Here is a 243193-nt window from a genome sequence, read left to right as displayed (position 1 = left end):
TGTAGAAACAGGGACCATCTCATTAACCGCTGGTTTGGGTTTGGTGACTTCCTCGGCGTGGCAAACCTGGGACAAGAGCTTCATCAACTCACTACGAGAGACAGACAATGGAACAACAGGCAGTGAAAAAACAGCATTCCCCAAATTGCCTTTTGGGCCTTGCTCTTTATAGGCCTGGGCTCTTGTTACTGCACAAGGTGAAAAAAAAATGGGTTACATGCTAGAAATACCTTTGTCCGCTTTTTCTCAGAGTCAGCAAGTTCTCTCACCACTGGCTTTGATGATACCACTGGTGAAGGAAGCACATCGGGCCACAGTCTGCCACCAGCCAAATCATTACCCAGGATGACTGCCACTCCTGGAACAGGCAAAGAAGGCCGGACTCCCATGGCAACCTCGCCCTGCCCCAAATCACAGGACAACACCAACCAATGCTTTGGAGCAGACAGCAAATGCATCCCCATTCCCCTAGACAATACACAACTTCCAGTGTCAGTTTCCGAGGAAAATGGAAGAACACCCTCACTTATGTACGAATCCAAAGCACCCGTGTCTCTCAGTATCTTAACAAGGAGTTTCTTGCCACTTCCTTGCAAAGACACATAACCTTGACGTATGAAAGGGGCTTCTCCTCCTGCAGGGCTAGTCCCAAGTTAGAAACCGCAGCAGCAACTGGTGGCGGGGTGGTATGGAGTTTAACCGCAGCTATATCCTCATCCCTAGCAACCTTGTGGGCAGTATGGAGTTTAACCGCAGCTATAGCCTCCTCCCTAGCAACCTTGTGGGCAGGAGCTGCCAGGGCAACAGGCCTGGGAACCTGACCATTTTGGAGTCCCTTGGTTTTTGCATTAAGTTCCGGGCATTCATTTTTCCAGTGACCATTACCCAAACCAAAGTTGCAAGTATTTTGATCTACTTTGTCCCTCCAGCTATGCACGGACCTTTGCTCCGATCCCAAAACTTCACCCACTCTACCTCTGGGGTCACCAGACCAGTTATTTCTGCTCCCCCAGTCAAATCTCTCCCCTGAATGAAGCTTGTGTGTTAAAGTGTATTCATCAGCTAACATCCCGGCGTCTGTTACATTTGTAACCTTATTCTCATTGAGGTATGTAGCAACGCATTCTGGAAGGATATCTTTGAATTGTTCAAGGAGGAACAGTTCCCTCAAATCATTAAGATTTACTACTTCGGAAGCCGTGACTCATCAATTCAATCGTCAGCTCCCGAACAAGTTCCACATAGGTCTGTCCTTCTGACTTCCTTAGCTTCCTGAACTGCTGACGGTAGGCCTCAGGCACCAACTCATAAGCTTTTAGCACTGCAGTCTTTACCCTCAAGTAATCTTCACTGTTAGCCATACTTAATGCAGAGAATGCTGAGCCCTACCAGTTAACTTACACACTTACACACTAACAGCAATGTTTTCAGACCACTGTCGTCTTTGGCTAAGTCGCTCAAAAAGTCAAAAAAACGAATCTACAGTCTTCTCCTCAAATTTCTATAACAACCTCAAGTTATAAGCTACATCAAAAGTAGCTGGGGACACCCCAGAAGAAAGCTTACCCTCTTGGATGAGGTCCAACTTGTAACGCTCTTGTTGCAATTCAGCTTCCCGCACCACTGTAGTTAACCTTAAACACTCCATCTCAGTTTCCTGTTCACGAGCTCTAGCCCGGTCCTCACGAGCACTTGCTCGTTCCTCACGAGCACTTGCTCGTTCCTCACGTTCACTGTCTTGTTGGTACTGCAGCAGCATTATTTCCTTTCTCTGTTCAAATGTCATTTCACAAAAGTTAAACAAAGAAAAACCTGCACTTCTCTGCCGCTCTGGATTTATAGCTGCCTTCTCAGCCAACTCCTCCTCGGAACAATCATCGACAGCCACTGTTGGCAGAACTTCTTGCAGTACCAACTGGGCCTGTAACGTAGTCACTATGGTGTCTTTACGACCCTGCTTTGGAACGTCTACTTCAAAATGCTCTGCAATTTTTAACAGTTGGTCTTTAACACATTTTTCCAGCAGTTCCACACTGGGACAATTAACAAAATCTGTCAATGTAGCCATGATTATGCGAACTCCCTTGAACCTGTTGCACAGACAACTAAAAATATATATATTTTTTTTTTGTCTCACTCTAGTCTTCATGCATGCCACGACAGGTGTTTTAAACACTTACCCAATGACCCGGTAAAGCCCCAGCGAAGCTGTTACTCACCAAGACAGCCACGGACGTGTACCCATGACAAAAAAATTTCGAATCATGTTTATGCACAAAAATAACAAACAAACCAACAAGCTCCCCTGAAGGAGATGTTGCTTATCCCTATCAGGAAAGGTAATTCCAAAGCTACTCCTTAATGCCCTACACCAGGAACAAACTGTCTAATAATCAAGGCAGACAAATCAAGTCAACACATATCACCTGGTTCTTGGATCGGACGAGCCCCCATATGTTACAAGCTGGCTCTGCTTGTAATAAGGACAACAGTTCCACACAGGAGTTTGCCCAAAACAATCATTTTTTTTAACTAACAGTGTCTACAACCAACAATAAAACAAACAGAAGAGCGGTGTCCTGCTGCACCGAGCAGGGCAGCTGAGAGAGAGCGAGAGCCTGTTCTGCAGCCCTCTTATATCCTGGAATCAAGGGCCACAGGTGGGTCCCATCACTGCTGATTACAAGAAACACACAGGTTACAGCAGCACCACCTGATGAACAACCACAGGGTTGTCACAGTTAGCTGTAAGGCTCCGGCCTGTTCAGCCTAATATGATTATTTTTCAATTTGACTGCATTGCTGTAATAGATAAATAGGTAATAACAGTATAGATTTCAAATGTAAAAACTGGCAACTCCACCTCTGGTTTCAACTGCCTTGTCTTAGACAGTCCACAAAGCAGTTGATCGAGTCACTGCAAAAATTGAGGGGACCCTTTTTCCTAACAAACAATAGAGTGGATTGTCACACCATGCAGCTCTTAATCCAGACAGAGCTAAAGAAGAACCTTTTATATAGCTTTCATTTCGCAGGCAGACAACACAATAACCCTTAAATGGAAAAATATACTAGTCTTTGTGATTCGATCTGCCCGCTTTGAGTCCCTGCCTTTGTGTGTGTATGTATCTATGGAAGCACAGGTGAATTCAGAGTTTAAAAGAGGTCTCACTGATGGATTAAAACATTTACTAACTGTAACTTGCCAGCTCTCTTGGCTATTTTCAGCTAAAGGTTTGTGGATCCCATTTTGCTGCTCTCCTGCCAATATGACACAGATAAACAATTTTAAAAAAGGCACGAGTTTCATGAAATCCTCAAAAGTGTACTTCAGATGCAGGGTTTGTGTATCACATCAGTGTTATGCTCTCCAAGTAATTTGAACGCTTGTCTTTTCTTATCAGCCTGCATTGATCCAAGGGAGGCGTGTGGTGCAGTGGGTTGTGCGTTGGTGTTCGGATCAAGGTGTCACAGGTTCAAACTCCACTGTAGTCAGCATGTCGTTGTGTCCCTGAAACACTTCACCCCAAATTGCTCCTGTGGGGATTGTCCACAGTATTGAGTATGTAAGTCCCTTTGGATAAAAGTGTCTAACAAGTGACATGTCATGTAATGTAATCCAGGGAACTCCTGATGGGCTTCATAAGGAGCATCACTACAGAGGAGATTAATGCTTTATTTCTAATTTTCTCCTTGTTCTCTTTCCCCATTATTCTTCAAAGGCAACGCTGAGGACATAAAGGCACAATAAGGTCCACAGAGGTTTTGTAAAAGCATTGCTTTGGAGCTTGGATGTGGAACAGATTTTATTCATTTCTAATCTATAATAATAACACATTTTGTCTGAAGGTCACATTTTTTTCTTCAACAAACTTGTCAACACAGACGCACAGAGAGTAACAAATGCAAAAGATGCATACAATTAAAATAGAAGAAAACAATTTTAAAAAGCCATGTGACCTGATAACAACTTTCTTTTTAAAGGATGAATTGGTATTTTGTTAGGAATTAAGTTACAAAAAACTTGTTTAAATAGTTTACAACAAAATGGCATAATAAAGTGTCTTTGATGTGTTAGACAACCTTCAGTACACAGTAGCAGAATGTAGTTTTCAGCAGCCAGTAACACACGAGAAAAATAAGAAGAAATATTTCACTATAATTGTCTAGCATGCAAACAACAATTCCAGTAGCTGCTCATTTCAGGACTCTTTTCAAAATCCACACATCTTGATGGGAAAAACATCAAGTGTTATTTCACAGCAGACACAGTAGGAAATAACCAGGTGTAAATAACTCAATCAATGATAGCTGAATTCCATTTAGCTTTAAGGGAATATTGTTATTCAGCCTCACTGTCAGGGCTAGCTGGGATAACAAAACAGAGCAATCATTAATGTTATTAGTAACACTTGTGCTTTTCATGACATGACAAATAAAAATATCTACTGTGAAAAAAAGAAAAGATGAAATATTTGTTTTAAAGTGGTGGACGAATGTATAAAATGCCTATCATTCACCTGTAAACGATATATTCATACCATCGATTGACAGCATAACATAAATAGCGTACAAATACTTCCGTACAAGTAACATTGGTTTATTTTGTTCTTGTGTGTTGGAAGCTAAATTATACAGAGAAGCACCCATGCAGTAGATTCATTGGCACTGGTGTTGTGCATAAACACAGAATGAATCATCATGATTCCATTCTTTCATATGCCATTGTCATTTAACATTAGTAAGCGTTGATATCCCAATTCATGTTTAACTTCATTTTACTGCACGTTTTGATGAAATACTCAACATTTTATAAATCAAATAGTTTCAAGGCCAAACAGCTGGATGTGCCAAACTAATCCTAGATGTTATCATCGTGGCGTATTTTCTGTCCTGTCACCCATTTTATGAAGACATCATAAGGCACTGATTTATCATGGTGGTCATAAATGTGTCAGCCCTCCATCTCAGTCTTCTCCTTGGCCAAATTCCAGTCAGGAATGATCATATAACTGTCTCACACCATCCTTAAGGATGTTTCTTTGTAAGGAACTCAATTAAGGAGCAGCTGCTGATGCAATTCATGAATTCTGGGTTGTTTTCAGTATTACGAGCAACCCTGAAGCTGGTGAAAATTGAATGTATTATCCATCCCTTTTTTTATCTCTTTTATCCGCCTTATTCTCAGTGGCCCTGATGATCTTTGTGCAGCTGCATTCTCTCTTTCTCCACTTGGAGGCGCTCTCTCTCAATCTGAAGTCTGCCGGCCTCAAATTTGAAAAACTGCAGCCTCTCTTTCTCCAGCTGCACTCTCTCCTTCTCTAGTTTTAGCCTTTCAGTTTCCAGGTCCACCAATGGCATCCAGCCTTTACTGTCTTTCTCCCTATGTCCATCATGAGTGGAGGATAAAGAAGACGTGGAGGACGAAGGCGGGCCTTGTTGGGGCGGCAGGTTAAAGGATGAGTCCACACGCTCTGAATGTCTGAGCAGCAGAAGCCTCAGCCTCTCCCTCTCCACCTGTAACCTCTCTCTCTCCAGCTGCAGCCTTTCCCTCTCTACCTCCATCTGACGGAGTCGCTCCTTCTCCACCACCAGCCGCTCTTTCTCCACAGCCAGGCGTTCAGTTTCCACAGCCAGTCGCTGCCTTTCCAGCTCCAATCGCTGTTTCTCAACAGCAACCACAAACCCGGCCCCCATGTTTTCATGATTGTTTAATCCACCCAGAGCGTGAGCTTGCATCCCCATCAGGCCTCCAGCGTGGGGCAGGTCTCTGTTGGTGGTGGAGGTTGGTGCCTTAGAAGAGCTAAGCATGCCCAAGTCATTGTGGCAGTAAACATTCCCAACATGCCCCTCGCCACGTGACTCTATGTCGCTGAGGAGTGAGGGAATATCATCATCTTCTATTTCTCCGTCTCCCATATCACCATCACCATGCAGCTAGAAGGATAAAGGGAGATCATTAAATACAGACTAGACCTATTTTCCCATAGACTGTATTAAACATGGACATGGTCTCCATGAAGACACCCACATGTTTCTGACGTGCCATGGGCGAAGAAGTGGGCTGTTGTAGGAGCATAAACTGGCCTGTGTGATAAAGCAAGCAGACATCTAGCAGCTCCTCTGACCACACCCACCTGTCACTCAAGGCCATGACATCCTTAATTGTGCACTCAATATTTTTAACAGGTGAGTTATATGAAAAAATACACCCCTTTAATCTCCTATGAATAGGGAGTTTAGCATGATATGACTATGCTTTACTGCTGTAGAGTTGGGCGTTTTACGATGGGGGTCTATTGGGATCAACTCACTAATGGAGTCGAAGGTCGACACTTGGATTTTGCACATGGCTTTAACTTTACTTGTCATGAGAGGCAACACTGCTCTTATCCTGTGAAAACAGCTCTACTGTACTGTGTATAGTGTGTCTCTAGAGGGAGTTCTCCAAGTCTAAGAAACTAACCCTGATGATAGGTTACGAAATGTGAGATTGAGTTGCATTATGGGAAAGGTAGGAGTTGAAGTGTTTATATAGCTTCACTCATGTAATTGTTAACACATATTGCAAAGTGTTGATAGTTATATTCCTGAAGACAACTCTGAGCTTCTGTGTTGTGAGTTTTTGATTTTAAATAGACTTGATACAGGTTCATAACACTGGAGAGAAATAGGCTGCAAGGTTTTTTAGGGATTTTATGAGGAACATTGTAACACTGCAGTGTGAACAAATTATGATTATCTGATAACAAATCTTAATGCAATCAGAAAAACATACATTTTAATCAAGTTTTAATTAAATCCTAATGAATGAACACATCCCTTAATTTAATGTAATTCCTACCTTGTGAACATACAAGAGTGCAATCAATAGGCCAGATTAACAGGAGCCACTTGATATAAAATATGCTGGCATCATCACTGGGATGTGTAAAACATAACTACCTCTGCTTATGAGGATATTAATCAAGCTCATTAACACATCATCAAGGTTAACATACGTAGGGTACTTGTAGGGACATTAACCGTGTTAATGTGAGCTCTGCATCAAAAAGCATGAAGGAGATTGAGAAAATCCTTTTGTCCTCATTTACATGCAAATGTAATTAATAGACGGAGGTTTAATTAGAGTATCTAATCCATAGTAAATGTATACACACTCACTGCGGCACCATAATGTTGATGATGGGTTTCTTACCCTGTATTCAGTGACATCTTCCTCCATCTTCACCCCCATTATGGACTGCCCGCTCGGCTCACTGAGAGCCACCAACTCCGGCCAGTCGCAGTGGCAATCCTTGGAGAGGCTGGAGAGGTCAAGCAGCTGGTCACATCCAGATCCCAGAGAAGCTGCCTCATGCTCAGGGGAGGACTGATCATACTCAGTCTTCAGGGCCATAGACGAGGATGAGGAGGAGGAGAGGGACAGCTCAGCCCGAATCTGTTTTCTCTTCATCAGTGCACGCCAGTCTAAGTAACGACGCTTCACCTGCACAGGAGATAGGGATGGAAAGGGACTAGTGTTTTTAAAAGTGAAAAAGGAAATATAAAAGTGTGATTTGAATTTAGGGATAAACAAACCTCTGCTGCAGTGCGTAGCTCTCCTTCCCCCAGTGAATTAACACCGCGAGCCACTTCTTCCCATGCCTGTCTCTTCAGCTCATTAATGGCTGTGTTCTGTTCACACACAACGAGGAGAATATAAATAACAATTACAAATGTTGTGTTGGGATAAGTAAAGCCTGGAAGTGTGAGTTATGCAGGTTCATTTCAAAAATACCAAAGATGCCAGTTTTTCATAAACATAACAAAACCATATTATTCTCTGAAGTAAAGCAGAAGGATCATTTTTGAGGCCAATAGCAATGCTGAAAGAATATTATTACCATGAATAAATAATTAATTATTTTTGACAAAGAACAGTTAAATGTATATGAATATATTTGTTTTAAAAATTGGGACCAAGATGTGCAGTGAGCTGGATGTATTGCAGATGAAAAATAAAAATGTTAGTGCTCTCTGGTGGACATTGGAGATAATAGGGATGCTGCTAAATAATTGTTTTATATACTTTGGAATTTCAGCACTGCGCATTTGTTTTACTTATCAGCTGATCTACCTGTGACGCATTGAATAATCTAGGTTAACTCTTTTATGCCTCATAATTTGTTTTTCTTTGTTGTATGGATGAGCATGTCAAGAACACAGTACAAATTACTCATATATTTAAAATGTATGATTTCAGTAATGAGTTAGTATACACTCACAAAGACATTAAAAAAATAATTCTTCAACTAAAGTCACACACATAGAGGTGAAAGAGAAGAGGAAATCTGCACCTGCTGTCTGGAGAACAACACGTCCGTCCTTTTGTGGATCTCCCTGATAAGAGTCTGTGTTTCTTTCACACTGTAGTTGCTCTTCCTCTTCCTCTTTAGATGTTTAATCTGCAGGAAATCCAGCTTGGCGGCAAGGAGGGGACCGACACCCCAGAGGCACAGAGAGACAAACAGAGAAGAGGAGATATACCTGGAGAGAGAAGGCAAGGGTGAAGTTATGGAGATAGCAAGAAAAAGTAAGGTTAAAGGAAAAAAAAGTGTGGATGGAAACTTGAAGTTCTCCACCTGGGAGGCTCATCCCAACTCTTACACTCAATGCAAGCTCTTTGTAACAGCATGTGATACTTGAAGTTGTGGAAATAAGTGTGATAGGTTGCAGAGCTCACACCAGTTTGGCTTAAAGAGGAAATCAAAAGCCTTATTATTTCCCAGTGGAAGGGTCACTTTTACCTTGATAAGGCCCTGATTCAATGACGTTATAGCCACATTATTAAGAAAAGGCTCTTAGGTGCCCAACCAGCCAGGTGAGCTTACACAGGAAGATAAACACCACAGGCTGAAAAGGCTCTACACATTTCCTGTATGTAAAAAAGGGACACAGAAAGGGAAAAATTAAAGTTGTTGGGATATAAAGTGTGTATGAAGTGTGTGTTAAATCGTCAGTATACCTAAAATCCCTAAATTTGGCACAGATGGCTTTTAGAGTGTGTAACACGTTCGCCACCTTAGACCCTCAATTTGTAGAAGGAAAAACTCGAGATTTAAAAAACTGAAAAAAAGAACACACCATAAAAGGGGAGAATATCCTATTATCCTTGTAGTATAGGATATACAGTAAACACAATATCTAAAAGCCCGACATATGCTCCAAATATGGAAAATATTCAGTGTGTAATGTAAGGTTAATTGCAGGTATATGACATGTGCGTTTCTTATTTTACTACATGTAGATACAATACCCACACACGCAAAATGTGCTTTTTGGTTATACCATCCTGTTTCTCTAACATGTATTTTATAGTTTATATAGAAAACGTGTAGCCCATTTGTTTCAAGGAATAAGCTACGATAGTAGCTAGTGATTCCTATATTTTTTTTTAACCAGACGAGCACGACACAATTTTATCTTCGTAATTACACATGTAACACCGTCATGTCTGTTGCCTATTCTACCACCACCCCAATATAACTATATATGCAATATATTTCTAATACAACTCACCTTGCGCACACAGATGTTCCGAAATCACAACAACATCGTAGAGGTACAATTGTAATGCTGCATTCAATGTGAGTCGGAAAAAACTTATATTTTAATATTTACGCTTTAGATGCGTCTTTTTGGTGCAAATTGGATAACATATGTTGAATAGAAAATTGGACCGTGAATTAAAACATTTTGTTTTCTTTATTAACGCATCAACGCAATCCCCCGCCATTATGTAGACGAGGAAATACGTTTAAAAGCATTGTAAGAAAGAGGCGTGGGTGAATTGTTTTTTAAAGGTGTGATAGTAAGGAAATCCATGTATTTATAATTAACTTGCTTCGGGGAATTATTTATGCCTGAGGTATGCAAAAACTATTGTATTTATTGAAAACACAACATGGCTTTGCCGTTTTTACAATATTCCTGAGAGTAAGTAAATGTATCGTTTGTTGCGCACTGTTCTGATCGCTCCTATTGGCCAGTCCTCCACCGCGCCCACTTATGACGATGTTGAGTCACGCTGGGCTCTTCCGGGCAGGTTAATCACTCTCAAATCCAAAAAGGTAAACAGAGTTGTCATTTTATTAACAGCTCTCAGTTATGTGTTGCTCTGGTGCTCCACTGTTAAGTTATAAAGCATCAGATGAGTGCTGTTGTCGGTCAAATCCTACATGCTAATGTGTGATGCTAACTCGTTAGCTAACTTGTAAGCAGTCTGAAGTTGTGGAGGAGAGATGACCAAAGCGAGGTGAAGAGATGGGCTCTGTTCGCTGGGCTTTTCTCTGTGGGTCCTGGAGACCCAGCAGGTCTGAGTGGATATTAGCTAACCGCTGCATCCAGCGGGAGGAAAGAGACAGGATCGGACAGTTCGTGTTTGCAAAGGATGCAAAGTCAGCCATGGTGAGTCTGACTGTATACTTTGGGTTATCTTACTGTGGAATACCACCCGAGTTAGGTCCTTTCCCAGTGGTCAAATAAAAAATATCCACGTGTAACATTATAATTTGTCCACAACCAAGGAATTAGTAGACAATACCTAGGGGAAGTCCTTCTTAAGTTGGAAATGTAAGTTCACATACTGACTGTATTACTACTATACACTGGAAGAGTATGACCTGTTTTTATTAGATGTTTGTACTCCTTGTATTTTATATAAATATTTGTATATAAAGATAATCATATTTCAATGGAAACCTGCCATATTTGCCCAGTGTAGAGGTAGAAACACACTGCATGGAATTGGAGTCATTAGGTCACTATGGCCTCAGAGCTATTGTGTTCATAACATTCATAACAATATTAATTTAAAATAAAATAAAATAATTACGTAAATCTCATTCAAAGAGTTGTGCCATACGTGTACTTATACAATTCCTTATATAACATTCCTTATTCCTAATATAAAAGATTTCAATTTGAATAAAAAAGATTATTTCCTAAAATGTTTCAAATAAAACAGAAATAAGCACTCAAATCCCGTTAAAAAAATGATGTTCCTAATGTATCTAGTATAGTTATTCAACGCTGCATTGACTTAGCAACATGTCAGCTGAGGACAAGAGACAACTGGACGTAATGGAAGTCATTAACACTGCTTTAAGGATTATTAGCTGACGCTAGACATCAAAACAAGATCCTACGGTTTCAACAGTTTACAACTAAGACACTCCACTAAGAATCATTAAGACCAATACTTCCTGCTCATATCCCAAAGCTGTCCTTCTTTACACTGCAGGCCTCGTGGCATGGTAAATAATGGTGCAACAGGGCAGATGTTTTTATGCACTTGTTTGTTGTTTGATGTTGCTGCTAATTTCCTAACAGGTGCCATGTTTCATCTACAGTTTTCTCAAGAGAGGATTTTATGTCTCCCATATGCTTTATGTTTTAATAATTATTTTATGACTTTAGATATTACCAAGAATGTATATTTTATTATATCTATTATATGCTTTATGAGTGATTAGCTCTACTATTTGTGTCTTTCTCTGTCTTTCCTAAGGGAGCTCACTTAGTTTCATTCCAATCAATCATGTCGATATGGCTATAAAGTATTTAATTTTGAATACACTGACCATCTGTCTCTCAGGCTGGCAGGTTGCTGCTGAGGAGATTTGTGTGTGAGAGGATGGGGATCCCGTGGTCAGAGATCAGATTGGAGCGATCTCCCAGGGGGAAACCTTACCTGGCAGCTCCACTAAAGGTTAACACCGTGATTGTTATCTAAAGTAAACAAAGCCTGGATTTGTACTTCCTATCCCACCATTGGGCCAGTGTTGACTATCAGAACACAGTGATAAAGTATTGAAATGCACTTGTTTGCCCCTTAACTACACCTACAGGGAACATTAATCGTATGTAGTATTTTAGATGTATAACAGGGTATGTGTTCTACATCACAATCTATATAGTAAGACAAATATGACTTTGCATGGAACTTGGGCACTTTTTGAGCTCGACACATAACGCATGTAAATGCATTTATACTGGATTGTAACAAATAGTTATTTCAAGTCAATGCACAATTATAATATTGTGTAATCCAGCGCTTATAATTGATGCTTTTGTACAGTTATGGTTACAGACTTTCTCAACCAAAACAAATAAGTTTCCTGTTTTTTGTTAAAAGATTCTATAAATAACGATGTTATCTCAAGCTTTTTTGGCCAAAATAATCTTTAAGTGAAAATCTGACCTACTAGCCATGTTCTATGTCGTCTTGTTCAAATATCCACTTACTTCCAGGTCAGATCAGATTCAGGCACTGAACCCCCGTCCTGGAGTTTCAATCTGTCCCACCAGGGGGACTACGCTGTGCTCGCTGCAGAGCAGGGGGGGCAGGTCGGAGTGGATATCATGAAGAACACCATGCCAGGTAAATGACATGTAAATGAGAATGTGTTTATTGATTTCAAAAGAATGGTTTGGAATAGCAGCAGAGAGGGAAAAAAACATCAACTCACGTATGACACATTTTGAGAAAAACTGTTATAGTTGGGGACTTAAAAGCACACACACATGTGTTGTTACAGATATTTTGTTGATTTCTTCTGAAATGTGAAACTTTTCCAAATTCAAACATGCTCCATTTGATCATGATAAGGCTTAAAATATGAGACTTCTAAACTCAGTGTCAGCAGCTGAAGTCCTAACAATGAGGCAGAAATATATTTTATATTTTCTGTGTGTTTTTCAATTTGACCACAAGAGGCCACTGTTGCCTTTTTAATGTAAAAGGTTAAGGCGTGTATAAGTGTTTGGATTCCTCTGTGGTGTGTGCACGTGTGTGTTACAGTCACATTTATATATGAGGCTTTTCTTAGAAATGAACCATCCACAAGTATCTAAAAAAAAAAAAATGTAATCCTGCTCTATTCTACCTCTGACACTTCATTTTCTTTCCCCTCGTCTCCCTCCTTCCCTTTCCTTCTGTTTTGGTCTCGTCCTTCCTTCTCTCTCCACCTTCCTTCATTCCCTCCAGGTACCAGCTCTGTGCCGGAGTTTTTCCGCATCATGACTCGTCAGTTTACAGCGTACGAGTGGAGTGTCATCCAATCAGCCGGCTCGGAGCACCTGCAGCTAGCCGCGTTCTACCGCCACTGGGTAACCATGGCAACCGTCCTACCCTTTCGTCACATTGCATTGCTGCTGGGCCCCACGGGCGGTGTTTGTGTGTGTGTGGGGGGGGGGGGGGGGGGCATAGGGAGGAAATAACATTGTCAATGTCCTTTGAGACACACACACATTTGTACAAAAATAAGTATTCCTGTGTGATTTCTTTACTTAATTCAAATATGTATCTTTTTGTCCCGTTTTGTGCTTCTCTATCCCTGCATTTCATTGTTACTTAGTCCTCTCTTTCTTCTCACCACCTCTAACTTGTTTTTTCTCCATGCATGCGCACACACACACACACACACACACACACACACACACACACACACACACACACACACACACACACACACACACACACACACACACACACACACACACACACACACACACACACACACAGATGGACGGCGACAGCAATGGTGGTGCTAAGTAAAGATGTTGTGAGAGTGAGAGGGTGGCACAGAGACGTCAAGCTCTGATATCATCATCACCACACTGTTGACTAATGGCAGAGTTCGACGGTTGCCATAGTGATTAGCCTTGTAATACTGTTATTGTGGCTCATTGGCTGCCGAGCTGGGTTGGTTTTGGCTGGACACACACACACAAACACACAAAGTCACTCTTTTGTATACGCACTGTTATACATGTGTGCATAGATTCCCATCTGTTGTGGTTTTAAGTTATTGTGCTACGGAGCCAAAACAGACAAACACACAGAAACACAAAGAGGCACAAACAGACTGTATTTCTCCGATTTGTCAGGCATACAAATGTCCTTCTTTTTCCTTATGTGCCGGGGATCATTTTCTGCATGCAACTGATCAACTTTCCTCCCTTTTCCTCCAAGGCCTTGAAGGAGAGCTTCATCAAAGCCATTGGCACGGGTCTGGGCTTTAACCTGCAGAGGGTGGAGTTTCACCTGGCCCCTGAACACCTCACACAGAAACATGTACTGCGCCAGACCAAGATGCATCTCGATGAGGAAGAAGAAGAGGACTGGATATTTGAAGTGAGTCTTGTGTGTGTCAAAGGACAAAAGATTATACATGGTAATATTCCAAATATGATGACCTGATATAAACAATAATCTGTAGTTTTACCTTAATTTCCTGTTCTGAGAAATAATTGTGTAATATTGGAAGCAGCAGGCAGTGTTTTTGAGCGAATCATTGGCAAAAAGTGTTTTCCTTTTGTAAGTGGGTATGATTCACGTTTTTTATTTATTTGGATCCTTCAAATGTTTTATCTTGCCCAAAAGAGGCTTTGCCAATGTGGTTTTTCCGCACCATATAAAGGAATAGTTCCATCATATCCGTATCTCAGTCTCAACGCCTTGCCAAGATATTGTCTTGCACATTACACAGCTTGTTTAAGTATTTTTGCAAAACTATTCATCCATTAATTTAAGACGGGGAACAAAGACAGTTTTGTTATTGAAAAGAGGCATGTCCAATGTATAGCATCACAGACAGACAATATTTACTTTGACTGCACTCCTTTTATGTAAAGATAGTTTTAAAAATGCTAATGTCCTCTTATACTGTAACTAACATTATGTACAGTTTGACGCTGCTTTAAGGGAATCAATTAGCTGAAAAGCAGCTCTCTGTGGGCTCCTGTTCCACTGCTCCTAACACTACGATGGGTCATATGCAGAGAAACCATTTTGTTACAAAGTAAGTAGGCCTACTGTGTAATGACAATAAAAGTACAAAAAAATTAAAAAAAGTATTCCAGTGGCTGCCCCCCCTTTGAAAGTATCTGCAAAGTGAATCACGTGTGGTCTTTGAAGAGAAATACCCACAATGGATCGCACTAAGGGAGCCTTCAAGTGGCCCTCCAACACTGGGACAAGAGTAAGAGGAGTGCACCCTCATTCACTGTCAGAGTATAAGAATCCTCTGTTGCCATCTTTTTCTCATTTGATCTCCTCCTTTCTGCTCTTCTTCTCTCCTCACCTTTATGTATTGTCCTCTCCACCTCTACTTTGATGTATTTTAGTCTCGTTTTCTCTCTCCGCCTTATTCTCCCCCCTGTATTTTCCCTCTCTATTCCCCCTCACATCCTCCTCCTCTTTCCTTCATGGCCACGGGAAGATGGATTGACAAGTGACTGCTAAAAGGTTACCACTGGTCTGAAAAGCCTAATGTCCCGTCTCCTCGCCTCTCTCCATCCCTCTCGAGGTCGCCGAGGCTTAATGGTGTTTTAGTGTCTGTGTTTTCACACTGGGGAATAACAGCTCACTTGTATTGATCGCAGGTAGATGGCAATGCATGTGTCTTCTTTGTAACTGTAGACGTGTAGGGCAAAGTGAGGCAACAGCAACATACAGGATGAAGAGGAGCGAGTTGAAGCAAGAATCAGTGAAGCATAAACTGAAAATGGGATGCTCCCGCTAAATCTCCCCTGCACTGCCTCATTATACAGCTGTTTGATTCCATATGTACATAATATTCATTTGTGTAAGTTTGTCAGGTATTTGAACAGAAAACATTACAGTGTTGTTTTTAAACAAATATAAATAAGGGCTAATTTGCCAAATTAATTTTTTTTTTGTTGACAGAAAAAGAACCTGCATCTATTTTGATAATCAAATCCGTCATTCAAGCAGAAATGCCAAACATTTGATGGTACCAGGATCCTAATATATGAACATTTCCTCCTTTTTCTGCACTGTATATCATTGCAAATTGCGTACCTTAAAGTTTTGAACTGTTCAACATTTTATAGACAAAATTATTAATCAATGAATCTAGAAAATAATCAGCACACAATTAATTAATATCAGCCCTAATACCATGGTATTCGAGCTTACTATTTTCTCCTATCATCTATAGAATAACTAGATTTGATTGGCAATGAGAACAGTTCTTTCAATTATTCCAACTAAACAACAAGATTTTTTTATATAGATTACAATCAATACAATACATTTGACATTAAAATGAAGGGTTAATAGATTCTAACACTACGTTAAGCAGGTGTTGTAAATCATTTACATCAGATGTTTAATCCTGTGAATTGCTATTAAATATGACATTGTTTTAGAGCACAGACACACTACAGAGAAGCTGTTCCTCTCCCTGTGCTTGCCCAATAACAGACACGCATCATTATATGTAATCAGGGAATGATTGCAGTGTTCTTGAGAGGTCAAATCATCTCAAATTTAAATGTTTAGTTTTTCATGTCATACAGAAATTGACACAGTCGGAGCGAACAGAGAGATGAGACGAGCAGCAGTCTGGTAACCTCCTGTCCTCTGACTCGCTGAGTGCTGATTGGCTGGACCAGAGAGCAGCTGTGACTGATTACTTCCTGCTGACCTCTGCTGATCCCTCCTGCGGACTCTAGACAGAACCTGAAGGACCTATCAATGCCAAAAATACACAGAAAAAAATCGAAATATTCTCTTTTCAATAACAATTCCTGCTGAAATGTATCTAAATGTTTCTGTTTGGGCTCTCTATGCTCCCTTCTATCTGCCGTGTTGTTACCAACTCCCCACAGCACACACACACACACACACACACACACACACACACACACACACACACACACACACACACACACACACACACACACGCACACACGCACACACCACCTGTTACTCCCACGTATACACACTTAGTTTTTGGCCTTTCATTTCCAGCATTTGTTGTCGCCTACAAAGCAAGTTATAGAGTGGACACATTAAGAACGAACGTTTGAAAGGACATTTTTTTGGACAATCAAGGCTCAACAGGATTGATAGTAATGGTGTGAGAAATGTGAATAAAAGATGAAGTCAAAGGGATGTTTCATGTTAAGTACTGTAGGATAAGAAGGTCAACAGAAACTAAATCTGCACAGATTCAAAAAATCTGAACATATAGATTTGAATCTGATTTTGCCATTTATAATTGTAATATTATTAGCACAGATGATATAGCATGGGTTCATAAGTTAAGATAGTACTTTATTGATCCCAATTTGGGAAATGTGTGTGTTGCAGCAGCATAACATCATCTAGCTAGGCATTGGCATTTTTCAGTAAATGAATTTATGCTTTATGCTATACCTCTCTGAAGAACCAGCACCTTACCGTGGTAGAGAGGTTTGTGTGCCCTGATGAACCTGGGGGCTGTGTTGTCTGGAACCTTGTGTTCCTGGTAGGGTCTCCCATGGCAAATTGGTCTCAGGCAAGGGGCCAGACTAAGATTGGTTCAAAAGACCTCATGAAAGACGACACACGAAGTGAGGATACCCGGCCCGGAGGAAGCCCGGGGTCCCCTTCTGGAGCCAGGCCCAGAAGGAGGACTCGTCGGCGAGCGTCTGGTGGCCGGGCTTGCCACGGAGCCCGGCCGGGCACAGCCCGAAAAGGCAACGTGGGCAACACCTCCGCTTCTCCGTCCCGCGGGCCCACCACCTACGGGAAACAGCAATGGGGTCGGGTGCGCTGCCAGAAGGGTGGCAGTGAAGGCAGAGGGTCTCGACGGACCAGACCCGGGCGACAGAAGCTGGCTTTGGGGACGTGGAACGTCACCTCTCTGGGGGGGAAGGAGTCGGAGCTTGTGCGGGAGGTGGAGCGTTACCAGTTGGATCTGGTTGGGCTCACCTCTACGCACAGCGTCGGCTCTGGAACCTTACTTCTGGATAGGGGTTGGACTCTATTCTTCTCCGGAGTTGCTCAAGGTGTGAGGCGCCGGGCGGGTGTGGGGATACTCACAAGTCCCCGGTTGGGTGCTTCGTTGTTGGAGTCTACCCCAGTGGACGAGAGGGTTGCCTCCCTACGCCTGCGGGTTATGGGGGGGAAAACTCTGACTGTTGTGTGTGCTTATGCACCCAACAGCAGTTCAGAGTATACGGCCTTCTTGGAGACCCTGGAAAGAGTCCTGTATGGGGCTCCTGAAGGGGACTCTTTAATCTTGCTGGGAGACTTCAACGCACATGTGGGCAATGATGGAGACACTTGGAGGGGAGTGATTGGGAGGAACGGCCCCCCTGATCTGAACCGGAGTGGTGGTTTGTTACTGGACTTCTGTGCTAGTCATGGATTGGCCATAACAAACACCATGTTCGAACATAAGGATGCTCATAAGTGTACGTGGTACCAGAGCACCCTAGGCAGAAGGTCCATGATCGATTTGGTTATCGTATCATCGGACCTGAGGCCGTATGTTTTGGACACTCGGGTAAAGAGAGGGGCGGAGTTGTCAACTGATCACCATCTGGTGGTGAGTTGGGTCGAGTGGCGGGGGAAGCCTTTGGATAGACCTGGTAAGCCCAAACGTGTAGTTCGGGTGAACTGGGAACGTCTGGAGGAGGCCCAAGTTCAGGAGGCCTTCAACTCACACCTCCGGCGGAGCTTTTCGGGCATTCCTGTGGAGGTTGGGGACATTGAACCAGAGTGGTCGGTGTTCAAAGCCTCTATTGCCGAAGCCGCGGCGGGGAGCTGTGGTCTCAAGGTCCTAGGTGCCTCAAGGGGCGGTAACCCTCGAACCTCCTGGTGGACACCGGTGGTCAGGGAAGCCGTCCGACTGAAGAAGGAGGCCTTCAGGGATTTGTTATCCCGGGGGACTCCCGAGGCAGTTGCAAGGTACCGACAGGCCCGAAGGGCAGCAGCCTCAGCCGTGGCCGAGGCAAAGCAGCGGGTGTGGGAGAAGTTCGGAGAAGACATGGAAAAAGACTTTCGGGCGGCACCAAAGTTGTTCTGGAAAACTGTCCGACACCTCAGGAGGGGGAAGCAGGGAACCATCCAAGCTGTGTACAGTAAGGATGGGACGTTGTTGACCTCAACTGATGGAGTGTTAGGGCGTTGGAAGGAGCACTTTGAGGAACTCCTGAACCCGACAACTCCGCCCTCTATGTTAGAGGCAGAGCTGGAGTATGAAGGGGGATCGACACCAATCTCCCGGGGGGAGGTCACTGAGGTCGTCAAACAACTTCACAGTGGCAAAGCCCCGGGGGTGGATGAGATCCGCCCAGAAATGCTGAAGGCTCTGGGTGTTGAGGGACTGTCATGGTTGACACGTCTCATCAACGTTGCGTGGAAGTCGGAAACAGTACCGAAGGAGTGGCAGACCGGAGTGGTGGTTCCCCTTTTCAAAAAGGGGGATCAGAGGGTGTGTGCCAATTACCGAGGCATCACACTACTCAGCCTCCCCGGGAAAGTTTACTCTAAGGTACTCGAAAGGAGGGTCAGGCCGATTGTCGAACCTCAGATTGAGGAGGAACAATGCGGATTCCGTCCTGGTCGTGGAACGACGGATCAGCTTTTTACTCTCGCAAGGATCCTGGAGGGTGCCTGGGAGTATGCTTATCCAGTCTACATGTGTTTTGTAGACTTGGAGAAGGCATATGACCGGGTTCCAAGGGAGTCACTGTGGGAGGTGCTGCGGGAGTATGGGGTGAGGGGGTCTCTACTCAGGGCCATCCAATCTCTGTACTCCCAAAGCGAGAGCTGTGTCCGGGTCCTCGGCAGTAAGTCGGACCCATTTCAGGTGAGGGTTGGCCTCCGCCAGGGCTGCGCTTTGTCACCAATCCTGTTTGTAATATACATGGATCGGATTTCGAGGCGTAGTCGTGGGGGAGGGGGTCTGCAGTTCGGTGGACTAAGGATTGCACCACTGCTTTTTGCAGATGATGTGGTTCTGATGGCTTCATCGGTCTGCGACCTTCAGCACTCACTGGATCGGTTCGCAACCGAGTGTGAAGCGGCTGGGATGAGGATCAGCACCTCCAAATCTGAGGCCATGGTTCTCAGCAGGAAACCGATGGACTGTCCACTCCAAGTAGGGAATGAGTCCTTGCCCCAAGTGAAGGAGTTCAAGTATCTCGGGGTCTTGTTCTCGAGTGAGGGAACAATGGAGCGTGAGATGGGTCGGAGAATCGGAGCAGCGGGAGCGGTACTGCAGTCTCTTTACCGCACCGTTGTGACGAAAAGGGAGCTGAGCCAAAAGGCAAAGCTCTCTGTCTACCGGGCCATTTTCGTTCCTACCCTCACCTATGGTCATGAAGGATGGGTCATGACCGAAAGAACGAGATCGCGGGTACAAGCGGCCGAGATGGGTTTTCTCCGCAGGGTGGCTGGTGTCTCCCTTAGGGATAAGGTGAGAAGTTCGGTCATCCGGGAGGGACTCGGAGTTGAACCGCTCCTCCTTCGCGTCGAAAGGAGCCAGTTGAGGTGGTTCGGGCACCTAGTTAGGATGCCACCTGGGCGCCTCCCTAGGGAGGTGTTCCAGGCACGTCCAGCTGGGAAGAGACCAAGGGGTAGACCTAGAACCAGATGGAGGGATTATATCTCTTCTCTGGCCTGGGAGCGCCTTGGGATCCCCCAGTCAGAGCTGGTTGATGTGGCCAGGGAAAAGAAAGTTTGGGGCTCTCTGCTGGAACTGCTACCTCCGCGACCCGACCACGGATAAGCGGGAGAAGATGGATGGATGGATGGAATTTATGCTTGATGTTTTTCTTCTATCACAAGCACGGGTATCGCTTGGCAAGCGTCATGTGACTTGTAAATAAAGCAATCTGACTGAACCCTGAACTGACTGAACCCATGCTTGCTCGAAGAAACTCATTCACATGCATTTATTCAACAGATCCGGGTGCGTGCTGTACAGTATCAACACCTGTGCACATATCTATTATTTGTCTTATAGTACTTGCTCTATATTTCTAAGTGTTTGCTCTGAATTTTAATTAGCAAAATGTGTTTTAATATGTTATGATATGGGGGTTATATAAGTGTGTGTGTGTGTGTGTGTGTGTGTGTGTGTGTGTGTGTGTGTGTGTGTGTGTGTGTGTGTGTGTGTGTGTGTGTGTGTGTGTGTGTGTGTGTGTGTGTGTGTGTGTGTGTGTGTGTGTGTGTGTGTGTGTGTGTGTGTGTGTGTGTGTGTGTGTGTGTGTGTGTGTGTGTGTGTGTGTGTGTGTGTGTGTGTGTGTGTGTGTGTGTGTGTGTGTGTGTGTCTGTGTGTCTGCAGGAGAGCTTGCTGGATGCTGACCATCATGTTGCTGTAGCACTCGGACCAACAGACAAAACAGGGTCTGAGGTAAGGATATTAACAATATTAACAGTTGCTCATATTTATAACTATTTCTTTCAGCATGAATAATGAAATGGAAGTTTTCAAAAGTCATTTAAATGTTTCATTAGCAGCCAAAACACTGCACAGTTTTCTGATCACCTCTGAAACCGTGAAGAAGATGTGCTTAAAGATCACGGCTTTCTCTGATAAGAGGTTTAACACCCGACAGTGAATGTCCAAATGCTTGCCTTGTAATAATGCCAAACATTTGAAGGTTTATTATTCGCCAATAACTAGTGATCTACAATACATGTCACATCATTTAAACTTTTTAAGACATGACACATTGGTCTTTAGGATTGTGCATTGTAGGAGTATTTTGAGGTATTTTAGTAATACAAGGCTCTTCTCTCTTCCTCTCAGCTTTTTCGTCCGTCTCTTCCCCCTGCCAGCTCATTTGCGCTGCTGTCGTTCAGCGACCTCACCGCCTCCGCCTCCCCTCTGACGGAGGAAGACCCCGCCTGCTGGGATAGCTTCGAGATGAAGGCTGAAGCTCCACAGAGACAAAGAGACACACACACATCAGAACAACCACCTGTCTCACGCTGACGCTCACCTGATATGCACACACACATACACACCTTTCATAAGTGCCAAAATGAAACGCACTCTCACTGACAGTGAAGCTGCTTTTTCATTCAACACAAGTCCAGTCAAGTTTATTTATAAAAACCAAGGATCACAGGTCTGTCTCACAGGACTTCAGAATCCTCACAGGTTCTGACACCTTCTATCTTTAAATCCTCGGTTCAGGTGGAGAAGAAGTCCAAAAGAAATCTGATTCACACACGAGAAATACTGTGTGGTACATCCGAACATTAAATGTTGATCAATACATTGATAGCATTTATATTATTAACTTCCTGTATAATTTAAGAATACACATTGTCCAACGAGCTTCTCATTATTGATCCTTATCGGCCTCACCAATTCATTGTGTGTGTGATGTACAATATGTAATCAAATGTTTCCTCTCAAGGCATCAGCCATTTATTTTTTTTTTTCTCCTGCAGTTATTACAAGTTCCATGCAGAGCAACATGTAAAGTATCCAAGTACTACTTTGCATTGTGTTGTACATGTTTGTAATCTTTTCAGTCCTGCTCTCATCTGTGTGTGTCCTCTTCTTGTCTCACATGGAAGTGTGCCCATGTGCACAGAGCTGGGTAATCATTCAATGTGGTTACAGATCAATATTCTGTGGTATTTTAGCTCATGATCATATTATGTCTTCCTGTTTTCATATGCTACCATACCAGTTAACCATTTTTATTAAAATGCATTGGTTATTGAGCATTTTGTTTTATCCTTTTAAAGTTATTATTTTAGTTATAATCTGAAGCATTTCAGTGGCAGCGCAGTTTGCAAATGAATGCAAAATAAATCATCATATTACTTTACATGTGATTTTGCTTTATTTTGCCAAATTGTGACGATATTGGAAAGACTATTTGGTGTGTGTGTGTGTGTGTGTGTGTGTGTGTGTGTGTGTGTGTGTGTGTGTGTGTGTGTGTGTGTGTGTGTGTGTGTGTGTGTGTGTGTGTGTGTGTGTGTGTGTGTGTGTGTGTGGCCTAGCATTACTATACTTGTGGGCACCTAAATCTGTTTACACAGTCACGTGTGGGGACTCGCCTACCTTATGGGGACAAATTGGAGGTCCCCATGAGGGGAATCATTAATTTTAGGGTGAAGACTTGGTTAGGTTTAGGTTTAGGGTTAGGGTAAGGTTAAGGGTTAGGGTTAGGCATGTGTTGGTTATGGTTAAGGTTAGGATAAGTCTCCAGAAAATGCATGTAAGTCAATGTAATGTCCCCTGAAGTGATGTATACATGGTGTGTGTGTGTGTGTGTGTGTGTGTGTGTGTGTGTGTGTGTGTGTGTGTGTGTGTGTGTGTGTGTGTGTGTGTGTGTGTGTGTGTGGGGGGGGGTGGGGGGGGGGTGGGGGTGTGTGTGCGGGGGGGTGGGGGTGTGTATGTGTGTGTGTGTGTGTGTGTGTGTGTGTGTGTGTGTGTGTGTGCGTCTTCTCTTCCTCTGTATAGCTAAATATATCAGACTTCTTTATCATGCTTTATTTCTCTCCGTCCTGTCTTCCTCTTTATCTCTTCCATTCAGTCTTTTTCTTTCCTTTTCTCTGTCTATCTTGTCCCTCCATCTTGTCGTGCATCTATTTGAATCAAGGACATTTAGTAGCATCTCTCTCTCTATTCTTTGCAGTTGATTTCCTGCTCCATCCTCCCTCTCTCTTAGTAGATGCAGTCAGTCTGCAGGTTTAACCCTTCTTTCTGCATTACATTAATCACAACATATAATCATAAGCCTCCTCCCCTGCACACAGAGAAGGAAATGACGAGCTAGAGGTCAAGAGATATGTGTGTGCAGTTGTGTATGCGCCATGTTTGTGACATTAATGCACTTGTTCATCCCTGAGGTACTTATGCATAAGACAGTGTGTCCTGACACTCCATAGGTAATCATACAGCTACGTAGGGCCTTTGTTATCATGTGTTACTCTGATATTAGAAAAGTACATTCAGTATTTTCCCAACAGGTAAAGAGATAGAAAACAACCAATGAGGCTGCTGCAGAGCAATAATCTTTTTACCGTAATAATCTGAGAAGAATGGCAATGAGTTATCTCAATGTCAATACAAATTTGATTTAAAATTCAACTTTTTAATACACGTACAGAGACAGGTGAGCAGGAAAGGTCATTATTGACTTTTTTTCTTTTTCTGACAAGTCTAGGCTGTCACAAGCTCACACACCTGACACAGACCTGAGGTGTTACCGACCTGCTATCTGACACCACGACCTGGACACCTTCTGCTCGTGTCAGGTATCACTCTTGTTCATTTCTTTCTATCAGATCTATTCTCTGATTTACCTCACCATTGATTTAGCTTTTTTCAATTAAGGGAGGTGATGATATAGATGAGCCTGCTGCAGATGGTTTCATGGAGGTCCTTTGTTTTTGTTTGTATAGGACACACACCCACACACAAGTACTTCCTTTATGCTGAAGGAAAAGGGCAGTCATTCAGTTGTATGTATGGTAAAACACATGTATGCATGTGTGTATACTGTTAAAAGAGCTTGAAAACACACACACACACACACACACACACACACACACACACACACACACACACACACACACACACACACATAGATGCAGTCATTGCCTCCAGCTGGAGTGAATTAGTTTGTCTCCTCGCCATCTTAAATCTTGTGCCCTCTGCAGCAGTGAAGGAGGAGAGAGGAGGCGGCGGGGTCAGACAGCTTCCTGACAGAGAAGCCATTTTTGGTTGCACCATGTTTACTGCCGTGTCAGAATGGAGACCTTTTTTTAGGAGGGAGGCAAGAGTGCTTTTGGCATTAGGAATATAATTTACTCTGCTAAAAGAGTTGAGATCTGGCTCAGCCTACTGTTAAGGATAAGAGCAACATTTGTCATCTAGAAGTTGAGGATATCGTGTGCTGCATTTGGACAGTTCATGTTTGTAAAAAAAACTGTGATTCAATGTTTAAAAGTCCCTGTTTTACAACTAGGATCAAGGACCAGACTTGGTTTGGTGTTTGTCTGGAAACAGGGGCGGACTGGCCATTGGGAATACCGGGAGTTTCCCGGGTGGGCCGGTGCTGTGTGTGGGCCGGAGGGCCCAAAAAAATCCTACCGGCCCTCATTTGTAAGTGTTCCAGCCACTCCCTTTTTTTTTTTGTTGCTTACCTAAATCCTACCGGCCCACATTTGTAAGTGTTCCGGCCCAGCCCAGCCCAGCCCAGTGGGGCGTGTCTCATTATATTGACTTACTATCTCATTATATTGACTTAATATCTCATTATTGACTTAGTTATCTCATTATATTGACTTACTATCTCATTATATTGATTTAACTATCTCATTATAATGACTTAAGACAACTACCAGCAAGTCAAAGCAATACACTAGCTGTAAGCAATCTTAATTATGGAGCACTCCTGAAAAGAACATTGTTTTTGCTCTTGCCACACGCTTCATGAAGGTATCATCTACTGTTAAAAAGGTAACATGTGAAGTAATGTTACTGGTATAGGCCTAATGTTAAATAGATAAAGTTAAATATAGCTTGCACCGACCGTTTGGATGGCCAAACTGACGCGAGGTAGGCCTAGGTGTCTAACGTAACTGTATTGCTATATTTCGTGTACGAATATAGCAATACATATCTACGAATTGGATCAAATATAAAAGTCAGCCGAATTAATGTTGATACTGCGAGGAGACGTATTGTGTGAAGAGAAATTGAAGATGTTGTTTAATTGCTGATATATTTATGATCCACGTCACGTTTTCAGTTTCCATGGCAGTTCTTCCACTTTGTCTAGAAGTCTTCTAATCAGGGCTCTATGATTAAAGAACAAGGCAGATGTGTAATATTTAATGCAGCCGAACCATGTATTACAATGCCGTGATGCAATGACTTTCAGAGAGAAAAGCAAGCACACTCGGAATAAAGTATTATCATTTTTCTTTTTTTAAATGTTTTTCGGATTTCATATCGCATAAATACCATATCCCAACGTGCATTGCGGCTAAACAATCCAATCTCCGAGTTTAAACCATAGCTGAGGATCTTGGGTAATCAGTTCAGTGGCTGTGTATCTGTTTCTGGTTATTTTATTTTGAAATTCAGTTCCTGACAGACTCCAAAAAAGCCAGAGATTATGGAATTAAACAAATAAATAAAAACAAGGATAATTGTGTGTTATTGTTGAGTAAATAACAGTGTGTTATTTAGAAAAGAATAACCAATTAGAAGGAAGACAAGATTACAAAAAATACAGATTTCAGTATTCTGAGGCTCTGAGCCCCATTTCTTTTCCTCACAGACGGCAAAAAAATTCGGACATTATACGATTTAAAATAAAAAACAATAATCGTGGTCTTCCAAGACCCGACCGGAGAAAAAGACGTGTTGCAGGCACGAAACACACTACCAATAGAAATACATTGCTTTTAAAACTGTTCTGTGTGACACGAAAAAATCGTGTTGGTGAACACGAATCAATAGATTAAATGTTGTGACTATAACACGAAATGCCGTGAGACTGGGTTGATTCACCAAGACATAGACAGTCTGTGGTTTGTTCATTTTTAACTTTTGTCCAGTTTCTGAACAGATATGAGGAGCTGTGAGCTCTGTCTGCTAACAGCTAACGGCTGATGTTTCGAGACATGGGTGCTGACCAATCGTGTCATTTCTTGACTGGCAGCAAAAACAACCAATCACAGCAGTGCTTCTCTGGCACAAAAGAGAAGTGTTCTCCCTAAAGGAATAGCCTTTCCGTATAAGTCGAAATGCTGTGGTGAAATGTTGTTTTGACTTGCACTTCAGGGCCACCATAGAATTAAGCCAAACTAAACCTAACAATCATAATGCTTACCTCAATCATAAACAAAATCCTGAATCAGAATCTGTCAACAGTGAGAACATACACAATTGTCAATGTGGAGGATTTTGCTGTGATTATCTTTGTACCAGTGGATACACACACACACACACACACACACACACACACACACACACACACACACACACACACACACACACACACACACACACACACACACACACACACACACACACACACACACACACACACACACAAACCAGTTTCTATGATATGACATTTGCTAAGCCATGACTTACATGAGCAGAAATAGCGGCTTTAAGACACAAATACACACATTCATACAAGTTAATTACAACCACTCTCACTGCCCTATTTTCAATATGTAACTGGGACACCTAAATCCAGCCAGCTGTATTAACGCAAACCTGTGTGTGTGTGTGTGTGTGTGTGTGTGTGTGTGTGTGTGTGTGTGTGTGTGTGTGTGTGTGTGTGTGTGTGTGTGTGTGTGTGTGTGTGTGTGTGTGTGTGTGTGTGTGTGTGTGTGTGTGTGTGTGTGTGTGTGTGTGTTGGTATTTCCATCCATCTGCACAAATGCAATCTACCGCTGGAGGCAGAACAGTAGCACGAGGGAGAGGAGGGGGTTGGAGAGGGCAACAAGAGAGTAATTCCACTTCTGAAGGGAAAAAGAAAAAGATGAAAGCAGCAGGAGGGTAAACGGAGGCTTAGAGACAAAAGGAAACACAAAATAAGATCAAGAGAACAAAATACAGAAAAGATGAGGGGAGGAAGCTTGAGGGGGAAATAACTACACGCTAAATCCAGATAACAGTGAAAATAAGCGAGTAAAGTCAACCTGGAGACTTGGTTTAATTGTTTGTTCCTTCAGAATTGGACGAGAGGCAGTCTTATTCGCAAACTAAGCTCCTGTCACCACATATTGATAGCAACTTGGACATTCAGGAAGCCTAACTCACTTTGTTGTCCAGAAGTATGGAGATGGTGATGTGGAGCTTCTGGTCATACAGGAATAGCTGGCTTCGAGGGGAGAGGAAGAGGGAAACTCATGTTGAGGGAATTGGTTGAAAAAAAGAGCAATTACATTTTCTTATGTAAGTAAGAAAATGTCAAAATAAAGTCAAAGGCTACTTGAAAGGAAAAGGACTGAAAGACAGAGGTCATATCAACCTGTTGCCAATAACAGCAACAAACCTTGGTTGAGTTAATCAAAACGATCGATGGCTGGACTTTCCAAATGATTCATTAACGCACATGGACACGGACAGAAGCCAGTGGAACTGATCAGTGATTGTGTGCACTCGGGGAATGGTCATGGGTGCACAAAATCAATTCACCTTTAGGCAGTGACACACATACACACACAGCGCTAACGTCAGAGCAACAACAGAACTGCCACAGAGGACCAGACCTCAGTCACGGTCCGATGCCCTGCACCTGTCTGTGAGAGAGGGGAGTTTCTGAACAGCTACTAAAACTGTACAGTGTCTCACAGAAACACATTAAAGCTAAAAAGATAGAAACTAGTTTGATGAAGACAGGTGGAGGAGATCATTCACTGTTAGGGTCAATTTTAACATTTCATTCATCATTATCACTTTCATCACAAGACCCCAAATCAAAGTCAAAGCAAACGAGCCTTTGTATGATGCATACAGTGTAGAGTTTCATCAAAATGCAAAGCAACTTGGGCGGGCCCCCATAGGCCTTTCTATCACCAACCATCATGTGTAAGTTCATTTCCATTTGTATCTTGTTTAATTTAAATAAAATGTATATATATATATATACAGTATATATATATATATAGATATATATATATATATATATAGATAGATACGAGTTTTTCTTTGGCTTGCCATATGTTCAAATCTGGCTTACTCTGCTGTTCTGTTTGCCATTCAACACTGTGCATGGAGCATACAGTAGGCTTTCAGAGGGGTCAGTGAAATCTGTTGGGATTTGTCCATATGGAACTACATGAAAAAAATCCTCTTAAAGCTGACACTGCTGCAGAGTCAGGCGGTATTTCTCCGTGCCCTCAGCACTACTTGCCTCTCTCGCTCACAGGGAGTTTGACTTGATTCACATTTAATGGCAAAAATATTGCATATACTGTAGAAACTGTTTCATTTCTTGTTTGAGTCTGGATTTGGCCAATATGATTATGCCTCCTTGACTTATATAGGTCTTTTGTCTGTAATTTGTCTTTTCTTGCCTTGAAACCTCACCGCACATACAAAACATGCAAACATGCCGAGCCACATCCATAAACTGTGAGCAATAATATTTACTGATGCATAAAAAATGCAAATAACATAGCTACACCTATCATGATTATAAACACATACACACACACACATGCACGCACATGCACGCAGACACACACACACACGCACGCACGCACACACACACACACACACACACACACACACACACACACACACACACACACACATGCAATGATTTGCTTTGACAGTGTCCTATGGCCGCCAACCATCATGCTTTGCCCCAATACCTAGAGGGTAGAAGACAAGACGCATTGATGTCACACACACACACACACACACACACACACACACACACACACACACACACACACACACACACACACACAAATACACCTATATACAGTACATACAGATGCACATCCAACTCACTCAAGAGGAGAGAGAAAGTGTGTTTTTTAACAAATACTTCACCATACAGTAAGTATGTATGAGTGTTAGTGTTTGTACACGGTACACATGCACGTACATATGCACTCTCACTAGATAACATGCTATTTAAAGACTTAATCACTTTATTAAACCATTATATGTGCTTCGTCTCTTACAACTTGCAGTTTTTGGTGTACAATTGGTCAATCAACCCATATAAAGTGATTTTAGCTGACATCAGTGCTCCACCATTAGAAAAACAACATAATTCAACTGCTGCTTAACCTCAATTTAACAAGGCATTAACAACATTAGATGGAGTCTTTATGAAGTTAAAAGTATATTTAGCCAACACAAACACACACCTTCCTCTCCCTTTTCCTGACCACTAAAGGTTAAAGATTGTAACATTATCAAAACATCAATAAATTCTCAGCTGCTTCTTTATGTGGATACATGCACACACCCGCACGTTGTACAAAACTCATTCTCACACAACACAGTGAGGATTGTTGTTGCAGCTGAAGCAAATGGAGCAAGTTCACAACGGTCAAAAGTCAAACAGGCCGGGGGAATGTTTACTGTTAAACTGTATTTCAACTCGGTGCATGCTTGTGGGCGCACAAGCATCAATGTTCTTTAATAAAAAGTATTGTATGTTAACGGAGAGTGTTTAAGATGGTTCCTTTTAGTTTAAATGAAGTAGAGTGGAAGAGAACTCCAATTTAGGAGAAATATAGAGAGAACATTGCAATCTGTTTTCAGTTTGATCTTATTATGATTTACGAATCTTGTGTTGTTCTTCTTATTTGGTAAATGTAGACAGCAATCTATCCCTGAAAGAGATTAATACCCAGGACTATCACATTACTCTGTTGTCTCAGTTATAAATAGATTAGGCTTGTTGGAAGAGGATTTTAATTCAGAAAAGATGTGTCTTTTTGGCACAAAATATATGATCTGCACTGTGGTTGGTTAAGCATGTTATCTTATTTACAATTTCATCCATGTACACAGTATGTACAGTGCAACGTAAGGGAAAAGATGCATGCAACTTATCTCGTATTCGACTGTATTTTTCACAATTCGAAATTCATAGCATCCAAAACTCAAAACCATTTTAATCGATACAAATGTTCAATGGCCCCTTACATACTTTTTCCATTAAGCTATGAGCTGTCAATCAAAGTCACTTGGTGGCAATTTCTGAAATATAAAATTATTTTTTTATGGCGGATTTTAAAGACAAAAGACAAAACTGTCTGGCCGCATGTTTTTCGATTGACATGTGTCTCATAAAGATTGTTAGCCTCACCTCACCCCCACCACATTACCCACATGTGAATACTTTATCTCCAAAAACTGGGGAAATGATTTTTTTTCCAATCTACAGTTAAAAAAAAAGTATTTCAGCAATGTTACAAATGCAGCTGTATGTTTATGTTTATTCAGACGGGCAGCAGTAATGAGGCTTTGGGATGTTTTTATGTACTACTAAGATAACCTTGGTTTTAGATCCCTGTTGTACCCTCTAATTCAAAATGGCAGATTTGCATGTTTTAGATCTGCAACCTACTTTTTGGTTCTTTACATCGAGAAAATGTCAGAATAATAAATAGAAAATGGTAGCGTGATCAACAGTAATGCAATCTCTCTGGTCTTTGTAGTATTTAAAGCAGTCTTGTGATTACCGTAGTCTCAAATGTATATTTCTTAGCTGTCAGAAAACCTGTTTCCATTTCGAGCAACAAACAGGGAAACCATGGCAGTGTCTTTTTGAAACTGTGTGTTTCCTGTTTATCCATTTTACTTTCTGTATTTTTCTTCACATTTTGTTCACCTGACCATTACTTTTCTGCTTTCCTCCTTCCTTTGTCTTTTCCCTTCTCCTCAACTTCACCTAAATGAATTTACTCACTTATTGTTAGTCGCTGCTCGAGCATCTGCCAAATACCCAAATCCCATTTCTGCTTCTCATAATCACTTCTGTCTTCCCCTTCTGCTCTCATTAGGGAGGTTAGACTTTCTGTCAGCTGTCAAATAAAGACAAAGAATAACAGGAAACACACACTCTTTTACGCACACATGCAAACATAGACTTGACAAGAATTTGAACACATACAACAGGCTTTCCTACCGTCATCATGATCAAAGCCAAGTTAAAGTAACTGCCAACACACTACACAACCTGAGTTAGCACTATCAGGTCAAGGCGACCGGGTTGTCTCTGTTCATAGCTCTGATTTGACAAGAGCTTATCAGGAGGTTACACACATCCACATGGTAAAAAACAGGCCTACTCTCACAGCAAGACAACAATGATATATACTGTAATATATCAAGACAGCCTAAAATGTCTTCACTTGAACATTGTAAGTCCCAGACAATGAACTGTACAAGCAAACAAAGAAACAGCAGGTGATGTGTCCCGGTTTTAATTATGTGGATGTTAAGTGATAATGGATGTCTCTCATAATATATGCGGAATGATTAGATTAGATCTGATTGGTCTAAATTAGTATCTAATGAGAGCACAGTAATGAAGTTACAGGATGTTCCAGGAAGAAGGATGGTACTGAGACCGACCGTATCCTTAGTTCACACTCGTGACACACACACACACACACACACACACACACACACACACACACACACACACACACACACACACACACACACACACACACACACACACACACACACACACACACACACACACACACACACACACACACACACACACACACACACAGTTGTGTTGTTTGTTTCATCAGCTGTGTCTGTGACCTGATAGTTCCTTTGAACAGAGATGGACTGACTTCAAAGCCTGACACACACACACACACACACACACACACACACACACACACACACACACACACACACACACACACACACACACACACACACACAATTATTCTCCGGAGTGTTAAAAGAGGACATTGTGTTTTACCTCATTACCTTCTGTTTCAGCTGTATTCACTTATTTATGAAACATCAGGCATCCAAACCGACGAGTGTTAAAATTTGCACTTTAAGCGTGACCTTTTTGGAAAAATGCTTATTCGCTTGCTGGCAGAGATAGATGAAAAGACTGATACCACTATCAAAGCTGTACAGTAAATATGTCGATACAGCCAGCAGCCAGTTAGCTTAGTTTAAAAAATAGACACAGGGAGAAAAACTACTGTATATGATTCATTTTACATTCATTTGTCAAATTAAATGTAATATTCTGAAAACATTATTATATGAAATGTATAATGATTATTTTTGGAGTTACTGTAGTCTTGCTTTGTCTAAATGTGACAAAGTCTGATACCAGAACCTAGCATTGGGTGGTGAAAGATGCTGAAATGCTTCGTGGAGCTGAGATAAGATGGGCTGCACAATTCATGTTGATGGTTTTCCACAGTAATAATCCTGTGTCCTGTAAATACGCTGCTAAAACACAGGCTGTATACGCAGATCTCAAAGATGAACTAGGATTTAACATATGATTGACAGCTGAGATTTCTATGAAACATATACATTTATGATCCAGGTCACAAAAAACGCTTTGTGACCACTCTCATCACTTCCATCATCCTACAAGGATTAGTGCAAATCAAATATCCACATAAATGCATGCAGAAGAGTGAAAATGCACATGTTGAAGGGACATGGAAGTATTATGGGTGGTCACAAGCTGTCACACACACACACACACACACACACACACACACACACACACACACACACACACACACACACACACACACACACACACACACACACACACACACACACACACACACACACACACACACACACACACACACACACACACACACACACACACACACACACACACTGTGAATACACAAAAACACATGCAGATTCAAGCAAAGGGCTTCCAACGCACACAGCCTTGTGAGGTTGCCTCTATGATCTTTTAATTTGCATGGATCAGCACTAATCCCAATCTCGCTCATCGGTTTTCCACTCTGGTGACCCTGGTGGAAAATATCAGGGCGATGCAGGACACGCGGATTACTTCTGGTTTGGGGATAAAGCTGTGTGAGGTTTCCGTCTGTCTCTTTCAATGTTTCTGATTCTGCAACTTGAACATGCTGTTTACAATTGAGGACTTAGCGTTGTTAAAATCATCTTATTCCACACTGTGGTGTTATTTATATTCTGTAATTCAGGTTGTTCCAAATAGTCATTGAAGCTTTGTGATGTTTACTCTGCATCATTACTTTGAATAATAATCTTCTAGATTTCTGTATCTTTTTAGGCATATCTGGCATGTTTGGAAACCTTAGGATCTCCACATGAATTTAAAATATATATTTTTAGATTTGAATAATGTCATACTTTAAACTCAATACAGTGTCGTAAATCTGTTGAAGAGCAGCAGTTCTTGAATGCGAATTTTGGGTAAATAAAGAGATACTATTTCAGTAAATAAACCATGGTCTGACTTCAGATTATTAAAATGTTACTGGCATTCAGAAGAAGGCGTGTCATAAAGACAGTGAAACAACAGAGACATTTACGAGCGAGCTGATTAGAAAGGAACTTAGCTGCCTTGGAAAAAAGAGTAAGAGAGAGTGATGTGAAAGAGTTGAGGGAACCAGAGAGATACATGTAAAAAGTGATGGATGAGAAGAAGGTGGAGGGAGAGGACATGATGGAAGAGGAAAACGAGTGAGAAGGCAGTCTAAGATTCATTATGGAGGAACACACCCCCCTACTAAACTAAACGCACGGACAAAAACATGGCAAGACTGGCAAGGTGGTCTAAAGGGCGTGAGCAGACACGCCCTGTACAGAGAGTGTCTGACAGTTAATCATCTGACAAGAACCATGAGGAAGATGAAGGTCAATCCTTCCTTCATAAATCTTCATCTACATGTTTACAGCCAACAGATCCATATTAATCTGATGAAGGTCGCTGAAGCCCGAGACGTCACAGATATTCGAAACCTTTGAATGTTTTCATTTATGAGTTCTTCAGTTCTGCATGGGTCTGGGGTCTGGGCTTCTTTTGGGTTTGACAAGGAAGTTTGGGACTTGTGAATAATTCAACCGTGTCTCCTAAAAATTGTGTTCCCATAGAATTAAACTGCATTCTCAATTACGTTTGGAATAATTCTACTCTACAGTGCCCCTCTAGTGCAGAAAATGCAATGTAATCCTTTTCTGGAGCTTTTAACCAAGCTGGACGAGAAGTCCTAAAAGTGCTATAGATTAAATCATAATCACCTCATCAAATATTCCATGACAACTGTAGTCAATAAGCTCTCCGAATATAAAAGTAGGAACCAATGTTCGCTCACTAGGGTTTCGCTGGAAGGCTAAACTGTTACTGACCACACACATACTGTACCCAGGCATACACAAGCATAGGCTGAGGTAAAGTTTGGCTAAGTTTGGGAAGTGTCATTTGTACGGTGGTTGAGTCTGATGCACGTTTAATGGAAATAAATGTTAAATAAATGTTCCATTGGAAACAATTCAGAGTTTTATTCACCTGACAAGCTAAAGCGTGCATCAGTTAGGTCAACAAAGCAGTACCTCATTGGCTTAAAGCCTTAGTTTAGCTCCTACAACAGCTGTTCAAATACCATCCACATTGGGTTTGTTTATTTTGTTAAAAAACGTAATGTTGTTCAACTCAGACGACACAGAATAAATTCACAGTAGCATTGTTTGAAGAGGTCAAGTAGCAAAGGAAACTAACTCGATGTTCTTCAACAAAGCCTTCATACACTCATATACAGTATAACAGAGATTCTCCTCTACATATGCAACCATGAATATTGGGTGCATTATTCATTATGATGCAGAGTGGTCTACATACAGTAGACACACCTTAGCCCCTCACTAACCTCATAACTCCCTGTCAAACTGTAAAACTGTCAGCACCCCATAACTCTGCCCTGCTTCATTTGGCTAATATGACAAGCAAAGTGTGTAAATTACATGACCTTTGTTCATTCAACCATACCTCAGTGTGTGTGTGTGTGTGTGTGTGTGTGTGTGTGTGTGTGTGTGTGTGTGTGTGTGTGTGTGTGTGTGTGTGTGTGTGTGTGTGTGTGTGTGTGTGTGTGTGTGTGTGTGTGTGTGTGTGTGTGTGTGTGTGTGTGTGTGTGTGTGTGTGTGTGTGTGTGTGTGTGTGTGTGTGTGTGTGTGTGACTTCCGTTAGCTTGTGCGATGTTATTCCACATAGTCCATAGTCTCTCGTCTGTGCAGTGAAGATGTTCCACGTGAAATATTCAAACCTCCCAGAGGCAATTAGAGTAATGGAGACGTATTTGCATATACAGAGGGGATAAAAGATAAAGGGAGGAAGGGACGGGTGGAGGGCTGGAGGGTTAGAGGAGAACATTGAACTGAACAGAGAAGTCGGCGTAGTGCGAGAATACAGGGGACTGTACGTTTTTCAACTCCATTGAAAAACTTTGCAGGCTTTTTATCTAAGTGGTTCCTGACTGACACACTAATTTACCAATAATGTGCACCCTCTGAGAGGATTTGTAAAAAGAAGTTGCAAAAGAATAACAAAAATAACAGGAGGCAGCAAAGTAAAGTCTGCGGGTTACCCTAGTTTACATGGCAACCAATTGTCCATTGCATATTGCATACAGGCTGAGAATTATCCACACAATTTGAAAAGGCTCACTCAACAGTCAGACTGGTTGGCTAACATCTCCTTATTTAAACATACAGTACATCAGTGTTTTACAGTTTAGAAAAGTTAATAACATTAATGACTTCCCACCTGTGTTAGTTGTCAGTAATGAGAGCGAGCACAGACAGAACAGTGCTGAAGTTTATCGAAAGCTGGGACAAATAACAAAAAAGCAATTATTCATGTGGTCCGAGCTTTAGTTCACAATTTTACTGTTCTGGTTTCACTCTCACTGCTCTTATAGCGTTGTTTTCCACCAGCAGAGAGCTGTTGTTACGGTGAAAGTCCCTTTACAACACCACACTGCTCAACACCAAAATGCCCTTTGTTCACCTCTACAGACAGACAAAGTCTCTGTCTATAGAGATGAACAAAGTGGAGCAATTAGCAGCTGTGGAGCTAGAGGCTTCTCTCCGGAGTTAGTGGAAAATAAGTGTGGAGATGAATGGAGAATTACTTTTGGACTTATTTTGACTTTAGCGAGAATAATTTGTCCTAATAACTGATGATACTAACTTAATGGATTAATGAGCAACTGTTAGCCAACAAGTTTGCTTAAAACAAATTCAAAGATAACGATTCCTAAATGTTGTATTTACAATTGTATCAAACCAAGTGGCCAAAGGGTTGTTATTATTTCAGGTTTAGTGTGCATGAACTCCCAGAAAGTAAAAAAGCACACTTGTGAAGTTTTAACACAATCTCAAACTGATTTACAGTTGGCCTATAGTTGTGCTTTTTCTAGTTTCCTACCTGATAAATGCAACTAGTTGAAGTTGAGAAACAAGAGCTCCTGAAAACCAGACGCAAGAGTTTGAAGCGAGTGAGACTATCCTGGACCACATAATACAAGAGAAAACATTGCCTTGTCCAGACAACTATGATGTTGACTGCTGATGAAGGACTATAGTTTCAATCTGTCTTCTTGAGAACTAGCCCTAGTGTTTCAGTATCAGTGTGACCCAACTACACTTGACAAATATGTACAAAATAAAACAGTTTAATGAGAAAAGGCAAAAAAAAAGGAGATGTTAATTCTAATTTATCACATAATAAAATGCATCCACTCAAACATTAATCAGTCAAAAGTGTAAAGTGTGCAAAGACAGTAAAAGCCACAGTCTTTCTTCCTTATTAAAGATACTTGGTGTTCTTTATTTACATCATATTAGACAGAAGATGTGCCCTTAATGTCATCTTCTACACACACCCCCCCCCTCCCCACACACACACACACACATACACACACACACACACACACACACACACACACACACACACACACACACACACACACACACACACACACACACACACACCTGATTCCAATAACAAACAAACAGGGTTCATGTCCAGGGTCAGCTCTGTATGTTTACAACATGACAAAGTACAAAACACTGACCAGATTTTAGACACGTGACATTACCCAGTGGTTCCCTAAGTTACACTCTGTTAAATTTTTAAATGTCACAAATATATATTTAGTTTAAAAGTGAGCTGGCGTACAAATGTTATGGAAGCTACTATTCTCATGTGAGATTGATGAGTGGAGTACTATGCATCCTTTACAATGGCTGGATTCTTTTTTTGGACCCTGGACATGGATGATAAGCATCCACCATGTTTGTTTCTGCTGTTAATCCAAGGTTTATTATAGTTAAAGAAATATATGAACCAGTTCCCCATCAGCTTAGACCATTTGTCCTGCAAGTCAGTCGGGGGAAAGATGATCTTGGCAAAAAGACAGTTTATGACATTGTCCTGACAAAAATCCTATGTTAAGCAACCTTATCTTTCAATAAAGACATTCTCATTCAGTTGAAGGAAAAGTCTCCATCATTAAGAAAAACAATCAAAATAGGTGGGAGAAAAAATTACAATATTGTAAATGGAAAAATAAACAATTTTGTTCACTATTCTTGAGAACATTAATGTTACTTAAGGATGGAAAGGTTATGTTGCATGTTGGGAAAACCAGCCTGGCATTCGATGGCACATATAATGACATAAAGCATCTGATATAGAAAAGACACAACAAAGCAGTGGAACATGTGAAAATCATGTTGTGAATTATACAAAAGAAATCTGCAATATAATTGTATTACAAATTCCATTTCTCAATTTTTTATATTAAATCGATCTTAATTGTACAGATTTGTTACAGGTACAATAGGCCTTTATTAACAAATTATTATCTGCACACTCATTATATTCTTATATGATTTGACACACAGACTCACACAGCAAAGCACACACACAACAGTTGCTTGAGTTACGGATGTATTTGGCTTTGTCTCACTGGACACTGGACCCCCCCGCACTTACCTCAGGCTCATGACAGCATTTGTTCATGTTCATTGTTTGACACAAATATTCCAGCATAGTTCAGTTGTATTGCCACTGTAACTGTAATGTTCCCCTGTGTATGAGTAAGTGACCTACAGTATGCAATGCAGTGTAATGGACTATCAGTGAAAATAACAATATAGAGAACCAGTACCTGCAAACCATCGCCATTATAACAGCAAGTATTGTAAGATGTGACCAAACATTGACTATTATGCTGAGAATGTACAGACTTGGACACATGAGCGTTGGACACAAGTTGCGTGGGTGTAACGCTGTTCTAATGTCCTTTAAATAGCACTGATGAAGTTGAGTGTAAATAACACCACATTTATGCTACAATAGATTTATTAAGTATACGTTTATGCATGTATGCGCTGTAGAATATCGCTAGGATGGCAGTCAGAGAGCATCTCTATAATGTGAACGCCTAGAAAAACTTCACCCCAGGCTCATTAACACAACTGTCAAATACACTTAAGAGTGGTTCAGCTACCTTATGGGGACCCTAAGGACATTCTGTTTTATGTTGCTTTATTCATTGCTTTATGAATGTCTATGCACTGCATTTTTTATGTAGCATTAATATGAATTTCTTTAATATATCCAATGCTGCAGGTGTTCCATATTTTTGAATCTTTACCCGAGGTTAAAATCTACTATAAACGAACTACACCACGGCTGCATTACTTTATTTAGCTCTGGGCAGACAACTGTTCAGCGCAATGACTTGAGTTGTCCTATTTGGCCATTTGTTAGAAACTGCCTTTTTAAGAAACGTAAAAAGATAGAAAATTCACGTGTGGGGTATTGCCTGACTAATTCCATGTTGTAGAACAAAGCAAAGGGCTTATATAAGGCATCTTACCTAAACACCCGTGGAATTTTAGGCAATGGGACCGTAAGCGAAAAAATGCTAAATAATTTCCATATTGTTTTACTCATTCCTGGAGCTCTACAGTATATATTTTGAACTAACACATAATTGTGAGGCTATATTTATATTTATATACTTCTTCCTCCAAGTGTAACATCAAATTGTTGCTTTTCCTGTGTTCCCAATATGTCCCACTCTAATAAGTGCATACACAAGGGAGCGCTTATGTGTTCATGTTTCCATATGGAACATCGGTGTTTTGATAAAACTAAAACAGAGCAAAGAAGACTTCCATAAAATGGTCCATTTAACCTCCTAAATTATTATCTTATACCATCAGTTCAAAAGTAAGGCTTAGCAGTATTCACTTTCCCAGGACTTGAAGACATGGGGAACTTCCCACATGGACTAGTCTCTGGTGTATTTGGCAATAATAATATACCTATTTAACTTTTCACAGGCAGGAAAGTAAACATTACCAAGAGGATACATGTTGTGTCTTAGCCACTGAAGTAGTCCTACAGATTGGGCCCACATGAAGTGTGTTTCCTTGATGTCGAGGTATGTGTTGCAGATTATGGTTTTCTATAATATCGCCCAAACAGATATTAATGTTCATCAATAGTCTCAGGAACTGTATTGGCTCTGTTGCCACAAAGCAATATACATTTAACAACATATATGCCGCTTTTAAAGTGTAGCAAAAAAATGATATGCTAACTTAGTTTAGTTGCCACTTGGCATTATTTCTGAGTTAATACACATCATTTGATTGTGTTACAGATTCCTTAAGATAAAACTATGCCCCCAAGTCTTCGACTGAGTGAATGTATGCTTAGTTGACAGTGTTGGCTAATCCACTATTAATTATATACTGCATAGTAAACTTAAAGGAACAGGAAACAATTTACAAAATAGGTCATACATTTTGTAAATGTGCAAGCGTTCAAAGCTAACTAATGCTACGGCTGTCAGAGGAATGATGTTGGAAATATTTATGGCAATAATTATCAACTTTTCAAAAACGATTTGATTCAAACACTGGCAGGTGAAAATTAGTGCTTTTGTTTTTCCTTTTTAGCTTCCCCTCCCATCATTTATTCATATATGGCACATTGCTTTGTTATGCTGGTGTCCATCTCAGCCACTCCTGTCCCTCGAATCCAGGGTCAAGCTAAGCCACTCCCCTTCAGATCGAACCCAACTATCCTTTCACCACCACCAGTGTCTAGACCCCGGGGGTTTCATCGGATCGGTTCTCCCCTCCCGAATGATACTCCTGCACAACGGGGACCTAATCGCCAAAACTCCATTACATGGATTTGTGTATTCCTGGCAATAAATATGTATTCTTACATCAAAACCATCTCTCCTGATTGAACTGACAGCAGGAACCAAATCCTTTACTTTGATAAGCCTGTGCTGGTGTTTTCTCAGAATTAAATTGGCACATTTCATTTAAAGTTTTAGAGATAAATCAACTGTGTCCTTTATCAGATGCAATGCAATTAAAACTTGCTAGTCTCTTTCCATTCCTGGTGGAGGTTTGTGATTGAAAAGATAAATAAACCCTGTGCTGGAGTTTTCCATTGTCAAACGATGTATTTAGAAGAGCAGCTATTAACAGTTGAGTTATTACATGTAGGTTGTTTTATCAGTAAAGTAAGCCTTATTGTGATGCTGTTGTACAATTAAGAAAACATTTTTATTTGACACCAAGTAGGGTAAGCACACACAGGTATTAGTACTTTAAGTTTAAACCATCTAGATTTAAAATCTTTCTTTTTCATTTATAATAGCCTGAAAGTGGGATGTGACGTTAACACATATCTAAGTACTTTGTTTGGTTATAGAAAACATTTCTATCAACATAAAAACATAATATTTCATGAGACTAAATACAATTATCTTCTCTGAGGGCCAACTCTGCAACACCTTTAATTGATATAAAATGTATGCTTTGTACTCCACTGATGTCACATGTATGTGATTTCAACAACCAGAACGGTGGCAGGAATGTAATGTTAATTACATGAAGTAGGTTTTCAAATGTGACAAGCCTGTCAAATATTCAAAGACTATCCAACTTCAACCCTTGTCTTCTCACTTTACGACAGATAATGAAGCTTCTCTTGCTCAAAACTTATTTTCCCATGTCTGGGTTACTACGCTACGCAGAAGTATTTGGAAGGCCTGAGATTTCCACTGAGTCAATTATACTCAGTCTACCAGCAAACTAGTAGACTTAAATTTGAATCCTGTTGGTTACATTTGCATTGGGTTAGTGTATACTTTTATATAAATGTGGTAAAAAAAACAATGCAATTAAAAAATATTACGTATGTCAATGTGAACCGTGTCAAGCATGCATACTTCGACTATGAGTACAAGTTAGTATAGTACTATATTAGTACTATATTGTGTGTATTATTGGTTGATCCGGACAAAACAAAGATGGATAGAATTTTAAATATTTTTAATATTTCAGAAGCGCTTGATTTATCTTGTCACTTATTACCCTCTCAAATTAAAGAACTTACTAGTTGTAACTTTTGGTGGCCTAGAGTGAAGAAAAAGACATTCGATAAGTGAAGCGCTCTTGTGTTTTATTTTATTTAAAATATTTAAAACTAACCCATCTTGTGTTTGTTCTGATTTGAGCAGTAAAAAGGCACTGAGCTGGGAATTATTTTCAGTCCTAAACATATTACCTGCAATGAAATGGCTGTATTATTGTTGGTTATAGTTTCCTGTGAATTAGAAGCATAAAAGGCTCTAAGATCAGCTTAGCAGTAGCGTTATTTGGCATTTGTCCTTTGATGACCCCTCTTCAAACCTATCTCCTTGTCTGTGCCTCTCATCTGTCCCCTCCCACACACCCACCAAATGTCTTCTGAAGATGGATGTAACGAGCAGCAGATGTTAGAAGTATGTTTGGTAAAGCATGACATGATTGAGGGACAGTTGAAACAGGAGTTGTATTGTTCTTCAGCAGGGGTTTAACTTGTACAAGAGGCCATGAAGCACAATGTTGCCATCCTCTAAAGTTCATACAACTTCATTCTTCTGCCTCGTCCTTGTTAATGGGAATTGGATATGTTCTGTTTGCCAATTCCATTGCTTATGTGTGCAACAGTGGCAATGATTTTCCTCCAAGAATTGTTGCCTCTTGACCCACGTCAAGGTGCTGTTTGGGAGAGAACTAGGAACTTGGTTAGATCACTGTGTTTTATATTAAGGTTTCTCTGCTCATCGCCCCCATCACTACACTTCCTTAGGGACGGGTCTGTGTGAGACCAACTCAACTGCTGTTCCTCAAGTTCTATGAACCATATCTCTCTGCTCAGGTGAGATGAGGACATATTGTGGTTTTTTCACCTACAATGACGCAACAAGTTCATTCATATTGGCCAGCCCACAGGTCTGAATGCAAGTTTTCAGAGAACTCCGTTGCATATCCACATTTTTTCTCTGTGATCTGTTCCCTGCATGTTCCATAGGTTCAAATCCAGCCTCTCTCATTATGAATATCTGCGTATCCTAGTCCGTGTACGGGGCCTACAGACTTGTTTCCCTTAGAAACATGGTCCCAATGCTGTAGGAGACTTTCCTCATAGAGGCCGGGGGGGCAGAGCGAGAGCTGGTCAATGAGGCGTGGCTGTGAGATGTTCCCGCCTCCAGGAAGTAACATGTCCCCGGGATTTCTTTGGGAAAATTATCTGGGAGCTCCAGCCTTGAGCGAGGGACAAATGAAAAGGAGCGGTCATCTTTCAGGAACCTGTTGAGAAAATAAGCCTTTTTTTGTAAATAACATTCAAAAGTGTGAGTGTCATGATAGACACATTGTTTAAACAAGAGTTGTCACGCCGTTACTTACTGATAAGTTGTGGGACTGACATTGATACATCTCGGATGGCTCCCCGATTCAAACTTGCTGGCCAGTGTCACGTTGTTCCCAAACAGGCAGTAACGTGGCATTTTAACCCCGACCACGCCTGCCAGAACTGAACCTGTGTGGATCCCGATCCTTAGCTGAGAGAGAGGGGGAAGAAGAAGGTGGGAGAAGAGTGTAGAAAAAAAGAGGTAGAAGGGGGATGGATTAAAGATGAGAGCAATGACAAAACCAGCAGTATTTAAAAAGTTCAAAGCATGTGTTTCATGTATGATCCTTGACCTACCTAATATGGAATATATGTTGCTTCTGTGGTTGATATTTTCACTTAAATCTGTTTATAAACATTACTTTTCCCTTCAATCTTAATTGCTCATCAACAAAGTCTGATGTACAGATTAAATGATTAGTCGATAAAATGATGAACAAAAAAAAAGTAATTGGCACGTCTTTTCCTATTCCATTCTTAAGTCAATCAGAGATGCAAACGAAATACTATTTCATTGAATTACAAAACTTGTCAAATGTGAGGATTTGATGATTTCTGTTTATCGGCCTTTATTATAAACTATATATTGGTGTTTTAATAAGATGTTTTTATAAAGGGCTTCACTATTTTCTGACTATTTATAGATATTAAAACTCACTAACAGAAAATGTAAATGGGAGATTAAGCATTATTATAATAAAATTGCTTTTAAGATCTGTTAGCAATGTGATCAAATCTAAATGATCGGAGCTGTAACAGACCTGGCTCTGCTGTGAATGTTCATATTTTAGATTTCCCTGCAGAGCAGATCCCATTAGTTCATGTGCCGTCTATCCTGCAGCTGAGGCCATGTTCTTCTGAACCAGAGTTGCTGTGTGTGCATTGATCCACTGAATGGAAATTGTACTGCAGCAATATTACTTCCATATTAGCGTAGCTTTTATTATCTAATTTCATATCCTGTGGCAGCAGATTTGATGAAAATCTTAAAATAGCAAGAGAGAGGAAAACGAATCAAGTACATAATTGCCTTCATCTCCTCTTGGTAATACTGTAGATATAGGGCAGCAACATGGTACTCATCTTTTAATCTGGCTCAAGTATGAATCTATAAATGGCCAGAGGGACACTGAAAGCTAGCCATCTTTCCAATTTGACTGCGCCAATTCATGGCCACCTGACTAACTATTGATTTCCTAGTGGAAACAACACAAGTTACCACAACACACACACACACACACACACACACACACACACACACACACACACACACACACACACACACACACACACACACACACACACACACACACACACACACACACACACACACACACACACACACACACACACACACACACACACACACACACACACACACACACACACACACACACACACACACACACAGTGGAACCCAGTGGATTTCCAACGATATACTTGAGCATCTCATCACCTAGGTATCCAACGCCAATGTGTGCATTCTAGCACTCTGCGAGGTAGTCATGGCAACAACGGGCTATGGGGTTAGTGAGGTAGAAAGAGCACAGACAGAGAGAAAGACAGAACGACAGAAACACTAGAGAAAGAAAGAGACGGAGAGGAGGCACAAATAAACTTATAATTAGCTGTCAAAACCTTGACGGCACAACAGGAGAGATGCCGTAAAGAAAGCAGGACAGAAGGCAGGAAAAGGGCTGGCAGGTGCACGACTGTGACCTATTTTTCAGCTAAACTGCTCACAGATGGCCGTGCGCTCTACTGTCTTTCTCCACAAAAGGCAACCACTCACAGACATAAACAAATAAACCTGCATCCAACTCCCACTCTTCTCTTCATTTCTTAGTCTGAAAACAAAGACACACTAACACTCATAAACTCTTCCTCTCCTTTTCGCTGTGAGTCAGCACTGACAGCACAGGGCCCTCAGTGAGCCAATGAGCAAATGGCGCAGCAGCATAGACAACCAACCAGATTGTAGCCTCCAGCCAAGTTGACAGAAGGATACAGAGATAGAGAAAGACGATGATAGAGATGAGGGAGTTGTTATAGGGACCCATTTGCTTCACATTCACTCAGTTTATTGGTAACATTGGGCACAATCATACAATCGCTGTGCAATAAATTGTATATTCATAAAAGTTTTAATATATATAAAGAAGCTGATCCAACTTTAATTATATTTTTTGAGGATTCATTTCGTCTTGCTGTTCAAATATGTTGCATTAAAGAGAAGTGGTATCCAGCCATCTCTCATTGGTAAAGATGAGGTGTGCGAAAACATTTGTATCTTCATTGTGGGGGGATTCTACAAACAAATCAAGACAAAAGTAATGTGTTTGTTTTTTAGTGCCAAGAAGAATCTGCCGATAAATCAATTACCTCTTTGTAGAAAATGTGGTCAGGAAAAGACAGCCACTGTTGGTTAGAATGACGAGCCCCTGAACATTTCTAAAAACAGTGTGCTCAGATGTTGCTCGTGTATTGTTTGTATCATATCAACAGAATCACCAAGGCAGCCTTTTGTTTCAGAAACATTTTAAAGAATCAAGACTTTCATCCCAAAGAGTCTCTACATGTGTTTGTTATGAACAGGTTGGAATATTGTAATTCTGTTTTTGGGTCTTTCAAATAAAACAACCTATAGATTACAAATGATCTTCCAACCAGGACAAAAACATCAGAACATATAACCCCTCGTCCTCCGAAGCCTTCAAGTTGCTTTCAAGTTATTCAAAATCCTCCTTTTGGTTTACAATGCTCTAGCTGCTCTAGCTCCACAGTACATCTCCGACAGGCTGTCAGTTACTCCCTGGCAGATCTCTCCGGGTACAAGATGGAAATCTCCTCCATGTGCCTAGAAAGCTCTTTCTAAATCAAGTGTGATGGCATTTAGTATGATTCAACTAAACGATATAGAACTATTTGTCCGCTCATATTAGACTTTTAAAACCCAAACAATATACCTTACTTTGTACGCTAAGATGTACTTCAAAGATGTGTACAGTATGCTTGATACATGTGGTATAAGATGCCTGTTGACTTGTTTTGTATGTAAAATACCCTGCTTTTGTATGACATGGTGCCATAAAAATACATCAGATTGGAATTGAATTTGAATGTGCCCACATTATTATTAGCAGTGACAATATAAGCACTACATCCCCAATACCCACACCCACTCACCTACTCATACATCCACTCATACTGACAAGCACACACATGCAAGAAGCCTGAAAATGACGCACACATTCGGTTAAAAACAGCACTGTTTGCTGGGTTTCTACATGTGTTTCTCTCTTGACATCTCCCTCCTGCTGTATATTTCTCTCTGTGTCCCCGGATCACTCTCTCCAGTTCTCTCACTAAGCATTGTCTCTCAGTTATCTCTCACAGCTCTCGTGCTAGTTTGCATAACAGTGCAACATTGGCTGAAGTTGAGTGCACTCACTGAACAGTGTTTATCATGCATAAGTGCTGAATATCTCTAGAACTCTTGTTCATAACAACATGAAGTGAGGAGGGATGAGAAAGAAGAGAGGATAGCTGAGAAAGAACAGGAATACAAACTGAGGGGGAAAGAAAGTGAGAAACTGAAGAGGAAAAAGAAAGGAATGAGATAGAAAAGGGGCTTCTGAGGAGAGAGCGAGGGAAAGGGAGGAGGGGGAGGGAAAGGTAGGGAAGAGGAAAGACAGAGAGGGAGAGAAAGTGGAAGAGCAGGAGAGGAGGCCAAAAATGCTTGGCAAGTCCTTTCTATTTCGGAACAAACGGACAATGTTGTGAGCACAGTGTCCTGTCTGATATTCAGCCGCAATCTGTCTTTGCATCTCTCTTATAGATGTTTTGTTCCTGTGTCATTCTTTATGTGTATTTTAAATAAGTGAAAGACCAAATGCACCCAGTGGCGAAAAAAAGAAAAAGAAAAGGAACAATTCTTGTTCTTCGAAATATTCTTCAACGCATGTGTTTCCTGTAGCAGTATTACAGTTTTCAATGTCCCATAGCTAACAAGCTGAAACAAACCATGATGTTTAAATAGACAAACCAAAATAACTCTTTATCCTACAATGGGAGGATAAAATAAATCAATTCGTCGACCAGACTTAAGGAGGTTGTGTGAGGTGAATACGCAGTAAGCACAGCCTAATCGGTGCATCAACGTGAAGCGGAGAGAGAGGGAAAAAAAGAAACAGAAGACACACACATACTGCACACACACCCACATACACCCTTCAGAAGCATATGGTACATAAATAGAACAAAACATCTCTTGCATACAGCTACACGGCCCACATAGGCACTAATTAAGTCTCAGTGTAAACACAAGTGTATCTACATTAAGAGACATCCACTGACACGAGAGAGGCTCTGCAATGCAGCGATTCACTGCAAATAAGAGTGAAAATTGTGTGGATGTGAAAAATTGCTTGGTTGGATTAATTTGCTCTGCTCTGATGGAACAAGTCCGTTAATTGTCAAAGATCTGTGAACAAAACATTCAGAAAGCCGCTTCTCAGCTTTAGCTAGCATAAAATACTCCACTAATGACATTTTTATTCTTTACAGGTCTTTCAAAAAGGCATTTGCTAACAAGTTGCAGAAAAAGTTGTCAGTGAGACATTTCACTTTATCAAGTCTGGCTCTAGCTGCTGGTGACGTCATGCGACCTTGGGGTAGTTTTTTTGCAGAATAAAGTTATCTTTTTACTTTGGCTAACTACATACACTTTTCAAATATGAAAGTGTTAAAGTAAAATCAGATTGGTTTGAGGGAACAGATACAATGTTTACTTTCAGGTTGGCCTACAAAAATATGTAATCTCGACAGCTCTCAATTTAAATCTCGTACCTATACGTTATTCATCGTCCCATTATCCCCATGACAACTGCACATAGTCAGTGCTGCAACCTTCAATTTCAGTGTGCAGTCTGAAATTGTCAATAATGTGCAAATATATATCAAACGAAATAAACAGAAACATAATTATAGACATGTCTAAAAGGCAGGAACAGACTGGAACGACCTTTTTCACTATATTACACTATAGCCCTAACCCTAAAGAACAATATTGAAGGAAACTGCTCAGCACTAAGCGACAATACTGATAACCCACTTGCTTTTAGTTGAAAAGTCCTTTGTGGTTGGCTTAAGTGTGGTGAATGCCAATTAACTCTTCTAGCAATGCACAGTGGATCTCAATCACATGTTTTTAAACTGGTCTCCATCAGTTTCACAAAATGTTGCAAAAAATATGCATTAATTGCTCGTGTTCTTATAGTGAAGGTATCAGAATAAAATGAAACCAAAATAAATATAATACTAAGCTTATAACGCTTCAGCAAAAATTAGCAGTGGCACAACATAACAACAGCAAGACAGCCAAGACCCTGTTGAATGTTGAAGGTGATTGTTTAAAACTGTCATATAGTAACTACTGCTGACAAGACAACATGTGTTTCATCTCAGCAAGCGATTGATTGTGCGTTCATTTCATGGTGATTAGAAACGCCACAACAACAAAAACAAGCTAAAAATATTGTTTTTATTCAATTAGGAAAAAGTGGAAAAAAGCCATCAATCACAATCAGGTTCTGATTGGTGACAAAATAACACAGCAAGCGTGCCTTTTAAGCACGGCCTTAAGTTGGTTGATCAACAGCAGTCGGACACACATTTACCTTTTATTAAGGATAAATCCTGAACTATATCCACATTTGAAATGTACAGACACCATTAAGCGAACACTCATATTTGCAAAACGCCCTAGAACATATTATAATGGTAATTTAAGCAAGTAGGAAACAGTGAAATGCCCAGAAATGGCTCACAAAAAAGGAGTACATTAAAACATGCAAGATAAAAAAATTAAATTGATGACAAAATGGCACAGAGGGAGAAAGTCAAATAACGATAGCAAATAAGAAATGCATAAAAAAACAAAGCAATAAAATGAAGGAAATATGAATAATTAGGAAAAAATGTAAGCACATCAGGCTAGTTTCTGTTTGCAAGTAGCACAGTGTTGTTAAAATAATAATAAAAACCCACCTTGATAGGTCTCCCATCAGGAGTCAGCACTTCTTCAGAAAGCTCCATCATCTTCAGGGCCATGTGTGCAATCGGCTTGGCGTGACTGTCCACCTTCTTGTGAAGTCCTCCCGCCACACAGTAGGCATCGCCTATTGTCTCGATCTGTAACAGAAATGCAGGAGGAAGAAGGGCAGGAACTGTGAGTATATGCTAACGTGTGAAACCAATAAGTTATTCAACCACTTATGCCCTCTCCACATTAGAAATTAAAAGCCCTACAGTATTGCTGTTAGCTTCTCTCTCTTGGGCCACATTATTCACAAGAGGATTTGGGGAGCGTTTCGAGTGGATCTCTACAAAGCACTTACAGCAACTTGCATTGCTTCTGACCCAGTCTGAGAGGCCTAAAAACACAAGCATATCAAATCAAGCATTTCCATTCATTCTTGAAACCATTGCAGCCATCATGTCATAAATGCTTACATACTTAACAATCTTTTAAGAGTTACAAGTTAACCAGTATTTTATTAAATGCTCTACAATGAGGTTTAGTGTACTTGTAGGACACCATGAAGGACTTGCTTGACATCTTGAATGATGCAATACATAGCAATTTTAAAATGCTAACAAATAAAGACATTTTTGCAACAGGAAATTTGTTGATAAAGCAAGCAAATAGTGTCTCTTTCACAGATGTGTTGCCATATTTCCAGAGCAGAGTGAGCTTGGTGTCATGACAGTTAACAAAATCCTTTAAGAGAGAAGGAAAAGGCAGAAGAGAAAGAAAAAAAACGATGAGACAAACAGCTCTCATTTAGGACGGCCACGGGCTAAATCATTTCGACAGTAACCATGACAATGGCAACATACAGTATGTGTGCCTCAATCTCCTCAGCATATCTTCCTGTTCCTGCGTCTCTTTTACAAATACACACTCACCCCTCAGTTGCTATACCATAAACCCTGTTACATACACCCTATCTGTCTGCATTCCTCTCTGTATCTGCTCTCCTTTCTTCTTTGGGCATCTGATACAAGAGAAATAACAAAGAGGAAAAGCATGTTTTTGTTGCTATCACAGTGACTGAGGATAAAGAGATACAGAGTAAAGTTGATGGCAAGTAAAAAAGAAAAAATACTGATCAGAAAATAGAAAGAGAGGATGAAAAGAAGGAAATATGGCTGACGAGAGTGAAGGCTGCGCCAGAAGCCCCACTGTCAGATGGACAATGATGACATATCTTTGTTAGGCTCCAACATACTGGCCATTAATTGGTTACATTTTTTCCATAACACAAGCATAACCACAATCAATACTGCATACATGTAGACTAGTATACACTTGTCGACACACAAATATATCATGTTCACACAGATAATGACTAAAGGGTTAGCCTTAGGTAGAACTGGTAAACCTTTAAAGAGCCTGTAAAGGTGGCCTCTAGGTTCCTGAGAGACATTCAAGAAGTTTTAATTGTTTTATTATGACCTGATTCTGCACAATAACATTATTTTTCTGTTATCTCACTTTTACAGTTTCAACAAATGTCCCAGCATCCTATCCCTTAGGGTATTCCTCTATCATATAAAGAAAATATTGTGGATATTTCTGTCTACTGACCTTATAAACATCCAGAATGCCACACTGGTAGTCGAAGCGTGTGTAAAGCTCATTCAGCATTGAGATGACCTGCATAGGTGTACACTGGGCACACACGGCAGTAAATCCCACGATGTCTGAGAACAGCATGGTCACGTCATCAAATTTGCGTGCTGGCACCGGCTGACCCTGCCACAGTTTCTGTGCCACATCCCCCGGAAATATGGAATAAAGGAGATCCACGGTTCTCCTCTTTTCCTCCTCCAGTGCCTGGTGAGTCTTCTCTAACGTGGCCTGTGAGGAGAGAAGCAGATCAGGAGATAAGGTTTTGTTCTGTGTGCTTTGCTTTGATAAAGGCTCCAAGGATAAGAAAGGGGATGTGGGAGTACTGCACCAAATTAAAACTGCTGGTGCATGTACATTTATTTGTGTATTGATTTGATTTATTTTTGATTGTGTGAATCTGCATATGCGTAATTGTGTCCGTGGGCGAGCTTGTGAATGCTAAATCTGTCTGATGCATTGCTGAGCTATTGTTCAAGCAGGCAAGTCAACCAAGATTTAGCTATTTATAACAGTGGCCTAGGGGGGTAGATGCAGAGAGAGTATTGCAGCGAGCAGATGCAAAGATTGGGTCAAGACTCGAGACTTTCTCAAGGGTACTTTGAAAGCAAATTATAAGAGCAAGTCCCAGGAGCAGCTCTCTCCAAACCAATATGAATGAGTCAGTCAGCAGAGACACTGGATTTAACATGTTTCAGTGAGTTGTCTCGCAACCATCATGATGGGAAACAGAAACACAGACTCAAACAACATACTGAATATGTTGTGTATTTTCACTATCTCAAGGATCATGATCAAGGTTTGTCATTACTCATGTTGATTGGTTGCCAAATAGTCAAGTCAAGAAATCTTCTTAATAGCAAACAATATTATAAATAGTGTATGTTGTTGCCAATTAGAAGCTAGTAAGGATTAGTGGTAATCAAAGCCCCTACTACTATCTGTGCTGTGAAGCTAACACCTGCTTTTTGTAAATTAGAAGATTAGAACATTTTAAACATTTTTAAGCAGGTGGGTCCTGTTTAGGTCATTGTTTTACAACAAGAAGCCTCAAATAAAAGCCTATTTTTTCATAAAGTCAAAGTTTTCTCAGTGGCACTGTGAATAAAAATGGACCCAGTGTTTACTAGTAACAACCACTCTACCTTCAGTTTGTCCATTCTCTTCTTTAGACCATCCTGGGCCTTGGCCTGCTCCCCCACCAGGATAACGTCTCGCGTGGCATCATGGATGGGGATATCTGACAAGTGGAGACCCCTGCCCATCAGCTCCTCCAACTTGTCGACACGTGGTGAGCCCAAAAACATCATGGAGCTGGACTCGGGCACATGGATCATTTGACCCTTCAACTCCATGACCTGGAGGGCAGAGCAATGGGTAAGAAAAGGTGTTTTAAGAAAGTTAGGACGTTTGTCAAGTGTTTTTGAAAGCTTTTTTTATCGGTATTCAGTTAGAGAAGGTGAAAACTCAAAAAATCCTGATGATACGTACAGAGCCACAGGAGAGGACATATTGTGAGATTAGGAAATGATGTCCTCTCGTTACAATGGACGTCAAATCCAGCTGATACTGTTTTTCCTCGAACCAATGTGCTCCAACCCAGGACAATAATTGACAAAATATGATTTCCTGAATTGGCACTAGTCCAGTAGCTGTCCTTTAGATGGAGGTCAACATAAAAGGGGTAATCAAGAAGGATGGCTTCATTCATTAATGCTGCCTGACAGAGACTTTACCTCTTGAATAATTATCTAAGTTATTATGTAATAATTTCCCACCTTCCTTTGCAAGTCCATGGAAACATCTCAATTTCACATTGTGGCAGCGACTTTACTTTTAGAAATGCATTAACAAGAATACTGAAGATAATCCATCAATCAATGAATGGCTTTCTATGCACACATACATGTACGTTTATACACACATACCATGTTTTGCTCGTACATACCATAGATTATAACTAAAGCAACAGCAGATAACAGTTAGTTGCCAGTCAATTTCATTTGGCAAGGCAAAATATACAATATGCATGTAGCATATTGATCTTTATGGAAAGAGACTGCGTAAACTGGTGACCTAGTTACAAAGCGGACAATCCCATCATCATCATAATGTCACTGGTTTGACCCACATAGTCTATCCAGCCTGTGTCTTTATTGTATAACTAAATCCTCAACAGCTTGTCTATATATCCTTGAACAACAAATGCTGCTCTATTATCAAATGTTATGTTTTTAAGTGTTTGAGCACTTACAACACAAATCAATGAGCAAACATGTCATGTAATTACAGATGTTTCTGTTAAAAAGCCTGAACAATTGGTTTTACTAGCTTCTTGACATTTTGCTCACGAGCACTTGAACATTATGACAAATATGTGCAGGTCCTGCAGAATGTCCTTAACACAGGTGAGGATTATAAAAACAAGAAACCCTGTAGATAAGCCAGATTTTGATTTCTCCCTTGGCACTACTTCCCTGTTTACCTGCTTAAACATTGGCCATGTTTCTTCCCGTTCTGTATTTCTCTGCACCTTCACCTGTCTTCTATTTCTGCTCGTCCCTACCTCCCTCTATGCTCTTCTCTTGGTCTCTACAATAACTTCTACTTCTCTCTCTCTCTCTCTCTCCATAGTGTCAGATAGATTATTCCGCCAGTGAGCACACTGCAGCCCTGTTTTATTTATAGCACCAGGCTCTCTTAGGTCTGCATAATACATACAGTCTACATCTACACACACACATGCACACACACAACTAGAATACATCCAAAAGGGACACACACATACTGCATCTGCCCTGTCTGTTTTTCAGAAACACTGCCATTCATACAAATAAACCCACATCCAAACATATATGCACATATGCAGCCTACAACCCACAGGCTCCAAGATCAAGACACACCATCCTCTGCAACACAACACAGTGTGATCCAGTTACTATGATTGACATACTCAAAACAAACACACACACACACACACACACACACACACACACACACACACACACACACACACACACACACACACACACACATACATTTAGTAGTGTAGCTTTCACTGTTCTTCTATATTACTGTAGCAGCTTTGCCTACTGTAGGCCAAACATCTGCACACGCTGCCACACAAATACAGCAGTAGCCGTTTTGTCCAATGTGAGTTTAAGAAACAGTCATGTGATTTAGGGTTGGGCTGATGAACATCGTCCATTCCATACATTTTAATACGTATGTACACTTATGCAATACCCCCAACATCCCTCCGCCATTAAATAATCATTTCAGTTATTATAAAAACAATCGAGTGTTGCGTTGAAAAAGTATTTTATGCTTTAAGATGGTGGCAATGTAGATTGTTGAAAATAGATTGCAAGTCATTTACAGGAAGGATGTATTTGAGAGATGTATATTCAGTGTGTTTACCTGCAAAATACAAGTGACATTTTTTTAAATGACACTGAAACAGTTAAACGTATCGAATACATTTTTTACAATTCAGATTACTTCAAGCAACGGGATCTGCAATTCAGACAGCTTTACAAGCACCAGCTGGGACAATTTTTTATTAAATTAACCTTTAAAAAAGGTCACTTTGAAATCTAGACTCAGTCCGTGTCCTGACACACATGCACCCTGAATGCCTGAATGTGGGTAGCCCTGCATTGCAGCATCAAGACCAGCAACTTTTTTTTTTTTCTGGAACTGTTTCATTGAGTTTTTCTGGTTACACAATGAAGGTTAAAAACGGCTGTTGTTTTTTAAAATCATGTACAATAGATATACTTATAGCAGGGTCTTACCAGATGTCTCTCTGTGTCCGTCCATGTTGTTCTTTCACTCTCATTTTCTGTCTTACTCAGTCACAATCTCTCAACCAAACTGATGCACAGATACGAATAAACATGGACACACACACACACATATACATACATATACACACACATCCCTGGAGGCAGTTGTGTTGGCCTAGTTGTGCGTCTGTGTTTAACTCAGCACTCTCCTCTCCTTCTGCCTGCATCTCTGTTATCACAGCACAGAAGAAGAGGAGGTGAGGGGAACGAAGGAGGAAGGAAGGGCAAAATGAACATGGTGGTTAGGAAAGAAAGCAACACAGAAAGACGGGGGAGGGGGGTGAGATGGATGGATATAGAAAGTGAGGGGGGAAGGCTAAATAAAAACATGATAATGATAATTAATAGCATTGAAGAAATAGCTGGACGGATAGATCAAAGACTAACACTGGAAAAGGGAACAGTAATGGTGAAGACAGTAGAATCACAATGAAATCAGTCGGAAAGGAGAAGCAAAAAGGCATGCTTATATCCCTTTAGGGATGCAGAAAGAAGGTATACCATTTATTTCAATTCCAGCTGATAAAAACTCAGCAAATTGTAAGAAAAGGCCAGTATGTTTTGTCCCACACCGTTTGTAGTAATGATTGTTCTTTGTGGCGTGTTGCACATTTAGCCCTTGTTGAAGGTCACTGCATTGTCATTACAGGGACATTTAGTTAATTCTGAAAATTCAGATAAGCTATGGTTGCCAAGATGTTTATAATGCCATATATCAGGGCATGGAAACAGATTTTAAGGAGCTGAAATCGTAAAAAAAAACATTGTGATCAGAAAAATCAACATCAAAACGTGAATAATCTTTTGATTTACTCTTGTATTAACTGCCTTAGAAGATACCCTGTGAGCAGAATTATCCCTTCCCTATTACACTTGTAAGACTATATTTTTCTGCACAAAACCAATAATCAAATGCACATTTAAGATCAAAACAAAAACGTTCAATTGTACAATACTAATCTTCTGAATCGTATTAAAAATCTCCACAGCTATCAGTGCATAGCTGCTTCAATAATTGACAACATCTTAGACTGTTTACCAAAAGCAGGCACCGCCGGTTTCCTGTCTAAGACAATTGTTATTTGGTTTGAAGGTAATCAAACGGTAAAAAATATTTTTTGGCAAATTAGGTTCTTTCCAACTGTATAACAGCTATCTTTTATTTTACTTTCAGATTGTTTTGTAAATAATACATTTTTCTTGGAGTGCATGTTTGCTATTATAGCAAGTGTTTCCTCGCCTCCCAATTACGAACCAATATAATATTCATTGATTATGTATTGGTCAAAAGCTGTGTCACTTGCATTTTTCCGCCACCTGACTTATATTTACCCTGTGTGCATATTTTTGCTTTTTGTCTTAATGCGTGATTTAGTTATGTATTATACAGGACAATTGTATTTAAATATTGTTATGTCCAATGATAGCAAGGCGCACATTGTGTTTTTTAAATTCTACATAATATCTATCCAAATGTACAGATTCAGGTTGCTATCGCCATTGTAGTTCGATGAAAATGAGAGATCGAAGGGGAAAGATACAAAAACAGCTGAAAGGGCCACAGGTGGAAAAATAGGCAGAAAGAAAGGGAGAGTAAGGAGAGAGGGAGACAGGAGAGAGAAACGAAACACACTAGACTTGAGGTAAGTGAGAGAGAGATGGAGAGAAGGAAAGAGAAAAAGGTGAAAATGGACAGCTAATGGATTGACTTTTGTGAGCAGACTGTGGCAGGTCAACACACTCTCATTTGCATGAACAAGCATCGAGCATCTTAGTGGAAAAGCGCCATAAGAGTCAATGAGTCAGCCTCTCTCTCTCTCTCACACACACACACACACACACACACACACACACACACACACACACACACACACACACACACACACACACACACACACACACACACACACACACACACACACACACACACACACACACTGCTCTTATCTTGTCAGACCCTGGCTATGTGTGCCATCTCCTGTTTTCTCAGTAAAACAAACACACACAGAGAATGTAACATAGATAAACATTGTATAAGCTTATTTCATTTTTTTTATGAAACCCGTGAAGAATATGGATTTTGTACTCATATCAAAAGGGAGTTTTGAGTCTCAGTAACTGTCATATTGCAGTATCCGTGCAAGCAATGGAAAAAAGTGAAGACAGCCAAATGTTTAAACGCAACTGGATGGTACAGTTAATCTGTTAATCTGACTGGTTGAGTCACGTTACGCTGAAACCATTAAGTCACACACAATAAGGCGGCCCACAATTAAAACAGGTATTTTTTTAAATGCAGTTAATTGAGAAAAAGTCTGCTTTAAGTGAAGTAGAAATAGATTCCTTTTCCCTTTAATGCAAAAATAATATTACTGGAGATGATAGATTGAAATGCAACAAAATTAAGACAATATGTTTTTTGTTTCATAGTAAAAAGCAATCTTCTGATACCTTTGTATTTTCATTTACCCTTTTTTTATTTAAATGTATCAAGAGAAGACAAAGAGGGCAGTGATTTTCAAAGCCATTTCGAGGGAACAAACAAACCACAGCATTGATTTATCTAGAAACAGATCAAAGGTGGTGCTAAATGTCAAGATTATCTTTGTACTCCGACACGCAGGTGCACACATGCACAATCAAACAAACCTCATTCACCAGCCCCTACAATTACAGAAGCATTTGTAGAATAACAAGTATGACACTGCAAATTTGAACATCCTGATAGTTTCCCGAGCTGGTACTCCTTAGCCTTGACCAATTGTCCTCAATCTCCCCCTTTAACTACACTACATCGGGTACAAATGTAAAAAGAGAAAGGAAAAGAGCAGGACATGTCATTTTGTCGACAACTGCTAAGTATAGGCTAAGGCTAAGACAGCTGCTGGGTTAGGTTGCAGCACAAATACTGTTATCTTAGACTTAGACATTCAGGACATAAAAAGAAAATGACTCATCCTAACTTCACTGTTGACTCTTTGACCCAGAGAGTCTGGGAACGTTTGGATGTCCACAGCAACAGCACCACTACAGTGGGGGCGGGTGTTGTGATGCATGAATTATCTGTCTTATTCATCCTGTTCTTTTTAAGAGAAAAAAACATCTGCCAAGCCTCTAAGTAAAATGAACAGAAATGGCATCAAACTACCTTTGCATGCATTTACTTTAAGGAATGCATTTTTAAACTCTGAGGCATTATGCTAAACATTGCAACAACATAGTCTAGCCAATCCAATTAGAGGCAAGTCTAACCTTTGTTTAACACTACAACCTGTGTTCACTCCTGTGTGCTGACCACAGTGCTCACACTAAATGGAGAGACAGAGAGAGTTGCGACTTGACCTTTTCAGTAGGTCTTTCTCTGGATGTCATTTGTATAACCCATGTCCCTGGGCAAAGACAGGAGAGAAGTCAAACTGAAAACCCACTAGAGGCCATTCAAACACACACACGGTGCAGTGAAGTGGAGTGCTCTTTTGTGGCTTCTTTACCTTGGCCTGTCGCCTTCTCTTGCTGCCCGTTGTCGTGAAAAGGTCAGCGCATCCTTCTCTGTTTCTCTCCCTTTGTTCTACTTTGCTGACCAGGTGACAAAAGACTCATATGGCATATGTAAAAAAAAAACCTGCTGCTCCATAAATGCAACACAAATCTGCCAAGTTGAACGTTTTGGAGCTTGGAGGCGGACTTAAACTTCAGCAATGCCAGGTCTGAGAGAGAAGAAAGGCCAGCTGCCGCAAATAACTGAAAACAGCAAGAACAGGATAAAGTAGCTCGGTTCAACAACTGTGGATGGAGAGATGAGAAAGATTATAAGTCCACCACACAGAACCAGAACAGGGATACTTCAGCTAACCTTGAGCTCAAGTACAATCGGCTGATTCAACTTCCTGTCAGTAATGTATTTGCATGTCCAAAACTTTAAATAAATAGTCAAAGGTAAATAAATTATCTTTTTGTATGATTCTAAAGTGTTAATAGCCACAAACATATTATATTCTGATTATTGAGACAATATTATTATTGATGATATTATCGATATTATTGATGAATCCAAAAGCAAATACAAAATAAAAGTTGTGACCATATATGTTCTGTGTTGTTGTTATTCATTTTTGATTTTTAATATATTTTATTTATAATTTCATGATAGTTTTGCATCATAACCTGTATTTATTGACATTGGGATTTGTGAGTGATCATATCCCTGTGACTTTATTCAAGTGTATTGCTAACAGTGCTGAACAAAGCAGCTATAATCGATGAAAAAATAAATCACTGTTTTAAGAATTCAATTTTGACAAATGTAAACCGCTGTTTAAAATAATTAATGTCTGAATTTACAAGAGGGAGAGGAAAAAAAAGTGTATTTTAATGATCCTCGAGGCTCGACTCTGAAAAGTGGAATCCTGCAGATACTTTCGAGGGCTTGATGACTGTGGGCATCGTATACGCCAGGGGTGTCAAACTCAAGGGCCAGGGGCCAAATCCGGCCCGCAACTTCATTTTATGTGGCCCGCAAGAGCTTGCAAAGAATATAATACACTTATTATACGGTTACATGCTACAAGTTATTATCCAATCCAATAAAAATACAATGCAGAGGCAATGATATAATATAATACATTATTTCATATATATTATGTGTTTATATATGTATATTTATATAGTTACAACCGTCCCTTTGACTGCAACCATAATGCTAATGAATGAATTAAATTGAGTTTGACACCCCTGGTATACGCAAACATTTCGGTTTGATTAGTAATATGTTCGGATAAAATGCACTAAATCCCAGGATTGATTCATTTGCCCAATGCAAAACCGAAATCATCCAATTAGATCTCTGCGTAAATAAAGTTGAAACACTATAGCCTTCATACTGCAGTAAACTACTTTTATGAGAAGAGCCACAATAAGGGATTCACTTTTGTGGTACAGACATGTTTTGCTTTTGTGAATAATTCTCAAAGATGTTTTGCCCTCTATGATCCTGGACATAGACAACTCTCTAAGGAATTGACATGATATGAATTGAAATTAAACCCTCCTATCATCCTGCATCTGGCAACAAACTAAAAAAATACTTTACAAGATGTGAAAATAATACTTGTATGAGGGTTGTTTAGAAATGTGTTCTACCTTGTTTGTGTGCCATGTGAATTTGTAAGTGGGATTTATGTATGTGCCAATGAAGACACCAGTGCAAACATGGCTATGAGAGGAAAACTTGACACTGTACAAGACTTTTAACTGCACCATCTGCCTTTGGCTGCAGATCTGTGGTGCAGTGTATTCCCATTTTAACACTCTGTATGAAACTACATGACGTTCAGAAATATTCTCTCCATTCGTTGGGCCAGTTTCACACCAATGTGAAATGGCACAGATGTTAAAAAAATATGAGACGAGTAAAGAATAATGATTTACCTTAATACCCTCCAATTCATATTTCACTTATAGTCACCCACCTTGTGCCTCATATTGATGCTTTGCCTACCAGAGCAGACAAAACAGGGTTAAATCCTCATCTCATCTCACACAGTCAGCCTCCAGCTAGACAAGACACCACTAAGATCACAAGAAGAAGAAAAACAGCGATGTTTAAACAAATCTTCAAAAGCCTCAACAACCACAAAGTACGACTGAGAGAAACCGTTTTTAACTTAAGGCTGAAAGCTGTCATTGGCACTAGCATCCAAAAATGCCAGCAAGCATTGGAGTACTCTTTGATAAAAATCAATTTGATATGCCAGTATCATTTGGACCCCTACATTTCCATGAATGTATCCCATTGGAACAAAACATGCCCTTCAAAAATATCGATAAACTGACTTTTAATATATTGATTGTTTGCTTTGTTTGTTTGTTTGTCCTGGGGAGAGTGTGTAGCAGCTTACACTGTACATGAACACTCAACAGCTCAACACCCACTAGCATTTCCATTTGACTTTGAAGGTGGTTCTGCAATATACAAACACCATTTCACCAGAACCATCCATACGTTGTCCCTATCAGTGTGTCCTCAGTACATGTACCTTTTGCTTCAATTTGTAACCAAAACTATTAGAAACTAGCTTGTATCTTAGAGGTCTCACTTTCCAATACAATAATACTCATATGTGTGCTACCTAAGCCTCACCCATTTATGAACAAGCAAACAAACACACATCACCGCACTGTGGCTGAACCCTTCTTCGCCTTGTCAATTATATTTAGCATCGGGGTGTTTGGGACTGACACTGGCAGCCTGAGGGGACCATCCAACTAATAAAGAACTAGATATAACATTCAACACTGATTGATTGATTGTGTCTGGCAAATTAAAAATCATTAAAACTCATTCCTGCAATGCAAAAACATCCAAGGCTGTGGTGTGGTGCTGCATGTGTTGGAGTCACAAGTAAAGACAGTCAGTATGGACACAATTTCATCAACAATCTAATTATCTTTTTTGTTTTTTTTGTTTTTTAAGAAGGTAAACCCAAACAAATAGTATGCAAAAACAACGCTTCCCTGCCTACAAGACCAAGAACTAAAGCAAATACATTATATTTGCAATTATGCCAAACCCAGACACTCTGTCTTGAATCTGATAGAAACATTATATAACAAACTGGAAATTAAAGGAAAGTGTGGCCTTCTTGTGCTCCACCTGTTTCAAAAACAAACAATTTAAAGTCTTAATTAAAGAGAGATGTTGATTCTTGTACATATTCCACAGTAGAAAAAGTTCTGTACTTGACTTTGATAGAGTTAGTGTTGTTAGATAAATATAAAACAACATACCAACAGCCTTAACATTTACATTGGGAAACAAAAATGCAGTCACCAACTAACTAAAACTGCAATACGCACGGAGGCTCAGTCACTGGTACTTTTTCATTTACAAAGCCATGTTGGATAAACTACCATCTTATATCTGCTCTCTGATCTCTCGGCGAATTGAAAGTACTTATTGCCTGAGATCGCATGCTATGGTTTTATTAAATGTGCCAAGTGCTAGGACTGTCTTAGGGAAGAAAGCTTTTAGATGTGCAGCTCCACTAACATGGAACAGTCTGCAAAAAGAATGGAAAATTACCAAGCTAGTACCACTACATGTTTTTAAAGCTCGGTTGGATGCTACAAAATCAGATGCTGTTGGCACCTGTACATGTGGATAGATATGTAAATTATAATCCCTGTACATTTTGCTGTATGATGTCCTTTTGTTGTTCTGTTGTTTATGTTTTTATGCTTTCATGTGGAACCTACTGCTGCAGGTCTCCCTTGAAAAAGAGATCATTGATCTCAATGGGATTTTACCTGGATAAATAAAGGTTTTGAATTGAATTGAATAATCTTCTATAATATGTTGTTAGAGAGTAGGATTTGAGTAAAAGTTTCATCTGTCTTATATGATATTATTACCTTCTCCTTGGTGCCAGACTGTGTGATATCAGGCCTGGTGCGGATGGTAAATGGGGATGCAAGCCTCAGCAGGATGCCCTTGAACGAAGGCTCCATCTTGGGTGAGACAATCTCAAAACAGTCCCTGAACGCGTGGCACCGGTGCGGCTCAATGCGAGCCTGTTTCCTCAGTCCTTCTCCGAGCTGCAGTAGCTCCATGCGAGGCCCCAGGACGAGGTGAAACGGAAAGGCACGGCAAAACGTGGCCAGGCTGATGCGCAGATCGCTGGGGTTGGTGGAGAGTGGAAGGAGGGGGCGTTTAGTGCACACCGGCACAGAATTTGGGAGGGAGGGGAGGGAAGGAGGGCTTGTCTCCTGGATTTGGAAGGACAAGCAAACTGTGGGAACAGAAGTTTGGAAAGGAGAAGGAGGGGACGGGGACGACGAGGGTGAGGCGGTGGGGGACACAGTCGGGGTTGGGGTTGGGGTTGTGGAGTCACCGTCTGTGTGTTCTGTATCTTCATTGGGCAATAAGGGAGTTAGAGGAGGCACCTCTTCCACCTCAACTTCTGAATAAAAGATCCGCCTGGCAACAGCTCTGATGAACCCTGGCATGACCAATCCAACCACAGGGCCCGGGTTGAAACAGTGAAGAAGCAACTCCTTCCCTCTTCCATCTGTTTCTCCTCGCTCTCCAACTTTGTCCAATTGTCTTCTCCCTGTCTCCTCCTCATAGGGGTCCTTGCACTGGAAAGAAGGGCTCTCAGACGAGGCCCGGCGACCCGTGGAGGTGCGGATGTGTTCCAAGATGGCATCAAAGCCGTTGAAGAAGTCCTGGAGGTTGCCGCCTACAGCCCGAAGCACTCGTTCATTTTCTTCAAAGCAGAGGCCAAAGAACTCCTCTCCGAAATGCTCTCGCAGCTCACAGAATGGTATGCCTGCGACAGAAGGAAAACACAATGTCAGCGATACAGAATACACAGACAAACTATCCACAAATAATACAGAATACACACACAAACTATCAACAATACACCTAACATGCCTCCATACACACATCCAGATAACTGCACTCAAATACCTGCAAATTGACATGAGGAATGTGCTCGACATGTCATTAAGCAGCAGGCAGAATTGCATCTTGGGTCACTGTTTTTCAGTGTCATTGTAAGATGCAGAGATCTCCACTGAGTGTGTATAATAGTTTGGAGTAGGAGCTGCCTGTGCTCAATTATATGTTTTGACAACAATTTAAATTCGGCAAATTAATTGTAAGCTTATCAAACACAGAACAGTGTTAAGAGTAAACAAACATCAAAGCGTTGCTAAAATAATGAATATTGATAAGATAAAATAATCATGTCACATGCCTACTGACTGAATAATGAGAAAGAAATAGGATTAAAGGATTAAAGCTAAATTAAAATTGACATTTGGAATAAACAAAACCTGATATCACAAATATAAAAATCCCAAAATGTGCCAAAAATGGTTTACTTCATTCAAAGAAATAATGAATGAGGACATAAAAGTGAACAACTATATAGGCTTGTAAAAGAATAACTGCAAAGGATTGACAATGATACTGAAGACAACATTTGTTAAACGTTATCAGATCATTTATGGTAAAATGTTCAACTTAAACACATCAAAAATGACTTTGACATACACAAATCTGCATGTGTGTTAATGTGATTAGTTTGTGTCGCAGTGACCAAAGGGCCAAACACTGTAAAAAGCTCACTGCTCCTCTAAAATGTCACTTCACCAGCTAAAAGACACATTATGTGTAGAGTACATTTTAAAAACTGAACTCATGAAATCAGATCAGTTTATCATGACACAGTGTTTAGAGGTCAAACGGGAATTCAAGAATTTGTCTGTGCCTGCTATGACTCAACCTTTAGGAGAAAAAGCTCATTCTCAGAGTCAGATGAGGTGGTTTGGGCACAGACGGCATTATTGGCAGCGAGACCTCCTTTCACGCCTCCATGTGGATGTATTTCCGGCACATCAAAGTGGGAGGGCAAGCCCCGGCAGATCGATAAGATTCTGCAGGGATTAGATATCGCATCTAGCCAAGGAACACCTCAGAATCCCAGGGGAAGAGACGGAAGACCGGAGAGAAACGCTGGATTTCTGGATTTCTTGCTTAGCCTTCTGCCCCCATGACTCACATTCAGATAAGTGGCACAACATGGATTGATAAATAGATAAACTGTAAATAGTGAGGACTGATCTAACGCACATGGAGGGCTGTATCAGATAAACATTCTGTACCAAGTTGCAGCCAAACAGGTGCTATAACTACACATAGACTGCAAGCATGGCGGAGAGCTGACAAAAGAGACAGATAAAGACAGATAAGAAGATGACTCAAGGACAGAGATATTAACAAACAGTCGTGTATAGTTAATGCACACAGTGGTGGAAACTCTGCAATATGGGGACAGAGATGGAGTTTGGAGGACTAGAAGGAGGTAAATACTGTAGACAAGAGCCAGGGAGAATAGAGAGGGAGGACATAAATGTAATAAGTGACTCAGCAGGACAGTGTGTGTGTGTGTGTGTGTGTGTGTGTGTGTGTGTGTGTGTGTGTGTGTGTGTGTGTGTGTGCGTGCGTGCGTGCGTGCGTGCGTGCGTGCGTGCGTGCGTGCGTGCGTGCGTGCGTGCGTGCGTGCGTGCGTGTGTGTGTGTGTTTTTTTAATTAATTTTTTTATGGGAGGCCTTAGAGAATCTGTGAGCCTTTACAGTGAGTCACAGTGTGTGCTTTTGCATAATGTAAATAGCTGTGTATTTGTGTCTGCATGTGCACTGCCTTGGCCAGGATACTGTGGTTATTTTTTTTTTCTGTATTTCCCTATTTAATGTAAAAGGTCTACTGTGTGTTTTAGAGGTTGTACCTTTTGGGGATGGCTCTGTTTAACTGTGTAGGTGTGCACCCCCCCCTCCCCAAACACCATACTAATACTGAAGGATGTGCATGGGGGGAAAGAAAGGAGGCATTGTCTATGTGTCTTGGCATGTGATACATATAACACAGTAAAATCCATCCAAAGCAACACAACTAAAAAGAGCACAGTTACAAAGGGATGAATACTATATACTAAATATGTACACACACTCATTACCAAATCTACTTATTTGCAGAGGATGTCAAACACACACACATGCATTAAGTCTCAATGTCAAGCTCACAATAAGACATGCACATGTTCCTCTAGTGCACTACTTACCCAGTATGGTGGCCATGTACTGCAGGATTTGTAGGACATCTTCTTCCGAACCTGAATTTTCTAAGAATGGGCACTTCTCATCTCTCCTCTCTTTCCGTCTCTCCTCACTGCCAACTTCCTGACACCTGTCAAAGACCAACAAAAACACCCTGAGGGTATTAGCCATAAGATCACCAAATATAAGGTTTAATAAAGTAATGAGAAGCTAATAAACATCCATCAGGGACGCTCTTTTGTGTGTTTTTGTGCCAGAAGACATTGGATTGTTTACCACTTTAATTTAATGTACCACAAACTGTGCTGTCACCAGTTCTTTAGGTTTATTCTTTCAGTAAAAACGACCCTTGACATGTCTGGGTTATTCTTAAAGGTTAACATGACTTGAGCTTTTTTCTGTAATTGCAGCTGAACATTTCTAAAGCCATGTACCTGTGCAGGGAGCTCTTCAAACAAAATACACATTTGAAATAAAATCCATTTGGTGAGGGTGGTGGGAAAACTAATGTATAGATACCATTATGGTTATGTGAAATATAATGTATACATTATTATGATTTGGGTAATCTGACACTTGAATTAGCCTGTGTACAGTAGGTTCAAATGTGTTTGTTGTTGAGCAGATCCATAGAAAAAGCTTGTCAGGGAAATTAGCTCAAGGTCATGCACCCCCACAGAAGTAATAAGAGAGGAAGTGATGCTCTGTACTTCCCAAACAGATTTGTCTCAGTCTGGGAATTAGACCAGAGACCCCCTAGTCACACACAACATTTCTAACCTTTGCGCCGTTACTATATGTTCTTTCCAACAGAAGAGATATGATTTGCTTATGGGTTGATTTTGTTCACAGTAACTGAACAGGTGTGTGACAGAAAGACAGGCAGAAGCAGAAAAGTAAGGGCAAAGGAGGAACATTTTTTATTCTCAGGACACAAGAACAGGCAGCAGGTAGACAGAGAGTGTGTACTGAAGATTGATGGGTTGAGGAAGGGGAGTTAGTTAGAAAGAAAACCAGGAAGAGAGACTGACAGCAAGCGAGGAGAGCCTTACCGGATTTCTTGTTGTCTGTAGAAATGTAGAGTTCGCTGGAGAGCCTCCTGAACAGTCTGTGTCTGCAAGAAGAAGTGAGGATATGAGACGAGAATATGTGTATTTGTGAGTGCATTTAGGCAACAATATTGTAGTTGCAATTATTATTGATTCCTGACTCCATGCACACCCACACCATATGAGCGGACCAGAATTACCATCTTGAGAGACTTTTTTTTTTTAATGTCATAGCAGAAAGAACACAGGTGTAAATAATCAAGTTAATGATAATATGTAGCTGCTACAATGTGTGTGTGTGTGTGTGTGTGTGTGTGTGTGTGTGTGTGTGTGTGTGTGTGTGTGTGTGTGTGTGTGTGTGTGTGTGTGTGTGTGTGTGTGTGTGTGTGTGTGTGTGTGTGTGGGGGGGGGGGGGGTGTGAGTGTGTGTGTGTGTGTGTGTGTGTGTGTGTGTGTGTGTGTGTGTGTGTGTGTGTGTGTGTGTGTGTGTGTGTGTGTGTGTGTGTGTGTGTGTGTGTGTGTGTGTGTGTGTGTGTGTGTGTGTGTGTGAAAATGGCGCAGAGAGGCGGGTCAAATGTGATAATCTGTGATACGGCTTTAAATGCGAGGCTATAGTGACAATACTGGAACACAGTGTGCCTGCTGGAGAGGTCATTCTGAGGCCTCCGCCCACTAAGGACAGATTTTGTGTGAGTATGTGTTTGTAGAGGACAGACAGGGAGAGGGAGACAGAGAGACAGAGAGACACACACACACACACACACACACACACACACACACACACACACACACACACACACATATGCGAAAACATTAGGCATGTGAAAAATGAAGGAGAAAGAGGAGTGTGTGTGCAATATGTGCATCAGTCAGCAGGTGTTTCAAAAGGTGAATATGAAGTAGTTTTTTTCACCATCAGGTTACATAACAAATAGACGTCATATTGTAGCTAACCAATGGTATTGCACATGTTTGGAGCTTCTCTTCTCTCAGTGCTGACTCATTTTTCTTTACACTGTATTTATATCCATATCCTCAACAACACTAACAACGGAGAATCATGTTGCAGTCAGAGCCACGTCTTATGATACAAAAATATGTTCACTTTTAGCTACAGTTGTCGTAAACCCAGCAACAGCAGGAGAAAGATGAGCTATTTTCACAGCCTTTGTATTTATGAGGTAAAACCCCACATCACCCCCATCCCCCACCTACACGCTGTGTGCACGTGTAAACCAGAAACAGTGTTTCTCATGGTAATCTCCTCCTATTGCGTCCTTGATTCAGCTACTCATTTACCACAGAACATGCACATTACAGGGTGCGCACACAATATTCCAATATGACCAAACACACAGGCACTACCTGTTATCAGCCACGCATGTGCAAACATACTGTACACATACATCATCATTAGTCGTCATTGTTGCAATCGCTGGCATGTTTACTGTACACACAACTCGATACCCCATCACACATTGATCTCACTCAGCCACACACACAACTGCTTTGACAGCTAACACCTAGCAGATTGCCTTGTTCTTAGGATGGATTGTTAAAAACACACACTACACTGGGAGGATTTGAAAAGGACAATATCAACATAAAATGGTACAACAGAAACATGGTATTAAAGGGGCCCTATTGTGCTCATTTTCAGGTTTCACAATTTTATTTTGTTCTTCTACTGTGAAAAGATTACATGCTCTGATTTTCAAAAAGGGCTTTATTTTTCCTTATACTGCCTTTGCTGCAGCCCCTCTTTTCACCCTCTGTCTGAAGCCATAGCCCAGTCTGCTCTGTGGTCTCTGGTGATTGGTCAACTGCATATCCCACCCCTTAGCCTATCACAAACAATGTGTTGGAGCGCTAGCCAATAGAAACGCAAGTGTTATAAAGAGATATCACTATGTACCGGAAAAAAGGTGTCCAATTAAGGCGATTCAGGAAGTGGGGGAGTGTGTGGGAGAGCAACTCCCTCTGGAGGGAACTTTGGGATTTTAGCATTTGTAGACCATTTACAAGCAAAAACACCTTTGTAACACACACAAGAGAAAGGGTAATCCCCAAAAGCATAATAGGGCCCCTTTAAATTAAACGAATTGATGTCACTGAATAAATATATATATTAAATATAATTATGTAATTATGGTGGTGTCCCTCTGTATCATTAACATTCTGTTTTATCATATTTTATTCTACGTGTACATGGTTTGCTTACTCTGTTCTAAGTATTTTGTATGCTGCACTGTTGGAAGATCTTGAAGACTGACATTTGCATTGGAAACAAATACGCTGTATACAGTATATGTTGCAAATGACAATAAAGCATTTGAATGTTGACCGTGTGCAACCAAGAGAAGAGGCATGCAAAATGAAGAAAGGGAAATTGAAATGCTCCATGAAGATTAAATAACGTCCAACAAAGTTACAGGTTTAGGGTTTGAACTCAAACTTTCTGCCTCTCTTAAGACACTCTCCCCTCTCTTTCCCTGTGGTCTTTATCCAAGCCACTCTGTCTCTTTTGTTTGCTCAGTTTCTTTACCTAGGGAGGGAAGCAGAATCTCACCAATACCCACTCCATTCCTCTTGCTCTGTTGCTCTGCATTACTTTCTTTCCCAGCTATCATGCTCTTCTCTACTGTCTGTGAACCTGCCCTTCCTCTCTGTCCACGTGATTCATGCTTTCCCTCCTTTTATTGCATCTTCCTCCTCCAAATTTCCATTTACATGTACTGGTGTGGTCTACAGTCACAGCACAGTGGGTACTGGTGCTTCAGCACAGTTGGAGAGCTGCCACCACTACTAAAGAAAATAGAAACTCATAAACCAGATGAGTCCCGCAAGATAAATCCCAGCATGAGACGCATCAGGCCTCTCTGTGGAAAGTAATAAAGCAGGTACAAAGAAAACAATTCTGTAGCAATCTGCTTTCTATTAGGATTCTTCAGGCTGTCCCTAAGAATAGTTCACCTATAATGTAACAGTGAAGCAATGCAGTATTAGCAGTAACACAGCCAGGGCATGGGCATGGCAGGGGTGAATATTTGGGTCTGAATATGCAAAATATTCAATACCTTAATGTTAAGGATTGGACCAAATGCTTAGTTCAGTTTTCTCCCTCACTTTGCCTGAGAAAAGGTTAAATCCATTTACTTTAAATCACTTGACAAAAGTGTCTGCTGAAACAGATGCATGATCTAAACATTTGTGTTTGCTATGTTATTATAAAGGTGGAATCGTGTTTTACAAATTGGTTGCTGCTAGGACACATTTTTGTGGCTTTTTCCTTTATATTTGCTTTTTGGAACATTAATTGAAATTGTCCAATATAGGAGGACATACGAACAGATCGAAACAGTTTAATAACAAATCCATTTGAATTACTTGTGAAAAAAATGTTTTTCTTAATTTTCTTTTTTCCAATTCTGACTGGTACATACAGTACATGAAATTGACAAGTAAGGCCAGCTGCCTTTTTGTTTCTCAAAAACTTGCAAAATAGAAAAATGCTTCCTTTAAACAAAAGACTAGAGCGATGTCTGTGAATTGATTTTTATGTGAGATAAAAATCTTGATTCTTACATGATTACATTTTCCCCCCAACTCTATAATTCCACTGAATATATAACAGAGATGAACCTGTGTTTTGTGGATTTTTAAATATTATTCAACAGTTGAAATCAGAGAAAGCGCAAAAATAAAAATGTGTCTCTGATAGTGAGTATGTGACCACATAATCGGGATGTGGACCTACCAGAAGACACACATAAGCACACTCACACACTTATATTTGTGGCCAACACTCATGGCCTTTGATTGGCATCATGGGTCACTAAGCCAATGGCCACCTTCCATGTGTATACACGCAACTGAGAGAGGGAGTGGGAGAGAGACAGAAAATGAATGTTTGCCCTAATATAAAGGTAAATTTGTTTGTGTGTGTTAGTGTTTGTGTGTGTGTTCTTGCTTCTGGGTCAGTGTGGTCAGGGTGAAGACAACCACAGAGAGCTTGATCTGTTCTCTTTGTCACGGTCCATTGCCGTCAACAACAGACACTGCCACTGCACGCAGCCACTGTGTGTGCGAGAGGGCTGTGTTTGTGTATGTGTGGGGAAGAAAGAACACAAAAGCTAATAAACAGTGTGTTGTGAGAGAGCGGATATATATGTGTGTTTCTTTTAGTCTATTTGCTGCATGGTTAATGTTCCTATTAGCAGTATTTTTCTTTTATGGTGCCATAATACAATTCAAAGTGGATAAACATTAAGATGCTTTAGGAGAAAACTAATGCAGGGAGTTGTAAGCTGCTCTTACAGTCTAGCCTAACACACACTCACACACACACACACACACACACACACACACACACACACACACACACACACACACACACACACACACACACACACACACACACACACACACACACACACACGCACACACACACACACACACACACACACACACACACACACACACCCTTTAAACACTGAAGAAAGATCCTGGTAATTTACACTTTCCCTGTGACAAAAGCACAACCGAGAGCTGAAGTTGGCCCTTAGTGGTCTTCTCCAATATACACCAACTTCAGATGTTTAGCTGTGCTATTGAATGTCAATATATTTGTGAAGTTGTGCCTTGGCGGCAAAAAAAGGCTAACAATCACTGCTCTACTTTAAAGACTTCGTTGCCACATTTACAGTATTTCTCCCAGGGATGGGATCACAGAGTCTGAGCAAACGCATTGGGAGAAACATATTCCCAAAGCCTCATAGTTTTGAGCAAAACACAGCAGTCTCCTCATTATGCGGGGAACCAACATAAATAAACCTTGAGACCATGTTAGCTCAAAACTGTCAGATGAGAAAAAATGAGAAATGCTTTCTATCTTTATCAATTTACTGTTTGCTAAATCCCTGAGAATAAGATCCAAAACTCATCTAAAACTCCTGTTACACTGCAAGTCTCATGTCACCGTTCAATCTAAACTGGGTCATATTATCATGTCCTGTCACATCCTGAGTATAGTTCATACTATAAAGGACTCAGATAATGCCAGGGTTGGAAATAATAAGTTTGCTTTGTCAATCAATGTACATTATATCACCTATAAATTTGATTTTGATTAACATTTGTTTGTTAATACTTGAATTTGACCAACTATGACAGGGTCCACATTACCAGACATGCAATTAAATCCCAAAATGACTGACGAAGCTATAGCAAATGCCCCAATCACACGTCATCCATCTCAATTGTGCTCAATTCTAGTAGCTTCTTTATTACATTACAGCCTGTAATACAACAGAGACAAAAACTGGCTCACTTGTCACACTCCTCCCATCATTACATATACAGACAGAGCATGGGCATCTCCCTCTCTCTCCCTCACAACAACATATTTATTATATAATCTGCCAGATGATTCAGGCTTTCAGAAGGATGGATGAAAAGAGGATTTTTTTTGTTCATAGACAGCATAGCACACGTCAGATTTGATTGAAAAAAGACATTGTCTGCATTGGATAATCACAGGGTGGAAAAGCTTGAATGATGTCTTTTCCTGGTAATAAAGGCTGTGTACCTACTCAACTTTGGAGACAGCTGTGCAGGATAACATATCTCTGTTTGTTCATCATTGACTTTCTCATAACAAATGAGTCTACAAAATTGATTAAAGTTCTGATTTAAACACTGACAACATGAGCAGATTGATACAAAAACTACACGATCAAAATTGTGTCCTCTGAAGACCAGGTCATTGATTTGCTTCATAACATCTTATTGTGCAATACATTTTTAAAAGATTAATGAAGAGTGCTCTACAAATTGTATGGTAAAACTAGAGATTTCCTCAAAGGATCCCAGTGGTTATGCAGGATGCCTTTATGAGTATGGCACTTCACGTTTGGAATATGTAATGATATGTTATGGAGGTACAGTGTTTAGACTGAGCAGGAAGCCTACCGTGGGTGAGGTCAGTCTCCTCAGGATCTCCCCCAGTGAGTCCAGGTTCACCCGTCTCCTCCTGGTCACCCTCTTGTGGGGGGGCCCGGGTCCAGGCTGCTCCTCTACCACCGGACACGCCGGTCTCTCTGCGGGGCTGCGGCCGTTCCAGAGCACCGCTCTGTGGGAAGAGTGTAGAGAGGAGAAGGGGCAACCTCGGATCTCCTCCACCGGCTCCAAGCCTCCATCCCCCGCGTCTCCCCCGGGGCTTTCCAGCCCGCAGTCTGAGCCCACCGAGCTGCTGAACGACTCCGAGGAGATCTTGCGCGACGACGAAGACATGGTGGTAGTGAGGAAGAGGAGGGTGGTGAGGATGACAGTGGTAGTGTTAAGGATGATGATGATGATGCTACAGTCGGTTCCGTACCACGTCCACCTCTACGCCGGGGAGTCATCAGATAGTGGTGAGTGAGAGGGTCGGGTGGGTGAGGGGGGTGAGGTCTTTCTGTATAATTATGTATGCATATGTGTGTTTGCGTGCGTGTGAGATAATGTCCAGTCTGTGTGGATATGAGATGCGACTGTCTGCGTGTGGGACGCAAACCTATTCAGAGGAGAGGGAGAGGGGGGTCGACAGAGAACGAGAGCACTAACGGCACGCAAACATTTATGTAAGGGGGAGGAGGAGGTGGGGGGTCGCCTCTTTATAAAAAAACGTCCTCCTTTACCCCCAAAACAAATCTCCTTAGGAAAGCCAAGCACAAATGATGCTTCAAAAAATAAACCCCTAGCAGCAATTTTGTATTTCTAAAATGCGTGTTTAGCCGTCTTACGCACAGTGAAACGCTTCTGCGCGACAAAAGGTTATCAAAATCGACATGTTGGTCCACCACAATAATTCCGACACATGATAATTATTCCTCTCACACACGGTGAATTGTTGCCATTCTCAGAGTGTGGCGTCTTGCCTTTTTCTCCCTCACTTTGCCTGAGAGATATCTCCAAAGTCACAGACAGCAGATGTGACTGTTTCCCTCTCTCATCCTCCCTCTTCTTCTTGTCCTCTGCGACAGCGGTTCTCCTGTCCGTCTGCTAACCGTCCTCTCATCATTCCTCCATATTTCACTAATAATATTCCTTTCCTGCTGCTCTTGGTATTTGCTTCGTCTTGTCTCTTTCTGTCGTCGGCTGGAGTGGAGGTGCGCGAGGGACACGGTGAGAGCGAGAGAGCGCGCGCGGACAGCCAGCAGCAGCACGCACCGGTGATGCTGTGAGGAGATCAGAGATGTGAAGTACAAATCAGAGAGTTTTATAGTTCAACAAACCGCAACCAATCAGAGGAGATATGCAGAAAGACAGACGACAGATAGACAGAAAGATGGGTGAGCAGATCACATCTAAAGTTGGTAAGCATTAATTTCTTAAATTGGGGGAATTATCCACAAGTCAACACATGGAACACAACCTCAGTGTCTGTAACATTTTGCAACTCTTACTATTGTATCTTGCTATTCACTCATTTCTTGTTAATGTTTTTGTCAGTTTAAAATGTCTTCTTCTAATGCACCGAATGCTTAATTCAGTTTAAAGGCTTTTTAGAGTAAAAATGTGTATACCAAGCTGAAAAAACAGGTAAATGTCCCACATTCACTGCATGACAGTGTCAAGATCTTATCGTATATTTCAAGTTTTATTGTGCACACATGTTCCATATTCCCAAATATTTAAAAAAACAAACATAAAAAAGACAGGTTACCACGAACAAAGTCACTCACAGAAAACCTGGAGGCAGGCAATTATACTCTGTCATATTAAGACTGTTTTCATGGTCTAGAATACACTTTAGAGTTAACACCATCAGCTGCAACACAGTATCATAGGTCAAACGATACGGATAAAAGTCAAGTTAACCTTTTTGATGGATCTTTTTGTTTAAAATTATTATTCCAGAAGGGTAGGTCTCTGAGTTTAATGCAACTGCCATGTGTAATCTGCTGTGTTCACTTTACCTAATAGGTATTTTATAATGCAGAAAGGTAGCAGGTGAAGGTAACACAGGGTCAATATACAGTAGGGGCCCAACAGCAAATGTTTGCCCTGGGGATAACCGATATGTTAATCCCGCCATGTCTGTGGGGATACATCAGGTTTGTTTCAAAAGGTGAATATAAAACATATAATATAAAGTCTGAAAAATATTCCATATTATTATTGACATGTTCCTATCATGTTGACATGGCCGGTGGAAACTGGAAATGGAAATCAAGCAACACCTTATTTGAATCAAACCACAGGCATGGCCAATGAGACAGATTAATGGCAATCTGCCAAATGTGTTCAACATATTAAAGGACAAATATGGCTCACCATGCAGATAATGGAGATGGCAGCTGTGGCACACGCCTGTTGTCTGCTGTCAGAGGACAGAATGATGCTCATGTCTGGAAGTAATCACAGCCATGACCTTGACCTTGACTGGCAGAGCATGTCTGTTCATTGAGGGCCCCAAAGGGACACGCAGGGAGAGAGAGAGAGAGAGAGAGAGAGAGAGAGAGAGAGACACTGAAATAGACATGATGCATCATGCAAATGCACCACACACAAACACACACACACACACACACACACACACACACACACACACACACACACACACACACACACACACACACACACACACACACACACACACACACACACAGCGCAGTGTAATTTCCTGGAGGTGCCTCCTAATTCATTTGACTTTCTGGAGCAGCATGACCCCAATACATTGGATAGAATGTAGCTCCTTCTGTCTCTCTAACACACACCCACACGTTCCCTTTCTATCACACATAGCCAGCACTAACACACCACACACACACACCAACACACAGTCTCCGTCTCTCCTTTTCTTTCCTTATCTGGTCTTTTGCTCTTTGCAATCAGTCTGTCATCCATCAGTAATATTGTGGGCATTTAATAAAGCGAACACCGCAATGGAATAAAATACTGTTCCAGAGAAGATAAGGCCGCTAGCAGCCAGACACCTGCAGCTGGGTGCAGACAGGGCATCAGCTCAGTCTCTGTGCAGACATGAAATTAGAACCATGTTCAAATGTATCTTGATCTGTCAAGCATCCAACAGTCTTTTTGCAATCTGCTTACCAAATAACGTTTATATTGTTCATTTATGCTTATGTTTATGGTATATAATAAATACCATGAGTAACATTTCCTAATGATGATAGTCAGTCATTTAATCATGAATGTATCTTTAATGCAGTAGCATTTTGTGCAGACTGTCAAAGTGCCAATAATCAAGCAGTTTTATGAGTAGAAACTACGTTTAAAATAAAAGGAAATACATTTGACAATGTTGCAGTAAAAAATATAATCTATTCCCATGACAAGAGACACACATTTAAACATTAACATGCACATAGGGCACAGATTTTCAAATAAATCCATGAAAAAAGTGGAAGAAACAACATATAAGCAAAACATTCCAGGAGCCGAAACACATTTTCAGAGAAAAGATTCTGAGAAGACGTGAAGTTGTGGAATGCAGAAAGATAAGAGGTTCATCTCGCTGACACACACACACACACACACACACACACACACACACACACACACACACACACACACACACACACACACACACACACACACACACACACACACACACACACACACACACACACACACACACACACACACACACACACACACACACACACACACACACACACACACACACACACACACACACACACACACACACACACACACACACACACAGATGTGTGTTCAGACCCCGGTGAGTCAAAAACAGGTTTCCCCCAGAGATACGCAGACACTCATCCAGACACACTAGAGCATAAAACTAAATTGTAAATTCAGAGACACCCACACCTTTAGAATTTAAATGATACATAGCACTCTCTGTGGCTTTTAGATATGTAGCTTTTATGTGTGTGTTTCTGTTAGAAATGTCTTTCAAATATGTTAAGCATATTGACTATCTAAATGAAAAAAGCGAACGGGAAAGAATCATAAAAGGAAATAAAATAGAAAACCTGGAAAAAAGCAAGCGAATGAGGGCATAAATAAAAGCTACAGAAGATATGTGTAGAGTGTGTGTGTATGTGTATGTGTATATGTGTGTGTGTGTGTGTGTGTGTGTGTGTGTGTGTGTGTGTGTGTGTGTGTGTGTGTGTGTGTGTGTGTGTGTGTGTGTGTGTGTGTGTGTGTGTGTGTGTGTGTGTGTGTGTGTGTGTGTGTGACACAGCGAGAGAGAAATGTCTGTCTTGGTCATAAATCTGCCCCCAGCCTGTGTAATTGGCCATAACCATAAATCACTACACGCCACTCTGCTGCTATTACCCATGAACCTGGGCCTCTCTGTCACTTGTGCAATATAAATAACCTGCTTTATCATCCCAAGGGATTCAACATTTAAAAATCAGTTTAAAAAAACACAACATTTATGTTTTAGTTTTGCAGTAAAGACTGCATTACAGATCAAGCTTAATTTCCTAAAAATGACAATATGATATGACTTCTGCAAACACCTTTTGTTGGTGGATTTCTTTTTCTTTCAGATGACATCATATTCAAGCTGTGAACGCTGACTTATGATGGAAGATGCCCTCTGATGTTCATATTAACAACATATAGTACACAGTCCATTGACTGCCCAGCAGAGACACTATCGTAGAAGCACAAAATACAAACTTGAACCTGGACATTTGCATAATTGGTCCTATGTTAACTCCCAGAGATAGTCTGTTACAGCCTGGCTCATAGGCTGCAACAAAGATGGGAGACCAGATAAGTTAAGTGTAACAAAAGCATATTTATTTACAATACCACAAAAAGCAAAGGTCTTCAAAGAAACCTAATAAATGTGGAAGTCAGTTATCAGTATTGATTGCGTGTATGGGTGTGTGACAATGTGCAGAGACAAAGACGCGGTCGTGTCCAACAGAAGAGTGAGAGGGCAGTATGGGTTGGTGTTGGCCTTTTATGTCGACGGCCCAGGTGTGGCTCGTCAGGTTGATCACCTGAAACACAAACAAGAGCCAGCAAGCAGAACACAAAGGCATAGACCCCTAGTGGAGTGGAGGGGGTCGTAACATAGTCATTCAGTTAGGTTTTTGAAAAGAGTGATTCATAAACAGGAATACACTCTCTCCTTTAAGTGTCACACTGGAGAGCATGCAAGACTGAGAAAAACACAGATTCTAAAGCTTGAGCCCCTGTGACCACATACACTAATAGTAACTCCATCTTTTGTGATTCAAACAAATGATGCCCTTACAAGTTGCCCCCACTGAGCCCCATGGCGTCTTAGGTGGCACCTGAAAATGAGTCAGGTCTCTGAAGTGATGACGTAATAAAAATGAGGTTGCATGCCGGGGCGTCGATGCTGATTGCTCGTGGACACACTTGAACATGTGGCTGTGCTGACACTGAAACCTCTTAGAAGCGACAGTGGCAAGGTGCAGGAGGCCATGGAGTAAGACATGAAATGCAGAGGCTTGAGAGCAGGAAAGAGCAGTACTGGCAAGAGAAGTGTAAACATAAAATGGTGAACAGACAAGGTTCCAAATCAGGTCTTGCTTCATAGATGTTTTACAGGCCACCAGCCTAGCTGTATGTGCGGCATAAAGTGAAAGAATATACCATAAAGTCACAATATTTGTTCGAAACTCAATAATACATAAATCCCCAAAGCTACACACATATCACACAAAGGTCTTGGATAAATGAGGACATTAAACCACTTCTGGCATGTTTATTTAACATTAAAAATAACCACAAATAACCTGACGGAGGTTGTATTTTCTTTTTTATTGAAGTAAAAAATGTTATCAGATAATATCTCCTCAAAAGAATTTTACATCAAATTCTAAATTGGTAGGTACAACAGTTACTGCACCAAAGTGTGTGTGTGTGTGTGTGTGTGTGTGTGTGTGTGTGTGTGTGTGTGTGTGTGTGTGTGTGTGTGTGTGTGTGTGTGTGTGTGTGTGTGTGTTTGTTTGTTTGTTTAAATGGAAGTGTAGTGTTTACTACTCTGCAGTCTTGGTGCAGTCGTACGGTTTCCACCACCCTGCAAACTCCAGGACTTTTTTCCTCTGGTCATCAAAGTTCTCTCTTATCATTTTTCTCCAGCGTCGCGGCTCCAAGTCCATCATTCCTCCAACCACTTCCTGTGAGGGGATTATAGGGTTTTGGTCATACTGACAATAACAATGTAAAACCCTTAGTTCAGGAAATTTGCTCAGCTTGTTTCTCTGAGAGAATATACAGGTAAAAACTAACAAGATCTAAAAAAAAAACACATTAGAGATAACGTTAAATATATTATATTTAATGCACACACTGACCTTGCCAAAGTAATGGGGGAACTTATGTTCATTTTCAATGACATGAGCAAATCCTCCCTGGAGTCCAAAGTCCACAGCAAAGTAGGGCAGACCTCGAGGAACCTAAGAGGAATTACACAATTAACAACAATGAACAAAGAGGGGAAAACAACCAGGGGAAAAAAATACATTTGGACACACAGGATTTAAAAGACAGAAAGAAAGACAGGTAAACAGGAAGTGGTCTTACAGCGTGGCGGATGTCTTTCGATGAGAGGTCGACGACCTTCTTGTTCATGGCCCATTCCTCATCGCAATCCAATATGGCTTTCTGAAGGCACACAGACATTCTTGGGTTACCAAACAACTCAGATCTACACCTACTCTTCTCCTTATTCAGATTGAGGAGAGAAACATCACACCTTGAAGTATATGGGTGCCATATCGCCCAGTTCTCGGGGAAGTGGGAGACACTCTAAGACCATGTGTTGTCTTTTGCGTGGGTCCATGTGTGTTTCCATGAACACACAGTCGAGCTCCTGGGACTCAAACATTCGCACCAAAGTACGCCGGAACAGCTGAGGAGAGCAAAGCAGCAGGGAAGGGAACTCAGTGAATTGTAATCATTCTTGTTTAAAATCATTTGAAAATGAAGTATTTGATTGTGATTATATAAATGAAGTTGGACATTGAAACTTTAGTCCTTTGACGTAAAGCAGTGATGGCTGACCTGCATTTCTGACCAGACGTCTTCGTCCAATCCGGTGGCAGAGCAGTGATGCTGGAGAGGACAGATGTGACAGTGGCCCTCAGTCATAGACACTCCTGCCGGCACGCTCAGGTAGACCTGGACACAAGACGGAAAACACACACACAAAATAAAAAATATATATTTGATGTGTACATTTTGTATCTGTCATTTTCTTACCTTTCTTAACAGTCAATGTGGAGGTGCTATGATAGGTCCATTAATATGTTTGATGAATGACAGAATAGGTATTGGCAACCGGTCTGTTTTTCTTATTATTTTAAGATTTTAAACTTTATATATATGGGGTTTCGGGTAAAGAGGACACTTAACGGAAATTATAACATTTGTCAAAATCGTCATTTATGAGCAAATAGCCAAATAGTTAATTTATCAAATAATTAGCTGATTATGTGGAAATTGAATATATTGCTGTTGCCGCCATTTTTCCAGGATAAAACAGCGTTAACTAGTGACTTGATTAATGATTTTCTTTACCGAAACTGTTGACTGACTAATCAGTTAAGAGCCTAATGACTTCAGTCCACAAACATCCTGCAGCATCCCTCACCTTGCTCCCTATCGCCACGACCAGGTGCTTCTGCAGCTCTCGGCTGCTGAAGCAGTGCCGGCATCTCTCCATGGAGGCATTCAGCCTCCGACTCTCCCCGATGGCTTTGCTCCTCATCCTCTCCTCCTCCCTCCCCTCGCCCTCTCGCTGCGCTGCACTCGACACAAACATGTCATCCAGAGTGTAGTTGTCACCGTCTGTCTTCCCCATCATCTGGAGAGGGGAGTGGAAGGGGCGGCCATGGAGAGGACCGAGACAACGGAGGGGACGGAGAGGAGAAGGGGAGCAGAGAGGAAGATGCAGGGAAGAAGAGAGAAGAAGAGACGTAATGCTGAGAAGAGTTTAACAGGAGTCCATTCTTGAACAAATATACCGTATTTTCTCCAACTAAATTGTAGAGGGAGCACACTTAAGTATGTGCTTTATTAAAGTAAATAATGGATATTTTCAGAAAGAAAAGTCATAAAAAGCAAATCGGAGAGATAAGGACTGTCCTCAGAAACGGGCTGGTTTCTTTACCAATCGGTGTATGTATGCGCTGACGTAATAGTGCCGTCTGCCTGCCATCATTTGTGTGTCTGTACCAGTCTATGGTCTGTACATGTGTGTCTGTGTGTGTGAGAGAGCCTGAGCTGCCCTGTGTGTAAGTTGGTCCCTGGTGTGTGTTAACAGTGTGAGGCAGGATGCCAAGCATCGAATCTGGTGTTTCTACGTCTGAGTCTTGTCACCATGGCGATCGGGCAACAGGTTTGAATCTGTGTGCATGTGAGAGAGCAAGAGGCAAGCATCGCAAGTGTGTGTGTGCATGACTCGCTGCGTAGGAGTGAGTGTGCGATTGAGAGTGAAAATGTGATTAGTTTAGTGACAATGTCGGAGGGAATGTGTGTGGGAGGGATTGTGTGTGTGTGTGTGTGTGTGTGTGTGTGTGTGTGTGTGTGTGTGTGTGTGTGTGTGTGTGTGTGTGTGTGTGTGTGTGTGTGTGTGTGTGTGTGCGTGCGTGCGTGCGTGCGTGCGTGCGTGCGTGCGTGCGTGCGTGCGTGCGTGCGTGCGTGCGTGCGTGCGTGCGTGCGTGCGCAAAAGGACTCCACCTAAGTGTGCCGGGTCTCTCCGAGAGCACAGTTATATTTCTTACACACACATTCACACACTTACCTGTAGATTAATTCAAAATGTTTTTTTGATCTACCTTTAGGTTCCACACTGATGTTTTTTTCTTTACAAAACTATTGATAGATTGACACATTCTTGATGCAATTTCAATGATAAATGGTGAATTCAGCATGCAGCAGCAGAGTGGAAGACATTGACATATGTCTGGCTCACTACTCATGTTTTATTAAGAGATAAACTTCATTAAATCTCCAGACAATACTAGTCTCCTAACAGACGTTGTTTCTGACCAATGGATTGAACTGGTATTTATAGAAGCCCTGCCATGGTAACTGTAGATGTATTTTTAGTGTCACTCTTTGTAGGAGCAGAACGTGTGTGTGAGTATTTGTATACGCATGTGTAATGAATATATGAGCGAGGGCAAGTGATTGAGCAGTGTGTGTGCACTTGAATGAGGGCAGAAGTCGGAGAAAGGAAAAACGCCGACACAGCCTTTGTCTTTTTTTTTCATTGCCATAGCAACTCCTTCAAACCCCTTTCTTTATACTTAGTTTGCACATGCATGTACTGTACACACGCTATCTCTTTTTTCACTCGTGTTTTAAAGAGCAAGGGAAGACATGCAGGAATCACACTTCTTCTCACATTTATCCAACAGACATTTCCTTAAATGCCAAATAAATCAGCAACCAGAATATTGATAACAACCACGTAATGTTGCTCTCCAAATGCATACTAAAAGGCTGCCTCTTTTGATCAATCAAATGTAATAAATGATTCACACATCCCCACTGCAGTGGATTAAACAATTCTAGGTGAAAGCAGACACAAATATGGTGGAATATAAGGGTGGAAACATTCAGGAGCTATATGTGTTTATGTATATGTTGTGGATTCAATGTGTCATATTCCTAGGTAGTAAATATCAGAGATTTTTAGGGGAGACAAAATCACGTGTGTTTAGATTTGGGTAGGACTTGTTTTTTATTCTAAAATCAATCAAGGAAACGGGTTCATCACTATTCTGCAGCATTGCCTTTAGCAGTGGCTCTGAAACAGTGGGTTCTGTCCCAATAAATGTGTTGCAGACAGATTGTAATTACTCTACAAATTATTCTAAATACATGAAGACCAATCTTGCTGGGGAAAAGTCATTAATCTTTTCTGATTAATTATATGTTTAAAGTCAAAAATCGACTTCTTCTTTCCATCCTTTGTTGCATCTCCCACTTTCTATAAGTGAAACGTTATAAGTAGGGCTGTGCGATTATGGCAAAAATCATAATCACGATTATTTTTGGTCAATAATTGATATCAAGATTAGTAAAAACGATTATCCATTTACTTTGAAAACATCTATTTATTGGAAAAAAAATGTGAACCGTATGTTTTTAAGAGTTGATTACCCTGAACTTTAAGTATAACTGAACTGAAAAAACAATTAAAAAAAATAATAATTACATTTTTTTTTTTTTAAATAAAAATAATAATCGTTTTATTTCGATTAAGTTGTTTTCGTAATCGTTGCAAGCCAGAATCGTAATCGCGATTAAAATACGATTAATTGCACAGCCCTATTTATAAGTCATGTATACGTTTAAAATCCTGAAAATATTGCAATCTGGCTTAGTTAATTTAGCTGAATAAAAGTTATTCATCATGTGCACACAGTGTTTGAATCCATGATTGAAGCTTAAAGTTGCAATGATGTGATAACACCAGCTCTTAGGTTTCCAGGTTTAAAATAAAAAATGAGTGTTGCAAGCATAGACTGTATGGTGGCAAGGCTGGGAATGAAGTGAGCACATGGATGCCAGGTTGTTATTTCTATAGGTGAACAACTCAAAGTCAGGGGCATCTTATATTTGTTGCTTTTTCACGAGTTGATTAGTATTGTTTCCTACCTTGGAAGCCATGCGAGAGTAGAGTGCGTTCTGGTCCTGCGCAGAGCTCATCTTCTCCCTCCTCACCATCTCCTTCAGACCCGTACTGTCATCATCCTGGAAGTAGCGCACACGCTCTCCGTCAACATGGGTCTCAATCTGAAGAGAGAAAGGGGGGAAAAGAGAGGAATGTGAAAACTGAGGTGAGCACAGGTGAGGACACAAGACTCAATCCTAAAAGCTTTGTAAATCAAATTCAGAAACAATCCATTAAATAAAGGGTGCGTCAGTTAGAGACAGTCGGTGGAGAAGAGAGAGGTATAAGAAGAGGAAAACCTCATAATGTGTGTTGGACATTTTAAAGAAATGGAAAGAGACAGTGAAGGAGACCGGGCAGCAAATGTCCATGATCAACTCCTTTGTAGATAAATCCCCTCCCTTCTTGCTCTCCTATCATCTGTTTTTCTACTTTCTTCCCACCCATCATCCCTCTGTCTTTACCGCTTTCTTCTTCCGTCGTCCCCCGTGGGGCTCCTGGGGTCCAGAGGGGGCGTTGACGGGCCAGGCGCGCCCTGATTGGTCAGTTCTGAACAGCAGGAGTTCCTGGGCTTCACTGGAGCGACCGGTGACCTGAAAAGAAAAACACACAGCCAGGTCATTTTTTTACTTTCGTTTGTTTTTAAACTAAAAGGTTGAAATGTTTTTATGTATGCACCTTTTGACATTTGAACAGATGCTCGAGTCAAGATACGGATAATTCTTCAGAACTAATGTTTAATGATGTAATAATGCAATGATGTCTGCAACCTATTCAAGGTCAGAAACACTGCGCTTGCTGATCAGATTTGAGCATGGATGACTGTATTAATAAGCACCGGCTTTAATCTCATCTTGCTTTGGGCTAATGTTTAATACAAATGAAATGTGGCTGACTCCAATTGACATGCAATATCTAAAACACCTGAAGAAGTGTGTTGCAATATGTCTTGTGACATTTAAAAATGACTAACTTGTCATCAGTGTCATGCTGGAAGCATAAGCATAGCTGATGAAGGGAAGCAGGGAACATTCATTAATACTAATTTGGCAAGAGGAGAAAAGAGGAGAAAAGATGGGCTTTTAGGACAGAAACAGTAGCTGCAGTTATAATAACAAGTGCTACATAAGAATATAAATGCCTTACACCTCAATTAACCTCGCTCATGTCAAAATAATATCTTTAATTATAATAATAATAATTAAAAGCCTAAATTAATCTGTCTTTATCTTTATCCATTTTCTTAATATAGTCCTACTTTTTATGTTGAACTGGATTAAAGTTGTGAAAACCAAAATGTTCTGTGACAAAAATGTTCCTTCTGTTTAAAAAACGTCAGTGGTATGATGTCATAAAACCGCTGCTTCAGAGCCAGTTTAGCACTTTAGCAAAGATCAAAAAGTTTGCTTGTTGTGAGGAACTGCAGTCTGAAGTGCATGAAGACCAACGTTGGACCCGACAGGTAGAGGCGGACAGCCGAGAAACACGAAGAAGGCGGAGTAGCAGAGAGGATGGGAGGCAGTCACAAGAAATTGAAAGTGGACTGTCAGAAACAAAATGATAGAAGAAAATATTTCTCTACGGGTCGACACAGTTCGGTCTTTCAAGGCTCGACGCAATGTTTAAAAATGACTCAAAACACTGAAGACAAGCCAAAAATGTTCTTCTTCTTCTTCAGATGGAAAGGATCTCTAAAAATTTCAAATCAACCATTCTCCGCCTTATTTGTGTACCAAAACCTAAAAACCATGACATCTTTTTTGGAATCTTAATGATAAATTCACCCTTGGTCTTTTGATTTGAACAGGACAGCCTTAGTAGGGATGAATCTGGCCGAACTTGCAGATGATAATATACAAGTTATATAAATAATTACAGCCTGCTTCCCATGTGTTTATAAAGTTGTCTGGAGTCTGTTCATGTTGGAAATAGACCGCCATTTGTTTCAGAGAGAGCATTAGCAACGGCGAATAGCGGAGATAAAGCAGTGCTGAGGTGTCAGGGCACTGCCATCGCTATCTGGTAATTGCCTCTAACACAGACAGGATGGCACATGTAATCTCTGCTACTCAATCTGTCTCTCTCTTTTTTACTCTCACACACATAAACACTCTGAATGACCCCTGGTAAGAGAGTGTCGTCATCACGCTGTAAGACATTTGTTTCCCATTAGGGTCCGCTCAAAGGCCGAACAGGAGAAGTGACCATACAGGCAGCGAGACGCAAGAGCCGAAGAGACTTCAAACAAACAAATTCCTTTGAAAAGCGGTCAGACGTTGAAGCAGAAGGGTTCAGTTTCATCTGGAGTCAAGTGTGTGTGTGAAGCACTTTTCCTCCGTGCACAGTGAGGGAGATGGATGCCCCTGCAACATGCTGAGAGTGTGTGTGTCTGTGAAGTCTAGAGAACACATAGCCCTGAGTGTTTGGATTAGCATTTCGACTATGGGAGAGGAAAAAGAAGAAGACAAATCTGACAGGGAAAGATTCAGTATGTGTGTGTGTGTGTGTGTGTGTGTGTGTGTGTGTGTGTGTGTGTGTGTGTGTGTGTGTGTGTGTGTGTGTGTGTGTGTGTGTGTGTGTGTGTGTGTGTGTGTGTGTGTGTGTGTGTGTGTGTGTGTGTGTGTGTGTGTGTGTGTGTGTGACTCTATCTATATGTTCCTGTGTGTGCATGTGTTAACATCTGTGCATGATTTCAGAGTGAGTGTAAATATATAGTTACATTAGAACGTTTCTGCATCTGGGAATATAAAATCTGCAGTGCAAGTTACATGTTTATTTAATGTGGGGGAGCTTCACGTGTTGCATTTACACACCTGTTTTGAAGTCGCCATTTCTTGTCTTCGAGCTTCGTGGCTTTCTTTAGCTTTATGTGCTGCGTCCAGCTGGGACTTCAGCTTCTCAACCATGGCCTGAAACAAACAAATATACATTTGCACAAAGTCCCTCAGTAATTACAAATGGCTACTTAAAAAGTAAGACCTATACAGATACATACAATGGATGTATATGCTGGAAGATATGGAGAATCGTATATCAGAAAGGCTGCTTTTAGGAATTGTAGTTTAAAATATTTTTTTCAATGCAGTTTTTCCAACGGTGAGATACATCAATTTGAGGCTTCAAAACGACATGAGACTGAGAGAAGAAAAACATTTGGTTAAAGCAGGGGTCGGCAACCCCTGGCACGCGTGCCAGCATTGGCACGCGGCACCGTAACCAGTGGCACACTAGGAATAAGTGGAATAAGTGTGCAAAAATATTTAAATTGTATTTTCGGATCCTGAACGAGACCGCCGCCAGAGCGCGTCTCCCCGTTACCTGCAGAAGGAAGCCATGCACGCAACGCAGCCCCGCTCTCTTTATCTCCAGGTGACATTCTGCCGCTTTCCTCCGTGGTGCAGTGCTGATCGTTTCACCACGGAGGAAAGCACTTCACTAATTGCAGTACCCATAAGGAGCTGTACAAATGACGCAGTTTTTGCGTGGCTGTGTATTTAGTTGAAAGCCCAGTGGTGATCTGCTCATCTCTCATCGACATAATATGCTACAAAGGGGCGGACTGGCCATCTGTGTGTTGAACTTTCCTGTCGGCTCCCAGACCGTAATCGAGGAGGGCAGAAGCAACAAGCTTCAGGTTCAATAACCCACTTTAGAGAGAGGCGAGCTCTTCTTGGGAGGCCGTTGCATTTATTTAGCTGTTTTTCTTTTTCACAAAATACATCACAGACCTCTGTTTTTCTGCTGCCTCGTTTCACTTCCAGAAACATACACACGTTCTCTCCATAGGTTCTCTCACTGTCGCTCTACCATCCACAAACACACATGCACAAGCCACACCCCTCTCTCTCTCTCTTTCTTAAAGGGACAGCGATCTCATCTCGCTCTGCATGACCCTAATATCATAGCATGTGTGCTCTGGAAAATCACAGAACGGACGATCGTCCTTATTATTATGCCGTTTAAACCAATTATTTAAATTTGTTTGTTAAATTCGGCATCATGTGAGTTGCGCTGACAGGTCCACACACACTGCTTCCCCGCAGCGAGGCTCCCCCGCCCTCCTGCTGATAGTTGACGAGCGTCAAGCTCCTCAACCCCCCCCCCCCCGTTGATAATTCTCGATCGTTGGCACGCTGATAACAATAATTTTTTTAAATGGCACTTCATATCAAAAAGGTTGCCGACCCCTGGGTTAAAGCATCCAGAACCTCTTAAGCCATACCGTGATAGATATACAGTGGGGCAAAAAAGTATTTAGTCAGCCACCAATTGTGCAAGTTCTCCCACTTAAAAAGATGAGAGAGGCCTGTCATTTTCATCCTAGATACACCTCAACTAAGAGAGACAAAATGAGGGAAAAAAAATCTAGAAAATCACATTGTCTGATTTTTAAAGAATTTATTTGTAAATTATGATGGAAAATAAGTATTTGGTCAGCAACAAACAAACAAGATTTCTGGCTCTCACAGACCTGTAACTTCTTCCTTAAGAGCCTCCTCTGTCCTCCAATTGTTAACTCTATTAATGGCACCTGTTTGAACTCGTTATCAGTATAAAAGACACACACACACACACACACACACACACACACACACACACACACACACACACACACACACACACACACACACACACACACACACACACACACACACACACACACACACACACACACACACACACACACACACACACACACACACACACACACACACACACACACACACACACACACACACACACACACACACACACACACACACACACACAGGTTTGGGAATATCGAATATTGCTTTGTCGTGTAGGGAGATACTGGATATTACGTTGATAACACTTAGTTTTGTGTGTGTGTGTGTGTGTGTGTGTGTGTGTGTGTGTGTGTGTGTGTGTGTGTGTGTGTGTGTGTGTGTGGGTCCCTGATGAGCTGTTGAGGTTACGCTAATAAAAGATTCAAAGTAAATGGGCAGAGAAAAGATAAATCATACTTACCGTACATCACGATAAATAAAAGCTCAATGAACACAAAAATACAAAAATGTGGAATTTATGTTCTGATTTAACGGAAGTGATTTATGTTTCCATTGAACAGGAGAAAAGGGCATTAAGGATAAGGACTCTCTTATCTATGGAGTTATTGTTTCTCAGGGACACTTTCCCCACAGGAGGAGGCACATCAATCTTAGCTTATCCTAAAATATATTTTTCAAAAACTGGTTAGAATCTGGTTGGATTGATTTTCCTTCTACTCATATTAAAGCCAATACAGTGACAAACAGTAACAATAACAATGAAATACTCACTGTGTTGCCCATAATCTCAGCCTTCACCAGTTTGGCTCCCAGTTTGTTCATCTCCTCCTCTGACATCAGAGGAAGCTCCTCTTCCTCTTCCTCTTCCTCACTGTCACTCCTAGGTAAAACATGAGGAGGAGAGTTTAAAGGCGAGACTAAAACCAAGAGATATGGCACTTTACAAAGTGAAGACTACAAAACACGATATGCAACCAACCGTTGAAAATAAACTAAATAAATAATCACATCTGTCAAGTTAGACTAAGATTCACCACCGCATTGTAACACTTCTTCATTTATCTTCCTCCGGATCCACCCCCCTTTGAAGAAGAGTATTTAAAATCAATTCATTATTCCACCCTCGTAATAGTCCTTAACACTCTAATGGGAAAGGTATTTGTGAGGTTTTTAATTTAACCGTTTAGTTGTTTTCTGGAGAGCTCCTAGACTGTTTATCTGTAATGATGCCTTTGAGTCTGTGTTCCCCCCCCCCCCCCAAAGCAGAGACCATTACCTCCCTGCCTGGCAGGATCTGAACTGCATCCTGGGAAGCATCGTTCTAGGCTATTACACTCCTCACAGCCTCATTTCATTCTGCTGCCACACTGCAGACTCATTTCATGCTGCAGGGGTTCTGGCTGCTGGTTTACCCAAACAACTTAGCCTAATGAGGCAAAACACAGAACAACTAAAGATTTCAAAGGCAGTGATGCTCCCACTCTTTACCTCCAATGGGGCTGACTGCCACAAAAGTGTGGTAAAACATATATGATGCAATCATTTCATTAAAGGAGTTCCTGTGCCACTTGTCGATGTCAAAGTTCAGTTTTCTTATAAATATCCATGTATGATGCGGATAAAGCATAAAAACATATTAACATGACATTCAGAAGAACTCAAGAGAGATATGCAATTTTCAAAGCAAGAAATAACTCAATGGTTTAATGAACTATGTTACAGTTCTTTGATTATTAAGCATAGTGGATAATGTGGGAGAAAGGAGATAACTGACGCTTTATAATGCCTGAAAACTGTGTGAAGACTGTGTGTGTGTCCAACTGTATGTTACTAAACTAAGTGCTTTACACAAAGACAACTGATAGTGGAGAACACGTGTGGATAATATATGACTTCAGAGGCCGGGGGAATTTCTAAAAGGACTAATGTTCAAAAGTAGATAAGAACTTCATCAGCTAAGGCAGGACATAATTAAGAACATGTGAAGACACACACATGCTTTATGGTAGGGATTACAGTGAGAACATATCTGGGGAGCTTGACCACATTATGAATTAAACCCGGCACTGAACATCTACACAAGCGGCTGAAAGGACACAGTGATTAAATATCCATCCTTTTTCCTACACAAGGAATGAGGAGTGTATCAAATAAAGCTCCTATTGCAACATATGTGCTAAAGCCTGAGAGTAAACCAAGCGTTTTTTGAGATATAAAGATACTCCCATTATTTGATTATTATTATGTAGTAGTACCAATTTTCTTTTTTTGGTTTAACATAAACATATATATTGGTTTCAGTGCTTAAAAGCCCATTGCCAAGTGTTCTATGTGTATGTAATATCAATGCTACTACTTTCATAATGGTGTAATCCTGTTTCATGTGAGAAAGGGGAATGGACAACTTCTATTACAGTGACTGATTCATTTCAAATGTAAACCCAAACATTTACAGATTTAATAAATAAGAAACATTTTGTACAGGCACAATGTAATTACTGTAAGAAAATAAAACAGCGGGGGGGAATCTCTGAGGCAAAATTATTAAAAAAAGAGAAAGTGAAAATTCATAACTGGTAATTTAAGACAGGCTTTGGAGCGAGGAAACAACCTTAATCGGCAGAGTCAGTAAAAAGGGAATGAAGACGAAGTTGTTGCAAGTCCAATCTTTTAAAAAGACTGCTCAACGAAAAGAAGATTTTTCAAGGTTGTTTCAGTCCTTCTAAGAAACATGCACAGTGCCAAAATCATGGACATGTTCAGTCAGGCGAAAATAGGACAATGATTGGATTACAACGACCTCCATAGTGTCAGTGTAAAACCATGGAAGGAGTTCTGGCCAAACACTTGCCCATCACTGTGGAGCTATGATAGGTCCACTGTAATTCACTATAAAAAGCTATAGAAGCAGAGATAGCCGACCCTGCTTAAAACAGTTACTGACAGCTTGAGCATCCAAAGGGATACGGGAGATCTTTATTTGTGGATTTCAGCTTAGTTTTATCTCAATGGAGAAACAGACTCTCCTGAAACGTCTCATTGATCTCAACATCAACACAGGGTTGGTTCTCTGGATCAGAGAGTTTCTTCTCTGCCGCCCACAGACGGTCTGTGTCGGGGGGGAGCATGTCAGACGCTGTGAGCACAGGCGGCCCACAGGGCTGTGTTCATCCCCCACTGCTACTCAATCTTCAACAGCAAATGTATGATCAACATTTTAGCTTGCTTAAATATGCTGATGACATGGCTTTGCTTGCAAAACAAGATCTGAAGACAGAGCCAGTGTCACTTGGTGAAATGTATTTCTAGTTTTAGAAAACTATAAATATCTTGGGACAGTGTTGGACTCCTAGGTGAGCTTCTGTGAAATGAGTGCATTTTCAGGAACTGCTCACAGACGATTTATTTTAGTTTGAAGTGACTTCTGTGTTGATCAGCAGTCTTAGGGTGCATTCACACCTAATAGTCCGCTCTCTGCTGCGCACCAGACCACAGTTTGTTACATTGTTTCATTTTGCAGAAGGTTCGGTTTGCGTTCACAAGGGCAAAACTCAAACGGACTATAAACTTTAAACACAAGTCATGTGCTCGGAAATGCTGTTCAACCATTGGTCAGACATTAAGGGGGTAAAAACGCAAATCCCGGCAATTTCTACCGGAGCCTCCGCCATGGAGCATCGGCACTTTCAGCAGGTTATTCTCATGCTGCTGTTAATCTGGAGATCAACAGACTCTAGTGGCTCGCGAATATGATTATATAATCAGACAACGTCCGTTAAAAAACATTATAGCACATACAATGAGTGACGTTCTGCAGTAAGGAGGGCGTTTCACCGACGACAGGTGTTCTTACTTTTATGTAGTTGACGGAGAATTTGTACTTTACATGACACTGTTCAACACTTCATTCTGCTTCACTCTTTAACTAAACAACCACAGATGTCTCGAAAGAGTCTTTCGCTAAAGATTTTGAAGATATCCGCGTTCTTGTGACACGTAAATACTACGCTTCCTATGTTTTGGTGCGGACTGCGTTCACACCAGCAATGAACCGCTCCAGAGTTCACAAGCAAGTGCTCCGAGACCACCTATTTTAGCAGACCAGAGTCCGGTTGTTTAGTTCACTTAAGAGGTCTCGGACTGTGTTCACACCGACCCAAATGAACCGCACCAAGCGGCTAAACGCACCAGGGTTCGATTCAACCGGACTATACAAGGCAGGTGTGAACGCACAGTGTATTAAACTATAGTTGTTGCACCTTCCTGCCTTCCTTTACCTGATCCGTAGGTCCAAGAATGAACTTTCTAGGATTGTGTTAATGGCAAGCAAACTATTTGGCATACCCTAAAAGCCGTGGACGAAACATTATTAATTTGACTCAATGAAGAGTGAGATCAGTGTCCTGGCAGATTCTATTCTCTTGAGGCTCTGACGCCCCTGGAGGCACTATACGGTCTCTGATAACTAAACATATCGTTTTTCATCCCAAGACATCAATATTCACAAAGTGACTGACAAGATTTAAGACATACAGTAGATGCTGGCATAAACCCTTTTACATGTAATAAGAGCTGCTTGTCTATAACACGGTAAGGTTGTTCATCGTTAAGCATGTCTACAGAGTAATACAATAAAAGCTTCAAACCTTGACGCAGAAGCTTTGTTGCCAGTGGGACCGTCTTGAGGAGCTGTCACAGGTTTCCCAGGATCCCTCTCTCTCTCCTGCTGTGGTTTCTCAAAGCTGGCAGATTTCCTGGCAGGATTGCTGCTCTTCTTTGAGGTCTGCATGCTGGCATTACGGCGACCAGAGTCTTCATCGTCAGAGCTGGGTTTCAGGAATCCTGAGGACGGCCGCGCTGGAGGACGGCGACGATCTGGAACTGCACAGGAAACTTGGCATGTTAGTTTAAAACTTATTTTAAACCCGGGCTCATTTTTCCATTTCTTTGTGACGGGGACAAGACTTTTTTTAATTGTCGAATATTGGGCAAGAATGGCTAAATGGGTTCCAATATAAAAGGCATAGGCATTCCTCACGGTCAATATATGCCACTAAAATAGCTTTCTTTGCCGATGTCTTACATTATGAAAAGAAAGCCTACAGAGAAATAAAACATTTACTACCTTTTGCATCTGTTTATGTGTCATGTGACAGCAGTAAGTCAATGGTGGTAACTTAAACACAAGAACATGGGAAAACAGGGTCCAGGCTAAAAGATACCCAAGTTACCATTTCATTGGTGATGGGACTTGAGTTATTATGTGATTTATGTTGTTGCTCTTTTTTCAAAAATGGGTTAGGGTTAGCATGATTTGAACCTGTGACTGTACAGTGTAGCCAGCCCAATAACACCTGTGCTCATTTCAGCTAAATGTGACTCAGACACTTTTTAGAAAAGGCCTTGATATCAACCCACCGTCAGCACTGTCATCATCTTCTGAGGGTTTGAGGAAGCGACCTTTGAGTGACCCGAGAGAGGAAGAAGGTTGACTCAGGTTTTGGCCGGATGATGATGATGATGATGATGAAGAAACGCTGCTACTGTCTCTTTCTCTATTTCTTTCACTATCTCTATCTCTATCCTGATGTCTGTCTCCGTCTCTTTCATTATCTCTTTCTCTTCCTCCATCCCTATCTCTATCCTGATGTCTGTCTCCGTCTCTTTCATTATCTCTTTCTCTTCTTCCATCCCAACCCTTTTCCCTTTCTCTTCCTCTATCTCTCTCGCTGTCTCTATCCCTCTCTGTATCCCTCTCTCTGTCTCTGAACCTGTCTCCGTCTCGACTTCTGTCTTCCTCTCTGCCGCGATATCCCCCCCTCTCCCTTTCCTCTCGTCTCCCAGCATTGTTTCTCTCTCCGTCTGTTGGTGATGAATCTCTTTCCCTTTCGTTCCTTCTCCAGCGTTCTCTCTCTTCCCCCTCTCCATCGTTTCTTCTCCATCTCTCTCTGGACTCGTTTCCTCCTCTCCTCCACCCGCCTCTCGCTCCTCTGTTTCCATCTCCTCCACTGCAGTGTCCGTACACAGCTATCTCAGCATCGGCAAGTTTTTTCTGAAACTCTTCCATTGACTGTAAAGGACAGATAAAAGACATATTAAAATACTAGCTGTTGCAGTTCAGAGCTTAAGAAATGCCCACCCGAGCCACGTTGTTGAATGCCATGTAGAGAATGTTACAAAGCTAATAATATATCTAACTGACAGCAGCAGACCGTGGACTTAAGGTAGACTTGTTTAATCATTCTCAGTAGGTCACCATGACATATAATAACACATTTGTTTTCTTCCCTCAGGTCAACGTAATGTAATGTAGTGAGGAGTCTACTAAGTTACTGTAAGCCAAACAAACAGCTGCTTTATGGGTATGCTGGTTTCCTTACAAGCAAACTAAAACCACACGTTTAAATTCACATACTATACTATTGGTAAATTGTTAATATTTACATCTGATAAACATAAATCAAGCAAAAAAGGGCATTAGTGTCAGGTATTCTACTCAAATCTACTCAGTTTTTCATTTGCTATTTCCACAAGAACTGCAAGAATTAACATATCGATTGAAAACAGCACCTTCAAGTGCTTCACAAAGACCAATAAAGCATCTGCATGGGTACAAAAATGTTAATGAGGGAGGCTGTGGCTCAGTGGGTAGTGTGCTGGACTTCGAATCAGGGGATAGCAAGTTCGAGTCCCACTGCAGTCAGCATGTCGTTGTGTCCCTGGGCAAGACACTTCAACCTCAAATTGCTCCTGTGGGGATTGTCCACAGTACTGAATGTATGTAAGTCGCTTTGGATAAAAGCGTCTAACAAATGACATGTAATTAATGTTAATTATAAAAGTTTAAAGAACCATTTTATGACAGACTATAAGATGTCTCTGCCTTGCTGGGAAAAAAACTCAATGAGGTGCACTGCTGTGGCTGGCTTAGCTCTGACAAAATAAAAATGTATTGTACACACACACGAACACGCGCATAGAATGTTCTGACTGTGACAGTTTTTATGCTGTCAAAGGGAGGAAAAATGCTGACACAGCTAAATGTAATTTAACAAAGGACAGTGTGTGCCCCATTACGTCAGACGGCAAAGAGATTCATACTGAAACAAGGTATCTACAAACACATTCCATGTTTCTAATTTTTTAAGAACATTCAGTCACGTCTTTTTTGTCATTGATATTGCATGTTGAGATCATCACATCACAGTTAGTGTTTAGTGACGTTGCTGGCACCTCATCTTAGTCATGGAAACAAAGGTCACTGACAAGCATATTTACTCATAGTTTCTGATTGCAAAGTGAATATTGATCAGCTCTTACTCCGTATCTCTCGGCCACAATTTCATTGAGGCTGCGCTGCTGCCTCTCTGCCTGCTCCTTCATCCTTTGGAAGCTCTTCCTCAGCCAGCCCAGGCCGGCATCATTCACCACTGTGTTTCCTGGGAACGAGACGAGAGAACTGTCACAAACATGAACAAACTAAAATACACAAATTCAAACAATAGAAACATTGAAATCAAATCAACAAAGTGGTATGTTTAAACCTTTGAATTAAAAAGTTAGAATAACATACGTTAGTGTTGCTTGTTGTGAGAAGCTGGAAAATAATATAGAGAAGAAGAATCCCTAAAGAATGTCATTTTGTGCTGATGAATAAGAACCAGAGATGAGTAAGTGAGGAAAAAGGAAGGTCAGGAGAAAGGAGGGTTTAAAAGAAAGAAAAGAGAAATGTATTATTTGAATCCATGGAAAGAAATGTCCTACAACACTCTGTATACCTTCCCTGAGATAAAACGTGACAAATGTTTTGCCCATAGTCAAGCTGAGTATTGGCTTTAGAGAGTTATCAGAGCTTAATCATCTGCACTTCCTACGATAAACTGTTAAAGAAATCAACAAACAACCAATCGAGCTTTATAATGTCAAGATACTATACACAAATAAAACCTTTCCCATCTGCCAGGAGGACAGGATAGCAGTAACAACTTGTGATACATGGGCTTCTGCCTCTCTGTCATTAAACAGAAACGTGGCTTTTGAATAGTTTGGCTCTTGTTTCACAACTTCAGGCTGCACACTGTCCCCTTTTCCAAACTAATCCAACCACATGTCACCTGATCATTAACCAGCAAATGTTTGTTAAAAGCAAAACAAAGTGTAAACAATGTTAAAAACACACAAATACCTACAAACATAAACAAACACCTGTCTGTAGCTCCTGCAACATACCTGTGCGTGCGTGCGTGCGTGCGTGTGTGTGTGTGTGTGTGTGTGTGTGTGTGTGTGTGTGTGTGTGTGTATGTGTGTGTGTGTGTGTGTGTGTGTGTGTGTGTGTGTGTGTGTGCGCTATTTGCGTCTGCTTATTTTGCCTTGCTGTTAAAAAAACACTTACAACAGAGGCAGAGTCAACTAGAAGTAGCTTTACTTCCCGTGTAGAGATAAGATACACATGCACACATACCTGCATTTGCTTGTCAACTTACTTCACTGTCTGTCTCTCTGTCTGTCTGCCTTTCTCTGTGTGCATGCGCGTGCGTGTGCGTGTGCGTGCGTGTGCGTGTGTGTGTGTAGTGTGTGCGCGCGCATGCGTGCGTGCGTGCGGAGAATAGTGTATGAAAAGTGTTAAGGCCAATGCCTCATCTCCTCAGCTAACTCTGGGAGGAGGACTTCAGAATCGACAGTTTTTCACTAGAAGGGATAAGTGAAGTAACTCTGGTCTGAGACCCGTATAACTCAATGAGGCAAACGCAACAATACTATATATTAGTGTAGTAGTTTTACCTTTCTTTGTTGCAGCCTTCTCCGCTGGGGGCAGACCAGTTCCTCCATCTTTCCAGAACGGGTTTAGCTCCAATTTGTGCAAACCAGCCTAAAGGGGAAACACAAAATCACCTGAATAATTTCACAAACTTTCAAAAAATTATCCATATAAAAACACCCTACAGACAACAATTAACACACACACACACACACACACACACACACACACACACACACACACACACACACACACACACACACACACACACACACACACACACACACACACACACACACACACACACACACACACACACACACACACACACACACACACACACACACACACACACACACACACACACACACACACACACACACACACACACACACTTTCTGTCCATGAGGGGACACCCGTTGTTACCTTGGTAACTGCACAGTTGGTAAAAGGAGGAAAGTGACTGCCACTGTGTTTTCATGCATACACGAACATCGCTCTTTATCTCGCTCTCACAGACACATTCAGGTCAAGTTGAGCACGGATACATGTGAATCATTTGACAGAGGACACCGTAGGAGTTAGAGGAACCATATGGTTGTCTAAACGGACGTGAAAGATTCAGAAATAAAAACACACCTGTTCGATGGCCTGAGCCTTCGCCTTCTCCTCCTCTTTCAGGCGATCTTTCTCAGCCCTCTTCTCTGTTGTGGACGTGGTTTTCATTGCCAGGAAGTCAAACGTCATCCATTCGTCTCTCTACAACACAGACAGACCGTTAAAAAAAAGATCTATATAACGTGAGTGGATGATACCAACTTACAGTACATGTGTATATAAGCAGAAGAAGGAAACAAGGCATGTACTGTATAGATGTAAAAACTAGGGCTGTCAAACGATTACACATTTTAATCAGATTAATCAAAGCTTAAAAATTAATTAATCATGATTAATCACCATTCGAACTATGTCCAAAATATGCAATTTCTTTATGTATATTGTTGTGGGAATGGAAAGATAAATGAAAGAAGGCGGATATATCCATTTAACATACAGTATGTATGTATGTTTATGATAACATTGTTCTGTGTGTCAAAATGAAAGACAGCCCACACACCTAGGCCTATCAATCATCAAACCGTGGGGTCTTATTTCATTACGTGTTGAAATTTTCTATCAACACGTAATGTTGTATCGATGTATAGAGAGATTTACTACAGCAAAAGTATTCTCCGTCGGGACTTCCTGCAACAACACCACGCCGTTATCTTGATTCTGATTGGCCAGAAGACATTATCAAAGATGTTCTATTGAGAAGACGATCACTACGTGACAAAAGTTTTCAAAACCGTTTCTGGTCTTCGGTATTTCGAAGTGGCTGCTGAAATCAATCTTACGAACTGCTGTCTGTGCAATATACTCCGCGCGAGTTGGCGGACTTTATTTTGCTTACTTTAACATCATTTTTCATGGTGGGGCTGAGCCATTTCTTGGTATGGATGTAGCCTACCCCAGCCATACCCTGGTGCTGCCACCGGTGGGACGTATGGGGCGGGCCATTCTGCACATGCGTTAAATGCGTTAAATATTTTAACGCAATTAATGCAAAAAATTAATTACCGCCGTTAACGCGATAATTTTGACAGCATTAGTAAAAACCTCTAGATACGGTTTTCCCTCCAGACAATTATACACACATCTCCTGTGTGGAAAGGGACTTTATTATAGTGTTGATTTCACCATGTGTTGTACTAAGAGACAAAACCTCTTCAACGAAATGTTACCTCGACGCTCTGTGCTGTGCTGACGCTGCTCTCTGAGGGTTTGGACTCATCAGGAAGTTTCCAGGCTTTAGCAGCTCGTGTCTGCGCCGGAGCCTCCACCCACTCCCCCTCTGAGTCCTGAGACATGAGAGAGAAACAGAGAGGGGAAAGTGATGATGAAGAAGGAAAACAACAACAGGGATTATCCTATCAAAACAAAAGCGTGGAATATTAATAAATGAAGTACAAGTCCCAAAGCTGAATTGTTTTTAAACCGCCATGTCTGTATAAGAAAGACTTTGCTTTATCACAGCTTTGTAAGGTGTTAACATGTAATGAATTGCACACTGGGGGCCAGGAGGGAAATGGATATAGAATGGGGCGTAACATCATGCATGGCACTATATGATCGATGGACGCCTAGTATTGATCTTTCATTCTAAAAACTAATAGAAATGCAAACACAAATTGCTTTTTCAGTCAACTAGATAAAGATTTTTTTCTAATCGGGTAATGGCCAAGGTCAGGGATTGTAACTGTTCCAATTGCAGATTAAAAAAAAGAGGTTATAAATCACATTAAAAATTGCAATATGTTATTACAATACTCAGTATATTTTAAAATATTAAAATCACAACAAATCATCTGGTCATATCCTATTTATTGCGATAATATCGTATAGGGGGGGGGGGGGGGGGGGGGGGCTCTGCGGATGACCCCCCCCCCCACAGAAGACTGGTACAAACTTTTACGAAAAGTATTAAACAGTATTAACTTTCGTTCAAAAGTAAATCACCATTTCATCTAGTAACATTTAGGTCAGTTTTACATCATTGCAGTCATTAACCTGTGTGGCAGCATGTCCTGACCAATCAGGAGAAAACGTTAAAGAAGTCTTGATGCTCCATTCTTGCCGTTTCATTTTTACTAATTCTCTTGTTATAAAACATTTCCCTCTTGTTTATATTCCAACTTAACTTGCAATGAATCACGGTATGACACTGATCTTTGCTCATGGGAACATAATCATTTCACCTGTAAAATCTAGATTTCTTTTTTTAAAGTGGACCTATCATGCTATATTTGAAACATATATTGTAGGGCCATACCTATATAAAACATGTCTGTGAAGTTTTTTTTCAAAATACCAAACAGATCATGCATTTTAGCCATGCCTCATTTCGCTCCATTTGCTCTTTCCAGCCCTGTTTTTGCAGGGGGCTGATTCTGCTTTTGTGGCAGACTACAGCGCCACTTACAGGCCTGGCATATGTACTACAGCGTCTCCAGCGCTTTCGAGCGGTCTCTCATTCCCCTGATAGGTGGAGAGTTGCCCATGTAGGCGGAGCTCCTTGTTTCTGACGTCATAAACATTCAAATAATAATCAGCTCCGTTGCAGCCCCGTTTTGAGAGATTTGGGTATGGAGGAAAATAGAGAGGGTTGTGTTTTCTGACACTTGGTGAGTTCCCTGACAAACCGGGGACACATATACATGTATACAAGATGTACAAAAGTGCATTTTGTATGATAGGTCCCCTTTAATGTTTTTTTCCTTAAACCTGTACTTAAAATAATGCTCCTACTTTAAAATACTGCAAATGTACTTTTCACTCTGAAATGAATAAATAAGTACAGTATAAAACAATTGAAAATGAAACCAACATTTGAAAATAAATGAATAACTTACATCTGAGCTGTCTTTAGAGCCATCGTCTGCTCCTGCTGTCTTCTTCTCCTTCTTGCCCTTTTTTTTCTCCTTTTTCTTTTTAGATTTCTTCTCTTTCTTCTTTTTGCTTTTTACAGATCCCTCCTGTAATATCAATAAAGGATGTAGTTATTTTTCCTTGTTTTACTTTATTATCAAGATGCAATCTATTCCTAGAGCCAGCTCTGAATCACGTAAGGTATGCAGTGATAACCATGTGGCTCCTCTTGTTTGCTCCATGTGTCTCTATCCAAGGGTGTTTCCTAAAAGTATGATGAACTACACCATTTGATTTCTAGAAACCACTACCAATATCATCAAGGCCTCGCTGTCTTTTATCTGCATAATGGCTTCGATATTAATCAAAAATAATGGGAGTAAGAGGGTTCATAAATGTTGGATACAAACACATAACGGCAACATAGTGATGAATGTTTGAGGAACAGTACACTTTACAAAGACTTAACAATCTAACAATCTCTTTGTATCTTACTTCCTCCATCTCCTGCAGCCTCTGGTTGACCTCAGGAAGCATCCAGGTGTCCTCCCCTCTCTGCCTTTTGAGCTCCTTCCTTCTTTCTGCCTTGTCATACTGCTCCTTGGCCTGAATACAACAATTGTAAATAAGAGGGATTATTCAAAAGAAAAACGATTTCAAAGTTAGTGCACACCCAAATTAGTTGTTTCATATTTAGTCTCCTTTTTTGTGATGAAAATATCAAGGTTAATGGTGAATAAAGTCAGTAGAGGAATACATGTGTGGCATTAATTAAGGAACGACACAGTCTTCACATTATACTCCAGTGTTTCCCATACATTGATTTATTTGTGGCGGGCCGCCACAATTAAATATCGTCCGCCACAAAGGATCTCATAAAAAAAAAAAAAAAGTATTATTATTTTTTATTTTTTTGGTGGTCAGCCTTTCCCAAACTCAGGGTCCCGACCCAAAATGGGTCGTGGACCCGTTTTGATTGGGTCGCCAGTTAAATGCATTGCTACACACACACACACAGCGTCAGAGCTGATGGCTGCGTTGCAAATACAATTGTTTTATAATTTTTGTATTTTATTTTTTATTTTGAAAATGAAATTATGCAATATAGCATTGTATATTGAATGATTTAATTTTCTAAATACAAATAAACTAAAAATAAAAGATAGTATTTGTATCAGATCTGACGCATCCCCCACGAAAGTTTTCGCGCTGTCTGTTTATTGTCTGTTGATTAATCCCGATCGTACATGATGGCAAAAAGACGATACAAAGAGGAGTTTTTAAACGTTGGCTTCACAAAAGCTGTTAGAAATGGAGAGGAGCGGCCTCAGTGTGTTTTATGTGGAGAGGTGCTCAGTAACGAAAGCTTGAAAATGAATAAATTGGACCGGCATCTCCAAACAAAACATCCTCTGCATCGGGACAAATCGAAGGATTTTTTCATCTGCAAAGAAGAGTCTTTCAAGAAGCAGTGTTTTGACGGCGGAAAAGTAAGTCACTCATTTTAATCATTTGTTTTGTGTTTTTGTGAGTTTGTCAGGGTCTGTTGTGAAATTGTTTCGTTAATGCAAATTTGGATGAAATGCTGACTGAGCCCCGGAGCGGACCGCCAGCTGCGCGCTCTCACGCGTCCTCTACTCGCTCCCGCGAGTCCACTACATTCTGCAGCGGCATAAAGCGGTGTTTCAACTTTTACTAGCCTGAAATGTTTTTAAAACGGCCGGGAGAAAAACAGAGAAACAATAACCACTGGAAGATTAGAGGGAAAGTGACAGGCAGTATGAGAAGGAAAGCGAGATAAAGTATCAGCCGCACGGACGTGACTGCTGCAGTGTGATGCACATAGGAATACATATGAGGGTTATTCCCTATCTTTATTCAAGAGCGTGGTCTTTAAATTTGAGAGCATACTTTATTGATTTCACGTTCAAAATATGTATTTCTTTCCCTCAAACCCTGTCCTCACACTCAAATAGTGCCTGCTTGCGCTTAGATTTGCTCTGCTTCTGCTCAAACTGTACGCTTGCACTCAGATATATTTTTGCTTACAGATTTCCTGTGTTCCAGCTTAAAACCTTCTCCTCGCATTCAGGCTGTTTCTGTGCGCTCGTGAAATGTCTGCTCTCAGATTTCTTCTGTGCACGCTTGGATCTTTTGTGCAACAACCCTGTCAAACTCGAGTATGTAAGTCGCTTTGGATAAAAGCGTCTAACAAGTAACATGTAATGTAATGCGCTATAAATGCGGTTGCCAGGTCCACATTGGGTATATAGCGTACGGCGGCTGGTATTAAAAATCACCCAATAACCCAGCAATGTTAATGATAATATCTTCTCTGTTATTTTCAGGCATTCAAAGGGAACAGAGGGGCACTGAGGGCATCCTATCAAGTCAGCCTCCAGAAAAAAAGTTAATCAGTTGCCAAGTGTTGGAGTTTCTTTGTCTCTCAGTGTTTTAAAACAGCTCTGTTCATTTAAAAGTGTTTAAAAAATGTGTGTACATAGTTTTTGATCTAGTGACAAACTTAATGTTGCACTTCTGATAATTTAAATGTGGTTTCACCTGTGATGTACTGTATACACTTGACTGCACTTCAGTTAGTGTTTTGTCCCTTTCTGTTTACAACATGTTTGTTCTTTGTTCATTTAAAATAGTTTAAAATGGTGTGTACATAGTTTTTGAGCTAGCGACAAACTTAATATTGCACTTTTGATAATTGTATAATTGAAATTTGATTTATACTGTATATACTTGACTGCACTTCCCATGTTCGTCTTTCTGCTTTGATCCTTATTTTTTCTGAACAAGCTCAAAGGGAAGGTTGTTATGGTGAGAAACCTAATTGCTGCGATGCACTTTTATAATTAAATAAATATTTTCATTTACATTTTAAATTCATGGTGTGTTGCATTCTTTGTTTATAACTAGATATTATGGAAAATCATGACATTTTTTGAGCTTGGGTCCCTTAGGACCACAACATTTCTGTTTTGGGTCTCATGCTTAAAAAGTTTGGGAACCCCTTGATGGATAGTGAGGTGGGCTGACGATCGGAAGGCTGCGAGTTCAAACCCTGCCTGGAACACCACTACTAGTGTGCCCCATGAGTAAGGCACTTAACCCTTGGTTACTCAAGGGAGAATGTCCCTGTAATCAGTCATTGTAAATCGCTTTGGAATAAGGCATCTGCTAAATGCCGAAATTGTAAATTATATTTTTGGGAGAATAAACCCCACAGATCCTCAGTTTCACTCATTAACAACGCAACACAGAGCAACAAGAACGTTGTCTACAGTAGCCATGAACTTGCATGTGTTATCTTATTTGAGGGGGGGGTGGATGCGTGGACCACCCGAATAGGTTAAGGGGCCTTTGACTTGTCTTGCCGGGGGGGGGGGGGGGGGGGGGTGTGGTGCCCCCACAAATAGAATCAAATTCTGTGGGAAACACTGTACTCACAACATGGTAGGGCTGACAAGAGTTACGATTTGCAAATATTGGAACCTCTAACGACTTTCAAGCAGCACAAATATATCTTGGCGCCGCACTGATGAGTTTGAAGTCATAATGAGCCTATTCCTCTTCAAATACAGCGAACAACAAACCAGACCCGGCTCCACTCTTTGCTTTGGCCAGTGCAAACACAGGTGAGCGAGGCAGATAATGTGATTTACAACATTTAGTGTTCATCTACTGGAAGCATCATTTGTCAGCATCATCTGCTCTGTGTATCCTACAAACACAGGCTGTGGATAAGCACTCGTATCTCTGTGCTCAAATTAGCAAACACTCAAATCTGACATCTATGATTTATGCATCAACCGGAAACTGTATGTCCACTTTTCTCCTTTTAGACAAATATATTTAATTAAGCTTTATTGTTTGTAAGGAAACAGGATCAAAGATAGCAAATCCAGCATATGCCATGCTACTCTTTTTAAGAAACCAAGACCCCAAGTGGATAAATAAGAATATCAGAGTTAATAGAACATTCTTTATTAAGGGGCAAGTCACTTTCCCTGAATGTCTACACTTTGTCCAATTCCTCCATTTGACCCCTCATTCTGTATGTTTGATGTCTTTATTCTTTAATTTGGGTTTGTTGGGGGGGGGGACTGATATGTTTGAGTTCAAGAAATCTATCACTACACAGAATCAAGAATGTATAGTTATTTATTTAGAGATTATAGTAAAAGTCACACATTAGTGCCTTATTATTGCTAACTTGAGGTGTTGATACATACTGCCTGACCATGACTGACGTATTTTAATTACATGATTATATATACAATAAAGAAGCTAAATGTAAACAGTTTCAAGACATGCATTTTCAAAGTTCTAGTCTCTTATGTGAACCATTAAATAGCCACAATTCTAAATATGACATGCTCTACAAACAGATTCCCTTCAGTGCACATCCACAGGAAGCATCATGTCATGTGTCTGCATCATCGGCTCTGTGTACCATGTAAACACAGCTGCACACAATCCAGATAACACGAAATTAGATTCCCGTGTACATAAGTGTTTACAACTGATTTGTACGTTAAGGTGGGGAGTGTATATCTGTGACCATGACATAAAAACCTGCACAAAACAAAGCCGCTGCTCTCCTATCTTCAACAGCAGTGTTAGTCCTGTAATTTGATGCCTGCAGTTTGACAATATTCTGCTGTCCAGACACAGGTAATCATAAGGTTAATGTAAAGGAACACATAATGAGAGATGGAGAGAAACGCAACGATAGCAATCTATGTCACTTTTTAGCCGTGGAGCTCATTCATACCTAACGTTAACTAGCTGTTAGCCAACTTAGCTTGTTAGCTTTCAATAAGGACTTAACGGTTAACAAGCCAAGCTAACCACACATTACTTATAGGGTTGCTTACTACAAATTAAACAGTTGTTACCTTGTCTATCACTTCTTGCCGTGCCTCTCGTTTACTATGCTTCCTTTCCTCTATGCTGCCCTTACTCTCAAAACTGACGACATGCTCCGCCATGACACTCTCCGAATGTTTTCACGAGTGTCGTAAAGCGCTGCCGTTTACGTCAACAGTTGAATTGTGGTACTTGTAGTACAATACTGCTCCGTGTTTTAGACATTTATTTTAAAGCTGTTCTCAAGCCTTTACTAAGTCCTTTAAAAAACATATGTAATATATTTGACTGTACCTTCCCTCCCATTAATACAAATGGATGTGTTGGATACAAAAAATAAAGACAGAGAGTCAGTCTATCTAAAAAAGTAATACAAATGGGGGACTACTTCTTTTGGTATAATTGTGTTGTGCACATCGGTATCGTCATGGTGAAACAGAACATTGAATTATTCATTTTTCAGCACTGAACAATCATATCCCTAACACACCATGCAGGGAAGGAGATATTTAATTTTATTTCAGTATAAATGTTTATTGACTCATGGTAAAGGTACAAATTCACTCCAAATCACATCACAGCAAGTCACATAGCGTTCATGGCTTTAAAAACGTATTGGTGGTCCATGCATTGGCTTTTCATGATGGAGCACAAGGTTCAACACCCAGGGGAGGGACATCTTTTGTCTTCTGCTATGCTGATGTTAAATCTGGAGAAATTGTCCACACCACTTTTTTAACAAAGTAATGCCCATGATACGAACACACACACTTACATTTACAGAGTAGGCTGCTACACCTTTAATCAATAAACCACCGTCAATAAATGCCACCAAACCATCTCTTGCTCAGCACCACAGTGTTTGTTTGGGTCCCAGAGGATTTAGGAGCCACAGGGGTAGTTTAGTCAGAGCTGCTGACCAAATACCAACCTGCCACAGGAAGGGCCACAACAAATAACCGCTCTACACTCCACTCCCATCAATACTCCATTATTCTACAATTCATAGTGTCTTATCAGTCGTCTGGTAAAACTAATCTGGTTGGTTAATGGGATGTACTGTGAGTGTTGGTTGCATTAATCTGAAATGAAAGGTTGGATTGATTATCAGTTGATCCATCCTTTGGTCGACTAGTAAAGGCATTTCTTTTTTTATTACATATAAAACTAAGGAATAAATGCTGCCTTTAAATTGTGTGCAAGGGAATTGTTTAATAAGGATGATGTATTTAAGACTATAAGTTCAAGGCTGGCAAATAAAAAAATGTCATCAAGAGGGTTTTTCATTTTTAAATCTTTAACTCATACAACCTGAAGTACTGCACATTAACTTTACTCTTACTAAATGCACAAATGCATGGTTTGGAGAATGATCTACTACGATCAGGCGCTTCCTCTTACAGACACATTTTATAAAAGAGAGAAAAAGTCCTGCTTCTTGAATTAATAAATAGCTTAACAGCCTGAAATGCCATGTTACACATGCACTCCTAACTTGAAAAGGTCAGGCACACGCCATTTACAGCTTAGTGAGTTCATATTATACACCAAGGTCAAAGACTGAGGAAGCAAAGTAGTGAGGTAACTAATATTGTTGAAATGTCACTACAGTGTAAGCACTCTGGAGTGGAATGTCAAAGTTTACACAGCACCTAGAGTATGTTTACAACCTGTGCTTTTTAACATCCCACAACCTTCACATGTTTCAGCAAGCTGCATTTATTTAAAGAAAAAGTGCAGTGCAAGACTTTTTAAATTCTGATATACTGCAGATATTTATTTTCATAGTAATATGTGTAGTGTTCTTTTTCTAGTTCCTTTTTTTTGTAATTGTATATTTCTTCTAAACATTTTTTAATAATGGTCTCACAGTAGTTTTTATATTTTTCATATCTCCTAACTTTCTATAACTGTATTTTATACCATTTCACAGCAATGCCAATTCGTTGTATGCGTATACCTACTCGGAAATAAGCCTGAGACCATGTTACTACTACCATGTACTTTCCAACCTTAGTAGGAATAATGCTAGAAGTAAAAGCACAACAAAGGCAGGCATTTGTAAAGTCATTACATTGATTTATTTAATGTAGTCTTTGTTTACATTGCATTAACTCTTTTGCTTCGACATATATGTGTAGCTCAATTTTAAGTGTGTCACTTCATCTGTTTAAGGCCTTCTCTAGTATAACACACCAGTTACCCTGGTCGTGGTAGCTGCTCTGCACTGTGACTCCTGCCTGCTGAGCACACAGCTGCTCCAGCTCCCCCTGCTGGAACACATGGTAATAGCGATGAAAAACTGGAGCTGGGATGATCTCCGACTCCGACTTTAGAGCAGAACTGCAGGTCTGTGATGTGTCGCAACCTGGAATGGGTTTAGAGCTGTGAGTGGCAGCAATGATGTCAAGACTTGAATCAGAAAACATGTTGGAGTCAAAGCCCGGACTGATGGCAGGGTTACAGTCCAATGTGGCTTTAGACCTCAAGGTCTTTTTAGATCTCTCTTTCTGTTGATCCTTCTTCCCACCCTCTCCTGAATCTCCCTCCACTCGTTTTTTCCCGTCTTTCAGATGCCAGGGAACCAAAAGGTCCTTGGTTTCGAAGGCTGTGCGGTTGGTGTGCACACTGAGTTTGCCATCAGTCACATGCTGATTGTTGTCTACTGTCCTGTAGTTGTCTTCTGAATGACTGCTGCTATGGACACTCGATTTCCCTTGAGGTTCCTGGCTCTCTTCTGGTGAGTTTTCAGCTGGGTTTTGGTTCTCAGGAAGCTCTTTGTTCTGGTCTTTGAGGTACTTGGACCTCTGCTTGTTGTACTCTTGTTCAAAAGCCCAAACGTAGATTAGCACTCGACCTCCAGGCTTCAAAAGTCTCACCAGCTCCTGCACTGCTGCTAGTCGACGCTCCTACAACACACACACAAACAACTTAGTCGGGAAGCAGAAGCCAAGGCATTTAATGGATATGCCAATCATTAAATACAATATTATAAATGATCAATGTATGTATGAAATAACAGTTTATTCATATTCATAACTTCTTATTTTAAGAATAATACAACATTGTCGATTTCAGTGTTGCCAAATACAAATAAGTGCCACCAACACCCAACAGTTCCTGATCCCTTTGAGGATACACATTTGAGAGGGAATTGTCCCAAATGTGGATATACTGTATGTTTACCCAAAGTGTGTAGCCTGTGGTTGAAACAGTAGAAAAGTTCTTAAGACACTATAGAAAAAGGTTTCATAGGGCCCAAAATATAGTTTTAGTCAAGTGACCGAAGAACATTGTTGTTTTTTGTGAGGGTTAATCTCAGCGTGTGTACCTGTGTGGAGAAATGATGTATGACAGCTATAGAGATGCAGGCATCACAGGAGGCTGCTCGCAGAGGGACACTGAGCGCATCGGATACAAACGCCTGGAAACCTCTCTCTGCACAGATCTGTACCAGAGCACTGCTGCGGTCACAACCAACCTGGAAAGACAACAAAAATGGGCAAACGAGAAATCATTCACAAACAGAAAACCAGGAACAAAGAGGTCTAAACATGTAAAAGGTCAAAACAAGACGAGAATCAGTATTTTTTTCATGTTAATGTAAGGGCATTCTTTATTTAGAATTTTACCTAATTTATATAATATAGCGCAGAGTCAAACAAGCTCTTATTCTTGCTTTAGCCAATGAGACGCGAGAAAGTCCAGAGACAGAATGGGAAAATATTAAACAAGGAGTTTGAGCAAAAGACATAGACGTCAATTTAAAACATAGAAGAAGACATTAGATAAGTGAAAGAAAATAAACAATTCAGTAACACATTTGGTCCCAGGGAGCAATTCAATCACGCATCTTATTGCTTCCTCCCCAAAGAGACAGAGGTGATAAGAGATGGTGAGAAATACCACTCGACTCTCAATCTGTTACTGACATGCACACACACAAAGGTCTAGCCTCTTCATTTAAAGTGAAAATGGGAAGGTTAACAGTGTTATTCTGCAATGGGAGAGGTTGTGAGAAGGGAAGAGGGAGAGGGGGGAATATAGAGATGAAACAAAAAGAAGGCGCAGAAGGAATGAAATAAATGTAGGAGAGAAAAACAGAAACTCCGAAAGTTGGTTTGTCACCTGCATGGTTAGAGTGTTCTCAGTAATGATTTATCACGGTCTGAGTCAGGATAAGCTGCTTACACGCACCTCCAAATCCCAAACATGAATATCCCAGTGTGCATACGTAAACAGTAAATGTAGGATATTGCCATGGAAACTGAGCTTAAAACAATGACAACCAGCAGAAATCCCAGTGAGAGCCACACAGGCATCAGCACTGAGCATATCAGTATTTTTTAGCTCATTTAACACAAGACCCAATGTTTACGCTTAACAACCAAGCTACTTTCTGATTACTGCCAATTCATAAAGCTTTGTACTTGTATGTTAACATTTTGACATGTTTTAGATTTAGAAAAAAATCATCAAGCACATGACTTTACATAAGGAGGTAAATAAGTAAAAACAGCAGCTACTTACCAACAGAAAGTGCAAAGATACAAACCTTTGAACAAATATATTTTTAAATTATTTTCTCTTGGAATAGAGGCATAACAGTTAATTATTTTTGGAGCTAAGTTTACAGTATATGCCTTCTTTCTGAGAGTGAGAGGATCACATTTAATTTGAGTTACAGTCAGGAAAACACTTGTTGGAACAAGTTTAGCCCTGGTTAGTAGGCCTGTACCATATGTCTGCTTTTATTTTGTATTTAAAGCTTCTATTGAGATGTTCAAATGACGCTTTGAGTGTCAGTCGTCATATTTGATGATGTCATAACCCTATAAATAGTCCTCAAACTAAATCCTCAATTTGAATAAAGTGATTAATCTGATTAATTTAGTTATATCTCTTTAATGAATGTTACTCATGTCGGCAGGAGGCTAATCCAATGTGCTGTTGAACTGTAACACAGGAGATTGATTTTTTGAACTCAGTGAAAGTGTTAGGGTTAGGGAGAACGGCAACACATATTGATTGAAGAAGGATATATGAAAGAAAAAAAACATAATGTGAATTTTTGTAATGTTTACAACAACCTTTTTATAAGAACTTTTGATATTTGAACCTAATAATCTGGATATATTGTAAATGTGTGGAACACACAAGTTGGAATCAATGCTACAAAGCCAACACTGAAATTCAATTCTGAAAATAACAAAAAAAACTCATTATTTTGCTATTTCCGCTGCAAATTATTTGCGGACCGTTTGTGAAACAGAGCCTGACGTTATGAAATGATCTGTTCATGACTTATGAAGTTGTGAGGCATTCTACAGTGGGGATAATCGAGGAAGAAGTAGCAAAAGAAACTGAATAGAGAAGGACATTTCCCCACGGGGATCACTGAAGGATCACATAATCACAGACATCACTGTAATACATGAGGACACTCACTGCACTCAGCTCGGGGTTGACTCCCAGGTATTTCCCGTTCCCACAGCCCACATCAGCCAGCACGCTGCCAGGTGGGAGCGAGGACAGGAAGTGGCAGACACGAGGCCAGGGGGAGTGGCGGGTGCTGCTGAAGTGTGAGGCGATGGCATCGTACACCCGGTGCACATACTGCTCCTCCAGAAGGGCCGCGTCGGCATGGCAACAGGGTAGTGAGGGAGGGGGCGGCGGAGAGGGTGCTGGGGGGGCTCCCTGACTGTCACAGGCAGAGGGGAAGGCTGGAGAGAAGGGGGTGAGGAGAGGGAAAGGGGTTAAAGGGGGGAGATAAAGGTGTGTATCATCAGCATGTGTCATATGTACTTTACAGATGGTACTTTTTTATTTTATTTACAAAATGTGCCTTTGGTTGTCAAATCCCTGTAGTAAATGATGTGTTTTATTGTTCACATTTAAGACTCTCACCACAGCGGCAGGGTTCCTTTCTGATCTTGCGGAAAGTGAGAGAAGTGCGGGTGCCCCTCTTGCTCAAAGTGAGATTGCTGCTAGTCCGGAGGTCAGGGGTAATATCACCAAAGGATTGTGGGTCGCACGCTGGCACCATGTCAAACTTACGAGGAGTTATCCTGAGAGAAGATAACAGACAGTTAGTGTAGTGTTCGACAGGCTTACATCTGCACTTTATTGTGAATACCAGAACATGTGACCAAATCCTGAGCCTGTCATTGGTTTATCTTCATGTTGGAAGGGATTAAATGACAAACTGCAATAAAGCCCAGATTTACATCAATAAATTACTTTTCCCCTTTAATGGAAAAGAGGTAGAAAAGACCTGTCACTAATGTGTGAATCAACCTAAGGCTCATGTTAGGATAAACTGACTGACGGGTCCATCTGACCCAGGCCGGCTCACCCATGGGTCCAGAGGAATCTGCTCTCTCCCTTCATCACCAGGAGGCTCCGTTCTGGTAAAACCACGGCAACGAGGCGACCATCGGGGTGACGGAACTCCATCACCGTCTGCATTTAAAATACAAACATGCTTATGAAGGAATACTGAGGAAGTCACTCACTCACACAGCAAAAGGAGGATACGACTATAAATGTTTCTTTGCAAAATTGCAATTGGTTTAGTTTTTATCATTTTATTGTGTATTTTAATAAGGCCATATGTAGTGTGGCTGTTTGATGTATGGACATTTTTACTAGACCTTTGAATAATCAGTAGTTAGGTGTGTCTAATTTATGTATTTATAACAATTGTTCATGCAATATTAAATGTGCTGAGTGAGTTATAGTCTGTAGAGTAGTACATTTTCTTTCCTAAAACGTAATTATTATTTCCAAACCACAAAACTGCAGAATCAATAAATATTCAATTATGAAAATAATGCATGAGGTCACAGAGAGGATAAAAACAAACACACACACACCCTGCTATCTCTCTCACTAACCCCTAGCCATCTCCACCCCAGCGCTGGTGTTTGATCCTGATGTTTTCTTACGGCGCATAACAGCATGAGCCCTGCTGGGAAATTACATCTACACAATTTCAAACTGCATCCCTCCAACTTCTGACAGCAGGAAAATTGGATTTTGTGAAGTAGAAGTGTGTGTTTGTGAGTAAGTAAAGGACTGATAAGTGTTTGTGTATGATTGTGAGAGAGCAATATGCATGCATCACCAGCAAATGATCACATTTTTGCCTAAAACCACACACACACACACACACACACACACACACACACACACACACACACACACACACACACACACACACACACACACACACACACACACACACACACACACACACACACACACACACACACACACACACACACACACACACACACACACACACACACACACACACACACACACACACACACACACACAGTGCTGTTCCCATCAGAAGAGTTTTGGCCAATCAATGAAACCAGTGGAATGTGACTAAATCAATGTTGATGCTGCGAGCTACGCTTCACTACAAGACCATTCATCATTCAGACACACTCCTCCTGCAAACACCAAAAGGGTTATTAAACCTGTAAAGCTATTCAATAAAAGACTAATTCATTTAACTGCAGAAAAGTCTATACGTTTTTTATTCAGTTTATTAACTTGATATATTTTAGAAGCAATGACTTCCTCAGGTGATAGACTGAAAGTGAGCTTTACTTTACAATGCGTTGAAGAATTGGATCGCAATAGGATCAACTTTCTACAGTTACACATACATACTAATAAAACCCCAGGGAAAAGGAAACTCCAGTACATCGGGTTATTCACGCGTACCAGCAGTTGTTTGGATTTTTCTGCATGTTTTTCTTTTTGTTTAATAATGTATGCAGAGTCCTCCCTTTGTGTTGAAAAAGTGAATCCCTTGTATCTTTTTTCCAAATAAATGCTATTCATATTCTTTATAATCACGTCAACATATTTATAAAACCTTGCTTTTAGGGTTTGAAATAGTTAATGTCATGCAATTATTAAACCCTATGTAATTGATATCTTTGAGTGTTGTGTTGTGAATCTGTAAATGTTGAAGTATTGATGGAAGAGCTCAGCCTTGGAGATGAATCAGGTGAACTCTACATAGGTATTTGTCCAATGTCCTACTAGTGCTTAATAAATCATTTTTTGTTTTGTTTGCAAAAGCCTTTCTTTTTTGATATTGTTTCCACGTTGTGAAGCCCTTAATCTCTACTGAAGATCTGGGACACAGAACGCACTGCACTACACACACATGCTGTCTGTCAGTCTGTGTGTGACAGATGCTGTGACAGATGACAGCTGATTGCTAATAGAGCCCCTGCTCTTTCAGACAAGCAGGGACAGATGTGTGTTCGTCTGCAGCAGCCTCCCTGCAGAGACTAAATCAACATCCCAGCACCAGGTGAGTAGTCAAGGAAAAAGCAAATCCCACGGTTTAGAAAGGTTAATCTGTATCTGTCCACAACCAAGGGGACGCCTCTAAAAGAGTCATTTACTACGTACTGAATCCACTGAAGGCCACTAGTGTGAGCATGAGAATTTGACAAAATAGAAGTGTGTCAAAGATGGTGCAAAGCAGGGGACTACATGTCAGTACAATCGCAAACAGACAAAATCACACTAACCTGAGACAGATGAATCAGTCAAGTGAAGTGAAGGAAAAAAGAAAGGCATACAATCATAAAAACATACGTCTGATGGCACTTAGTATATTTCCATGTGCACCTGCCTTTTAGCTCTGCATCCCTGATCTTTGAATGGGTAACTTTCTTTTAAATGATGGATGGTTGCACCTTGAGCAGCGTCGGTCGATATTGGCTACACACACTGATTGATGAATTGTATGGTTGGGTCAATTACCAACACACAGGGCTGTTGGGAGTTGTTCCCTGAACAGCATGTCAATTATATTTTTGTTAAAATGTTTAATATTACAAAATGACGGACTGACTTTCTTACCTTTCCCCCCAGGCTCAGTGACATAATGGTGTCCTCAAAGGCAGAGTGAGTGTCCACATGAGGGGGAATGCCTGGAAATATTATAAAATATACATTAAAATTGTTGGACAAGTCGAGATGCATCAAGGTTCTTTCAAATAAATAAGTGTTTAGATCCAACTTGTTTAGTTGGATGTCTGATGGACACCATTGAACCTTTGGTGATGTGGGACACTCAAATCATACTGGAATGTAACAATACATTTGAATTGATGTGCTTGAAACAAATCTTTAATTAAAATCCTTATTTCAGCCCTCAAAGTTTTGCCAGCACTGCAAATCTGTTGACAAGCAACTAAAAGGGACCAATGACTTTTATTATCCCTTATAATATAATGTTGGTAAGGTTTTGCTGCCACCTGTTGGTATGAGTTATTCAAATCTAAATGTGTGTCTGTATTTTGTGAGAACATCCAAAGAGTGTTTTTAACTAGAGCGTCTGAAAATGCAATAAGTTGTCTTTAAGTTTCGCAATCTTTTAATTGAGACACATTGTTTAAGCTGCAGTTATGGTTAGCAAAGAACTCTGCAAGGGTCCCTATAAATCAGTTAGTCCACTAAATATTGATTTAATGTACTGCTCCAAGGTAAAAATACATAAATCTTATATATTGCATATCATTTGTGTTTTGACCAGCATTCTCATGCACATGGTCAGTCATGTTGACATAGCCGTGTTAAATCCTGTGAAACGTATCTTAGTCGGTACCAAATACAGTCATTAGAGACACAGACAGGAGTAACTCACCCTGTCCAGACTCATACTGGTTGACAGTGAGCTGATCTGGCATGATGTCAATATGTTGGTTCTTTACACACCGCTCTAGAACAGGGAGACACTCCTGAGGAATACCTGGATATACAGGGACACAAACACATTTATGAGCTACTATAGATCATTTTTGACCTTTTCGACACCATTAAGATTAGAAGCAGTCAGAGTACTATATAACGTCATATGTCCAATACATGAGTTAAACATTTAAATAAATATATGGAGGTATCATACTGTACTAGACATTTTCAAAAATACAATACTTAAATTCCCAAGCTGAGCTCCAAAATATATTAATAGGTGGTAATTTTCTGCTTGAGAATAAGTTTGGAACTTGTGTTTTCTGATATTTCGCAACTTTAACTGATAGTTTCTCGAAATACACAGCGATGCTTTGCGGTGAATAAAATGTGTTCATGAAGGAAAGTAGTGTTGGCCAAACCTATCAAGTATGAACCAAAAAAACAAGAAAAATATTTAGATAAAAAAAGCAAGTTTACCTGCAGGTAATGGTTTGTCCTTATCCACGTTGTTGTTGTCGTAGCAGAATTCAAATCCATAATGTTTGACTCTCCTATGCTTCAGAGCCTTTTGAGCTGAAAGACATGAGAATGAATTTAGCAAATCATGTTAGCAAAATAAGGAACAAGGTGTATTTCCTCTATTTTTTAGCTTAATAATAGACATTAAAAGTATTAATTATTAAAGATCCATAAAGAGAGTCTCTCGTTTATGATTAAGTTCCTGGGTGATAACGAGAAGTTCAACATAGTAACTTAAGCCAGAAGTTAACTAAAGTGGACCTATCATGCTATATTTGAATAATATACTGTAGGACCATACCGATATAAGGCATATTTATACTTTTTATTTTTCAAAATACCAAACAGATCATGCATTTTAGCCATTCCTCATTTCGCTCAATTTAACACTGTCTTTGCATGGGCTGATTCTGTGAGAACAGCACCATCTACAGGCCTGGCATATGTACTACAGCGTCTCCAGCGCTTTTGAACGGCAATGTCCGTGGCTGTCTCCTCCTGATTGGTGGAGTTGGCCCAATAGCCGTAGCGCCACTTCTGTGACGTCATAGAAGTGTTCAAATCTGGATCAGTCTGTATCAGATCTGTTGCAGCCCCTTTTTTAGAGATTTGGGTATGGAGGAAAATAGAGAGGGTTGTGTTTTCTGACACTTGGTGAGTGAGTTCCCTGGAACACCGGGGACACATATTCATGTATAAAAGACGTACACAAGTGCATTTTTGCATGATAGGTCACCTTAAACTAAAAAAACATTTGACAAAACCCATTATGCAGACCCTCACCAGTGACATCAGTATTAGTAGATGACCAGTCAATGGCAGCGAGCAGCAGAGCCTCTTCCTCTGAACACACAAAGTCCTCCACCAAGACCAATCCCTCAGGCAGAGGAACAGACGCCTCCTCTTCACAGGTTACTGCATACATAAATAAACAAAGCATAGTTGGATTTGTTAAATTAATGATTTGCCACAAGCTGCAATTTCAAATACATCTAAAAACCCATTTCCTAGGATTAATTTTTCTATAATGACAAGGTGCTGATCTGGGTTCTGACTGATTGCCATATGGGTGTGGGAAGTATGCATTATTTAATTTATTTCTCTTATTCACTCTGTATTTGTTTTTTCTTTTAGGGTTAGGGTTTGCCTTTTATCTGTACTGAATTTGATGTAAAGCACAACACAACCTGTGTTAAAACAAGGTGCTGCATGATTTAAGGATTTCTTTATATTTAATTTACAGTGCACACTACTACTGGTTACCAACATATTTTTAATTTCTGACATCTCAGAGGATAGAGCAGATGCACACATCTAATGGCTGTCTTTAGTTATCCAACTTACTGTTCAAATATACACAAACAATGATTACAAAAATTATTGCAGATCTTACAACTGTTGGTGCCAAGTACCTGAGTCTACATAACTGAGGTAGAGTGTGACGCTGTTCTCGCCACATTGAAGCTTTTCCCCGTTAAGGTTTATGTGGGCTTTCCGAGCACTCTCCTCAGATCTGGAAAATGACAATAACACAAGTGTAAGTTTTGAACTCAAATGTACCATGTTTTAAAGGTTTAGAATAACTTCCTGGTATTGTCAATGCAGCAACTGTACCTGTATGTGACAAAAGCGTAGGGTTTGTTAGGATGCATGATCAGTTTGTCCATCTCTCCCATCTCTTTCAGCGCTACAGACAACTCCTCTCGACTGACGCCATTCCCCAGACCCCCATTGGCCACCACCAAACTCTGCAGAGGAGACAGAGGCAGACTGGTTGATTTTATGCAGAACAGTTTAACAAGAAAAACTACAAGAAAAGCAAGAAAGACTTTAATTGTAAAGAGTGATTGTCTTATAATACATACACCCCTGAACTCACTTTGTCCTGTAATACAACCTAGTAAGATAAGAACATCATCTGATACACCCAATTACCCCTAAGTCTGCTTAGAAAGTATAATCTTTGCTGTAAAGAAAAACTTTAAACATAGGCCATATAAGTTAGAGCCATAGTAATTAAAAATAGAGAATAAATGATTTTTACGACTTCTAACTTTACAGTAAATGAATGTTTCATTCTGTTGAGATTACTTCATTTGCTACATTGTCATGACACTCACTTCCCGTTGTCATTATATAGACTTGTCCTAGGATACAACAGATAATTGACAACAACCATGACTTAGCCGAACTGAGTCAGACTTAAATTATGTGTTATTGCTGTAGCTGTAATATCTTAAAAGAGGTAACTAAGACGTTGATTGGAAAAAGCTACATGTTAGCTAGCTTTCTTCGCTCACTCTACTTTTTATTTTTATTTTAAAATACCTTTGTAGGCTGCGGTGCTGTACTAATGCCTTCATGTTTCAGCAAAGTGTGACTCGCTTTTAACTGTTTACGAATAACTTTCTTGTCTTCTTTACTCCTCCTGACGGGCTTCACGTTGTTTTCCACAGTAGCATCCATGGTGCGGCATGTTTTAATGTCCGGGTGCAACAAGCTCCGAACACCGAACGTTCCCGGCGATTCTCGAGAGCAGCACCTGCAAACTTTACTGACTACACACTACACACCACACAGCATTGCTGGCCTCCCTTAACACCCTTTTCAGAGCAGATCTTTTTAACGTGTCAGAGCTTTATATATACAGTCTATGGTCGGAGCAGAAAAAGCACAAGAGGAACGTATACAATTCTATGGTGGAAGAATTTCTCACTTTCTTAAACAACCATATTGTGTAAAAATACAAGTAAGAGTTCTGCATGCTTCTCCCTTTTACTTCTAATTTAAAATTGCTGGCAACCAGATATACTTATTCTTATATTGATTACAGTAAACTTTAATAATAATTTCGTAATAACAAAATTACAGTGTAAAAATTCAAAACGAATAAACAGTAGCCTACTGTGTTATAAAACACAGTTACATAATCATTATTTATACCAAAAATACAGTAAAACCACAGTTATACTCTAAGGTACTCCTAATGTACAGATATTGTACTGTAAACCCCACTTGCCTATAAACAAGGGTGCGGCACGGAAGATGCTGTGGCCACTCTGGTTCACATCATCACTAAACATTTAGATAAACGCAACACCTATGCAAGAGCCCTCTTCCTAGACTTCTCATCAGCATTCAACACAATACAAGCAGACATCTTGGTGTCAAAAATTGCCAAAATGGAAGTAAATCCATACCTTATTTACTGGTATGCTGCTTTCCTCACTAGTAGAGAGCAACTTGTGAAGGTTAACAAAACCCTGTCATCTGCCATCACAACCAATGTAGGGGCCCCCCAGGGCTGTGTGAGTTCAGCTGTGCTCTTTACTCTCTACACTGATGATTGTCGTACCAACACACCAAATCAAGTCATCATTAAGTACTCTGATGACACTGCAATAATATCTCTGCTCAGTAACACAGACGACCCTGAGCTGCACCAACAGGCTGTAAATCAGGTGGTTGAGTGGACTGATAACAATGCTCTTGAGATCAACACGAAGAAAACTGAGGAAATCATTTTTGGCTCACCATCTGACTCCCATAAAGTCCCCATTGTCATCCATACAGATGAAATCAAGCAGGGAGTTTCATACAAATACTTGGGTGTAATGATTGACCATCTGCTTTCATGGAAGGATCACATTGAATATCTGTGCAAAAGGACAAAACAAAGAATTGATTTTCTCCGCCGTCTTAGGTCTTTTGGGGCGAGCAGAGAAATTCTTCTGTTGTGCTTTACATCTGTGATCATGTCTATTCTGCAGTACTGCAATACTACCTGGTACAAATGTTTGTCAGCAGCTTTAAAATCAAAACTGCTCCACCTGTTAAAAATCTGCTCAAGGATTGTTGGTCAACCCTGTCAGAGACTCTATAGAGGTTTCTCAATACTCAAATTTCCCCTCCTCGACTCCTATCCTCGACTCCTCTCCTCGAGACTCTGTGCCGCCCACAGGAGATGCGAGCGTAGGACTGAGGAGGGAAACCGAGGAGAGAGGAGTGGAAGCAGCAAGCGGTTAGAGAAATGAGAACTCCTCTGCTCTGAGCGGTCATTTTAAAGAGACGTCCATTAATGATGACAGAAGGCACAGCAGCACTCTGATGGACAGATGTGTTCATGAGGACTAATATATATTTACTTTTAATTCATTGACAGTGCGGTATAATGAGACAATAACAGGCTACAGATGCGGACATATACACACACACATATAAAATATAAACATATACAATTTCAGAATCAAACAAGTATGAGAGCACTCTCATAATAACGTAACAAAATCAGAGACTGGATATACTGGATATATATTTTCAAGTGGTTATCCAAGCAGGGACACAATGTTCTATTGTGGTGTATATCTGTCAAGCTAATGATCGTATTACTCTTGCCCTTTTTATGTAAGTAGTCCTTCTCTTTTCTCTTCTGAGCAAACCATCTGTCTCTTGGTATTCAAGCCTTACTGACATCCAGTGTTTGTCCATTATAGTACTTAAACCCTGATGGCAAATCCATGCTGCATGCCTTTCTAATCTCCCAACAAAAGACAGACACATTTGCTCCAGGGATAATTCTATAGGCCTTGATAACTTGATACTAAGGGATAAAAGTGTAAGTATGTAGGATGACTATCCTTGGGAGACTGTTTGCCATTCCACTTCCATCCAATTAGTTCATCCATCATCAGACTGCACTCAGATGCTGGCAACTGAGGATACTCTAATATTACCTAAGATTGAAAGAGTATTATCACAGGCTGGGCAAGGTATATACATTAACAAACTCAAAATCCTACACATCAGGGCAGATGCTAATCAAATTCAGGCATGTTGCTAAATTTAAATGACTCGTGCCTATTCTATAGTTTTATTCTGCCGGTTTGCTGCACTCTCTGCTTCTTCCCTCCCTCCCTGAATTCCTCTACAGCATATGTTCCAGCATGCACGTTGACGTTTTTTTGTATGTGTTTATGAGAGTGAAACATTTGTGCGTCTGTGTGTGCGATTATACACGGGTGTGTTGTGTAATGAGGCCCTCACCTGTCCTCAGCCATCTCAGTAATTACAGTGCCAGGCTGAGCTGCTGGCCAGTGCACCCTTCCTCATCTTAACAGCATGCTCAGTTGGTTCGACAAAACAACAGCTGGTCAGACAGGAGACAGGAGGCTGCCCTTTCCAACATCATAACAACACTCTGCTCCATCTTGTTTTCAAAACAGTGTAATTATTAAATATACAAAGAATCTACTCTTTATGAGCATCAGGTACATTTGTAGGGCAATTAATCAGGGCTAGCATGAGGATTTGGAAATAATTTACAAATATGTAATGTTTGCAACAATAAACTGTTGAAATAACATAAATAAGATCAATTCTTTCTTTGAATTTATTTGTTTATGCCATGCACAGAATCGTTTTTTAAAGAGGGGAAAGATGGTTTGATTCAAAGGGCAGGAATCCATTTTAAATTCTTAAAAGAAATTCTGATGGACAAGTGTGCTGCAATCAATCAATTTGACTTCCTAATCTTATTGTAAGAAGTTGAAAAAACGATTAAACCTTTGGCTCTGCTTAGTAGCTGCTCTGGAACTTTCTAATGTGACACAATCTTCCTGCGAACATTGAGCAGTTTTTTGTACTTTACTTTTTCTTTTTTAAGAGGACTTCACATGCAAGCTGCAAAAGCTGAGGTTCAAAGTACATTTGTGATCTCGGAAACAGCAGTTGAGAAGTAGCTAACAAAGTTCCATTCAAAATAAAAAATAAACATGTAACATGATAACATGAACCTCAAGCTTGAAGTAACATTTTGTTTCGTTACTTTTTTTTTGTTAGACAAACCTTGAACTTTATCTTATAAGTCTAATTTTAACAAAATGTTGCCGAGTTGGCTAGATATTTATGAACTTGTGAACAAAGAGTGTCAAGGTTCTGCCAAATGAAAGTATCACTCTCAGGAGATTAGGAAGATATTTCCCTTGCTAGTGCTCAAGGGCAGCTTCACCTCACACATCAGCCACGCTCGGAAAGAGCAGTATAACGGTGATAACCAGAGTGGCACCATTTGTTTACCCTGAGGCATGCCTTTACCCTTTGATTTCAGGCTGGCAAAGAAGTTGCTGGCATCTTAGCCTAATTAGCTCAGGACTGCATGCGAGAGATGGAAGGATAAAGAAACCGGACCCTGCTTTTTAAAATAGTGATTCTGATATCTTGGTACTCTGTGCAAATAGACATCTGTCTTGTGGAGAAAGATACTCCAAAACAATGAAGGGTGATGGAAAAAGTTATTTTGCATCACATACAGTGAGAAATTGATAATAATATTGACTTTGACTTTGATTTTGAATACCAAAACCGCAACAGTGCTGAACTTTGAGATTGGTGTATGTGTGTCTCCCCTTCAATCAAAGCTGCTGGAACATATTTAAACACTTGAAAAGGCAAAGCTGTGGGCTAAATCATTTTTTCAGTGCCAGCTATTTGTACATAATGTTCAGGCTGAACCACATGGCATTAGGGAAATGCTTTTCTTCATAGCACATTTTCTGCATCAAATCTTGTTTGACTTACCTTTTTCAATTTTAAATTGGCTGTCAGATGTAAAATATTATCCATGTCTATATATACTTTTTAAAGTAAAGCAGAATTACAATAATAGTCTAATCTGTATATATTTAAGCATTATTGATTGTATTCCAGTAAATCATGAATGCTGAACTACCGTGATCATGTTAATTATGAACTGCTTAGCATCTTTATTTTATAACTCATTGTCTCATGGCATACATAGCTGCAGAGGAATTCTTGATCAAGTTGATTTGTCCACTCTTTTGTTAATTCTGCTATAACTGAACAAATTCAGCCAATAAGGCTTGATTACATGCACACACAGTATGCATGTACACACACACACACACACACACACACACACACACACACACACACACACACACACACACACACACACACACACACACACACACACACACACACACACACACACACACACAAACACACACACACACACACACACACACACACACACACACACACACACAAACACAAACATACCATACACACTCAATGTCCCAGAATATGTGGAATGGTGTCTCACTCTGAGGCCTTGTTGACACCGCTCTGTCTCCAATGATTTGGAGGGTAACCCTGCCAGCGCTTATACACAAGCACACAGCTGTCAGAGTGGGCCATGGTCCACCCCACACAGAGATGCCTGGACAACTCACCCTGCTTTAATCAAGCACCCAAGCGCTAGATCTCCCTGACAATGGGAATCCCTGGGTCAAATAGCTTTTGGGCCGACGCTGGCAGGGCAGCATGGTGCTAAAATGGCAGTCTTTTTGATCTGTTAATCCTCTGGGAAGGACCTTGGAATCCTGTAATGGAAAGGTTCAAGGCTAGCCGAGCTCATACACCCGTCCTGCTGTAACTCCTCTGTGTGTATAGTAGAAGGTGTCTGTGTCAAGGGGGTTTAACATTAGTTCAGAGATAACACCGTTTTAAGCAGTTGTCAAGTGTGAGATTTGCTGTGGTCAACCGTCAAAAATCCCTTTCTTAGCGCCATCATAACATAGAACAATGCAAAAATACAATGGGTGGACACGACCCCAAGAAAAAGAAAAAACTTAATAATTTTTGGCAAATGCACTTGTTTGCTTGGCGGAGAGTTGGATGGAATAAATTCAACAACAATTACTGCATCGTAAACATGGAACTTTAACCAGCAGCTGTTTATCATCTCCTAGCTTAGCTTAGCTCAAAGGCTGGAAGCAGGAGTGAACAGCTAGGCTGGATCTTTAGATAGGTACAACATAAAAGCTCTGAAAAAAGAGGTGCTGGTAGGTGGATTTTGCTCTCTGTTCCTGTGTTTCCACACATTTTACTAAGCTTAGCTAACCAGCTGCTAGCTTTAACTCCATAGGCTATTACTCATAGAGACATGAGAGTTGTTTTCATCTTCTTACAATGCATGCCACTTATATAATTGAAACAAAGTTTACAAGATTGATTGATTGATTGATTGATTGATTGATTGATTGATTGATTGATTGATTGATTGATTGATTGTTTGGTTGATTGATAAACGTTTGATATACAATTTGGTCAGGGATCATTATTACACTATAGAGCTATATAAAACATAACCTACTTATCCCAGTGGAGCTAATACAGTATATTGGTGCACTTCCTTGAGGGGAGCAGAATCTGGTTAAGCCCAGGCTATGTGCATTCATCAGTTAATAGAAATCCATTTAGAAAAGGTGCCAGGCTCTAAAGGCAGCCCTATCATCTCCTTATTGTATTTTAATAACTTTCAGATTTCAAATTTAGATAACTGGGAGGAATTGACCTTTCCTTTTTTTTGCAAAGTTGCTCTGTGACAGATTGATGAATAATGGCATCAGCTGGATTCAAACGCTTTGTTGTACTTGTTTCCCCATTGTGCATATGGCTCATACAGAGATACTCAGATACTGTTACAGTTTCCTTTATCCATCTGAAGTTGTGAGTATTGTATTTGCAAACACTGTAATCCACCTTTATCTGCAATAATGTTTTATAAATAGCCCTGACTCCTTCCTCTGTTGTGTGGTACACCAGTGGATGAGATTGTGAAAAAGGTGTGTGACATCAGTCTGTGTGCATGTGAAACATGGGCGGTCCGCTGAGGATGGCTACTTTAGGAGAGACCCCTTCCACTGTCCAGAGAACGGCACAACAGCAAGAAGAACAGCTGCTGATAGATGCTGCAGATAAGAGGTGCCACACAAGAGAAGCTTCCAGTGAGAAGACAAGCTTTCTGAAGTCAAGTACTGCTGGAAAAGAGAAGAATATCTGATTTCTCCTTCTTCTTCTTACAGTGCCAAGCGGAAAGGTAACAGCTCACTGATTCTATTTTGTGTTGTCATTTGTAATAATGATGTTGTTGTTAGTAACAAAAAAATATGGCCAATAATTCAATGAAAACCATTCAAAATGATGCAACTAACAATAAGAAATGAAGAAGTGTAAAAGGATTTTGGAATGGTATTTCTTTGCTTATGTGATAATGATGTGTTTTTTATTTTTATGCTTTGTGGAAGTATGCGTTATGTCCCTTGTGTATATGAGAGAACATTGTGGCCCTTCTCCCTGAGGCCGCCTGAGAAGTGGCTTTGACTTCGAATCTATAATAACAAACGGGTGACAAAACATGTACACACAAACACACACACATATATCATGTATTGTTTTCTGCTGTTTGCACCTCTCAGGTCCAGGACCAGCCAAACCTTTGTAAAAGCATCCAACACATCTGCATCCTTCCTTCTTGTCTCCTTCTTTCCTCCTATCCTCGGGTGTCATACCACCATGGATCGCTCAGTCCAGGAGCTGTTTATCAACTTCACGATCGTCTTAATCACAGTGCTGCTGATGTGGCTGCTGGTGAAAACTTACCAAAACTAAATCATGGAGCAAGAAGAGAGGAGATGACCGAGGTGCCAGAGGAGTCGGAGCGATATATGAGGAAAACCAGCATGGTTACTGTAGGCCTTTGCTGCTAAGTGATTCATGTTCAGACAGTGTTTACATCTTATCATTCTTTTAATCTGGTCAGGTCCAGAGCTGCAGCTTTCATTAGAGTCCTATAACCATGTGCTTGTTACAGATGGGGCAGATTATCAATGACAATTTCAAAGTCAACTGATCAGTGTATTTATTCTCAAACGTTTTTGAATGTGACTTTGAATTTCTGAACAAGGCCAGAGGAGGAGTTACAGAAAACATGCGGGTGATTAAAAATAAAAGAACAGGGGCTTGCTGCTCTATTTTTAAAGGGATGTAATCCCTCTAACAGTGGTGTACATGCATGTCACTGTGCCATTGATGTGCCCTTTGAAACATAAAACCATGCTCTTGTGTCTATTGTTCTGTTTTTACTTGCGATGATGAATGTATCACATGCAGACACTGTATCTACTAAAAAAAAACACATCAACTCAATTAATAAAGCATTATGTTTATATTCACTCCTTGCCAATAAAACATTACTGTATTTGTTGTATTATTTTTGTAGGTTTCTTAACACAACCGTATATATATATATGTTCTTCCAAGGAACAGTGTTCATCTATAGGTTCAGTTGTCAGGTGATCTGTGTATTGATCACATGTAGAATGTTATTTCATGAGAGGAGAAAAGGGGCATGCATGGATACATGACAGGCTAAACAGGATAAAGGCAAGTAGATTAAAGTGAAAATCCAACAAGATTATTTACACAATTGTGTCAAGAGGATTTCTGTTGAGTTTTAAATAAGGTAATATACTATGAGCAGGTTTCCATCAGCTAAATCACCAGAACAAAATATGTCAGTTATTAAAATAGGCTTTCCAATATACTGTAGTCTTTGGCTCAATAAGGTTCCTCCATGGGAGGGACCACATTTTGATTTAAATACAACAAAGATCCTATGACAGCAGACAACTCACTCGTGCAAAGTGAACATATGAAATCAAATGTTTAAATTAAAAAGTAGTACATAATCTGGCTCAGGCGCAGTCTTGTCATAATGATGTGAGAAAGATGTGGTGTTGGTGGAAGGTTGTCTTTCCCTCTGTCAGCTGTCCAGCATCCATCAGAGACACATGTAACACACATGCAAATCAACTATATTCAAGAGTGTGTATCTGCTGTGTCCCCCCATGGGTCTTTATATCTGTTGAAGCTGATGAGCTGACAGTGGAACTCAGTGAGCGCTCTGGGCATGGGAGCCACTTCCTCCCATTGACTTCTCCCACTGTGGTACACCTGCGCAGGCCACAAGGAAACACAGAAAGAGAAATATCAGCAGACGTCAGGTTATACCTTTAACTCAATTTTCCTCTTTTATTCCTATTAAAAACCTTAATTTCTCTACCATCTCCAGGTATTATCCAAACCATCCCCTCTCTTATTTCCATCCATTCTCGTTGTTGTTACTCATTTACACTTTAATCACATATTGTTGGTCTTTGGTGTGTCCTTGCTAGTAAATCAATAACTTTATCATTCTAATGTATCATAAATAAGCTTTCCTCTTGAATTATTTACTGTAATTGTGATAAATAAAATATAAGTGAGAGTAATAATAAATAACGTACTCTTCATATGCAGTGTGAATATAGAGATATCATGGCAAAATTACTCGATACATATTGCTTGAAACTAACACTTTAAAACAATAAACTGACAAAAAATAGCAAGCCTTATTTGTTCAATGTTGACTATATTTATGAATATGTCAATAGTTATCTACTGATCTACTGATCACTTCTTCTAGGCTTCCTCAAAGCAGAGCCAATTTACCATTAAGATCCATGTTGACAGATTTGGTGGCCTGTGCCTTTGGTTAAGGAATATGACTTAAAATGTCTCAGTAGGTCATCTACTATGGATAAAAGCTTCTCTTACCTGAACTTCATCAGTGATCTCATCAGGTGAATAGTCTCCACCCAGGATGTAGATTTTGTCCTTCATACCCACTGCTCCTGCGTTGAAACCAGCACACTCAAAGGACCCTTGACCCTTCCACACGCAGGTCTCTGGACAAAAACTGTAGACCTGGATGGGAAAAGTCACACTTTTGAACTCTGTGTTTCATTATTTAAACAGTCCTAGGAAAGCTTAAACTATAAACACATTGAGATACAATAATGACAACTCATTCATTCATTCGTGCCCAGCTGAGGGCTCACCTTGTAAGTGGACAGGTCACAGATGTGCAGTGTGTTATCTATTGACACTGCCTTGACCAGGGTAGCATGGAAGAATTGTCCAAACTCTGCCACCAGGCGGCTCCACTGGTCCTGCTGTGCGTCATAGCTGAAGAAGCAGTCCAGTGAAGGGTTAAATGAATCTGTTATCTCCACTTCTGACCCCAGTGTATAGATAACACTGCCACAAGCACTGGCCTCAGGGTAGTAGATGGCGGTGGGCAGTGGGCTGACTGAGCTCCAGGTCTGGGTCAGAGGATTAAAGTACTCCACCTGGAATATATGTTAAAGAACAGTATTTGTACTGGCACAATACAAATGTAATAATGAATGGACATCTTAACCAAGAATCTGGTCATAATCGTCTATAAAGAGTACACTGTTACCTCCAGCAGACTGGGAGCCCCCCCTCTGGATCCCCTTGTCCGTCCTCCAATGACGTAGATACGGTCCAGGCAGGTTACAGCTGTGTGTGTGGTTCTGGGCTTCAGCATGGCTGGAGCCGGCGTGCAGGTGAGGGTCACAGGACAGAAGCACCAAACCTCATCTGTGGCGTCATGGAACGGCTCGGCCACATGGAGACGTATTGCCCGGCAACAGTTCCCCCGGCATCCACCTGTCACAAATATCTTAGTGATACAGTGGAAAGACAAGAAAATGATGGTTTATTGTTTTGACTTTTAATAATTATTGTTTTATTACTTGTAACATAGTGGATACTTTAACCTCTGGGGGTCTCTTAGAACCTTTCAAATAAAACAATCTGGAAAAGAAAACGTATAACCTGGGCCAACGCCAAAGTTTTTACTTGCAGTAAGGGGTGCGTAAGTTGACAATTTCAAAGAGAAACAATGCAAAAAAGGTTAGGAGACTCTGCGCTTAATAGCAGCAACGTTCAATCTCAAACGTACCTTCTCAGCAAAGCTGGTAAGGTAGGAACCCGGTGGGTCTGGCATCATGGCCGTCCCCTCTCCGTGCCCTGTTCCCAGCTCTGTCCACTGGTCTGTCTCCAGATGGTAGCAGAAGCTGTGGCGGATCTCGCCGTTCTCCTCTGTTTTGTGGATGAAGATGTAGCTCTGTGTGGTGGCTGGCCTGGCGTCAGAGAGCAGGCCGCTGTACTGATCCTGCCTGCTCTGAGCTTCAGAGAGCAGGGCGAGGCAGGACTCACTATTGCAGAGGAGATCATCTGCATCACGCAGAGTCTAAGAGGCATTGTAAGGTGTCACAAAGGAAGGGTGAGACTAGAATACGACCACATATAAAACACAAACATATTGTACATGCAGCATGCTCTTACCTTTAGTACAGGTGCAGGTAGGTGGTGGAATCTGGTTAGAGATAACAAACCCGGCAACAGCTTTTGTCTTTCCGAGACATCATGGCGTATCCATCTAAGAAGAGACATCACCACAGCCTCCTCACTGGGCACATTTAGAGCATCTGACCTCAGGCATGCTTCCAACACATTCACCTATAAGAAGCAGATGAAATGATTAATACTGAGTGTGTTCATATGGATTTATTGAATTATAATCTTCATATGCCGCTGCATCAAAATCAGCTTCTAGGATATAATATCTTCACTATCTTGTCAGTTGTACCTGCATATCCAGGAAGTCCTGGGTTTTGGAAAGCTCAGAGAAGTTCTGAACCACAAACTCATTGGCACTTTGGAGGAGGGATGCAGAGCCGTAGGCCTCAGCAAGGGAGAATAGGGACAGGCAGTTACTGAGATCCATGGCTCTTATCAGGAAGTTGCTGCACGCTTCGGAAAACACTGAGACCTGAGGACACATGCAATACATATTCAAAAACTGTCACTGAGAGATATGTATCTTACTAAGTAACTTGATGATTAATAAATGTTATTCTTCAAATTATTTGACTCTATACACCAACTCAGGTGTTTTCACATTACCACACAGCCATGAGAGGAGGTGTAATTAGTCAAGAAGGTTGAAAACATCTGTAAGGGTGTACAGTAGCTAATGAATATAGCCTTCGGTAATTTTATTTTTTAAACCGGTGACATTTCAATACATCTAGTTTTTGTATAGTACACCCTGAGCTGCGTGGGAAGGCGCTGGTAAAAGGCACACACTTGGTCGACTTGTCCCAAGGTACTTTATTTTTATATAAATAGAAAGAAGAAATGATAATGTATTTCTACCTGCAGAAAAGAAGCAAGCTGAAACAGCATGTCTACATTGCTATCAGTGATGAGCATCTCTCCTGAATAGGCAAAGTCCAGGAATAAACGCACTGCCACTGGACACTGGTTACCCAGAGTCACTGAACCATCACCACGCTCTCGCATATCCACCTCAAACATGGCCCTAAACACAGAGAAGTTATCAACAAACTAGATAGATAGATAGATCAATAGATAGAAAGATAGATAGATAGATGGATAGATATATAGATAGATAGATAGATAGATAGATAGATAGATAGATAGATAGATAGATAGATAGATAGATAGATAGATAGATAGATAGATAGATAGATAGATAGATAGATAGATAGATAGATGGATAAATACCTGAAGAAATCGCTGCATGCTGCAAGGACACATCGATGGCAGGGAAAACTTTGTTCCTGGACCTTAATGGTGAAGTCAAACAGCAGGCCTTGCTCCCTGAATGATCTGAGCACGCTCAGTAGCTGGAGACCGTGTGACTCAGGGACATGGAGCAGGGTCCTGTACTCTGAAGCACCGTTGCATTGTGGAGTGTTGCCAGTTTTACTGCTGAGGGCACTGCTGCTGCTGCTGCTGCAGTTTTCGGCATTGAGTATACAGGACTCTTGTGATTCATCCATCTTCCCAAATTCTGACAATGTATTTATACATAAATGGGAGCGAAACAAATCAAAGATCATGATGCATATTCAAAGAGTATAGTGTGTCTTATGATGTAATACAAGAATATGTGTCTGTGTGTGAGTGAGGTGAGTAGATATCAAACATAACATAACTAAGAACAGTTCAAGAAGAGATGTTGTGATTTGCCCATTTATTATGGTGAATACAATATTCAGTTCAAAACACAGGTATAGAAACTACAGAGTACGTAAAGTTGATGGTAAAACATGCATAAGAAAAAGAAATAGGCTACATTTAAAATAGACAGGTATGTAGACTGAATCAGGACATGCACCAGCACTACTCACAGTGTCAGCACCTCGGACAGTTCTCTCTCTCATGCTATTTAACTTCCGGAAGCGTGAAATCACGCGATGTCTCGGACAGTCTTTGATTTTCTTGCCGTTACAATTGTACGTAACATAATCCTTGTTAAAAGTGCGCCGTTTTGTTAATTATATTTAGATGTTTCAATGTTTTTTCAAATCCCCGCGAATTGTGTGTATGTGCTTGTATGCAGCTCTTCTTTGTTTGTGATGGTAGTGGTGAGCAAGGGCAGCTGGGACCTGTAGTTCTCTGGAATTGGTCGTAACAGTACGGGTTAAACCCGTAGGCTAAGCCTACTCAGTGGGAGTCTCCAATCATAGACTGTATGAAAATAGTTTGGCCCAGTGTAGAAACTTCACCAGTTTTCAATTCCATATCGATATTATCGAGGGGTTCACAAATACCATCTGCCTAAAAGCAAATCCTTTGTCGCTGGAGCTATGTGTCAGTAATTGCCCTGAATTCGTATTTATTCATGTAATAAAGGACTTAAAAAGTATGTGAAAAACAAGTTGTACACATATTATATAAATATATATCAAAAGTTCAAAACCCCAATAGGCCTAAGCCAAAAAGTATACAAATCAAGGGTTCTTTTTGTGATTCAAATAGCAAATAAATAAATACTGAAGGAACATACATGGACTTGTGTTGAATGTATCCTACAATACTTAGACTGAACAGCAAGTAGGATTTATATTGAAAGTGGCAGATCATGTGTTTTAATGATAATGCAATACAACTGTACAATTATTTTAAAAACATTTTTACATATAAATTAAAATAGATAGCAAAATAAATGCACGATTTGGCATTCAAGATACAATTTAATGTGGGTTTCAGGTAGTCATATGTTCATAGACTGTGCAGATTTAGAATAACTCAGTCATTGTGGTGCAAAGCAACTCATAACCACTGGGCGGCGTTGCCTTGCTGTCGCTGAGAAGCAACATTTGTGGTTGGGTTTATGCACGAAGCGAAAGCCTATGAATTTGTGGACGTGAACTTGCAGCCGTGCTGTAATGACGTTTCACCACCACAGTGCTGCTGACCAAATAACACTTTCCTGCCTGAAAATGTTGATCGCATATGCATAACGGCAGATTTTTGTAAACATACACTTATATTACCACAGCGCCATATGCATGATAATAACATTATAATGCAACGACATACTGATATTGGTAATTTCTTATCAATGCAAAAAACACGGACACAATCCATAAAGTGAACACACACAAAAAAGAACAAAGAAGTAACAGTGTGATTCTACAACAGGCTATAAATATGCCATCTTGCTTTCATCTAGTATGTATTATGCATGCATTAGTGGACTAGCCTTTAATATTCACATTAACTATTAAAATCAAATGTTCTATTATTTAATAATTGAGAGTACGAACAGTATCAGTCAAACTGAACAGTAACTAACGGTATTGTGTCTCATCTGCTGTTTTTTCTTTTGGTTATAACAATATCGACCTTTATTCTTTTAGGCTACTATTTGGTTTTTATCAAAGCCTCTCTATATATGTTATCGGTGGGACCCCCCCCTCCTCTCTCCTTACATCCCTGCATCCCTCCCTCCCTTCCTCTCTCCCTCCCGGCAGTGCATCCCCATCCCCCACACGGTGGCCGTCTCTTCGGGTGAAAGCTGTCTTCTCTGCGCCACTGGTCCGACAAAACGCTGCTGTAGCAGAGCCAGTCCGCACCGACCCAGAGCAGAGCAGACACAGGAGAAAGCACGTACGCACACGGGAATCTTTTTGTTGTTCGACCGAGTGGTTTAGGTAAGTCTCGTCCGATGTTTATCATGGAGGGCAGGAATGTCCATGTGTCGACTTGGTAGTTGTTCGTTTTTTTCAGTTTTTTTTTCCTCCTCAGTATCCTTTCAATTGTCCTCCGTGGTGGAACTAGCGCGCTAAGCTAAAGGGGCTAGTTTAAATAACGGAAACAAACCGACATTAACTGCCGTATCGCAAGGTTTTGTATTTCCTTAGTTGTTTGCGTCCAGGCGGTAAAAGTAGCTGCTGTTGTTCCGGTGCAGCCATATCTGATCCAATGTGAGTGGGTTTTTTTTATTGTCGTTTGCTATTCTTTACCAAGCTAGCCTGCTAATTAGCAATTTTTTAGCAGCGTGTGCCGATGGATGCGAGGATGCTACGGGTTAGCGATGCTTTTTTCAGGCTAGCATACAAGCTAACGTTACTATTATTTGAGCAGCTCATATTCCTGCATAGGGGTGTTTAGGAATGGTTCAATAGCCATGCTAACGGTAGCTAATCTGGTGATAATTGGCAAGATGGCATCTCGGAGTTGTTATCTAGAAATCGGTGGATTTTCAAAATGGTGTCTTAAGCTTGTTTGAGTGTGACCATTTTTGTCCAACCATAGCTGTTTTGGCGTTGCTTGCTATCCCAGGAATGCAGTGTAATGCCAGTACATGCAATACTCTGATGGATATATAACTACATATTAACCAGTAATGTGGTGGTATATACAAACGCATGCATGCTAGACTGTGTCCCCCAGGCTACAGCCTCCATTATGAACAAAACAATCGTATTTTGAAGTGGAACTAATGGGGTATTGACGGAGTTTTCTGCTGCATCTCTGGTGTTTTTGAACAAAATAGTGTCTTTTCTGCATATGAAAATAGTTGTGCACTAGATTTAAATGGTTCCCCTTCGCAAAGTCTTTCTAAACCACTTACGGTTCAACATAAACATGTGGTTCCTCTAAATCTTTAATTACATAAAGACATCAGCTGCTATTGGACAAAGTATAATACAGATGTATCTGGGTAGCAACTAAAAACTATTTTCTGTGCTTTAAATTTGCTGACCAGTTTTTGATTATACAATTAGTTAGGTCTACACAATGACAGATGCCCTCAATGACATCCTTATCGCATGCTTTGTTTGATCAACTCTCTCAAAAAATCCAAACATTTGTATTTTACTAGGACATCAGGCAGATTAAATCAGCCTTGACACAGAGTGTTAGGCATTTTTGCTTGACGAACAACTTAAACAATTAATTAATTATGAACATTTCGGTTTAAATGATTCCTAACCATTCAGCTCTAGTAGAGATAACAGTCTAAAATGGTATCACTGTACTCTGGTGGCACAGAATACAAAAACTGAACTGAGCCTCACATAGTTCAAAAGAGACAGGATTACACAAAATGCTAAAGGCACATTTCTCATCTTCTCTCTTATGACTAGTGTTAGCAGTGAAATGAATCCTCTTTGCGTTCATCTCTTTTTTTGGGGGGGATTACCTGCTTTGAACATTGACTTCTAATCCCATTTAATTCAAGAAGCCTTATCGTGCTAAAGGGATTTCTTGGCCCTCGTCAGAAAAACACAGCTTAAAATGATCTGTGTACACTAGTTCAAATGGCATCTGCAAAACCAGAACATTCGAGTTATTTTGTTTCTGCCCAACAAAAATCACGAAGATTTTTCACAACCTTTTTAAGACTAGTGTGATCAAGAAGCATGTGGCAGAGTTACATCCCCTTGATGAAGGCAGTCTAAGGTGACCCCTGTCTGCCATGCTAGAGGAAAGGAGGGGGGAATGGGTTTTGGCAAGCATTAGGAACAGTCTTGTATGTATTAAGGGTGGGCAGTACAATGCAGCCGTAAAACTGTCAGACTATAAAGCTGGAGTCACTTAATGGTACATGAGTCAGTGTTTCTATAACATACTGTTATCTTTCTAGCGCTTCAATCCCATGTGGTCTGAACCACTTAATGAGCTGCTCATCAGAGACCAGGGAACAAGATGCTTACAGATGGTGGCTTTAAATTCCCCCTCCTTTGTTGTCCAGCTGACAATCCCCTTGACTTGATGACCAGTCTTTTTTTTATTAGAAAAATATCAGATACAATCATTTGCATGGTTATACTAGCTGTAAGGTCAGTGATATTTGACAACAAGGATATTGATGAGATAATTTAATGATAGTGTTTCATCAACTATTGTTTCTATTTGTACATAAATATCTTTTTTTTTTAAAAGTCAATTGTTTAATCGTTTCGTCTATAAAATTGTTGATTTCACAAAGCCGGTCCAAAACCCCAAAGTATTAGTTTACAAAAGCTGTTCTTTAAGAAGTGTATTTGCATGTATACAGTGGCAGGTTGAGATTATCCCCGGGGGCAAAGTTGTGGTGCATTTAGCTGTCAGTCATCTCTGGGGTCTGCAACTGTGTAAACACAGACAGTACACATGCAAATAAACACATGTCTACGCTGTGGGCTGTTGTTTTATTACTGATACCTACTGTCATGTTCAACATAATGTGTTCATGCTGTAGCAGTGTTAAAGGTGAACATATATCTAATTATAAATAATTGATAATGCCTGACATGTTTTAAAGTGTTCTTAAATACAAGCGGCTCGAATAAAGCTAGAACAAAACTAATGAAATGTGTAGAGTGAAGTGAGAGCCAAGAGAACAAAGAAATATACATTTAGCTGGTTTTCGCAAGTTTGCTAGTAAAACATTTAACACAAACATAAATCATTTTTTCGCAGTTTGATTCAACATAGTGGCCTTACAGTAAACTTATTATGCTTATTGCCTGATTCATATTTGTATTCATAACATATACAACTATGTTTTAATTCTACCCTGAATATTAACACAATAACGTGTAACATGTACTGACCAAAAATGTATCTTGTAGTGTTTTTGAAAATAAGTGGGACACAGTTTGTGTTTTGACACACCCAGAAAGACTCAGCTGGATATAGTCATGTGATCAAAAGTTTGCCTACATTTGGGAAACTATTTGAATGGGTGTGTTTTATAGATACTAGACCTAGTTGGCTCTGTCTTTGGAAAGCTCAAAATACTTTTGAATGACTGCCTGGAACTGATCAGCAAATTGTAAGCTCATCATTAATGAGGGTCTTGTGACTGAAAAAAAATAGTTTTTGAAATGTTTTTGTTAACAAAGAACCCAGTAATATTTCTATTTTATTTGAATAATGATTATTATAAAACGGTTTTTGCCTGTGTTTGTCAAGTCTCACCTCAACAGCAGGCCATACTGCCGGTCTGCTCTAGTAGTGCTTGGAGATTGATTTTGTATCATGTGTTTAACTGACAAGTTCTAACTCAGAAACCTGTTGTGAATTTGTGTCTGTGCATGAATGTTGTTTTCTCTCGACCTAGGAACACATTCTTCAGCAGGCTCATTCGCAAATTATATTTATCTTTTTTTGAAACCTCAAGCTTTATTTAGCGTTTACGTGCATTGTTATTTATTAAATTAGCTTTCTGCAGGGTCATGATGACCACCTTCCATAGTAAAACTCAATCAACATTGTCTTTCCAAAGTAGAATAGATGTTTAAACGTTTTTTTTATTAAATTGAACATCAAATTCATGGCCAAATAAGAAATTAAGTCTTGCTAGCAGCTCATTATTTGCTCTCCAATCTTAATCATGTTGATGTGTAAAGTCATCAATAAGGTGTGTCATGTACCTGGTTCATTAATCGATTTGGATCACCCTTTAGTGTAATGCATTCTGTAAGTGTGGCTTGTCGTCAAGATAAAGAAAGACACTACAGGCCAAGGATGCACCAGAGACTTTATATTGTTATGACATAAGTGATTACACAAGGATCTACTAAGCTATACCGTGTACAGGCATGCCACGGTCAGCTTTTTCTGTAGCTTTTTTTTTGCCTGCAGCGCTTTTCTGCCTGCCTATCATGGAGGCATGGGTACATTCACTAACTGCTAAATACTGGAAAGGTTTGTTCTGTTGCGTTTCTGTATGCAACTAAACATTAGTCGATACAATCCCTTTAATAATCATGTGTTGTTGAAGTTGTTTAATACAAAGGTACAATTGCAAGCTGCAAAAAGTTTACCGTTATAACAGCAACACATTCAAAGTCTACATGTTTGGCAATGACATTAACTAATGATCCATCAGAGGTAATTACGATTTTCTGGCTGTTTTTAATAGTGATGATTTACACTTGTCATGGTCCTTTGATTATTTACACATCTCTCATTAAATATTCCTCTCAATCCCTCATCTGGTTATCTGCCCTGGCCATAGATTTCCTGGCTTGTATCTTTCATGCCTTCCATCGATGTTCTAATTCCCTAGCTGCTATGGAACTCATTGGAAATCAACTAACTTAATGTCTCCTAATCAATAACATTGGACAGAAGCCTCTTACACCTTTTTTTAATTATTATTTATACACTTCGTTGGGGACAACTTTGTCACCACCATTTTTGTTAATTTTTCTCACTGAAGGTGACGCTATTAACTTTGTAGAGCATAAACTGTACATTTTATATTTCATTCTTCATCATCAATGCATGCACATTTTTATTGTCTGTATCAGAGACAAATATTGACCTCGGTGTCAAAACCTTTCACCTTTATGTAGCCCTTATACATCAAATGTTTGTTAGAAACCAAACACCACAGAGTAGAAATCTCAATAAATGGATAATGTTGAATGGTATGTATTTCATGGTAACACTTCCATTTAAAGTGGGCTGGGACAATATTGGGAAATAATCCAGAGATGCAGGCCCATGAGGTGTGTGACTGATGAGATGACTTTGAAAAGAAGAATGGAGGAGGAGGAAGCCAGCAGAGAGAAAACGGGAGATGCTGTCCCAAAATGTATAGAGCCGTCCTAGATCTAAAATAGCCCCGGGCTGTGTGCAGAGGGTTGCTGCAGGGCCGGACGGGGGGGGTCTGATTCCATCGCACTGTCTTCGAGCACTGTAGTAAGATGGATTTGGTCACACACTTGGCCCTTTAGTTGGCCTGTCCTCTGGGCCTGTGTTTTGATAGATATCATATGCTGTTGTTGGAAAGGCTGCTGGCCTTGAACATGAGAACAATCTATCAATGTGAAGGAGAACTGCTTCAAGTTTGCTACACGGTTTTAAGGGGCTATAATGCTGCTTAATCGTTGCATATTGATAGAGGAATCATTTAGTCAATAAATATGATGAAAATAATGAAATGTGGCCGTAACGTTTCCCCAGAACCCAAAAATAAAAATGTTTGTGGTTTGTTTCGTCTTAATATATTAGAAGCCAAAAACATTGAGCTAACCTTCACATTTAAAAAGCTGGAACCAGTGAACACTAAAATAAAAACAATATGCTGTTATAAAGTCCACATCTTGGCAGATGTAGCACACTGAAAGCATCCTAAATATGACTCATGATCTCCGAATGTATTTCTGGATATTTGTCAATAAGGAAAACAATAGATGTTTGAGCCATCACAGTACCATCAGCAATGTATCTTCTAATATCCAATGTTTTTTCTTTCTCTGCTTCCTTTTTCATATAACCAAAGTGAAATGCTTCTTTCTTCTGTATATAAAAAAAGGCTTTTCAGCTATTCTGTCCTGCGCTGAAGTGTGAGGACGCCCACCAGTTTTGATTTGTTGCTTTTAAAGAGTAGATGCCTGGTGAGGTATTATGTGGGAGGATAGAGTCAGTGTGGGGGTTGTGTTGCATTGTACATGTTCTCTAGGAATGGTAGCTCTTTGTGTGTGCGTTTGAGAGAGTGAGTGAGAGCTTTATTCTTTCACAATCCTCCTCCCTCAATATTACCTCTACTGCTCCCCTAGGCTGCAGGAATCCCCCTTTATGGAGCGGAACCGACATTATTGTTTTGCAACATGCACGTTTTTATATTAACATGCACCTCACTAATTTAATGTCGGCATAATCTCTGAAGATCTGAAACGAGGAAAAAGCTGACTGCCACATTACTGAGCTCACACAAAGCATTTCAATATAGACACAAACACACCCAGCCCTGTCTGTGAGGCTGCTGGGATTTTGTACCTAGGCCTTGAGGCTGTACCTTTTGAGTTCAGCCCAAATGAAGTCCCACTAATAGTTTAAGCTTAACAAAGTCCTGTAAAATAACTCTGGAGGAGACATGGAGCTGGAAGGTCTCCTTTGTAATGTCAGCGTGTGTGTGCTAGACGGATCGCAAGCTCCCAATACACTTTAATGTCAGCATGAAGGTAGCGATTATAGCTGAAAGGATTAGTCTGTGGACAGGAGAATACGGTCTATACTGTTAATCATTTAATTGCTTCAATTAGACTATTTGGTGGGATAAAACAAGGAATTTGAAAAAAAGTGACATATCATCAAAATATCATTTTTTACTTCCATGTGGTGTATGAGACGTCTCATAATAAACTGGATGATTCCCGTCCTTTGTGAGGAGAACCTTGAATGGAATGTGTCATTTAGTATTTGCAAAGTGTCGTAGCGATGGTACTAAAAGAGTCAAATAAGATTTGAAAATATCCACTTAACAGCAAAAAACATATTTTGCTAATGTCAGTTCTCAGTGCAAACCAGTTTTCTGATAAATATATTTGATCACCGCAGTGTCATTGACAGACAGGTTGCTGAAAAAAATGAAAAATCCAATTTCATGTTGATAATCATTGGCTGTTACAGAGGTCACATGGTTAACATGGTCACTGTTTGATAGTCCTAAGGCCAAAAGCGGTCAGCAGATGAGTGAAAACACTTAATGTCAGATCATCAGTGCCAGAGTCCGCTGGAAGCCTTTAAACCGACAGCGTCTGCAGCTAGCTCGGCTTTCTCTGAAGTCTGGTGCGGTTGGAAAAAGAAAGAGAGGAGTGAAAAGATAAGACTTTCCTGAAAGCAGCCTTCAACTTTTTGAAAATGCGGTGCATGGTTGCCAAAAGAGTAATTTATTCAGTTAAAATCTGGATTCTGATGATGTGTGTTTGGTTTGTTTCCCCTCACTGGCATTCTGGCAAGGCAGCATTTGTACCTGCAGCTCCTTCTCAGTAAATGCTTTCTGCTTCTTAAAGGACCTGGCTTCAGTTTGGCAAATAGGTCTAGCTTCTCAATCGCTTGGAGTTGCTGCTTTTTTCTTTGTCTTCAAAGTAAATTGATAGTGTTTTAGGTTTTGGAATGTTGTTTGGACAAAACATTGAACTGGTTCTGGGAAACTGGTAATCTGAAACATTTGGAGTATCTGCTTTTCTCTCAAATCTGTATAGACTAATTGATTCATGGATAAATGATTCAGCAGATGACTCAATGTTCTTTTGGTATTGTCTTTATGACGTCTCTGCCCCCTTTGCACTACTACAAATAAATGTACTTAATCTTTTGATGGTAAAGGTCCTCACGAGGATGGGCTTTACAATCTGTCAAACAGAAGGTCTTCTGGCTAGAAAGAGGCTTTTTGTTTAGAATGAAGAGCCTGAAGCTCCTCATCATCCCCTCCCCCTGAAAACGAAAGGGAGTTGTCAGACACTCCCACTCATCACATGGGTTTCTGCCATTCTCTGTTCCTCACACACACCTTCATTAGACGCATTGTGGTGCCCTCTATTGTTCGCACCATTCACTTTCATCCCTTTTGCCTACACACACACACACACACACACACACACACACACACACACACACACACACACACACACACACTATACCCTCTGTTTCTCAGGCTGAAACAGATTAACACACTCTACTCTATTCAGGCACACTGATAATTGGTAATGTTGTGATTACGACACTACACCACATAGTTAGCTTAGCCACCTGTCCATGTGTTGGTGGGCATTGTTCTCAACACATTCACATAGGCATCACAATTTAGCTCAAGTGAAGATGCTACAGATTAGGATAATATTTTAGATTAACGCTCTCACAACACAAGGTTTGCTCTATTTTTATTTGATGATTTTGTACAATAATGTTCGTTTTAATATAATGAAAATCTACAAATGTTGTGTTTTTAAAACAACAGAAAATTCAGCTTTTTTGTTTGCTTATGATCAGATGTTGTCTTCACCTACATTTGGATCAAATCAAAAAGCTACAGTATGATCACCGCATTGGCTTTAGGGATGGCAAGGGGCCGGTCAGCCCACCCATTTGGTCCAAATGGCTTCAGATATACATGGTGTTTCGTGCCTGACAGATTTGCAAGCGTGACTGTGAATATTTTTTATTTTATTACACAGATCATTGCAGATCAACATGGAATACATTTTTTTTATTTTAAAATTCGTAAAGTGAACTTTAGGAAAATGAAGGGTTTTATTTTTTGAGCTCAGCTGTTTGTTTGTTTTATCTGGAGGTTGGAATATATATACATATATCATCGTACAATCAAATCTTCGCAGGAGAGACAGATTAAGTTATATGGAGGAATGTAATGAGTGTTGATGATACACATACACAGGTTGCTTTCTGAGGAATGCGTGTGTTTTTAAGGAATAAGCACAAAAAGACTGAAAAGAAACAGCTCCCACGTGTTTTTACTCACATTCAGCTGGCGGCTGTCTCTGGGCGTTTTGACGTCAGTGTTGCTGGATGGTGCGCTGAAATGCTTTCTTGCTTAATTTGAACTGTCACTTGGTGCCGTTTGGCATTACCGCGGTAACGTGCGTGCCCAGAAATGATGACAGTAGAACTATAATCACCTGAAGGATTGGTTAACTGACCATGAAGCACAAGCCCAGGATGGATCGGTCAGATTTAAGTCTGTCTTTTGAGACAGTGCATTTCACAAATCTACAGGAAGCTGAATTAGACAAATGCATTTTCATAGTCTAAACATGGTGAATGGGTGATGTGCTGTGTGCAAAGAGCTTGCCACAACACATTTCACGCAGTCTTATACAACACACGACAGAGCCGCAGTTAAAACCAGACAGAACCGGCCTGATCGTCATATACAGACTCCCTTCTCTTTCAGAAAAGGAAGAACAAATCAACACACAATCCACATGAACACACACACCTTTCCTCCTCTTTATTTATTCCTCGGCTGTTCCGCTCTGTGTTTGTGCGATGCCTTGTGCTTTTGTGGTTCTGGCTCATGCTCACTTGATCATGCTTATTCATGACGCTGTGCAGGACCCAGCTGATTTGTACTTTATGTTGTTCTCCCTCACTTGCCCCCTCGCTGGGTGTGTCGTGCTTCTGAACGTTTTCTTTGCTGCTTGTATTGGATGTCTTGTACAGCACATCACATAAATACAGTCATGCTCATATCTTACTTTCACTCACATCACTTAGGCCTTATATAAACAGGAAAGAGAAACCTAACCTTTAGGCTGTTTTTATCAGCCAGTAGAAACTGATTGTTTTATACGCACAGCTTTAAAAATAAATGCAAAAACATTCCATCTCACACTATTTCCAGGAATTCTTCTCTATTTCACACCATGATACATTCAAGGACATGGCAGTTACCACACACACTCACTCACACACTGTCTAAATCACTGTCTCCCTGCTGCGGTCACTAACCATTTGCTGTTGCACCGGTGCTTGCTTCTTTTGCTCTTTTCTTTTTTCTTTTGGTCTCTTTTCCTGTGTTCGTTGTAATCATGAACTCTCGCTGTTTTAATTTCAGATTTGCATATCCACTTCCACTCCTTCCTCATTTGCATACAGCAAGAATGGCGAGCGGGCATCCCACAGACAAATTCAGTTTCATGTATCAACCAGACACGCACAAGAGGTACGGGCCACGCATGCACACACACTCACACACACACATGTAAACACAATTTCCCATGCCCATATACTCCATGACGAGGTAAGTTGGGAGCACTGGAGGTCATTTCCTCTACATAGTGAGACTGGTGGAGAGAGCAGCCTTATGGTTATATAAATGGCTCTTGTTATCTGTCATCTCAACCCAAAACATTTCCTGAGCCTTTAATGTTTAGCGGCCATTCCTCCGTTCAGTCCTGTACTCGTAACCAGGCTGGTCGATATGGCCCTGCCTGGTTTGGTGCAGTAGTACAAAGGCAGATACATTTGATTTATTTACTGCCTCACAGAAAACCAAACAATCAGTTCCATGCGTACTTTTTGTCAGTACTTGTGCCTCATTTATTCCAAAAGTCCGTTGTTTTTTTTAATCCACATTTGCGTTGAGCCTGCTCGAGGGTGAGGATTCACAGGGTTTGATTTTGTTTTTGTTGCATGCTGGCAAAATCCCTCAGCTGGATGTCGCCTGAAGAATCTGAGTTTGGGATTTATGTGCGTGATGAGTGCGTGCCTGTGCTTGATAATCATAACCGTTCTTCTTTCCAATTTACACAGCTTACATCTCTCTCCCTTCCATATTCCCCCTGCCCCCTCTACCGCTCTGTCTTTTTCTCCCTTTCTCAGTAAGAACAGGTTAGCTTCAGCTATGAATCCCGTCTACAGCCCCGTTCAGCCTGGCACTCCATACGGAAACCCTAAGAACATGGCCTTTGCAGGTAAAACTACCTCACCTCATCCTCTATACCATAATAAGCATGTTTTTAAGTGACAACAAACACTGCCACTGAGATTTGAGCCAGTGAATGAGTTTCCTAAAAGATAGTCCTGGGAATTGCTACTTGATTTGTTTACTCTCTTGTGACAACGTTGGAACCTGGTGCTGAAGCGTGCCGCTGGGATCATATGCCACGCTTTTTTATTTTCCAAAACACGGTGAAAGTTTAAACTGCAGGTCAAGATGCCTGCAGGGAGAACACATGTTTTAGATTGTGTTTTTACCAAGTTCCACAAATAAAAAAGAAAGTTGATCAAGTCAAATAAGAGTACCGTAATTTTCGGACTATAAGCCGCGCCTTTTCCCCCATTTTCCGACCCTGCGGCTTATATAACGGTGCGGCTAATCTATGGATTTGTACAGCTAACGGCCACTAGGGGACCTCCTAAATCTATGGATTTTACAGGTTACAGTCCACCACCGTTAACTCTATGGGCTCTATGGCCGGTCCGCGCCCCCCACCTTTAAGCGGCGGGCTCCAGCAGGAAAAGCTGGAGGCCGGAAAAGAGTGAGACAGGTAGTGCGCAAAAGTAAAAGTGGAACCGAGAGTGGTACGAGAGACAGAACGAGAGCGAGACAGACAGACATTACGAGAGCGAGATAGTTTGTCCCCGTACCACTGGTTGAAAACCACTGCTGTAGATCACTGCCGGTACGTGCGCTGGGAGCTGGGACGTGCGTTTAAGTTTGAAAGTTGAAAAGTTTGTGTGTCTGAAACGCTATGTGATACAGTACAGTTTACACAGCACAGCACATGTTCTGTAGCTACTATTGCACTAAATGCTAACACTTCAATACGTTATGCAAATATGCAACTTGTTTGTTGAAATGTTAATAAATGGGAGCTTCCTCAAACAGCCATCTCTTTCCCGACAATCCCCTCTGTGCCCGAACCCTTACATATGGTAATTAAACATTAAAACACCTGCGGCTTATAGTCCAGTGCGGCTTATATATTTACACATCATTCAATTTAGCTGCTGCGGCTTATATTCAGGTGCGCCTTATAGTCCGAAAATTACGGTACTAGTGTAACTTATAGTGCTTTCACTACTCAAAGGTGTGTGTTAACATAGAAGACCCAGTGGACATGGTCTGAGGAAAAGCAATGTTTTCAGGGATCGTTTCCTCACAGAGACTTCATTCCAAAATCCTGTGTGCAGCAGGAAATCACAATTTGTTTCTATATAAAAGTAACATTTTTAAACCTTTTTTGCTTTTAGAAGTGGTTCAGTTGGGTCTTTTTAAAGTGAGTGTTAGTCATTCAACAGTTTTCATTTCAGAACCTTGAAGCATTTGGATATGAGCTGTAGACTGAATACTATTATGGGACCAATATAATACAATTGGTTTAGTTATTTTATCAGAATGTAAAGGTAATAGGGTATGTTTGAAGAGAGGACTCTGAAATGTTTCTAGAATTGCAATGAGCCAGTGGCATATACATATGTACATTACACCATGGGATGGTAGATGTATATAAAATAGGCTCCCATGACCTGACTATTTTAGTTGTTAAAAGTGTAGTTAAAAGCTACACTTACCCCTAACCTGTGAAATGACAGTTTCTTATCATACAGCAGCCAAAGCTAGATAAAGCAAAGGCTCAAAGCCACAGAATATATTCCGCCAATAATAAGTAATGAGCAGCACTGCTCTAGCTCATGGGGCTAGTTCATTCATGTCATCACTTGTTAACCATATTTATCACAAAATAGCATGTTTTATGCTAGGTCATAAATAGTCTATATAAAAGAACTGTATGTTAATAGCCTAATTGTGTACATTCTGATTTTAATCAATAACTTTAATGCAAAATATGGATAACACTTTCTATGTGAAATGATACAGATGTTAACACCTATTACCATACGTATATACATCTTTAGCTAATCCAAAAGAAAACACAGTGATGTAAAGTGAACTGAGTAATGGTCATTTAAAGTGTGAAGTAAAACACACTGCAATATTGAAATGATTGCAAGTATGTGCTTGTTGTTAATTAAAATAACATTGTTCACTAACAAAGCATCTCTTACCCCTCCTGCTTGTCCCCTCCTTCACGTCGTTGTCTCAGTCTGTCTAAGTTGCACCTTTTTTATCTCGAATAGCTTTTTTTCTCGGGTCAAAATCTGCTTTGTTTGCTTGAAGTGTAATTGATGACGCACAAAAGTGTGTGTGTGTGTGGCTAATGATTTCTTTCTCCTCCCACACTATATTGGCAGGCGTGTCTTGTCTGTATGTACGACGCATCCAACCGACTGTGTTATTGGTGCTGACATTTTTTTTTTAATGAGCGCCATCTGTGCACACCCTGCTCCAAACCAAATACTGCCTACCTGTGTGTGTGTGTGTGTGTGTGTGCATCAGTGGCCGTCTTGCTGTTAAGCCATGGTTTCTGATTTAGTCTCTTTTGTCTGTGATGTCTAACAGGCTATCCAGGAGGGTATCCCGCCACGGCTCCCACCTATACACCCAACCTTTATCAAACAGGGAGTCCCGGGTATCCACCAGGTGAGCCCTGAAACACACCATTTGATGACTTTGTTTATGTTACACAGGGTAATATCTGGGGTGAAATATCTTTCTGTTGAACCCAATTCCTCTGAAGTTAATTAGTGGGATGTTTCTCTTTTTTGAAGAAGAAAGTCAAGAGCGTTATCGTGTCATTGAGAATTAAACATGACATGTAATATGGTCAAATACAATGCATAAACGAAAACAACGTAGTTAGTCATGAGGGAAAATGTAAACAAAATAAAAAAAGATAGATGTTTAGATTCCAGGACTTCGAAGCTATGCTACTTATAAACTAAACAGCCGTGAACAACTAAATTAATAAGCCACCAATTCATCCATAATAACCTTCAGAAATGTGTTAATGTTGCTGCCGAGTCATTATTGTAATCATTTCATTCATATTCTGATGGACAGTTTAGTGACGTGTGGGAGGGAAAACATAAATGAAAGTACATTCTTAGCTTATGCTGTGAAAGCCCTTAGTTTTAAATAAACTAGACTCTGCTGGATTTTAATTTGAAGTCACATGATCTACCCTGATGCTCTTCGAGAGGACTTCATTGAATATATATGTAGATTATGCATACTCAACCAAAAGCAAATATGAGTTATTTGGGGAAATGAAATACTTAACATGTATGCAATATCACAATAACCTCTGCTTTGAATTGTGTTTCAAAGCATTATATTTAAAGCAACCGTGGTAGTTGAGAGCTCCTAAGTAAAGTGAAGGCAGTATGGGTTAAGTGGTGATGTCAGCCTAAAGAGCGCTGATGGTGGAGGAGTGGGAGGCCGGCCGGTAGCAGCTGCCGGTGGCCCTCAGCAGCAGATACTCGCTCTGCTGGGGCTCCCTGTCTGGCCCCACAGCAGATGGGAATAACAGTTGTCGCTGTGCAACCCAGATATGGTGTGTCTGCAGAGACAGAACGTTTAATATGTCGGGATCTGGAACCTTTCAGCCTGGAAACCCAGACCGGGTCAATACCATCTCACTGGAGCGTTCAAATGTCAAGCTTGTTTTTAGAATAGAATGTGTCTAAAATGGCTTTATAGTCGTGATTTTATTGAGCAATCAATAATTGGTGGTTGTAACGCTATCTGAGTTTGAACAGCGTGTCCGCGGGGTCTTAAAAAGTATTAAAAGTTGATAAATCAATTTAGCGAAAATGAAGGCTATTAAAATGTATTAAACAGCATTTTCCAAGGTATTACATTTTGTAGCTTGTTTTCAATAAGCATATAAATTGTCCAAAGAGTTTGTATTCTAAAGTCTGCCTGAATGTAATCATGGCGTAGGTGTGTAGTGTGATTCTGTGTAGTTTATTTATGGCATCCCGTTGGATTTGACGTCATCTGAACAGGACATCGCACGCTCACTGCTTGATAGCGCGCAAAGGTCCGTTTACGCCGGTTGTTAAACATCGTTATGGGGAAATGCAAGTCTGCGTCCAAATGGTTAGAAGATAAGGAGGAAGGACAAGTGAGGTAAACGCGTCGCTAATGTAACCGGTTGAAACTCGAAGTGGCGATGAGGTCTTAAAATGTGTGGAAAGGGTCTTAAAAAAGGTCTTAAAAAGAATTACATGTGACTTCAGGATTCCTGCATATACCCTGATGAATATTAAGTGAGGTGTCACATGTTAAAACTTGTTCAACTGCGCGTAATACTAAGAAGCCATCCGTCTCCTAAAAGTATTTGAGGCTTCTTTTCCTTGTTTGATATGAATTTGCCTGAAGCAAGTAACGTCATTTAAGATTTGAAAGCTCCAAAACAACAAATTCATGTCTAGAAAGAAGGTTGATCCTTTCCAGTCCGAGTGAGGTGAGTTTTATTAGCAAACTTCATCACGTGAATTCATCCAAAAATATTTATTTGCAAAGAGTGACAATGTTAAACTCAAAATCACAACACCTTTATCACCAATTTCAGATAGACAATTTGAAATACCCAATCAATGAACTGAAAATAGGGAGAACAAGCAAGCGTATTGTTCAAAGGTAAATGATAGATCTTGTGGATCGGGTGAAGTTGGCGACTTTAAACAAAGTTATTACTTAGATGGTACCAGGCAGAGCGATGGGATGGAACATCGGTAACAAAAAAAGAGTAATTAAAAGAACTAATATAATCTGTTCGATTAAGATAACAATTCTTCATTTAAAGAATTTTAAAAATCACTTAAACAAAAACATATTTGTATTAAAGTAGAATTACTATCAGTCGATAAAAGACAAAAAAAATTAGGAAAGGAAATGGCTGCTTAATTCGTTCCAATTCTCCTGAAAGTATCGTACCAAGACAGGGCGGTTTTGTAGATTTCATCTGTGGTGCTTTGAAGCCCCTCTCATCCCCTCCCCTCCCCCAGTTTGGTTTTATCTTTAGGAAGTCTAACAAAAAAATCAGGTGTGCTTAAGCAAGGCACAAACAGCTTGTTCAAACAAAGGAGGCTCATTATTGTAGCTGTCGTTAAAATCAGCAGTGGTAATGTTTGACGGCATTCTGTATGGGGAAATGTACGTCTTTTAGATTGCGTGCCACAGACAACCTCAAGACAGCCAGCTCATTAGGAACACATCTTGGTCAATGTCATTATTTCTCAAGACCATTGCAGAGACAAACACTTTTCTATCAGGCTTTTGTGTAATTGTCACACACCATTGTCCTTTAATGCCCCGCGTGCATGTGTGTGAATTTGCACAGACACACACTTTTAGACACGAGTAGCAGCCCCAGCATCTCTTTGTTCCCTCGTCCTTGTGTGAGGGAAGCGCTTTCATAAGCTCTGCAGCAGCGACTAGCTAGTAGCATGTTTGACCTTCAGGCTCCTCCCCGTGGCGGCTCAGAGGTACTGCACCCCGCACAGCAGAGCACACATTACAGCACACACTAGTGCTGCGGTCTGGAGCAGATGCCTTCACCGCCCTACAGTAGACCTCAAGCCTTTCAGACCTTTTTAAATCGTGGTGTCGGTTAAATAGTGCCTACATTTAAATCATGTTTTCACAAATAAGGTTAGGAGGTTTTTTGACTGTGCATTTTCCATCAGAAGGTGGTTACACTCCACATACACTAACTATAGAAGTACTGTCTTTAGCAGTAAGCAACACGGCAGGCTATCTTCCGAGGCCCGGGTAAGACCACTACATGAGCATTTTAAGACAGAAAACCCTTTGCTGTGGTGTTTGATCCTCAATTCCCAATAAAAGATGGTACCAGTCCCCCATCTGGTGGAGTTTGTAGGAAATGCAAAAGGGATATTTATACTCTATACACATCCGACAAAGAAATAGACACGGATAGGAGCAAGTTCTCCGATTTGAAAATGTATATATGATATTGTACATAGGAATCGAATACATTTGGAACAAATACTTTGAATTCCACTATCCCTGGATTTGATATTTCTAAACCCTCCTTTCTTTCCCCCCTCTTTATTTCTTTTGACTATTATAGGATATTCAGCAGGCACCCAATACAAAGTGCCCCCCACTCAGTCAAATGGAGCACCCCCCCCCTACACCCCGAGCCCCACCCCGTACCAAACAGCCATGTACCCCATCCGCAGTGCCTACCCTCAGCAGAACCTATACGCACAGGTAAGGAACCTTAGTGAATAACACCTGACAGCATTTCCTTAGAGACACACTCTCTACTCTGAAGAATGTTGATCACATCTGTCGTGTTGCACCTGCTCAGCTGCCGGGGCCATTTCACTCCCTCTCTTTAGTGCACACATTTTATAGTGAATTGGTACCATAAGGTTAAGCAATTTGACATCACAGCTATGAAATGCAGTGTTAAACAAAGAAACACATTACAAATGCCATTAACAAAGTAGAAGTCTTTTGAATTTGAGCTATGGGTGGTTTTGTTTTGTTTATGGGCATGTTAACAATTTATTTTGAACAAAGAACCCATTTGGTTAACTGTCACAGTGAGCTCCAAGAACCAAACCTCCCAAACAGAAAGTCCATTTAGTTTGCAATTTCACAGGAAACCCCTGGTGAGCAAATGATACTGAAACAAGCCTGAAACACAGCGGCTTTGTTTGAGATGCAATTACACGACAAGCCAACAACAAAGGCCTCATTTTGTTCTTTTGTAATTTGGTTGTTTTAATGGTTGAATGGTTGTTTAAAAAAAAAAAGAGGCAGGAGGAAATATAAAAATGAAAAACGCCAATGAGTTTTCTGTATACTTTTTTGAATGCAGTGGTAAAACATTAAGCGTTATAAATCTTACACCTCCTCCACCCTCTCAGGGAGCGTACTACACCCAGCCGGTGTATGCGGCTCAGCCACATGTGATCCATCACACCACCGTGGTGCAGCCCAACAGCATCCCCTCCGCGGCCCTCTACCCCGCCCCCGTCCCCGTACAGGCTCCTCGCAACCAAGGCATGGCTGCCATGGGGATGGTCGCTGGGACAACCATGGCCATGAGTGCAGGTACGGCCAGACTCCTGGCTCCAACATGTTAAGTTTATTTCTACTTTCCGAGATGACTTGCTTGCATTGACGTCTTTGCTTACCTTTTGACTGTTGCTCACTAAATGTGTTGTTTTTAAGACTTCTCTTGTGATTTTGCTGAAATTCTTGATGGATTAGATGTGTTGGTACAGTCCGGTCTGCATATCCTAAAACAGCAGTGTTAGGATATGCAGACCTGACTGTACCAACACATCTAGAAGTTAAGCAATTCAGTTATTAGTCGATGTAGAAAATGTAATGGAAACTATTTTGATCATCAATTCAATTTTAGCCACTTATTTCGGGGCTAACCTCGAGACCTTAACTCAAATCAGCAGATGTTTAGCGAAAACACAAGCTTAGAATTGGGGGTAATAAACCCAAATGCTTGATTTATTCTTAAAAACAAATGTATAAAAGGTCAATTCATACTGTACAGCAATAACTGAAACCTTCATAGCTGTTCTGCAGAGCGATAAATAAATAACTGATCTCATTAATGGTGTTGTTAACTTCCTGTAGGGACCCTGCTGACCACGCCTCAGCACGCCCAGATTGGAGGACACCCGGTAACTGTGCCAACCTACAGGCCCCAAGGGACACCTGGGTACAGCTACGTCCCGCCCCACTGGTAGAGCCCACCCATCATGTGAGTGTCTGCCCCCCCTGCTGTTTGCTTTGTTCTCTCCTCCATTTATTACACTCCCTCCTCCCATCCTTTTTATGTTGTCGTTGTCTCCCTGACTTGAACAAACTGCGCTGCCTTTCATTTGTTCTCCTCTCTTTTCCGTAGAGGTGAGTGTCATTTTTTTAATAAATCACTAAGGTGTTCCTTTTCTCTTCTCTCCCACCAGATCTGGAGTCCACCATCGTATGCAACTGCTCAAATCTTACCCGGGCTCCCACTGGTAACCATGGGAACTCGGCACCTGTCTGCAAGAACAAAACTAAAGTGCAACAGCCACTTTACTATTATTGTTATTGTTAGTACGCGACATTCTCTAACGTTTTTACAAAAGCTGCTTTTATTTTTTTTCTCTCTGTTCATTTGCCAACCAGTCATTACCTTATTTTGTATGGCTTTTTTATTTGATGTCCTCTTTTTTTTTTCTTTTTTTTTAATGTGTTTGTCATTGGAACTCCAGAAGGACTCTTGACCAATCACGGGTGTCAGTTGCTCCTGTTTTGTGTTGTGCTGGTGTGTGTGGTCCTTCCTGCTGCTCAGTTGGCTGGAAAATATCAGGCACTTAATCCTCATTATCTTCTCCGTCAGTCACTACAAACACTTATTGACTTATGCTGCCAAACTTCTAAGAACTAGATGTCAGCACAGGGTTTGAACAAACTAAGCATTTTAGGTTTCAGGTTATTTGACTTCTTGATATTCTTTCTTGCCTTTGTTACTTTCTTCCTCTTTATTCTTTTTTCGTCTTCCAGCGCATAGCTGTCTATCCGGCAGTAGTCAGTCCATCCCCCCCCCCGTCGTTTATCTCCGTACGAGTGCTACGAGCAGAGCGCTTACTGACCCATCCAGCTGTGTGTCCCAATTCGTCCGCTTTAGCATGATACACACCAAGTACACATCACCTACTTCATGCAGGCTAGTATGATGGGACACTTTCAAAATCGTAACCTTAAGTGTAGGTCAATGCATTTCAAATTGTACGAATATTTATGATTAACCACGTCACCGTCGTGGGTGGTCGTGCACAGTTTCTCACACATACACACACATACACAGGGGCTCCTGTGATGTGTTGGACACCACATGATCATTTAGTTGCACTTACTGTACAATATGTTCAGTTCTGCTGTTACTGATCAACACACACAAAAGCACCCACAGACACACATGACATGGATTTCTGAGTGTGCATGGCAGACAGCAGAGGAGGAGCTTAAAGGGATTGTATTGGCGCAAAGACAGGAGACAAGATGTGGAGAGTAGACCAAAAGGAGGGAGGAGGAGATGACATACTCAGTCAGGTGTGTTCATTTCAAGGTACAAGACATTTGAGTTTGTGTTTCTTACCTGCAAGAGACCACACAATATGCTATTTTTGCACTACATGTTTTGTACATTGACTCCTCACTGTGATTACTTCGTCTCCTCCTCCCTTTTCTCTTCCAAGTGACGATTTTGTAACCAAACACTCAAAAAAGTGGAAAACCTAGACTCTTACATATTCATGAATTAATGGCCCAGTCTAATAAACATGTGCTGATAGATGGATACGATTCAATTCATAGTCCAGTGCTGAAAAGGTCCAATCAGAAGGCTGTGATGTGTAGACACAGAGTCCATGCCATAGGGACTATTTGTTATTCTCCGAGTCCAGATTTGAACTTTGAGGCTAGTGCCGTGTGATTCAGGAGCGCTGGTGTCCGTGTTGGTGGTTACAACAGTCTGAGACATGAACACAAGGTGCAGAGCCTGGATGACCAAGTGTCTCAGCCTCTTAGTTTTAAGCCGGTTTATTCCAGGTCGATTTCAGACTTTTTAGTAGTCTATAATATCCTTATTGCAAACGTTTTGGAATGTACACATATCTGCTTTTACTGGCATTTAAACATAATCCACCATTTGTAATCCAGCATAATCTTAATTAGTGTTCAGATGAGGATAATATTTGAGCCAATGAAAAAAGGACCATATACAGCCTTTTTCTGTTGCCTTTTTTATGCTTATTCATGTGAAAGCGTGTATGTGCAAAAGCAGTATGGTGACCCATCTTAATAACACTACAAACCTACAGTAGTGACGGTAGGGTTCAATATTTAGGTGAGGCGTGTGGCATTTTTCAGGATTCACACAGAAAAAAGGATTGAAATCACCGCTTCATAATCTGTGGCGTACAGATTTGTTTAACAAAAGCATTTACTGCGCAGGTATGTAGATGAAGTTGGTTTGATATTGCAATAAAATAAGAGGGAATGCCTCCAACTGTTCACACAGTTAATATTTTATCAGCGTTTGGAATTGATTATTTTTTTTGAAATGCTTGTTGTAATCTCTAATGTGGATAACAGGCTCTGTATGCAGTCTCTATTCAATACTAAGTACATTTAATGCTAAGAAGAGAGGTAGAACATATCAAACATTTGGGTTTTGAATAACTTTGTGAGGAAATGTTGCACAACATGAGAAAAAAACCAACTTGATGACCATCATTTAATGCTAAGTAACAGGTACCTAGGCTTTGTAGTGAAGGAGGGAGGAGCAATTTATATTGTAATAAAAAAAAAAATAAGATTGAGTGTTTGAGCTATTCTTAGTCCAGATGTTTGTACACTTGTAGGTTAATTCTCAAGAAGATATTGCATTATGCCGCTGTCGGATGAAAAAACGCTTGTATTTCTGAAGATATAAAGTGGATGTTATCGGGTCTTAAAGTGTCCAACATCTGTGTTTTTATTCAACCTGAAAAGAATACAGGAAGTAGGTTTTCTTGTGACAGCGTTAATGTTACTCGTCATTAGGATTTATTTAACCAACCACTACTATCAGTATTTCTCAATTAAATTGTTTTTTCTTTCCCTCTGGTAAATTGAGCATATGGGTATGCATAATATTCAGGTGTAACTCACTATAGCATTGGATCTTTAGGTTAAAAAAAAAAAAGAAATGCAGTATATTTATACAGCAAGTGGTACAGTAATGTATTTCTAGCTAAGCATGGTTGCATCAGTGTGGCAGCTACTGTTTGTGCTTTTAATATTTTATTTGTTTTACCTTTTCTACATCTCTGTCCTCTACATATCTGTCACCGAGGAGGGGGAGACGTTTAGATAATGTCCGTCAACAAATTGCAGAGATTCTTGACACCAAATCCTACATTTGTTTGACTGTGGAAAGGCTACCATGATGCTTTAGGAGACCATCTTTGCTGTCTTGTGGGTGCAAAGATGTATTTAATGATGAATGGAAACCCTCAGCCTCAATGCCCTTTTTTGTTCTGTGCCATATTTCAAACGGTAAAGATTACTTTCATCGCTGGTGATCTTCTTGTTCTGTCTAACTTCTTGTGAATCTGTGTTTCCCTAATGCTGAATCTTCACTTTGTTGATGCATATTGCCTGTCTCACTTTTACCTTTCTTACAGTATCCTCCATGTTTGTCCTACTTTCACTCCAGAGGCCATTTTGCATCCCACCAACCATTCAAACACTCAGTTATTCACATTTCAGGGATGCACAATGATGCCTGATCACTAGTTCTGCTCCCTCTCATGTCCACGTGTACCTTTCTTCTTAAAGCGTCTGCTCTCAGCGACATGTTTTTGTTCCTTCTCTACGACCGTTGCAATCTCCACCCCCCCGTCTCAGTAGCAGTCATAATGAACTATATGATAGTCATTCAATTGGTGATACTCATGTCGATAACCGTTTTTTTTTTTGGTCTTAGTTAAACCTCCACTGAGCCTTTTTTAACACTAGATGTCGCCAGTGACGCAGTCTTGAATCACCATGGGTCTAGGCTTTGAGCCAAAATAATGATTTATCGGTGTCCTTTACATTTTTGGGGGTATCGGTCTTCTCCAAATTTAACGTCCTTTTTTCCCCCAGATATTTTTTCTCAAATGCCATTTTAGACTTGTTTTTATAGGAGGGGTTGATCTTTTTAAGTTGACCGTTATTAAGAGAGTGCTTTTCTTTCTGGGCTGCGGACCAATCCTCTTAAAAACTCTTTTTTTATGTGGGGTCCCCGTAAAGAGGCAGACGCAACGGAGCAGGTCTGGTTTTCAGGATGTAGAAACTGCTCCTCATTCACTCCATTCCCCGCCTCTTCATTCATTTCAATTTGCACTTAAGTGAAAATGGACAGTTAAACACTTTAATGTGTTAAGTGGGAGAAAGGCAAAGTTGTCATAATGATGGGTTTTTAATCATTTTTTCCTGAATCATTCTATCCTCTGTGACATTTCCAAATGTTGAAAGTCGTTTATTTTACTGAGGATTACACTTTTTTTTTTTCTCCAGTACATTTCAAAAATGCTTGTTCACTTTGACAGTGAAAATGCACCCAGAACAATGCACACCACTTCTTGTCTCCTTCCCTCCCCCCTCTCTCTCTCTCTCTCTTCCTTTGTTTGCCTTGCCGTTGCTAAGTCTTAGTTTTTAAATTAAAACACTACTATCAAAGTAAGTAGTAGGCTCTTAAATGTCTTCGATGTTCTGCTGCAGCTTTTTTAATTTCAATTTGTCCGAGATATCTCTTAAGTTTAATTTCACACTAAATGTGATGCAAAAAGTGGAAATTCCTTGTCTTCCAAAAAAAAAGCATACTTGTATCCCCCTCCCCCTGGATCGAGTATTAGGAACAATCCCATCTTTGGAAGTTTTAGTTTGGTACCCAGTTTGCACATGCTATGGTATCTGTTACCGTAAGGTTGTGTTTGAAACTGAAGCCCAACGTGTGTTCAGCGTTGAGAGAAGTGAACTGTATGTTAGCTATTTGGTCCAGAGTGAAGGACCAGCGTCAGGCTTGTGATATGAAGTGTAAATCTGTTTTTTAATTTGTTTTTTTATGTTTATTTTTCTTTTGTTGTTGAGGGTTTTTTTTTAAGATCAGTTAGTGATCGAGTACTATAACTAAGCCAAGTTTGTAATTGTATATTTACTGTAAAATGTAGAACATTGAATAACTATTAAAATTTCCTATAAAAGGAAGATTGTTTTGTGTGTCCTTTATTCATGACGGATTGCAGGTTGAATATTGCATAACAAAACAGTTGGGGATTCATCACATGACATTAAACTGAGCGAATCAGAAACAAATGTCACCATTTTCTAAAGGCGACCTTTCCTTATGACAGGGATTGTACACACTGTTTTTCCCATAAGCAACACATTTCCTTAAATGAAAACTGAAATCAACCTCACCTTTTATAAAAATAACAAAAACTCTTGGTTAACGGGCGTGACTTGGTGCTAGTCTGGCTAAAAGAAAATCTGCATGAGTCACAAACCAAGCATAGTTTATTAAAACAAAGGGAAGTGTTAACTTTTTAAACAGAGCCCATACAAATCAATGAATTATCTTTTAATTGGCAATTTGAATTGTATTTGTCTCCCTATAAGCTAAATGTCAGAAATAAAAGTTTGTATGTCACGCCTTCAGAGATAGTTTAATTTCAATAGTAATTGTACTATTTTTTTTTTTGTTAAGTGCTTTCAAGGTCGAGAATAAGCTTAACTGGTGGTATATTTTTTACCAGAGCAGTGCCACCTACTGCGAAGGAATCTTTGGAGCAACAAAGGAAGTGAAGAAGAATAATGCAAATTAGCAAACATACATTTAAAACAAGCATTATTAAACATCTGTTTGTGAGTGTTTGGAAGATGCATAAGGAGAATCCTGTATGTACATTTCTTTGTGTGCGAGGTAAGTCCTTAAGACAATTATTTGTTGTTTTACTTGTAGACTTTAAGTTAACTACATTGCATCATTTATTTATTGTTAAAGCTCATCCCTAGTCCTTTTCAAACATTCGTTGCAATCCTCTTGATCTGGGTTGAATGCCTTTAGGACGAAGCTTTTCAAATAATGAAACTTTGCAACAAATAATGAGATTATGCAAATGCACAAGCACTGACACCAGGAAGCTGAATATTCTAAGTATATGTTAGAATAAAAGTTATTTAGCAAATATATACATTTTATTCCACAAAATAATTAAAGATATTTAATTTTTCATGTAGCGGATTGTCATTCTGGCGGAAAATGCTAATGCATGGCATCCATAAAACACGTTTCATCAGATGTTCTGTTCTTCAGTTCAGTCATTGTTAGGCCAAAGAAAACATGCTTTCTGCTTCTCTTGTGAGGAACAGGTTGACGTAAGGACACTGACTGAATGTTTATGCTGCTTTTTTTTTAAAGGTTTCTCTGCGTTGGAATAGAAGAAGCAGAAATCTTTATTTCCTTTGTGGCTGAAAAAGCCAGAACACTCACCCTTTCACTTCTCCCTCCATCCATCAGCAGACATCCGTCCAGGTTGTGCAACTCCAACCACTCATACAGATAACACTGAACACACACTGACACACACCTCCTTTATGCACAAAGCCCCACCAAACACACACATTCAGTACAGTCTCATATCTTTAATGTTAACAGAAATTGATCACTGGTGTGAAGATTAGGTCGGTTTTGAACAAAGTGAGGAAATATGCATATTTGTCTCCAAGAAATGTTTAACCTTTGTCATTACAAAGACATTTTGACTATGTATTACTTACTTCCTCCAGACTATCTTTCTGCTAAAAAATCTACCACTTCTTCTACTACTAAATCCACTGTAAGGATGGAATCAATTCAACATTTTTTAACCACTTCTCAAAACCATTTGAGCTTTTAGCAGCAAATATGAAAACAGGGTTGTTATTGCTTCCATATTACATTTCCTAGAAAGCTTGTTATTTCTTCTTTCAAAAGTCAGCTTTTTCAGGTAGAAGTATGAGTAAAAGTGTATTTAACATGGTTCATTTAAATAAAATACAGTACGTACAAAAATTTGAAATGACTTTTTTGGAATGTTTAGAAATTAACAACTAAAAAGCAAATTACATTTTTATGAAATGTCAGGATGTAGTTGAGACGTCGAGTGTTAATGATAATGATCGCAGTGGCCATAGAGGTTCATTACTGAGTAACTAAAGACTTAATTCATCCGCTGGGATCCTGCAGGCCAGCTCACACAACACATGGCCTCGCAGTGTCTTCTGCATCAAAGCATCTGCAGATCTGTCTCTGCATTTTAATCCGTGGAGTTTAATTTGAAATAATGTTCAGGGTATATTTTGTCGATTTGTGTGTCAAAGCATTCAATATTGACAATAGCCTGTCAACAGCATACTGTAAACACAGTACGTCCCCTTTATTTCAGGACAGGAAAACATGTGAAAATAATCGGAATAAATAACAGTCATTTTACCATAAGTATATATTGTATAGCCTTTTAAAGCATTTTTGCCTCGTGTACGTGTTTTCCCCTTACGATCTGCAATCATAGGAAGGAAGACATTTTCACATCCTGCCATACAACACTGTGTTATAATAACTGAAAGGTTCTGAAACTTCAAATATATTTATTTATGTTCCCTCCAGGTTTACCATTTCATTTGTCAAGGTTGATCTGAAATGTGAACTTGTTGAAGGTAGACTTGTTAGAAGTATATACTACTGTACTGTCAGTGCAGGGGGGTGTGGCTGCCACAAACAAGCTACACACAGCTCTTAAAGCAGACAACAGGCAAATCATAACACACACAATTAGCTTTGCCATGAGACAGTTGTTTTAGGGATTTAAAGTTGAATAAACAGCGATAGACAACCTGGAAAAACCAGATGCAGGTTGTAAAAACATTCCATCTCTGAGGGCATTTCACTACTAGTGTGTGAAAACATCCAGCAGAAAGTGTAAAAATAGGGACTCAAAACTATTTAGCTCAAGTGGTGCACACCCTCTTAACAAAATATGTTTCCAGCTAAAGTATTTTGTTTGGAAACCGGTCATGGCAGTCGTGAAGGGCAATCTAAAGATGAGCAGCGCAACAACATTTCTTTCAGAAGGAGAGAGAAGGTTTTATAAATCCCCCAGGTTTTCATTCAGGTATACAATGCAAGTTCAAATACCCACATGCACAAACAGGACATAATAGACATTAGGCATGAAATACACACATTGATAAACACACACATTGATGGAGAGGTGTCAGAGCGAATTGGATTTCGGTGCCTAGAACCAGTTGAGGGTTCTGTGCCTTTCCTAATTAAACCTTGCCAGTGTCATCTACAGGTCTAGACATAGATATATATATGTTTTGGTCCATGTGAGGACTTGAACCAGTGATCATCTGGTGGTCACAATGCCCGCTACAGCCTGTACCTTGTGGTGTCATGCAATCAAAAGCGTTGGAGGTGACTCATGCAGGAAGAATGCAGAGATGCGTCTTAAACAGAACTCCGAAATGTATGTAACATGCATTTATTAAATGCACCAGAATCATTCAGATGTATTTTTCCATGACACTGAAGTCTCACTAAATACATGGCTGTTGCTAAAAAGGATCAGGTCCACATTCTTTTTTTAAAAGTGTGACTTGTGCAATCAGTCACAAGTCCTTCAAGCTTTCTCTAGCAGTGCTATTGCAGAACAGCTGAAGGGCGGAGGCTTGAAATGACTTGTGTTCGGATCAGAGAGGCTCCTATGATCTTTGACAATCATTACGAAATTTGCTGATTAAGCTTTGAGCAACTTGTTTCCGAAAAATAAATGAACTTCACTTCCCTGTCTGCACATGTCTCTGTTTCAACATGAAGAACACGCTCATTCAGAAGAAAAGTGCTCTGCTGGGTGACTGTTTAGAAATTCAATCATCTAAGTGCTTCAATACATATTCATTTTCTCTGTCGGTGGCAGAAAAAGGAAGCAGATTGATTGATAGATTTGTCCCCCTTCTCATCTTATCCTGGTCTTTCATGCTTTACGTGCTAACATTTAACCTTAAAATAATTCTATATCCATATTTTAATCCTTGACTTTTTCAGTTAAGGGGTCCCTATTAAGGGATTTTGAGAAGCAAACTTCTTTTTCCTTTTTATTTAGCAAAGCAACCATGTTTGGGCTGTTATGTCAGTGTGTGGTCTAGACTCTATGGTAATGGTAGCCAATTTTCTAGCCAAGTGTTTACTCTTTCTGTGATAAACACATAATCAGTCATCTTGTTTTTCTATTTTTACAGCATTGGCTCATTCCAGTGAACACTTACAAAAATTAACTAAAACGTTACTGTTTTGCTCTCACACAAGCACACACTATTAACTGAGTTGGGAAATGTTGGATGCTCTAAGAAAACACTTTATTCAAGACACGTAACACTTTGTTTTTTATACTTATTTCTATAAAGGAAAGTCCACAGTATTAACATACTGTGTTCATGCTCCAATTATCTAGGAGTGGATTTGACAGCTGGAGGAACACAAGTCTGTTCAAATTAATCTTTCACACGCAATAAGTTATAAATGAAATATAAGGGAGTGGCTCGAAAACAATATGAGAAACACAGAGTTCTCCATCTGATCTGACAAATGTGTTGATAAGAAATGATTAAATAATGAAGGGCAGATTCATTGTGAGTGTCAGTCAGGCCAGCACACATTTATTTTTAGAAGGCAAACTGAGCATGAGGTAAAACATGTGTTCATGACATGACTCAACAACCACAACAGTGAAGTCAAAAGCAAACCGTATACAACAATACATATTTTAGTTAAACAACACAGACATGGGTAAACAGTGGTTTCCTTCTGACCTCAGTCACAACATTTCCAGATGTGATTCAAAACACAACCATTACCTCAGAAATAATCTTGTTTGCCCACTGTTCTACCTGTATATTCTGATATTTCCAAATAACTGAACATGCATACTCAAAAGTGAAGTCTCTAGTTATTGAAAACACTCATTAATATTCACACTTTTACACTGTCAACACAGTCTCTTTATGGATGTCACATGGCTTTGTGATGCTGACAAGAGGCTAGCAGGTAGATAAAGTTGTGCTGCTTTCTAAATGTGTGTTGTGGCTATTTTCTTATCATATAATACACATAGACTGCCTATACATTATAAAGATAGTACGCAAATACTCTGATGGAACCCGGATGCTGTGCAGGAAACAGCAGTCAAAAAGTAGTCCAATAAAAGTCTCATAAAATCCTAACAACACACTGTGAGAAGTGAAAACCAGTTCTGTTACTCTCAGTGAAGGTTGCCAATGGTTAATGTGAACGGCAGAAAGCATAAGGGTTCACATGAACACTGTGGCATTTGCAGGCAGAGAGTGACATTTGACTAATGACATCAATAAATACTTACATTCTTACCTCAGCAACATTAAAGTGCCAGACAATTCAGGCTGTCAGTATGCCATCTCTCTGTCTGTTTTGAGTGGCTGTTAGCTGTGACTTAAATTGTTGTCTACAATCCTGATGGTCATTGGTTTGAATCCTTGCCCCTGCAGTCAATATGTCAAAGTGTTCTATTGAACCACACATTGCTGCCGTAGACATGTTCAACAGTGTGGCTGATCTCTATGTGAGTCGCTTTGACTAAAAGTGTACGTTAAAAGAAATGTCTATCATGTTCATTTTTTTTTAAATGATATTCAAAGTTTGACCCAGCTGGCCACTTGTCAAAAGAAAAGAACATTATTTTCATTATATTACATGTATTTATTTAACAAAACCATGCATAACAATACATTCATCTCAAAAAGAGAAGAGATTCTACATGCGAGATTATAGTTGAAAGCTCATTTCCATCTGCAGTCCCAGGGCAAGTGCACACATAACAATCATTAAACAATTTGCTTGTGCCTATCACACTAACAATTAAAACAGAAGAAACTACAGAAAATATAAATACTAGTATATTTATCAATATAAATATAATTTTACAATTCACAATTCATTTCAACTAACATAAACATATTGGCCAGACTGGTTGTCCAAAATCCAGTTCCCACACTTTTTAACAGCATAAACTCCCACACACACTTCCTATCTTTTCCCTTTGCTTGGGCAAGTGGTGCAAGACTCTTTGCGCGTGCGTGGTCATGTTCTAGCGCGCTGTTGTGCGGTGCTGGAGCAGTACAGTGTGTGAAGGAGAGCTGCAACAGAGACATTTCACAACAGGTAGGGCCGGAGACAGAGAAACTGGGTGCTTTAAACACACTTCTACTTTTCTTTTTCTTAAGTTTTCCCTTATCAGCCTCGTGTGTGTTCATAGTGATTTATACACACTTGTTTTTCACAGCGTTTTGTTTTCCCTCCACGCTGAACAGGTCTTTGTTTTTACAGAGGAGAGCAGCAGGACGAGTCTCGTATCATGTCGCCAACTTGTTGATGCTGCCAATTCATTTTTACTGCCGTCATTCAGGGTAAGTTGTATTATTTAATCTTACAGTTAATTGCGTTTTTCCAACTAAAGGAATGGTACATAACTAGCTTGGACATGTGAGTCAAACACATGATAACATTGTATTCTCATTAGGACCGGTGGTGTTAAGTAACTAAGAACTGTACTTAAGAACAATGTTGAGGTAGGCCACTTGTGCTTTACTTTAGCAGAGGTGGGAAGTAACTAAGTACATTTACTCAAGTACTGTACTTAAGTACAATTTTGAGATACTTTTACTTTACTTTGTATGCTACTTTGTACTACTTCTACACCACTACAATTAAGAAGTAAAAACTCCTTTAGTTACTTTGCATGTATAGATGAATGATAAACAATAGGATCAACACTTAAAAAAAAACGTTCGAAACACCTGGATTCAATTCACAATTAGTTGACATTAGTTCCACCTTTACCAGCTTGATGAACACATCCAAACATAAATAATTCTGACAAAAACATATTATTCTGAAATGTAATCTGCATAATGATTGTAAAGGACTGTTACTTGTAGCAGAGTATTCCTACACTTTGGTATTTCTAATTTGACTTAAGTACAATATTTGAGTACTTCTTCAAATCAAATCAAAATCAAATCAAGTTTTATTTATATAGCACATTTATAAACGATTTTTGGTCGAGCCAAAGTGCTGTACATATAATAAAAATAGCCTACAGTAGAGACACTTTACAGCAAATACAACAGCAAAGATTGTTCAGAATATCAGTATGACAATACAACACCCTCTATCCTTAGACCCTCACATCGTACAAGGGAAAAACTTCCAGAGAAAACCCACAGTTTAAAGGGAAAAAATGGGAGAAACCTCAGGGAGAGCAACAGAGGATGGATCCCTCTCCCAGGACGGACAGACGAGATAATACATTTTATAGTTTTGATATTAAATCAAAAATCATTCCTTAGTGTATCAAAGTCGTAGGCCTGCTACATCCACCGGATGTTATTGAAATAGACACTGAAGGACTAAATCAGATTCTGCTTCTAAAATAGCTCTGTATCTGTAATGGTTTTGAGCCTTGATAAGAGTTTGCCTGCAGGTGCTGACTTCAGGGTCGTTGCATCCTTGTGTTTTTCTCCTGTTCTTCAAAATCATAGAAGCAGAACCACAGTGCCTTCAGGCAAGGCACTTACCCAAGGCAAGCTGCGCAGCGGGGAGCCTCAGGGTAGCAAGGTGTTTCCTGCACTCAGACTTGGTGTGAATACTTGTGACAGCATCTATGTGAACTGTGCAGAAGACACAGTGTGCAAAACCATCACAATACAAACTGAGCCCCAAGTCTTAAACCGCAAAAATAAGGCAGTACAAATCCTGGGAAACTTTCACTGTTCCCATGGATTTGGTGTGGAATTTTTCAACTTGAGAAAACACTTTACTTGTGGATATCATATAAAAATATTTAAGTAGTATATTGTTGGCAGAACTTCATATAAACAGTTCTTAACTTTTATATTTGTCAGACTTTTTGTATTACGTTGAATTTGAGTATCATACATGCTTTATATCATATAATTGGTACTAGAAAAACAGACCTCAAGTTTAGCATTTGCCCTTGTTCCTAGTCATGGTCTCTGTGACGGATCTTCCAACCTTCATAAATAGATGTATTTATTGAATACAGCACAACTATGTATGATTGTTATCAGAGCAAGCAGTGTGTCTGCAGAGCGACCTTCCGTCTTGAGATCTGTAGCAACTTTTTGAGACTATCCAGGAAAGTGTTTCACGACAGTTGGCTGACATCAATATATTAATGCAACTGAAGATTACGTTTATACTGAGAACATACAGAGAAAGGACATCCTGTTATGGGAGACTATAAAGCAGGCTGGGGAGGTGACAAATATATAGCTCTCAGCAAAATGCTCCCATTCGCTCTTTCAGATGAGACTTTCTCGATCACTTTAGTAAATTGCGTCGGAAATGGGTGAAAAATAGTCAACACAGTTCCCAAAGGCAAAGGTAAGGTCTCAAATGCTGTGATTGGTTAAACCAGCAATCTAAAAACAAGTAAACATGCAGTTAACTATCACAGCAACACAGGAAATAACTCATAAGTCAAAATTGCTCTATTTTCCCTTTAACGCTTGAAAAGTGATTTGTTTCCTGTCATTTTCTTTCATATGGATATTACATATGAGTATTTGTTTCAGTTCTACAAGCATATATATTTGCTTTCCTTAAATTATAACATACATCATCTTTACTTCTGAAGACACCAGTGGAAAAATAGCGATGTGATATATTTGCAACAAGATCATATGACAAGTTTATGACACAAGCTTCTCTCTATGTTTCTAGCAGGATATATAATTAAACCTAACTGAAGTAAGAACCTGTCACATGTCACAGAAGTAATAACCGGGAATCATTTGGATGGGCTGTCAGACTTGGCCCACTCACAGGAGACTTTGGCATGCTCACTGTGATTTTAGAAAACATTCCTTTCTGCTGGCACACATCTGTGTTTGGTTTGTCCTTTTGGGAACAGAATAATGAAACGCTGGTCAAAGACATCAGGCTGGACAGAGAGGGGATATAGGGGAAGAGGGATCCGAACTTGTTTACAGGACAAAGTTAAGTGCACAGTATTATCTTCCAGAGTAAATAGTCACAAGCTCTCAGCCAGCCATCCAAAGCATGCCAGCCAAATGTCTCCTTAAAATGTGTAATTTAATGAAAATGGACCAACATAAATCTGACTTCTCTGGTCTGAGTGGGATTCAGAGGATTACTCTTATAGTCCGTCTTAATTGTGATCCATAAGGACAAGAGCTACATTTGAAAAGGATACTGTATAATTCCCAGAGATGTAGAGATGCATTAGGAGAATCAGTCAGTGAAGACGTGTCGTTTTTCTTTTTCTCCTGTCTTAATGCTTTAGTGACTGCGCTCTAAGCAGAGCTGCATTCCCATCTGCGCCACAGACCCATGACAACAGGGTACAGGGTAACTACTGTTTGCCACTCTGTTAGGGTTTAGGAAGGGGTAATGCCTGACTGCAGGTGTGTGTCAAGCTGTTAAGGCTACTTGCAGCAGGTTGTATTTGAAACAAACATGTTTTTCTATCACCATTCAAAGGAACCAATAGCAAGTCCCATTCAAGAGCCACGGAATGACTAGAGTAAAGATCAAGCTTTTTTATGCTGACCTTTGAACACTTCTTCATTTGTTCAACAATTCATATACATCTGTTGTTGTGCTCATTGATGGCACACATCATTTCATATTTAGAGATTAGTTTAAGGTATTAATAGTAGGGTCAGTTTCCACAGTGCAGAGTGAGGGGGGAGTGTCAGTGACGGTAGCATTACTTACCCCCTGTGGGTGTGTACCGCTAACTGATATGTGAGTTGAAGTCTGTTTTTAAAGCTTGCTTCACACAGGGGGAATTAGCTCAAATGGTAGAGCGCTCGCTTAGCATGCGAGAAGTAGCGGGATCGATGCCCGCATTCTCCAATGAGATTTTTGACTCTACATGTTTCAAGAGTAAAAGGATTTCTACAGATTATAAAATGCATTGTAGATTCAGAGTGTGTTGACTTTGCCAGGCAGTGTTGGTAAACTTTAATCTGCTCATTGTTTCATTTACACATGAGAGCATTTACAGCTTCTCAGACACGTATACATGCTTAGTAGTAGAGCTCCACTTACAGAACTCCTCATTATTTATATCAATATATATGGAATTGATGTTTAATGATAAGTAGGAGACAAAGTGAAGTGATGCAAATGTAGAGGTTGCTGAAAATCTAGTCTTAGAAGCTCCCTGTGGGTTTAGGATGCTTGGCATGTCCTCCGTTCGAGTTCACTACTTCCTCATTTCTGATCTACTGTTTACGGTCTATTAGAGACATCAAATATAACCCTGATTATCCGGCTAAAATGTTATTTAGTTTTCTTCTTTCATTCATTAATAATGGGCAACAACAAAGGGGCTGTTTTTACGAAGCTTTGGATCCAATTGAGATTTCTGTATTTCTCATGCAGCTGTAGTTATCTATATACAATCTCTATTATGCTGTTATTGCTCTCAACACATGTTTTTAAAGTAGCTGGGATGCTAGCTAGCTATGTAGGTAGATGACACCTTGAATCTTAATCCAACAAACAAATTGTGGATTGCTTCCCTCACCGGGGAAAACAGCTATTTATGGGAACACCCCCAGACCAATATAAACTCCTGAACAAACCTGACCCGTGGGGGCGATCAGAAGTCTGGAACCAGGCTAACCTAATTACCTCTTTGCCGATTGCATATTAATTCAGCAGGGCGGATATTAACAAAACAAAATGACCCCTCATCACCATTACCAGAAACCAGCTAACCTGAACACAGTCAGGCGGAAAGAAGTGACACAAAAGGACCATTTAGTCAGATGATTACGCTATAAGGAAGCTAATGCAGGCTGTAGTGCTCTATGCCCTACCGTCCTGTCTCTGACTTGTTTCAGCAGAGCTGCATTCACTTCCCCTCTGCGTCTCACTAACCAGCCTGAACTGCCGTCTGTCAGTCTTTACACGTCTGATGAAATCATAATTCCAAATTCTTAAAGCGACGAGCATCAACACGTTTGTCTACAAGTCACGACAAATGATTTCCGGCAGAGTGCTCGGAATCATCATCTGAAGCCTTGTGTATGATCCGTGTCGCTATGGAAGGCACTCCTGTCCTTCTGTCCTTCTGTCCTTTTACAATTAACTGTGTTTTGGTTTGGTTCTGCCAGATAGGGATTTACTACTCAATTAATGTGCACAGCCTGCCGTCTAGTCATGTTACAAAGTCCATATTTGTACTTAAAACTTCTGCACTTCTACTGTGGAAATCATACCGTCAGGAGAAACACATCATTTCTCAGGAAAATCCAAATGTTTGTGCTGCTTGGTTTGTTACAGTCAGTCTGTGCTCTCTCTTGTTTATTACCACCCTTGATTTATTTTATTTGGGTCTCACGCAACAACCAGTTGTTTTATAGTACTTGTGTGTGTTTGCGTGTGTGTGTCTGTTGAACACCAGCCTTTCCCATCATCCATGTGTGTATTTCTGGTGCAGTTGAGTGGTCTAAATGTCTCCTGTGCATTGGCCACAGTGCCTGGGGATAGATGTTGTATTAGCCTGCTGCATATTAGTTTAGATAATTAGCCTAGTGTTTTTCCCCCTACAAATTAAGACAAGGGGTTGTGACATCTTCAGCATGCAAATGTGTGTGTTTGTCCATGACAGCTGCATCTATCTCTGAGGAATAAAATGATAATTGTTGTTGTTTATCTTGGTATAGAGGAAGTGTATGTGCTGACGTGTGTGCATGCATATACACCATAGCCCTGGATGTGTGTGTGTGTGTGTGTGTGTGTGTGTGTGTGTGTGTGTGTGTGTGTGTGTGTGTGTGTGTGTGTGTGTGTGTGTGTGTGTGTGTGTGTGTGTGTGTGTGTGTGTGTGTGTGTGTGTGTGTGTGTGTGTGTGTGTGTGTGTGTGTGTGTGTGTGTGTGTGTGTGTGTGTGTGTGTGTGTGTGTGTGTGTGTGTGTGTGTGTGTGTGTGTGTGTGTGTGTGTGTGTGTGTGTGTGTGTGTGTGTGTGTGTGTGTGTGTGTGTAACACATATTTCTTCCGTGTCTTTCTGATCTCAGTTTTTAAATTCATTACACTAACTAAAAGCAAGCATGAATTATAACAAAATAATGTCAAATTGACTTCATATATAATGATTACTTTAAGTTCTCAAATAATAAAATTAATTATTGGTTTTAAATCTCAACTGTGAGCCATAACTGTACACTAGCAGACTTACATATGTCCATTTATTATCTTTAGATTTTGTGCCGTTCACTAGAGCTGCAACTAATGATTATTAGTTATATGTTTTGATTATAATGTTTTATAGTTAAAGTGTTTTCAAAGCTGGTAAAGGTGCACTCGTTTTAATGATTTTGTATGCTGCTGCAGGGTAGCTTGTGAATTTACTCCAGGTGTAACTGAAACCTTATCGAAGTGTTGATTATATTTCACATCATTAATCAGAAACTGTAAAGTAATTAAACATATTCAATACATGTAGTGGAGTAAAAGTACACAATTTACTTCTGAATTGTATTGGAGTAGAAGTACAAAGTAGCATAACATGGAAATACTCAAGTAAAGTACAAGTATCTCAAAATTGTACTTAAGTACAGTACTTGAGTAAATGTACTTACTAAGTTACTTCCCACCTCTGCAAAACATAATCTTGCGACACACAAGTATATCAAAATGTTCTTTGGCCCTACTCTTAGTTCCTAACTGTGTCAGCGTGTTGTTTCCTGCTGGGAATTGAGCTTGGATTAATCAGAGCTTGACACACTTTCAGTTGACTCATGTTAAAAGTCCTGATGATACCAAATCCACATACCAAATAATCATTAAAACGTTATACTTGATGTTCACTACCCTGCTTAGGTTATGTGAGGTTGTGAATCTTCAATTTGTCCTGAGTTGCTGTCACATTCTTGCTATGGTGCTTTAAATATAATCTTACGTCACCTTAAACTTGCCTGAGGGCAGAGAGTTTTCAGCAGTGTGCAGAGTGTGGGGGGGGGGGCGTCAGTGTCAGTGACGGTAACATTACCCCATGGGCGGGCCTGTGGGTGTGTACCGCTAACTGATATGTGATTTGAAGTCTGTTTTTAAAGCCTGCTTCACATGGGGGAATTAGCTCAAATGGTAGAGCGCTCGCTTAGCATGCGAGAAGTAGCGGGATCGATGCCCGCATTCTCCAATGAGATTTTTGACTGTACATGTTTCAAGAGTAAAAGGATATCTACAGATTATAAAATGCATTGTAAATTCAGAGTGTGTTGTCTTTGCCCATGATATAAAATGATAGCTGTTGCCAGGCAGTGTTGGTCAACTTTAATCTGCTCATTGTTTCATTTACACATGAGAGCATTTACAGCTTCTACCTCAGGTGTACACGTATACATGCTTAGTAGTAGAGCTCCACTTACAGAACTCCTCACTATTTATATTGATATATACATCGAATGTATGTTTAATGATAAATACGGTATCATTAAAAGCTCAACATCAGATGGGATTTTCATCTCAAGGTAGTTTAACTGTAGCAGAAAACAGGTATTTTTTCCACATAACAAGTTTAAGGAGAAGAGTTACGGACAAGTTCTCAGGAAAAATACCTGCCAAGAATACTACGACTTTATGGGCAGTGAGTCGTAGAGATAACTCAGATGACTGCGTCACACCCATAATGACAGTCAAATGAATTCCTGCAAAAGAGTGGGTGAGCAATGTCTTAATTACTCTTAGTGTCGTGATGCAGTCGACATGTGGCTCAAAATCACTTCATTACATAACTTTCATTTTTATTTCATGGGAATCTCTAAAAGCAACAACCTGTTCACCAAAAACCTTTGTGTCATTTATTATTGGTCAATCTTTGATTTAATTTTAGAATAGCACATAAAAAACCCCCCACTAAATTAACTTTGTGAAATGAGTGGTTGGGATTTCCAAATGAATCTTTTCCCTGTGGGTTTGTCTGTCCTTTCAATGTGTTTATCTATTATGCCGCTATTAAATTGATGTAAATGCCTATTAGGAAATGGATACGGCCTGGAGGGAAGCTGTAAGCAAACACCACACACACACACACACACACACACACACATACACACACACACACACACACACACACACACACACACACACACACACACACACACACACACACACACACACACACACACACACACACACACAGTGCAGATAACACCTGAGGCACATCTGGGGTTGCTGTTTGCTCTCGAGTGGTTGAAAATTGATTACCTGACCACATCAAACACATACTCAGTCATAAAAGCTGCACACAAACAACACATTGCTGTTATTAAGTGTCAAAGGAGAATTCTGGGGTGTATCTGGTTTGTTTGAGTGAACATTTTTCTTTTAACCCCATAAGGGATCATCTGTTAGGCTTATCAACTGCATCCATTTAAATCATTTTGGCATGGGCAGTATTTTAAGTTAAGTTTTGAAATACATTGCACTGCATTGTGTTGCTTTTATAAAACATATTAAACTGATAAGCACGGTGGACATTTGGGGATTATAAAGTTGACCAACTGTCACTGGAAACGTTGTATTGGATTAATTTAACAATGTTAATGTTAATGTTGGATTTACTGTAAACTACCCAGCTAGCTTAAGTCATTTCAAGTATACTGGCAAAACACTTTCAATTATAAAGCAGATTTACTCTGAGAGTGACAGTTTGCCAACTTTATAATCCCCGAAAGTCAACAAGTGCTCCGCTCCCAGCTGTGTGCGTCCTTTTTTAGCGTCCCTGCTGCCATAGCTTTGAGCTTCGTGCAGCGTTTTGTTTATGCAGCGCTTTTAGTAAACTCCCTGGATTTCTTCTGCAAGTTAGTGAATGTTTTCTTAATGCTGTGCATGTGTTGTCAAGTTGTTGTAGGTGTTTCTCTATTTGCATGTGTTGGTTTTGACACATTTCCGATTTTTTTTATTTGCATCGGTTTTTAAACTGCATCACGTTTCCACTCACGGAAGTGTTTTGGGCCGCTGTAGCACGTTTGCATGGTTTTACATTTCTGCTTACCGCTTCTCCCTAATTAATATCTTCCTTCAGTGATCTACTGTATGATAGATGTCCTGATGATTAGAGTTGTGTTTCATTTGGCAGATCCCAGCAGTTATTCCTTGCTTTGATCTGTTGATCAATCTTCTGCTTGCTAGGGCTTGTTGGATCCACATTGCGTGTTGTCTTTCTTGTATTGTCGGTAACTTTCAGGTATTACTAAGCGGAGCAGACCTGCCAGTGACCTTTTCTTTGGCACAGTAAATAATACTGAGAACCACATAGTGACACAACCTCACTAACAGGAGGAGAAGCTAGAGTGTGGATTGCCGTTTCAATATCAAAGTCAGACAAAGAAGTGTTCACCTCTCCTCATCCCTGGAGGTACAGCTAGGCATAATTACTCAAATTATTATATTTTTGACCGAGTTTGATTGATGGAGTTAATCTAAAGTGCTTTGTTTTCAGAAAGCTTAAAGATTGTATTGACTTTAATGACGTTGCTGGTCTTTAAGATAGCAAGAGAATTTGTCCTCAAGGCCTTTCTTTAGACAGGCTAGCAAACAAATCAAAAACTCTGAATTCAGAAATGAGTCATCAGAAGCGCAGTGCACTTTCCAAACCTTTTGATTCTTCTTTGCCTGCTCGAAGTGTTTAATGTTCTTCTCCTTCAATCACTCTACCTGGGATTATAAAATAATGCGTCACTGACTGTTCATGCGCCCACACAGAGAGTTCACTAAAAACACAGACTTACAGACTGACGTTTTTGGAGAAAAAGACAAAGACATTTACGTCTACTTAGGTTTTGATGTGACGTACTGTGAGTCGCAGTCTAAGAGGTCTATAGAATAGGAAGTGGTTTAAGCCAATCACTGATACGCCCACATGCTGCCAAGAAGTAAACTGATGTGCTTAATGTTGGTTGGGGGCAGTAACTCACACTGTTTATTAATTCGGCAGCGTGTTCAGACAGTGTGTGTTGTGAGTGGGAGAGCAGACAGTCTGCAGTGGTTTTCATTTCAAAACATCTAGCTGTCCAGCTTCCACTTGTTATAAAATGATAGAAGGGTTAGATTACCATAATATAATGAGCTGGCTGGCTGGGACATTTTTCTTTTTTTGGTGTGGTTTTTCTATTGATTTAGCAAGTGGTTCTACTATAGTGACCACCTTGTTACTACTTGACATGGTGGAAAGTAATTGAGTCCTCAGAAACAGTAAGGAGTAGCCTCACATTACATTTTTGTACTTATTTCTGTGCAAATAAATTACAGGATAACTGCTGTATTAGTTTTCAATATTAAGATTTTACTTTGAAAACATAAATGACCTTTTAGACTAATTTAGATTACTTAATGATTTGATTGGTTCTTTATCATTTAAGTACAATAATGATTATAAGACCAGAGTTGATCCAAGAAGATGTTGACATAAATCAAACACATATTGATCTATAGTGCCCCCTGGTGGAGAGTTTCTCTTGTTACTAATGCCAAAATATATATATATATATATATTACTTTTCAATGTAAACACGGCATGTAGAATACGTATATACAGTGTCAACCTAGTTCTATTTAGTTTTTTAACCTTAGTTTAAAGGTTACCTTAAATACCATCTTGCTTCAGATGTGTTCTGATCATTAATTGAAGAGCCATAAATGTTTTGAATGTATAAGAAGAGATTTAAATAAATAAGCCAGAAGAGGTTTATTGTCAGGGTTTCAAAGGAATGAGGATAGATGGGGCGGGGGACAGGTGATGCATTTCCTCGCTCACAGTAACAATGTTTATCTGCATTGTTATTGTAAATAAACAAATATAACTCAAATGTATCCATCAAGGGAAATCAGTCTAAAAAAAACTGGCGTACTATAGTGAGTGCTCTAACTAATTTAGAAAATATGCTACGACTAACTAAAACAACTAACCCACTCCTCATGTCTCTCCTGCAGGATGTGAAGATGCCACATCCTGTCTACTCCTTCCCGACAGAAGCTCTGATCTCCCAAACCTTCCCTACGGATGGGTTCTCCTCCAGCGAATGGCCGACAGAGCCGTATGCAGCGGGCGACTTCCTCCCCAGCCTGAGCAACGTCAGCAGAGCCAGCATCCTCCGCTGCACCTACAAGGAGGACTTCAAACGCATCTTACTCCCCGCCGTGTACTCTTTAGTCTTTGTGCTGGGACTTCCTCTCAATGCTGCTGTCATACTGAAGATATGGAGGACGCGTCCCAATCTGTCCAAAAACAACATCTACATGGTCAACTTGGCCATAGCCGACTTCCTGTATGTGATGTCACTTCCCTTGCTGATCTACAACTACGCCAGTCATGACTACTGGCCATTTGGGGAGTTTGCGTGTAAAATGGTCAGGTTTCAGTTCTACAGGTGAGATACCTTACTTATTAAAGAGTGGCTATCTTTGTATGCAGTTTTGTGTTCATATTTGCTTTCAATTGAAATTAGAAAACTTAAAAATAAGAATGAAGCTTTAAAAGTCCTCTATTATACTGTTTTTCATCAATATATTATAGTTCTCAGATATACACAAAACATGTCTCTGAAGTGTTTGGCTCCATACCAAACAGTATACCACCAAACAGATAATTGCAGCATCCCATAATCCCCTCTGTTTCAGCCCTGTTTCAGAAGAGCTGATTCTCTGTCTGTTGCTTTAGATCAGGGGTCACCAACCTTTTTTAGGGTGAGGGCTACTTTAAAAGAATAAAACAAGTCGGGGGCTACTTTTACTCCTCTTTTTTTGTTTTTTGCAGTGTATATATTTAGCACATTTTAACGTTAATATGCTTACCTTTAACCTTTGTGTGCTGTTTGGGTCTGTGGGACCCGTTTTCAGTGTTTACTAACAGAACATGTTTGCAATCTAATTTTTTTAACCTGCTTTATTTGGGGGTGGACAGGCCTCAGCTCCTCTAGGGGGGTCCGGGGGCGTGCTCCTCCGGGAAGATGTTTTTTTAAATGTTGAAGTGAAATGCTGGTGCACTCTGGTGTATCCATAAATTCTGGTGAATTTGTGGATAAAGCTTTCAACACTCATATGAAAGGGAGCTGTATACTTTTCAATAATCCAATCATCTTTAGAATATGATCACAACCAATAACAAATCATTTAAACTGGTTTATTCTTATCTTATGTTACCTAGTTAGCATTCTTTCTTTCTATTTATGCATATTTTACTAATCATTCCCTTTTTAAACTGTTTTTTTTACTGTCCTATAGTACACATTGGAATGATTTCTTAATTTATCTATATTAAATAGATAAAGGTGTGCTCTCCCAGCTCTCTCACTCGCTCACTCTCCCTCCCTCCCTAGCTCGCTTTCTTTCTCTGTCTCGCTCGCTCACAGAGGCTGTGTGCTCCTCCGTGGCGATGATGGCTTGCGTTAAAAAATAATAATACACATATTTGTAAAGTGGGGGGACACAAACGGGATTTTTAAAAGAGCGGGGGACATGTCCCCCCTGTCCCCAGTGGAGATTACGCCATGCGTGTGTGTGCGTCAAGTGCAATAAATATATATGCAAGTTGCAACACACAGAGTAAATCTCTGCCCCTCACGTGCTGTGTAGGCTGGCACGACTAGGCTGTTCAATGGGGCTGATGTGTTAAGTAGATTCTGCCAGAAGGAAAATCAGCAGGGAGGTGCCACATTGCTTTTCTTCCCGACTGCAACTCTGGATCCGCAAATCAAGCAAGAACGTGATTGGTCGATATTCATTTTTTGTTTTGTGTATTTTATACATGGACTTGCTTGGCGAGCTATTTTTAGAACATGCCCCGCGGGCGACTCACGTTGCCCCTGCGGGCGACTAAGTGCCCGCGGGCACCGTGTTGGCTACCCCTGCTTTAGATGAAAATAAGGAGCCACTCCCCACGCCCCTCTGAGAGATATTTGGTTAAAAAGAACACAATGTTGCTCTAGGAGGAGGGGGGTACCTTGGTTGCTGATTGGCTAATGGTTACACAAGCCAAAAAATCGTAATGACATCATAAAGTGGCCAAAATCTGATCATCTCCTTCTCAGAGAGGTTTTTATATAAATGGATCAGGACAAAAAGTGAGCCAATCTTTTTTCCTGAAACTTTCAGAATGTCTGAGGGGACACATGTTTATGTATAAAATACATGAAAAAGTGGATTTTGTATAATAGGTGACTTTTAAAAAGATTTAACCTAACTGTTTTTCCCCTTTATACCTTTTCTAGTAATTTGCATGGCAGCATCCTCTTCCTCACCTGCATCAGTGTGCAGCGCTATGTGGGCATCTGCCATCCAATGGCGATGTGGCAAAAGCAGGGCGGTCGCAGGCTGGCGTGGTGTATCTGTGGAGGAGTCTGGCTGGTGGTTGCCGTCCTGTGCGCTCCGACGTTTCACTTCGCCGCCACGGGGATCCAGAGGAACCGCACGGTGTGTTATGATCTGAGCACGCCAAAGAACTCGCTGGCCTACTATCCGTACGGCATGGCTCTGACCTGCCTCGGCTTCATGTTGCCCTTCATGGGTGTGATGGTGTGCTACTTTCGCATGGCCCAGGTCCTCTGCCGCCCGGTGTCCTACCAAGGGGTTTCCAGGGCGACCGGGGAGAAGAGGGACAAGGCGGTGAAGCTGATCATCATGGTGGCGACAGTGTTCTGCATCAGCTTCCTGCCGTTTCACCTCACAAAGACCATGTACCTGGTGGTGCGTACCCTGCCCGCGGCGCCCTGCAACACTAGAAACTTGTTCTCCATCATCTATAAAAGCACCCGGCCGTTTGCCAGCATAAACAGCTTTCTGGACCCTATTCTGTTTTACTTCACTCAGCCACGCTATCGCCAGAGCACCAGAAGGTTTATGCGCAAAGTCACCACCCTCAGAGACAGGGGCACCAGCGTGTGAGAGTGCGATAAAGCCTTCCTGCTATTCACCTGTGGTGGATCCTGTGAGGACTTAAAGTGGTAAATGTATTGGTTGCTGGGTTTCCTTGTGCATGTTCTGAAGCAAGACCTTATGTGATTTTAACAACAACTCACTGCAACAAAGAATCATACCATCCTCAGAGGGTCGAAAATATTAAAATGCACTGGTATTTCGATAAGACTTTTGAAATGAAGGTTGAAATCTTGTTGTATGAGAAAGAAACAAACTGAGAAAAGAGAAATTACCAGACCTGAAATTAAAAATCAATTTTCTCTTCATACCTATAAAACCTTGAATTTGCATTGACAGTGTATTTCAATGAGGAATTTTGGCATTTGGGGCACAACTAAGTTAATGAATATTGTAGCAGAGAAGTGCTGTCAGCAGAACACGCAGTCACAGTCTGCATTTTCATTATCTGTGAAATGTTTACTCTCTTTCTTTATTGTGTTTTGTTAGTACTATTTTGTTACAAACTGTGAGCTGCAGTATAAAATATATAGATATAATAATATTGCTCTTACGTGAAAAGATGTGGGGTGTCGTCCACTTGAGCAGGCCCGAAAAGATGATTTTGAAAAATGACACAAAGCCATGTAAAATGCTCAAAGCATATGTTTATATATGACTGCATGGTAGAATTGCATGAAGCACTTGTGTGAGGAAATGTTCCTTTTAATATAGCGAATTAGACTTTCTAATGAAGGCTTCTCCTGTGCTTTCCCTAAAGGACTTGTTTTTTCCTCTTTTCACCACTGGATGTTGTTTGAACCACAGTGCTGTAATCACACTGCAGTTAAATGCTCTGTTCTTTCTATAAATAGTCATTAACATGTTTTCCAGTAAGGATACATTCTTAGTCACTACATCCAGAGATAAACTGATGCCAACAACACTTTATTATCCAGCTCATACCACAGTACAACAGGACATCAGTCTACAGTGTTCTCCATGTGTGTTTCAAATGATCCAGTGAGTTGTGCTAATGTTAAAACATGTAGGAGTTGTTATCAGATGCATTAGATGCTACTTTAAGGGCAGGGTCTAAATGTGGGCTCAACCCTGCAGATTTCAACTTCCTGTTAGTGTGTGAAACCTTCCCATGACATTTGTATTTATTTTCCAAGAAATTGCCTCTGCAGTTAAACGTTTGGTGGTATAAAAGGAAAAGAGACATTTAACAAAAGGAACTTTGCTCTTAAAGAGGTTCTCTACAGTGCATGTAAATAGTTTGTACAGATTTGACAGTTGGAGTTATACCAAGTTAATGAGATGTGAGCGTTCATGAAATGAACATAAATGCAGATTGTGTCTTTGGTTGTAACTGCATTTTGCTGTAGCTTAATGTTGATTTAATTTAATTCCAAGTTTCTTGTTTTATCTTGCACTTGTTTTTCTGATTACTTTTGCAGGAGTATTTGTAACCCAAATCTTGCATCAAACTCTCTCAGACCTGAGATGAGAAGCTCATCTCACTCTCTCTGATTTGAAATTCTGATTTTGAAGTTGAATGAAATTACTAAAGAAATCCTAAAAGTGCCAACAACTTATGAACTGTAAAATATATAATTTTGGCAGCTTTACTTCTTAAACACTGCAGCAACTGTTTAAGTTTTGCACCCATGGGGGGAAGAAATGTTGTGTATATTGTTTAATGTGAACATGTTATTTCCATGACCTAAAATATGAGATCATCTACCTAAATAAGAGCTTGATAATGATGTGCATGTGTGCAGTATGCATATTGAGTAATATAGTATACTGTATGTTACGCTCATGGCTACAGCATTAAGTGAATGCACAGGTCTTGTTGTTTGTGTGTCTGTTTGGATGAATATTTTCGAAGTCTAATGTTTTTTCTGCATCAGTCTGAAATATGTGTGTGTATTTGTCTTTTTTGACGTCTTTGCACTGTGCCAAAATATTTGTGTCAGACAGTATTATTTAGAATAGTTATTTTTGTGTTCGTAATACCGTACCACAGTATCAGGAATAGATTTTATTTTTGTTAAATAGATATAATTATGTTGAAGAACAAGTAGAAATTTTGTTTTTATGTCTATTAGTTTTCTTAATACCATGCATCACATTGAGTTGCTTGTGTAAATGGATGTTATCAAAATGGAATTAAAAAAAGTCACACAGCATAACACAAATGCCTTGTACTACTTCCTCCAGATAAAAGTGTTTTTTTATATTGTCCTTTTCACACTCAACATGAACTGTGACACTCCTCTGTAAAGCTCTATTGCACCAGAAAGTACAATCATTAACTTTGTACATAATACATCTAATAGGTTGATATTAAAAGATAATTGTTTTGGTTGCTCTTCTTACTTCTCACTTCTTCCTGGACTGAAACCTTAAGCTTTCCTGACACAAGTCAAATTTCAAATTTTACAGTTTAACACAATTTCACCTTGCAACATGACAGTTACAGATTTCCTTAGAAAATATTAAGAAAAAAAGCATATCCCAAAACCGGAATGAGAGCTGAAAAAATAAAAAATCAATTGGTGAATATGCAGTGGAAAGTAATATAATGCATGCAGTTTAACACGATTAATTGGTTAAAGTGTTTAGAGATGATCTACCCCAGTGACCTGACAGGTCCCAGGTCAGCCTGTGGAGGGCGCTGCAGTAAGCTCTACTCCTATGAGGGAATGTAACACAGAATTCCTCTCTGGAACAAAAGGACCTGTTAACCAGACAGCCACATGGGAAGCACCACAGAGGCTTTATTGTGCATGACTGCAAACTTTTTCTTTGTTTTTCTACCCCCCTCCGATGCTGACACTCTTATTCACCAACAACATCATGAATGGATTTTTAGCTGCAGAACTAATATAGCTTGCATTTTACATAATACTCTGGCTTTCTCTAAGAACCTTTACTTCAACAGACAGGAATAGTGATTTTATATTCACAATCAAAGATGTGTTGATGAGCTAAGATCTTGGGATATTAACAAAACAGCTGCAGGTCCACAATGATACTCTTAAAATGTAGTTTTCTGTCTAAAACTCCTGACAGTGCTTCTGTCTTGTTCGCAAGGGAAAGGGCTATAATTACATCTAGTTTGTCCACAGTGTCTGCCTTCTCCTATCAAAAAGAGAAAAAAAGCTTTTCCTCTCAATCCCCGAGGGGGCTATGACAGCCCCTATACCCCTAGTCCCGCCCACCCCCTCTGCCCTATCTCAGGCATTAACATGCAAAAAACAACAGAACACACGGAAAACCAAATCATGCCAAAATAAGGAATCCACAAACAGCTTTGGGGAATTAACAGTGGATGATGCGTCAGGCCCGTGCAGGCGTGCTAACCTGGCGAAGGGCTCAGACATAGTAAGGGATTAACAATGGAAACGTTGTGTTTGTGAACAGGTTGGGAAAGTTTTGGCCAACAAATGTTGTAGCGCTTTTCCTCCTTGCACGGATGCGGTTTCGGGAATCGACAACATGTAAGTGTTGATAACAGAGCAGCACTCTAGGCTACTCACTGAAAAATTTATCGTTTGATTAACATCGTTACAGTGCAGTTTGAAGCGTTGCCAACACTATCTACGTTTACGTTTTAAATAGTGATTGTTGCATGCTAGGTGTGGGAAAATGGACCACAACTCAACAAGGTGCCTAGAGCTGTAATATCCGTGGAGGGAAAATGCTTGTGTGAACTCTAACAAAGAACGACATGAACAATGGCAGAAAGAGAGAGGAAAAGTGCCGCTGTTTATCGCAGCGTCTCTTTCAAAAAGTTGGGTTCCTGGAGCACCAACAGGAGTGAAGACCAACAACACAAATCAGACGATTTGGAGGCAGCTGGTGTCGCCCTTCCCCCGGAGCCCAGCAAAGCAGAACAGCCCTTGGCGACGCGTAATGTCAGTGTGTCAAGAAAAGTTTCCAAAATCTCTGCCACCACCACTGCCGGCCTCCTGACCGCAGACCCAAAGAGAGGCTCCTCCACTCCTCACTCCTCTATTTCTCCATCCATCCGACAGCTCACTGAGAAGTTTAGCAGCAGCAGCAGCTCTGCAGAGACGCACAGAGCCTCACCGGGGGACTGTGGAGCTGTGACGCTGGGGAGAAGCACTCTTCCCCGGGAAAGTTGTTCCAGGCGAGACGGGTCTGCTTCTCGTAAATCTTTTCACGAGGACAGCAGTGGTGAATATTTCCACGTTAGTGATACCACTACTGCTGAGACATTGACAGACAATAAAGTGCAAAAGTTTCACTCAGACACTGACTCGGTGTCAGGCTCGGACTTGGAGAAGAAATGTGAGAAGGGGATTTTTTCACGTTTATCCACCGACAACAATTCTGGTAAGAGAGAATATTCACAGATCAATGCATGTCCCTCTGATCCCAGAAATACTTTGACTACAGATGAGGAAGATGATGTTGTTAGTAGAGGGGTTCCCTCACCCTGTAAATCTCACAAAAGCTATCTCTCTACACGTCACACTGAATTTATTCCTCTGCACTCTGACAAGTGGCCCAGTGTCACTAAAATTAGACAAATCTTTGATGAAGGACAAGGCAATGCTACGCAGCAGCACAATACTGACTCATATGAGAATTTAAAAGCAGCTGACAGAGGAAATCTACAGGAACTCAGCCCCAGTGAGAGTGTTTCTCTCTCAGATACAAGTGACAAACTCTCGCTTTGCAGCTCCACTAAAGAACTCTGTTGCCTGTCTTCGCATGGCAAATGTATAGGTGGAGCAAAAAGCAGAGAAAACAGCCCTGCTAAAGACACTCTTTGTCACAGTATGGACCTTAATCCCAAAGCTTACAACCAGCAGTACTCACACAAAGAGGAGGAGGCTGACTTAGAGATACAAACTTCTAATAATAACAACGTTTCTGGCAGAAATACTTTTCAAAGTAGCAGTCACAGTTGCACTAAGGGTAGTCACTACCAGGGGATTAACCCATCTCAATACAGATCTCATAGTCCCAGCCCTGAGGCAGAAGCTGCCCATAAGACCCATAGGACAACAGTGTTGACATCTGACCCCAGCCCTGACCTTCAACCCCCTGCTACTTCGTCTTGGAGTCAATCGGAAAGCTTGGACGCCTCCTCCTCTCTTCAGCGGTCCTCAGTGAGGGAGAGAAGGGATAGACAGGGGGTCGGGCTGCCCAGGGATAGTTTACATTCCTCACATAGCTCCTCTAGAGCGCTAGCCCCCACCTCCTCCTCCCCCTTTTCTGCTCCAACTCCAGATAAATCCATTACCTCCTCCTCCTCTACTGTAGCTCCTTCCACCAAGCTTAAAGCCCCAGCAAAATTAGCTGTCCCCCTCCGCTCCCGCTGGAGGTTCAGCTCTGGAGACGAAGACGAGGAGTACACCAGAAGAAGAAGAGTTGGAGGAGGCAGTTGGAATGTTCCTTCCGGCCCTGCTCCTTCCATCTCATACAAAGCAGGTGAAAAGTGTGGCACTGAGAGAGGAAGTAACTCTTTATCCCGCAGTAAAAATGGCTGGTGGGGTGCTAAGGGCATTGGCAAGTCTTCAGGCAGTGAAGAGGACAGCCCTGGTTCTTTAGGCCCCCACAGTCGAGAGGCAGTGCGACGACGCTCATTGAGAAAAAAAAAGAAGGTCAGTGGAGCTGCTGTTGCAACAGGCCGTGATGATCATGATGGCGAATCAGAAGACACTGACAGTGACACAGCCTTGACAATGGAGCACTTAGAGAGGCACCGCCAGCAAAACACATGTGGAGCTTCTGCAGGAACAGTATCTCGGAGCCACTCGGCAAGAGAACAGAAAAGTAACAGTAACAGAGCCAGGGTGCAGCAATGGGAGCGCATCTCCTCAACTGCGACGTCCACAACACTTCCTGGTGTATCTCGAGTGTCAAAGGTCAACATTCCCCCATTTGCTTCCAGTCCTGGTGGTTCGCATTGCAGCAGCCGATACTCCAGCACTGAGACACTGAAGGAGGAGGACCAGCCTGGCTCGGCCAACAGTGCAGCAAATATGTTTTTTAACACAGACAAAGAAGCAGGCCCCGCTAGCAGAGCTGCATCCTCTTCCATGCTGAGTAAAACTTACCATGGAAATGTAACGATGTATCGCTCCCCAAGCTTTGGCCATGGGGATAACTTCTCCCATCCCCCTGTATGGGTGCGCCCCAATACTGTGCCTACAGTCACCCCCTCTAGTAAACTTTCCAAAGGCGGCGTAGTATCAGCAGGGGTTAGGGATGGTGAGACCATCAATTTAAGAAGGACAACAGGTGGGGTAGATGATAATGATCAAAACCAAACATCCATGTCCAACCCTGATATCACCTTAGAAACAATGTCGCTTTTGAGCTTTTTGAAATCTGATCTGTCAGAGCTTAAGGTGCGGAAAAAGAGTGGAGATAAACCAGGGGTCGTTGAAGGGTCACCAGTTTACAGGATGGGTTCACGGACTCAAGGTGGGACCCTGCTACCTTCAGGTTGTCGGCCGACACTTAAAGACCTGACTGCTACCCTGCGGCGCGCCAAATCCTTCACTTATTCAGACAAACCCAAAGCAGCAGTAAGGTGTTGCTTGACAGGTGGCGCCACAAAAAGGAGCTCCTCTGAGCAGCAGCTTGATTTGGATGGAGAGGGTGATGGAGGGAGGGTGTCTGTGTCAGAAAGGGAAGTAGAAAGCGATGGGGGTGATTTTAGGGTTGGGAGAGGACGAAGAATGAGAGATTATGGATTTGGTGACGAGAGTGAGGAAGGGATGCCAACTCCATTGCAAGAGAAGTATGTGCAGGAAGCCAGACAGGTCATTCGAGATATCTGCCAGATGAGTACTAGAGAAGATGAAGATGATTTGGAGGATGAATCTTTCAAGTTCAAGAAAACAAATGAGGAGAAGGAGAAGGCAGGAGTGAGCATTAAGGATAAGGCTAGGACAGATCAAGAGACTGAGTTTAATAACACAAAAGACAGGGATAAACATGAGAGGGAGAGAGAGAACAGGGAGAGGGAGAGGAGTGAGAGGGATGGACAAAGTATGCAGTTGGAGACGCTAAACAGCAGGGGCACAGAGCACAGGGAGAAGGCAAAGAGACAGAGCAGAGAGACGGAGAGAGCCTTACCGAAGGGCAACTCAGAGGAAAGCATGTTCTACGACCGCTCTGTGGATGAACTTTCAGGCCATGAGTCCAGTTTAACAGATGAAGGGATTGTAACAGAGCCAGAGACAGGCCCGAGTGACCCTTCTGAGAGTTCATTCCTGGGGTCAGCAGGGGTTCATTTTGGGTCACGAATTGCTAGGGATGTGCTAGGGCAGCCTGTCACCTTATGGAAGCAATCGGCTCTACATGAGATGGATGGGTTAAAGCCGGAGACAGAAGAGATTGCGGAGAACAGCATGAAATGCACAAATAGTCCTAATGAAGAAGTCAGTGTATCTCCCTCCTTGGCTCATCCTGGCGGTATGGCTGAGAGTGACTGCATCATCGTGGATCTGAGCAGCAATGTTGGTATCAACAATGTTGACACTACTACTGAAGAGGTCACCACCAACTGTGCAGTGTTGCAGAGGTCAGCAGGCACTGCAGGAGGAGGTGGACTGGAAGCCCCTGCGACACCAAGTTCTGTCCGTCGAAGGCGCAAGTTCTCCCCTTCTGGTAATAACACAGGCTCTGATTCCAGTAATGGCAGTAATGCAGAGTCTGCAATAGCAGCTGTTGGTAATGGCGAGTCAACCACTTACCGCTCTCTCAGTGACCCAATGCCTCAGCGGCGCTGTTCAGTGTCAGAAGAAGGGAATAACAACTATTCCTCTGTAGACAGCAACCTGTTGGGATCCTTATCTGTCAAAGGAGGAGGAGGTGCTACAGAGGGGTCCGATTTGTCAGAATACAAGGGCAGTGTGGCCAGTGACTTGTCAGTTTACAGTGATGGCGGCATCCGGGATGAGGCTGTTCGTGACTACAGTGGGGTGATCAGGAGCATCGTAGCTGAGCCAGGTGCAATGGACAGACTGATGATAGATGATCATGGCAATGGCAAAGCTCCGAAGAAGAAGTCGTTGAGTGACCCCAGTCGCCGTAGTGATGCTCCTTTACTCTCCCAGAATGACCCTCAATTCAAAGGTCAGATCGGCAGCAGTCAGCCTATCGGTGAGCTAGATCAACCTGGTCAGATCCCACCTTCCAGCAGTGAGCCTATCCTGAGCGAGCAGAGAAAGGAACTGTGGGAGCCAGAAGTGGAGCCTGATTACACATTGCCAAATGTAAAAATAGTCAAGAAAGCTCGTTCCAAGTCAGAATGTACCCTCAAATCCGATAACCATGATAATGAAGAAGATGATGTTATAGACCAAGGGGCAGAGGAGGAGGAGGAGGAAGAAGTTCAGAAGTTTAACTTTAACCTGAAGCTGGCTGGGGTTTTGTCCCCTAGAATGGTTCGTAGGCCCACCAGAAAGCGTCCAAACAGGCCGACCCAGTTTTCCCCTCTTGAAGATCCATTTGAGCCCCCAGAAATGTGTTCAGAAGAGCAGGAGGATCACAGCTACCAAACCGACCTTACTCCTCCCCTTCCAACACTGCATTCTAAACCCAAAAGCAGACCCAAGCATGTCCGCCATGCCAGTGAACCCACCAGCTTTATCCCCATCTCCCCTCCTCCGCAACTCCAGCCACTGAAAGAAGTGGACTGCCGTGCTGCCCACCCAACTGAAGACCCTCAGACCTCGAGTAAGCCTCCAGGGGATGTGGCCCCATCACTGGAGGATGTTACCCATAAATATATTCTTGAACTGATCACTGTTGAGGGCCCAGGGCCTCTACCAGCGGCTAGGGATGGAGCAGACGGTTCGGTGTCTGCCTTAGAGGTGCCCAGCGACAACAGCACAAGTGGAATTACAGAAGCTGCTCCACAGAAGAAGAGCCAAGAGGACACTGCATCCACGGCTATCCCACAGAAGACCAAGCCCAGAGTGGTGAGTACATTTTAAACATTTTAATGCCATGTGTGAGTGTGTGCCAGGCTGGCGTGTCCAATGCTCTTTTGTTTTCTTTGAGTTCCGATGATTTATAGTTTTACATTTGGTTTGTGTTTGAATGACACTCAAAAAAAGGTGTAAGTGATGAGTGGTTGGCCTTTGTTCGATGTTTTAAATAAGGTGAGAATATAAGTATAGTGTAAAGTTAGATGTGTTTTGAGGTAATACAGTTGTCTTTAAACTGCCCATCATGTTGTCCTGCACAGTTATTCTTATAGTTTCATAGCTGCAACCAAGTGTGAATGTGTGTGTCTGCGTTTTTGTGAAGTGCTGTGAATAAGGACCCATATAATAAATTTCAGAGTGCATTTGGGAGCAGCACTACAATACAGAAGCCATTAAAAGCTGAACAGTTTAAACAAGCTTCAGAGGATGTTATTAGTTTGATTAAACAAATCGTAGACAAAGGGCATTTGGGAGTGTACCAAGGCCCGGTGTGGTTCTGTTTTCATCTATTTGCTTCATCCAGTATCGATTGTCTATTTGCCAGAATCATAGTCTTAGAGAGGGGTTTTAATAAGCAGTTTGTCTAAACAGAGTGTGTGTGGATGCGTCTGTGATGCTGTATTTACTCAATAGTGTCTAAACATTGGGACATTTCTTGCTTGTTATGTCATAGCAATTCAAATGTTAAATGATTGGGCTGGGACCAATAATCAATATCATCATAAATATACATAACAATTTTGAGCATGCATTTATGTTATTTAAACCACCACTGGGTAAAATATAACGTATATAACATACATTATGCTAGAAACGTTGTACAATTAAACTAAACTAACATCAAAACCTGAATAGAGTTAAATCCAAACACTCATAAGTACAAACATTAATGCAATTTAGCTATTACACTCATAGCCATACTCCGCAACCTTTACTCATAACACACCTCTTTGTGCGGCACACTCAGACGTTACCTCTACTGGAGGTCTTTTCCCGGAGTCAAAAATCATTATACTGACATGGGTGTGACTCTGAATAGGTGTGGAGAAAGTAAAAACAACATTGGGGTTATCATCTTGTCTGAGCTCAGGTGAAAAGGTTCCACTGCAGACACATCATCCAAGGCTATGCTTTCATTGTGTCATGACTGCTTTCTTTATCGCAACTCTATATTGCAGCCCTCTGCTCTGGTTGTGAGGCCAGCTGTTCCTGTAGATGATTTGTTACTGTGAAAGTAGTGTGGACCAACACATATGAAGGTTTAGCTTATTGCCATTGACTCTACATCCTCTTGCAAAGCTGCTCTGCTGCTCATTGATATTACTTCCATCTATTGCCTTGGTCTTCATTGTTTTACTCCTCAGGGCCATTGGCCTTCCTTGTTGCCGTAGTGACAGTAGCAGTTGCTGACAAGGGACCTCACCAGTACAGGAAATAGGTTTAGGGAAATGGGAAGTTGTTGTGGTTACTAAAGTGTTTGATGATGTCCAGAATTACCTGTGTGTGTGTGTGTGTGTGTGTGTGTGTGTGTGTGTGTGTGTGTGTGTGTGTGTGTGTGTGTGTGTGTGTGTGTGTGTGTGTGTGTGTGTGTGTGTGTGTGTGTGTGTGTGTGTGTGTGTGTGTGTGTGTGTGTGTGTGTGTGTGTGTGTGTGTGTGTGTGTGTGTGTGTGTGTGTGTGTGTGTGTGTGTGTGTGTGTGTGTGTGTGTGTGTGTGTGTGTGTGTGTGTGTGTGTGTGTTAAAATGGTTTCCTCCTCCTTCTTTCTCTGTGTGTGCGCGTGCGTGTGCATATTGTTTGTCTGGAATCTATCAATGGCTTGTTCAAACCCTGAGTTTTGCCAACATGCTGTGTTTAAAGCACTGGCCTGCAGCTCTGGTGAACAGGGAAGGTGTGTGTGTAATTTGGACTGAATGTAATGACAACTGTGCCAAGCTAAAATGGAGCGCAGACAAGTTGAAGGAAAGAAAGAAAGAAAGGGAATGAAAGAAAGAAAGAACAAGCTTTAACCTTCTGTCGTGACTGGATTTTTGCCCATTTCAACCACACCACAATGCCCACTTTCTTACAGAAAAATATCTCATTAATTGGATCTTTGTCTGTTTTATTGCTAATTTGCTATTCCTTTTTGACATTTTCTCCCTTGTTATCTGTCCACTAAGAGATAGAGACACTGAGATGCTTACTATAAGTATTTAACATTTTCAGCTTATACCCATCCTAATTTTTATATATTAGTTCCCCATAATTCCTCCTCAATGTCATCTTATTTTGCTCTTTGCTGTCTCTGTCTGTGTCTCCGGAACATTGCAGTGATGTGAGGTCATAACGTTTGTCTTGGTGTGAGGCAGGCTGCAGAGCCAAATGTCAGGTAGAGAGAGAGAGACAGACTAATGGGGGAGAAAAGAAGAGAGCTGGAAGGAAACACTTGCTGCTTTAAAAAAAAGAAAGTGATAGGATTAAAATAGAACTGAGGGTTGAAGAATGAAATGGTGGTGGAAGGCGGGGGAGTGAGGGAATGAGATGTAAGTGGATACGATGGTAGAAAATACATATTTTTAGTTCATCTGAATCTTAATGGCCATTTTTATTGTGAATCAATAAACCATAAGGCTTAAATTGACTCATCATGTTTGCTTCACTATACAAAATCATATAACTTGAATGTTGTTTTCCCAAATATTAGGGTCCTCACCCTGGATTATTTTTAACATTAGAAAAAGACATCTGTAAATGAGAATATGAGAATTTAGTTTTAAAATATTATTTTAACGGTATATATTTATAAATAATAGAGAGTTGACACCCCCACTGAAACATAAAACCTAAAGGAGTATTGGCTTTATTTATATTCTTGCATAGTTTTGTCCAAATTTATCATCTGCAGTTCGTCTAGTCATTGTCCCGATTATATTTAAACAAATGGTGCTGTAACAAAGTCTATTGTTTGGTAGAGAAATTCAAATATGACACGCATGTTGCCATTTTCTTGACAAATGAGTTTGTGTGTGTCTGTTCCCACTACTGTTGGCATAGTTTCCACTTTATCTGGCAGCAGGAATATAGCCTTTCTTTCCTTTCTCCACTGGTTGCTTAACAGTTACTTCATGAAAGAGGAATGTATTGTCATGTAATAAAAAATGGCCTAACGTGACCAACATTTGCACCTAACCATCAATATTATCAGAATGATTACAGATCTGGATCTGGCCAATTATTCAGAACAAATATTTGGTAGCTAGAAAATGATAGCCAGTCATATTAACATGTGTTTGTATTTACTTTAGTTGAATATCCTGACATGAACAATTGCCAGTTGTCGACTCACAGCACTTCTGTTTTAAAAATTGGTTTGCATAAAATAATTTCTCATATGTCATACATTACTGTTTGACGTGTAGAAGAGGTCGGTACAGGGTTAATGGGGATGCTAGCTGGAGTGCTAATGGGAGACAGAAGAAGACAGACAGGTTGGTTTTTTACAGTGATCTGCATGGATTAGGTCTAAAAGCACAGTGTTTATAGCTTCAGATTTATGACCGACTTTGTTTTTATCAGGCCACCCACATGGAATTAAATACCTCACCTCTTCTAGTTTTTTTTTCTTTCACTCCCCTCTTGCAACCCCAGTCCTCCCAATATGTAGTTGTGGCTCAGAGGAGTAGTAAAGGTGGAGATACTGAAGAAGTGAGCTTGTTTGCATTTGTCTTATTGATGTTTGATTACTTATTGTTAAAGCAGTTAAGTACTTTTTTTAGCATGTTCTTTGACAAAACAGTCATCAAGTTATCTGACACGTTATCGGAAACACAATAAGAGAAAAGAAGATTGACACCACATATTAATAAAGATGACTTTTGAAGTGACGATGAAGCAGTCGTGGCTCAGAACCTGTGATAAGGTTGGATGGCTGGTAGTTTCTTTAACTTTGGGATGGAGCGTCAGAGCACATGTATGGAATAACTGAGCACGCCTTTTTTCAGTTCCTGGCTTGAGTAGCTTAAGGAACACAGGGATAGAACAGACTGGACCAATTTCAATATGTTTATAAGTCCTTCAACTTTTGGGTACTAGAGCTCGGTGGATCAGTTTGAATTCTGGCTGCACGACTTTGTGCTTAGAAAAAGGGAATCTTAAAAAGAGTGGGTGAAAAGTCTGTAGGATGTTTGAGAATAAGAAGTACAAGCCTGGGTTTGTTTGATCTTTTTTGTATCTTTAATGTGGTGGTGGAAGGATCTGTCCAAATTACACCACCCTGCCCACCCCTTCCTGTCCAGATGCACTCTTCCTTTGACACTTGTTCTCCTGCAATAGCTTTCTACAATTAACCCAAAAAGATGGGTTTCAGCTGTTGTGTGACACCAAACATTGATGAAACACTATTGTCACATGTCCTTTCTTACACACAGACACATTTCATTGTTGTCCTCTCTGAGGCCAGCCGGAAGGAGGGATTGATTTCATTAACGGTCACCGATGTCCAACCCAGTCCCTTTTCTTATTAGATTGTATGCTCTTCAGTGGGTGTTTATTGTAACAGTTCCTGTATCCTGGTCTGCGAATAAAATGCAGTTTTCATTATGGTGGTGGGGGGGGGGGGCAGTACTGAGTCTGGACAGAACTGACCACATCCTGGCCCGGTCGCATCTCCTCGGTTCATACTGGGTTCGATGGGCAGAAACCCTCTCTCCCACATGATACGGAGCTTATACAATGTTCTTTTGAACACAGACTTAAAAGTAAAATTCAAAGGACAGGTTGCCCTCCCCGCACACACACACACACACACACACACACACACACACACACACACACACACACACACACACACACACGTACACACACACATGTAAAAGGATACAGTATAGTGCGGATGTTGGGGATTCTTTTTTTAACATGCAAAAGTCAACCTAGATTTAGTGACGTCCAAAAAGTGAGGGCCGCTGTGAGAGGTAAAGGTGAAGCAGAGATGAAAGGATAAGGATGTGGTTTGCTCCGGTTGGAGATCTCCATGACTCAGCAGATGAGAGGGAAGAGGTGGGATGAATCAGGGGATCAAAAGACCAGACTGCAGATATCTGGGTGCTTCAATGACACACAGGCAGCCTCTGATGTTAGGCATTTTGAGATTAATTTTAATAGTGGGGGCAGGAAACTACCCGGAACGTTGTCCTGAAGAAATGCATCCTTTGTACTGTTAGCATTAGCATGGTGTGAGTCTGTTTAAAAACAGATGATGGCATTTATAAATATCTTACTGGTTGAGTAGATAGAAAAAAACAAGAATTTAGTTTTTACTATGTTTGCTATGGTTTTTGTTTCTAAGGTCCTAAGAGAGCCGAGTACTTTGTGAAGAAAACATCCCCTACCTCCAGACATCTTGTCCTCTTCTCATACACACAGCAACATGTTTTTTCTGTCTCTCTGTGCAACTCAAGCATAATATTGCTTTTGGGACCAGCACAACAAAAATGTTTTGTGTTCCTTTTAGTAAGACTGAGTGTGTGTGGGGGGGGGGGGGGGGGGATGATTTAATAATAGACCTATTTGGTTGGACGTTGGAGAGCAATTTCAGAGAAGTTATTTTTGATAGATAACTAGCCAACTGTGTGTAACAGCAGGTTGGTTGCACTTCATATTTGTCCCGCCAGCGGAAATCAGAAGCTCCCTTCTCCTGAAGATCAAAGTATAATGCTCTCAACTCCTTATCTCTCTAGAGTCCATCCACCTATCTTTTTCCATCACCTTTACTTCTTTTAATGGTAACTAAGGTTAAATCCTTGGCCTAGCTAGTCTACCGATAATCTCAACTGACCTTCAGTGTCGAACAAGTCACATAAGGGTCCTTCAATGTTCACAGAGTAAAGAAACAACCTGTGGGAAAACTGCTTAATGTCCTTGCTCTTGGTTGGCTTTGAAAACCTTTAATGGTCTCTTTTTAAATCTCTTCTTTTTGATGTCTTTTGCCTTGCCAGTGTAAAGAAAGGACTGTTTAAACCTGTGAAGAGTGGCAAGTTAGGCTCTTCTCTCTTCTTCTGCTTTTTTGTTATCTTCATTGCTTGTCCCAGTTGCTCCCATCCTGACTCTCTTTCTAACTCTCTCAGTCTGTGTGGATCCACCCAATGTAATTACAGAGCAGTTTGCTTATGTAAGGAAAGCCTTCTCTGAAACAGCACTTTCTAGCAGAGCTGCTATTTCAGCTTTTTTTTGTGCACAGGCAGATTTCTACATACTAAAGTGTGTGTGTGTGTGTGTGTGTGTGTGTGTGTGTGTGTGTGTGTGTGTGTGTGTGTGTGTGTGTGTGTGTGTGTGTGTGTGTGTGTGTGTGTGTGTGTGTGTGTGTGTGTGTGTGTGTGTGTGTGTGTGTGTGTGTGTGTGTGTGTGTGTGTGTGTGTGTGTGTGTGTGTGTGTGTGTGTGTGTGTGTGTGTGTGTGTGTGTGTGTGTGTGTGTGTGTGTGTGTGTGTGTGTGTGTGTCATAAATAATGGATGATGAATAATGCTCACACATGGTTGTTACACTGCTATGAAAACAGGGTCATGTGTTAAATATTGTTTGTGTGTGAGCCATATATACTGTACGGTATATCTTTTGCAGGGCTCCTCTCTGTCATGTTAGACTTCACTGTAGTTTTCTCTCCGAGTCATACATCTGCAGCCCACGTGTCCACAAAGATGTCTGATGTGAGACTTTTAGTTTATTGATGATTCACCTAATGCAGCGTTGCACTGTTGGCTGCCATGTACTCGGTAGCATTACCTAGGTTTACATAACATCTGGTGCTAATTGAAAAGCACTGAAAAATGCAACAAGAACATTACATGCCACAAAAAAGTCAATTACAGATACTTATAAAGAAGTTGAGGGATAGCATCTAACAGATCAGGTTTATTATTGTCTCCTCAGCATGTAATTTAATAGTCTGATGAATGGCAACATTATGTTTGTGCACAGTAAAGAGAAAGTTAGAAATAACCATTTAAATGCATTATTGTCATCATACCCCAGTGTACATTACACCTTCCAGGGAGCAGGTCAAAGTCTCCCTTTGTAGTTTTCTTTTGCTAACTTTTTTTTAGTTTGTTGTGCTAGCCCAATGATGTGTCATAAGATAATTAGGGCTGTCAATGTTAACTCTTTAAAATCTCAAAATTAATTTGGAAACTTTAACGGGTAAAAGAAAATATGAAAAAAAATTCATCACATTACCAAGTTTGACCCCGACTGCCCCCAGTGTTTCCAGTGTGGATTCTTACTTTGGATTACATGGCAGGACATGTCTTACTTTATTTAAACATCTCAGCATAGTTTGGTGATTTCTGGAATGTAATTGGCATGAAGTCCGACTAATCTTTCTGATACTAAAGTATCAACAAAGCCGCCGTCACGGAGAGCCCCTCTGTATAAAGTGTGCTACACATATGCTGGTATGGTGTTCTACATATTACGAGCACGATATGACTGGTGACTTTGTCCGATATCTTCCACTTCTGTGCAACTTTAAGAAACTGGCTAGCGCATGCTTCAACAAAATGCCTTTACTCTGTTGTCAACACACCTAAAGCAAACGGGTGTATTTGTTTGATCTCCCCCCAATAGTAAAGTACATACTAGTATTTTTAACTTGTGATTAATCATTTAGTGAATTATTTATTAGCTGTTATTGGTTTCATATTTTTCTTGATTTTTAAATCAACCAAACTCTTGCTGATTTGTACTCATCAGAAAAATAACACATAGTTATTAAAGATATCACTTTGTGCTCTTGAAATAAATTAATACCATTTTTTGCAGTTCTTCGATTTAATAGATTACACACTTAATTGCTTAGTCTAAAAAAATGTCTTGTTGCTGCCAGCATGTTGCGGCATCCATAGTGTTACAGTACTTAGTCACCAGTTATGATATTAATGCAAGGTCATGAGCCTGATTAAGGCTCTTTTTTTATCCCACACCTGTCAGTGATGGTGCAAAATGATAATAGTTCTTGTCTGAAATCCTTACTGAAAAGCTCATTGTAGAGAAGACAATTGAGTGTTTATTGTATTGCAAATATGTGACAGGGGGAGAGATTTTGGACACAGCGAGATTCAGCTTGTTAGACCCGAAGGCTTTTTGGTTACTAGTTTCCCAAAAACGACTCATTATCAAAGCTCACTTTGACGACCATTTAGTATAACTGTTTGACATAGATATACAGTATAGAAAAATAGATTATTATTCAGTATTATTCAAACACCATAACACTGTCATAGGCACACTCAGTAAAGAGTGGACAGTCTGTAGTCACAATATAATGCATGCCTATGTTAGTATCATTTTGTGTATGCGCATATCTCTTTGGGGCTGACATGTTTCCTGTGTCTCCCCAAGTCAAGCTCACAATGGTACAACTGTGTCACCAGTGCAACGTGTAGCATAGTTTACAGCGTGGTCGCACACACACACGTCACACTCACACTCACACACACACACACACACACACACACACACACACACACACACACACACACACACACACACACACACACACACACACACACACACACACACACTCTGATACAGGGTTTAGGCCTTGGTGTGGGTTGCCCGGACCGTTGAGTCTTATTTGCTCGCTTGTCTTTTGTCACCCAGAGAAAACATGACAGTAGAAACACTTGGCCTCTTCCTCCTTTCTCCGTATCTGTCCTCGTCTTTTTCTCCCCCTGACCTTCGTCTGTCTTATGGCATCAGTTCGCCGGTTTGGATCATGCTCTAGCTGCCAGTTGAGGAAATCTATCCAGAATGGGAATGGGAGAAGCTCCAAGTGTCGGAGCGTTGTTCCGGAGTGGCTACTGGGATCTCGGATTAAGGCGCAGGGAGAGGAGGAAGTTGACTGGAGAAGGGAGACGGGAGCAGCTCAGGCCAAAGATGCCTCACAGGCAGGTGGTGTTTGTCCTTTGTGTGTGTGTACGCGATGCAGTTTAAATGGTGTTGGTTTGAGTCAAATGAAACTTTCTCGATATGTTGAAAGAATGACTAAGGTGGTCCCAGTTAGGTAACGTCATGATGGGTTGTTTTATTATGGATTAAGGTGTGGGAGTGATTGTGTTGAATCAGAGAAAGATAAGTCCTGTAATGTTTAGCTCAATGCTGCTGTCCTCATGTCTTGTTAGTGAAATCTCCTCTATTATTTGGATTTCATCGACACGTACCCCATGGTGTCATTACTTCAGCCAAGCCACGTAGATGACATAACTGTATTTTCACTGGTTCAGATCGGGTTTTCGCAGAATTTCAGAGTTTCCTGTTCAATCAATGATTCAATACATTTGTCAAAAGTTACATTTTCATATAGTGACTTTTACATGTCTTCATTTGACATGGATATGGATTTGACATCAGTGAAGATTAAACAAAACCACTTTTCACTGCTTGTATTTCTTATATATTTAATCCTCAAAAATGATGTATTCCCTGTAATTAGAGTAATGATACATATAGTTTAGCCCATCTTTTGTTTTATATCAATGGTTGGGGAGTGCTAGGATAGCCACATTGTATCACTTTGGCATTTAGAAATGATTTATTTTGAGTTTAAACATTTACATGGGATTCATTCTTTTATTTATTAAACTATAGTTAACATAGATCATTATTGTTCCTACTTGATCACAATGCACGTTTGTCTAACTTATTGTATACTATCATCTTTAATAATTTCGCCGTACGTTGTCATTTGATAATATAATGTGTTTTACCCATCAACATAACTCTAGTCATTGTTTTTAAATTCATTAAAGTCCAAAAGAGTGACATGTTTCCATTCCCTGCCCCCCCCCCCCACAGGGGAGCATTGAGATCACTGTGGCCCCTCACGATATACTTGACTAAAACATTTAGTCCCAAATGAGTTTTCACTAAACTGTGAGTCAGCCTGAAAATATGTTGACCTTACCTCAACCGAGAGAACTTTGGTGTGTGTGTGTGTGTGTGTGTGTGTGTGTGTGTGTGTGTGTGTGTGTGTGTGTGTGTGTGGTTGTGTGTGTGTGTGTGTGTGTGTGTGTGTGTGTGTGTGTGTGTGTGTGTGTGTGTGTGTGTGTGTGTGTGTGTGTGTGTGTGTGTGTGTGTGTGTGTGTGTGTGTGTGTGTGTGTGTGTGTGTGTGTGTGTGTGTGTGTGTGTGTGTGTGTGTGTGTGTGTGTGTGTGTGTGTGTGTGTGTGTGTGTGTGTGTGTGTGTGTGTGTGTGTGTGTGTGTGTGTGTGTGTGAAGTGGCTTCAAGCTCGCTCTCTCCCTTCGTGTGTTTTACTTGTTCTGTCCCTGTCTCTCCCTGACCTTACATTCACTTTCCAAGAAATAGATCTATAAGTTAGGCTAATGGAACGTTTTTAATTGCGCTTATGAACATAATGCTGTGATGTTCAGTGTTGGGACTAACGCATTACAAAGTAACGCAACTACTTATTGCTGTAACTAATAGCATTACTAGTTGCCTATTCCCTTTAAGTAACGTCGTTATAGTTACTGTGATTTAAATGGGTGCGTTATTGCGTTACATTATGTGATGGAACTGAACCGAATCTCCCTGCGGATGTAACAGGCGAATACAGCGATGTCCTCTCACAGCACCATGGAAAAGTGAAATTAACCAGAGAGGAGTGATGATTGGTTAACGCGGGGTAACATTTCAGGGTAAGCCAATCAGAGACAGAGTTGGGCGGGTCTTGCCTTATGGGGAAAATACACACACGAACACTTGCTAATGCTAACACACACACACACACACACACACACACACACACACACACGGCAACGCCCAATACCAGCACACACACACACACGATGGCAGATGCAAGTATCAGCGAGAGCAGCAGCGCATTTATAACTTGGAGATATAACCACTATTTTCAATTTGTGGGGATAAAGGACGCAAAAAATATTACGGTCAAATGTAAACTGTGTCCACATCGAATAACAGCAATGCCAATCTCCTGAAGCACCTAACTAATGTACATGGGGCTATAAAACTAGTCGCCAAAGACCCCACCGTCTCAACCAACGGCAGTGACCCAGATGGAGCAACACCACCTAAACAACCAAAAAACGATTCTTTTAAATCGCCACATGTCACCCAGAGTCAACTAAATAGATTGCCAGGTATGTTGTTGAGGACATGCTGCCCATCGCAACGGTCGAGTCTGTTGCCTTCAGAGAACTAGTCTGCAAAAAACAACACAAAACCTTGTATTTGTATTGTTATTATTTTTTAAAGTAAAGTAACTTGTTACTAGTTACTTTTATAATGTAGTAACTAATAAAGTAACTAGTTACTTTGAGAGCAGTAACTATAACTATTACTAGTTACTTTTTTTAAGTAACTTGCCCAACACTGGTGAAGTTTTTTTTGGCTTCTGATCCATTAAAGCAAAAACACTGTGATGATTCCTTTTGGGTTTACTTATAGGCAAGGTTAGAGAAACATATTTGTCTAAAATAAATATGAACTACTGTTTAATCAGTGTGTGTGACCTAAACTGTTGGTTTGAGTATGAGAGAATATGTGATAAGAAGCCATTACATTTCACTTGAGTCACAATGTAACACATATCAGTTTCTGCGATTATTGTGCACTGTTGAGTGTGTGTCAGTGTGACTGTAAAAGGTTTGTTTAAATGTGTTATTTTACTCATAACCATAATTAGGGTTTATTTCCTGGAAAACATTGGATTAAATTGTACTATTTTGCTAAATACTTTTATCTAAATATATCTTTTAAACTTTTACTTTTGTACAGATTAAACAAAAAAGCTATAATGGTAATTAGTGGGTTTTGAATGTGCCAAAAGGTGGATGTTCTTAGCCAGGATATCCCTTTCCCCTTGCTTTCAGTCATTGCTATGCTAAGCTAACTTGCTGCTTAGTGTAGCCTGCAGACATGACGTACATCTGGTTGGTTGGACCGCCCCCAACTAATAGACGAATGAAAAAGGCATTTTCGATTCAAGTCATCGTGAGTGATGGAGTTGTAGAAACATCTGCACTGTGTGTCAGAATGTAATTTTGGCATGGAGACTGCTGTTAATTAGAAATACTTGAACTTGCCCCAACAGTATTTAAACATTTCCGGTGCTGGAGGCCACAGTCACTGCTTATGTAACTGATCTCGGTTGGATTGTTAATGTGTGTGTATAAATGTTTGTGTGTGTGTGTGTTTGCATCTTTGTGTTTGCTGACCTGCTGTCCCTTGGCTGTCTCTTGCCAGAAATAACAGCGGTAATCACTATGGCAATGATGATGTTTAATGATGATGACTGCCATTTATCTGGAGATTGGAGGTATGAGTTTGTGTGTGTGTGTGTCGTGTGTTTCTAAAGGTATGTTTGAAGGGCTCACACGAAGCTCCCGTCACAAAGTGACAGCTGGGGGGTTGTGGGTAATTGGTTCAGTCTTTTCTAAAACAATGTAGTCCTTCTTCACCCCTCAATAGGCTTCTTATATTCAACTAGGCCTTGATTTTCTTGCTCCTTCAAACATTTTATTCACCAGTTGGCATTTCAATTGTGTGTTTCTTAAATCTTCTTTTGAAAGGAGAAGAGAAAGTATTTGAGGTTGTGCAAAGGTTTATGGATGATTGTTTGACTAGGACTAAATATTGGTAATGGAGCTCCAGTGTAATAAAAACAGCAGAATGATTGCCATATAGGGACCCAAACATGCCTTTGGTAAATGCTATGGTCCAAACCAATAGTCCAACAATCATGGATGGAATGGCAACAGAAAACAGTGGGTGGGACACCTTTCACACACTCATTATAGAAGCCATTGTCATTTTGTTGCAGTACTTTCACGTCATATGGGTAACATGTCTGTTGTGTTATTGAGAACTTACAAGGTTGTGAATGAAGGCTGAGCAGACAGAACCATGGCGATAAGAAGAAGGCAAGTTTCTAAATATAATTCTCTATCTGACCTTGACGTTTCAAATCATTGGCTTGGCTTTGGAAGGAGTGGTGCGTCGTGGTGCTTATTTTCTTTTCAAAATCATTTGTTTTGCACCCGTTTACTTTTGTAACCTGTTACGTTTTTATCCCAGGTTATTATCACACAAACGTAACATTTGTCTCTTTTCTGAATATTACATTTTTAAATAATTTGACCCCGTGTGTACATTTTAATCAGCCTAATAATAAAACGAGCAGTTAAGATATCTTGTTAGTCCTGCTACCATCAGGGTTCATGTTGCAGCAGCATAATCCGTCTAAGTTGAAAACCATCCAAAACCCAGCCTGTTATCCATGTCACTCTCTGCTTTCTAATAAAGCGAAACTGCCATGAAGATAATAAATGGCTTCAGCTCTGCACTCCGTCATACAGACAGAACAACCTATTTTTCTATTTTTAAAACATGCAGTATTGGCTTTTAATTTGAAAAATGTGTGCAGAGGTGAAAACAACATGGGTCCTGCCTTTTAAGGAGCTGTTTCGTCTGTGTTATCCTTTCTTGCAAGAACCATAATTGTCTTCATTGAGAGGGCAGGGCAGGAAGTGGGTTTGAAAGAGGCATTTTTGACCATCACACACACACACACACACACACACACACACACACACACACACACACACACACACACACACACACGTACACACACCACCGTCCTTAATGTGTTTGTCAGAGCAAAAAGACACTGGGAACTCCACAGCTGTAAAAAAAAAAAACGTTTTAAGCAACTGGCACTGTATTTAGGCGTTGATGGAGCTGTGGACTTTTTTCGAGGCTTGAGAAAGATGCTGGTACCCCTATGTGTATTCTTCTTTGCCCATGGCAACTGTGTATGTGGGACGGGTGGGTGTGTATGTTGCCGTAGGAATGTGGTGACATCAGAGGGGCTAGTATTTCTGTTTCTGGAGCAAGAAGAAGGAGAAAAAGTGTTGGAACAATAAAACAAGTTTACGTCTCTGCCCCGCCTTTGTTTTCACCTCATCAGTCGGTCTGCTCTAATACTTTCTCAACTCCCTCAGATCCTGGTTTCTGCGCCTGTCTCTCTCGTGCTTTCTTTCTGACCCTGGATCCATCTTTCTCTTTCTGTCTCCCTCACCTCTCTCACTCTATTTTTAACCCCTCTCCCACTGAGCTCACATCTGGATCTTATTGACAGAGTGAACAGCCCTTCAGCCATAAAAGACTCCCTCGACTCAGTTGGCGTGTGTTTGTGAGTGAGTGTGTGTGTGTGTGCTTGTATGCCTGTAAGCATGGCAGACCTAAAAATATAAACACCCTGATAAAATTAAGATGTTTCACCAAACAGCGCATGCATTCCCATACGGTGCATCATCAGCAGCCCCAGTAATGTCTGTGGTTTTGTATTTTCTAACACAGATCATTTCTAGTAATTTGATGGAATTTTTTTTTTATGTAAAACATAAATACATTTACATTTTCCAGCATTAACATTGTTTAGGACATTATATATTGACAAGCTGCTCTGTTCCACACTGATTACTTATTGTGTCAATTTGTTTATATATCAGTGTTGTGCTTTTGATTCTTTATTAAATAAGGAATTAATAAGGAATGTCTATCTCTCAGATAAGAGTGAGTCAAATATAAAGCTAAATACACTGTGCTTGTATAACCAACTCTTTTGAATATTGATCTTGTTTTTTGAGGGATAATGTAGCATAGCGTGTTGGTACTTGGCCTAAAATAATGACAGTTTTGCTTAAATAAGTTGTGCAATGTCCCAGCACACAGTTTACTGTTTGTTTTTTATTGTTTTTACATCTTAAACATATTGTAACCCGAAACTCTTAACCCCATTGAATCTCAACTTAATATTTATGTCAACTAATAAGGTAAAGCTTGGAATATATGTATTTCCATGGAATATTATTCCTGTTGAACATAGTTCCTCCCATCCATAAAATGTAGATATCAGGTACTAAACAAACTAATAAAATGTACATTTCACAGTAACTGAATGAGTAAACACAAAAAAGAAAAACCTGCCAAACAATTTGATCTCTCCCTTGTGGTTTATTGTTGTGTAAAACACATTGTAACACGTACGCGTTTTTCAGAACTCCATAAATCTGAGAACCACTTCACCTACTGAGCTCTGAAAAACACCCTCTAATTGCAGTCTAAGGTGAGCAGCCTCCAGACCTTTTAACCTCTCATTGCTCACCCCTGTCTCACCTCTGGCTGCTCCACACTAAAGCATTAACCAAACAGACAGTTAACAGCTGGTTACACGACGGCAACTTGTCTTTCTAAATGACAGGCTGTAGCCGGGCTAGAAAAAAAAGAAGGAAAGTTTGTTCACGCAGAGGAGGGGGAAGAGCTCTGTCTGTCTGACTCTTCTACAGTGCACTGGTGAGCTAGATCATAAAGTTAGTTGACTTTCAATGAGACAAAATATGTCAAATATATCATGTGATTAGGTTTTTGGATCAAGTTAATACTAAAGGACACTGAACCAAGTTGAACTCATGTTAGCCTTAATATCATTCTCATCTGAGGTAATTGTAACAATATCTGGCCGTATTTAGAGCCACAATTGTGTGTGTGTGTGTGTGTGTGTGTGTGTGTGTGTGTGTGTGTGTGTGTGTGTGTGTGTGTGTGTGTGTGTGTGTGTGTGTGTGTGTGTGTGTGTGTGTGTGTGTGTGTGTGTGTGTGTGTGTGTGTGTGTGTGTGTGTGTGTGTGTGTGTGTGTGTGTGTGTGTGTGTGTGTGTGTTCTATTAATAGGAAGAGGAATGGTACAGGCCTGGGAATGTTGTCCTCTCCTGAAAAACAAACTTTTCTTTCCCCCTCGGTCCCCCTCTCTTTCTCTGCCTCTCTTTAAGAGATAGGACTGACATGATGGGGAGGGAAAGAAAAATGACAAGATAAGGGGAAGAGGGAGGAAGATTGCGTGAGAGAAGGGGATTGGTTGGTAGTTTTCCCACCAGAAAACACATTCATTGTCATTTGAATTAGTTCTCTACCCTGTTCTGAGTCCTTCTGTGTGTCCTTCTAGAGAGGACATGGATAAAAGACATATTTGGTCATTTAATTCGGAGCATCTCTTGATTTAAATTGTGGCTAATACTGCAGTCCTGTCTGAGACTTTGCTGTGGTCTTTTAACTCTTTTCCAGCCTTCTTTGTTATTCTTGCTTTCTGTTCTAAGTGCACAAAGTGTCAAATGATAGATGCTATCTGAGCGTTGAGGTCTTAAGTAATCTGTGATGAAAGTTCATTCAACATTTGTATACATCTTGTATGTAGCTTAAAATGAAGGAACCATTCAGTATTTAATAAAGTGCTCACTGTTTGGCCAGCTGTTGTCTCTGTTAAACTGAACATATGTCCGGACATAATAGTCACACAGGTCCCGTATTTCTCTCACTGTTTATGGTCTGTACAGATATTTATATTTACATGTACAGTATAGCCCTCCTTGTGCAGATGGATGCGTTGTGTGTGTTCCTGTCTGCTGTGTGTGTGTGTGTGTGTTCATGCAGACATGCTACCTGGATTCCTGCATTCCTGTCATCTGGGCTCAGGCCAGAGCATTCTGGGAAGCAGAGCAGCACAACGAGGAGGGAGGGAAAGATGAAATGAATAAAAGAGAGGGAGAGGAAAAATGAGAGGATTCTTGCTTCTTATGATTCCTTGCACTTAGAGACAGAGAGATCCCAGGGGTTATTTGTGTCTCCTTTGAGGAGCCTAGCCATAAACAGGCAGATTGTGATGTAATCTTGTCTTTTTTCTTCTTCTTCTTCTGTTCTCCTCTCACTTCCTCCTCTGCCCGCCCTTTACACCGCCTCTAAAAGATTAAAATGTAGTTTTCCTCAAATTCTCCTGAGACTAAAAATGATTCATAATTAGTTGTAAAAGGGACTAAAACTAGGAAAAACTTCAAAATCTCAATAAGAAGGTCCTTTTACATTAATGCTTAGTACTTTTTATGAATTGTCCTTTGAATGCCATGGATATTTTAAAGTGCTATAGAATGGAAGATGGGGTGGGGATTTTTGGAAAGCTGTAAAACTGGGCGGCAGCGTACAAATGGCGAGGAAAGGAACCTTTTAGTGCTCTGAGAGCAACACTGGGACTGAGCCCGTATCTCACACACACACACACACACACACACACACACACACACACACACACACACACACACACACACACACACACACACACACACATGCAACACTGCCATATAAGGAGAGAGCGAGAGGGAATTGGGCCGGGTTGAAACAGGGGATCTCTTTTCTTCTCTCCCTTTTTTTCCATTTTCTCTGGCTATCCTGAAGTTCGCTGGCAGTTCTCTCTTTCTTTATTCAGGCTATCATCTGTGATTTTAGTTTCCTCTCTTATCCCACTCCTTGTGCTCTCACGCTTTGCCCCCCCACCAAGTCCGAAACTGTCTTGCCATTTCTTCCACAGAAATACACACCCAGTTTCTCGAAAGCTCTCTCTGGACCATTCTAAACATTTCCTTTCCTCCTCGGCTTTACTCATGAGTACACATTAACTAAATGTCTCTGCTCACCAGCCCCTGTTCAAATAGACCATAGATATTAGCCCATTCCAAACACATGGTTCACAGGAGTGTGAGGCCATTAGGAAATAAATCTGTTTTAATCTGGAGTACAAGCAAACAAAGGAGCACTTCCACCACCACTGATACAATGTGACAAAGGCAATTATGTTCTGCTTGGCTGTTAGTCGTTGTTATTGAATGTTTTCTGCAGACACATAGACTTTCAAAAATGTTTTGCGGAGACTGAGCCCTGCAGGCCACCCCATGTGTGTTTGACATTTCATAATGTGTTTCCAGTGGTTTGGCTTGACCGACAAATTGTTAAACTACTTTGTGCATCTTAGCCACTGATATCAATATTTATATATATGAGGTTCTTGCGGGAAACCAACCAAACTTGGGGTGAAAAGTTGAATTGGAGTCGTTTTTTACCGTAAACTACCTCCCAAAAGGCCTTTTTTTGTTTGTGTTATGGATTCCTTGTGTGGTTTTGTTGGTATAACCTGGATATGTACCCCATAGTTGGGATAAGTTATGAGGATTCGTTTTTTTTCAGTTTAAATGGAGCCTTTTGGACCTAAAGTGTGTTTACAAGGAGTCAGAAAGTGAATAATTTGACAACACTTTGGTTAATGTGTAAAGATGACGGCACCCCCTGTGGCTTCTGTGTGTGTGCAGATGTAGTGGAATGTGACTGGTGTGTGTGTGTGTGTGTGTGTGTGTGTGTGTGTGTGTGTGTGTGTGTGTGTGTGTGTGTGTGTGTGTGTGTGTGTGTGTGTGTGTGTGTGTGTGTGTGTGTGTGTGTGTGTGTGTGTGTGTGTGTGTGTGTGTGTGTGTGTGTGTGTGTGTGTGTGTGTGTGTGTGTGTGTGTGTGTGTGTGTGTGTGTGTGTGTGTGTGTGTGTGTGTGTGTGTGTGTGAGAACGGGAGCTGCGTGGACGCTGCAATCATGTTGCACTATGCTGAGTGTGCTGACTTTTCGTCTGGCTGCCCGCAGTTGTCGGCGAAATGTCGCTCCTCTTTTTTCATTGAAACAGCTCCTTGTATCCTTTAGCGCAGCTAGCTAGCACCAAATGCTAACAACAACAATACACGTAATGTCTCTCTCGCTCGCTCGGGCCACACATACACACACACTCCCGGTCCTCCCAATGGCCAGTCGGTGCCTGCCGCCGGTGAGCGTGGAAGTGTGGTCTGCTGCAAGCGGGCGGCAGGAGCGGGGCTGTCAGCATCAGCTTAGATGGTATTTTAAACTCGATGCGCTCTGAAACTAGGGGGCGGCCGAGGATAAAAAAAATACACATGCGTTAATCGCGTTAAAATAATTAGTGGCGTTAACTTTTTTTTGCAACATGACAGCCCTAATATTATATCATGGATTGCTACAACATTTGGTGCAGACAGTTGAATAAATCGCCCTACATGTTGCTACACCCATTCATACTGCCTACAGAATGAATGATTAACTTAGGTGATTCTTAAACTTTTCTCAACACTTTGAGTCAAATGTATTTGCAAATGCTAGCATGCTAACACGTTCAGCAAAAACCATGAATGCACTGTACAGCATGTTGGCATTGTCATTATGAGAATGTTAGTATTAAGCTTTCATAAAAAAAAGAATAGCTTGGTCGGTATTAATTTAAAATACAAAACAATAACATTTGAATGTAAATTCCAGGATTGTGCACAATATGACTATATTCTTGGACCAATCAATTGTCAACACAGTTTTACCTGGCTTTTTAGGAATCTGCTCAGCTCTCTGTAACCTTAACCTTGCTTGTGCTTAAAAAAAAAAGTACCAGGAATTCCCCACAAAAAAAGATAGCCTGACTACAGACTCATAGGTTGTTAGACTCTGAATTAAGACAAGACCACATGTTTTATTGTAATATTATAACCTAGGTAACCTCAACCTTCCTTGGTATATTTCCTTCTCCACCCTAGACAAAGTCTTTCATGCATATTTTTCTGGCCTGTGTATAATGTGTCATAGTGGTTCACAGCCAGCTTGATCTCCATGATGGCGCCAGATGTTGTTGCTAGGAGATTCGTGACGCAGCTCGGCAGTGTGACACAGGGTAAATGTTTGTTGGTGTGTATGTGCTGATCATGAGGTGCTCTGTGCTTCTTGGAATTTCTTCTTCATTCACACTTTCTCTTCCATTTAGCTGTTTCTGTGGCAACAAGTGTAACATAGCAACTCACTGCCCACTAACAGAGCTTGATCCATCTGCATCTCTTTTTACTTCATTTATTTTTCCCGAACTCACCTGACTTCCTGTCAGAGAGTTATGAAAGAGTCTCAAAAGAATTGCTCCGCAGCCTCCTCATAAGGCTTTCACTGAAACGCAAGGCCTTTTTTAAAGGGGCAACCCCAGCTCCTGAGCATGCAGGTAAAATTACACAGCTGCAAGCACTCTGCTCTGCTATGTGAAAAAGAGACTGTCATGGACATGTGACTGCCTCCCAGCGCTGCCTACAAGGATATTTGCAACCCTACCACCAGGCTTTCATTGAAATGAAAAGAAATGAGAACTTCAATGTCTGATCTGTAAAGGCCTTTGACTCTCAGTCACTCAAATCAAACCATTTCCTCTTTTGGTGCTTTTCAGGAGCAGTTTATGAAAAAGATTGAGTTCCTGAACTCGCCCGGGAAGTGTGTGTGAGCACTTTAAATCACAGCACTCCACTGCTCAGTGTGAAGCAGAGATCAGACAAAGATCAACTGATACGGCTGAGAGTGTCACGTGAGGGTGAGATGAGTGGGAATGAAACAAAAAATAGATGAGAATACAGGGGGGTGACTCAGGTTTTCTACAGTTGTGAAAATATGCACTTCAATTTTGTCCAGGAGGAAATATGGATAATGTCTCCCAAAGGACCTTCCAATATCATATCACCTGCTACCATTTGTTTCCCGTCAGATACAGATCAATTTAATCAAACCACTGCATCTTCTTAAAACTAGCTTCAACAGGAGAAATCACGGCTTTGTCCTGGCAACTTGTGCTCACAGCATTCTTATTTTCCAACCTATGCAGCTGTGATGTAGCTGAAGTGCAACACTACATTGTAGCTGGGTGGGGTCCACCTGACCGCACCCTGCTGTGATGTGGGACATATTCAGAAGTTCAAAAGACTTTTCAGAAATAATGGCCAATGCAGATGTGTTGTTCCACCTTCCAAAGTAGTTTGGAGTTGCATTCCTTCTCCCATTAAAATACATTCTTTGATTTGGGGATTTTTGAAACATTATAAGGGTGACTGACTGAGAGGATAAAGCAAAAACTCTCCCAGGTTACACCCTGTCATGAGATCAGTCTCTGTTTACGTGCATTGTTGTGTCACTCCCCTGTATGTGTGTTGTTGCTTGAGTTCAGACAGGTTTTGTGCTGCTTGTGCTGCACATTAACAGTAATGTTTTCAGCATTTCCATTATTGTAAATATATTCAAAGCTGCTCTCTAATCACTGACACCATTTTTTCTCAAAGTATAGCTCCATTCAACTTTTTTAAAAACACTAACATATGTTTTGATTGCCTACAGCTGTCAAAACATGCTTCATTTATTATATCTTTAGCAGCCAACCTAACCCACACGCCCACATATATACACATATGTAAGGGTTTTAGGCTCTGAGGGGTCAGGCATGTCGAGGATAGAAGGATAAAAAGGGGAGATGGAGAGAAAGAGGGATGAGGGGGAGTAAGAGGGACTAGTGAAGTGAGACTAGGAGCAATTGGGATAATCCACAGTATAGTGTTTCTTCTCGGCTAAACTGTAGTATTATAAAAGTACAATCTGCTAGCGATGCCCCATTTCTTTCTGCCATAGCATTTCTTCATCTCTGCTTGCCTTTTCTCTCTCCTCCTCCCTTTTTCCTGCTCTCAGTCTCAAACTGCTATACATCTCACTGTGCTCGGGGTGAGTGTGTAAACGCATGTCTGAGCGCTGCTTTAGAGCCAACATTATAGAGAGACAGTTTTCTACAGAGAAATCCAACTGACAGTTTCTTGCAGTCACCTCTAATACTGCTAAATCACCTATAAATAACATTGGATAAAGATTTTTTTTTCCAAGGCTGGGTGAAAGGGATCTGAGGAAGAAAAAAATGACAGAGGGTAGAAGAAAGTACAAATTGGGTGGGAGAGACAGAGACACAGAGGAGGTATTTCCGGAGTGGTGTTGGGGTTAAGACTCTGTGGCTGATGGCTATCTCTCGATCCCAGTGCATTGTGGGATAGGTTGCTAGAAGGGGAAGTGGATGGGGTGTCAGCCTGTCATGCTGCGTTGGGGCTGGAAGAGATGTAGAGTGGATCGAAGGCTCCTCCTGGTTTGTCACTGTAATGTTCTGTTTGAGGAGGCTGATACTTTTCCTGTTGAGCTGAAAAGAGCAATAAACTTAGAATAAAAAACATACAAGGGCCCGACTTACTATATAACGTTGTTGCATGGAATCCATTTCTGTCTGTTAAGGCTTTTTCTATTGTCCTGGAAATACTTTAAACACTCACTCCTTACTCCATTTCGCCTTTCTGGTCACCCAACAATGCCTAAAAGTCTGAACCATCATTCACTTTGTGTTGTTACAAAACTTTATAAACTACTATAAGTGACACTACATGCAGCTTTCCACTACTCTGCAAAATAAAATATGCTGTGTTGATTAAGTCATCCTTTCATTGCTTCGACCATATTTGGGATTCTCCTACTGGTCTTTACACGTGTGGGTTCATGTGTGTGTCAGAGCCCAATAATATTCTTCTCTGCGACCTCCAATACATATATATGTATGAGTTTGTGTGTGTGTGTGTGTGTGTGTGTGTGTGTGTGTGTGTGCGTATCTGCGTTTATTAGCCCGGGCGTCAATCGTGTCCTTGTCTCAGCCTCACCTCTCAGGGACAAAGAATCTTTTCACAGCACACATATCGCTGTCTCTCTCACACACACACACACACACACACACACACACACACACACACACACACACACAGCAAAAATATCCACACTATCCCATAAGGGCGTGCATGTAGATCTAGTTACCTGTGCACCCTCTCTCACATGCTACTGTTTCAACAACCATCACAGCTCTGCAAGACACCATCCATTGTTTACTTTGCTCAACAAACTCGTTATACTTCTGACCTGAAGACACTTTAAGAATATAATAATTATCTTATGTAAAAACACAACTCTCAACTTACTATCAATATCAAAAAACATATTCTTGTTCACAGCTGCCCTTTATTTAATGTTGTTGGGCTTCTGAATGAATCCATTAATAACCTATCTAGAAATGTTTAACTGGTGCAGGAAGACAAAACTAACTCTGAAATGATTTTTCAGTATGACCACTGCCCCCTTGTGGATCATGTTTTTGCATTAATGCTCTTGAAAGCTGTTAAATTGATACATATTTTATAGCCATACTGAATTTGCATTCATCTGGTATTGTAGGAAATACACAGACAGATGAATGAGGGTAGTCTGAGGTCAGGCTTACTTAAAGACAATGAGAGGAATCATGAATCATGTGGTAGGTAGCGGTGGGAATAATCTTTTTCCTGGAAACATCTGTCATTATGCTGTCATCAAGCGTTGACATGGCAAGTTAACAGAGCTCCAGACACCTGTTGCGCGCACACACATCCACACACACACAAACACACACACACCTGTCATCTCACATGTTAAATCGTGATTTATTCTGCCTTTTAGTGCCTATGAATCTGTCATTTCATGAGGGTTGTTGTGAAAAACCCAAGTTTGAAAACTGGACACACACACATGGTACACGATGTTAGCATGCCCAGGTGTGTGATGATGAATCTGTTTTGATCTGTTGGGCAGTCATGCGTCCTCCTCTCCTAAGGTTACTCTCCCTCTCTCACTCACACTCACACACAAACACCTGGGTGTGCTGACAGGTGTCATCAGTCCTTGTACATGTTTACCCGTAGACTCACATCAGACTGACTCAGTTTTCGTGGGCTATTATGGGCTCCGAGGCTGTGATAAAGATGTCACATCAGATGTCATTTAGCAGCAACTAGTAACAGTCACGCGTGGTGGCAGAGAAATAATTTAACCACACACACGTTTATTTGCTGGGTGGGCAGGAAATACAAGGATGAAACACGGCTGCTAATTCTGCCAACTCATGATCAGCCTCATATGTTTATTTGGCAATTATACATAAATACTAGTCAAACTATTAAATATAGATTTTTTTTATAGCGATTGAAAGTTGTAATCAGATAATAGATTATTTTTTTCATGGTTAATCTGTAAACAGAAACATTTGGTTTTTAAATTGAGTCTGGCCAATGATAATTTTTGTGTTTGAATTACTTATAAAAACACAGGGTTCAGATGACCGTGTGGAGGTGTGTGACAGCCAGGTATGAGCTGGTGATGCATAAAGGCAGAACGACAAATAACTTTATGGCTTTTTTTTTGGTCCAAAAAGGAAATGCTAAAGATTTGAACACTGTAGAGTTGCTATAGAAACAATTAGATGCTGGTCAGGTGATGACTGTAACTTGTGTTCTCTAAGCTTACAGTATAAGTTTGGTGATATTTGTTTTATTGTTAAGGAATAACACACAAAGTAGTCAAATGCATCCTAGTAACAGGTATTGTCTCTGTAGAAAAAAAATAGCTTTGTGCTTTCTTAAATGGAGGTCCAATGTTGGTGAGTTAGAGGTGTACAGATGTAAAGGAAGAAGGAAATATCACCCTGTTTATTCTTTACATTACTTTAAAGCAGTGGTTCCCAACCTTTTTTCCCAAGAGCCCCCCCCCCCCCCCGCACACACACACACACACACACAAAGGGGGGGGGGGACGCAGCAGCGGTAATTACAATTTCAAATTCTCAAAAATGCGGCAACTACTGTCACAAACTAGATGAATGTGAAGTATTTTGTTAAAGGAGGATGAAGGCGTAATCAAGGAGCACTATTGGAGTGACTTTGATGGTTATTGGACTCAGGATTCATTCATTTGGATTTCCGCTGTATGAAGAAATTAAAGGACGGCGCAAGTGGAAACAATTCACAAAGGGATTAAACTGTTTAAAACACATGCTCAAAGTAAGCCGGATTTTGCCGATGTGTTTATGTGGATTATTGTAAATAATCTACAAAATGGAGGAGACCGATCTGATCGGAGCAACTGTGACAAATAATCCAACTGAAACCGGCATGGACAATGACTGTTTTAAAAATCCGCTTATCCAGAAAAGCCTGGTTTGGACACTTTACGGGCAGAAGAAACATTTATATTAAAGAAAGGATTATACATTGCTGTCTTTTTATGCCTTTAATAGCTACTAACTTGAATTTTTATTCAAATGAATTAATCAATAATTTTTTACATGTTATTGTAATGTAGAGACAAGACTTTTAGTGAAAAACATGTATTGCGTTACAATTCTATACAACAACAAAAAAAATCTAAATATGATATTTGGCCTCAAATCATCTGGCACGCCCCCCAGGTTGGGGACCACTGCTTTAAAGCATCAGACTTTGGAGGGAAGTCATTAGTTTAAAGTGCTTAATATGGGACTAAAGTGTCCTTTACTTGCTGTTTCAGGTGGTTTATTGGTAGAAAAACCAGGTCAAATACGCATCAAGTAAATTCTGTGCTCCAACCCCGAACATGCCATCTCTGATCTTTGTCACCAGACCTTCACTCTGGTCTATTGTTTCCATGTCCGCTAGGATTAAACGCCAATTTCTTGCCACGTGCTTGACCTTTAAATGTCCTTTAGTGACCTTTTTCTGTAGTCACCATCTGATCTCGGTTGGAGAGAAAGAAGTGCTTTTGGGTTTATCGCTGGACAAAAGCCACCTCATACCAAAGCTTAACTTCAATGAAAACTCTGCATATTTTTATATTGGATACAATTACGCAATGTAGAAAGTTGCGTATGAGCTGGTTGACTTTAAATCACCGAAGGCTTGTTATTTGTGTTAATATTGCATGATGCACTGTATTTTAAAAGCTACTCTGCTTGTCTCAGTTTATTTGCAAGCAGTTCAGCTCAAACCCACATGACATGCCTTGAAAGTTTTTCATTAAAGTTGCATTTTAGATTTATGAACTCACGAAAACGGGGTCATTGTGAAACTGCTACTGATCAATTCATTGCTAGTACTTTGTTTGACTTTTGAATACTAAGCTACTTTTCAACTCAAGCCTTCTTGCAGTTTCTTTAATATAACAGTCTTCCAGTTAAGGGGTTTATTAGAAACTGAGACTGCATTGACAGCAAAAATGTTCCACTTTAATGTCCTGGCAACTTGCCAGAATTTAGAGCTTGACAAAAGTGTTGCTTTTCTCTGTTTTTATATAAATGTAATATGAATACCATTAGGTTTTGGTCATCGGATGTCACCTTTTCACTGTCTATGTAGCTCCCCTTATGCTGAATAAACTAACCTTGTAAATATTGTGCAAGTGACCCTTTTTAATAGATGTTCCGCCATGCATGGAAACCAGAAGCAGCCTGGAAGATGGGAGATACATCCCAAAAAGTTTCAAGATGCTTGTGAAAATCACTGCGGTTTATAGATGTGGAGTCAATAGCCTTGAACATGCAAAATACAGGTTTGGTCCTTTTAGAAATAACAGCCTTGCTCACTGTTGTCATGGTTATATGTGGGCTGCTGCCAATGGCATAGAACCAGAACAGACAGAAAGGACATTACCATCCAAGTGTGCATTTCCTCAGTGCAGCATTTCTGTGAAGGGAACATGTGAAGACAGTGTTGTGTTGTGACATAAGAAGATGTTATCATGGCAGAAGCATCATGTGAAAGATGGTTGAGAGGGAGACGGATGGACAGTTATGTCATCGTCACCCTTCTCATCCCTCAGATGTCTCGATCGATTATTTACGGGGGGATTGGTTGGGTCTGTTTGAGCTGCGCGCCGTGAGCGTCTGCCCTGCCTGCTGTCTCTCATTTAGCACACCCGAAGGGGAGGGCCGTGACACACACACACACACACACACACACACACACACACACACACACACACACACACTTTCTATCCCTCCCGTGGTCTACACTCACCTCGACATACGCTCAGTTCTTGCTTACATCACCCATGCAGTAGAAACAGATCAGACGCCCATGCATACATGCTGAAGCGTGCTCATTGCCTTCTTGTGTTTGTGTGTGTGTTTTCTGCATGACACACACACTGTGACAGACTAGCTGCGACACCGAGCCTAGACGCACACTTTGATACTTCTTACTGAATTTGTGGAAGGACAGACGATTTACACACAGAGGCGGCTTTCCCAAGGACTGAATTTCTTTTGGTTATTTCTTTGCCAGAAGAAGAAAAGACAGGAAGAAAAAGACAAGAACTTGTTTACTTTATGTCTTGAGTAAGAGGAATGTTGGTGATCCCTTCGGCTCGCAGGTGTTGTCTTTTCTTTGATCTGACGTTTATTCTGTGGATATGAAGAGTTTGTGCTAGTAGACAAACAGATACAGGTGTTTTCTGGCTGATTGGTGTGCGTCTATGTGCCAAAGTGAGTGTGCGTTCGGGCACAGGGACCGCTCCGTATGCTGCACATGGTTCGAACCCTTGCCCAGTTCAGCATTGCTCTGGAGGAAATGAATGAGAATGGAGAAAATACAGGAGATGAAAGAGGAGGAGGAGGAGGTGAAGAAGTTGTGGACAGAGATGCAGTCGATCAGTTAAAAAACAACAACAGGACTGGGAACTTCAGCGGGAATTTGAATGGGAATGGACTTTGTGCTGGAAGCCCCAACGGAGAGGTAGACGCAGTGTTTTCTCTTCTTTGCAGTTGTGTGGTTTTTATGTGTGTGTTCCCTGTGTTGCACCTTTACTTCATATCTAGGACATGTCTGTCAATTAAGAATTTCCTCCATGTAGCAGGCTTCTCTTTCCTTTATTGCTCTGATTCTTATTTTCTTCAGTTTTTCCTTGAGTTCTTATTATAGTTAATTCCTTGTTTTAACATGGCTGTCTTCCTTTTGTTAATGTCCCTTTCTTCAGATCCTCCTCTCTCCATCTCTTTATAATAGAATTAGAGGGGAGTGAATCACCAGATTAGCTTCAACACCTACTGTTACACTCACAGCTCTCTTTGTATTCTCACTATCTGTCTATCTGCAGTCTCTGTCCAGTTTTTGAAAAATCTTCTTGTACACTATCTTTGTTAGTTTAAAGTTTAATTTTTTTTAACTCTACCAGAATTTGCCATGACTATGTTTGTCGTATACTTTGGGTTTGGTAAGCTTGATTGGCGGCAGGTTACAGGTTACATCCACACATCATTTGAGGGCACAAACACTGCAGACTTTAACACAGCTGTGTAGTTATGCTTCACAACCAGCCTATTCATCTTCATCAAGCGATTGAAGGGAGCTTTTTTTCTCTCAGATTAATCAATATATGAAGGGCTACATTTATTTTATTATTGTAGAAATTTGTTTTTTCCATTGAGATAACAATTCCCCATAATTAATGCATTTTTAAAAATAATGCTAACCATTCGCCATGATAAGGACACTAGACTTTATTTAATCTGAAATGTTGATCGGTTTTGTCAAAATCCTTAAAATAATGATAGAATTCTAACTGATAAATCTCTGATTGATTATTTTCAATCTATTCTTTGGACCATAAGATCTCAAACCATAAATAGCATCAATTTCCTGAAGAGTCTCAACTTGCCGTGCAAAAGTAACATTTATTAGTTTGATATAATTAAAGAATAAAGGCAAACATTCACATTAGACAACCCATCATGTAAGGCCAATTAACAAAATAATAATTGACTTTTATGTCATAGTGTAAAAAGTGCAAACATTGTTGTAAGATAAGAGGTTAGGAATGGGCGAGTTTGCGGAGGATGAGGATTCATTAGTATAGAGTAGGTCAGGGCAATCTGTGGCGTGCAAATGACAAGGAAGGAAGCACATAGAAACACACACACACATATGCTGTCTTTTACATCTGCATAGCAGAAATACATAACCCTGCTGAAAGGCAGAAGTTTGAAGAAGAAGTTAGGAAGAGACTCCTCTTCTCTCAGGACCTCAAAACATATAGATGAGGTGAAATCCATCTCCGTTTTACACTGATGTCTGGATACTGTAGCGGAAGAGATGATGAGGTGAATACAGGATGCTTTCTCTTTGGGCTCAGAGGCTGCCAGTTGCTACCTTATCCAGGCTGTTGCCAGGGGATACAGTCGCCACGGAGGGGGGTTGAAAGCGGCAGGGGTGGAGAGGTGTGACGGCAGCGACGAGAGGAGAGATAAGACCTGTCTTTCTGTCGCTGATACTTTCAAAGACATGACTTGAGAACAGACCTCAGACCAGTATGGGTTTTGGGGAAGTAGAGCCTGTATTGATGCTAAAGATAGTAATATATGTTGCTGATGTTGGGATACATATTCAGTACATTGGCCACATGCAAAAACTAGCAAATTAGAAAATGACAATAGCATCGTAGACTTAGCAAAAGCGAATCTGGCATTATGGGAAAAAAGTGACTTCAGAAAAGTACATGTTATTCTGTGCTATACAGCTTTTAAGAAATGATAACACTTGTATTGACTAATTTAAAGGAACAGTTTGACAGTTAAGGAATAGTTTGACATTTTGAAATACCATTTCCAGTCAACAGAGGCTCCAGACCGTTTCTAATCCAAACCAGGAAAAGGCTGGTACATAACCCCCCATTAAAAGGCAACATTCGTGTTTTATACTTCATACACCTATATTTTCTTACCTGTTGGATTGCCTTGCTAGTCATTTCCTTCCGCTTCTGCTTAGGTAATATATCCGGCTATTGGCTTTAGCTAAACAATAATCGTACAACGCTGAAAGGGAGGAAGTGAAAAAGAGAAAAATAAATGCATATTCTATTTTTTCTTATTTACATTTCCCTGATTCCTGATAATAATCAAGGGGAACATTTGATATACTTTTTTCTTTAAATTAATTGCAGTTCATTGATTCAAACTTGTCTCCAACGAATGAAAGGCCCACGGTACACTCATAGGTGATTATAATTATCCTGGCAAATTGAAGTGATTTTAAGGACTGTTCAGAGTGACTGATTGAGTAATTCTGTTAGTTGCCCATGTTAGGGCTGGAAAAAATCACATGTTTTTGAGACACATTAGGCACTTTCACACCGCAGTACTTTTCCCACAAAGGTTCATCAGAACTTAGTCCATGAGAACTCTTTAGTTCATGAACAGATCGCGTTCACACCGGAATAAGTCCCTGAGGGAGGATTAGGCAAATAAAGCTGCTGACGTCACTCCTTCTTCTTCTGCTTTGGGTTTACTGGCAGGCCGCAAACAACTTCACGGCGTATACTGCCACCCGAAATCCCGGTCGGAAGTCCTCGGAGTTGGGGACTGGCTGAGTAAATTGCCAGAACGCCGGCACCTCCTCATCTCCACCGCTCCCATGTTTTATTTTGTGTTGACATAAGTTAGTCTCTCTGCGTTTCTGCGCTGGGCTAATGCTAATGCTAATAATGATAATAAAATGGCGGCTTCACAAACGTTTTTGGGAGTTTGACGGGTCGTGGTTTGCATTCCGCCCAGCCAATCAGACACAGGAACCTTTTTCTCCTACGAAAGTCCCTGCTCTCTAGCAGGGACTGAAAAGGGGGTAAAAAAGGTTCTGATTAACTAATTTTAGTTCCGGCTCTTTTTGGTGTGAACGCGACACATGTTTTCTTTTGTGTTGCCATAAGTTAGTCTCTCTGCGTTTCTGCGCTGGGCCAATGCTAATAATGCTAATGCAAGGATAATAAAATGGCAGCTTCCCAAAACGTTTTGGGAGTTTTACGGGCCGTGGTTTGCAATCCTTCCAGCCAATCAGAAATAGGAACCTTTTTCTCCCACGAAAGTACCTGCTCTCTAGCAGGGATGGAAAAAGGGGTAAAAAGGTTCTCATGAACTCATTTTAGTTCCGGCTCTTGCCAACAGATTGGTGTGAACGCGACATTTCGGAACTATATCGGAACTAAAGTGGGAAAAGTACTGCGGTGTGAACGCGCCTATTGCTACTAAAAAAGCGACATAAAATAACCTTGTTGGCAATACATGGTTAGCGATGAGAAGTTCTGAGCTCAAAGTGATACAGACTGCACAGCTGTGTCCTGGTCTTCTTGTTGGCAGCAAAGGTCACAGAGAGAAAATAAAGTGACCTTACAAAATATTTGATGGTTTTTTTAAGGCAGACAAGGAAGAAGGATTAGACCTTCAGTCATTTTCTCGCAAAAGGTCTGAATAATAGATTGGCAGTACATAACAGCTACATAAAGATCAATTTTGTATTATTTTCTAACAAAAATGAATACATACAAATTGTATTTAAATTGTACACTTCCTATGGCATTTGTTTTATTAAATGTATCAGCACTTGAACACCAAAGTGTGGCCATGTCAAACTGTCAAACAAACGAACAGTTTTGTACAGTTTTATGTAAAAAACAAAGTGAGCAGCAACACAAAGTCTTTTGAGAAATAGATGGTATTGCATCACACAATCTTGTAAAAGAAAAAAAATAATAATAATTTACGTCTATTTGTCAGTCTGTAGAGCTGCTGAGTGTAGCATAGGACAGTACATAGCTGATACACAGCATGACCTTTGCTACTCAAATAGTTATAAACAGAATGACATTAGACAAAGCTGCATGTGCTCTGTCTCTGGTGTATGTTGTATTTTCTGTCATGCTGTAATGTTTGGTTGCAGTTGTGAGGAATAGCGGACTTTATGGACCCCTTGTGTCCACACCATTATCGAGCCACCAGGGCTCCCAGGGGGAAACATGGGAACATGCTGTACTGCTCACACCAACTGTGCACTGTGTTGCTCTACTGTTAATAAGTGACTTTGAGGGGTCTATCCTGTCACTTTTATAGATGTGCAGACCACAACCCTGAATACCAAGTAACCTGTGACTGTGTCTAAGAAAAATAATAACCAGAAACTTAACATATTAGGGCATGTTTGTGCCCTTTGTGCGACTCTTTGTGTGAATTCCCATTTCACCGTTATGTACAGACCTGTCTCTCTAAACAGATCTTGGCTGTTTTGGGCTGATTCAATTTCACAAAACACATTCTTTGTCTTCAGGCCACATCATTCCTGAGATCTGGGTGGTTACAAATAATTTGAAGCTAGGATCTCAAGATTTCGGCTCTGTAAAATAGGTAAATCCTTAGGTTTATAAGTTATACAGTATTGGTCGTGTTTTATGTATTCTGAATGCTAATAAAGCAATACAAAATTAACTGACATTTATACAATCATGAGTAATAGCGGGAGACACTTGTCACGATGACAGATTAAAGTCATGAATTATATCAGCAGGTGCTAATTAGGCTTAAGAACTTTTGGGATTTGTCTCCAAAACCTTTTTTTGTTTTTTTTGTCTTTTGCACAGTAAAAGGGAAACAGTCCTATGTCCCACATCTTGGTCTGCCCCTGAGAGATGAAGCACGTTAATAGCCAATATTCCTTACCGCTGCACTCCTGTATCTTTTATTTATATATATATATTTGTTTATATATCTGTATCTATACTTGTTGTCATATATGCCACTGTGTGCAAACGCCTGTTGTAGTATGAACAGACTGGGTGTCCAGTGTCGATCAACCATGTTGGAGTATATCCAGATCTAAAAACAGGCCTTTCTGTCGGCTAAGGCAATAGATCTGATGTTCATGCATGCTATGGACATAGTCAAGTCATACAAAATGTCTTATAAATAACGTTTAGTTTTTTTAAAGTGAAGAAATGATGGGAACCCTACCTGATTCAACATTGACCCTACAGTATCATTTTTAGTTAACTTATGCAACACAAATGTTACTTTCAAACAAAGTGTTTTTCATTTTCGACCAGTTTTGAATCTGCCATCATCACTGGCTTTATCTGACAGATTTTTTTCTTCACAAAGACAAGACCAACGTTGTTTACAAACAAAAATTCTATCTTGTGAAAGTGACAATGTTTGACTCTTAGAACTGGTTGAATAACATGTCAGTAGTTACTCCTGGTGAGCAACAAGAGAAAACAATAAGCAGTGATTCATGCTGTGTCATCAAAGCCCCACAGTAACAGTGTGTGACTGTCATTACACTCGACACACTCGCTGCTCTGAGGCTGGACTCTCAGACTGAGCTGAGGGTGTCTCTGACTTCAGCTCCACGGCGACCAATCAGCCTCTCTGCTCGGGTTTCTATGGTAACACTGCTAGCAAAATTAAACTAGCATTCCTAGCATAATTTCCCCTCTCTCTCTCTCTCTCTCTCTCTCTCTCTCTCTCTGTATGTGTGTTTGTTTGGCTGACATCTAAATAAAGAAAAAAGAGAAAGAAAGAGTTGATGTGCATGCGTCAATTTCGTTACCGTAAATTAGGTTTGATTTGCAAAAAAAGGTGTGTGTGTGTGTGTGTGTGTGTGTGTGTGTGTGTGTGTGTGTGTGTGTGTGTGTGTGTGTGTGTGTGTGTGTGTGTGTGTGTGTGTGTGTGTGTGTGTGTGTGTGTGTGTGTGTGTGTGAAAACTATTTGATGATACCATATTAGCATAGGGTCCAATTGAGATGAACATTTCCAATTTTCTTCTGATATAAAAAAAAAATTATTATTGTAAAACAAGTCGTACATAAATAGTCAGATAAAAAACCAAAACATCGGCAACTAAATTATAAAATAAAAGTCTTGTTAAATAACACGTGAGAAACTGTGATGCAGGGCTGCTGGCTGCTGCCTACTGTATTAGGGGAGTGTATAAAGATGTATTTTGAATGGATGCGTGGAGGGTAATTGGGCAGTAAAGTTGTATGATTACCCTGGCATTGTGTTACCCACTTTGCACATGTTAAGCCCTAGGTTTATTCCTTCACTCCATTGTGTTTGTGTCTCCGGGCAGAGTAGACGTGGTCTAAATCTGTCTCTGATGGTTGGTCTTGTTGAAAATAATTTGAAAGAAGGTATGAGTCGCTGATAGACAGGTCCATCTAAAATTCAATATACACCCATTATGCTTTCTCTCTTTTTCCTCTCATTATCTGTCTCACACACACAATAAATGCCACACACTCACTCATCCACACACCACCTTCACCCTCGGGTGGTACCCCACAGCGCCCCTGGGATCTCTTCAGATGCCAAACACTAAACATGGCCTTTTTGGGAAGTTATTGTTTTGGTTATTTATAGGGCACAGTGGGGCTGGCAGAGGGGAGGAGAGGAAAAGGAAAACTCCTCTCTCTGTGTGTGTGTGTGTGTGTGTGTGTGTGTGTGTGTGTGTGTGTGTGTGTGTGTGTGTGTGTGTGTGTGTGTGTGTGTGTGTGTGTGTGTGTGTGTGTGTGTGTGTGTGTGTGTGTGTGTGTGTGTGTGTGTGTGTGTGTGTGTGTGTGTGTGTGTGTGTGTCAGACAGTGGGAGACATGGTGGTTACATATGGACCATAGGGTTTTGCCTGTGGCTCCATGTGATATTTATAAGATGTGTTTGGTACCAGAATATTTTGGGATACTCCCCTGAGACCCCTGAGATAATATGGCTGACTTGTTCCATGATCCAAATATTCCCTTTGTTATTCTTCCACCCTTCTCTACACTCAAACAGAAACATACATACATACACGTAGCCTGTCTCAAGTCATATGATAGAATTCATCACATTTTAACAGAGGAAAGATGGAGCTTTTTTTTCATAAATATTTGTCTTTTAGCTCTTAATGTGTGTTAATAATAATAATGTGTTAATGTGTCTCTTGTGGCGTAGAAAAGGTGTACATAACAAAATCAATTTACACGTTTTGTTATAATTTGTTTAGCCGCCTTTTTCCATTATCTGTCTCTGTATGTTTCACACTCGCTTTTTTTTCTCCTTCAATGAGTTTTTAGAGTTTTCATTCACTTGCACTTCAATAAATCACGAGTCATTGTAAGAGTTAACAGCGGAGTCATGTTTTGCCTCTGTGGACTTCCCGGCCCCAGTGACCTATAATCCGGTCTGTGTGTGTGTGTGGGTGCTGGTGTGTGTGAGTGTGTCGTAACATCTTTGCAGTCTTGTCTATGTTTGCCTTTTTGATAATAATTTTTATAATATAGGCCACTAAACTGACAACAAGCTTTAAGGCCTTGCAAGGCTGGAGCTTGGGCTGATTCATTAACATTTTAGTTACTTTTAAAATACAGACGTGCGTTTGGGTGCTGTGCCTTTAGTAGACTGTTCGTATAGATCATTGATGATATAAATAAATGATAAATGATGATAAACTTTCTTCTGTTTTTACAGGACATGAGGAAACATGTGATGATGACCCTCGTGGACACAGAGCAGTCATATGTGGAGTCACTCCGAAGTCTCATTCAGGTAACACTCATTCAAAAAACTCATTCAAAAACCACACACATGGCTAGCTCATACACAGCTCGGTTCTTACATCTCTGAGCTAACAATATGTTCACTGATTGATTTGCCACCACACACTCACAGACAGAAACACACAGGTGGTTTAACAGATTACTGTGGATGTGAAGCACAAATGTAGGTAACACATAAGGTGTTATGTAATCCACTTATTGTCATTTATCCTGTTAGGCTAAACACTGTCTCACTGTCAACAGCATTATCTGCCCACACACACCTATACCCTACACCTATCTATTTCATTAGCCAACTAACCTTTACCCCAAATATTAGCTGCACCCTATCTCTCTGTCAGAAAAACACTCTTCACCTTCTTCTAACTTACCTGTTGTATAGCCTGTCTCTATTTAAAGTGTTGGCTCGCATACATCTGTGTGAAATCTGTGTGAGTGTGCATGCATATTCCACATGCTCACTGACTTCTCTCCACATGCATGTGTTTCTATGTGTGGCCACAAAGTGAATAATCCTGGGCTGTTCCCATGGTGACACAGTGAAAGCAAGTGTTACCACGGTGACTGCAGTGAGAGTGGAGATCCCTGAAGGAAAGTGTCGGATGCGGTTCAGCTGAGACGGCTCTATAGCGCTAATGTCCAAAGTTTAAATCTGCCTCTTTCTGTTCCTTTTTTGGGAACTTTGGGAGGTTCCTGTCAGCACCTGCTGTGAATTGTATTAGCTCGATAAATGGTAAACATAGAGAGTTTAAATGGCCATACTCTAACTCTAAATCAACTCAGTAGGCCTTTATTTCTATAGCCGGATCACAGAGGTTTAACATTGTAAGGCGAGGACCTCTAGTGGGCGTAATAATTATTACGCATAAAGTGGGAATATAAAGACAAAAGATTTTCACTTAGAAGACCCTGTTGCCGTCAAAAGTAACCACATGCTTATTTTACCCCATACAACCCTAACGATACCTTAAACCTCATCCTGTAATCTAAGAAATACGTTTTGTTTAAATATTAACCATGTATATAAAACTGCCATTGTGTCGGCTGAACCACTGCTGCTCTGAAAAAGCTTTAAGTTCTCTTTATCCCAACTTTCTTCTCTATATTTTTTTAAAACTGCAGATTGGATTAGTCATCATACAGTATGTGTCATAAATTAGTCGATGAGCCACTCACGATTTAATATCTTCCGGAGCCTCTGGGTCGCATCTGTCTGAGTCTGTTTTACACAGTAAATTGAATCTCTAAATTTCTCTGAGCTTTATTGGATTTCAGTGTTTTGAGTATGTGTCATAGTCAGACTTGTTAAGATGCTAATAAACCTACAAAAGCTGATTTATTTTGTGTATTGAGGCACCTTGAGACCTAAGAAAGAAAAGGAAATAAAGTTAAGAGGAGAAGAACAGAAGGATAAGATGATGTAAATAATAAGCAGAGAAACTTCGGATGTACCTACTTTAATAAAGCTTAATCGTTTTTTTTTGGCATTCACATCAACACAGCCTGTGCTGCATTCACGTCATTTAGTTCTGACTGTGATTTTGAGCAGCAAGGTTTTCGGTCACAAAAACACTGTCCTACATATCTTACCAGGTTAAATAAAGGCTAAATAAAAAGTTTAGCTCAGGGTTGTAATGTTTGATCAACAGAACAACAGAAGTTTCACCAATGAAATTACCCAAACAGTCCTGACTGCTGGAAGAAATTTTAAGCCAACAAAAAATATTCAAAATGGTCTGTAACAAACTGTTTTGTGTTCTCCCCTCAGGGCTACATGCGTCCTCTCAAACAGCCAGACAGCGGCTCCATAGTGGACCCTCTGCTGGTGGACGAGATGTTTTACCAAATCCCGGAGATCTTGGAGCACCACGAGTACTTCCTGGAGCAAGTTTCTGGCTGCGTCAGCCAATGGCACGATAGACAGACTGTCGGACATCTCCTCATCAAATCAGTGAGTAGAGATGACAAAAGGTGTCCTAAGCAGCAATTTTTAATGATAAGAAGTGCAAAGCATTACCTCTGTTAGTACCAGAAACACTTTACTGCTTTTAATAGCATCTGTCATAAAACAGTGAGGCCAGGGGGGATATAATGCAAATATATGAATCAACCATAAGTAATGATAGCACCTTGAAGTCCACCTGATTCCCCTCTAAAGTTTCAATGCACCGTGACGGGGAGAATTGTATTGTTCTTTTGTTACTTTGTTTTTATTATCATTGTAAGATAAGATAGGGATAGAATTTCCTTTAAAGTCTGATAGCAAACTGTCATTCGACTCTAGAAAACGATTCAAATTCTTTCTTCCCTTTTTTTAAGTTAAAACTGGTAAAAAAGATAAGAGTTTTACTTTGAATTAAGTTCCAATGTTTTCCTAAAACAAGGGTGTTTTTCCAAATATTGGTGCAGCAGTAAAGCTACTTGTCCTGACATGACATACCCTTAAAGGGTTTGTACAGACTCGAAAGGTTAAATGAATTAACGTTCTTTTAAAAACACAAGTGACAGCGGAGTGGGCTGGAGGGAAGCTTTTTGTAATCGGAGACAGCCTATAGTTGGCAACACTGGTTAATATTTTGTTTTCCTGGTGACCTATTGGCATTTAAAGTTTCCCATGACCCGAGGGCGGCTCTTAACCTAGATTCTGAAAAGCAGTTCTCTAAAACATCAGTGTTAGGCTAAAGTTTTCAGTGTTTCAGAAGGAAAGAAGCCAACAGTTTACATGAAGTCAGAAATGCACAGTAGATCCCAGTTTCAATAGACCAGAATGCCGTGTGGCTCAAGCTTTTGTTTTTTATTGAGTGGGAAAAACCCTCACTCTCTTGCTATGTTAATGCTTTTGTTATCCCTCTCAGCTTGAATAAAACCTTTTCACAGACTCTCACTGGAGACACAAACTGTCACAAAAGAACAATGTCGTAAATGCGGGAAACGGCCCAACTGAATTACAAGCAGTAGAAGAAGAAGGTTGAGGACAATTGGCCTAACCATAAAACAAAAAATCCCCAAATATTACAAGACTTTACAAGAATAAATTCACAGATTCATTGCATACAATTTTTGTGTGTTATACGTTGCTGTGGTTTTCCTTTTAAAGAGAACGTTTGAATATACCAATATCAAGACATAATGGAATATTGTCATGCAGGAAAGGAAGAATAGAGGGTCTTTTTCTCTTTGGGTGAAGCCATTGCAGATCTTTCTTCCACACTGCTCAGACTGAGCTACCCTCCCCCACTGCTTCACTCAATCCTCCCCCGCATTCTGTTTCCGCTGCAGCTTTTAGAGCGACTGCAGCTGATATATTTTTCAGGCCTCGTTGGCGCAGTAGGCAGCGCGTCAGTCTCATAATCTGAAGGTCGTGAGTTCGAGCCTCACACGGGGCAGAGTTTTTATGTTCTCGTGTCAAAGAATGGCACAATATCAAATATCATGTTTGAAGTGGCAGATTATTTAGCATCTGTGAATCATTGCTGGATCGTCTGCGGACAATGTTAGCTTCAGAGAACAGAAATATATATACATTTGTGAAGAATATCAATCAAATAGATTTCACAGCCCTGAATCAATGGTTCTGTGTGTTTTAGACACAGCTTAATCATAATTTTGTCGTCTGTTATGACAAAGATACTTACAATAGTTTCCCTCCCACGAGGTTATTCCACAAAAGGGTAGAAAGCTGTTTACTCTCTGACGTTCAATACACTTTGTGCTTTTTAACTCTGTCACCCTCTATTTGTACAAAAAGCAGTTCATGGTGAATCACCTGCATGTGTTTATGCTGGATTTGAGGGACTCAAAGTACCTCTTTTTAAAAAAAAAAATACTTACACCAAGGTTTCTTTGGTAATCTTTCCATTTACAGCTCTCTTCAGCTTTTATTATGATTTAATTACAAAGTGAGAAATTAAAAATGTCCTAAATGTTAGCTGTTAAGGGTATATAATAGGCTTAAAATGAATTAAAGTAGCACTGAAACAATTATTTGTCTCCTATTTGTAGGAGGTGTTAGGAGTCTTAAAACGTAAAAGGAAAAACACTTGACATCTTACTATATTGAAAAGTAACAGGGAATATAAATATACATAAAAAGGCATACTTTTTTTATTTGAATATATTTATACTTAATTCAATAACTCTCTAGCTTTACAAACTCAATGGACTGCCATCAAATTGATTTTAAACAAGTGTACATAAAACTGTACTAATAGTAACTTAAATCTACTTTCCTCTTCTTCTCCAGTTCTCCAAAGAGACTCTAGCTAATATGTATTCAGCGTACATCGACAACTTTCTCAATGCCAAAGATGCTGTGAGGATTGCCAAGGAGGCCAAACCAGCGTTTCACAAGTTTCTGGAGGTGAGTGTTGGACTGAGTCACAGGATGTCCGTTTAGTCTGGGCAGCTGCTCCTATGTGTTGGAACACTAGAAACAAGTGTGTCTGCTGGAAATAGCCTTTTAACCAGCTTTAAGATCCTGGAACTGATGCCACTGTTTGTCAATTGTAGGTCTGTGAATAATGTGTGTTTCTTTGTGTGTGTGCTTCCTGTTTGTTCATGTTGGTATTCATTTTTTTTCTAAATCAGATAACATAAAATGTAATTTGAGGAACAGTTTAGGAGATCAGGAGGACCTTAGATGTTTTCATGATACCATATATTACTAAAATGTATATTCTCTTTAAGTAAATATAGTGTTTTCTTTCCGGGTATGATACATTAATTGAAGACAACATTTTGTCCATTAAACAATTACAAACCATCTTTTTAAAACTATTTAACCAGATCATTTGACTTAAAAAAAAAACAGCAAAATGTATAGTTAAATAAAGTAAAACATTATTTTACACTTTGATTCTGTGATTTGCCTTTTAGAAATAAATGTATGGGGAAAACCGCATGTTTGTTGCACAGACAAGAGCTCAAATGCTAAAATGTTATCAGAAAAAGCTGTCATGTCCTTTTCCAGCTCTCAATCGGACAGGATTATTTTCAGTGGAACCACTCCTCCATCTTGTGGTGGAGATGTGACATGCAACACTGACCAGCTTTTAGAGACAGTTATTTTGTTACTAAGACTTATTTCATTCTTTCATATGTTCTTATATCCATACTCTCCCTTAAAGGTGACCTATCATGCAAAATGCACCTTTGTACGTCTTTTATACATGAATATGTGTCCCCGGTGTGTCAGGGAACTCACCAAGTGTCAGAAAACACAACCCTATCTATTTTCCTCCATACCCAAATCTCTAAAAAAGGGGCTGCAACGGATCTGATACAGACTGATCCAGATTTGAACACTTCTATGACGTCACAGAAGTGGCGCTACGGCTATTGGGCCAACTCCACCAATCAGGAGGAGACAGCCACGGACATTGCCGTTCGAAAGCGCTGGAGACGCTGTAGTACATATTTCAGGCCACCAGATGGTGCTGTTCTCACTGAATCCAAGCATGAAAGGCAGTGTTAAATTGAGCGAAATGAGGAATGGATGAAATGCATGATCTGTTTGGTATTTTGAAAAATAAAACGTATAAATATACCTTTATATAGGTATGGTCCTACAATATAATATAAAAATATAGCATGATAGGTCCACTTTAACCTCCTCCTTTCTTCACCCCAACAGCAAAACATGAGGGAGAACAAGGAAAAACAGGCTCTGGGTGATCTGATGATCAAACCAGTCCAGAGGATTCCCCGATACGAGCTGCTGGTGAAGGTGAGTCCTCTCAAAGTATCTGTGCTGTATACTGCAAGTTGCCTCATTCTGGGTTTAGTTACCAGAATCTCATGTCAAGGCAGATCGTAACATTTTTGTGTGTTTTGTTTTGTTCAAGGACATGCTGAAGCACACCCCAGAGGATCACCCGGACTATTCGTACTTACTCGACGCCCAGAGGGACATCAAGCGATTGGCTGAGAGGATCAATAAGGGCCGTCGCTCCGCTGAGGAGGCAGAGAGGGAGGCCAGGGTCATCCAGGAGATCGAGGCGCACATAGAGGGAGTGGAACATGTGAGATATTTATTAATGTACTGGTAAAACTTTGTAGAGCTTAGGTTTTCCTTCTTTAATGTTAAATATGACTATTTTCATCATCCATTGTAGATTTATTTATTCATCATAAAGTGTAAGTAGTTAGTAAAAAGGACCAACACAATCATGCTATTGCATTGTTTTTTTCTCCGTGTTAAGTTCACAGAGCTTTTGTACAGATATTTGATTCCATACGAGAGACAAATGGCCAAAGTTTGAAGTAATTGCTATGTTTTAAAGTGTTGATCTTATCTTTGTGTGTTTGTGTTAGATTCTGAACCCTGAGCGGAAGTTCTTGAGACAGGAAATGGTCATGGAGGCGGTAAGAAGTTCCTTCTGAATTTACAAATGTTTTGTAGCAAAGAAAGGTTTCAAAATGTGTCCAATGTCTTGGAAAAGAAGTCAAGCTAATAGAAATAATGAAGGCCAGCTCTATTATCTTATATTGATACATTGTTACATGGATGTGCAAAAGCCAGAGTGAAGATTTTCTGAACTTTTCCCCTCTCTTTAATCTCTCTTTAATCTCTCGGTTTAGAAGACCGTTGGTGGGAAGAAAGACCGATCTCTCTTCCTCTTCAGTGATCTGATCATCTGCACCACTCTCAAGAGGAAGTCTGGCTCATTAAGACGCAGCTCAATGAGCCTGTAGGCAACACACACACACACACACACACACACACACACACACACACACACACACACACACACACACACACACACACACACACACACTATAATAAGACAGTTACCTAATAACACTGCCCCTTGCTCTTATACAAAAGGTACAAATGTTTTACAATGTTTGACAACATTTTGCTACTATTGACCTCTTTTTGTGTCTTTTTCTGCTGCCCTCTCACTCTCAGATACTCTGCTGCGAGTGTCATAGATACTTCCAGTAAATACAAGTTCCTGTGGAAGCTTCCTCTGGAGGACGTGGAGGTGGTGAAAAGTAAGTGTACAATGATTCATCTTAAGATCTCATGCTGCTGAGGACATGAAACACACAGGCAACTGCAATGCTTTTATTTTATTTTATTATTTTGTTTCCAAGTTGAATAGGTCTCATGACTGCGTTGGAATTATAATAACACTGTTTCTTTTTTATAACAAAAAAATAATACACAAAAAGGAAGTCTCAGTTTACAGATTCATCAATATTAAAATTAAAAACATTTACTTTACTTTAGATGTTTAAACTTTTTTGTAATGCTGTTCAGTCCTTTAACACTTTTAATTGAACTCATCAGGCTCGACTCAGGCAACAAACAAGGAGAGTATCCAGAAGATGATTAGTCGACTAGACGAGGACGTCAGCACTCTGGGTCAGATAAGCAAACTCTCTGAGACCCTCGGCTTCCCACACCAGGTACTGTGCACCAACCATAGGTGGCGCGTGAGGCTCAGGTTTGGGAAGGCTAAATAACTTGTTTTACCTGACGCTGCCTGCCTCCGGCGTCTATAGAAAAGAGATCAACTCAGTGAAAGCACCGCCTGATCAGAGACAACGGCTCAGTGTGCAGAGTTTATATCTATTAAGTATAAAGGAGTTTAAACTGCCGTATGAAGAGAAGAAGCCGACGTGTCGCACTTATCATTCATATCACATTATCAATCAGATCATCGATCATATAGGCTAATATCATACTATATCATATATTTCCTTATCTGAGTCAGCTTCTCGAGCCGTATCTGGACAACACTTACATTGTCACATACTGTATGCAGAAGTATTATTTTAAGCAACACATTAAGTTTGACGAAACACTTGAGTCAAATGTAATTAAAGTCAGATCCACTCGTGTCTTAGACGGGGCAGTGATATCATAATGTACGCATTCAAACACTTTTTCTGTTACCAGCTGTATTCACCTTGCAGGTGCAACTATGTGGCTTGTATCCTGGATTATATATTTAAGTCGTGGGTGATTAAAGTTCAGATTTATCTAATATTAGTTTACTTTTCATTAATGAAGTACTGTATGATGCTGCGCTGTCAGTAGACTACACTTGTTCCTGTTTGTGATTGGTCAAATGTTGCTAACCCCGCCCCTTTCACGTGAACGCGCTCTCAGCTGGAGAGAGAAACCCTGGCTTGATTTACCGAGTTGATAACCAGCGTCGTAGGACCGCTTAGCGAGAGCGCGTTTGTTAGGGTTAGTTAATAACTCAAACTTATCCAGGGTCTGTTGAACTGGCTTCGTAGTACAGGGCACAGGTGGCTGCGTAGCAGCGCTAATGTCAAAGACATAAACATTATACATTATATTTTTCTTTTACCAGGATGCAGTTACACAAATATTTGGAAAGGCTTAGCCTTCCCTAGCCTTTAGGTATTATGGCCTTTGTCATTTCTTATTGTCTCATGTTCTAAGTTGTAGTGACAGCCAATGGTGATGGTCACCAGGGATGTATCAAATATTTATTTTTCTTCTTGTTTCTTGCTCTTGTCAGTCGCTGGACGATGTGATAAAGGACCTGATGGGCTCGGTGCACAGGGAGCTGTCAGAGAAGCAGTCTCTGGCCTTCAGCATGACCTTCCTGCCCACAAAGCTGGAGTTCACCACGGCCTCCGCTGAGAGCACCTTCGTGTTCGAGTTCACCTCACCTGACACTCGGTCCCACTTTGAACAGGCCTTCGAAGACGCCAAGAAGAAGCTAGGTCAGTAAAAAAAGATAAAACATTATTAACTGCACTGTAGCTTAAAGTAAAAGAAAAGAGAGAAATAATTCCTTATCTGTGCCCTGCGCCTTAAATTAGTTTTCTAATAATGACTTCCTGAAAATAATATAATTATGATGTTATTCCTATAATGAGTCTGACTAGGATTTACTAGGCCCAGACCTTATTGAATTGCTCTATTTGTTATTCTGTCATCCATTTAGCAATGAATAAGGACCAGTGGAACCCAGAGTTTCTGAAGGCCATTCCTATTATGAAGACACGAAGTGGGATGCAGGTGAGAACAACACGGATTATCTGCTGTGTATATGGAGAAGATTTATGTCAGACAATGTATTTCATTCAGTTCATACCTGCAGACAAGCTCTCTACAGATGTTCCAAAGTTATATCCACTCATGTATTGTTGTTTGTCTCCAGTTCTCATGTGCCTCTCCCAGCCACAGCTGTCCTGACAGTGGCTGCGAAGTGTGGGTGTGCAACAGTGATGGATACGTGGGACAGGTGAGGAAAAACACTTAAATGTGGCTATAATGAAACCAAAAAGCCCCTTAGGGGACAACAAGTATCGATACTTAGAGGACATCTTTATTGCCTTCACAAAGGATGTTATATTTTCGTTTTGATTAGTTCATCAGTAGGCTTATGGAAAAACCACTTGCCCAATGAAACTGGGCAGAAGTGTGTAGCATGGGCAGAGGAAGAACGTATAATAATTTGAAGCAGATCTAAACTACGGGAAAGATACACAAATATTTGTCCCTTTTATGAAGATTGCAAGATAGGTAAAGGTTGCCGCTCTCTGATTGATTATTATTTTTTCTCCGTTCAGGTGTGTCTGTTGAACATCAAAGATGAGCCCACAGTGGAGGCCTGTATTGCTGTCTGCTCAGCGAGGATCATATGTATCGCTGCTGTACCAGGACTCAAGGGAAGGTCAGTACACACTTAGACATTAAACACTCTTGCAACAAAAACCCACCTAAGTTCCTGCACCTGAGTGGTTCATTGACTCTCTTTCTGACTTAATCTCTATTCTACACCAATGACTCATCTTGTAGGGAGCGTGGATCAGAGCCCACCCTGGCCCCCGGAGCCCCTGGTCCTCCCCAGCAACAGCTCCATATCTCCATCGCTCATTCATCTGTGGAGCTGACGGAGCAACCCACAGGTCGGTCCATAAAGGTTTAACAACATGACAAGCAGCAACTATTACTATTCATTTTTGTTTATTCAACAGAATCATTGCATAATAATCAACATTTCCAGCTCAATGAAAATATGCCAGAATCTGCAAATGTGCTATTTTTTATCAGCTATCCCTGGGCAGGCTTTTGCAAATAGTGTCCTAGCATTACCAAGACAACAGTTACTAAAGCACATAACCACACAACACGACATGATACAATACATATCAAATAAATTACCAAAGCTTATGTAAAACAATACTTTAAAACAAACCGGGGTGTGAACTGTTATGGTATAATCCTATTTTGCCCTAATGTTATCCTCTGAGTAATATTGACTTGTATTACTGATTGTTTCCAGGTCCCGGAGCTGAGCTTGTTCCTTTCGACAGTGATGACACTGATGATGAGGATTCGCCCAGCCCTTCCTCCACTCTTAAGAGTCAGGCCAGTCACTCCACCATTTCCTCCAGCTATTGCAGTAAGTAGAGAACACACTTCAGTATCACACACTTACCGCATACACTCCATAGGCTTATATTTTCAAATGTCCTCCCGTAAGATGATGAGGGCCCAGGCTCCAAAGACATGGCTACAGAGACCACCAGCAGTGAAGAGGAGCAGGAGTTCCCTGTGGCGAGCTCCTTTGGCGCCCCGGGGATGTTGGGTGATGGCGCCGGAGGCCGCGGCCACACAGAGAGCCCGATGGACGGCCGGGCCATGCGCCGCTCCTCCCGGGGCTCGTTCACCAGGGCGAGCCTGGAGGACCTGCTCAGCATCGACCCGGAGGCCTACCAGAGCTCAGTGTGGCTGGGCACAGAGGACGGATGGTATGCGACACAGACACACACATCCATAGACATAACTTTCAGTCTAAATTAAAACTCAATAATGAACGATAAAGTGAAGTTATGAGACTTTAATGACTTGTATGGGCCAGCAGCTCATTCCCACATGGACATAACTTCCAACCCTACTCACAAATGATGCATATTGTTGTACTGATTCATCACCTAAACTCCTATAACGCTTCTGTTTCCCGTCAGCATCCACGTGTACCAGTCCTCAGACAACATCCGTAACCGTAAGAACAGCATGAAGATGCAACACTCAGCCTCCATCCTCTGTATACTGTGAGTCACCTCCAGCCTTACTTTTCAAAACTAAATAGCAGAATTCATGCTTCATTAGACAAATTAAAAAGATGGATTAGTAGTGGGTTGACATTTCTTGGTCAGTTTTGTCTCTTATCGTCTCAACTTTCTTGTTCCTGCTATATAAGTGTCCACGAACATGTTTCACAGTTATAACTCTTTGTATTTTTAGAAATGTTTTCTTTTTTTTGTGTGCCTAACCTAAATAATGATTATTTTCTTGTCATTCTGAAAGCATCCTTTTTTTTTTCTTCCTTTAGGTATTTTGACAACAAAGTGTTTGTGTCCTTGGCCAATGGAGAAGTGATAGTCTATCAGAGAGAAGCCGGTAAGCTTGGAAAGTGATCAAGTTTGGTTGTTTTGAGCTCCGTTCTATTTAGTTTATGTGTTTGCTGAAGCTTTTATTCTCTGCAACATGTTGCTCAAATAACTGTTATACTATGCTACCATGCTAGTCTGCACCCTGTCTGTTACCGGTTAAAAAATGTCCCACCTGGTTGAGGAAGTTAAGGAGATACTTTTTACTTGAAATCCACTAAATAATGACATTTGTATGTTTTCTGTTCCCTTGGTAGTCTTTCTGAATAACACCCCCTTTCATTTGAAATCTGCAGGTAGTTTCTGGGACCCTCAGTCTTCTCAGACGTTAGTTCTGGGCACGCCCACAAGCCCCGTCACCAAAATGGTTCCTGTGGGAGGAAGGCTTTGGTGTGGCTCACAGAACAGAATCCTTATTTTAAACACAACTACACTGGTACAAGAGGTAAGTGGAAGAATATAAGGATGTGTGTACAACTGAGTACATTTCAGCAGTTAGTCAACAGTGTGTGTGACATTTCTTCTCTCGTTCTCAGCACTGGTTCCAGGTGGGCACAGACAGCAGTCGGTGTGTGACCTGCATGGTGGCGTACGGTCAGGGTGTTTGGTTGGCGTTGCAGGGCAGTGCCCTGGTCAAACTGTACCACGCTCAGACGCTGGAGAGCCTGACAGAGGTGGATGTGGCGCCTGCTGTGCATAAGATGCTTGCAGGTAAGAGACACATAGGGAATAACTCCCTTCATCCTCACCACTGTTTCTCCCCTGACTTCTAACCCATTATCTATTTTCTTTCTTTTCATTCAGGTGCCGATGCAATCATAAGACAGCACAAAGCTGCCTGTCTGAGAATCACAGCATTGCTGGCATGTAAAGATCTGCTGTGGATTGGCACCAGTGCAGGTAAAAACATTTTTAGAATAAGAAATCAAAACACAATTAACCCGATAATCAAAATCTATGATAATTTTCTCTTCATAATAAAATCAAATCAGATTTAGGTTGAAATAAAAGAGGTCTGGAAGCAAGCTAAATGTGCGTTCACCTGCAAAGTATATATGTGTTTTCTTTAATGGTAGAAATGTTGTGTTTTAAATTAATAGATTTATTGGATTAAAAATGAAATATTTTTAAGTTGGTTTTCTTCTTCAGGGGTCGTCCTTACGCTGGGGATCCCAGTCGTGAGCTCAGGAACGGGGGCTGGGACATTGAAATCCCCCCAGGTGCCGATGGGCTCGGCTCAAGGACACACTGGCCACGTTCGGTTCTTGACATCAATCGAACTACCAGAAGGGTTTGACATGAACTTCCCACTTCCTGAATCCACAGGTAGTTGTTGTTTTTCATTTTTAATGTGCACTTTTATCTATTGCCCACAGTAGGAAATTGTAGTGTTATCCTCACTTGTGCCTTCCCATTACCTTTAATCCCTACTCTCTGTTTGTTAGGCAACCAATCCCAGAGCAGCAGCACAGTTGATGGAAACCTCCAAAGGCGCGACTCTTCGCGTCGTCGAGCGTCAGCCCACATCCCTACAAAAACAAACCATCTAGTAATTTCTGGCGGTGATGGCTATGAGGACTTCAGACTGACGAATAGCAGTGAAACAGTTGGACGGGATGACAGTACCAACCATCTTTTACTTTGGAAGGTCTGAGACAATAAACCCCGGTTTGAACAACCTGCCCCAAACTCGCTCAATCTGAGAACTATAGCACACGCTCCTGTCCTTTTCCCCACCGGGACCCTCACTTTTTGGTGTCGTTGTTTTGGTCTTCTGCTCAGTCCTCCAGTCTCTATGTGCACAATATGGCTGTCACCTTTCTCCTGGACTTACCAATGAATATGATCACTTCAAGAAGACTATGGTAATGTTTCTGATGGTGTGCGTTATTCCTCACTGAGTGGTGTCTGTGCATGTGATGATTTCTTTCTGTGAATATTGTCTTGAAAATTGTGTTAAAAAAACTATTATTTTAGTGAAGGAGTCAGAAGAAGACAGAGAAGCCGAAAATGAAACTTGACAGAAGAGGATTTGGACTGTGTAGAATGTCACTGCACAGGAAATTATAAGAGGACATACAAGTGAAGTGTGTACTTGTCCTTATACATCACTTCTCTGTTTGTTTTTGGACTCTGACGTCAACCCTTTACTCCATCATCACTTGACCCTTGCCTGAACTTCAGACAAAATGTTTCCTGAGGACCGGAGGTTAATGTCATGTACAAATATATGAATGGAAACTTAGTAAAACATAACATCACAGACTGTAGTTTCATGGATACTCTGAATTGTGTTTTTTTTTCTGCAGCTAAAGCTCATGCTTGCGAGAGAGGTTCTGTTTCAGTCTGTGAGCTTTAAAGGAATGAAGTTCAGGTAGTAGAATAGAGATAAAGATTTCTGGTCATAGAAGGGTTGTAATACTATCTACGTCATGATCATTGCTTTAAGATATAAGACTGCTACAAACCTCTTTTCTCCTGCAGAGAAAGATTGACTAAAAAGTGCAATATGTGGAAAGAGCGTTTAGCAAGACTTATACACACGCACATTAATGCACAGCCTTCACTCACTGAATTGGAAGACATTTGTGAAAAAACAAATGTGTGTTTTCCACAGATAATCAGATGGTATCCGATTTTCATATTTCATTTTTGTTGTCAGTTTAAAGAAACTTAAACATGGATGATGCCTGCTACTGGAGTTGAGTAGGAAAGGTGCATAGGAGACTTTCCTCCTTAACATGACTATGCCAAAGCCTTGTATGTGTTACAGTTTTTGACATTAAGGGATCTTAAGAGATTTATTTTGCAGTGAAATCTAAGTTTGTTGAGCAGAAATCAGGAGCTGATGTTACTGACTTCTATGACGCTGGGCTGTGGTAGCAGATAACGATAGTAATGTACAGTATTTATGGTTTTGATTTTAGCACATTCTTTTACAGCACTTAATTTATAGAAGATGTAGCTTTCACCTTTTGTGTTTGAGTTAAAGAACAAACAAGCCTTGGTTTGATGAGCAGACTAGACAGATGGGAATAGTTGGTTTGGGCAGACAGACATACACAGCAAGGGTGTGACAGTCCACTCATTGTCCGGTACGATACGCAATACAGGGTTGTTTTTTAGGAGTTGTATGACTCCGAAGAACACAGAAATGTAAAGAAACAATCTAAAAAGGAACGAGTATTGTCATTGTCTTTGCAAAGCATTGTCTTTGAACACAGCTCAATACTTATCTTGAAGAAAAAGAGAACAAGTCCCCCTCATGCCTGTTTGGAAGCCAATACAATTATTTGCCTAATATTCAACCTTTTTAAGATCCATTGTGACATTTTAGTCACAGGTAATACAACTATAAGATGTATTGTTTATGCTCCTAATGCAGAAACATTGATCTTTGGAGAACAACATGCGTGTGGTTTGTTTTTTGGGACAATAGAGTGCCAACGATACAGAGTAGGTCGAAGGGCAAAGGTTGAGCCACCTACAAGTGCCTTCAGAAGGCTAACGGTTAATCCAATAAACACACACACACACACACACACACACACACACACACACACACACACACACACACACACACACACACACACACACACACACACACACACACACACACACACACACACACACACACACACACAGTGAAAAGTCAGCTTTCCCTCACACTACTTAAAGCAGATGCTTGGGGAAGTGAAGGGTGACTGAATTGTCCTTCTACACAACACACACTGAGTTAACCTCAGGCTTTGAGTCTTAAGTGGTATCCTAAAAAACCTCATTACACTTTGCCAGCCATCTGGGCATTTCTCCTTAGCCATCCCAAATGCATTCAAATTGGGTTAACTATCCTACTGTGAGAGCAGCTAACAGTGAAGAGGGTTGGTTTGTTATTGTAAAAAGAGCTAACTAGCCAGCTCTTTGCCTCTCTACAGCCAGGACTCGGAGTTAGCTTAGTTTAGCATAAAAACTCACAATCAAAATGGAATGTGAATCGGCTAGCTTAGTTATTATGGAAAGTTTAAACAAAAAAGGAATATGCCTAAATGCTCACAGATCACATAATATCTTCTTTACCTATTTCATAAAGGTTCAGGTTAGAGGTTCAGGTGGGTGAATCTTTTATGCTAGCTTGCTAGCTGTTTCCATCTGTGCTAAGCTAAGCTAGCCCATAGCTGGCTGTACATTAATGAAGCCAACTTGAGAGTGGTATTTATCTTCTCATCTAACTCTAAGCGAAAAGTGAATAAGATAATTCCCTACGTTAAAAAAAGTATTCCTCTAATATCCTCTAACGTAGCAAGATGTAGGCCTATGTTTGATTTTGTGAGTTCTTTCTAATTGACAACATCTATTTTTGAGTTTCCAGAGCCAAGAGCTGCAAAGTGACCCATTAAAATGCTGTTTATCTGTACTGGCTGTAGGGAAATGGAGACCTCCCTGAGAAATGGAGTTAATTCTTTATTTTCTGTGAAGAAACATTGATATGCTTTCCCTGCTGATACCAGCGCTTTTCGAGCAGCATGTTTTTTTTAACTGTGATCCTACCTAATAAGTAATTGCTTAATGTTCTTGGTGGAAACCTCTACCGTGGTTGAAGTCCATTACTTTTGATTCACCTGATTCAGAAAGAAGAAATAATATTCTTATTTTCACTAGTTGCAGCCCATTGTATTGACTTAAGACTTAAGATTTTACAGAAGCATGCATCCTGGTCTAATTTGAAAAGGATTAGTCGAATTAAGCATATTGTGTAAGAAACAGAGGATTCACACTTAATTCACATTCACATCAAACTCATCCTATCATCACTGTAACTCTCAGCTAAGTAACCTCTATTCCCCACATGTTAAAGAAGTCTTTATTGTTGTAAATATCGGTATATATTGCCTTTTTTTCTGTAAATATTGCACCCACGGTCCTCAATTGTTGATATGAATCTAATGGCATATTTTTATATATTTGTGTAAGGTTTGTTTGTATTTTTTCCCCCTCCTTTCTGGCTTGCGTTGTCAGTGATGTTTAAATTATAACTGTCAGATCTTTCCAAGAGAAGACAAGATAGCATCGGAAAAAAATTGGCATTGATGTTTTCACTGGTAGTCATGTTATCACCAAAACATACAGTATGTCTGCCTTGTTACGAATATCTACAGGAAGGAAATCTACCTGGTCTAAACTCTGTTTATCTCTGGCTGGGATGCATTTGTCATGGTTACAGTGTATCAGAGTTACTTACTGTATGTAGCTGTTATCGTTCTGTCACTCTGGGTTCCTCTTTGTAATTAAATCAGTTCACTCGTGCCGGTTTGTGCCTGTTCTTTCTTATTCCTAATGAGCGGTGGGTCTCCTTATTTATTTATTTGTAATTAAAATCAAAATGTTATTGATTATAATACAACGATTAATTATTACTTACTTTAGAAGGGTGTGAAAATAGTTGTTGATCATCTAAATATTTTCGAAATTCAATTTGGTTGGTGGTCTTCAGCAATATGAGGTTTAAGTCTCTTAAAATGTATTAATCTCTTAATTTAAAATGCAAATGTGTTTCATTTTATTACAGTTTATTTTTATTTGAGTTATCATAGTTGTAATAATTTAAAGAATAAAGAAATAAAATGTGGTTGGATGTGACGTCTGACAAAACATGAACTGCAAACAGAGTCGATAGTTGATTCTTTCGGGCTTCGCTACTTCTTGCCAAATAAAAGGCGTTACCTACATCGATCTCGGAAGTAGAGCAAAGGCTCTATAGGGATGGTACCTTTTTCATTGTGTAATTGTTGGTATCTGAAACTGATAAGAAACCATTGGGATATGGTCAAACAAAACAAGCTATTTGAGGATGTCACTGTTGAGTCTGAGAAATAACTAATAGAAAAGTAATCATTTGCTAATGGAAATAATGCAATGAGTAACTTACACAATCAAAACTTGGAAAGAAAAACTAGAAACAATTTGCCTTTTTTTACAAAACACATCTCAGTAATACAAATAAAGAGAAATAAAACTGACTTAAATCTCATGATGCCCTCCTCTTAGCCCTGACCTAAACACAAAGTTGCCACTGTTTTGTTTTACTCGCCTTCTTCAGTGTCACTCAACTATTCATCTTACTTTAACCCACTGACCCACAATGACGTGTATTGTGATATGATAGCCCTGTAGTATATAGAGGAAAACTGAATGAATGCAGCCCATTGAGGACACACACAAGTACCAATGTTGCTCCCCCCTCATGGACAGACACAAAGTTGCATCCACACACAGTATTCAAATGATGCATTGCACAGTGAAGACCTGTGTGATGAATGAAAGCAGTAAAGACAGCAGCACAGAGATTCATCTGTCTGACCAGAATGACCGACTGATATGTGAGTCATTGAGTCTCACTGATTCAGCCCGGCGGAAGAATGTGGGACAGTGGAAATCTCCTTAATTTGCTGCGATCAGATTTTGTTTAATTGTTTGTGTACATTTTGATTTAATCTTACACAATGCTGTTTTTGTCCTCAGGCTGCTTGCTAAAAATAAGAATCCAACTTTTTTTTTACTCAGGGAAGGTTGATACATTTTGTCTGTTTTTAGGAGCTACACCTGCAGTATTGTGACTGACCCTCAGTCAATTAAATGTCTTTTTTACAACTTGAATTGAACTACATTCATTTAGAGAGCATCCCAAAGACACCATTTCAAACCTAACCATTATAAACAAATGTAATATTATGTTAAAGAGTCTTCGTCCACATTCAGCATTCATAGCAACTATCTTAGCTTTTATCTTTTAAAATGTATCCTTTCTATCCTATAACTTGCTATGAAAGCATTAGGACGTACAACTAAAGTATGACTAATAATGCATATTATAGGGGACATATGTTGTTGTTGCTGTTTTTGTTTGTTTTTGCCTGTCCTTGTTTGTCTACCCTCCCCCCGACTGTAAGGCGTCTTTGAGTTTGAGAAAAACGTTATATAAATATAATTTATTATTATTATTATTATTATATACCATACTGTACAAGTTAACAGCCAAAAACAACTTTTTCCTCAGGAGTACAATTGGCTTAATGCTGTATAATAGGGGAGTGAATACTTTCAGTGTAAATTAATGAAAATTGTTGACAGAAGACCTTTCGGCATGTCACTGTAGAAGGAGCAAAGGTGTAAATAAAACCACTATTCAGGCTGAACGTGAATAGAACAGAGCCATCTTTAATGTAAGTATTAACCCCTGTGCTTTACTAAATGACAAGGTACACAGTAAAGTTACTTGTGCAATCAAAAGTGTTGGAGAACTTCACATTGACACTGCAAACATCTAATAAACTAAAAAGATGTATAACAGGTTAAACTTGTGTTACAGTGCAGAGGAGGGAATATTATCATCCAGTTAGTTGGAAGACTCTTTTGAGGCTTTGGGAATTCTTTCAAAATGGAGGTAAGTGTATTTTTCAGACGGATATGTGTTTGGAAAAGAGACATTTAGAAGTACTTTTAAACTGACAAACAAATTCAATTAGCAGGATGTTACTTTGAGTTGAAAGATTTTAGTGAATAAAACTGTGAATGTGTTTACTACTATGTTTTGCATATTTTCTTTCGTATTATTATTTCATTTTTTAGTAAATGTATTATGTAAATCTATCTATTTTATTTATTTGTTTCAATTGTGAACACATTGGGGCTCCACATAAGGACACCCTTCAGGTTGTGAGCTGCAATATCTGCTGGGAAAGACAATGACCAAGAGGGGGTTTCACACACACACACACGCACACACACACCGGAGTTTCAGCTTGCAGCGGTGACGCACTGTGAGCTCACCCAGCCCTCTCAGTTTTTATGTCTTCTTTTTTTACAGAGAGAAAGAGAGGAGCCAGAGAGAAGGGGGAACCTCGCTTACCGGCTTTGTGGTTTCATCCAGTCTTTCTTTAATCACACCTGCCAACTCTACGACATCTGATAATGCCCGTCTCCAAACACTGATTTCAACTCGTTTTAATCACCAAACCGGTACGTTTTTTCTTATTCCTCGTAGTAAGACTATGTATTGCTGCTCAAGCCGGTAGTTTAGTCGTGTCAGTCATTGCCGGCTGGTGTGGGGCTTTTCTCACCACAAAGCCTGTACCACCGTCTTGACCACTTTTACGCACGGCGGTAATATGACATATTCATATGCTCATACGAGTTTGTCTGCGCTACGGGGTATTATGGCACAATGTGTTCCCTGGCTCTATGCATGTGGACAAGGGCCTGGTTTATATGGAAAGATAGTACAACGTTTTAACAAACACATGTAAAAAGTTTGTAAAGTGCAAAGTCTGTATTTTATGTATCTGAATCTGATACAGCTTTCCAAGTATAAACTAAGCATATAGGGTTTTGTTTTGATGTTCATAACCGATTGAACGCATATATGGATACTTCTGGTTCTGGTCATTCAATAATTCACATTTTTCTGGCTATTCTACTACATGCAACTGAACAGATTTTAATTCGGTTAAGCTTATGATAACTATTGGAACAACTGTGTGTGATGGTGTATAATGAGTGAGAGCATGCTTGACGCACTGTCGTTGTTACGTGATGACCTCACTGGTAGTATGATCCTCCTACTCTCTTTTTAATTAAGTGAAAAGTCCTGACTCTGCTTTCTGTTCTTATTTTATGCCTCTGTAGAAACTTCAAGCCAATTTTATGCAAAACAAAATAAAAAAAACATTGCTTAAGCATTTTGCATTGGGGTTGACAGGATTGAAAATTAGTACGCAGTATTAATTTTAGCATGCATCTTTCTGCCCTCACGTGTTTTTATCACTATTAAATATCAAACCATTACTTTTGTGGTTTTGACATGAGCTACTGCTTTGTAATGAGTACACTGAGCAATAAGGACAGGCTCCACACACTTACCCAAGAGACAAGGTGAGACTGCCATTTTTGGCTGAGGGCTTCTATTGTCTGACACCAAATTCCTGCATGCTTGTTTAAATAAGGGGCTTTCTTTCACACACAACTTTACGCACACACTTCCACCAGAAGAGGGCCATGTACAGCTTCACTGGCTCGTTTATAATATTATTACAAATAAGTCGTTTTAGGAAGGATTTTGCAGGATTTGCAAAGTTTATTCATCTGCGCTTTCTTGTCACCGCACATGTGAACAGAGATTTCAATGTATGTCTCACAAAGCTTTTAAAATGTCATCTGAACAGTCACCCTGTTTCCTGTCAGGTAGCCTACTCTGACCACTTTTTGGGAAAAAAATATCCATAGATGGTTGGACCAAAGTGCGTTTTGTCACATTATATTTCATTTACTTTTGATCCAAAAGTTCAGGAACTCACTTTACCAAAACCCCCTGCTTTACTTCATGTTTATAGCTACCATCTTGTTGGACTAGATTTCACAACAAAAAATAAAGAGTTTGAGAGTTATAGTCTATTTTTCTCAGAAACCTCTTTAAGAATTCCATAGCTTGTATTTTGAATAATTTCCTTACATTTTTGTTTTGATGTGTGTGCGATTTTAACATGATTTGACCTAAAATGCCCATGAATATTGCTGTGTGTGTCTGAAGTTTGTCCATCTTATCATGTTTGACTGATTAAAAGGCAACTGCACTCAGGAGGACATCTGTAACTATACCACACACACGCACACGTACAAAACATACAATGCCATGACATTGAATAGCAGTCGTGGATGTATCCTGGGCCAAATTGAACCCAAGCTTACAGTGTTCACCCGAGTATTTACTTTACACTTTGCCATTTTGGTTAAAACCCAACAAAATGATTAAACTCTATTTGAGCTTATGTGCATGTGGAAGTCAAATAAATTAACCCTGTCATCTGTCCGTCCGTCTGTCCAACTGAGTGGTTGGGAATGCCTCCAGACGTCCGCCATCCCCGTGCCACAGCAGCTTGCCTGCCTCCCCAAGGTCAGCCAGGAAACTCTGTGCCAAAGAATTTTCCCATGCACCGACCGCAGAGCCTGACCCAAGCTGGCTCAGGGCTCTCAGGCAGATTGGTGGAGGAATGGATGATTACAGGGGAACCTGTACACGAAAAGACATTAGCACGAGCATGCTAACACTCAAATAGTCTTACAGTTAGCATACACATACACACACCCAAGCTTGATATAAGTTATTTAGTTAATAATAAAGCAGGATAAGATGGATAACAGTATCTAAAGTGAACCCTAGGCATTGTCCTTCTGAGGAGGAAGTGTTCGTCAGGAGAAAAAATAAAGAGTCACCTCCCGGACGCTCCAGGTCTTTTGTGCCTGAAGTTACAAAGGTGATGCATATTTGATCCCTTCCTTATTTGTTCTGACACATAACAAAGAGAAACAGCCTATCCTTAAACTCGAAAAGTAAGAGAGCCAAATAATGTTCCAAATGTTTTGCTTTAAAAAAAAATACAAATTATGAATCCATATCCAAATAGTTGCTAATACATTTTCTGACAATGATACATTTATGTTATGCTTCTTTTAATTTATGCTCCACTCATTTCACAAAGAACGACTGTCATTTTTACTCCATCCGATTTAATAAACATCTAAATTAGTCACTTTCAAGATTAACATTTTACAAATAAACATTATCCAGTTGATAAAATATAATGCATTGTTTTAATGATTAAACTTCCCAACATACATTCTAATTGACCAACTAAAACATCGAGGGACAAGTCAACTGTACGGTTGTAGTAGCTCTTAGTTTAACTTTTATTTAAATGTGTGGCTTTTTTGTTCAATGGAGCATACAATTGAAACTGCATGTATAACCTAAGAAAATGGGGTGAAATCTTCCACTTCTGCTTCTACGTAAAACTGACACACTGTATGTGAAGCGTGGTTTGTACCTGGTTTCTCAGTCACATTCCATGAGATTTTGTAAGGACAAAAGCAGACAGCAGTAACTCTGCAGGGCCTGAGTTCATGACCCTTTCCCCCTGTCTTCTCCAACTACCCTCTCACTTCCAACTGTGTACTGTTTAATTACACAGTCTTAAAAATAAGCTTTAAGAAAAGAGAGTGCAGCATTTCGTACCCCAAAGACCAACTCTTGGGAAGGAAAGACAAATCTGCAAGGCAACCACAATGTGCCAGTTGAACTTGCCAGTAACCAATCGCTGGCTTTATGTTGCCAGAACAAATCACACACCAGCGAGTCCGGGTCTTTGTGACGAGGCACAAATGAGTGAGTGTGTGTTTAAAACTTTGGAGAGAATCCACACAATCCAACCACAGAGTAATGAAGATGTAGCCAAACAAGAGAGGAAATTGAACCTCTCAGCACTTTTATAGTGTTATTGAATTCAGCTTAAAACCCAGCAAACTTGGATCCATAAATATATATAGATGTAAGTGTGTGTGTCTGTGGTTTGGTTTGCATGCTGGATCCACTGAAGAGTTGCTTATCTGTTTTGTTCACCCTCTTCCAGAGGTAAAGTATGAGGAAAGGCTTTCACATACAGTATACGTACAAACTCACATATGGAGGTGTTTAAAATGTTTAATATTCCCAGAGTTTGGAATTCCAGCCTTCACTGTGGCCTCCGACTGTCGGACTCACTGACACAGCCTTCATTAATGTAATAGTTTCACATGAAATTTGCTTTTTTTGACAATGGCCTAGCTTGGCTTAGCTTAGTTTAGCACAAAGACAGAATAGCCTAGGGTAAACAGCTAGCTTGGCTCTGTTAGAAAGTCACACAATCCAGTTGTCTGGCAATCCTACAGACTATTACGATTAAGCATAGTTTTTAAGGAGCCTATTTACGTAAGGGTCCAGCTTTTCCTTTCAGACATGGCTTTTCAAGGTTTACTTATCTCTGCACATAGTTAACAAACTTTCCCTAAAGGCAGGAAACTATAGAGACTTTTTTCGACAAGTGAAAAGGTCATTTATAATTTAGCCTTACATTAAACAGCTCTTTTAAATGATCGTACATAGGCCTAGCATCTGTAAAGATAAGATAAGATATTTTCTCTACCAGAGCTTAGCTCATGCGTAATTGAGTCAATTTGTTCGCTGATTTAAACAGTAATTGGTAAAATCCTCTGTATTTGTTTGACAAATAGAGATTACATGTTGTAAGTGTTGTTGTTACACCACATACACTTGTTTTTGTGTGAGGAAATGGCAATTGCTTTATTTTAGTTGGTTTGTAAGTTATAATTTAAGGTGTTGTGAACAGAAGGAGTTCATTTACATCCACCTTTAATGATGTTGATGAGGTAAGAGAAAATACCAGACTCAAAAACATCTCTACTCTGACACACATATTTTCGTAACTCAGGTTGCCCCATGTTCTCCTTAAGTCGCCTTAGATTCTGTGGGGGTTGTTTTGTAGCCAGAATTGCTTTGTGGTTGGCTTCTAGTTTAAAATAGTTGCAGAGTGTCTTTGTCTCCTCATGAAAAATATCTCCTTCTGTTTTCAGCAATTCTACAGTTTTTCACTATTTTGTAATGAGGGCAGACCTACATATCTAAATTGATTAAAGCAAAAATGGTCTTGAACACTTTAAATCTTTCAATGTACCTTAAAACATCTTTGTAAAACCGGACTTAATCGAAAGGCACCATTGATGATGAGTTAAATTCAGGCAAACAAACTCAGGCTTTATGTCTAACTCTTACAATTTGTAATTTTACTTAAAGTTATTTCAGTGGGGACTTAGAGTAGAGAATTTGAATGAATGAGTAAGCCAACCTGTGGCATCTATTTCTAATGAACAAAAGGAAAGGAAACATTTCTATTGTGTCACCAGAGTTACATTTGTATGCGTATAGCGTATGCATTCATGGTGGTTGTAAATTAGGACATTGCACTGTCACCCTGATATATTGTGGGATCTCCGGCGGTTGTTGCAGTGGTATTTCTCTGGCTGTAAACCTAAATCCATTTGTCTTTTTGCCTCTTCTTCCTCTTGCCCTCTAAGTCTAGTCAATTCAACCGCCCTCGTTCCAACTCAGTGATATCTGTCACAGCTGAGACACAAGAGAGGCCCGATAAGTTTCTGCCGGTGTACAGTTCCACTGGAAAACATTACGACGTAACATCAACGTCAACCCAAGGACAGAGAGGACGAATAACAGACAAAAAGACACGGCGAAAAAAACGTGTCCGCAGACAAGTGCGGAGAGGCGACATCAGACCATTTATCAAACACGATCCCCATAATGAGACATTGTCTGCGCAATAACGTAGAAAGTGTTGGCGTAAATCTGCCTTTCATTTGCCGATAATGGGCACCTCCATTAAGTAAAACAGAGGGTATGGTAGTCCCGAT

The 243193-nt window shown here is 40.5% G+C and overlaps 11 protein-coding genes across 18 annotated transcripts in view; 6 read left to right on the top strand and 5 right to left on the bottom strand.

Moving 5' to 3' along the window:
• Positions 1–3793: 3793 nt before the first annotated feature.
• On the bottom strand, positions 3794–9778 carry msantd4 (Myb/SANT-like DNA-binding domain containing 4 with coiled-coils; the record flags this gene model as incomplete). The annotated part of the gene is made up of 6 exons (XM_079673864.1): positions 3794–5937; positions 7199–7489; positions 7582–7677; positions 8340–8529; positions 9562–9618; positions 9756–9778. The coding sequence occupies 6 exons, from the start codon at positions 9776–9778 to the stop codon at positions 5185–5187; spliced, it is 1410 nt and encodes a 469-aa protein (XP_079529990.1). The 3' UTR covers positions 3794–5184.
• A 269-nt stretch (positions 9779–10047) lies between these two features.
• Positions 10048–22635, top strand: aasdhppt (aminoadipate-semialdehyde dehydrogenase-phosphopantetheinyl transferase). Its single transcript, XM_079676217.1, has 7 exons — positions 10048–10449; positions 11639–11752; positions 12295–12424; positions 13031–13152; positions 14018–14179; positions 21132–21200; positions 21600–22635. The coding sequence occupies exons 1-7, from the start codon at positions 10306–10308 to the stop codon at positions 21783–21785; spliced, it is 927 nt and encodes a 308-aa protein (XP_079532343.1). The 5' UTR covers positions 10048–10305; the 3' UTR covers positions 21786–22635.
• A 14566-nt stretch (positions 22636–37201) lies between these two features.
• gucy1a2 (guanylate cyclase 1, soluble, alpha 2) lies at positions 37202–74663 on the bottom strand. Its single transcript, XM_079679252.1, has 10 exons — positions 74612–74663; positions 72266–73512; positions 66300–66361; positions 65253–65377; positions 62038–62954; positions 51925–52137; positions 50738–51010; positions 49135–49278; positions 43083–43237; positions 37202–42983 (listed from the first exon to the last, which is right to left on the bottom strand). The coding sequence occupies exons 2-10, from the start codon at positions 72584–72586 to the stop codon at positions 42764–42766; spliced, it is 2430 nt and encodes an 809-aa protein (XP_079535378.1). The 5' UTR covers positions 72587–73512; positions 74612–74663; the 3' UTR covers positions 37202–42763.
• Positions 74664–78063: 3400 nt separating this feature from the next.
• On the bottom strand, positions 78064–104744 carry cwf19l2 (CWF19 like cell cycle control factor 2). The gene is made up of 19 exons (XM_079674356.1): positions 104615–104744; positions 100200–100310; positions 99689–99811; positions 98021–98137; positions 96876–96995; positions 96260–96347; positions 94799–94917; positions 92897–93548; positions 92125–92359; positions 88250–88358; positions 85763–85858; positions 83414–83542; positions 82934–83071; positions 79917–80129; positions 79328–79444; positions 79020–79175; positions 78848–78928; positions 78619–78720; positions 78064–78441 (listed from the first exon to the last, which is right to left on the bottom strand). The coding sequence occupies exons 1-19, from the start codon at positions 104705–104707 to the stop codon at positions 78301–78303; spliced, it is 2940 nt and encodes a 979-aa protein (XP_079530482.1). The 5' UTR covers positions 104708–104744; the 3' UTR covers positions 78064–78300.
• Positions 104745–106643: 1899 nt separating this feature from the next.
• On the bottom strand, positions 106644–117359 carry alkbh8 (alkB homolog 8, tRNA methyltransferase). The gene is made up of 12 exons (XM_079673717.1): positions 117168–117359; positions 116454–116587; positions 116252–116352; positions 115623–115754; positions 114798–114893; positions 114271–114375; positions 113484–113554; positions 110941–111047; positions 110493–110653; positions 110034–110308; positions 107917–108066; positions 106644–107494 (listed from the first exon to the last, which is right to left on the bottom strand). The coding sequence occupies exons 1-12, from the start codon at positions 117303–117305 to the stop codon at positions 106748–106750; spliced, it is 2217 nt and encodes a 738-aa protein (XP_079529843.1). The 5' UTR covers positions 117306–117359; the 3' UTR covers positions 106644–106747.
• A 6190-nt stretch (positions 117360–123549) lies between these two features.
• Positions 123550–124908, top strand: sln (sarcolipin). Its single transcript, XM_079678415.1, has 2 exons — positions 123550–123738; positions 124118–124908. The coding sequence occupies exon 2, from the start codon at positions 124215–124217 to the stop codon at positions 124308–124310; it is 96 nt and encodes a 31-aa protein (XP_079534541.1). The 5' UTR covers positions 123550–123738; positions 124118–124214; the 3' UTR covers positions 124311–124908.
• Positions 124909–125041: 133 nt separating this feature from the next.
• kbtbd3 (kelch repeat and BTB (POZ) domain containing 3) lies at positions 125042–130192 on the bottom strand. The gene is made up of 10 exons (XM_079678414.1): positions 129770–130192; positions 129141–129429; positions 128769–128934; positions 128200–128382; positions 127896–128069; positions 127510–127800; positions 126985–127227; positions 126581–126871; positions 126297–126446; positions 125042–125654 (listed from the first exon to the last, which is right to left on the bottom strand). Exons 2-10 carry the CDS (start codon positions 129416–129418, stop codon positions 125520–125522), a joined length of 1911 nt encoding a protein of 636 aa, XP_079534540.1. The 5' UTR covers positions 129419–129429; positions 129770–130192; the 3' UTR covers positions 125042–125519.
• Positions 130193–131370: 1178 nt separating this feature from the next.
• On the top strand, positions 131371–154806 carry fam168a (family with sequence similarity 168 member A). Of its 8 annotated transcripts, none has more exons than XM_079677830.1 (8): positions 131371–131578; positions 141229–141336; positions 141927–142087; positions 144580–144660; positions 148121–148263; positions 148929–149142; positions 149659–149785; positions 149991–154806. In XM_079677830.1, the coding sequence occupies exons 2-7, from the start codon at positions 141275–141277 to the stop codon at positions 149769–149771; spliced, it is 774 nt and encodes a 257-aa protein (XP_079533956.1). In that variant the 5' UTR covers positions 131371–131578; positions 141229–141274; the 3' UTR covers positions 149772–149785; positions 149991–154806. The 8 variants fall into 8 exon arrangements, with proteins under 8 accessions (XP_079533956.1, XP_079533957.1, XP_079533954.1 ...); XM_079677831.1 differs by having other exon boundaries at positions 131381–131578; positions 141996–142087; positions 148929–149115; XM_079677826.1 differs by having other exon boundaries at positions 131446–131578; positions 141996–142087.
• A 5976-nt stretch (positions 154807–160782) lies between these two features.
• Positions 160783–176960, top strand: p2ry6 (pyrimidinergic receptor P2Y6). The gene is given in 5 exon segments (XM_079679524.1): positions 160783–160837; positions 160987–161082; positions 171665–172101; positions 173941–174598; positions 174600–176960. Coding segments are annotated over 3 exon segments (1155 nt in total). The 5' UTR covers positions 160783–160837; positions 160987–161082; positions 171665–171673; the 3' UTR covers positions 174669–176960.
• An 869-nt stretch (positions 176961–177829) lies between these two features.
• Positions 177830–235186, top strand: arhgef17 (Rho guanine nucleotide exchange factor (GEF) 17). The gene is made up of 24 exons (XM_079679523.1): positions 177830–183564; positions 218409–218486; positions 220266–220448; positions 222741–222857; positions 224130–224222; positions 224341–224517; positions 224810–224860; positions 225077–225186; positions 225408–225493; positions 225792–225910; positions 226996–227203; positions 227428–227501; positions 227644–227727; positions 228056–228159; positions 228285–228394; positions 228772–228891; positions 228973–229240; positions 229457–229543; positions 229825–229892; positions 230179–230327; positions 230419–230593; positions 230687–230782; positions 231032–231208; positions 231328–235186. Exons 1-24 carry the CDS (start codon positions 178333–178335, stop codon positions 231534–231536), a joined length of 8175 nt encoding a protein of 2724 aa, XP_079535649.1. The 5' UTR covers positions 177830–178332; the 3' UTR covers positions 231537–235186.
• A 1771-nt stretch (positions 235187–236957) lies between these two features.
• Positions 236958–243193, top strand: part of relt (RELT TNF receptor) — a 28769-nt gene continuing 22533 nt past the window's right edge. Inside the window, exons 1-2 of the mRNA XM_079677354.1 lie at positions 236958–237323; positions 237747–237898. The gene's annotated coding sequence lies outside the window, so the exon portion shown is untranslated. The remainder of the gene's footprint in view (positions 237324–237746; positions 237899–243193) is intronic.

Source organism: Notothenia rossii, assembly GCF_949606895.1.
Source record: "Notothenia rossii genome assembly, chromosome: 4".
Classification (NCBI taxonomy): domain Eukaryota; kingdom Metazoa; phylum Chordata; class Actinopteri; order Perciformes; family Nototheniidae; genus Notothenia; species Notothenia rossii.
This window is presented reverse-complemented; position numbering and strand designations above follow the sequence as displayed.

What these genes read in the sequence shown, in the direction of transcription:
- aasdhppt (XM_079676217.1), top strand. Translation starts at nt 10,306, where the DNA reads ATGGGCTCTGTTCGCTGGGCTTTTCTCTGTGGGTCCTGGAGACCCAGC. An exon ending in ACCTGGCAGCTCCACTAAAG is followed by an intron (nt 11,753 to 12,294) that starts GTTAACACCGTG and finishes ACTTACTTCCAG; the next exon opens with GTCAGATCAGATTCAGGCAC. An exon ending in AAGAGGACTGGATATTTGAA is followed by an intron (nt 14,180 to 21,131) that starts GTGAGTCTTGTG and finishes GTGTGTCTGCAG; the next exon opens with GAGAGCTTGCTGGATGCTGA.
- gucy1a2 (XM_079679252.1), bottom strand. Translation starts at nt 72,586, where the DNA reads ATGTCTTCGTCGTCGCGCAAGATCTCCTCGGAGTCGTTCAGCAGCTCG. An exon ending in AGAGAATGGACAAACTGAAG is followed by an intron (nt 51,011 to 51,924) that starts GTAGAGTGGTTG and finishes CTCTCCTCACAG; the next exon opens with GCCACGTTAGAGAAGACTCA. An exon ending in GTCAGTCCCACAACTTATCA is followed by an intron (nt 42,984 to 43,082) that starts GTAAGTAACGGC and finishes TTTTCTCAACAG; the next exon opens with GTTCCTGAAAGATGACCGCT.
- cwf19l2 (XM_079674356.1), bottom strand. Translation starts at nt 104,707, where the DNA reads ATGGCGGAGCATGTCGTCAGTTTTGAGAGTAAGGGCAGCATAGAGGAA. An exon ending in AGATGATGACAGTGCTGACG is followed by an intron (nt 92,360 to 92,896) that starts GTGGGTTGATAT and finishes TTTCCTGTGCAG; the next exon opens with TTCCAGATCGTCGCCGTCCT. An exon ending in TCCCCCATTACTTTGGCAAG is followed by an intron (nt 78,442 to 78,618) that starts GTCAGTGTGTGC and finishes ATCCCCTCACAG; the next exon opens with GAAGTGGTTGGAGGAATGAT.
- alkbh8 (XM_079673717.1), bottom strand. Translation starts at nt 117,305, where the DNA reads ATGGATGCTACTGTGGAAAACAACGTGAAGCCCGTCAGGAGGAGTAAA. An exon ending in CCTCAGTTATGTAGACTCAG is followed by an intron (nt 115,755 to 116,251) that starts GTACTTGGCACC and finishes TTATGTATGCAG; the next exon opens with TAACCTGTGAAGAGGAGGCG. An exon ending in AGATTCCTCTGGACCCATGG is followed by an intron (nt 110,654 to 110,940) that starts GTGAGCCGGCCT and finishes ATCTTCTCTCAG; the next exon opens with GATAACTCCTCGTAAGTTTG.
- sln (XM_079678415.1), top strand. Translation starts at nt 124,215, where the DNA reads ATGGATCGCTCAGTCCAGGAGCTGTTTATCAACTTCACGATCGTCTTA.
- kbtbd3 (XM_079678414.1), bottom strand. Translation starts at nt 129,418, where the DNA reads ATGGATGAATCACAAGAGTCCTGTATACTCAATGCCGAAAACTGCAGC. An exon ending in AGCTTGCTTCTTTTCTGCAG is followed by an intron (nt 128,383 to 128,768) that starts GTAGAAATACAT and finishes ATGTGTCCTCAG; the next exon opens with GTCTCAGTGTTTTCCGAAGC. An exon ending in AGATCACTGATGAAGTTCAG is followed by an intron (nt 125,655 to 126,296) that starts GTAAGAGAAGCT and finishes TGGCCTGCGCAG; the next exon opens with GTGTACCACAGTGGGAGAAG.
- fam168a (XM_079677830.1), top strand. Translation starts at nt 141,275, where the DNA reads ATGGCGAGCGGGCATCCCACAGACAAATTCAGTTTCATGTATCAACCA. An exon ending in TAAGAACATGGCCTTTGCAG is followed by an intron (nt 142,088 to 144,579) that starts GTAAAACTACCT and finishes GATGTCTAACAG; the next exon opens with GCTATCCAGGAGGGTATCCC. An exon ending in GAGTCCCGGGTATCCACCAG is followed by an intron (nt 144,661 to 148,120) that starts GTGAGCCCTGAA and finishes TGACTATTATAG; the next exon opens with GATATTCAGCAGGCACCCAA.
- arhgef17 (XM_079679523.1), top strand. Translation starts at nt 178,333, where the DNA reads ATGGCAGAAAGAGAGAGGAAAAGTGCCGCTGTTTATCGCAGCGTCTCT. An exon ending in CCCTCGGCTTCCCACACCAG is followed by an intron (nt 225,911 to 226,995) that starts GTACTGTGCACC and finishes TGCTCTTGTCAG; the next exon opens with TCGCTGGACGATGTGATAAA. An exon ending in CATTTCCTCCAGCTATTGCA is followed by an intron (nt 228,892 to 228,972) that starts GTAAGTAGAGAA and finishes TCCTCCCGTAAG; the next exon opens with ATGATGAGGGCCCAGGCTCC.